This window comes from Martes martes (genome assembly GCF_963455335.1).
Source record: "Martes martes genome assembly, chromosome: 8".
In the NCBI taxonomy this organism is placed as follows: domain Eukaryota; kingdom Metazoa; phylum Chordata; class Mammalia; order Carnivora; family Mustelidae; genus Martes; species Martes martes.
Window position 1 is genome coordinate 26,159,748 of NC_137895.1, and position 288,358 is coordinate 26,448,105.

General features: G+C 40.7%; 2 protein-coding genes and 1 pseudogene across 3 annotated transcripts in view; 1 reads left to right on the forward strand and 2 right to left on the reverse strand.

Annotated features, from left to right (window-relative positions):
• Positions 1-42,151: 42,151 nt before the first annotated feature.
• Positions 42,152-43,434, reverse strand: LOC308347028 (nuclear prelamin A recognition factor-like; annotated as a pseudogene). Its single transcript has one exon. The product of its transcript is annotated as a nuclear prelamin A recognition factor-like (transcript).
• A 4,261-nt stretch (positions 43,435-47,695) lies between these two features.
• Positions 47,696-184,227, forward strand: CEP83 (centrosomal protein 83). The gene is made up of 16 exons (XM_080811989.1): positions 47,696-48,151; positions 100,708-100,980; positions 101,433-101,583; positions 109,593-109,685; positions 111,918-112,049; positions 133,679-133,927; positions 136,770-136,901; positions 143,458-143,572; positions 145,284-145,428; positions 145,542-145,691; positions 164,010-164,085; positions 166,971-167,128; positions 169,216-169,345; positions 179,509-179,612; positions 182,384-182,573; positions 183,550-184,227. Exons 2-16 carry the CDS (start codon positions 100,808-100,810, stop codon positions 183,652-183,654), a joined length of 2,103 nt encoding a protein of 700 aa, XP_080668115.1. The 5' UTR covers positions 47,696-48,151; positions 100,708-100,807; the 3' UTR covers positions 183,655-184,227.
• Positions 184,228-185,844: 1,617 nt separating this feature from the next.
• Positions 185,845-288,358, reverse strand: part of PLXNC1 (plexin C1) — a 141,271-nt gene continuing 38,757 nt past the window's right edge. Inside the window, exons 5-31 of the mRNA XM_080811988.1 lie at positions 273,490-273,604; positions 265,882-266,035; positions 262,426-262,513; positions 260,322-260,424; positions 259,875-259,976; positions 249,241-249,380; positions 246,368-246,547; positions 243,798-243,885; positions 241,044-241,247; positions 240,740-240,925; positions 238,602-238,704; positions 235,577-235,678; positions 235,149-235,252; positions 231,438-231,476; positions 231,075-231,199; positions 229,597-229,795; positions 224,759-224,905; positions 209,584-209,761; positions 207,233-207,336; positions 197,677-197,731; positions 195,238-195,269; positions 195,035-195,142; positions 193,673-193,836; positions 191,662-191,809; positions 188,743-188,883; positions 188,428-188,502; positions 185,845-187,220 (exon numbers count right to left, since the gene is read on the reverse strand). Of these exons, the coding sequence (XP_080668114.1) occupies positions 187,116-187,220; positions 188,428-188,502; positions 188,743-188,883; positions 191,662-191,809; positions 193,673-193,836; positions 195,035-195,142; positions 195,238-195,269; positions 197,677-197,731; positions 207,233-207,336; positions 209,584-209,761; positions 224,759-224,905; positions 229,597-229,795; positions 231,075-231,199; positions 231,438-231,476; positions 235,149-235,252; positions 235,577-235,678; positions 238,602-238,704; positions 240,740-240,925; positions 241,044-241,247; positions 243,798-243,885; positions 246,368-246,547; positions 249,241-249,380; positions 259,875-259,976; positions 260,322-260,424; positions 262,426-262,513; positions 265,882-266,035; positions 273,490-273,604 (3,289 nt within the window). The 3' untranslated portion in view covers positions 185,845-187,115. The remainder of the gene's footprint in view (positions 187,221-188,427; positions 188,503-188,742; positions 188,884-191,661; positions 191,810-193,672; positions 193,837-195,034; positions 195,143-195,237; positions 195,270-197,676; positions 197,732-207,232; positions 207,337-209,583; positions 209,762-224,758; positions 224,906-229,596; positions 229,796-231,074; positions 231,200-231,437; positions 231,477-235,148; positions 235,253-235,576; positions 235,679-238,601; positions 238,705-240,739; positions 240,926-241,043; positions 241,248-243,797; positions 243,886-246,367; positions 246,548-249,240; positions 249,381-259,874; positions 259,977-260,321; positions 260,425-262,425; positions 262,514-265,881; positions 266,036-273,489; positions 273,605-288,358) is intronic.

Consider the following 288,358-nt stretch of genomic DNA (forward strand, 5'->3'; position numbering starts at 1 on the left):
AACCTAGATTAAGGGAGGATTCCAAGATACAGTAAAAAAAAAAATTTATCAAAGCATTATCTATAGAGAAGCAAAATAGGAAATGATCTAAAAGTTCAATATAAAAGAATGATTAATTAAATAAAATCAATTCGATGATACATTATGCATCTGTTAACATCCATGTTTTTTTGGAGAATATTTAAGAGTATGGAAAATGGTCATGCATAATAAAAAATTAATATTTTTTATTAATATAATAAATGGGTGAGGGGTGTCTAGCTGCCTCAGTCAGTAGAGTATGTGACTCTTGATCTTGGGTTTGTGAGTTTGAGCCCCACATTGGGCATAGAGCTTATTTAGAAAAAAACAATAAAACAGTATGGGGTGATGTCAGAGAAAATGGCAGAGTAAAAATGTTCAAAATCCTCTCTTCCATAATAGCCATGAGAAAACTGGCAAAATTGTCAAAATCAACCAGATAATCTTAGTTCAAGAAAAATGATTGGATTGCAATAAAAGCAGTGAGCTTTGTGGCATTTTAATTTGCCCGATTCTCATCCTCCTCTTCCTAGTTCTGCAGTTGCCTTGAAAATGAACACCCACAATCATGTGGAAAACCAGCAGACTGACAGCCACCAGAGGGAGCAGAATGGTACTGGAGCTCCTTCATAGACCCAGACCCAGAGAAGTGTCATTATTTGACCTGTCTGGTGGTTCCCTAGAAGATACTACTCACAAAACTGTGTGATTTGACCCAGAGGTCAACCATTGTTAACAGCCTTTTCCCCAGAGGCATTTGTCTAGAACAATCAGAGATAATTGCTTAACATCAATGGGTGCCTTCGTTGGTGGATTACACTGGGCAAAGAATAGACTAACCAAAAAGCTTAAAAGGAAAATCTAGCGAATGAGATCATCATATGGAACTTTGAAAAGTTCCACATATTTCTGGGAGTCAAGAAGGCTGTGTTCTTGCATATGTCTGTGCATATGACCAGGGCTGTGCGCGGCTCAGGAAGACACAAGAAAGGCCTAAGCTCTCACCTCTGGCTAACCTTAAGGCTCTGCGAAAGCAGGAAGTGAAAGCTGAGGCAGAACTGTAAATTGCCTTTCCACTGTTTGAATGTTGAAAGCATTCTCCCCAATATACACACAGAGCCCCTCAACAAAAACTGGGCAATGTATTGGTTTCGGGCATTTGGGGGGATGTAAAGATTTTTTTTATTCATTTATTTGAGAGAGTCAGAGAGAGCATGAGCAGTGGGGAGGAGCAGAAGGAGAGGGACAAGCAGACTCCCTGCTAAGCAGGGAGCCCAATGCGGGGCTCTATCTCAGGACCCTGGAATCGTGACCTAGACAAAGGCAGAAGCCTAACCCACTGAACCACCCAGATGCTGCTTGGTTTCAGGTATGTCAAGAAACCGACCATTAAGCTAAGTAGACATTGCAGTGGTCACACACAACAAAGAAATCAGACTTTACAGAATTAGGTCACAAAGCCACTAGACAAACAAACAACAACAATCAGAAGCAATGACACCAACAAAACCTGGGATTTCCAGAGTTATCTCATTATATTATTTTGAAGTATATTCTTTCCTGCTTTGTCGAAGATTAGTTGACCATAGAGTGGAGGGTCCGTTTCTGGTTTATCTATTCTGTTTCATTGATCTATGCATCTGTTTTTGTGCCAGTACCATACTATCTTGATGATGACAGATTTGTAATAGAGCTTGAAGTCTGGCATTGTGATGCCACCAGCTTTGGGTTTCTTTTTCAACATTCCTCTGGCTATTTGGGGTCTTTTCTGGTTCCATACAAATTTTAGGATTATTTGTTTCAGCCCTGTGAGAAAAGTTGATGGTATTTTGATAGGGATTGCATTAAAGGTGTACATTGCTCTAGGTAGCATAGACATTTTAACAGTATTTATTCTTCTAATCCATGAGCATGTAAGGTTTTTCCATTTTGTTGTGTCTTCCTCAATTTCTTTCTGTAATTTTTAGAGTACAGATCTTTTACCTCTCCGGTTAAGTTTATTCCTGGTATCTAATGGTTTTTGGTAAAATTGTAAATGGGATCAACTCCTTAATTACTCTTTCTTCTGTCTCATTGTTTGTGTATAGAAATGCAACACAAAGATAAACTCAAAAAGGATGAAAGACCTAAATGTGAGATAGGAATCCATCAAAATCCTAGAGGAGAACACAAGCAGCAACTACTTCGACCGTGGCCACCCAAATTCTTGCTAGACATGTTTCCAAAGGCAAAGGAAACAAAGGCAAAAATGAACTATTAGGACTTCATCAAGATCAGCTTTTGTACAACAAAGGAAACAGTCAACAAAACAAAAGGCAACCTATGAAATGGTAGAAGATATTTGCAAATGACATATCAGATAAAGATGTACAAAGAACTTATCCAACTCAACACCGCCAAAATAAATAATCCAGCCAAGAAATGGGCAGAAGACATGAACCACGTGGACTTTTGGTGATGGGGGTGGGGGTGGGGAGATTCTAGGGAGAAAGAATAGCAAACACAAAGGTCCTGATGCTGGACAGTGCTTGGCACATTTGAGAGGGAGTGTCAGTGTCTTAATTGAGAAATAGAAGGAGGTCGGTATGACAGGCAGAGAGTGGTAGCAGAGGAGGTCAGAATGGTAGCAGGAGGTAGGGCTTTGTAGGCCTTGATAAGGACTTTGAGTTTGACTGTAAATGACGGGAAGCCATCAGAGGCCTTAGAATTTCTTGGATAAAATTTACCGTTCTCTCCATTTTAAGTGTACAGTTCAGTGGCATTAAGTACATTCACATTCTTCTGAAATCATCATTAGTATTCATCTCTAGCACATTTTCGTCATCCCAAGTTGAAACTTTGTACCCATTAAGTAAAAACTTTCCATTACCTTTCCCCCCAGTCCCTGGTAACCACTGTTCTACTTCCTGTCTCTATGAGTATGACTATTCTAGCTACCTCCTATAAGTGGAGTCCTACAATATTTGTTCTGTATATCTGGCTTATTTCACCGGGCATAATATCCTTAGGGTTCATTCTTGTTGTAGCATGGGTCAGAATTTCACTGGAGGGTTTTGAGCTAAGGAGTGACAGGACTTTATTTACATTTCAGAAGGATAACTCTGGATACTTTGCGGGAAGAGATGGTAGGCAACAAAGGTGGAAACACAAAGATCAATTATAAGGCTGCTGTAATCATCTAGATGAGAAAGGATGGTGGACTGGGCTTGGGTGGTAGTGGCAGAGATGGTGAGACATTTCAGAATCAAGCTCTTTTGAAGGCAGAACTACCCAGATTTGCTGATTGATTGGATGTCAACTATGAGAAAGGGTACAGGTGAGGATGACCCAAGGAGTTGTGCCTGACAACTGGTAGCATGGAGTAGTAATTAACAGAAATGGCTGAGAATGCAGGTGAAGTAGGCTTTGGTGGAGGTGGTGTGTGTGTATGTGTGTGTGTACGTGAAAACTCAATACTGAACATACCAAGTTTGGAACGGTGATTAGGCCTCCAAGTAGAGATAAAGAGTTGACAACGGATATACAAGTGTAAAGGTCAAGCGAGAGGAGAGAAAAGTTAGGACTTGAGATACATAACTTGGTGTCATCAGCTCATAAAAGCCCTGGATCTGGATAAGATCCTTTGGGACCCGAGAACAAATCTAGACAAGAAGAGGCTTAAGGATGAAGGTCTGGCACCATCTGTCGCTCAGAGGCCAGGGAGATAAAGATGGAGTGACCCAACGAATGAGATTGAGAAGGAAGGGACCATTCATTAGGAGCACAACCATGAGAGAGAGGGTCAGTGAAGAGAATGTGTCAGGAAAAGGGAGTCACAAGTAGGTGAGAATTACAATGGGGGAGTCTTCTGGGACCTTATCAAGAACAGTTATTCATTACGATTCCACATTCCTCATGAAGCCCTTTTGGGAGCTTTCCTTCATTCTCCTACAGCATCTTTTTAAAATTTTTTTTATTTTTTTATTTTTTTTAAAGATTTTATTTATTTATTTGACAGAGAGATAGATCACAAGTAGGCAGAGAGGCAGGCAGAGAGAGAGGAAGGGAAGCAGGCTCCCTGCTGAGCAGAGAGCCCGATGCGGGGCTCAATCCCAGAACCCTGGGATCATGACCTGAGCCTAAAGCAGAGGCTTTAACCCACTGAGCCACCCAGGCGCCCCTCCTACAGCATCTTCAGAGAGAGTTGAAGAGGGTGAGAAAATGTCCTAAATCTAATGAATGCTACTTCCATAGGTCCCCCCACCTTGCACCCACTTTGAGTTGCTCGAGACCTTGCTGCTGAAGTCAGCGGTTGCATTGATTCCCTCAAGTAGGTCACTTAGCTTCTCCTTGGGGCATTGATTTCCTCAACTAGGTCACTTTAGCTTCTCCTTCCCATCACTCCGCGGATCACAGACTATCCAGTGTGTTTAGAGCTTGTCCTTGTGACCCCTGCCCCTTGCCTTGTCAAGTTTGACTTCCTCCAACTCTGTCTTCTTGGCTATTCACATCCATTCAGTGTTTTCTCCTCTCTTGCCTCTGATGAAATGTCTTCTCATAATTTAAATTGTAGTGTTGCATTCATCTCTATTTCCTGCCACCCACTGCCAAACTGGGAAATGTCTATTAGTCATTCTGTGAAAATGTTTGAATGTCTACCGTACAGAACCCTGTCATAGATGCTACACACTACACCAATGATTTTGACACAGTCTTTGTCTTCAACTTCCTTCCAAGGTAGTTTGGGAAAGCAAAAAATTAACATGTAAAATGAGAGGTAATAAAACTAGACAATAAATCATGTTTTCTAAAAATTACCATCAATTCATATTGATACCAAATGAGAGTCAGGGAAGATGGCAGTTGAGCTGAGACATTGAAAGATGAGAAGGATTTGAACAGTAGGAAGGAAAGGGGTGGGCGACCTCAGAGGAGGGTTTTTACAGAAGTAAAGCCCTGTTGACAGGAAGGTGTAAGGAACAGTAGATTCAGTCTGTATTGTGGAGTAGGAGGCGAGTCGCACGAGATATTTAATGATGGGTGCTCAAGAGTTCTTGAATAATGTAAAAGCAGCGCTGGGAATAACTGTGGTCACCACAAAGAGGAGACAAGGGGACTGGTAAAAGGACTAGTGTGGTGGTCCAGCTCTGACAAGATAAGAGTCTGGGTTTGGACTGGTATAGACTGAGAACACTTCTTTTCCTCAGAGCTCAACAGCCCGTTTTTCACTGGTCAGGATTTGGTCATGAGCCCATCCCTGAATAAATCTCCGTGGCCACAGATATGTGGTGACCTGACGGGCTAGGCTCTGGACCTGGAGGTAGGGCCAGCTCTACCCAAGCAAGGTCTGAGAGAGGCCTGATCCCAAAGGATAATCAAGATGGTTTCCAGAAGGGAGGATAGATGCTGAGAATTAAAACCAGTCCTCCTTACCATCCTCCATTCATCCTTCACCTACCACAGGCGAACCCACACTCCACTGAAACCATTCTCACCAAGATCACTCCTAGTTTACAAAGCCAAAAAACCTTTCCAGGCTGCCAGAAGACCTTCCATAATCTGACTTCTTGGGGGCATTTGACGCTGTTCTGCCCTCTAACTATTTCCCAAGTTTCCATTTGCAGCTCAGGCAGTCTCTTCCTGGTCTCCCCATTTTCTCCATCCTTGGCTCCCTTGGAAGAATTAGGACACTCCATCCTGCCATCTTGGATAAGCCTCTATGGATGCACATTGCCCACTGTATTGTGATTATCTGTGTGTGCACAGTGTATCTTTGTAGCGCCAGCACCTGGCAGCAGGGGTGGAGTCAATGACTAGAAGTGGGGTATGCAAGCAACAGGGTGAACGAAAAGACAAAGACGATGTCACGATTTTGAGCCTGGGACTCACTAACAGAAAAAAGGAAGTCAGTTTTGGAGAAAAGAGAGTGAATCTGACTTCAGAAGTATTGTGTCAGGGATGGTGGCCCCACCAGACAGAAACAAATGGAACAGAGATCATTGGAGACCCTGTGCCAGGAGCCGCTGCAAGTTTCCTGAGAGTAGAGACCTTGTCTGTCTTCTTCTAGCTTCTAGAACACGGCACAGAGTTAAGTGCTTAATATACATTTGCTGAGTTACCGAAGTAACCGGCGAAGCCACGTGAGTGACTGAGATTTCTAAGAATGGGCACAGAGCCAGGCCTGGCACCAGGGGAAGCACTGAATGGAAGGGATGAGGACAAGAGGCTCCCAAGGCATCTCCTGCCGCCAGACACGTGTCCAGCAAAGAAGGAGAGAGGCTTTTCTTTCTTTTTTCCATCAGCAAAGAAACCTTTCTTAGATGCCCTCTATCAGATCTCCCCACATTCTACTGCCTGGAATTGGGTCACATGTCTGCACTCGGCCCCAAGAGAGGCTGAGGAAGCAAACACATCTGTGGCATTTTCAGACTCTGTAAAGACTCTCACACTTTGGTTTGGAAAACCAGGAGGAAGAGGGGAGGTGCGGAGATGCCTGAAGGGTTCGATCTGCCTGCCAGTGAGAAGGCAAATTTTAAATAAGCAGGAGGAAGAGGTACAGAGTTTTTAAAAATACAGACCCACTTTGGGGACGTTCTTGCAGTTTCAAAGGGTTCTTCCAAATTACTTCTACGCTAGTAGACCACGTGCAAATGACCTGGGGGAAAAGACTGGCCTTCTATTTACATCCTTCTGATCGGCGGCATCCGGGACTTCGTGGGAATGAAGTCCCAAGTTCACTCCTCTGGGTCCGGGAGAAAGTTGAATTTAAATACCTCCAGTTTGGAGCAGTGGTGCGCCACAGAGGAGTTGACTTAGAGATTCGCCAGATGGGTCAGGCCTATTCGCAGTCTTGGAAAGGCCCGAAATCCCAGCCCTCGACACAAAGCTGCAGGGAGTAGAGAGGACAGGCTTCCCCTCCTAAAAACAGCATTAAGTAAAATGTTACCACAAGAGAATTCCTTTTCCTATTCCTTATCCCAGCTTGCAGTTGGGCCAAGACTCCTGTTCCTGGGGGACCTATTACAGCTCTGGAACATGGGAAAAGGAGAGGAGCCAATGACTTTTTAATGCTGTATTTATGAACCGAAGAAGGCTGTGATAATAGCCAGAAACAAGAAAAAGTGCCGGCCGCAGGAAGCAACCAGGAGAACCGCTGGCCTGGCTCAGGCTGGGGAGAAGCCATTCCAGACTGACAGCAGGACAGGAAAAGGCCTCTGATCCAGCCAGGGAAGGGAGAGACAAGCAGCCAACATCAAGGTCAAGGTCAAGGGAGCTTTCACTCCCATATATGTGGAATCTTAAAAAAAAAAAAAAAAGCTGAACTCAGAAACAGAAAGAAGAGGCGACATTACTGGGGGCTTCTGGGGGGTGGGGGGAAGGGGGAAATTGGTTAAAAGGTACAAACTTCCAGGCATGACATTAGCAAGTCCTGGGGCTCTAATGCACAGCATGACGACCACAGCAAATAATACTGTAGTATATGCTTGAAAGTAGCTAGGAGAGTAGATCTTAAATTTTCTCACCATACACACACACAAAATAATTACAGGATGGGATGGGGGTGCTAGCTACTGGTATGGTCAGTCATTTTGCAGTATATTAGTGAATCAAGTCAACATGTTGTACACCTTAAACTTACAGAATGCTGTGTATCAATTCTACCTCCGGAAAGCTGGGGGAAGAAAAGACGGCCTTTACAACGTCAGGCTTACAGGGGAAATGTCTGCCCAACGCAGCAGGCTTCACCGTAATAGCATTTTTGGAGCCCTGACTATGCCTGGCACCGTTCGAAGTTTTTACTCGTATTATTTCTCTTACTCAGTAGGTAGTTTTATTTCTCTTATGTTGCAGATAAAGAAGCAGAAGCAGAGAGAGGTTAAGAAGTCACTGGCTCCAGGTTTCCTAGTTACCGAAGGGGGAAGGCAGGCTGGGAAGGGAGTCTGTGTGACTCCTGTTAGCACTTGTGAGCAGCTCTGCGGCACTGCTTCCAGCTTGGTGATGAGGCCTCCTTATCACCTGACAGAGGCTTCGCTGGTCACCGGGGGTCGGGGGCTGAATTCCAGGGGAGGGATGAGCATCCCCGCCGGTCTGCCTTCCTTCCTGATGGCTGTGGAAGGGCAGGTGGGGACGCCGGTGCCTCCTTCCAGACCAGGCGCAGAGCGTGGGCTCACACTCCGGATCTCACTTGACTGGCGTTTGTACGGGGAGGGGCTCCAACATCGTGCTCAGGGACGCGGGCTCAGGGGCCACACCGCTCAGACTGAATGCTGCCTCCGCCCTCCTTAATTCTGTACCCCGAGCAAGTTCCTTAAGCAGCTGTTCTCTAGTTTCTCATCTGTAAAATGAGGTTGATAATAAAATCACCTGCCACATAGTGCTGCTGTGAGAATGGACTATATCTATCTCTCCATATTTTATAAGAGATAAAATGATATATATTTTAGATACCATATATTTATTAGTTTAAACATATATGAAATATAGAGATTTTACATATAAAATCTATTTATGTGTATATGTAATTGTATTAAAATTATATTTTATATACATATATATGTAAAAATTCAGAACAGGGCCTAGCACATTGTAAGTGCAATGTAAGTATTAGGTTTATCATCACTGGGACATTCTTACTCTGAATGGACCAACATTGTGGAGGAAGCTTGGAAGTTCCTGCACGACCCGAGGACCCCACTTCTCTGAGCCCCTGAACCGTTTCTTTAGCAGAGGCAGTGTGGCCGCCATATTGTTGCACGACGATTCTGACTAAGTGACTCTGAGAGTTTAGCTGGTTTGTGTCCCCGGCAGAGGTGCTAATGGTAAAAGCATAGACATAGGATTCTCTCTGGTATTTTCTCCTATGAATTCATGTTTAGAAATTAGTTCTTCAAGATGGTGACTTCCCAGGTATCATTCACATTCCAGGCCCAGCTCCAACACGAACATTTCCTTCAAGCTTTCCTGATTCTTGCTTCGAAAGAAACTTTCTGTATTCTGGGCTTCATTCCTTACATCTCCTGTGGCACCCATTATCATTTTAAAGGAAGCTTTGAACATTTTTATACATCCTTTGAGGTTTAGGGAGGTATCCTTTGGGTACAGGTAAAACTCATCCTTTTTAGTAGACAGCTCTGAGTTTTGACAAACACGTTCAGTTGCCAACAGCAGCAGAGTCACATGGTGGAACGCATCCAGGGCCCCAGAATTCCCTTGTAGGGATTTGAATATAATTTCTTTTGTAGTCAACCCCTCCCACAACCTGCCAGCCCCAGGCAGCCAGGTATCTGTTTTCTGTCACTGAAGTCTTGCCTCTCCCAGAACGTCATAGAAGAGGAACCGTCTAGGGGGTAGCCCTTCGCGGTGGAATTCTTTCACATGGCCTGGTGCCTAAGAGCCTTTGCGGTTGGTGCAGGCTCCCGCTCCGTGCTGAATGGAATAGTAACGCGTTCTGCCAGGAGGATGCCTCACAGCTCGTTTACTCACTCGCCTGTTGAAGGGCATCTAAGTTCTCTCAGGTTTTTTTTAAGCTAATGAGTAAAGCTGCTCGTTTGCAGACAAGTGTTTGTGTGAATACGTTTTTCTTTCTTTGGGGGAACTCCTTGGAGTGGGATCACTGGATCACGTGGTCAGTGTATGTTTCACTTGGTAGGAAACTGTCAAACCATTCTCCAGAGTGGTCGTACCATTTGGCAAGCCCGTCCAGCCCAGAATCCCAGTTACTCTGCACACTTGCCAGCACTTAACATTAGTCACCGCCCTTCCTCCCTCCCCTCCCTCCCCCTCCGACTCCCTGTACCTCTCCCCTGCCCCCTCCGCCTTCCTCTCTCCCTTTCCCTCTCCCCCTCTTCCCCTTTCCTTCATTGACACTGTACTAGGTGTGTCCGGAAGCAAATTTTGTTGAGGTATAATATACATATTATATGTACATATATGTATTATATGAAAGTGCACACATCGCGTGTCAAACTTGATGAATGTTTATGGAGTGAATCCCCCCTCTAACCACCACCCAGATCAGAAACCAGAGCATTACCAGTACCCCAGAAACACCCCTGTGCCCTCTCCCAGTGTTATGGGCTGAATGTATTCCTCCCCCCAAATTCATATGTTAAAATCCCAACTCCAAGGGGATGGCATTAGGAAGTGGGTCCCTTGGGAAGTGGTGGAGTCATGAGGGTAGAGCCCCGTGAGGGGAATGAATGCTCCTATAAGAGATGCTACAGAGCTTGCCTCCTCTCCCTCTGCTCCATGCCAAAGGCAACCTTATTCAGACTTCTATCACCATAGATTAGTTTTTGAACCCCCGAGAAGTGAAATCATACACTATGTACTCCTTTGTGTAGCTTCCCTTGTTCAATATTGCGTTTGAGAGATTCATGCTTATGGTCCCGTGCAGTTTTACTTCTGTTTATTTTCTTGCTCTAGAGTACTCCGCCGTATGAACCTCCATGGTTGGTTTATATATTCTACTGTTGATGGTCATTTGGGTTTTCCCCCAGTTTTTATCTGTTACGAATAATGCTTCTGTGAACATTCTTATTGCTCTCTCAGAGGTACCCCAGACCCTCCTTGGGTTCAACAACACACTGGCAGGGCTCACCGAATTCGGAGAGAAAGCTGTTAGATGCACAGTTATGGTCTATGACAACGAAAGAACAGAGACTAAAATCAGCAATGGGAAAAGGGTTACAGGGCAAATCCAAGAGAGTTCCCGGTGGGGGCTAATAGTTGTCCTCTCCTAGCACTTACTCCTCTCAGCAATGACAGATAACAACAAGCATGGAATATTGCCAACCAGGGGGACCCACCCTAGCCTTTGTGTCCAGGAATTTGGAGGGGGAAGGACAAGTTATGTAGATATGGTGACTGCCATGTGGCTGTCCTTAGTCTATAGCTCTTTCAGATGTTGAGCTGATACCAGATGGCCCAAGACCCTAACCATAAGTCACATTGCTGGCATAGACAATCTGGTGTGGCCCAAAGTCCCCAGGAGACACAGACACTCTTCTCAGGCAGGACATTACAGGGGCTTAGAGGTTACCTCCCAGGAGCTGGTGAAGGACCCAATCTTTCTTTGGGCAAGGTCAATCCTTCACTGCACACTTTTTTCTATGTGTCTTTTGGTGAACACATCCAGCATTTCTGTTGGATGCACACCTAAGAATAGAGTGTGTGTCATAGCTTAAGCATATGTTCCACTTTAGTAATTCCTATCACCACTTTCCCAAAGTGGCTGCATCCATCTACGTCCTCGGCAGCCAGTGTGAGGGCTTCAGGTGGGGCGTGTCTTCTCTAACACTTGCTGTTACCGGATCTTCATTTGATTTTTTTTTAGCCATTCTGGTGGGTGGGTGGTAAGTTCTCCCCATGCTTTTGATTCACATGTCTCTGCAGAGTCATGATGATGAGCGTGTTTCTGTGTGTTTATTAGTCATTTGGATATCCTCAGCACTTATTATCAATTTCCTGTATTGTAATTTGTTTCTTTTTTTATTTTTCATTTTTATTAACATGTAATGTATCCTTTGTTTCAGGGGTACAGGTGTGTGAATCACCAGTCTTACACATTTCACAGCACTCACCACAGCACATACCCTCCCCAATGCCCATCACCCAGCCACTCTATTGTAATTTCTTTTTTAAAATGTTTTATTTTTTTAAGTAATCTCTATACCCAACATGGAGCTCGAACCCACAACCCCGAGATCAAGAGTCACATGCTCCACCGACAGGCACCTCTCCTTTATTGCAATTTAATTTGAGTCATTTTGTCCCTGGCATGTGCCAGACCCCCTGTGAGGCAACGAGAAATGTGACAGTGAACAAAATGTAGTTCGGGCCCCTCACCCACATGCATACACACACACGCGCGCACACACACACACACACACACACACACACACACAGAAGCAGCTCCTTATGTATTGATATAGAAAGACTCCAGAGGGACTCCTGGGCGGCTCAGTCGATTAGGTGACCAACTCTTGGATTTGGCTCGGGTCATGATCTTGAGGTCATGAGCTTGGGGTCATGGGATCATCCCCATGTCAGGCTCTGTGCTCAGCAGGGAGCCTGCTTCTCTCCCTCTTCCTCTCCCTCTGCTCTTTCCTCCACTGTCTCTTTCTCTCTCAAAATAAAGAAATAAAATCTTAAAAAAAAAAAAAAAGCTCCAAGACATTCTAAGTGAAAAAAGGTACAGAAAAATGTGTATGGCATGCTAGCATTTGTGTGAAATGTTTGTAGGAGAAATGAATACACACGTAGTCTTGAATATGCATAAACAGTTTCTAGGAGAGAAACAGAAACTATAATAGCTTCTTGTAGAAGAAGAAAACTAAGTGCATGGGAAATGATTGGAGGAGGGGAGAGAGACTTTTCCAGTATACAGTTTTATACTCTGATCTGTGAGCAATGTCAATTTTTTTTTTATCTTTTAAAATCATTGTATAGAAATATTTAAGAAAAAAAAACACAAATACTGCTTGTGTTTGGTTTATAGTACAGTTGGAAATGGTTTATGGTCCAGTTGGGAGGGATTGTGATGGAGTTATGGATGCTAGTGTGCTGAGTTCTGTCAAGGGGAGAATTCAGGATTCCTTTGGGAAAATATACATGGGCCATCTAGTCCGGGATTTTTCTGAGGCAAAAAGTTCCCAAGGGAATACATGTCTAAGGTGGGACTGAGGGGCCAGTGGGACTGAGTCTGGGACAGGAAGTGGCAAGAGGAAAGGGTGCTGTTGATGGAGAACCCGCGCAGGTCTGAAGGTGGGGTGCGGGGCTGTGGGCTCCAGGCTGGGAGCGTCCCAGGTCAGGTCAGCCGTTGAGGGGGGAGGAATGCAGGCGGGGGAGCGGTAACAGTCAACTCGGGCCACGTCTTCACAGTTCTGTAGACTCTGGAGGCCTGAGGCTTAGGGAGGAGCCACTTTAGGGTATCTAAGCAGGAGAATGACAATGACGGAACTGTGACTGCAGAGAGCACAGATGGTAGGACAACGGGTAGGAGAGGCTGTCGGGAGCATGGCACTGCAGGGGAGTGGGTGGGCTTTGCTGGCAAACGCACTTCCCCTGCTTCTGTAGGTGGAAAAAAATAGCAACTTCCTCAGAATTATTAGGGAAGTAAAATGGGAAAGTACTTACAGGGCCATTATCACAGTGCCTAATACAGAGTAAACGTACAACGAATATTAGCTATTACTGTGATATTATCCTGAGTCTGACCCCTTGTCACTATCCCGACCCTCCATTTCTAATCCCAACTGGCTTCTTCTTTGACCTAGAGCATTAGTGTGGCACTCAGCCAGCTCTGCTGGATGCCTTGCGTGGCACCGAAGGTCTGTCTGTTCTTTACAGAAGCCAGACTGATTATTCCAACACGTGATTCAATCACAGGCAAAGCCTTATTTACCTGGTCGGTGAAGAACTACAAAATGACTGACATCCCAGCAGAAAAATAGGCAAGTCACAGAAAGAAATCCCATTGGTTTTAAACTAGGTGAATAATTGTTTAACCTCACTCAAAATAAGAAAAAGGCAAATTAGGGGCACCTGGGTGGCTCAGTCTGTTAAGAGTCTGCCTTTGGCTCAGGTCATGATCCTGAGATCCTGGGACTGAGTGCCACATAGAGCCCCCACATCAGGCTCCCTGTTCAGCAGGGTGTGCCTCCCCCTCTGCTCATGCTCTCCCTCTGTCTGTCTCTCAAATGGATAAGTAAAATCTTTGAAAAAAAAAAAAAAGACAAAGACAAATTAAAACCATCTTTATAGGGCACCTGGGTGGCTCAGTGGGTTAAGCCTCTGTCTTCAGCTCGGGTCATAATCTCAGGGTCCTGGGATCGAGCCCCACATGGGGCTCCCTGCTCAGTGGGGAGCCTGTTTCCCTCTCTCTCTGCCTGCCTCTCTGCCTACTTGTGATCTCTCTCTCTGTGTCAAATAAATAAATAAAATATATAAAAAAAAATCTTTTCACCTATCAGATTGGCAAAGACCAACAGCTTGATAATAACCCAATTTGTTAATTGCAAGTAACATATTACCAGTGGGGTGGTAACTTGTTACAATTTGGTAATTATAATTAATACCAAAATACCAAAGCGCAACCCTTATGTAGGATAGGACAGATCCTCAGCCACCTCTTTGACCTAATTTCTTATTGCTCTTTCCCCTGGAGCACTAAACTCAAGCTACTCTGACAAACTTACTATCACTGAACTTGCCAAACATTCTGCCTCAAAGCTCTTTGCATGCTTCCCTCTGCCTGGAATGTTATTCCCTCCCCCTGAAACTCTGTTCCCTCAGAGAGCCAAATGGTTTAATCTCTCTCTGTGCAGCTCTCCGTTCAGATGTCCTTCTCATCACTGTCGATTCCATTGTAACACTCTCACAGCTAGCTTTTGCCGTGTAACAAAACATAACCCAAACCTACTGGCTTCAAACAAAAATATTTATTATTTTTTTAACCATCCTGTGGTATGGCTGACAGTTTTTCTGGCTTGAGCTGGCTTGGCTGTGCCTGGATCATCTAGGGGTCATATTCACATGTGTAAGACCTTAGGACAGCTGAAATGGCTGGGACAGTTGGGACTAGTTGACATCGTGGCAGAAGTGTTCTCATAAGCAAGAGAAAGCAAGTCCAATATACAAGTACTTTTTAAGCTCTTGCTTACGCCATGTTTGGTAGTGTCACATTGGCTAGAACACGTCCTGGAGTTAAGCCAGAATCATTGTGGGAGGAGAATACCTAAGGCATGATTGGGGATCATTACTGCAATACTGGGCCATTGCTTGTTCATAGCACTGATCACTGTTAGACCTTATATTATGCATTTGTTTGTATATTAATTGTATCCTTCTATGACAATAGAGTCTTCATGAAGGAAGGGGCTTTGTTTTGTTTACTGTTTACCTCTCTAACACCTGAAAAAGTGCTTGGTATATGCTGGGTACTCAGTACATACTTAATGAATAACTGAATTAATGAATAGAGAGTTAAGAGGCTTTTGAAATTAAAGAAATGGGCTGGAGAGGTATTACATGGAAATGTAAACAAAATGTTGTGATTGCTTGTTTGTGGGAAATAAGAGAGAGAAATCAAAGATATACCACGCTTCTGACATGGCCAATATATTTATTAATAAATACCCTTAACTGCCAATGACACAACTCCATCTTGAAAAGTCCAAGCAAAAGGGAAACCCATTGGGAAGATACTGAGGCAGATCAAATCATTGAAGGTCTTATAACCAAATGGCATCTTGGGAAAACTGGATGTGGCTTCAAACATGACTGTGCCCCTCTAATTCTCTTCACTGTATGTGTTTTTGGGTATTTTCTCTCACTGCCAGTTGGTTCCCTCTTGATTGCCACTGGCAGTTCCTATGTTTCACAATGTAGCGACAAGGGCTTTTTCCTACTTTCAGTTATAAAGAATTCTATGGTAGAACTCTTACTCTCCTATTCCTCCACCAGTCAGCTGTGGGCAGTGGGTTGGGGTACCATGACAGGCCCAACATAAGTCAGTCACCCACTGTGGACTAACAAGAGCAGGGGGATGGGACCATGAAGAACTTGGTAATATAGCTGTAAGCATATGGTTGGTGTAAGAGGGAAAAAGTTCACTAAAGAAGGGGCTGCCACTTACAGGCACAGGAAGCTCAGAAGATTTTGGATAATATATATGCACACTGAAGGACTATCTGATACCAGGCTCTGAGGCAGAGTCTGTGTCTAATTCATTCCTCACAGAATCTCTCTCTCACACACACACACATGCACACTCTTCATTAAAAAAGAAACCTTAGGGGTATCTGGGTGGCTCAGTGAGTTAAGCCTCTGCCTCTGGCTCAGGTCATGATCTCAGGGTCCTGGGATCAAGCCTTACATCGGGCTCTCTCCTCAGCAGGGAGCCTGCTTCCCCTTCTCTCTGCCTGCCTCTCTGCCTACTTGTGATCTCTCTCTCTCTCTTTCAAATAAGTAAATAAAAATGTACTTATAAGTAATATTAATAGTAATAGCAGTAAGTAAATTTAAGAAAGTAAATTTAAAAAATCCATAGTAATAGTAATAAGTAAATTTTAAAAAAGAAGAAATCTTATTGTCTTAGTACTTGTTTCCTTTTTTAATAAAGTAATCTCTACACCCAACGTGGAGCTCAAACTCACAACCCCAAGATCAAGAGTTGCTCATTCCACCAACTGAACCAGCCAGGCACCTTGTACTTGTTCCTTAGGATACCACTTAAACATTCTTCTGTAGGGTTTTAATGGCAATAGTATTCTAAAGTGTGGATATACCAGAATTCATTCTACTCATTTTCTCTTGCTTGACAGGCGGTTTCTAAGTTTCATTTGTTTGTTTTGCTGTTATAATATGCAATATTATGTGCAACGTTTGTGACCTCCCAAGGCCTCTGTCACTTCTGATAACAACTGTAAATTTGGGGGCCTACAAAACTACTCTCAGTTTCAAGAATTTGCTGGAAGGACTGACAGAGTTCACTGAAAGCTGTTGTACTCATGGTTACAGTTTATTACAATGGAAGGATGCAGATTAAAAACAACCATGGGAGGAGGTGCATGCGCCAGAGTCCAAGATTGTTCCAAGTGGGAAGCTTTCAGCTGTCCTTCCTGGTGGAGTCGTGGGCAGCCCTAACTCCTCCTAGAAACAATGCACATGATAATATACATGGAGCGTTGCCAACTGGAGAAGCTCCCCTGAGTCTTAGTGTCCAAAGTTTTTACTGGCACTTGGTCACAGAGATATGGTTTACTGCCCGCATGGCTGACCTTAGCTTCCAGCACCTGCAGATTGAGCTGATTGCACATGGCTCTAGGCCCCCTACCATCAAGTCACTGCTGGCATAGATAATCTGATGTGGCCCAAAGCCCCAGGTAAACAAAGACACTCTTAACAGACAGGGCATCCCAGGAGCTTAGAGGTTACTGCCCAGAAGCTGGGATCAAAGGCCAGACCTTTCTTTGGTTATGGTTAATTCTTTGCAGCACAATATGTAATATATTAAAAAGTATACATATATAACACACACACACATATATAAACATCCTAATAGTGGTATCTTTTTTAAAAAACCGCTTTATTGTCTTTATAATAAAAGAACACATGCCCCTTATAAGAACAACCAACATAGTAAAGTGAAACAATGAGCAAAGTCCATCCGAACTCAGTCACTAGGTAATCATAGTAATCAATACATTAGTGTATGTCCTTGCAGACATCTTTATATGCTGTTTATATGCACAAAAGGTATAGTTTCATGTGAACAAAATCATTCTATTTATGTTGACTAATGACTGTTTTCTGGATTTTTAAGTTCTATCATTTTTTAAAAAAAGATTTTTACTTATTTATTTGACAGACAGAGAGAGAGAGCACAAGCAGGGGAATGTCAGGGAGAGGGAGAAGCAGACCCCCTGCTGAGCAAGGAGCTGGATGCGGGACTCCATCCCAGGACTTTTGGGATCCCATGATCTGAACCAAAGACAGACGCTTAATGAACTGAGCCACCCAGGTACCCTAACTTGTTTTTATTAACCATTGACTAGATACAAAAAAAATTTATAAAGTAAAAAGAAGCACTTTTATCACCACTCTTAACTTACCACCAAGGGAAAAAAATTAAACATTTTTGTTACCTTTAAAGCCCCCTGCCTGCCTCCCTCCACCCTCCTCCTCCCTCCCCTCCTTCAGGGGGAACCTCTATCCTGAATTTATGTGTCTCATTACCTTGTTTTCAGTTTCACCACATATATGTTCCTGTAAACAACATATGAATGAGTTTTGCATGTTTCTGAACTTTATACAAGTGGAATCGTGCCGTATACATTATTTCTGCTGCTTGTTCCTGAGGTCACCTGTGTCGTTGCCAGTGGATGTAATTCACTCTGTTGCGTTGTTGATTGACAGTTGAGACTGTTTCCGTTTTCTTGGTCTTACAGTGGGGATATGAACACGTGTGCAAAGGTTTCTCTAGACTGTGTGCCCAGGCGCGAAACTGCTGAGTCGTAAGATAGGCATGACTTCAGCCTTATCAGATTGTGTTTGGAAGTGGTCATGCTAGCTTACCTTCCTGCCAGTGGTGTAAGAGGTGTTTCTTGTCTTTGCATCCCCGGTGACACTTGATATTGTATGTTTGTAACTTGATGAACTACCATGCTCTTCAGAGAAAAATTAAAAAGTTCTGATAACTCTTTCTAAATTGCTCCTCAACAAACTCTTACCAGTTTATACTCCCATTAATTATATTATATGAAAACCTGTTTCCTTATACCATAGCCAATGCTGAAACTGTAATTTTTTAATATTTGCCAAATGGCAAGGTGAGAAAGTTGCTTAATTTGAGTTTGCATTCTTTGTTTACTAGAGAAATTATACAGTTTTAATGTCTTTGATGTCCCTATTTCTTGTGATATATCTATTCATATAAAATTGTGTTTATAGATCCAAGGTCAGGGACATGAGAATTGAACCCCCTGAGTAATGAGAAATTTTCAGGCAGAGAGTTGAGAGTCATGGTTCTGTGCAGCAGAAAAAGACACAAAATTAACTCTGGAGACTTCATTATTTCAATTTTCCTATGGCTCTTTCACCCTAATTGAAAGGAAACTAGAGATATTAGATTTTGACAAACTAGCAAATTAAATTTTGTTTTCACTGTATGAAACTTATAAATCATATAGTACAGAATTAGAAAGATATTTAAAAATAGCGTTTACATAATTGGTTTTGATATGAGTACATCTACAAATAATCTAGACTTATCCATTTTCTCCAGTGATCCTAAAATAATCTCCACATTATTTTTATGTTTTATAATGAAAAGACTGAAAAAAGGAAGATAGATGATCTTTTCAAGGTCACAGCAGGTCAATATCAAGGTCAAGGGTAAAATTAATTTTCAGTCTATCATTATGGCCCAAACTCTTCCAAAGCCCTGCTTTTTTTTTTTTTACTTATTAGGAATCTAAGCGCTTTGAAGATGAAAGATGTCAGCCAAAGAATTGTTAGTTAAAATAGAAAACAAAAACATTAGCATTGAGAGTTTCTAAAGTGTGGAAAGCTATGTTTTAATGCTAAAATCCTTGACATTTAAGATTCTCAGGAGCCAAGCTTCCTGAAAGCCAACTAACATGCAAATTATAACAAATTATTTCTCTCAGGTCTTGGCATGCTTCTTTTTGGTGCTAGAAGTAGAGTGAGGTATTTGAGATTCAAACTTTTCAGAAATTTGTGTAAATTGAAGCTGTATTCTCTGTGGAAGGACATCCTTTTTTCTATTCCCTCCTCTAAGGAACTGGAATTTACAATCAATTCTGGGTCAGTATGGAGCACTCAGCTGTGAGCAACATCCATGATGAGGTCTAGAATGTGCTAACGCAAAATATAGTGCTTTGGCTCATTGACTATTTTAAGCCGCAGAGATGTGAGAAACAGCCTGTGCAGAAAGGACTTTCTAACCTTCTCCAGAAGCAGGTCATAAAACCCTTATGTGGGAGGTGCCTTCCACATCATCATAAGGAAAGGATCATCCCTGTCTCTGAAGACAAAGGACACAGGAATCTGAGTGAACCGCTCTTGCTGTCTTGTCATCCCTTTCCTTTCCTCACCGACCACAGTTCAGTTCATCAAACCTGATGTGAAAACACTCAGGTTTAATCGTTTTGTTGGGTCTTCATTTCCTTATGAAGCCTCTTTGTGTCACATAAAACGTATTTAACGTATATTGATATGCCTTTCTTTTGTTAATCTGTCTTGTTCCACACCTCCACCCCCAAGAACTTAGAAGGGTACAGGAGAAAAAAAACATTTTTCTTCCCCTCCATCTAACAGTTTCCTCAGGCTACCCTCCCAGTGCTTCAGGTGTGAGTAGCCTGTGCTGCCGCCTTCTGTCCCCCTTTCTTGTAAGTTACTTAGACATCATCTTAGTGCCAATAATTAATGAGTGACAATGAGACACAATGTCAATTCTATCCCAAAAGTTAACATTTGGAATCATGTTTGCTCTAAAACAACTTTCTGAACACCTTGAGGACTTGGTGGGCAAGGATGTGATGGGGAGTATGTTTTTCTACTTTCCAGGATTTAACCGTCACTCCTGAGGGAGTCAACACCATGCTGTAGTGGTCTCTATCTTTTGTCCTCCCCCCAAAGCTAAAGGCGTTTGCAGGAGAAGGTAGGTTTGTGGTTCCTGGGGGACCCTTCCAGTTCCATTCAATCCTAGTCCATCTCCTCTGCCCTCATCTCAAACTTAAGGTCTTGGGAAATTCAGGCCTCAGTCTAGAGTCAGAACGAAATCACCTAACTTGGAATCACCTCGAAAAGCTAAAAATAAGGAGGTAGTTAAAAGAAGTTTTGGTGTAAAATAATCCTGGGTTGGGAAGCTGGCACTAAATTTCTTTCCTCCCTCCCTTTATTCCTTCTTTATCTTTCCTTCCTTCTCTCTATTCGTGTTTATTAAGCACCTCCTATAGGCTCCTAAGCTTTGAGAATGTAGAAATGAAAAAGGCAGGTACGATTCCTGACCCTATGAAGCTTCTAGTCGCTGGGGGTGGGGAAAGAGAGTGGATTACGGATGCCATAAGTGCTTTTAATAAAAATGATATGATCAACTGAGAGGTCCACCGGGAGGCCACTTTAGATAAGGCAGTCTCTAGGAAAGATGATATTTGAGCTGAAACCCAAAGGATAAGAAAGAGCAAGCTAAGAAGATGAGCAGAGGGAAGTTTGGGATAGTTCGTACTGTTTATGCAGCAAAGTCCCCGAGGCAAAAAGGAGCTTGATGTGTTTGAAGTATTGAAGACAAGACAGCAGGTCCCAAATGGAGTCCGTTATGGTGGGCCCCATATCACCAAACCAAGACTTAGCTGAATTACATTTTCAGCTGCTCCCAGAAATGGAATCTTAACCCAGTCAGTTGGGAATTAGCTGATCAGCCCTAGTGAGGTCATCTGCCCAACAGACCCCCGACATCCAGCCCCTAAAGGAAAATGACCTCGCCACAACCAGCCCACATTTTGCTCGTGGGCCTTCCTTGTCCTGTTCCCTTCTTCCTCTAAAAGTCTTTCATTTGGTTCAGCTCCTTGGAGCTCCTTTCTGTCTGCGAGATGGGATGCTGCCTGACTCATGAATCACTGAATAAAACCAATGAGTTCTTTAAAATGGACTCTGTTGAATTTTGTGTTGACCAGAGGGGAAGGAAAGAATATTGTGACAACAGCAGAATGATGGAGAAGCTGGGCAGGAAGGAGGAGCCAGCCCACGTCGGGCCTTCTAGGCTGCAGCCAGGAGTCCAGATTGTATGTAAGCAATAGGGATCGCATTGCTAGCTTGGAAGCTAGGAAGGTCCAGTGTATTGCTTCTGAAGCTCATTCTGGCTGTTCTCTGGAGAGTAGAAGCTGGGGCTTTGGTTGGGAAGTCACTGATTAGGAGTCAAGGGAAAAGACAGTGGTCTTCATTACAGTGGTGGTAAAGGAGATGAAAAGAAGTAGATTTAAGATAGATCTTGGATATAAATGTGACTAATTTGTTTCTACATTAGCAGTTGGGCGGGGGTGGAGGAGGGAGGAGAAATCAAGGAGGACTCTTAGGGATTTTGGTTCCCGTATCTGTTTGGATAATGCTGCCATTTACTGAACAGGAAAGACTGAAGGACAGGAGTTGTACAAGATTTATTACCTTTGAAATATTTATCAGATATCCCAGTGTCAAAGAAGCAGTTGCAATGCATGTGAGATGTCTGGGGTGGGATATATACATTTAGGAATTAGCAACACACAGAAGGCATGTAAAGTTGCCGGACTGGAAGAGATCATCTGGGGAGAGAGTGCCCAGGCCTTAATCCTGGACGTGCCGGCGTTTACAGGTCAGGCAGAAACAAAGGAGCCGACAAAGCATTTGCTCGGTAAAGTGGGAGGAAATCCCGAAAACTAGAGAAGTGTTTTAGCAAGTGGTCAACCGTGTTGAAGGCTTCAGTTTGAGTACTTCTTGTGTGGCTTACTGTAAATGGCTTCATCTCTCTCTCTCTCTCTCTCTCTACACTCAATTTCCTCGTCAGTAAAATGTGGACAAAAATAGTATCACACTTGTAGTGTTGTTGGGAGTATTTAAAAAAAAAAAACAACACCCAAATGTATGTAATGTTCTATGTATCTGGCGTCTAGTAAATGATAAATGGTAATTGTTATTAGTCTACTGCTGTTGAGTTCTGAGATCTAGAAGGGGAAGTCTGTGTCAGGGAGAAGGGTACATGTATTTAGTGGGCAAGTTCTGAATAAGGTATACCCAGTTTCTTCATATCCTGCAAATCATTCTTTCATGTTCCTTTTAGTCTTTGTGTCTTTTTAGCTCTTCTGGAGTCGGGGCTTAAGATATGAGAATTCCTTCTTCTCTGGATAGTCAAAAGTTGCTATGACAACTGCCTGGAAATGAAAGTCCTGCACTTTATTTACTTGTCTGAGGGTGATGGGCTGCAGAAAGAGGGAAATGCGATTGCCACAAACATTGCCTCACAACCTGTACAAAGAGGACACGCAAGGACCGTGCTCTCCTGTGTACCGTCCGTGTCCTTTATTATTTATGTGAGATTTGCTGTCTTGGTCTTTTTCCACAAAGTATTCGAGGTCGTTGATGATATTGAGTTACATATAAGTTGAGGCAGTTTAAGAAAGATACATCAAGAAGATTAAGTGCTGTTTGGAGGAGAAGTAATCTGTAACAAACCTACCAAAAAAATCCTAAATCTAACTTCAGGTATTCTGGAAGTAAAAAATGGAAAATCTGCTTCAAGGTCACAGGCAGGTTCACTGGGAGAGAGAAACTTTTCAACGGATACATGTTGCTACTTCCTGCCCTAATAATGGCTGACACTTGCATTCTACTTGACAGTTTATAAAAAGCACTTTCATGCTTTAGGGAAGCTGGGGTTGCAACTGTCTTTTTTTTTTTTCCCCCAAAACCATACAACAAGTTAACACAGATGAAGAGAACTTGAATCATGAAATGTTTTTAAAAGATTTTATTTATTTATTTGACAGAGAGAAACACAGTGAAAGAGGAAACACAAGCAGGGGAGTGGGAGAGAGAGGAGCAGGCTCCCCGCCGAGTGGAGAGCCTGATGTGAAGCTCGATCCTAGGACCCTGGGATCATGACCTGAGCCGAAAGCAGACACTTAACAACTGAGCCACCCAGACACCCCGAATCATGAATTTTTACTTCCAAAGCCTTGCTCCTTTTAATAAGCAAAGAAACAGCTTCCTTAATAGCAATTAAAACAATCGTGAAATATAACATTTACAAAAGTAAGTAAAATTTTTATACATACTGTAAGAAATAACTGCAAAACAAACATCCACATAGCCACCATAAAACTGAGAAATAGAACACTTCTGGAATTCTAGAACATGCTCAACATGTGTGGTCCCGAGATCCCCTTAAGCTTTTACAAATTATTGAGACCCTCAATGACCATGATGCCCTGGGATCATGACTTGAGAGGTACACAGATGCTTAACCCACTGAGCCACCCAGGCGCCCCCTTTTTAGACCTCATTGATACACAGTTTATTTACTTTTAAGTAAGCTCTATGACCAATGTGGGGCTCAAACTCACGACCCCAAGATCTAGAGTTAGATGCTCTACCAACTGAGCCAGCCAGACCCCCCTTTAATATTCAGTTTAATAGGAGACAACTGGGATTCTCATCCCCGATTCTGCATTCTGTCTAGTGTGATGTGTTGTTTGGTTTGAGGGGGTCCGGGGCGGGCTGCCCTAGAATGTGCTACTTTGGCCTCTGGATTATTTAGACCTAAAAACAGACTCAGGAAGAGCTATTCATTTCCTCCTTAACTGCCTAAAAGAATTCAGATAGGGAACCTGTACCAGGAAGACAGCTCTTACCAAAAATAACTTTTTAGAGCTGAAAGACTTGTCTGCATGGCCCGGCATGGCAGACATTTGTTTACCGAACATCTGCTCTTTTCACCTTCCTGTGAGTTATCTCTCTCCCCTTCACGATCCCCTACTCCTTGGCTCAGAATGGTATATAAGCCTCAATTACCAGCCTGCTGTAGGGTCCCGTGGCTTCATGTAGGCTCCTATAAGCACAAAATTAAATTTGTTTTTCTCCTGTTGTTTTTCTTCTGTCAATTTATTAGGCCAAAGAACCTTGATGGGAGAAAGGGAAAGGTTTTCCACTCCTGTAGGTTAAGGTGTATGAAGAAAATCTGGCGTACAGATATGTAGTTGAAAAAAGGGGGTGGGATATTTTAGTGGCCTTTTCAGCTATCTGTGGATATTCTTTGTGCTACACCAGAACTCCATAGGTAGTGGTTTTGTTTTGTTTTGTTTTGTTTTTAAGGTTTTATTTGAGAGCGAATGAGCATGAGGGAGCACACAGGGCTTGACCCTGGGCTCCATCCCCGGACCCCGGGATCATGACCTGAACCGAAGGCAGATGCTTAACTGACTGAGCCACCCAGGTGCCTCCATGGGTGGTAGTTTTTGAAGGTTAGTCAAAGTGTGGAATCTGAAACCTTATAGTACCCTGTTACCTTAAAATCAGTTGGTCTAACTCGTTCTTTGAATGATTCTGTCATCCATACATGATTTTGTAACATTATACACTATTCATCTGGTGAATACTGGCTGAGTTATACAGATTGCCAAGCATTAACACATTTGATTATACAATATCTCCCAAATCACATTTATTAATATCACTACCAATTTACCACAGAAATCTCTAATATTGGTGTGGAGTCAAGCTCATTATGGTAGATACAAGTTTTCCAAATTTCAGTTTTCCCTTGAAAACTCGGATTTCATCATTGGCATCTAATATTGTCACTTGTTTTCCTCGAAGTGACTGGCTCACTTTATTTTTGAGAGGCTGTCTCCCAAATACCCAAGTCTAAACAGCCACTGTGTCAGCATTCTTCCAAGTAAAAAATGGTGTTCTATAAAAAAAGTGACAAATTTAGCAATTCTTTTTTTTTTTTTAAGATTTTATTTATTTTAGAGAGAGAGAGAATGCAGGGTGAAGGGCAGAGGGAAAAAAGTAGACTCCCCGCTGAGCAGGGAGCCCGATGTAGGACTTGATCCTGGGACTCCAAGATCATGGCGGGAGCCAAAGGCGGACATCCAACCAACTGAGCTACCCAGGTGTCCCTACCCTTGGTTATGAAATCTGAATCACTGAGGGTGGGACCCAGACTGTCGGTATCTTCCTGAATTCCCCTTTTGAGTCCAAAGTGCAGCCACTGCCTTAGGCCATCTTTCTCAAACCGTTCTCAGCTGTATCCTTGTCTGGTGCTGGGCTGCAGCTCAGTGAAATGGAGATCTCGGACAACTTCCCGGAATGTTAATAACTAGTCTACTGCTGGTTGGAGAAAAATCAATGTGTTTTCAGACTCATTTTCCCATCTCGAATACTCAGGAAATCCCAAACAGGGAACAAGAACATGTTCTAGGAGGACTCAGAAGACTTCGGATTAGTTAAGCTTCTCTGTTAGGGAACAGGAAATCCTGGTGGGCCTGAGTCTCTGATTTGGTTCGCACTGATGCCCCCTTTTCAGCCACCGGGGCTTGTTTTTCTCCATAGCCTTCATTTTCCCACAGACTGTCTTGGACTAGCAGTTTTCACCTCTCTAGGACTCAATACTTCCACTTTACCATAAATACTTGTAACACTCCTTTACCATCCTCAAATGCAACAAATATGTATAAAGTAACCTACCTCTAATTGTTAATATATATGCATGCAAAATACCCTAACTATATTATAAAGGATAAATAAAAGGAGGTTAATTTGTAATAAAAATTCATAATGCAGTATGTAAATTCATGGGGAAAATTGGCAGACATAATGAAGTTGTCAGGTGCTGGCATATGAATTTTATAAAAAAATTTTATTATGAAGAAGGTTAAACATATGCTGAAGTAGGAAGAAGAGTATTGTGATGAGATAGGGTTTCTGGCATAGAGCTCCTAAAACCCCTGGGATTTCTTAAGGGAGGAGGGCAGCGAAGGCATCTTTTGTTAATATTAATGGGGTGACTTTGGCATTGCATCTAAGGATGGTGGTTGGTCACCAGAGGAACTATGTGATCAGAGAGTTGGGACTTAATTCACTCCCACTGCTCCCTCCTCCCCAACCTCTGGGGAGGGGAGAGGTGCTAGAGGTTGAATCGATTGCCAATGGTCAGTGATTTAATCAATCATGTCTATGTAATGTAATAAAGCCACCACAAAAAGGGTGGGGTTTGGAGAGCTTGTATGTTGGTTGAGGGTTGAACATGTGAAGATTCAAGGTGGGGGGCGGCCCTCGAGAGGGCATGGAAGCTCTGTGCCCCTTTCCCATGTCTTGCCCTGTGCATCTCTTCCATCTGGGTATTCCCAAGTTATAACATTTTGTGATAAGCCAGTAATCTAGTAAGTAAAGCGTTTCTCTGAGTTCTGTGAGCCACTCTTGCAAATTAATCAAACCTGAGGAGGGAATCATGGGAACCTCCAATTTACAGCCTGTCAGTCAGAAGCACAGGTGATAGCTTAGACTTGCGATTGGCATCTAAAGGGGATGGGCCTGGGGACTCAGTCTTGTGAGACTGATCCCTTAACCTGTGGAGTCTGAAGCTGTCCCCAGGTAGACAGTGTCAGAATTGAGTTGAACTGTAGGCCACCCCGTTGGTGTCTGGAGAATTGCTTGGTGGTGTGGGAGACCCTGCCCTCCCCCACCATACGCATGTTGGTTCAGAGTCATATTAAGTATAATGAGCTATATGCTGGGGGTGCCTGGCTGGCTGAGTTGGTAGAGCATGTGGCTCTTGATCTCAGGGTTATGAGTTGGAGCCCCACGTTGGGCACAGAGTTTACATTAAAAAAAAATAACTGCATGCTTAATACCCAGCTTTTTCAGTGATCGCTTATCAATAACCAATCTTTTTCATCCTCAATGAAATGTGACCCCGGGACATGCAGCATCAGTGTCACATGGGAGATGGTTAGAAATGCAAATTCACTGGCCTCACCCCGGATTACTGAATCAGAATCTCCAAGGTAGGGCCCAGAGATCTGTGTTTTAACCATCTATCCAGTCGATTTGTAGGTCCACTAGGTTTGAGAACCACAGATCTCTATAATATCCCACCTGCTCAGATTATTTTAAGACAAATCCCAGATAGCACCCAGATGTATTATTTCATTCATAAATAATTATTTTAATTAAAAAAAACAATCACATGCCACTATATCTCTTAACAAAAGTCTAACTGAATATAATATGAATATAATATGTTCAGAATTTAAATAATTTTCTCAGATTTTTATTTATTTATTTTTTTACAGTTCTTTGAATCAGTTTAAACATTGCCTTGGTTGATATATCTCTCAAGTCTCTCATTCTATAATGATTCTTCTCTTTTTTATTTCCTGCCATTTATTTGTTGAAGAAATTGGGTCATTTGTCACATAATTTCTCACATTCAGGATTTTGCTGATTATGTCCCTATGTTGTCATTTTGTTATGTTCCTTTTACCTTTGTTATATTTACTATAATCTGACTGTTAGATCTAGAGGCTTGAAGATATTTGAGTTTTATTTTGGGAGGGCAGGAATATTTTGAAAGATTTTAATTATTTATCTGACGTGTAGAGATATTGCGAGAGAGAACACAAGCAAGGGGAGCTACAGGCAGAGGGAGAGCGAGAGGGAGAAGCAGGCTCTCCACTGAGCAAGGAGCCCAGTGCGGGGCTTGATCCCACATGACCTGAGCTGAAGGCAGATGCTTAACTGACTGAGCCACCCAGGCACCCCATGGGGGGAAGGAATATTTCACAGATGTCGCTATGCCCTTCTCACTGCATAGTAGCAGTAAGCACATCAGTATTTGGCTCTTTATTTTTTTCTGATGTCTTAGCAGATACTGACTATGGTTGCCTTGGTCCGTTATTTCATTAAGAATTGCAAAATGATGACATCCCAAATTTTATAATTTTTTTTCTGCATTATTTGAGATCTAAAGAAATTTCTTTGCGGTACTTGGCTGGCTTAGCCAGTAGAACATGTGATTCTTAATCTTGAGTTGTGACCTCGAGCCCCACGTTGGGGTGTAGAGATTACTTAAAAAAAATCTTTAGGGGTGCCTGGGTGGCCCAGTTGATTAAGGCTCTGCCTTCAGCTCAGGTCATGATTCCAGAGTTCAGGGAGTCCGCATCGGGCTCCTAGTTCCATGGGGACTCTGCTTCTCCCTCTGACCTTCTCCCTTCTCATGCTCTCTCTCTCAAATAAAAAAAAAATCTTAAAAAAAAATCTTTAAAAAATTCAAATATAATTTTTTAAAGATTTACTTATTTTAGAGTGTGAGTGCAGAGGGAGGGGAAGAGAGGGTGGGAGAGAGAAATGTAAGCAGACTCCCAGCTGAGTGCAGAGCCCCAAAGGAGACTCAGTCCCACAACCCAAAGATCACAACCTGAGCTGAAACTGAGAGTTGGACGCTTAACTGGCTGTGCCTCCCATGTGTCCCTCTTTGAATATTTGTGTAGGGAATATAATTTTCAAGGATAGGCAGTGTAAGTGCTCAGTTTAATTCCTTTTACTTTATAAACTAGTCTTCAAATAAATTTGTACCATAAAATTTTACTTTTTTAAAAAAGGTTTTATTTACTTATTTGACAGACAGAGATCACAAGTAGGCAGAGAGGCAGGCAGAGAGAGAGGGGGAAGCAGGCTCCCTGCTGAGTGGAAAGCTCGATGCGGGGCTCGATCCCAGGACCCTGAGACCATGACCTGAGCTGAAGGCAGAGGCTTAACCCACTGAGTCACTCAGGTGCCCCCAATTTTACTTTTGAATATCATTATGTGTTTAAGGATTTTAAAACATTTGATATTCTTAATTTACTTCAGTCATTATTCATTATGATGCTTACACTGGCTCACTTTTTGGTCAGATGGAACCTCTTCAAGTTGGCTCCTGAGTTCTTCTGACGAGACTTTAACGGTCTTCGCTGCCTGCCGTGCTTTTCGGGATGAAAAGGTATTTTGGGCTCATCTTACATTTCCCCCAACCTGGAGTCAACTGTTTCTCAAAGGAGCCTTGATTCTACAGAGAAGGATTTTCCTCTGCTCGTCTCAGGTTTCTTGGCCTAGGCCCTGCAAATTTAGGCAAAAGATTAACAGGAGTAAGACAAGTTTATCAACACGTGTGCCACACATCCGTCCTCAGTGGGAGTACTCAGTGGTGAGTAACTGGAAAGGATTGGTTAGAATTTGAGTTTATAAATAGCATCTTAGCAAAGAAAGATACTTTCACAGAAAAGTGACAAGACAAAGGAAAAGGACTTTAAGCTTCTAAGGGTGGCAAATTATGGGAAGGTATTTATGGGGAAGCTAATGGTAGATAAGGGCTGGTTTAACAAGGATTGTTCTATATGATACTTCTCGTGCCTTCTTTGGGCTGATAAGGGTCTGGAGTTGTCTCTGAAGATTAACTGAAGACTTTCCTGGTAGAGGAGCGGGGAGGGGACACCTTTACAAGTTTATGTCCTGCTTTCAGGCAAATAGGGAAAGAGCAGAGAGCTTTTCTCATATCGCCTTTTTCTCAGTTGTCATCAGGTAAAAATTATCCTTATTCTTAAGTAGCATATTTTGGGATGGCATATTCTGCTATTCTTCCTTTTATAGGGAAATAGTTTTTAAATCATAACCTGAGTGGTGGGAGGGCTCATTGAAATAGGCTTTTTCAGTAGAAAGAGCTAGGAAATACGTATTTTAAAATAGGAAATTATATCTTAAGAACATACTAATGCTTCTAATTTAAATGTAAGATTACAGAAAATTTTCTCCTCTTTGATTTTATATTTGTATATCTTCCCTAACGCCAAAATTCTTAGTTCCTTTTAAAAGATTTTATTTTATTTGAGAGAATAAGGGGGGAGGGGCAGAGGGAGAAAGAATCTTAAGCAGACTCCACACTGAGCCCAGAGCCCAATGCTGGGGTGGGGGGATCTCAGTCCCACAATCCTGAGATCATAACCTGAGCCAAAACCAAGATTTGGACACTTAACCAACTGAGCCACCCAGACACCCTCCAAAATTTTTAGTTCTTTTAATGATACTAACATAATCACTTATTTGCTTTATATGTATATTTGCATAGAACTATTTTCCAAACAACAACATCAGTATTATTAATAAAAATATAACTGAAGAAAGCTTAGGATTTCCTTATAGTACTTTTTTGCCCTTCGTTTCTTATATAAAAGGAATACACTAGGGGCACCTGGGTGGCTCAGTCAGTTAAGCAACCAACTCTTGGTTTTGGTTCAGGACGTGATTTCAGAGTCGTGGGATGGAGCCCTGCCTTGGGCTCTATGCTCACTGCAGAGTCTGCTTGAGATTCTTCCCTACCCCGCCCCCGACATGTGCACGCATGCTCTAAAATAAATGAAATCTTAAAAAAAAAAAAAAGGAATACACTACATACCACTGTTCTGTACCTTGCTTTTAATTTTTTTTTTTACAACTTAACAAGTTTTAGGATCATTCCATAACAATACATATAGTTATTACCTTGTAATAACTGCATAATATTCCATGTGTAGATACATTACAATGTATTTCAACCAATCCCCCACTGATGAACATCTGGATTGGAAGAAGTCTTAGACTATAAACAAATATCGCTATAATAAATATCCTTGCATTTTTGTAATTTGATATTTTTGTCATGTTTTCTTTGGGATAGATTCCTAGAAGTTGGATTCTGGGTCAAGGTAAATGAACTTTTAATTTTGCTAGATATTGCCAAATTCCCTCTCTGGAAGTTATATCATTTATATGCCCACCAACAAGGGTGAGAATGCCACATGCTTAAAATAATTTTAGAGTTTAGAGAAAACAATATTCAAAGGGATATTGTTAGCAATTTTATTTATGTTTACATTTTGAAATAAGGCTTAAGAAAGCATATTTGCATATATACATGAGACAGGCACAAATTCAGATAAGGCATATTGTATTGGTGATTCAAATATCAGATCAGTGTTGCTGCTGATATAATTTTTCAAAATGGGAAAATAACTGGTAAAGGACAAACAAAACAAACCACAGTTTTCTCCTTGTGTGGGGAATATCCTTGCCTGTATAATGATTCAGGTGTTTGAAAGACATGGGGAGAGCAATGCTTAGAAAGACAGTGGAGTTGGTCAGTTATTACTAAGTCGTACTGATGCCCTGCAGAGAGAGAATGAGCAATTGGGGGCTGAACAGCCAAAGCCTAAGTGTGACAGCAAAAGGACCTCTCTCATCTTACCTCGGGGGCAAAATAGATAGGTAGCTAATAAGGGTGCAAATAACATCTATAATCAGAAGCAGGCAAGAATGGAGGCGCAATAATCTCAATAAAAATCCGTAACATGTTGCTGAGTTCCTGAATTTGAGCCAGTTTTCAAATCTGGAGTCCTCTGACTGTATAAGTGACTGGGTCCCTAGGAGAAGGACTCTGCAACATTGTGAAAACTACGTTATTTTAACTTTTCCTCATTCCCCAGAGGGACCCAGGACATTTATTTGAGCGGGACACTGAGCGTGGGAAAAGGGGAATGCCCAGTCATTTCAAGGAGCTTTAGACCTAAGTTCTTAGCAGAGTCTGATAACTGGAGATCCAAAGTGTCATCAACATGCCATGGGTTCCTGGGTTCTATAAGGCACGGCTTACAGAAGCAACCAGTAGAGTCCTGGTTAAAGTCTGGCTTACAGAGAATTCACATGGGTCTGCAGACCCACCTGCTGGTCCTTGTCCTGGTACCTGAATATATAATTGCAACAGACATAATTGACAGTTGAAGGATTGGGTCCTTAGGCTGTTAGATAAGAACTAACATAGTGAGGAAGGCCAACGAGCATTTGAAATTGTTCCCCACCTCAGTTAACCTAATAAAAAATGATATTGTGTCCCAGGGTTGATGGGGGTGATTAGTGCCACTGTGCATCCTGCAGCACGAAGGTAGACTGGCACAGCAGGCTTAAGCGAGCAGCAGTCCCAAGTCGGGCCATGCTGGGCGTGCTGTAATTGCCGGGGCAGATTAAGAAGGACGCAGGTACATGGCATATGGCCACTGATTTGGTGAAAGCATTCTTTTATATTCCAGTTGGAAATAAGGATAAGAAGCAATTCACACTCATGTGGAAGAGGTCAAGTAACGCTATGTTACTTCTTCTGCCCTCTGTTGTAATACAGTCCGAAGAGATCTGGACGGTCTGGGTATCCTATAGAACTCTACACGGATATATTATACCAATATACTTAGGGTAATATACTCGGGAGTAGGATGAGCAAGAAATGGCTTGCACGCTAGAGGCCTTGGTAAGATATATGCCTCCCAAGTGTGGGAGATAAACTGTAAGAAGAGTCAGTTAAATTTTCAGAGGTCCAATAGTCAGTGGCATGTGGAGACATCCGCTCCAAAGTAAAAGACAAATTTCTGTATCGTGCATCTCCTTCTATAATGAAGCACAGTGTCTGGTGGGCCTCTTTGGGTTCCAAAAGCACAAATTCCACGTCAAGGAATACCACTCTGGCTCAGATCCTGGGGGGTGTGGAAGGTTGCCAGTTCTAAGTGAGGCCTGGAACGGCAGTGCTCTCTGCAGCAGTCAGTGTGGAATTTAAAGCAAGTCCCAGTAGGAGATCACAATATAGTCCTCTGGGATTTTGGAGCAAGGCCAGGCCATCTGGAGCAGAAGATTTTACTCCTCTCAAGAAACAGCCGCTGGCATGGTTCTGGGCCCCAGTAGAGGCAGAAAGCTTGACCATGAGGCACCAAGCAAGTTACCATGCGCCCAGGAGTGCCATCATGAGCTGAATTCTGTCAGACACGCCCTGTCATAAAGTTGATGGGCCCAGCAGTAGTTCATCATAAGATGTAAATGATGCATTCACACTCAAATCCCAAGGCATAAACAGTAGTCCCAGCCCCACATAACCCACTATGCTTGTACTAGCACCCCTTCCTCAGGCGCTATGGCCAGCTGAGGAGAAGAAAAAGTTCAAACTTGATTACCAAGGAGTCATCTTGGTATGTGGATGGAAACTAAAAAATGGATGGTGGTACATTACAGCCATATTCAGTGGTGTCCCCAATAGACAACAGAGAGGGAAAGTCTTCCTAGCAGACAGAGCTTCAAGCAGTATAGTTGGTCATCTACTTTGTTTGAAAGAAGAAGCACCTGTGATGGGGATTTATACAGTTGCCTGGGCAGTGGCCATGGCCTGGCCAGCTGGTCAGGATTTTGAAGGAAAAGCCTGGCAGATTAGAGACAGGGAGGTCTGGAATAGAGGTGTGTGGACAGATATAATAGAGTGGTCACAAGGGTAAAGATTCCTACTTCACATATTGATTTCAACATTGGAAAGGGTATGGAACAGTCAAGTAGATATCAAGATTCTACTAGTTGATGTTAGCCAAGCTTTGTCATGGCCTACCTCAAAACTGGCACAGTGGGCACATGAATGGAATGGTCATGTTTGCAGAGACAGAGGCCACGCATAAGCCCAACAGCATGAATTCCCACTTCAAGGCCAATCTAGCTGCTTCTATATCTGGAGGTCTAACTTGCTAACAACAGAGACTAACACTGAGTCCCTGATAAGGCATTTTACTTAAGATAAACGACCCATTTGGTGGCAAGTCAACAACACTGAACCCTTTCCATTCTGTAGTGACCAGTAGTTCATCCTCAGAGGGATAAATACCTATTCTGGGTGTTTGCCTATTGTGCCTGCATAGCCTCAACGTCTACTGCTATCTAGGAGTTCACAGAAGGTCATATCCACTGGCATGGGATTCAACTCAACATAGCAACCCAACAGGAGAACCACTTCACAGTAAAGGTGATGTAGGTATGAAGCTCATGGCCAGGGCATCTACTGGTTGTACGACCCACTGCACTACCCAGAAGCAGCCAGCCTGATGAGAGCACTAGATGCCCTACTGAAGGCTCAGCTGAAGTGGCAGTTTAGAGACAATATTCTGCGAGGATTGAGTACCATCCTTCAGGATGCAGTACATACACTAAATCAGAGAACTTTGATGGGCACCGCCCCTAATAGGAAGAATGTGTGGGTCCAGGAACAAGTGGAGGGAGCAAAAGTGGTCCCACTTAACATCTCAGTGGGTCATTGGGAGACTTTGTGCTTCCTGTTCTCAAAACTCTGTGCTTTGCATGTTTAGAATTTCTGGTTCCCAAAGGAAGTACACTTTTGTCAAGGAACACAGTAAGAGTCCCACTGAACTATAAGCTATGGCTACTGTTTGGGCACTTTGGACTTCTTGTGTCTGGCCACCAGCAGTCAAGAAGAGGAATCCCCATTCTTGGTAGGGATAAATGACCTAGATCAGCAGGAAGAGGAAGGGTTGCTTTCCTATAAAGGGAAAAATACATGTGGATCCTAGGTGATTCACTTGGAAGCCTCTGGGTATGTAATTGGAACTGTGGAAGGACATGTGCCACAATTCCTGCCTGAGAGGGTATAGTTGCCAATAAACATACATTCTCATTAGGAAAAAGGATTTGGGTCACATCCAGGTAAGCTACTAAGACCTGCAGAGGTGATAGGTAGAAGACAGTAGGATTTGGAATGGGTAGTGGAGGAGGAGAAGGAGCAGATGTAGCCCTGAGACCAACTGAGTGATGGGGGTGTGGTTTGTCCTCGGAATCTCCTTCAAAGTGTTAGCTCAGGAAGAGAAGTCTAGGGGAATTTTAGAGGAGCTGCTCCCAGAACATGAGTGGAGAAATCGATCAGTGTGGTGCAAGGGGTATTTTATGGTGGTCATGGGATACACTGCTCAGATTTTTAAGAGAGAACTTGCTGGAAAGACTAAAAAGAAAAAATAAGATCAAAGAAATCATAAAGAGGAGAATAAATAATAGATACAAATTTTTCTAAATCTGCAGAAATATCAGGAAATGATACTTATGAAGAAGATGAAGCAGATGACAAAGATGAAGGAACCAAAAAGGAATCCTTTGACAAAATGCCTCCGGCAGCAATTAAAAATAACATTAGTTTACCTCCAAAAATCAAGATACAAATTAAAAATCATGCCAAGAAAATTTCTCCAAGCCGGCCTGTTCAGAAGCACCTGCTAGCCAAATAAAGAAACTAGTAAAGTATTTGTTAATGATGATGTGAAGATTCCCACCCACAGTAATTCTGCCTATAGCTCAGGCAAAGGGTTGCAGACCATCAACTAAAAAAATGGTCGGCTGCAGTGTTAAAACTGTGAATGTGAATAAGGTTGACAGTGAAGTGAGAGCCTCAGAGTCTGAACAGAAACCACAGGGATGGATCTGTGATAAGATTATTGATACTGTAAGCCAGATGGTACCACCTCTTTTAAATTTTGATGCTATTCCTCTTAACGACCATATGTAGAATATAAAAGATGCCATATAGTTTTCCCTAAGTTCTCCAACACCTTTTGAGGTCAAAAGAAGAAACAAACCATTGCGAATCAGAAATGCGAATACTCAGGCAGCCTGGGAAGTTAATTCATCTTATTTTCCATGTTGGATCTCAACTTTCAAGACTTGTCTCCCCACATTTATTCTGTGTCCAACTTTAACCTGGAAAAAAAAAAAAAAAGGAAAGGAACATTGTCGAAATCATCACCTAGGCATGTCTCAGAGATGTTCTTGTTTATATCATCTTGTTTTCTTGCTTTATAGACAAAGATTTCTGGGTAAAGTGTTATTTTTTTTTTCTTTATAAAGGAGAGAGCGAGAAATATTGAGAGCAAGCACCCTTGAGTGCCTACTGTGGGGCTTGTAGTCAGCGGACCATCTTCTAGTGTCATACTTTGGCAAGTCACCACAGCATTTATGCTACAGCCTTACCTTTCTTGAACTACCCACCCCCCCACCAGTGGCTGAGCACAGGAAGGTTCTAGCGCCAGGCCATGCCTGCCCAAATTGGGACCCCTCAAATGGGGATTAGATTTTGCTCCAGGGTTCCCTATTGGCACGGCCAAGACTTTCTCAGAGTTGTAATGCCGCCTGAGGCTCTTCTACCTAACCTTGGTTCCTTCCCTCTCTTTCATGAGTAGCAGAACTATATCAGTGTGAAGGCACTCCTGGCCTACTTCTTCCTTTCTCCTTTATTCTTTTTTTTTTTTTTAAAGATTTTATTTATTTATTTGTCAGAGAGAGTGAGCACAGGCAGACAGAGAGGCAGGCAGAGGCAGAGGGAGAAGCAGGCTCCCTGCTGAGCAAGGAGCCCGATGTGGGACTCGATCCCAGGACCCTGGGATCGTGACCCGAGCCGCAGGCAGCCGCTTAACCAACTGAGCCACCCAGGCGTCCCTCTCCTTTATTCTTAACAACCATTCTCTTCAATAAATCTCTTGCTCATCTGATTCTGTCCTGGTGTCTTCTTTTCCAAGGTCCTGAACTGACCAAAGTCCCATATATTATGGGATGTTTAGCATTCCTGGCCTCACCCACAAATGCTGGTAGCATTGTCCCCCTAATCTTGAGGCAACCAGTGACATCTCCACAGATTGCCAGATGGTTTTATTTTGAACCACTCAGAGCATAACCATCAAGATCACAAAATTTTAGAGCCAGAAGAGCTCTTACAGATAAAAAAAGAAACAGAAGGGGCACCTGGGTGGCTCAGTGGGTTAAAGCCTCTGCCTTCGGCTCGGGTCATGGTCTCAGGGTCCTGGGATCGAGCCGGGCATCGGGCTCTCTGCTCAGCAGGGAGCCTGCTTCTTCCTCTCTCTCTGCCTGCCTCTCTGCCTACTTGTGATCTCTGCCTGTCAAATAAATAAAATTAAAAAAAAAAGAAAGAAACAGAAAAGTTTAACGACCTCTATTTCTTTTTTCTCTCTCCCACAGTGCCTCCACCTTCTTTTCATCCTCTAATTTTTGTACCTCAGCTGAAACTGATAAAATTGAATAACGGAATATAAGTACCAAAGATGCTATATAGCATCAGCATTTAGTGAAGAATTTAGACAGTGATCAGTGTCTGAAACTGAAGCTAGGAAAAGAACATCAGTTATGATAGATTAAATTAGCTGTATAAGTAACCCGCCCTCAGAACTGGCTGCAAATGCATTGCTTTTGTGACTAGAGTGCTTTCCAAGTTTATACCAAGTCACAAGGATATAGTCTCAGGAACACATTCTTGGAATGTGGAGGTATTGTTCAGTAACCAGCAGTAGGTAGCATTGTCTAAAAGAAGATCCAAGAATATTAGTTTAGTTGGATGATAAGTTTGTAGCAGAGATTATTTTTCACTTTTTACCCAATGAGTATTCATCTAGTATATTTATTGATTGATTCCCTACTATGTTCCAGAAATTATACTAAGCTCAAGAGCAGACAGAGGTAAACCAAACATGATTTTTTTTTTGAGGGCAAAGAGCTTATTATATGGGGCATGCATTCTTGATGGGCACAAAACCCGAGATACTACAATGGTTTGTGGTCCTCCAAAGAGCCGCAGTATATAAGCAGACATTTGAGATATCTGAGGTTTAAGATCTCATAGGGGGCAGAGGGAGCAATTAGGAAAAGAAATATCTAAACTGGCTTCTTAGGGAGTCAAAAAGGCAACTAAGGTTGAGAAATCTGATCTTGAGGAAGAAGAAAAAACGAAGGCGATGAAAGAGAAGAAGAAGGAAAAGTAGAATGGTAAGAGGAATAAGAGAGGAGGAGAGATGAGAAAAAGAGAAGGTATGTGAAATTTTAAGAGACAAAAATAGTTTTGTCTGCCACTGAGCCATATGACATATAACTTTTTTCCTTGACATTCTGAAATACAAGCTTATTTCTCTACATGAGTTCTGGCTCTGGCAACAAAGTATTAAATGTGAAAAGCAATACTGGAAAGCTTGTTCTTTATTTAAGGAATTCCCATATCCTAGAGCATTTTTTTCTTGCTCAAATACTCCAAACAGATGTCCTCACTTTTTCTCATTTCAAATTTAAACTTGTAAACAATTTCCTATTAGTTTCCTAAGGGCCCCATTATTCCACTTACTTGTAATGTGAACTTTGTTAGCTCCATGATACCAAAACCTTCAGTTTTACGGCAATTCTTTCTTTTATTTATCTGCCGTGGTAGACAAACCCATTTGTTGTTTGACAGCTTATGGAGCTTTTCTGCAGTTTGGATTTTATCCCTCAGGATCACATACCTGCCTTTGCTCTGAGTGTGGGTACACTTTTTGATTACTAGTTGCATTTCCAATTCTATGTTGAATAAAATTGGTGAGAATGGGCATCTTTGTTTTGTTTCTGATCTTAGAGGAAAATCTTCCAGCTTCTCGCTGTTGGGTATGATGTTAGCTGTGAGTTTGTTATATATGTTTTTTTATTATGTTGCGGTATATTCCTTCTGTACCTACTTTGTTGAGATATTATCTTCAGTGTGTTATTGTTCATAACTTAATTTTTTACTAACGTGTAGGAGTTCTTTATATATTCCTGATACAAGTTCTTTGCTAGATACATGTGTGGTGCAGATTTCTCATTCTGTAGTGTAATTCTGTCTTTGAAGAACAGAAATTTAAGTTTTGATGAAGTCTAACTTGTCAAATTTTTCTTTTATGATTAGTGCCTTTTGTGTCCCATGCAAGAAATATTTGCCTACTCCAAAGTTATAAAGATGTTCTTCTATGTTTTTTTCTAGAAGTTTTACAGACCCAGGTTTTATGTTAGGCCTATTAACCATCTTTAATTAATTTTTGTATATGGAGTAAAATAAGGCCTAAGTTCTTTTTTTTAAAAAAACAAATAGATATCAAATTGTTTTAGCAATATTTTTTTAAGACAACAGTAACAACAACTTTCTTTCACATTTAATTGCTTTAGTGCCTTAGTAAAAAATGAAATGACTGCATATGTGGGGTTCTATTTGTAGACTTGGATCTGTTTATTTACTAGCCTATCCTTATGTAGTAACACACTATCTTGCTTACTATAACTTTCCAGAAATCTTATAATCTGGTAGTAAAAGACTTCAAACATTGTTCTTTTTACTTATTGTTTTGGCTATTTTATGTCCTTCAGCTTTTAGGATACATTTTAGAATCAATTCATCTATGTCTAAAAAAAAAAACTAAAGAGAGCCTGCTGGAATTTTGATACAGATTGGGTTGAATTTACAAATCAACTTAGGAAGAATGGAGAACTTACCGATAGAGTTTTACCATCCATGGATATGACGTATTTCTCTACTTATTTAAGACTTTTAAAATTTCCCCAGCTAGGTTTTGTGGTTTTCAATACAGAGGTCTTACACATCTTTTGTCATGTTTATCCCTAGGTTTCTGATGTTTCTGTATACATTATCAATGGTATTATTTTCAATTTCAATTCCCAGTTGTTTGTTGCTGGTATATAGATCTAGAACTGATTTTTGTATATTGGTCCTGTAGCCTATGACTTGCTAAATTATTAGTTCTAGTAGCTCTTTTGTGTGTTACCACATGTACCCTGTGTATGTACCTATGATAATAGGTATTATCATATTGTCTATGACTATTATTGATATAATCCATACACCATAAAATCCACTTTCCAAGTGAATAATTCAGCGGCTTTTAGTATATTTGCAAAGCTGTGCAACCTCATCACTATCTAATTCCAAAATATTTTTATCACTCCAAATATAAACCCTGTATTCATTAACAGTTACTCCCCATTATCCCCAGCCTCAGCCCCTGACAACTACTAATCTATTTTCTTAATCCCTATGGATTTTCCTATTCTGGAAAGTTCATATAAATGGAATCATGTAACGTGTAGCTTTCACTTAGCATAAATTGTGTTCAAGGTTTATTCAGGTGGTAGCATGAATCAGCACTTCAGTTTTATGGCTGAATCATATTCCATTGTATAGATATACCACATTTTGTTTATTTACTCATTAGTTGATGGTGATTTGGGTTATTTCTACCTTTTAGTTATTATGAATAGTGCTGCTATGAACACTTGTATCCACATTTTTGTGTGATCATAGGTTTCCAATTCACTTGGGTATGTACCTAGGAATTTCTGGGTCATATGGTAACTATATTTTAACCTCTTGAGAAAATGCCAAGTTATTCCCAAAGTACCATTGTACATTGCCACCACTGGGGTATGAGGGTTCCTATTTCTCCAAATTCTCACTAATGCTTGTTATTGTCCACGCCATGCTAGTGGGTATAAAGTGGTATCTCATCATGGTTTTGATTTACATTTCCCTAATGACAAATGATGTTGATCACCTTCTCATGTGCTTATTGGCTGTTTGTATATCTTTGGAGAAGTCTCTATTCAAATCCTTCATCCACTTTTAAATTAGCTTTTCTTTTTATTGTTGAATTGTAAGAATTCTTGATATATTTTGAATACAAGTTCTTAGCAGACATGATTTTCAAATATTCTCCCCCATTCTATAGGTTGTCTTTTCACTTTCTTTTTTCTCCCTACATTCTTCCTGTTTATTCCATATAAGTTACTACAGAGGATGAAATCTGTGAACAGATTGAAAGGAAAAAAATACACGATTTTTTAAAAAAAGCTTTTATTTAAGTAATCTCTACACTAATGTGGGGCTTGAACTCATGACCCCAGGATGAAGAGTCTCATGCTCTTCTGAGCCAGCCAAGTGCCTCCAAAACATACAACTTCACACAATATCTAGCTATCAACTTGGATAGGTATATGGGTACAATATGATACAGAATAGGATGAAAGAAACTGAGGCTGCTAAGGCTTTAGAGCATGGAGGGCTTAAGGACATCATCATTTATGTTAACAAAATCCAAGTGCTTTGAAAAACCAACACCAGGCCATTTCAAGGATGTCTTTCATTTCAAGGATGAGTCCTGATGTAGAGTGCCATGATTCTGTAGATTTTTGGCTGCTTGCTAGTCCCTTCTCTTTGTGGATAAACTGCTTTTTCTGTTACCTCTTTAAGGTGTGCTCACAGGAACGCTGCAGGCTGCAGGATGAGAGGGTTCCTCAAGAAGCACAGGTAGGGAGGAGGCAGGACAACAGCAGATCAGGAGGGTCTTTTGCTGCTAACCCCACTGGGGAGGGATTAAGGTAACTCCTTCCTGAACCCACAGCCTGGCCTAAGCAGGGCAGCCCATCTCTACCCTACATGCTTCTGTCAGTAATACCTGTCACCCTTGCCAGACCTTCCCCACCTCAAGGTGGGTTCACCATAAGGCTGAATATAAAAGTATGTATGAGTCTGGGACCCAAGCCACAAACACCCACAGGGTCCCCTAGTTAGAGAGCTGGTCCCAAGAGGCGGCTGCTACTGCACTCTGGCAACCACAGCACTGAGGAATGTGGCCCACTGTTGTCAGAAAAGCTGGAAATCCAGATTTGTATATGAGCCCCTGATTCCCAAAGGTTGCAACTTATTCATGTTCTAGCAAAAACATTTTCAGGAATGATGTAAGTGGGTAAAAATAAGAGCCAGATCAGGTAGACTGTGGAGTGTGACCCCACAAACCCAGCAGCCTGCTTGCATCCTATCTTAATTTCCACATCAAATCTGAGGTACATGAATCTGAACTTCTGGGGTCTTATCTCCTCACAGGACATTTTTGGGATTTTTTTTTAGCCTAAAAGATAGTAATATACATTTATTCTTGTTCTTCAGGATATTTTTTGTCTTTTTTTTTTTTTTGAGATTTATTTATTTGGAGAGAGACACAGTGAGAGAGGGGACACAAGCAGGGGGAATGGGAGAGGGAGAAGCAGGCTTCCCACTGAGCAGAGAGCCCCATGCGGGGCTTGATCCCAGGACCCTGGGATCATGACCTGAGCCAAAGGCAGATGCTTAACGACTGAGCCACCCAGGTGCCCTATTTTTTTGGTCTTAAGCTAAAAGGATACTTAACGTGGGGCAGTCCTTCTCTTATTAAAATATTCCAGTCACACATTATTACAAAGGTAGCACCAAATCAAACTGACTGAGGGAGCCACCAACACTTAGGGGGTAGAGAATTCTGAAAAAACAAAAGTGATAACTGAGAAGCTGAGTGGTTTTCCTCCTGGGTCTTTGATGCCCACACTCAGCTCTTCCTCCCTCCTTGGGCAGCTGATAGGACCTGCCTCCCAGCCTTTTCGACCTTTAGCACTTGATGTCTCCGGTGACGACAGAGAGCCCTGGGCCCTGGTCCATTGTGTGCAGGGCTTCCTGGGCTCCAGAGGAGTCGGCCCTGTTCAGGCGCTCCTGGTATAGCTCCTGCATGTGGGCGCTGGTATAGGGGCTGCACAGCGAGGTCAGCGTCGATGCCTTCCACCTGCCACAGCAGCACCTTGTCTGCATGCCCATCCTTGGTCTAGGCTCGGCCTCTGTCATTTAAACATCCACTGGTCCAGGCAAGCACTTCCACCAAGTGGTATGGCAACTTGCCCTTCTCCAACTCCAGAACCACATCCTGGATGTTTCGAAAGCAGTACACAGCAGCAAAGCATAACAGAACCTCCCCATTCTTTTCAGCGGTGACCTCTTGGAAATCTTTGCTCCTCAGGGTGCAGCAGGTGACTTCCCTCACATCCTCATGAAACAGCTGCTGGGCCACAGGTCTGAAGCTGTGAGCCAGATACCTGCTGGTCCTGGCTCTATCATGGTGTCAGTGCCTCGCCTTCTCCTTCAGGCCTCCAAACGGGGTGTATGTGGCAGTGTCATTTCACCAAGAGGTCACTTTGCTCCATTATTTGAACAATTTCACCTGAGATTAATATGCACTCAGTCAGTACCCCAGGAACCATGGGAAGCTATGGGAAAATCTTCTCGAAGGGCCTTCAGTTTATTATCATAACAGAGACCACAATAATGTAGAAAATCTTGTCTGAAGATAGGTTCTACTGTCTGGTGAAGTAATCTTTCACCAGAGAGCTCATGATCTGCTGGGCAGACTTGGTGGTATAGAGGTGGTGGTGGGGTGGCCCAGCACATGTTCCAAGTATGGGACCCAGCCCAGCCCAGGTGGAGGTGAGCTTGGGTAACACTGGCTTCCTCACTGTGCTGGTGGCATTGAGGCACAGGTTCTTTCTGACTCTCCAGGAAGCTGAAATCCCCAGCTATCCTATCAAAGACAGTGCACACCCCCAGACTTTTGAGGAAGCCACAGCATCTTCTGGATGCATCAGTCACACTGAGGCAGAATTTAGTAGCAAAGTAAGGCAGAGGCCGTGGACATACCGGCACTGCCAGCACCTTGGGCTGTGAGATATCACATTTCTTCTTAAGGTTCAGAACTCAAAAGAAGTCCTTGGTGTTCTGCTGGGAAACCTGGATCCCTTCCTCCACAGTCACACAGCTGTCACACACCGATTACTCAGAAATATCTTGGTATCAGCCAACTTATGGAATTCTCTCTTCTTCCACATATGGTGCTCACACTTCATCTGTAGCCGGGCAGGTGGGGGGGGGGGGCAAGGCTTGGCCTGAGAGGCACACCAGGAGATGTGGTTTTTTCACTTTCTTGATAGTGTTCTTTGAAGCACAAAATTTTTAAATTTTGATAAAGTATAATTTATTTTTTTTTTCCTTTGGTTGTTTGTGCTCTTGGTGTCACATCTAAGAAACCACTGTTATGCCATGAAGATTTATGGCTATGGTTTTTTCTGACTTTTAGTTTTAGTTCTTACATTTAGATCTTTGCTTCATCTTAACATTTGTATTATGTATAGGGGTCCAAGTTCATTCTTTTCCATGTTTTCCCAGCATAACTTTATGAGAAGACTATTCTTTGCCCTATTGAATTGTCTTGGCACCTTTGTCAAAGTCAATTGACCATAAATGTAAAGGTATTATTTATGGACTCTGAATTATATGTATATATATAGTATATGTATATGTATATTATATTATATGTATGTTTTTGGCAGTACAGCTGTGTTGATTACTGTAGTTTTGTTATAAATTTTGAAATCATAAAGTCCAAGTTTTTCCAATCTTTATGCATTTTATTATTTTGTTACCTTGATTACATCAATTATGTTTTGTTACACTGTTACATTGATTAAGACCTTCAACATAACCCTGAATAGAAGTGGTGAGAGCAAATACTCTTATCTTACATTGTTCCTGAACTTAGGGGAAAAAGATTTAATATTTCACCACTACATTTTTCAAAGATGATTGTTATACTAAGGAAGTTCCCTTCTATACTTAACTTGCTTAAATTTTTTTTTTTTTAAAGTGAATGGGTTTGAAGTTTGTCAGATGCTTTTCCTGCATCTACTGAGACCATTGTTTTATTTTTCTCTTCCATTTTGTTAGTGTGGTGAATTACACTGACTTTTCAATGTTAAACCACACCTTCCTTAGCATCTTATCTTATTTTATATTGCAAGGTTCAATTTGCCAATATTTAATTAAGCATTTTATCATTATATTCATGAAGGTTATTGGTTTGTAATTTTTTTGTAGAATGTCCAGGTCAAGTTTTGATATCAGGATTATATTGGCTTCATAAAATGAGTTTGGAAGTGTTCATTCCTGCTTTATTCTCTGAAATATATAGGATTAGTATTTTATCTTCTTTAAAAGTCTGATAAATTTACTGGTGAAGTCATCTGGCCCTGGAGTTATCTTTGTGGGAAAGTTTCTGATTAGAAATTCCATTTCTTTAATAGATACCGGTCCATTTAGCTTTTCTTCTTCTTGTGTCGGTTGTTTTTATTTTTTTAGGAATTTGTTCATTTCACTTAAGTTGTCAAATTTATTGGCATAAAGTTGAACTATCCCTTAATATTATCTGTATAATTCATTAGCATTTTGACTGCATTAAAAGTAAAATTTCTGCATAAAAAATAAAATAGATGACAAATAATGTATCAGGGGAAAATATATAACATATGGCAGAAAAGGATATATATCGTAGGAGCAAATAGTCTAGTGACAGAAAGAGGGAATTATAATTCAGTGTGACAAATACCATGAGAGGTACACAGAGAACAACACATAGTATGGATACAGTGGCCAATTTAGGAAGTCGGAATCATCATGTCCAAGTGATGAGTTACATTTGCCAACTTGAGGTAAATTAATATCACCAAATGTATGGATACTTAAAAAGCTGAGAATTTAGCTCTCAGATATAATTATTTTACATTGGTCATCTAACTATGGGCGTCTACAGTCAACTGGCTCCCCTTTCACTGGCTTTAATTAAAAATAGAACAAAAGTTTTTTTGTAAAAATGATACAGACGTTATAAAAAAATTCAAATGAGATAAAAAAAATTCAAAAGACAAAATAAAAATCACTTGCTTTTTGGCCAACATCTCTCCAGATCTTTTTGTACATTTATACACACATATATATTCATGTCAAGAAGATGCTGTTCCTGCTGATTTATAGTTTACTTTTATGGGAGGGCCTATATGCTATGAACATATTTTCATGTAAATAAAGATTCATCATGTTATTAATAGCGTAAGGGTATTCCATTGTGCACATGCACAGTAATTTAACTAGCATCCTAGTGATGGCACTTACATTGTTTCCAAAAACACTTATTACAAAAAAGGGAGTGAGGAACATCCATACGAATGTTTTCCTTAGAATGAATGGATTAGGAAATGAGATTTTGGGGCAAAGGCTAATGAAATTTTGGTAATTACGACTGTCCCAATTTCAACCTTAACACCAACAGTGCACAATAGTAGTTGTAACCCCATATCCCTATGTATGTGGAGGGACAAAAAGGATCTGTTTGGAATGTTGAACATCTTTTTAATTTAATTAGATGTTTGTTTTTCTTGGTTTAAATATGTCCTATTGATTTCCTTTGCTAATTTTTTTGCGGTGTTTTGAAAACTGATACTTTTTTAAAAATTAAAGATTAGAGAGAGCACACATGCATTCATGTGGGGGTGGGAGGGTGAGGGAAGAGGGAGAGGGAGTGTTAAGCAGACTCTGCACTGAGCACAGAGCCCACTGAAGGGCTCAATTTCACAATCCTGAGATCACGACCTGAGCTGAAACCAAGAGTGGGATCCTTAACAGACTGCACCACCCAGGCACCCCTTAAAATTTATATTCTATGAGCTCTTTGTATATTAGGAATATTTTTCCTTCTTTTTCCACATGATACAAATGTGTGTTCCACTGGTTCATTATTTGTGTATAGAAGATTACAACTTGTGTATAGATTATCATCTTCATGTTATTTTTTCTGTTATGATTTGTTTTTTGTTTCATAGTTAGCAAAGGCTGTTCTGTTCTTCATCCAATTTTTTCTGTTATGACTTCTGTTTTTCGTTTCATAGTTAGCAAAGGCTTCTCACCTCAAGATTATACAAATACTCTCCTTGATCTTCTTGTAGTGTTTTTATGGCTTCCTTCTTTACATTTCTTTAAATTTTTGATTCGTCTGGTATTTATTTGAGAAAGGAGATAGAAGGCCTGTCTCCATTGGTTGTTATTTCTCAGCTAATGTTTTCCCCACTTAGCAGTGATTTATAGCATATAGTTTACTGATTACCACCAAGAAGACTTCTGGAGTCCAGGTCTCCTGGCTTCAGCATTTACCAGTAATGGCCCTGGGTAATGTTCTAAAGTCAGATAATTGCACCTGGCTTAGTATTAAATAATATAACCTGAAAAAGGCCTCTTGTACTTGATACCTAAATGCTCAGCAAATGTGAGCTAGTATTATTAAACACTTGTACAAGGTACAGCAGTTTGTTTCTGGATTCTATGTTCTGTTCACTGATACTATATCCCACATCTTTGTAATCCATGTGCTGACACTCCATTAGCCAGCTCATCCTCTCGTGGAATGGCTCCTCTTTCCCCATTTCAAAAAAAAAAAAAAAGATGGTCCCCCCCAAAAGGTCCTATCTCAGTTGCCTTTCCAATCATGGCTACAGCCTATGTAAAAATAACCTGTGCTTTACAATGCAGGAGAACCGCCACCCCAAACCAGGACACTAAGCCAACGTGGGAAAGGAAGAGCGCCTGTTTCTTCCACTACATATTCTTAGAGATTGAAACTACCTTATTTCAGCCCTTGGCATAGAACCGAGGCTCTCAAAAACTAGTACCTTCTCTACCAACTTTAGTTTACAACCTCAAGATAAATAGTTCACAATGTTATCCCCAGTGGGCCCTGACTCTGGAGCAGGATGGGGGGGGCGGGGAAGAATTCACCCCGGGCCCTGGTCCTGACCTGGCCGGTTCCTCCAGGCAAGCTGAGCGGACTCCCCGCTCGGCAGCTCATGCTCCCAGGCTGACGTGGCAGGCAGGCGACTCCAGGATCATTAAATGTGCACAATCGGGGACGAAGGCAGAGGCAGGACCCCCTCGGAGCCCTCAAAGAGTCAAGAGTGTGCGAAGAGCCGGCAAAATGAAGCGCGAAAAGGGGGGAAATCCCCTAGAAACCTAGCGCTGCGAGGAGGCGAGGAAGACCGGCTCCTCGCTCACCCACGCTCTTCAGTCCGGCTGGTTGAAGCACATGCCCGCTCTCGGCTCCAGGGATCTGTGTCCCCCGGTGCTCCGTCGTAGCGCTGCCTCCACCCGGCGTTCCCGCCGTAGTCAGCCGTCGCTCCCGCTTGAACTCGGCTCGTCTCCTCCCTCTAACGGCTGCAGACCGGGGCCGGCGTCCGCGGCGTCGCTGACGTCGGCGTAGGGGCGGGACTTCCTGGCTCGCGCGCCCTCAGGACTCAGGACCGACGCGCTCCGCTGGGCTGGACGGGCAGCGGGCGGCGGGCTGAGGGTGGCGTGTTGGCCGGTCGGCAGCTCCTGGGCTGCCTCGCTACCCGGAGACAGCCCGTCCACCCGGGTGGAGCGAAGCTCTTCTCTCCACCGCCGCCCTTTCCGCCCTTGGAGCTCTCCTGGGAAACCTCACCTTTCCCTGGAGCCGGGAGTCCGAGGGGCGCGCTCGGCCCTCCTTGCCCTGCTCGTCCTCTTCAGGCTGCGCCGCGAGCGGCTGCCCGCCGGGCCAGCATCCCGCGTGTGGAACTGCATCCCTTAGCCCCAATGCCGGGGCGAGAAGAGTCGAGCGGGTGCCCGTGGTTGGAGCTGTGCCGGTGTTCTCAGGTGGCGAGTGCGGCCACGGCACCGGGCGCTGTTAAGTTTTACGCGCGCAAGTCGCAAGGACTGTGTGTGACTCTGGTACGTAACCTCTTTTTATGGGGACACTGTCTGGCCCGTAGTTTTTGGAATGCTCCCCCTTTCTTCACAACTTGCCCTTGAATGTTTTGTTGTTACTTTTCCTGTAAAGTAATTGGAGCGGGTGTTAGAAATGGAGGCTCTGAGACATGTTCTGTGGCGAGTTAAGTGCACGTGAAACTTCTTATGGAGGTTTTTTCTTTTCTTTTTCTTCTTCTAATTCTTCTTGTTTTTTAAGTTTATGTATGTATGTAAGTAATCTCTACACCGAGTGAGGAACTCGAACTCACCACCCTGAGATTAAGAGTCGCGTGCTCTTGGGACTGAGCCAGCCAGGCGCCCCTTTTTGGTGTTTTTTGATGCACTCTTGCGCGGTGCTTGTGTAGCTAGTTTAAGTGGCTGAACGTGGGGTACCACCAGTTTCATTTGTGATGAAAAAACTATGCTACCGTTTTCCAAGACCCCGCAGACAATTTTAATTCCAGAGATAATGTCTAGACTGAGTAAATGAATGCCTGGCTTAAATGGACATTTCGATAAATCCTTACCAGCTTTTGACTGTAATAAATGGGCACTTAGCTCTTAAAAATGCCCACTGCCAAGTATTTTTAAAGCCTTAAGTTACAGTTACATTAGTTGTAATTGTGAAGCTGTTTCAGTGAAATCTCAGAGATGTCTAGGATGGCAAGAAACTTGTTTTTAATTTCTTATATATGTTATAGTTGATAGTGTTTAGACTATGAGCAGAGAATACTTGAGATCTAAAACTGAGTAGGTTGTTAAAGCAGTGCTTCTGTTACCAAGCAACGTCTCTGTAAACAAGTCCAATATTCAACTAGAATATAATTAAATGTAACTATCCTACAATTAACCGGATTCAGAATTCTGTAAATTCATGGGTTTAGCCTGTAGGTGGTTTTAGTTAATATGCACCTTCTGTACTGAATTTTGATTTCACAATCATTTTGTGTGGAATTACTAGAATGTTTTGAATATCCGTGTCATACAGGACTCTTCAGAGAGTGGCAAGAGCTTTGAGTTACCCTTTGGTTATATAGGACAGTGTATATCTGGTATTCTTTCTTTTGAATATTTTCCAACCAGATGAAGTGTGCAGGCTATATTCAGGAATTTTTTCAAATGATAGAATAATACCAATTTAGGGCACAATGTGTTGGGAGATTGAAACACAATCTACAAGTAGCTTTTAAGCCTGGTCAAGCCAATAACCTTACTCTTTCTCCGCTCATTGAACCCTTAGTGATACAATTTGTATGACTGTATGGCAGTAGTTTTCGGAGCACTTTTTCATGTTTTTTTTTTGAGTTCTATAAACTTTCAAGTATGTAAGAAAGGAAGTGAGAACATCTGAGACACTATGAGACTGAATGACTTCTTTGAAATCAAACTATTGGTAATGGGAATTGGAACTTGAAGTTGCATGTCTTACTACATTGCAAAAATCCGTTGACTTCATTATAGTTTCCTCCCCCTTTTTCTTTTCCATATGCTGATGTTGAAGTAATGAAATATTCAAGAGTTGGGCAAGACAAGCAGAGAAGAAAAATCAAGAATGACTCATGTTGTGTAATAAAATTCTTAGTAATCAGAAGTCAGTATTTTGTAACATGGAAGTTCTAATGCAAGAAGTTTAGAAGAATGAAGTCTTAACGGAAAGATTAGTTAATTGTCAGAATTCTTTGTGTGTCTTCTAGGTACTATCTCTTGTCTACAGTAATTGAATTTTATTTTAATTTTGTCATACATAATGTATTAAGTTTCGTAATTTTGTCAAATTGTCTAATCTCTGTGTACTTTTAGGGCATGTGTGTATGTACATCTGTAAAAAATTTTCTGAAGTACTTTTTTCTACCAACTAAAGTTCACATTTCTTAATCTGAACTCTTCAAAATTTACTCTCTGTCTGCCATTTCATGTTCACATTCTTCATAGAAAAACTGTGTGTCCAGACCGATTTCCTCACTATCCTCTAAAACTCCTATGTGCTTTCTCCCAAGCCTTTGTGTCATTCTGCCTACTGTCCTGATTTCTTCCCTTCTTTCCTAAAATCTGAATTGTTACTTTTCTATGAAGTTCAACTCCACTGTAATCTCTGCCAGGAAGGAAAAATTCTCTACTCTTAGAGTCTCTAGCTGGCCTAAGAGTTAAATTGACATAAAACAGATTAACAGAGGAAAGCATACAGGTTTTAAAAAAATTTTACATGTACTTGGGGGCCTTCACAGGAGAAGGAAGACTTGAAGCAACCAGAGCAGAAAGCTTTTTTCTTTTTTTTCTTAAAGATTTTATTTATTTATTTGACTGAGAGAGAGAGCACAAGTAGGCAGAGAGGCGGGGTGGGGGGGTGGGGGGGTGGGGGGGTGGGCGGGAAGCAGGCTCCCTGCTGAGCAGAGAGCCCGATGTGGGGCCGGATCCCAGGACCCTGAGATCATGACCTGAGCTGAAGGCAGAGGCTTAACCCACTGAGCCACCTAGGTGCCCTGAGCGGAAAGCTTTTTTATATCTTTTAGATAAAGAAACAATAAATTTGTGTAAAAAAGACAAGGGGTTTTGTGCTGAGTCATGAATTGTGGGGAAGTGACTAGGAAGATAAAGATTAGTTTAATAAGGCTTGTTTGTACATATTTCTTGGCTTTGATTCCCTATCTCTGGTGATAAGAATGTCTTCTTCTGGTACAGAGTTTTTTTCTTCTGGGATTTTTATTTTCTATTTTCAGGAAGAAAAAGGAGGGTCAGAGTGCCCCTCTTGCATCTGCTGTTTGTTAAGTTTTTTTAACTCAAAATAATACACCAAAGTGGCATATTTTAGGGTAACATGTTCTGAACTCTTTCTTCTCTGAAATTCTGTAGGATGTTTTTATTAGCCATTCTCATCTGATACTTTATATTGCATTTTATAATTTTGGTATATGCCTCACCTTCCTAATTAGATTGTAAGCTCCTTAAGGGCAGTATACCAGATCTCACTGAGGTGTATCCTTAGTATCTTCCAAATAGAAGTTGCTGAATAAATGTTTTTTAGAGACGAGGAATGTGCATTTGTACTTTTTTCCCCCTTTTATAGTGTAGTAGAAGTAAAAGACAATCTTTGAGAGAGTAGCTGAGAGAGGAAGGGCAACTGTAAACCATAAGAAAGGGAATTAAAGAGTGTGAATTCATGGGAATTGGAAGGAAAGATTCTATTCCTAGAAAGTGTGATATTTGAGAATTTCCCATGACGATATCAGCAGTAAGAACTCCCTCAGGAATGCTGGCACTACTCTCAAGTGGGCTTGGGGAGTTTGGTCAGTTTCCTGGTTCTTCCTTAGTAGAATCTTGATTTTAAAAACACTTCCCCAACTCTCTCCTCCCTCTACCTCCCTTATATAATCCCTTTCTCTCTATCTCTCCATTTTACCCCGTTCCATTTTACTTTTTTTCTGGTCAAGTCTTCTTTATAAATTATGTCAGTACTTTTATTTGGCCCTCATAAAGTAGCAGTTATCTTAATTTTTATGTTTTTCCATTGAGGCTGCCTCTGTGGGTCATGGGGAGATCACAGGCTGTATAGTCTAGCTAGTCCAGCTTTTTTTTTTTTTTTTTAAGTTTAACTGAGATGTAATCCAGTAGTAAAGAAATTAAGAAAGCAGGATGTGCCCAGTTACTTGCTTTCTGCATATTGTAACTTTAAATTTCTTTTGCATTAAAATTCATAGAGATGGGAGGAACCTAAACCTATCCATTTCATTTTGGAATGTGCCTGTCACTCCCGAAATATGTCTTTAAATAAATTCTGGGTAATTTTTGTAGTCTTGCTGTTAATCCTATATCTGATGCTTATGACAGGAATTGTTTCATTTAAAGGTATAAAAAAGTAGAGTCTCAGTATTTTTATAAATCCTGGTTTGAGTCATTTGTTTTTTAGTAAGCTTGCTATCCTAGCTTCTGAGTTGTTGCCCAGTAACACAATTGCAGGATAACGTAGCAACCACTGAAAACGTTAGCAATGGACTGTAGGGATTTTCCTGCTAAGTTGAAGTGCTTATCTTTAGCATTCACGTTCAATGTTTTTCTCCTCTGAATCACATTTTGGTTAAGAGACACTTGAGATATTGTTAAACTTAAAGAGCATACAATATAATTAGATATTTTTGGAGTGCTGACAAATTGTAACTTGCACATTATTTTTCACATACAGATGTGTGATATATATTATATATGAAGGATATGTGAAAAGACTGGTTAAATTAAAGATTAGTCTATATTGAACAGAACAACTATTAAGTAATAATTAATATCTGAGTTATCTACAGCCGACAAAGCCAGCAAAGCTGGGGTGGATGCATTTGAAATGGTTCTTCTCCAAATAATATTTTTATGTTACTTCTGGAGGTTAATGGGAAGCTTAGATCAGTAAGCATGAACTAATAGGCATTATGATTTTTGGGGAAGATTCAGGAGATGAAGACTTGACTGAGTTAGTCACTTAACCTTTTTTGGCCTGTTTCCTCTTTAGAAAAAATAAATTACTGAAAGTTTTTTTCAGAGGTAGTGTGTTTACAATTTATTTTTCATTAAATTTTTAAAGTTTTATTTTGGAGAGTGCAAGTGCATGTGTACGTGGGGGAGAGGTGGCAGAGGGTGAGGGAAAGAGAGCCTTAAGTAGACTCCGTGCTGAGTGCAGAGTCCAACATGGGGCTCAGTCTCATGACCCTGAGATCACAACCTGATCCAAAACCAAGAGTTGGACACTTGACCAAAGGCGCTACCCAAGTTCCCTATATGTTTACAATTTAAAGCACATTTAATTTCTTCCATTTATTGGTTTAGTCAGTATTTGAGTGCCTGTCATGGTTCTTGCACTATACTAGGTACTGGGAAGATTGTTAATAAGACATAGTGCCAAGTCTCAAGCAGTGCCTGGTGGGAGAAAATGAATGGTTATTTACAATTTATATGTAGTTATTTGTAATATAAATTGAAGGTGCTATAAAGATAAATGATAGTGTAATTGGTGGCATGTTGGAAGGACACCTGACCTAGAACTGCAGAGAGAATACATTATAATTAAGGAAATGTCAGATTAGAATTATGTAAGTGTAATCTGAGTGTATACAGAGAAATATTAAACTTAACCAGGGGGGAGTTAACGAATCAAGTAAAACTGGGGAGAAGTTTCTCTGAATTGGAGAGAGAGAGAGTCAGAAGTCATCAGCAATACTGGTAATTCAGATCCTGGGTGTAGATGGGATTACTAAGGAGAGTGTGTGGAATCAGAAGAGGGCTGATGAACATCACATGTAATGGGTAGGTGGAGAGAGAGAGTAGGGAGGAAAACCAGGAAAGGGTAGAATCCTGGAAGCCAAGATAGGAATGCTTATCACCTTTAGTTTTTTGATTAAATGAAAATTGTTTGTCAAGAAACATTGTGTAGCACTGTAAATGTAAACCCATCTGTAAATGTAAACCCATCTATACAAAGATACTCTCTACAGAGATCTGAACTTGCAAATGGTGATAGGTCACGTCTTTGGTTAGCATCATAACATAGAGAAAGAATCTATGCTTGACTGAACAACATGGGGGATGGGGGCTCCCAAAACTCTACTTGTGATTTTAATTTGCATTTCCCTAAGTATAAATGATGTTGCCTTTTCTGTGCTTATTATTAGCCTTTTATAAGTCATCTTTGATGGAATTCTATTCAAATCTTTTGCCCATTTTTTTTAACCTGCATTTTTTTTGTTTTATTATTGAGTTGTGAAAGTTCTTTATATATTCTGTGTTAAAATCGTTTATTAGAGATATATTTGCAAAGATTTTCTCCCAGTCTGTGGCTTACTTTTTCTTATACTTGTGTCTTTGAAGTACAGAGGTTTTTGATGAAGTATAGTTTATAAGTTTTTCCTTTTTGGGCTTAGGATCTTGTTGATGTGTTTAAAGAACTTTTTGCCTGATTCAAGATCACAAAGATTTTCTCCTCTGTTTACTTTTAGCTCCTTCATTTAGATCTAGGATCCATATTGAATTAACATTTTTGTATGGTCTAAGTTTTAAACATTTTTTTTTAAAGATTTTATGTATTCGAGAGGGAGAACAAGTTTGCATGCATTCATGCGCACAAGAGGGGAAAGGAGCAGAGGGAGAAGCAGATTCCTCACTGAGCAGGGGGCCCTACCTGGGGCTCAATCCCAGGACCCTGGGATCATGACCTGAGCTGAAGGCAGACGCTTAACTGATTGAGTCACCCAGGCACCCTAAAGTTTAAAAAAAAATTTTTTTTATGCCACATGGATATCAGATTGCCCTATTTGTTAAAAAGGCTGTTCTTTTTCCCTTGAATTATATTGGCATCTCTATTAAAAAAATCAGTTGCTTATATCATAAGGGTTTACTTACAGTCTCAATCCTGTTCTGTTCATCTAGATTCCTATCTTTACTCCAGTACCACACTGCCTTGATAACTGTATTGTTATAGTAAGTTTCAAAATGGGTAGTTTAAGGTGTCTGGCTGGCTCAGTGGAACATGCGACTCTTCATTTTGGGGTTGTGAGTTCGAGCCCCACATTTACTTAAGAAAAATAAATACAAATAAAAATCCAAAGAAAAAAAATAGGTAGTGTAAATCTTTCCAACTTTTTCAAAAGTGATTCCAGATTCTTTCCGTTTACATACAAAATTTAGGACCCACTTGTCAGTTTCTACAAAAAACATCTGTTGTGATTTGATAAGATTTGCATTGAATCCGTAGATCAGTGTGGGAAAAATAGCTAACTTAAGAGTCTTCCAATTCATGAATATGTGATGTCTCTCTATTTAGGTTTTTAATTTCTCTCAATTTTTTTTAGTTTGCAATATATAATTCTTGCACTTTCATGGAATTTCATTGAATTTATACTGAAGACTTTGGAGGCAGAGGGAGAGGGAGAAGCAGTTTCCCCACTGAGCAGGAAGCCCAGTGCAGGGCTTGATCCAGGACTCTGGGATCATTAAGTGAGCTGAAGGCAGACGCTTAACTGACTGAGCCACCCAGGTGCCCCTACTTTATGTCGTTCTTGATTTCTGCTGGTTTTATTTATTTTTTTAAACCTGGCTTCCTGTGTCTGCATACCTTAGTGTTCAAGGACTGGTCAGAAGTTATGTTCAGACAGTTTGACTATTACAGTGAATGCTTAATACTAATATGGCTAGTACTGCTGACGGATCTAAATGAGGGTAAGGGAGTGCATTCAGACACCCATCATTTTCAGGTTTGCCCTGGCTTTTACTTTGTACCATCCTCTCTCGCCATATGTATAGCTTTGTTGGCCAAGGATGTGTGAGTGGCATGGACCTGCTTCAGTCTCTAGTACATAGTCTTAGTGTAACCTGCACTAGTTATTATTTTATTGAGTCCCCCCCCTCCCCCCCGACCCCAGCTGTCTTAACCTCCAGAACTCCTGTAAAATCCCCAGCTAGCCTGCTAGTTTGTTGCTTGCCACATAGAGTCCTACAGCCTTAGGCTAAAGGTGCCACTGGCTCTCACTGTTAGGTGACCGCAGAAACCTCCACTTTAACTCATGGTGCATCAGATCAATAGATTACTCTTCAGTGGTGGTGAACCTGCTCTTCCCAGTTTGCCTTATGCTTGTTAAACTCCTACACTGACAGAGGTGGGGGGAGATGGGAGTAGCCAAAGGTAAGACTGCTGTAGACTCATGTCCTACCCAGTTGTTTCATGAGTAAACACTTTTCAGTTTGTTGAATACCTTTGATTGAATTCCACATCACTGAAATGGTTGTTGTTTGACTCTTTTGTGAAGAGGATTTATCAACCTGCTCATGCCGGAAGCAGGAGGTCTGGTGTTTTTGTTTTTGTTTTGTTTTGTTTTTAAGATTTATTTATTCTAGAGAAAGAGGAGAAGGAGGGAGAGTTTGAGCAAATGTGAGTGTGGGAGGGACAGAGGGAACCCGGAGAGAGAGAATCTCAAGCTGACTGCCTGCTGAGCACAAAGCCCAACTCCAGGGTGAGCTTATGACCCCAAGATCATAACCTGAGCCAAAACCACAGGTGGGACACTTAACTGACTGAGCCACCCAGGTGCCCCAGGAGGTCGGTTTTCATGATTCTGTATGGAACTTTTCTCTCTGGAGGATGAAACTTGACCTATACTGCCTTTTTTTTTTTTTTTTTTTTTTTAATTTTTATTTGAGAGAGAGAAAGAGCATGAGTGGGGGGGAGGGGCAAAAGGAGAAGGAGAAACAGACTCCCTGCTGAGCAGGAAGCCCACTTGTGGGACTTAATCCTAGGACCTGGAGATCATGACCCAAGGCCAAAGGCAGACACTCAACTGACTGAGCCATCCTGACACCCTGACCCATACTTCCTTTATATCACTCATTAATCCTTTGCACAATATTAGGCATTTATTAGTTACTCCAAATGTACTTGTTGAGTTAAATTCCATGATTTTCCTTAGGCATCAAATTATAAAGTCTTTGGGGTTGTGGAATCCCAAGACCTATGCAATTTCTTGCTTTTACTGTCCTTTTCTTAAATGGAAGAGACTGCTTAATATTCATTCAACATGTGTTTATTGACTACCTGACATGTTCCAGCTATTATGTAAGGTTTGGGGGTATTAAGATGACTAAGATGTAATCTTTGCTCTTAAGGAGGGTTTAGCCTAGTGTAGGAGATTGGAATACAAATAGCTGATTAGAATATAGTGAAGTAAATAAATTGATACGGATAAATACATGGCATTATGGAAGAGCTCACAATGACTGTTAACTCAGAATGGATTAGAGGAAAATAAAAAGGGAAACATCTAGAAAAGACTTTCAGAAGGAAGTAGTGACTGAGTTGAATATAAAAAATGAGTGAAAGGTGAGATTAGAAGATTGCATCCTAGGCAGAGGGATCAATATGAGGTGAGCAAATGTGAGTTCAGTGACCTACAAGCAGTTTAGTTTTATTAGGGTGTAAGTATATATCATAGAGTTGTGAGAGATGAGAATGGAAGGGTAAAGAGGGCTTAGATTGTGAAAGCTTTTGTATACTATGTTAATAAGCTTGAAATAATCATTATTGACGAATTTTGCAAAACTGTTGAGTGGGATATACTTTAGGATTCTGCCGAATTTTGTTTTGAATGTTGTTTACCTATATCTTCAACTATTTTAAGTCACAATAAAAGATAAATATATCCAAATGGGCTGTAAATTGTATTTAAAAACATTAGAGACCTCCAGCATATTAACTAAAATGGAAATAAAGATCTGACATATATCTTTAATATAAAATACTCAGAATTAAAATTTTTATTTTTAATATGCATGAATAAAGTGACAGTCTTTTAAATATCGGAGTTCTATAAGATTTAATTTTGAAAAAGATCATTTACTAAAATTATTTGAATACTGCTGTTTTATTTATTTTTTCAAGATTTTTTCTTTTATTTATTTGTCTGAGAGAGAGAGAGAGAGAGACACACACACACACACACACACACACAGAGCAGAGGGAGAAGCAGGCTCCCTGCTGAACAAGGAGCCCAACGCTGGACTGTATCCCAGGAGCCTGGGATCATGACCTGAGCAGAAGTCAGATGCTTAAATAACTGAATAGTGCTGTTTTAGATAAAACCGGATTACATTGATAAGGCTTTTAAGTGATGTCATAGATGGTAATTCTGTAGAGTATGGATTTGGGGCCAACAACAACCAGTTGTTTTTGTCGAGTATGTTTTTGAGAATTGCATAAACTTGCATAAACTTGTGTGAAAAGGAATGGAATTTGAGGACTTCTGGGTTATTTCTTGGAAGTGGAGGCTTTAACTTCAGTCTCATTTTCTTTTGTATTTGGTCACTGTTTTCTGATGTGCAAAGGACAGAAGGAAGCCTTTTTACCTCCTCCTTTGGTCTTCAGGTGGACTTGATATTTTTCCTGTGGTTTTAAATATAGTTTATGTTTGTTGTAAAATAAGAAATATACAGGAAATGTACAAACAAATGATAAAATCACACCTGTCTTCCATATATAATATTTTAGTGCTTATCTTGTGTTTTTTTTCTATGCATATATAGGCACATATATAGGTTTTTTACAAAATAAGGATTATATAACGGAGTGTTTTGTAGTCTGTGTTTGTTTTAGTAGGCTTCATGCCCAGCATAGAACCCAGCATGGGGCTTGAACTCATGACCCTGAGATCCAAGACGTGAGCTGAAGTCAAGAGTCAGACACTTAACTGACTGAGCCATTTAGGCACCCCTGCACTTTCTGCTTCTGTAACAAACGTTTCCTGATGTTATTAAGTACTCTTCCATAACTTTTTTTTTTTTTTAAAGAAAAACTTCACTATGACATTTAGACCTAGAATTCACTTTTAGGAAAGTTTTTTTTCCTGTAATTTACAATGTTTTTTTTTTTTTTTAAAACAGCTTTATTGAAAATGAATATAATAAATAACAAATTGTACATTTTTAAAATTAAGTTTTGATATATGTATACACTGTGAGACTATCACCATAGTCAAAATATTAAATATATCCATCACCCCCAAAAGTTTTCTTATGCCCCTTTGAGATCTTTCCCTTTTGCTCCTACCCTCTCCAACTGCTTACTGTCTTCCATTTCCAGGCAACCATTCATCTCATTTCTGGCATTTTGACTGGTTTGCATTTTGTATAGGTAAAATCATATAACATGTACTCTTTTTGTTTAGATTTTCTTCACTTGGCATAATTATTTTGAGATTCATTTATGGTGAGAAATTCGCGTTTATTGAATAGTGTTCCATTTTATGGATATATCTCAATTTGTTTATATATTCACTTTTTTCTTTTTTCTGTGTTTAAACATTTTTTAATTAAAATTCAATTAATTAACATTTAATGTATTAATTGGTTTCAGAGGCACGGGTCTGTGATTCATCAGTTTAATATAATACACAGTGCTCATTATATCCATGCCCTCCTTAATGTCCGTCACCCAGTTCCCCCATCCCTCCACCCACCCTCCCCTCCAACAACCCTCAGTTTGTTTCCTGTGATTAAGAGTCTTATATGGTTTGTCTCCCTCTCTGGTTTCATGTTGTTTTATTTTTTCCTCTCTTCACCTATGCTCCTCTGTTTTGTTTTTTAAATTCCACATATGAGTGAGATCGTAGTATAATTGTCTTTCTCTGCTTGACTTATTTCACTTAGCATAATACCCTTTAGTTTCATCCACGTCATTGCAAATGGCAAGTTTTCATTTTTTGATGGCTGACTGATATCCCATTGTGTGTGTGTGTGTGTGTGTGTGTGTGTGTGTGTGTGTACCACATCCTTATCCATTCATCTCTTGATGAACATTTCAGCTCTTTCCATATTTTGGCTATTGTGGACATTGCTGCTATAAACATTGGGGTGCACATGCCCCTTCAGATCACTACATTTGTATCTTTGGGGTAAATACCCAGTAGGACAGTTGCTGGGTCATAGGATAGCTCTATTTCCAACTTTTTGAGGAACTTCATACTGTTTTCCAGAGTGGCTATACCACCTTCCCCCTGGCAGTGTAGGAGGGTTCCCCTTTCTCTGCATCCTTGCCAATACTGTTGTTTCTTCACTTGTTAATTTTTGCCATTCTGACCGGTGTGAGGTGGTTTCTCATTCTGGTTTTGATTTGTTTTTCCCTGATGCCAAGTGATGTGGAGTATTTTTACGTGTATCTTGGCCATTCGTATGTCTTCTACGGAGAAATGTCTGTTCATGTCTTCTGCTCATTTCTTGACTGGATTATTTGTAGTTTGGGTGTTGAGTTTGGTAAGTTCTTTAATGATTTTGGATACTAGCCCTTTATCAGATCTATCATTTGCAAATATATTCTTCCATTCTGTCAGTTGTCTTTTGGTTTTGTTGTCTGTTTCCTTTGCTGTGCAAAAGCTTTTTATCTTGATAAAGTCCCAATAGTTCATATTTGCCTTTGTTTCCCTTGCCTTGGAGACATGTCCAGCAAGAAGTTGCTGCAGCCAAGGTCGAAGAGTTTGCTGCCTATGTTCTCTAGGATTTTGATGGATTTCTGTCTCACATTTAGGTCTTTCATCCATTTTGAGTCTATTTTTGTGTATGGTGAAAGGAAATGGTCCAGTTTCATTCTTCTGGCATGTGGCTGTCCCATTTTCCCAACATCATTCATTGAAAAGACTTGTTTTTTTCCATTGGACATTCTTTCCTGCTTTGTTGAGGATTAGTTGCCCATGGAGTGGAGGGTCCATTTCTGGGTTCTCTATTCTGTTCCATTGATCTGTATGTCTGTTTTTGTGCCAGTACCATACTGTCTTGATGATGACAGCTTTGTAGTAGAGATTGAAGTCTGGTATTGTGATGCCACCAGTTTTGGTTTCTTTTTCAGCATCACTCTGGCTATTTGGGGTCTTTTCTGGTTACATACAAATTTTAGGATTATTTGTTACAACTCTGTGAAAAAAGTTGGTGGTATTTTGATAGGGGTTGCATTGAATGTGTAGATTGCTGTAGATAGCATAGATATTTTAACAGTATTTGTTCTGTTCATTTAACAGTATATGTTCCAGGAGCGTATAAGGTTTTTCCATTTCTTTGTATTTTCCTCAGTTTCTTTCATGAGTGTTCTGTAGTTTTCTGAGTACAGATCCTTTGCCTCTTTGGTTAGGTTTATTCCTAGGTATCTTATGGGTTTTGGTGCAATTGTAAATGGGATAGACTCCTTAATTTCTCTCTCTTCTGTCTCATTGTTAGTAACAGCTACTGCTTTCTGTGCATTGGTTTTATATTCTGCCACTTTGCTGAATTACTGTATGAGTTCTAGCAATTTTGGGGTGGAGTCTTTTGAGTTTTCACATAGAGTATCATGTTATCTGCAAAGAGTGAGAGTTTGACTTCTTCTTTGCCAATTTAGATGCCTTTTATCTCTTTTTGTCGTTTGATTGCTGAAACTATGGCTTCTAGTACTGTCTTGAACAGCAGTGGTGAGAGTGGACATCCCTGCTGTGTTCCTGACTGTAGGGGAAAAGCTCTCAGTTTTTCCCCATTGAGAATGATATTCACTATGGGTTTTTCATATATGGCTTTATGATACTGAGGTATGTTTCCTCTGTCCCTACATTGTGAAGAATTTTAATCAAGAAAGGATGCTGTAGGGCACCTGGGTGGCTCAGTTGGTTGAATGACTGCCTTCGGCTCAGGTCATGATCCCGGACTTCCAGGATTGAGTCCCGCATCGGGCTCCCAGCTCCTTGGGGAGTCTGCTTCTCTCTCTGACCTTCTCCTCTCTCATGCTCTCTCTCACTCATTCTCTCTCAAATAAATAAATAAAATCTTAAAAAAAAAAAAGGATGCTGTACTTTGTCAAATGTTTTTTCTGTGTCTGTTGAGGGGATCATATAGTTCTTGTCCTTTGATTTATGCAGTGTATCATACTGATTGATTTACAGATGTTGAGCCAACCCTTGTGGCCCAGAAATAAATCCCACTTGGTTTTGGTGAATGATCCTTTTAATGTACTCTTGGATCCTACTGGCTAGTATTTTGATGAGAATTTTTGCATCCATGTTCATCAGGGATATTGGTTTGTAATTCTCCTTTTTGGTGGGGTCTTTGGTTTTGGGATCAAGGTAATGCTGGCCTAAAAAAAAGAGTTTGGAAGTTTTCCTTCCATTTCTGTTTTTTGAAACAGCTTCAGAAGAACAGGTATTAATTCTTCTTTAAAAGTTTGGTAGAGGGGCACCTGGGTGGCTCAGTGGGTTAAAGCCTCTGCCTTCGGCTCAGGTCATGATCCCAGGGTCCTGGGATTGAGTCCCACATCGGGTTCTCTGCTTGGCGGGGAGCCTGCTTCTCCCTCTCTCTCTCCCTGTCTCTCTGCCTACTTGTGACCTGTGTCTGTCAAATAAATAAATAAAATCTTAAAAAAAATAAATTAATTTTTTAAAAAAGTTTGGTAGAATTCCCCTGGGAAGCCATCTGGGTATGGGCTCTTGTTTGTTGGGAGATTTTGGTTTCTGCTTCAATTTTATTGCTGGTTTTGGGTCTCTGCAGTTTTCTCTTTCTTCCTGGTTCAGTTTTGGTATTTTTTATGTTTCTAGGAATGTATCCATTTCTCCCAGATTGCCTAATTTGTTGGCATATAGTTGCTCATAACATATTCTTATAATTGTTTGGATTTCTTCAGCATTAGTTGGGATCTCTCCTCTTTAATTCATGATTTTATTTGTTTGGGTCCTTTTTCTTTTCTTTTTGATCAGTCTGGCCAGGGTTTTATTGGTCTTATTAACTCTTTCTTTCTTTCTTTCTTTTTTTTTAAAGATTTTATTTATTTATTTGACAGATGGAGATTACAAGTGGGCAGAGAGGCAGGCAGAGAGAGAGGGGGGAAGCAGACTCCCCGGTGAGCAGAGAGCCCGACGCGGGGCTCGATCCCAGGACCCTGAGATCATGACCTGAACCGAAGGCAGAGGCTTAACCCACTGAGCCACCCAGGCGCCCCGTTATTAACTCTTTCAAAGAACCAGCTCCTAGTTTCATTGATCTGGTCTATGTTCCTTTCTGGTCTATGTTACTTATGGGCTCTCTGTTTGCATAGAGGATCCCTTTTAATATTTCTTATAGGGCTATTTTGGTGATCACAAATTCTTTAAGTTTGTGTTTGTCCTGCAAGCTTTTTATTGCTCCTTCTATTTTGAATGACATCCTAGCTGTATATAGTATTCTTGACTGCATATTTTTCCCATTTAGCACACTGAATATATCATGCCATTCCTCTTTGGCCTGCCAGGTCTCTGTGAATAGGTCTTCTGCCAATCTAATGTTTCTGTCCTTGTAGGTTACTGACCTCTTGTCCCTAGCTGCTTTCAGGATTGTCTCTTTGTCTCTGAGATTTGTAAGTTTCACTATTATATGTTGTGGTGTTGACCTGTTTTTATTGATTTTTGAGGAGGATTCTGTGTGCCTCCTGGACTTTGATGCCTGTTCCCTTCCCCAGATTAGGGAAGTTTTCCCCTGTAATTTGGTCCAATATACTTTCTGCCCCCCTCTCTTTCCTTTTCTTCTGGGATCCCAATTATTCCAACATTGCTTAATTTTATGGTATTACTTGTCTCTCAAGTTCTTCCCTCATGACCCAGTAGTTATCTCTCTTTTTCTCTGCTTCTTTATTATCTATCATTTGGTCTTCAGTATCACTAATTCTCTCTTCTGCCTCATTTATTCTAGCAGTTAGAGCCTCCATTTTCTATTGCAGCTCATTAGTACCCTTTTTTAAATTTCAACTTTGTTAGATTTTAGTTCTTTTATTTCTCCAGAAAGGGATTCTCTAGTGTCTTATATGCTCTCTTCAAGCCCAGTTAGTTTCTTTATAATCATTATTCTTTCTTTTTTTTTAAGATTTTATTTATTTATTTGATAGAGGGAGGGAGCACAAGTAGGCAGAGCAGCAGGCAGAGGGAGAAGCAGGTTCCCCGCTGAGCAGAGAGCCCAATGTGGGGCTCAATCCCAGGACCCTGGGATCATGACCTGAGGTGAAGGCAGACGCCCAACTGACTGAGCCATCCACATGCCCATATAATCATTATTCTGAACTCTAGTTCCGACATTTTATATAACATCCATACTGAGTAGGTCTCTGGTAGTCAGTATTATCTCTTGTTCTCTTTCTTTTTTATTTTTTAATTTATTTACTTGACAGAGCACAAGCAGGGGGAGCTGCAGGCCGAGGGAGAGGGTGAGGAAGAAGCAGGCTCCCTGTCAGGCAAGGAGCCCGACATGGGGCTTGATTCCAGGATCCTGGGATCATGACCTGAGCTGAAGGCAAATACTTAACTTAATGAGCTACCCAGGCACCCTTTTGTTCCCTTTTTTGAGGTGAGTTTTTCTGTCTTGTTATTCTGTCCAGAGAAGAATAAATGAACGAGAGGACAAAATGCTAAAATGGCAAAAACTAACCAAGAGAAATCTGTACTCAACAAATCAGATGAGACTCAAAACTAAGGGGTGAGGGGGCTGGGGAAGAGATTATAATCAGAAAGATGAGCATAATAGAGCAGTACACTGGATTCTGTGTGTATTTTGGTCTCTTTTTTAGAAAACTAGATCCCATAATTTTAAAGAAAAACTTACATATTTACAAAAATAAAATCAAATATAATGAAGGATAGAATGTAACTGTAAAAATGGAAATTAAAAGACAAGAAAGCAATAAAGGAAAAAAAAACAAAAGCAAAGGAAGGGATATAAACAGGTAAACAGAACAGAGCAATACACAATCTCGTGAGTGTTATATGGTCAGTTTGCTAGAAGAAGCTACATCTCAAAATAGTAAGGAAAGAAAAACGTATATATACAAAAATTAAATACATTGGAATGATAGAATGTTAAGATGAAATTTTAAAAAGACTTTAACAAAACAAAACAAAATAAAAAAGGAAAAAAGGGAGAAGAGAAGGGGGGAAAAAAAAAAGAACAAGAGCAACAACAAAAATGTGAATATGATCAGACAGGAGAATAGACTAGAGCCATACACTAGATTTTGGTTGTATTTTGTTATGGAACCTGGACTGGATCCTCGCAGAAGAACCAAGTGGTACTCGGAGACCTTGGAGGATTGGAGGTTTATTTAACACCGGTGGGCTCAGAGGAGATTGATCTCCAAAGGTTTGAGCCCTGAGCACAGACAAAGGGGGTAATTTATGCCCTTCCATTTCCGCATACTTGGTACTTTTGGCATGTGTGGGACTAGGTTAGGGAGAAGAACCCGGAAGAACCCTGGGGCAGGGGCAAGGACTCCTTTGCTGACTCAGTTGGCCATTTTAGAACACACATTTTCCCTTATCATTCCCCCCTTTGATGACCCTTTAAACACCTAGTTTATAGGTTATCATTATCATCTACTATGGACTGATAGCCCTGTGAGGTTAATATCTGGGCGGTGGCTTGCCTGGTAAGTGTTTTCTATGGACTTAAAGTCCTGACTCCTGAGGGATATTGTGCTGATGATAGGCAGGGACCATGGTGAACAGATGTCCATCAGTCAGTGGGGTCTTGCTGAAGGTGGAGCTGGAGTGGGTCCATAGGGTCTGGTTGACTTTTCTACTGATGTGATTCCTCTTCTGACTGGTGAGCCTTCTTTACTCTGGAGTGGTGGACGCACGGGGTGACACCTGAGACCTTGAGGACAGTAAGGGTGGTTAGAACAACAGTGTGGGGCCTTGTCCACTGTGGTTTGAGGGCATCCTTTGTCCAATCTTTGACCCAAACTGAGTCTCCTGTTTGGAATGAGTGTACCTGAGACCCCAAGGAAATTGGAGCCCTTTCAGTGGTATATTTCTGTAGCTTATTTAGGATGGCCCCCAGTGCCTGAAGCTTTCCCCCTATTTCCTTATCTCCAATCTGATGTAGGTTCCCTGAAAGGCTTCTAGGCACGGGGGAGGCTGTCCATATACCAGTTCGGAAGGGGCGAAGCCTACTGCTTCAGGCGTGCAGTGAGTGCCTAGGAGGGCTGGAGTAGCAGATCTGGCCATGGAGAATTAGTAACCTGGCTGAACTTTGCTAAGGTTCCTTTGAGGGTGTGATTCATCCATTCTACTTTCCCAGAGCTTTGAGGCTGGTAGGCCCTGTGGAGCTTCCAGGTGATGTACTTCCAGGTGATGTAGAGAGATTTGATTAAGGTCTGTACAATATCTGCTGCAAACGGGGGTCCATTGTCACTGTGGATGGTTAATGGCAGACTGGACTGGGGCACAATCTCTCGCAGGAGGACTCTGGTTACTTCCTGGCTCTGTTCCGTCCTGGTCGGGAAGGCCTCAACCCAACCAGGGTATGTGCGCGCTATCACTAGGAGATATTTGTACCCCTCGCTGGGCTGTATGTCTGTGAATTCTATTTCTAGATCTTTAGAAGGGGTTACTCCTATTCTCTGGACCCCAGCGGGGGCCATGATACAGATCGAGCATTATTCTCAGCACACGTTATGCACCGCTCACTCGTGGCTCGGCATAGTGCCGGCAGTGCTTCTTGAGGAGGGCCTCTACTGCAGTTTTTCCTAGATGGGTGAGTTGGTGGTACTCCTTCCCTAGATGCCCTCCTGTTGCTGTGGGAACGAAGACACACCCATCTGGCATCACCTCCATCCCTTTTTAGTCAGGGTGGCCCCTGAGCCATGGCCCATTTTCTTTCTTTTTCAGTGTAACTGGGCAGAGGGGCTTCTTCCAGGGGTGTCAGGGCCATCGTGAGGGAAGGGACTTTGTCCCTACTGGCTGTGGCCTTGGCCGATTCATCTGCCAGACAATTTCCTCGTGCTCTGGGGTCATCTCCTTTCTGGTGTCCCTTACAGTGTAGGATTGCTTCTTCCTTTGGAAGCCAGACAGCTTTGAGGAGTTTTAGTATCTCCTTATTTTTGATAGCCTTCCCTGCGGCAGTAAGGAGGCCCCTTTCCTTAGAGATGGCCCCATGCATGTGCACAGTAGTGAAGGCAGACGGGGAGTCAGTGTAGATGTTGACTTGGTTGCCTTCACTGAGGGTGAGGGCTCGGACTAAGGCATACAGTTCAGCCCGTTGTACTGACCATCCAGCAGTTAATGCCTGGGCTTCTAGGACTTCAGTGGTTGTGGTCACTGCATAACCCACTTTCTGGGCACCCTCTTTTAGGTAACAGCCTCCATCCCTGAATAGCGTGAGCTCTGGGTTCTTTATGGCTTGATCCTGTAGATCTAGATGGCTTACATGGACTTCATCAGTTACCTTGGATCAGTCACGGTTTGGCTCCCCATCTTCCATGGGAAGAAAGGTTCCTGGGTTTAATGTCCTTACTGTCTCGAGGCTGACCCGTGGGTTTTTGCAGAGGCACCCTTGGTATTGTGCTAGCCGAGAGTTGGAAAGAAAGCGGTGCCCCTGTGTGTTCATGAGGGACACAACCGCATGAGGGACTTTGACGTTCAATTCTTGTCCCAGGGTGAGCTTGTTGGCCTCCTTGATGAGTTGGAGTGTGGCTGCTAGCGCCCTGAGACACAGTGGCCATCCTGCTGCCACGGGGTCCAGTTTCTTTGACACATATACAACTGGCCATTGCCAGGGCTCAACAGTCTAGGTGAGTACCCCGAGCGCTATCTTTTCTTTCTCATGTACAAAGAGATTTGAAGGGTTTTTCTCTATCTGGTAAGGCCAGAGCTGGAGCGTGCCCCAGAGCAGTCTTCATCTCAGTGAAGGCAGCTTCTGCTTCCTCAGTCTGGGCAGGGAGTTTGCGATCTGGACCTCCTACGAGATCAGAGAGGTTTTGCTATTGCTGAGAACCCAGGGATCCAGATGCAGCAGAATCCTGCAGCTCTCAGGAGTTCCTGTAGGACTTTTTTTGTCTGAGGCCAAGGCAAAGAGATGATGGCTCTCTTTCTCTCCAGCCCTAATTCTGTCTCCCCTTGGGTGAGGAGGAAACTGAGGTATTGGACCTGTTGTTGGCAGATCTGCGCTTTCTTCCATGAGACCCTGTATCCTGAGTCTGTCAGAAGCTGTAGGAGGGCCTTGGTGCCCTTAGTACAGTCTTGTGTGTCACTGGCAAGAAGGAGGTCATCCATGTACTGGAGGAGGGTACACCGTGTGGCCTTTCTCAGGAAGCTGGTGAGGTCTGCGATCAGTGCTTCCCCAAAGGGGGTTGGTGAATTCTTGAACCCCTTAGGGAGGCGTGTCCAAGTTAGTTGCATCTGATGGCCCATATTGGGTTCAGTCCATTCAAAGACAAATAGTGGCTGGCTCTGGGGAGCTAAGCGGAGACAGAAGAAGGCATCCTTTAAGTCCAGGCAAGTGAACCATCTGGCTGATCCTGGGATTTGGCTGAGGAGGGTGTATGGATTTGGGACCACAGGGTGCAGAGAGATGGTCACTTTATTGATGGCCAGCAGGTCCTGAACTGGTCGGTATCCCACTCCTGGTTTCTTGACTGGCCAGAGTAGGGTATTCCAGGCTGATTGACACTCACCGGGATGCCTGCCTCCTTTGAGTTTGGTTGGGTGTTCTTGGATGCCGATCTTAGCTTCTTGCGGAAGGGACTATTGCCTTTGTCTTTGGCGTTGGGCTCCCGGGATCAATTCAACAATGATAGGGGCCCAATTCTGGGCTAGTCCAGGTGGGTTGTCCTCAGCCCATACTGTAGGAAAGGCAAGTCTGAATTCCGGCAGGCTGTTCACTTGTGCCTGAGCACAAAATAACTTTCATTCTTCTTCTCTTGGCATGGTGGTCGCTAGTACCAAAGACCCGCCTCTTGTCTTGGGTTTAATCAGAGGCTAGTATGCCCGGTGGGTTCAAAAGTTATTTGAGCCCTGAGCCTGGAGAGTTATGTCTCTGCCCAGGAGGTGGATAGGGCAATCAGGCAAATAAAGGAACTCATGTCAGACCTTGTGACCCCTGAGTTCACATTGTTGTGCTTGGCAGAAGGGTTGCTGTATTGCTTTCATCCCGGTGGCCACAAGGATAGTTGTAGTTCTTGTGCTGAAGGGGGCCACCAAGGAGGTGACAACAGAGTGTTCGGCCCCAGTGTATACCATGAAAGTCATTGATTAGCCCCCTACTTTGATTCTGACTGTGGGTTCATGGGGGCCAAGGAGGAATGAGCCCGGTTCCCTACTTCTGCCAGGCCTATGAGGTCCTCTTCTTGGGGTTCTTCCTTATAGTGGCTAGGCTTTGGAGCCTTTCCTCTGTCGAGACATTCATTTTTCCAGTGTTCCTTTTTCTTGTAGCATGTGCATTGGTCTTTTGCCAAGGGGATTCTGGGCTTCCCCCCTTTCGGTGGTGGGAGCCTTCCCGTTTTTGCATTGTCCTTTTCCCTCAGGGACATCGCGAAGAGGCTGACTTTTTTCTTCATTTTCTTATCGGTTTCCCTCTCGGCTGTGACCTCCCTGTTCATGAAGACCTTATCAGCAACCTCTGTTAGCTGGGTGATGTTCAACCCTGCAAATCCCTCCAGTTTCTGGAGTTTCTTCCTGATGTCTGGGGCGGCTTGAGCCACGAAGGAGGGGTTTACCGTTTGTTGGCTGTCCTGTGCCTCGGGGCTGAACGGAGTATACACCTGATAGGCTTCGCACAGTCTTTTGTAGTAGTCCCCGGGGGACTCCCCTGGTTGTTGAGTGACCGTGGATACCTGGCCATATTCGTGGTTTCTCTGCTGCTGCTCGGGTTCCCTGGAGGAGGGCTTCTTGGTATCGGCAGACGTGGGCCTGTCCTTCATCCTTGGTGAAGCCCCATGTGGGGCGCTCCTCGGGTGCTGCTGTTCTAGCCCAGGCAGCAGGGTCGATAACTCCCACTGGTGTGTATTCCTCTAGGTACTGTTGTGCTCCTCTCATTATTCTTCTTTCCTACATGTTGAACAGGGTGCAGAGTAACTGTTGGCAGTCCTCCCAGGCTGGTCAGTGGGTCTGGAAAAGGGATTCCATAAGGTCTATCATAGCTTGTGGCTTTTCAGAGTAAGAAGGGGTTTTGTGCTTCCAGTTGAGGGAGGTCATTGGTGGAGAAAGGTTGACAGTACATCATGGAATGTCCAGGTTGGACCGTCCTATCTTTGTCACACCTTTCAGGTTCCTGTGCCTCCCATACCAGCATGTGGAGGGCACTTGCACCTGGGGCACGGTCTGGCTGCCGGTCCTGGAGAAAATCATCCTTTGGGCCTGGGGGTGCTGGTGGACTCTCTGGGCCCAAGGGTGTCAGAGAGACTGATGGCAGTGGATTGTCTGGAACTGAAGGGTCTCGTGCAGATGGGCTTGGGGGTTTGTACGGAGAGGGCAAGATCAGTTCATCCTCAGGACCTCCGGCTAAGATCTGCTGAGACTGGACTTCTGTCGGTTCTCTTTGGGCCACTTATTTATTTATTTATTTATAAGGATTTCTTTTTTTTTTTTTTTTTTAAGATATTTTTTATTTATTTGGCAGAGAGAGAGATCACAAGTAGGCAGAGCAGCAGGCAGAGAGAGAGGGGGAAGCAGGCTCCCCGCTGAGCAGAGAACCCGATGCGGTCTCAATCCCAGTACCCCAAGATCATGACCTGAGCCAAAGGCAGAGGCCTAACCCACTGAGCCACCCAGGCACCCCTCTTTGGGCCACTTAGATGCGGCAACTAAGACCCTAGCCTGTTTCTGTCTGTTGTAAGCGAACAGCTCCCAAGGAGGGAGGGTCTGGGTAATTTCCAGCCAGGACTCAATATATGGGAACTGGTCAGGATGTCCTGTGTCCCTGCTTATGCCTCGCCATACTTGACGGACTGTTGGGACCTGTTGGGACATTCAGTGTCCCTTCTAAAGGCATCCAACATCAAAGGTAGGCCACTCTAACTCACATAGGGTTCTCAGCTTGCCAGGATGCATCTAACTCTATAGTCTCCTAAAAACCCCTCCTTGAAATTTTTGATCATGGTTTCTAGGACCGTAGGTTTGCTCTGCCCTGATCCCATGGTGATGTTTCCCATGTGTGGTGGCATGGAGACAGACAAAGGGTTGGTGCCCCTCCAAAGGAGAGACCAGTCTGATACCCGCCTGTCTGTCCTCCTGTAGGAGACCCTCTTGGCCATAGCGAGTTTGTATAATCCCTGGACTGGCGTCTGGAAGGGGCTTGCCTTAAACATTATGAGGTCACCATGGAAACAGGTTAGGGCCTACTTGGACTCTGTAGGCTTCTGGGGACCCAAAGCATGCCTGCCTGTGGAGCCACAACATTATTCCATCTGACAAGCCAGGTCAAATTGCACATTCACTCACACATTCACTCCAGAAGTTATTACAATCTCCTCCCCACCCCACCCCCCCCCCCCCCCGCCCCACTGACCTGTGGAATTTCTTTCCTTTTGGAAATTCTTTCCTGTCCATTCTCTTTTGTGGGGGGGGCAGTTCCTGACCTGAGGGACCTCCCACCCCAGGAGTCCTTACCTGTGAGACCTCTCATCAGAGGTCTCTGGGATGTGATCAGTCTCCCCTTCCACCCAATGGGTGGGCCTGACTGCGTCCTGGGGCCCCAGGCCTTACTGGAATCTGATGTCAGGACCAGGTCCACCAGGTCCTCACCTACCAAGTCTGGCGGGAAGAGTGGAGCAGGGCCGGACTGAGGCAAATGGGTGGGAGACTGCTGAAGATTAAGTAGGGCACCCCTTCTCCCTTATGATCCCTCATTCCGTTACCGCCCCACCATTGCCCCCAAACCAGTGGCAGCAATGGGCCAACAGTAGGGTTTCCTGGTCGGGGAATCAAATATGAGGGAACCTGTACTGGATCCTGGCAGAAGAACCAAGTGGCATTCGGAGACCTTGGAGCATTGGAGGTTTATTTAACACTGGTGGGCTCAGAGGAGAATGATCTCCTGAGCACAGACAAAGTGAGTAATTTATACCCTTCCATTTCTGTATACTTGGTACTTTTGGCAAGTGTGGGAATAGGTTAGGGAGAAGAACTTGGAAGAGCCCTGGGCAGAAGCTAGGTCTCCTTTGCTAACTTGGTTAGGCATCTTAGAACACAGATTTTTCCCTTATAATTTTGGTCTTTTTGAAGAAACTGTATCCCAAAATTGTAAAGAAAGGAAAACTTGTAAAACAGTAAGATTAAATATAATGGAGGGATGAAGTGTAAGTGTGAAAATTAAAAAAGATTTAAAAAAGGAGTTGATAAATTGTTTGAAAAGGGAAAGAAAACAAAAAACATTAATGTTGAAATACTAAGGAAACATGAGAAAAAAAGCCATGAGTTCTATGTGTTGTATTCCCCTAGGGCAGGAGTTTTGCAGTTCTCATTGATCAGTAAACTTGGTCTTGGCTGGATGTTCGTGCTGATCTTCTGGGGAGGGCCCTGTTGCATTGATTGTCTTTGCCCTAGGCAGAATTGTACTGCCTTTGCTAGGGGCCAGGCTGAGTAATCTGCTCCTGTTTGCTTGGTGTGGGTTTTATTCCCTGAAGGCTTTCCGTGCTGTCTCCAAATCCTGCAGACTCCGGCAGTGTGCTTCCACCACTCCCCCCCCACCCCCCACCCCCCCCCCCAGGAGAGGAAGGGGGTTCTTGCTGGTTCTGGGGCTTGTTGGGCCTCTGCTGGAAGAGCAGTGGCCTGACTGTGCTGTGGTTTGCAGTTTGTGGTAACTGGAGTTGAAAGCCCACTGCTCGGCTTACTCTGCAGCTGGCTTCCCTTCTCTGTTGCCTGGAGCTCTGCTGCAGTCAGGCACCCCCAGTCTTCCTGTGACCCTGAGTATCCTGAGACCACACTGTCGGGGTGAGGGCTCTGCCCCCCTCTTAGCTGCCTGAGCAACATCCCTCACTGGAGCAGACTTCTAAAAGTTCTAATTCTGTGTTCTGCTGCTATATCAATTGTTGGTAGCTGGCTGATGGAGGATTCCCACCCGCCCGACATCTTCCCATATATTGCCTCAGATTCACTTCCATGCATGTCCTATCTTGCAGAAAGTAGTCACTTTTCTATTTGTAGTGTTGCAGCTATTTTCTTTGATCTCCAATTGATTTTGCAGGTGTTCAGAATGATTTGATAGCTATCTAGCTGAATTCTTGGGACCAGATGATACGAAGGTCTCCTGCTCCTCCGCCATCTTGGACTGTCTCCCTATCCATTCATATCTTGATGAACCTATGTTTGAGTCTCAGAAAAAAAGCTACTACAAACATTTGTGTAGAAGTCTTCATATGGATATACTCGGATTTCTCTTGGGTGAATATTTGTACAAGAAATGGCTAGATTATGTGGCAAATGTCTGACATTTTCTTAAAAATTTATCAGATGATTTTCCCATTTTACATTTCCACCAGTAGTTTATAAAAGTTTCAGTTCTTCTACATTCTGGTCCATACTTTATAAGATCAACCTTTTAAGTTTTAACATTTTCATAGGTGTATAGTAGTATTACATGGTGTTCTTAGTTTGTATTTCACTAATAACTGATGATATTTAATATCTTTTCAAGTGTTTATGTAACCATTTGCGTATTGTCTTTGACAAAGTGTTCAAATTTTTTGGCCATTTTTTTTGTTAAATTGAGTTATTATTTGGTTTTCAGAATTCTTTATGTATTCTGAATGTAAGCCCTTTATTGATATATGATTTATAAATTATTCCTCCAGTCTTGCTTATCTTCATTTGCATTGTGGTGTCTTTTAAATACACAAGTTCTGAATTTTGATTTAAAATTAACTTGCTAATTTTAATAATAACTAACTGATTTAAAGAAACTTTTACCTAACCCATGATTAAAATGATGTTTTCTATGTTTTCTCTAAGAATTTTATAGTTTTATATTTACATATACATCTTGAGTCAATTTTTGTGTATGGTGCAAGGTACAACTTGAAATTCATTTTTTGCATATGGGTAGGCAGTTGTGCCAGGATGATTTGTTCCCTGGCTTTCCCTTTTTTCCCTGATTTTTTTCCCTGACTTTCCTGGCTCCATTGAACTGACTGCATTTTTGTCAAAAATCAGTTGGCCATATATGTTTGAATCTATTTCTGAACTTCACTCTCTTTTTTAATGAATTTATGTGTCTATTGATGTGAATGCTATGCAGTTTTGATTTTTGTTGCATTTGGTAAGTCATGAAATCAGGTAGTGCTTGTTCTCCAACTTTGTTCTTTTGGCTATTCTAGGTTCTTTGTGTTTCTGCATGGGTTTTTAAAAAATTTAATTTAATTTATTTTTTAAAATATTTTATTTGTTTGTTAGACAGAGAGAGTGAGCACAAGCAGGGGAGCAGCAGAGGGAGAGAGAGAAGCAGACCCCCAACTGAGCAGGGAGCCCGATGCGGGGCTCCATTCTAGGTCCCTGTGATCATGACCAGAGGCGAAGGCAGATGCTTAACTGACTGCCACCCAGGCGTCCCTCCTTGTGAATATTAGTATTAGCTCATTAATTTCTATAATGTTTTCTGGGATTTTGAATGGCATTGCATTGATTTTGGGAGAAATTAACATCTTAATGGTATCTTAACAATCAGGTTACTATCTGATCCATGCATATGGTATAATTTACTATTAAACATGCTTTTAAAAAAATATCCCATTTTCCTGTAATAAATAGCATGCTGATGTAAGCACTGTGAAGGCAGGGTGTCTTCCACTTCTAGCTGGCCCTTGGGATATACTCAGTAAATATTCACAGAATGATAAATGAAGGTGATCCCTCAACACAAATGTTGGTACGCATACCTGATTAGTTTCTCAGAATTAATTTCTACATGTGGAAGTGCTAGGTCAAAGGATATGTTCATTTTTGAGGCTTTTGATTACCATACTGTCCCTAGAATTTTTTTTCAGCTGAAATATCTTGATGGATAATTGTTAAAAGGCATGCATAATTGATTTGCAAACAGTGTTCTTGGTGACATTCTTCCCCATCTCTGAAATTACACTGTAAGGCTGTCGGAAAGTAGGATTCATATCAAAGGAATTTTGTGGTTTGCTTTTGTCATTAACTAATTTTTTAAAAAAGATTTTATTTATTTATTTGACAAACAGATATCAGAAGTAGGCAGAGAGGCAGGCGGTGGGGGTGGGGTGGGGTGGTGGTGGTGAAGACTCCCTGCTGAGCAGAGAGCCTGATGCAGGGCTTGATCTTAGGACCCTGAGATCATGACCTGAGCCGAAAGCAGAGGCTTTAACCCACTGAGTCACCCAGGTGGCCCTCATTAACTAATTTTTAAAAGAATATTTTATTTATTTGACAGAGAGAGCACAAACAAAAGGAGGGGCAGGCAGAGGGAAAGGTAAAGCAGGCCCCTTTTTGAGCAAAGACCCCAATGCTTGGCTCATTCCGAGGACCCTGGGATCGTGGCTTGAGCCAAAGGCACACATTTAACCGACTGAGCCACCCAGATGCCTCATCGTTAACTAATTTTACTGGAACTGGGAGTTAGGAAGATGACCCAAAAGGTAGAAGATTATAGTCTTTCCTTTGAGGTACTTACAGTTTCTTTAAACTTACAGTTTTTTTAAAAAGATAGTTTACGGGGCACCTGGGTGGCTCAGTGGGTTAAGCCTCTGCCTTCAGCTCGGGTCATGATCCCAAAGTCTTGGGATCGAGCCCCGCATCGGGCTCTCTGCTCAGCAGGGAGCCTGCTTCCCCCACCTCTCTCTCTCTGCCTGCCTCTCTGCCTACTTGCAATCTCTGTCTGTTAAATAAATAAATTAAATCTTTAAAAAAAAAAGTTTACATAATTATAAAGCACTAGTGGGGAAAAGTGCGGATGTGATAGAATACAGAATAAATATTCTGAAGTAAGCACAAGGAAGGCAGAAATCAGTGGAGCAGAAAGACGGGGAGAAGCTATTTATGTTTACTTTTAGAGTAACTATCAGCCCTGAAAGTAGTTTCTTGATTGTTTGGACTGTAGGGTTTCAGGTTGAGTCTGACCTTGATTTGTGGATTAATTGAAGAGATATAAGAAGGTATTTTAATTTGGCATAACTATTTGAACACAGTTGTGAAGGTAAGAGTAAGCAACGTGTATGAGGGACTGTTAAGCAAACTTAATAGACTCTAGCAAAGGAGTGTTGGGAGACAGCAAAATGAAATGTTTGCTTTTGTAGGGGGAGTTGGCTAATCCAAGGTTTTGAGTTTGTCTGAGAAGTTTAAACTTTGATCCAGTAAACAATAGGAGGATTATAAAAGTGTAATTGTAGTAGTGGACATAGTGTATGAGGAGGATTGTCCTGGTGGATATTTGTAGGTTATATAAGGATGAGGAAAGACCAAAATCTGGCACATGTTTAGGAGGCTTCTCTTAAACCAAGTGTAAAATATTTGGAGTTTTGCTCTAGAGGGTGATGGCTCTAGAAATGAAGAAGAATGATTAAAATCAAGAGACAAACGAAGAAGAATCAGCAAGATTAATAATTTATTACTAACGGGTGTCGGGGAATGCATTGTGTACTAAGAAATAAGGGGAGGATAGTGGTAATTTTTTTTAAAGGAGGCAGATGGAAATTTGAAGTTAATGAGTTTAATTCTTATGTTGAGCTTCCGTTGTGGATTGGACATGTGATTAGAGTGGGAGTTATGAGCTGCGTTAGGAATGTGGGTGTAAATTTGAGTGTCATTCAAATAGGTGTAAAAAATGAAGTCAGAGAAGCAACTTGACTTTTCTTATAGAAATGCATTAGTGGGGCACCTGGGTGGCTCAGTGGGTTAAAGCCTCTACCTTCGGCTCAGGTCATGATCCCAGGGTCCTGGCATTGAGTCCCACATCGGGCTCTCTGCTCAGCAGGGAGCCTGCTTCTCCATCTCTCTCTGTCTGCCTCTCTGCCTACTTATGATCTCTGTCTGTCAAATAAATAAATAAAATCTTAAAAAAAATAAAAAAAAAAGAAATGCATTAGTGGATCAGAGATTCTCATGGTGACGACAGAAAGGGAACAAATAAGGGAGAGAGGTCAAAGAGATAGGAGGTGATCATGATACTGTAGGTGCTGAGGGAGAAGAGTATTTTGGAGATTCATAAAGGTGATTGTGTGCAAAGGGTGTTAATAACCTTTCTTTATGTTTACTAGTGTTCAGCATGGTTTAGTAAACCAACTCTTGATGAAAGATGATTACAAGTTCTGTTAATTGGGTTAATCAAGATTGAAATTTTTAACGTATTATCAATTGAGAAGAAAAGAGTAATGACAAAATTGTTTTTATAGTTCATAAACAGTATGTCGGTCGGTATTGTCATGTAAAGGGATTGCCCCAGATTTCAAAAGTAGTTTATTTTTGCATCATTAAAAAAAAACTTACACTACTAATTTTAGCTTAATTGAAAAGAATAGTATAATACTTTAGTTTGTAAGGTGCTTTACCCTATACAATATGATGTTATTTTTTTATGATTTTATTTATTTATTTGACAGAGAGAGATCACAAGTAGGAAGAGAGGTAGGCAGAGAGAGAGAGAGGAGGAAGCAGGCTCCCTGCTGAGCAGACAGCCTGATGTGGGGCTCAATCCCAGGACCCTGGGATCATAACCGGAGCCGAAGGCAGAGGCTTTAACCCACTGAGCCACCCTTAATATGGTATTATTTAAAGTTTGATTTTTTTTTTGTCCTTAATTTTCTTCTCTTTTTTTTTAGATTTTATTTTGTTAAGTAGCATCTGTACCCCACATGGGGCTTGAACTCAGAACCCCGAAATCAAGAGTCACATGCTCCATCAACTGAGCCAAACAGGCGCCCCTTCATTTCTTTTTTTAAAAATTCAGTTTATTTAAACAATAAAAACAGGTCATTCGTTTTTCCCCACCCTTCATCTCCTGTCTCTGGTAACCACCAGTCTTTGAGCTTGGGGTGTTTTGTGTGTTGGGTGGGGGGGCACTTATTTTACTTATTCACTTATTTACCTCTGACTTACTTCACTTAACATAATGCCCTCACGGTCCTTCCATGTTATCACATATGGCAAGATTTCATTCGTTTTTAATGGCAGAATAATATTCCATTGTGTGTTTTTGTGTGTCTGTTTCAGTTTTCTTCTCCATTCATTTGTTCATGGATACTTAGGTTGTTCCTGTATCTTGGCCATTGTAAATAATGCTTCAGCACATGTCAGGGTGCTTTTATCTTTCCAGGTTTGCATTTTCATTTTCATCTGATAAATAGCAAGAATGAAATTGCTGGATCATATAGTAGTTCTATTTTTAATTTTTAAAGAGCCTCTGTTACCTTATTTTTCCAAATGGATTATGTTACATGTTAATCCCACCTCAGCATATGATCTTGGTCTCTGCTGTTTTCCAAACCAATTTTATTTTATTTCTGGTTTAAAAATATTTTCCAAGGTAAGTTGTTGTTTAGAAAGCCTTACCACAAGGTGTCATTGTAACCTATAAAAAATTTCCATGTAAGTGTGTGCAATACCAATTTTTACATTTCCTTGTATTTTTAAGTCTATTTTTTTGTTACATATTTTGCAGTAATCTTTATCTTTATTTTGCAGTTAGGGTGTATTGTGAATCTCTTATATTAAAGGGAAAAATAGAGTAGTCGTGTTCTTGAGTTCACATATTTTTGCAAAAACATATGCTTTCCACCCACGAATTTCTTGAGTATGTTGCTATAGAGATGATTGTTTGAAGGAAAGAATAAGGAGGAGTTACAGGAGGTGGACATTTAAAGAACAAAATACTTATTTTATGTCTTTGTTCCTGACAGAGCAAGCTTTAGTGTTTATCCCTCTGCTGGTGAAATCCCTATGGAAGAAAGGTAGATATTTTGAGTGTTGTACTATGATGGTATTTGCGTTTACTAAGATGCTTTTGCAAAGGTTCCTTGCTTGATTCTTTTTTCATATGGAGGATTAGTGCTTGTAATCTTTGAAACAACCTTTCTTCCACTTTAACTGGATTCCATTTTGCTTTTGCTCTTCTGATTTTCTGGTTGGTCTTTTAACTAATATTAAAATAGTTTTTATTTTATTTTATTTTATTTTGAGGGAGGGGGTATCAATATCTAACTACTAATTTCTTTTACTTCTACCTCTAAATTTATTTTCAGGACCATTCCCTGTTGACTGCTTGCTGCCGGTATTTCAGTTCAGATCTTTATCATTACTCTCCCAGCCTTTTCATCTTCTTTTCTCTTAAGATCTCCCCTCCACCCCACCCCAGTTTATTCTACAAACCTTGGATAACCTAGTTATTTTTCTTAAGTACAAATCTGAAACCACCCTATACTGTCCCTCATCCATGCACAAGCTTAAAACCTTTCATTGGCTGTTTGAGACCTGAGCAGGCTTGTCTGCTCCCCACCCCTTTATTCCCTACCCACAAAGTTGTCTTCTATCTCCATGCCTTCCTTAACTGGATATTCTTTCTCTGCTTCTTTCTTTATCTCAGGATTACCCTCTTTGTGAAGTCTTCCTTGACAGCTTCTCTAGCAGAATTAGGCCTCTCTTCCCTGCCATCTATAAATACATTACATTGCTTTATACTTTATAAACTTTCCAAATTTATATATTACTTAGAGTTGGTAATATATGTATATGGCAAAAAAATTTTAAGTACAAAAAGAATTTAATAAATAGTAAAATTTTCTCTTACCTTTGTTCAGTCAGCAATTGTTGGTTAACATGTATGTTTCACTGACCAACATGAACTCATTGAGGGCAAGGATTTTCATTTATTTTTTACCACATCTCTATACCTAACAGTGTCTAGCATTTAACAGACACTTAGAAAACATCTATAATACTCTTAATGTGGGCAAGCTCTTCCTTGCTAAGTCTGCTTGACTTGATGGTCTGCTTATTTTTGTATGCTCCTCAGAGCTCTCTTAGTATAAGTGGATCACTCTGTAAATATGGTGTGGTGACCTCTCCACTCAGTAAATACTGGTTGTTTAATTGCATTTTTTTTTTGTAAGATATGGTTTTAAAATCAACCTGTGTCTTGAGAATGACTTTTATATATTTCCCTTTTCTGGTTCTGAAAAATTTTATACTTTCTGGTAGATCCTCAAGGATGGAAAAGAGAATGTTTGTGTTAACTTGAGCAAAAATAACAGTTGAACTCATCAATTTTTTTTTCAATTTTTTTCTTTTATTTAACTTTTCATTCTAAGGCATAAAGCTCATGGAAATAATTCAGATTTATTTAAAAAACAAATAATTCCCAGGATATGTTGTCAGATCAGTAGAAGACTTCATTTTGTATTACAAGCTGTATGGTAGCTTTATGTGTTTCAGGTATATGGGCCTATTAGCAAAGAAGCCTCTATAACTTGCATAAAGGTAGTAAGTACTGATAAATCTTTTGGAAGGTCCCGTGTTATATTTAAGAGAGCCTACACCAAGAAACATTAAAATGAGTTTGAAGTATGGTTTAGGCAACAGTCATCTTTGTTTTCAGATCCCAACTTTTCAGAGACTTTTGTAACTTATTTCTAAGTATTTGAGGTTGACTGGTTACTATATCCTACTTTCTAGAATTCTTTTGTATGAATTAAGCTGTGCAGAGACAGACAGTGCAATTATAAGAATAAAATAACATTTTAATTCAGAGTGGTTGGTGGCTGATTGCTAACCACTCTAATACATATCTTCTTCCCTCCCTCTTTCCTTGCCCTCCTGTTTCATTCTAAGTCACAATTACATTCTAAGGGCCTGGCACCTTACCAGGGTTTTGAAGGGTCTCTTCCCAGCTGCACTTGAGGTTTTGGCAGGGTGTCAAGTTGTGACATTTTTTGGTATACAAGACATCCTGGGATGGCTATCCAAAGGCTGTTTCGGTGACTGTTGTAATATTCTTTCTGGATTTCAAAGGCATTGATTTCTAACGTTTTGTTATAAGTGCAATGTAAGCCTGATGTAGTTCTCCTTAGACTTCTAATGTTTTTAAAAAACAACAATCACTTTAGGGGCATGTAGTATTTAAAACAATGTTTTGAAATGTTCAGAGGCGTAGCATGTGCTTTTTAATGGAGTGTGTTTTGGAAGCTTTCCATGAGTATCAGCAGCTGTGCTTTTAGAATATTTTGAGTTTCCATCCTTTGGGGCAGACATTGTACCACTGCTTAAGAAATACAGCCCCTGTGCAAAGAAAATGTCATAGGTAGGTCTGTAGAGCTGGGACTAGTCAAAAGAAATGATAGGAAGGACAAGTGGGTATGGTTATATGATAGTAAGAGCTGCAAGGTGAGGAAGATGAGGTATTTGGAGAGGGGTTGTGCTGAGTCTTTAAAAAAAAAAACACAAACTTTCACAGAGACTAGTTCATTTAATAAGTGCTCCTTGATTAACAGGCTGATCAAAGTAATCTCTTTAACCAGCCAATCTCCCTCCCTCTCTCCCATCTTTCCTTTCTTTGTAAAGACTTTATTTATTTGAGAATGAGTGTGAGCTTGAGAGAGAGAAAGCACAAGAGGGAAGAGGGTCAGAGGGATTAGCAGACTCCCTGCTGAGCAGGGAGCCTGCTGTGAACTCTATCCTTGGCCTCTGGACTCTAGGATCAGGACCTGAGCCAAAGGCAGACCCTTAACTGACTGAGCCATTCAGGCACCCTGACCTTTCTTTTTTAAAAGTTTAAAAGTTTGTTTCAACCACGTACTTTTAAAAATTTGTGTTGTGAGTTCATTTGTTAAGCTCTGTACAATAAGAGTTGTTTCTTTTATTATATCGTTTGAGTCCCTAATAACATTTCTATGTTTTGTAATTTATACCTGTATGTTGACTCATTGAAATCAGAAAAGCCTAATTATGGTAGGAATTTAAAATTTTGATAAAATTCTGTTTTTGGGAATAATAGAATGAAAAGGAAGCCAGTGTATTAGTTACCTGTAGCTATTGGAACAGATACTGACTAGGCTTAGAACAACAAAAATTTATTCTTTCACAGCTTGGCGACCAGAAGACTGAAATCAAGGGCTGCACTTTCTCCAAAGGCTCTAAGGAAGAATCGTTTCCCTCCAGCTTCTTACAGCTCTGAGCATACCCTAGCTTGGGGCAGCATCTCTGCTTTTTTGGTCACATTGCTGCCACCTCTTCAGTCTCAAAACTTCCTCTGCCTTACTCTTAGAAGGATGCATATAATTACATTTAGGGCCCACCCATACCCGAGATAAGTGCCTCCTTTTAAAGCCTTAATTTAATCACATCTATTGCTATATAAGATAATATCCTTAGGTTACAGAGATTAGGAAGTGACATTTTTTCCTCTGGGCCAGCATTCAGCCCACTACTGTCTGGAAGCCACAGTTACGGAAGTGGATGTAAAAGTGAATTGGACCTAAAGCAGTGTTAGAATGGTGAACATAATTATTTATATTTAACATACATATTTATATTTAATTATGTATTTCATTTAACATAATTATTTATATTTAAGTATAACATTAATAATAACACTTAACATAATTATTTATATTTATATATTATATAAAATACATAATATATAAATATTAATATATCATATATAATAATTATACACAACATATATAAATATATTATATATTTATATATTATATATTATATAATATACATATTTAATATAAATATAAATAATATATATAAAATATATTTAATATATTTAATTTATAATATATAACATGATTATTTTGATATTTTTGAGCTAATATGTGCCTGTGTTTGTTTTAGGTGTGGGGTTATAAAGATGAGTAAGACCTGTTTCTTGCCCTGGAAGATGTTACACTGCATGTGTTATGTATACTAAAATATAGGATAGAAGACAGAATGGTTACCTAATTATGTTTGGGAAAGTCAGGAAGTACTTCATGGAGGAAGTTATGTGTTCCTCAACAGGGTTTTGAAGGCTGATGAGGAATTCACTAGAACAGATTACAGAGGGATAAGAAAAGGCCTTCCGGATGAGGAAATTAGTATGTGCAAAGACATGGAGGTAAAAAACAGCAGTATGTGCTCAGGAAGCTACAAGTAGTGCATGAGATAAATTTTAAATTTGTATTTGTTTCTAGTATACAAATCACTATTATTTTACTAGTTGCAAAGTAAACGTTCTTTGTTGCAAACGTTTTTAAAGCACAGATCTTTTCCTAGATTGAGAAGATCTTTGGCCATTAAATATGGGAGTGGGGGGCGGGAAGTACTTCAGGGAAACGCAAATTACAGCCATGATGTAAATCACTCTACATCCCTTAGAATGGCTAAAATTAAAAAGACTGTTAAAGTAATTAAATGAGGACACTCTTGGGCTGAGGTGGCTCTAATTCCGTTAGCCTTTGTAACCAAACCAGAGCCTAAGCCAGAACCCGTGCACTTGAATTCAAGAAAATGAATCTTAAGAACAACTAATCACAGCCAACTAAGCTTTCTTGATTAAGGCAACTCTTTAAGCTGTATATTCATCACATAATTTCCTTCCTTTACTTCCATATTTTCTGTGTAAAAATCACTCCCCTTACTCCTTTTGGTGGTGTGCTTCTAACCACCTTCGCTCTGGCACTGCCTGATTGAAATTGATGTAGATGCTCAAATAAACTCTTGAAAATTTTGTTTGTCTTAGATAGGGATGTCCACTATCACCACTTTTATTCAACATAGTAGTGGAAGTTCTAGCCACAGAAGTCAGAGAACAAAATAAATAAAAGGCATCTAAATTGGCAAGGAAGTAGTAAAACTTTCATTATTTGCAGATGCACATGATGCTATATAGAGAAAACCTGAAAAAGTTCACCAAAAAACTGCTAACCTGATAAATGAGTTCAGTAAAGTCGCATGATACAAAATCAATGTACAGAAATCTGTTACATTTCTATACACCAATGATGAAGCAGCAGAAAGAGAAATTAAGGAATCAATCCCATTTACGATTGTACCAAAAACAGGTATCTAGGAGTAAAGCTAATCATATACACAATGGAACATCTATCTATCTATAAACTATATAATCAGTGGAATATTATTCAGCCATAAAAAGAAAGAAAGCTTGCCATTTGCAACAACATAGATGGATTTAGAGGATATAAAGCTAAGTGAAGTAGGTCAGAGAAAGACAAATACCATATGATTTTACTCATACGTGGAATTTAAGAAACAAAGCAAATGAACAAAAGAAAAATTTTAAAAGGCCAACCAAAAAAAAAAAAAAAAAAGACTCTGAACTATGGAAAGCAAACAGATTGTTACCAGAGTTGGAGATTGAGGGGAATGGGTGAAACAGGTGAAGGGGATTAAGAGTACATTTACCTTGATGAACAATGAGTAATATGTAAAATTATTGACTTTCTGTATTGTATACTGAACCTAATATAACACTGTATGTTAACTACACTGGAATTTAAAGAAAGTAAAAAGAAACTGGTGAACTTTTTTAAAAAGATGGTATTTTTTAATTTTTGAAAAGTTTTATATGAGTTCCAGTTAGCATACAGTATGGTATTAGTTTCAGGTATAGAGTATAGTGGTTCAGCACTTCCATATATCACTGGTATTCATCACAACAGGTACACACAGGTAATTGGTTTTTCAAATTTTCTGTTTATCTTCCTAATTCAGTTTTAGGAGGTTACATGTTTCTAGGAATTTACCAGTTTCTTTTAGGTTGTTCATTTGTTAGCACATAATTTTTTTATAATATTCTCTTACAACTGTTTGTATTTCTGTGGTGTCCCTTGTTATTTATCCCCTTTTATTTTTTATTTTGTTTATTTGAGTCCTCTTTGATTCTTTTACCTTTTTTTATGAGAGTGGCTAAAGGTTCATCAGTTTTCTTGATCTTTTCATTGAACTGGCTCCTGGTTTCATTGATGTATTGTTTTTTTAGTTTCTGTTTTCTTTATTTCTGCTCTAACCTTTATTATGTCATTCCTTCTACTCAGTTTGAGTTTTGTTCTTTTTCTAGCTCCTTTAGGTGTAAGACTGTGTTATTTGAGACTTTTCTTCCTTCTTGTAGTAGGCCTATATTGATGTAAACTTTCCTCTTAGAACAGCTTTTGCTGCATCCCAAAGACTTTGAATCATTTTTTTCTTTTTCATTAGTTCTCTCTATATATTTTATTTTCTCTTTGAATTCTTGGTTGACCCATTGTTTAGTAGCATGTTATTTAATCTCCATGTATTTGTGCTCTTTCCAGATTTTTTCTTGTGGTTGTTTTATATTTTCATAGTATTGTGGGCAGAAAAGATGCCTGGTATGACTTTAATCTTTTTTAATTTTAATTGAGACTTGCTTTATTATAATATGTGACCTGTTCTGGAAAATGTTCTGTTCTGGAGAATGTGCACTTGGAAAGAATATGTATTCTGCTGTTTTAGGGTTGAACGTTCTGAGTATATCTGAATTTATCCATGTGGTCCAGTGTGTCGTTCAAAGTCTCCATTTCCTTGTCGATTTTCTCTTTGGATGATCTGACTGTTGGTGTAACTGGGTTGTTAAAATCCCCTACTCTTGCTGTATTGCTATCCATTAGTTCTTTTCTATTTGTTATTAAGTGTTTTAATGTATTGGAGTGCTCCCATGTTGGGCTTAAAAATATTTGCAATTGTTATATCTTGTTGGGTTGTCCCCTTTATGATTATATACTGTTTTTCTTTGTCTCTTGTTAGTGTTTGTTTCAAAGTCTCTTTTGTCTGATAGAAATATTTCTCCTCTGGCATTTCTTCTCACATCCATTTACATGATAAATGCTTCTCCATCCCTTCATTTTAAATCTCTGGTATCTTTAAGTCTGAAATGAGTCTCTTGTAGGCAGCAGATAGGTGGGTCTTGTTTTTTTAATCCATTTCATCACCCTGTGTCTTTTGATTGGAGCGTTTAGTCTATTTACATATAAAGTAATTATTGACAGGTGTTTACTTATTGCCATTTTGTTATTCGTTTTATGGTTGTTTCTGTATTTGTGGGACAGGGTGAGCTGTGGGTCCTCATACTTTACTATCTTCCCCGGATGTCTTGTTTGTCTTCTGACAACTGGTAACACAGTTTTTGGCAAAATTTTAGCAAAAATGTGGAGCAAACAACTCTCATGTTTTTGGTTGAAACAGAAAATAGTATAACCACAGTGGAAAAAAATTTGTCAGTTTCTTATAAGCATACACTCCATGATGCAACAATTACTTACACTTATATTTTTACCCCCTCTCCAACTGAAGACATGTCCACAAAAAGTTTTGTACAAGAATGTTCATAGTAGATTTATTTGTAATTGATATTCATAATAACCAGAAATAATCCAAATGCCCATCAGTAAGAAAATGGGTAAAAATATGATACTTAAACAGTAGAATACTCTTGGTATTCTTGGATTCTTTGTGAGCTCATGGAATTATATATTTAAACTTGTGTATTTTATTAAATGTAAATTTTACCTTGAAAACAAAAAGACTAAACCTAGGAGAACTGGTGGATTAAATGGTCTGTTTTCTGTATCCATGTGATGTCTGAAGTTGTGATAGCTTTACAACCATAAGGAGAATTAAGCTTACAGGATGTGCTGGCAGACGTATGGTGTCAACTTTAAACATAAAATATCCAGTTATTTCACTAGCAAAAAAAGTTTATTCAGGAATAGCAGAGGAAATACCCCCTAATGCAGTTTGGGATATAGAAACTATATCCCAAGTTCATAAGCAAGCCCAGAGAACAGAGGAGAGGAGCATTCTTTTATACAGGAAAGGAAGGATTTGGGAGGGATTGTTAGGAAAGAAAGTCCATTAGAGAGGAGTGAGAGTTTGGGGTTGTGGTAGCTTTTCAGTGGCTGAGTTGTAGTTCTCATTGGTTGGTGTGTTGCTGGAAGGAGAAGATCTTGTTTCCTCCTGCTGAAGTAGTAAAGTAAGCTTCTTCCTGTTGGGGTTTATAAACAACAGTGAGTGGTGGTGTGTGAGATCTCTCCCTTCCAGGCCTCCTATTTCCCTCTTAAAGGAGGTTTTCTGTACTCATTTTCAATGAAAAAGACCAGGAAACTTGATGATACTGAGCCCAATTTTTGAATAAAAATTTAAAACTTTGAATTTTAGAATTCCGAATTCTGAATGCTTTAAAACAAACAAACAAACCAACCAACCTGAATTATAAAAAGCAGAAAAGTGCACGGAAACTGTCCTTTTGAATGATTTACAAAGTAAACCCCCATGTAACCATGAGTATTAAGAAGTAGGACACTGCCAGCCTCTCTCAGGTAATACTATCCTGACTCTTATGTTAATAATTTTCTCTCTTTATAGTTTTACAACCTAAACAAACCTAAGCATGTATCCACTAAATACTAGTGTTTTGCCTGTTTTTAATTTTTTCTGCACTTTATGTTTAGAATAATTTTATATGCTTTTGTGCCTGGCTTCTTTCATTTGCACAATCTGTGTTTGATGTTCACCTGTGTAGAATATATATGTAAGTTCTTTTCATTGCCGTATAGTGCTAGTTTCATTGTGCCATAATTTGTGTCATCATCTGTTTTAATGAACATTTGGTTTTTTTCTAGGTTTCATTTGGGAATACTACTGTTATTAACAGTAATATTACAACAGAAATCTCTTAGTGTACTTGTACTCGCATTTCAGTTGAGTATATTTCAAGTAGAGGAATTGTTGAGTCATAGTACATACTTATCTCTTTAACTTAAGTAGATAATGCTCATTTTTTTCTAACACGGACATGCAAGTTTACGCTACAGCTTGTTGCTTCCCATCTTCTTCAAATGTGTTATCGTTAGTCTTTTTGGTTTTCTCATTGTCGTTTTAATGAATATGTAAACAGTTCAATAAAAATAATTGGGCAAAAGGTTCAAATACACATTTCACAAAAGAGGATATCCAAATGGCCTGTCAACAAAGAAAAGTTGCTCAGTCTTTTACAGGGAATTAATTGCCTTTTAGCTTTCTTTGTTTTTTTCCCTGCCCTGAGTTATTGAAAATACTCTCTAGCTTTGTTATTTTGCTTTTTCATGTTTAAAGCTTCAGTCCAGCTACAGTTAATTTTAGTGTGTATTGCAAAGTTGGGCCCAGGTTTCTTTCTTTTTTTCTTTTCTTTTCTTTTCTTTTCTTTCTTTCTTTTTTTTTTTTTTACATAAAGTGATCTGGTTGTCCCAGTACCTTTTATTGCAGACTTCTGTTTCTTCGCTGATGAGCAAAACTGCCTGTGGTTTTAAATATCTTACATGGGTGGATGTGTTTCTGGGCTGTATTCTGATCTGTTGATTTCTTTGTCTATAATTAATTCAATGCCATACCAGCTTAATTACTGTAGATTTAAAATGTCTTGATATCCAGTAGGTTAAGTCCTCCCATCTTGTTTTTTAAAATTGTTTGTGCTGTTCTTTAAAAATGTTTCTGGCCTTTGCATTTCCATGTAAATTTCTGAATCAGTGTGCTTAATTTCACATGCACACACGCACATCCCTGCACACACACACCTACTTGCTAGGATATTGATTGGTGTTGCATCTATAGATCAGTTTGGGGGAGAATTTATATCTTTAGAACATTATTTTCCAGCGTATGGTACATATCTGTTTACCTAGGTATTTTTTAGTTTCTCCAATTGTATCTGTATAATGGTTTGCACATCTTTTGCCTAGGCATTTGATGTGTTTTGATGCTGTTAAGAATGTCTTTAAAATATTTTGTTGCTGATACATAGAATGCAATTAATTTTTGTATATTCATCTACCTAATAATCATATTAACTTATAATGATTTCTCTATAAGTTCTTTTGGATTTCCTACATACATAGTTAGAACATCTATATACAAGGAACGTTTTATATTTCCTTTTCCAATTATTTTTACCTTTTATACTTTTGTTCCACATTTTTTTGTACAGTGTCAAATGAAATTGGTGATAATGGACATCCTTGTTGTGATCATGTTTTGAAAGGAAGGCACTGAAGATTTTAGAATCAAGAGTGTTTCTTCTTTTTTTTTTTTTTGATTAGAGATTTTTTTTTTTTTTTTAAATTGAGAGAGAGAGAGCAAGAGATTGGGCGGGGTGAGAGGTGGTGGGTAGGGAAGGAGGGTCCTAAGCAGATGCTGCATGGAGCCTGACGCAGGGCTCAATCTAATGACCCTGACATCACGACCTGAGCTGAAACCAAGAGTCTGACACTTAGCCAACTACACTCCCCAAGTGCCCCGACTATATTCTTTTTGTATACATCTTTCACGAAATTGGTGCCTTTCGGTTCCCAGTTTGCTGTTTCTCTCTCTCTTTTTTTTTCAATCTTGTGGTAAAATTCATATAACAAAATATAATGTTTTAAAGTGTGCAGTTGGGTGGCATTTTGTGTGTTCATAGTGTTGTATGTCTACCACCTCTGTCTAGTTCCAAAACATTTTATCACCTCCAAAGATAACTCTTGTCCATTAAGCAGTCACTCTTTCTCTCTCCCTGCGGCCCCTTATAGCCACCAGTATACTTTCTATCTCTGTGGATTTGGGATATGTTGGATATTACCTATAAATGGAACCATACTCTGATGACACAAATGGTAAATGTTTTATTTTAGTCCCACAAGTTCCTGAACATCTATTATTTACTTTTTATGTTTATTTTCTGTTGTTCAGGTTCAGTAATCTTTGTTCTGTCTTCCAGTTCATTAATTCTTTTCTGTTTCTGCTGTTGAACTCATAGTTAGATTTTTATCTTGGTCATTATATTTTTTCAGTTCTATAGTTTCTACTTGGTTCTTTTTTATATCTTTTATTCTTTGCTGACACTTGTATTTCTTTGCTGTGTTTTTCTCTCTTTTTTTGGTTTATTTCAAGCTTGTTTGCAATTGGTCATTGAAAAATTTTTTTTAAAGATTTTATTTATTTATTTGACAGAGAGAGAGAGATCACAAGCAGGCAGAGAGGCAGGCAGAGAGAGGGGGGAAGCAGGTTCCCCACTGAGCAGAGAGCCCGATGCGGGGCTCGATCCCAGGACCCTGAGATCATGACCTGAGCCAAAGGCAGAGGCTTAACCCACTGAGCCACCCAGGCACCCTGCTCATTGAAATATTTTTTAACATGACTTGTTTAAAAGCTTTGTCAGCTAACTTTAATATATCTGTTGGCTCACTGTTGACATCTGTCTGTTGTCCTTTTACATTCAATTTGAGATCTTCCTTGTTTTTCTTTCTTTCTTTTTCTTTCTTTCTTTTTAATATTTATTTGAGAAAGGGGAGAGAAGGAGAGAGAGAGACAGAGGAGAGAGGATGTGTATGGGAGTTGGGAGGAAGGGCAGAGGGAGAGAATCTTCAAGCAGACTCCCTGTCCCTGCTGAGTGTAGAGTCTGACTGCTCCATCACGTGACCCATGAGGTCGTGATCTCAGCCAAAACCAAGAGGCGAACAGTTAACTGACTGAGTCACTCATACACCCCAAGATCTTCCCCATTCTTGGTTTGGCTAGTGATTTTCTATTGAAAACTGGACATTTTGGAGTATAATGTAATGAGACTGTGTTTCCTATTCTGGCTTTTCCTGACATCTCTGGCACAGGAAAGAGGGGAAATGCTACCTCATTATTGCCAGGTGGGGGTAGAAGTCTAGGTTCCCCAGTTGGCTTCTGTTGACACCTGACTTGTGGGAGATCATCATCATTGCTGGGTGGCATGGAGTTTTGACTCCTCATGTGGTCTCCACTGTCATTCCCTAGAAAGGATAGCCTTGTTACTATTGAGTGATAGTGCCAGACTTGACTCTCTACTGATGGTTATCTGATGGTACTTCAGCACGATGAGGTAGGTGTTCTTCCTTCCTCTTGGTAGGGGTGGAAGTTTGGGTGTCCCAAGTAGCCTCCCCTGATATTGCAGAAGCGTGGGACTGCATTACTGCTCAGCAGAGATGAGAGTCCCAGCTTTCTAGTTGGCCTTCTTGTATACTATCCAACCAGGGTATTAGGGTACCTCATTACAATCTGGCCTTTGCTGGTATGGTTGGTGGTGGAGTCACATATTGTCTAAATTTTTGTCTTGCTACTTTCTTGTTACTTTGACTAGAGAGCAGACTTTTGTTAAGGCATTTTTCCCCTCCAGTTAGAACCCATTGCTAGCTTCTTCAGCTCCAGGTTGGAGATCTTGTATTAAAAGATTACCCTGGGAACACACCGTCTGTCAGTTCTTATATCTTGAGGTTATTAGCTGGTTTGCCTCTGGTCTCCATTTTTCAGAGGAGAGGTGTTATATGTGTCCTGTACACACACACACACCATTCAGGACTTTTATTTGTATTAGTGGTGTTAATATGGAAATGTACCTCTGCTACATCATCCCAGAAGTAGAAGTCTTATTCCAAAAGTTTTAATAAAGTTGTATTATCAGTTTTCATTTACTTCTAGATATTTTCTGATTTCTATTGTGGCCTTTTCTTTAATTCATGTTATTTAGAAATGTCTTCTTTCTAAGCATATGTAGCTTTTTCTGTTACTTTTTTGTATTGAGTTTTAGTTTAATTGCGCTTTGGTCAGAAAAATAGTCGTGTAATTTTGGTTTTTAAAAATGTTTTAGATTTTTTGAAATACCCTGCGTGTGGTCAGTATTTATAAATGTTATGTGTATGTTTATAACGAATGTGTATTCTATAGTTACTGGAAATTGTTTTCTAGATATATCTTTATATTTACAAATTTTACAAATGCCTTTTTTTTATCTTTATAAATGCCTTTTTTCATCTCTAGAACTGTTTCTATTTGGTTGGGTTTTTTTGGCCTTAAAATCTACTTTATTTAATATTAGTGTAGTTCTGTCATCTGTCTTTAGTGTTTAATTATGTTTTTGCTTTTTTTCTTTCAACCTTTATGCCCTTCCATTTAAAAAATGTTATAAAAAAGTTATATAGTTGGTTATATTTTTTCTCTTAAATTTCTGATTATTTGAAGCATTATTCTATATAATTTAATGTAATTATCCATGTATCTAAGTCTATTGCTTTACTCTTCCTATTTCCCTACTTATTTATGTTCTATTTTATCTCCCTGCTTCCCTTCTTTTAAATAGAATTCTCAATGGAGGGATGATTCTCAAAGGAGGGCCGGAAGTGATTTTTGCCCCCCTAGGGTACATTTGTCAAAATGTGGAGAACTTTTGTTTTTCCTTTTGGGGGGGGGTTCTATTGGCATCTAAGGGGTAGAGACTAGAAACGTTACTAAATATGCTACAGTGTACAAGATAGGCCCCCCACCCTGTCCAAAGAATTATCTGGTCTAAATGGTCAGTAGTGCAAAGGTTGAGAAACCCTTTTTTAGAGTGTTTTGAGTAATGCGAATTTTCCCACTCTGTCTGCATTCTTTCATGGTTATCCTATAGGAAGGTTCAGCATATTTTATGGTAAGTATTTTAGATTCTTCAGGCCATGTAGAGTTTCTGTTATGTGTTCTTTCCCTCTCTACCTTTCTTCTTTCCATTTTTAGAGCTGTTTTAGGTTTATATAAAAATTGAGCAGGAAGTACAGGGCTCCCATATACCCCCTGCCGTCACAGGGGGCACAGCCTCCTTCACTATTGCATCCCACAGCAGAGTGGTACATTTGTTACAGATGATGAGCCTACACTGACATGTCATTATCACTCATAGTCCACAGTGTACACTAAGGTCCACTCTTGGTGTTGTACATTCTGTGGGTTTTAACAAATGTGTATTGTTATGTATTCTGTGATTATAGTATCATACAGAATAATTTCACTGCTCTAAAAATCCTCTGTGCTCTGCCTGTTCATCTCTTCCTCTTTCCTAACCCCTGGCAACCACTAATTTTTTAAATGTCTTTATAGTTTTAATGTTTCCAGAATGTCATAAAGTTGGAATCCTATAATATGTATCCCTTTTGGATAGCTTTTTTTCATTTAGCAATATGCGCTTAAGGTTCCTTCATATCTTTTCATGGCTTGATGGCTCACTTCTTTTTAGGGCTGAATAATACTTCACTGTTGGGATAAACCTCAGTTATCCATTCATCTGCTGAAGTACATCTTATTGCTCCCAGGGTTTGGCAATTATGAATAAAGATGCTATAGCCATTCATGTGCAGTTTTTTTGTGCGGATGTAAGTTTACAGGTAATTTGGGTAACTACGAAGGAGTGCTGTTGTTGGGCTGTATGGTAAAACTAATGAATTAGAGTTCCTATTGCTCCACATTTTCACCAGCATTTGGTGTTGTCCTAATAGTTTTGTAGTAGTATCTCATTGTTTCAATTTGCAACTCCCTAATAACATATGATGTTGCATATCTTATTTTCATATGCTTATCTGCCATTTATGTATCTTCTTTGGTGAGATGCCTGTTAAGGTTTTTGAGCCAGTTTTTAATTCCATTTTTTTTTCTTACTGAGTTTGACTTTGTATATTTTGGTTAACAGTCCTTTATCAGATAGGTTTTTTTCAAATATTTTCCTCCCAGTGTATGACTTCTCTTCTCATTCTCTTGGCAGTGTCTTTCATAGATTAGAAGTTTTAAATTTTAATGAAGTCTAACTTACCAATTATTATTATTATTATTTTTTTGTGGATCTTGCCTTTGGTGTTGTATCTAAAAAGTTACTGTCATATCAGAGATGGTTTTTATCTTCTAGGAGTTTGATTTGCATTTTACATTTTACATAACCCATTTGAGCTAATTTTTGTGAAGGGTATAATGTCTTCCTAGATCCATTTTTTTTTTTTTTTTGGCATGTGCTCCTCTGTCAAGGATCAGTTGACTATATTTGTTTTAGTCTATATATGGACTCTATTCTATTCCATTGATCTATTTGTCTGTTATATTGCCAGTAGCAAACCCTTTAAGGGGGCTTTATTTATTTAGGGTTACCTGGGTGGCTCAGTGGGTCAGGTGTCTGCCTTTGACTCAGGTCATGATCCCAGGGTCCTGGGACTGAGCCCTTTTTCGGGCTTTCTGTGCAGTGGGGAGCTTTCTTCTCCCTCTCCCTCTGCCTGTCTTCCTGCTCGTGCTCTTGCTCACTCTCTCTCTCAAATAAATAAAATATTTTAAAAAGAAAAAATTTTTTTAAATTTATTTATTTGAGAAAGAGAGAGAAAGAGAGGAGAATATGCACACAGTCGGGGTAGGAGCAGAGGGAGAGGGAAGAATGTCAAGCAGACTCCCTGCTCCTGATGTGGGGCTTGGTCTCATGACCCTGAGGTCATGACCTGAGCCCATACCCAGAGTCAGATGTCAGTGCTTACCTGGCGGAGCCACCCAGATCTCCCAATATTATACCGTCTTAATTACTCTTGCTTTTATAGTTAAATGTCAAAGTCAGATAGTGTCAATTTTCTGACTTTGTTCTTCTGCAGTACTGTATTGGCTATTCTGGGTCTTTTGCCTCACCACAAAAATTTTTGAATTAGTTTGTTGATAAGCATAAAATAACATTTGGGGATAGTATTGAAACTGTAGATCAAGTTTGTAAGAACTTACATCTTGACAGTATTGAGTTGTCCTATCCATGAACATAGAATAAATACCTTTTCATATATTTAGTTCTTTGATTTTTTCTTGTATCAGAGTTTAGTAATTTTCCTCATATTAAAAAAGCACATGTTAAATTTAGAGCTGTTTCTTTTGGGGGGGTTACTAATGTAAACGGTATCATAAATCTCAAATTCCATCTGTTCATTGCTGATATATAGGAAAGTGATGGACTTTTTGTATATTAACTCTGTATCCTAAGGCCTTGCTATAATTGCTTATCATTCCAGGAGAATTTTTTTTGGGGGGGGGAGGGGGGTCTTCTACACATACTGTCATGTCATTTACAAAGAAAGATGGTTTTATTCCTTCTGTATTTACATGCCTTTTATTTTATTTTTTTCTTACTACATTAGCTAAGCCTTCCCACTATGATGTTAAAAAGGAGTGGTGAGAGGAGACATTCTTTTTTGTTCTTGATCTTAGAACATTTCTACTTTCTCACTAAATACAATGTTAGCTGTAGATTTTTTATAGATGTTCTTTATCAAGTTGAGAAAGTTCCTCTCCATACATAATTTGTTGAGTTGTGCTGAATTTTGTCAAATGCTTTTTCTGCATTTATTGATACGATCATGTGATTGTTTTTGCTTTAGTCTCTTCATGTAATAGATTACATTAATTGATTTTTTTAATGTTCAACCAGCCTTTCTTGCCTGGAATAAATTCTACTTGGTCATGGTATATAAATCTTTTTATACATTGTTGGATTCGATTTGCTAATATTTTGTTGAGGATTTTTGCATCTATATTATTTTTTTAAGCTTTTAAGAGATACTATTCTTAGCTTGGGGCCATTCAAAACAAGGCTGCAGGCCAAATTCGGCTTATGAGTTATAGTTTGTCAACCCCTTTCCTAGAGATTACAATATGCATTCTTGATTTATCAAAGTGTAATATTTGTTGATACTTTTAGCCTTTTCCCATATAGTACAAGGGCTCTATAACACTTGTAATTCTACCTTTACTGACTTATATGCCGTTTCTTTATATATTTTAAGTCTATATATGTTAAAAATCCCCAAGATACTATTTTATGCAGTCAGTATTCAATTAGAATTATGCACATATTTCCAGTTTTCATTTATCTTTTGTATTGTCCACATCTAAGATAATTTTTCCTTGTGTATGAAGGAGTCCTTTATTGTTTCATTTATTGTGCATCTTCTGGGATGAGTTTGTTTTGTTTATCTGAAAATGTCTTTATTTTACCAGTATTCTTGAAAGATTTTTTTTTTTTTGCTGTATTTATAGAATGTTAGTTTGGCAGTTATTTTCTTTCAGCACTGTAAAGGTAATATTACATGTGTTCTGGCTTTCACTGTTGAAGTCTGTGTTTGTGTGTGTGTGTGTGTGTTTAAGATTTTATTTATTTGAGAGAGCGAGAGAGAGAGAGACAAAAAACAGAGAGCATGAGCAGGGGGAGAGGGAGAAACAGGCTCCCTCCTAAGTAGGGAGCTCAATATGGGACTTGATCCCAGGATCCTGGGATCATGACCTGAGCCGAAAGCAAATGCTTAACTGACTGAGCAACCCAGGCGCCCCAAGTCAGTTCTTTTTGTTGCTTTTTTTCAAGGCACTTTGGTTCTTTAACTCGCTGATCTTAAGATTTTCCCTTTTTCTTAATAAAATCTTAAGGTGATGTTCTTAGATGTGGATTTCTTAATGGGATGTATGTGGATTTCTTTTTATTTATGTGCTTGTGGTTTATAGAACATTTTTGGGGGAAGTTGGCAAGTTTTTTGGGGGAGGGCAGGTATTGTTTCTGTACTGTTCTCTCTCCTTTCCTTCTGGGATTCCAATGGCATATCTGTTAGAATGACATTTTAACTTTATTCTCTGTATTTCTTTCCTTTTTTGTATTTTTCTCATTTATCTATTTACTTATTTTTATTTAAATTCAAGTTAGTTAACATTTAATATAGGGTTGGTTTCAGGAGTAGAATTTAGTGATTTATCACTTAAAAGTAACACCCAGTGCTCATCCCAACAAGTGTCCTCCTTAATGTCCAACACCCATTTAACCAGTCCCCCACCCACCTCCCCTCTAGCAACCCTCAGTTCTCTATATTTGTCTCTTATGCTTTGTCTGCCTCTCTGTTTTTGTTTTATTTTTTCCTTCCCTTCCCCTGTGTTCATCTGTTTTGTTTCTTAAATTCCACATATGAGTGAAACCATATGATACTTGCCTTTCTCTGACTGACTTACTTCATTTAGCTTAATACTCTAGTTCTATCCATGTTATAACAAATGTCAAGATTTTATTCTTTTTGATGGGGGATTAATATTCTATCACACACACACACACACACACACACACACACCATGTCTTCTTTAACTGGACATTTGGGTTCTTTCTGTAATTTGGCTATTGTTGATAGCACAGTTGTAAACAATGAGGTGCATGTGTCCCTTTGAATCAGCATTTTTGTATCCTTTGAATAAATATCTAGTAGTGCAATTGGTGGGTCATAGGTTAGTTCTATTTTTAACTTTTTGAGGAAACACCATACTGTTTTCCAAAATAACTGCACCAGTTTGCATTCCCACCAACAGTGTTAAAGGGTTTCCCTTTCTCCATATCCTCGCCAACATTTTTTGTTTCCTGAGTTAATTTTAGTCATTCTGACAGGTGTAAGGTGGTGTCTCATTGTGGTTTTGATTTATAGTTCCTTGGTGATGAGTGATGTTGAGTGTCTTTTCATGTGTCTGTTAGCCTTCTGGATGTCATCTTTGAAAAGTGTCTATTCTTGTCTTCTGCCCATTTCTTAACTGGATTATTTGTTGGGTATTGAATTTGTAAGTTCTTTAAAGATTTTGGACACTAACCCTTTATCTGTTATGTCATTTGCAGATATCTTCTCTCATTCCAGTGGTTGCCTTTTAGTTTTGTTGATTGTTTCCTTCATTGTGCAGAAGATTTTTATCTTGATGAGGTCCCAATAGTTCATTTTTGCTTTTATTTCCCATGCCTCTAGGGACATGCCTAGGAAGAAGTTGGTGTTGCCAAAGTCAGAGAGTTTGCTCCCTGCTTTCTCCTCTAGGATTTTGATGGTTTCCTGTTTTACATTTAGGTGTTTCATCCATTTTGAATTTATTTTTGTGTATGGTGTAAGAAAATGGTCTAGTTTCATTCTTCTGCATGTTGCTGTCCAGTTTTCCCAGCACCTTGAAGAGACTCTTTTTTCCATTGGATATATTTTTTTTGAAGTTTTTTTTTTTAAAGGTTTATTTATTTATTTGAGAGAGAGAGAGAGAATGTACACATATGCTCATAGAGGGGCAGAGAGAGAGGGAGAAGGAGAGAAGCAGACTCTCCACTGAGCATGAAGCCTGAAGTGGGGCTTGATTCCACAACACAGATCATGACCTGAGCCAAACCAAGAGTCAGATGTTCAACTGATTGAGCCACCTAGGCATCCCTCCACTGGATATTCTTTGCTGCTTTGTTAGAGATTTGTTGGCCATACAGTGTTGAGTCCTTTTTTTTGTATTTTTCATCCTTATTTCTCTTTCTACTTAAGCTTGAATATATTCTTTTAACTTATCTTCTAATTACTCTTTAAGCTATGTCTTATGTAGGCTATTATACTTGCTCATTGAGTTTTTTTTAAATTATACTTTCTCATTTGGTTTGTAGAATTTTTCAGTTTTAGAGATTTTCCTTGGTTTCTTTTTATGGTTTCTTATTCTCTCACAAAATTCTCAACCTTGTTTTCTATTGTCTTGTACACAATAATAATATAAGAAAATTTCTTTTAGAATCATTCTCTAAAAACTCTAGTAGTGAGGCCCCTTTGTCTATTGTCTTTTTGCTTCTTGTGACTTTAATTCATGTCACCTTATCTTCTCTGGGCTTGAGTTTTAAAATTTAAAAAAAAAATTATTGTGTCACATTTATTTGTAAAATTGTTTTTTAGAGCAAGTTGCAACCTATTCTAATATCATTAGTCTGAATTACCCTGATTAGGAATAATAAGGGTAAACCTTTAAAGTCTGTATCCAAAATGGAGGGGGTGTTCACCAGGGCTTCTCGACTCCTTGCTGGTCTAATCTGTGTATCTTTGAATTTGAAGACTGTCAGAAGGCGTTCAGTCTTCCAGCCACCTCTCTGGAACTGGCAGATGCCTGTAGGGGAATAGTGGTTCCAAATCCAGGTCTCATCTTTCTGCATCCGTATCCTCTCCTGTTCCCATTTCAGTGAATATTTATTCTCTTGTTAGTTTTCCAGTGTCTTCAAGCAGATTATTAAAACACATGTCTAGCTTTTCTTGTCCTAAGCAAGAGGCTTTATCTAAGTTACCTTTTCCTCCAGTACTGGAAGTGAAGACTATCTTCAGATTTCTTGGTGTAAGAGATTGATAATACATTTCCCACAGCGTTTAGGGTAACTGGGGTTTTTGTTTTTAACCAAAAGCGTCTTTATGTAATTCACATGAAAGATACAAGTTTTTTTCTTTGTAAGCTTGAATATAGAATTGTGGAACCACATTTGAAAGAGAAAAAATTAAGTTTTATGAGGTCTTTCTCTATGTTACTAGATATCTCTTTGGAGGATACTATATTTTCTAAGATTATCATTGATAAATTAATTAGTACTGAACTGGAAAACTGAATATATGTGCAAAACACCTAAAAACAGATAGAAAATTTATCCTGACCTTGCCAAGACTTTTGGAAATGGACAGATAGTTTTCTGTGATTCTGAAATATTCCTAGAGGAGAAAAGCCTGAAAATGACTATTGGCATATGCAACCCAGGAGTTCATAACTTTGAGTTAAGATCCCGGAGGGCAGTACACCTGTGTTTATAATGGAACTAGAATTGGAGATGAGGTTGTGAAAATTAATAATGAGAAACCTCATTAAAATGGAGTTGGGAGATGCAGCACGGGGAGCTCTCACTCCTACCACTCATAGTCAGTTGTAGACCCAACAGGAAGATATGTACTTCATCTTGCACCTGGATGCTCCTTTACTATCCCATCTGGAGGAAGAAACTTTTTTTTTTTTTTTTTAATGAGGTAATGGTGGTGGTGATTGAGAAATGGATTTGCTGCAATTAGTCCTGAAAAGCACTTGTAGTAGATTTTAGTGCAAAAAGAGGGAAGGATTTAAATCAGTTTTAACCCTGTTTTCCTAAAATGTCCAGGTCTTAGTGAATTTTATCTGCAGGGGCACTGAACTTCCATTTTAAAGTAGGAATTAGAATATTTACTGTCAACAGGAATAAAAAAGAAAAAAATTATTCATTTTATCTAGAAAATCTTTGTTTCATTAGTAGTGGGACTGAAGGATAGCTCTTGCTTGTTTCTTACGTGGTTTTAGCTTTTAGCTAATTAAGGTTAAAACCGTATAATACCTTTTGGGGGTATTATTAGAAAATATGAGGTAAGTTTATTGTTTGTTTCTATCTTCTAAAAATTAATTTGGATAAAAAAGCAGAGTTGGGGCGCCTGGGTGGCTTAGTGGGTTAGGGCCTCTGCCTTCGGCTTGGGTCACAGTCCCAGGGTCCTGGGACCGAGCCCCAAGTCGGGCTCTCTGCTCCGTGGAGAGCCTGCTTCCCCCCTCTCTCTCTGCCTGCCTCTCTGCCTACTTGTGATCTCTGTCAGATAAATAAATAAAATCTTAAAAAAAAAAAAAGCAGAGTTAAAATTACATGCCAGTTTTATGATCCAGTTAATTAATTCCCTGACAAGTAAATACTTTTGATAGGTTAATGTTGTGGCAGCTGTTACAAACAGTGCACTGTTGCACATTTAACATGAGTAAGAAGTAAAGTTTTCTTGGAGGACGTTGTCCCTTGTATTAAAATGTGATTTGACAGGAAACCAGAGTAACTTCAATTTTAGTTTAAAAGTCTTCTTAGGTAGTATGTAATTTGAAATTTGATGGTTGGTTTTCATGTGCTAAAGATCTTGTAGTAAGCAAAAGTATTTCATGATGACTCATGACTAAGAGAGGTGCTATTAGGAAAAAGTACATGTAATAGTCTTGACAAAGATTAATGAAGCTAAAGGGGACAGAATTACTTTGATGAAAACTTTTGTCTTTATTTACAATAAGAACATTGTCATCGTTGTTTTTTTTTTTTAAATTCTACATATAACAACCATTTAGTTACTTTCATAATTCTGGATCAGTGCTTTTGGGGATAGCTGAGGTGAGTTACTTTCCTGTTCTTAGCACAGTGCATAACACATAGGTGATTAACATCTTTGTGTTGACTGATTTCTCATCTGAGTCTGCAGTCTACCTTGTGTCAAATAAAAGACGCTTTGTAGCATTAATCACATAGTTAACTTGCTGAAGATCATCTTTGTGAAGATTATAATTTTCTCCAACCATTTGTCAAGTTCTAAATGGCTTTTCTCTGATTTCAGAGTATAGATTTTGTACTAGGATCATTCTGTGAAGTTTACCCCAGTAGCTTCAGGGAATATCCATGGTTTGTGAATCCGGGAGTACCTGAACTAGAAAAGTCAGTAATTCTAGTTAGGTTAATACTTGATGTGACGTTGAGGGTCACAGAAACTTAGTGTGGAGAAGAGAAAACGTGTTAAGGTGCAATTCAACTTTGTTCGTTTTGTTTGATGAACAATTAAAAAATCTGAAAATTTGGGTTTTGTTATAGAAAGGATAGACGAATAACAAGAAGGGATAAAAAGAATAACACTGAAGGAGTTTATTTCATCACTAACTAAGTGCATTTCTCTGCAGGTATAATTTGGCATCCTGAGAGTCTGTCTTAGCAAGAAGGAAGTGGAAAATACCCTTGAAAAGAAAACTAAAACAAAAAGGAAGCCAAACTTACTTTTACATGGTTAATTGCTCACTTGCCAATATGGACACTTTTCCCACTATTTTTCCTTCTGGTGGAGACAGTGGGCTGACAGAATCTCAATCTGAGTTTCAAAAAATGTTGATTGATGAAAGGTTACGATGTGCACATCATAAAACTAACTATCAGACTCTTAAAGCTGAACATACAAGGTAAATTGCTTAAATTTGGAGGTAAGGGGCTTTATTAAGAAATTATTTTTGTCTGGACATTTGCTCTGGAACATACAGTATAATTTTGTTAGTTTGCAGTATATATATTTAAAACTTCCTTAATACAGTGAAATTTTTGCTTTAAAATTACTTTATTCAAAACTAAACATGGTCCCAAGTATGCTATGAATCTGTAGGTCTTGCTTTGAAAGTAGCAAAACATATAAAATTAAATGTATCTAGGTGGTTAAGTGTGTTTTTCCTTACCCCTAAGTAAAATTATATTAATAAAATAGTGTTAATAATTAAACTCTATAAAGAAAAGAGGTTTATGAATTTAATGGAATATATGAAATCAGTCTTGTTCTGTAGTGTTAGTTGACTTTACATAAAATAATGCAATTGGCAAAGGATATCCTTAACATTGAATTTTTTCTTTTTTTAAAAATCAGATTGCAGGATGAGTACCAAAAGTCACAACATGAATTAAAGCGCCTGTTAAATGAAAAGCAGACTGACCAGGAAAAATTTCATATGCTGCTTGAAGAGCTAAGAGGGGAATTATTAGAGAAAGCTAAAGACTTAGACGAAATGAAATTGCAGGTAAGAAAATATATTTCATTTAGTATTCTTGGTGGGAAAAGTTTCCTCTGCTCTTCAAGGTCCTTCTAAACCGACTAAGAATCCAAATTGGCATGAGATAGATTAACAGGAGGAAATAAAATTTAGTTTTGGAAGTATGCAGAATCCACACAAACATCACAAACATGAAATTGCAAAGATAGGGAACAATATAAATAGGCTTGTATGACATCCTGAGCTAGGGAGACAGGCAGAGTCTGGGGATACAAAGGGAAAGATCATTAGCTGGATGGTTAGAGGAGATATTTGGAAAACAAATGTTGCCCTGTTAAGCAGATAAATTTCTTAGGTAAAAAGGAACCTCTGTTAATAGCTCTATTCTTGGTGTAGGCTCTCCTTTCCAATTAAGGCAGTTGAGAGTTAGGTAAAGAGCTTTTCCTAAATCTGTTGGGTTTTGATTGCTTTTACCTCAAAGTAATCTTCATGCCAAAGCAACCTATCCCAAGAGGGGGAGGCCTGCGTTTTGCCCCTGTGGTACAAAAGTAGTCAGATGTTGGTAAATTTGGCAAATTCTGCCTATATTTGCAATGAATATTTTGCTGTTGTCCACGTGGTATAATTTAATATTCTTTCATATATTCTGGAATACTAGCTACCATGTGGGATTTAGCCATGAAATTGTTGTTTCATGTAAATTTGTATTAAAGTACCTGTTCTGATTTAAGTATTTCACTATTCAGAATAACTAGGGGAAAGGCCGGTTTGAATTGATGCATATTCAGAGTTAAAAATATTTTTTTAAAGAAAGTTTTACTAATTTTCCTTTAAGTATTATAAGTGAAACTGAGCTAAAAAAGACTGATATTTATTTAAAAAGATTTATTACTGTGGTATGGTTGATAAGACTGATAGTTTTTTTAAGGGACTTCTTAAAAGACTATAAAAACAATATGAGCACATAACTTATGTGTGCATTGTAGGGTAAATGGAGTTTCTAAAGCAAAGTATAGTACTGACTATTGTTTCGTTTCTCATTTGCCTGGAAAGGAGAACAAAGCTAAACTTAGTGTAGCACCAGTCAAACTTATTATAAATTTCAAATTAGTAGATATTAGCAGTTATATTTTCCTGTATTCATTTAATCTCTAAATGGCACCAGCTGTGTATTTCTGTTTGCCTAGTGCTTGGCACAAATGATAAGGTATTTTTAATACTGGAGTCATAAATTGATAAGAGCAAAAAGCTACGTTTTCAAGTCATCTAGTATGACATATCATCCAATTCATGGATTCCTTTCACAGCAGTGTTAGAAGTCAGTTATTCAGTATCTTCTTGAGATCTTCCATTGTTGGGAACAGTACCACTAAGCTTGGGTTAGAGCCTCTATGGTGGTGTTTTATTCCTAAGTGTATTTGGGACATTTAAACAAACAAAAACCTCAGAAATATGAGTTGAATAGGCAAATGTAATTTAAGCCTATAGAATTGGTAGATTAATATGTTCTGCAAAAATTGAGAGGCCCATAGAAATGGGAATCTGTGAGTACTGAACCCAAGGAATTCAAAGTATTCTGGCATTGTAGATATAAACACTGTAGTCTTCTTTAGCTTATTGTTTGCATGTGCTTGGTACAAATAAGCATGTCTACATGTTACTCTGAAAAAACAGAGTAATTATGCTAATATGAGATAAAATTTACTTCAAGACAAAAAGTGTCACGTAAGATAAAAAGGTCATTTTTATAACAAAAAAAAGGTCAGGTCACCAGTGTTGAATTGAAGACCTTCAACAAACATCTGTTTTTATGTCTTAGTTTTGTCATATGGTAAAGAGGATAAAAGTTGTTAACGGCGGTTTTTGTGAGGACTAATGAAATAACATGTATATTTTTAGTACAGTGTCTGACACATGTCGATACTCAAAAATGGTGGCATTTATTCTGTTTGAATGCGTGCTCCATAAGGGCAGGAGCTCTTTTCAGTGTGTCTCCGGTGTTCAAGTATATTTGTTTGTATTTATATATTTTATAATATATTAACAAATATTTGTTGAATGAATGACATGAAGAAATAGAATAAATGAATGAATCATAATTGTTGTTCTGTTCATATATATAATAGTGTTCTTTCTTGTCTCATATCTACCTAAAGCTTAAGCATCTTAGAGTCAATGATGTTGTTTCCTATCTGTAATGAGTTAACTCGTGTCTGCCAAAAAAATATGTTGAACTTCTAATGTCTAGTATCTCAAAATATGTTTGAAAGTGGCCTTTGCTGATGTAATTAGTTAAGATGAGGGTCATACTGAAGGATGATAGGCCCTTAATCTAATGTGACTGGTGTCCTTCTGGAAGAGAACAGACACAAAGACAGAAGCACAGGGTGAGGGGCGAGAGGTGGGGGACTGAATGTCCTGTCATGACAGAAGCAGAGATTGAAGGGCTGCGGCTGCCAAGGAAGGACAGGGATCAGCAGCACGCTGTCAGAAGCTAGGATGAGGCAAAGAAGGATCCTTCCCTTCAGGGCGTGTGGACTTGCTGACAACTTAATTTTGGACTTCTAGCCTCCAGAACTGTGAGACAATAAATTTCTGGATTTTTTTTTTTAAGATAGCCAGTTTGTGGTATTTTGTTGTCAGAGCTCTAGGAAACTAATACTCTACTCAAAGCCGAATTCCTTTTTGGAACATTTGTGACACAGGGATCTTTATTCTCTGCTTCAGTGCTTTCAGTGGGAGAGAACCTCATAAATGTTTTAAAGTAATCCAGTTCCATTCATGGATTGGAGTATGTTAAGTATTTTCCCTCTCATGTTGAAATGAAATCATCTTCCGTGTAGCCTCTCTCTTGGTTCTTACACTGTTCCTTGGGTCTACACAAAATAACTTTGGACATTTCTCCATGGGGTAACTTCGCCGGTGTTTGCTGACAAATCTAATTTGTCTGGTAAGGTTTCTTTTTTTCAAGATAAACCATAAGTGGTTTCTCTATGATATTTATCTGGGAAGATTAAGCTAAAATAAAGATCTATATATTTATGTATTCATGTTGGAACTAAATTTAGCTATTTGCTCCATGGATGTTAGCAATTTGTACAACTTGTGAATTGAATAAAATTAATTCAACAAAGTAGAATCAATAGTAAAAAATAATAAATGTTTATGAAAGATGATTATTTTCAGATGAAAGATGATTATATTTCAGATATCAAAGATGATATACATGTATTATCTTTTCTACCTACAAAATGCCTTTTCTGAACTTAGATTTAATATCGCTTTGGCATTTATAGAAAAATGATATCAAAGATAGTCAATTAAAGAATATTGCTGTGTCACTGCTGTAGTTGTAGTGAATGGAAATAATAATAGTGCCTAAATTATAGGGTGATAGTAAAGATGAAATGAGACAGTGCATAGAAAGTGTTAGTACAGTGCTTTGATGTAGAAAATGAATAGAACATGTTAGCTATTGTTATATTGTTATTATGTACCATGTTAGCAGAACCTTTTTTAAAAACACGAGTTATTTGATAATATTTCTGTTACAAATTTTAAAAGTTACTTTACCAAAAATTTATATGCTTTCTTTGTGCCAGGCAATGGAAACTATATAACCCAGTATGTTTCCCATTTTATTTGGCTGCTAGGAAGCTCAGAACTGAATTTATTATTCAGTTTTTCATTTTTTTAAATAATCTCTGACACAATAATATCTGCCTTCTTGGATTAAAACGTTCTTTGAGGGACACCTGGGTGGCTCAGTGGGTTAAGTCTCTGCCTTCAGCTCAGGTCATGATCTCAGGGTCCTGAGATCAAGCCCTGCATCGGGTTCTCTGCTCAGCGGGGAGCCTGCTTCCCCCTCTCTCTCTGCCTGCCTCTCTGCCTACTTGTGAGCTCTCTCTCTGTTAAATAAATAAATAAAATCTTAGAAAAAAATTCTTTGAAAAACAGTGGTCTATTTTATATTCTTAACATGATAAGTGTTGGTGTAATATAGATTTAGTATAGGTAATGACACATCGACTATTGTATGATAAAGCATTCTTGTAAGTTTCTTTTGAGACAAGTGGTGGCAGTATTCCATTAGAAGTCTAAGACACAGTGTACTTTTCTCCTAAAATGTCATGGAGAAAATAATCTAATTCTGTGTCTTTGTTGTATATGTGCTTTGGCAGGGGTTGGGAAGGAAGATGGATTTTTTCTTATGCATGTGTGCTTGTTTTTTGTAAGATTCTTAGGAGATTAAAAAAAAATCTTGTTGAGAGTCTTTTTTATCAGAGACCTTATAAATTATAAGACTTTTGGGTAGTTACTAACTTCAATTCTCTTTTCTCCTTTGTGTGTATTTATATTTCCATTGGTACCATTTTCCCTACTGTCTTAAGGACTAAAGTAAGAATACATGTAAGTTTTGCTTTCAATCTTTTCAATCTTTTTTGTCTCCTTGTTGCATTTTGGGTAGATTCTTTTGACATGTCTTCAAGTTCACTGATCTTTTTTCTTCTGCAGTATCTAATCTTACATTAATCCCGTATAGTATATATTTTTCAGCTCAGAAGTTGTAGTTTTTACACTTGAAGTCTGATTTAGGTCTTTTTAATAATTTCCTTATATCCACTTACCATGTCCAGTCTTTTCTCTAGCTTTTTGAACATAGGGAATTCAGTTATAATAACTATTTTAATATCTTTGCTAATTCTAACAACTGTATCCCTTCTGGGTTGGTTTTGGTTGATTTTCCTGTTTGTTGTGGGTAGTATTTTCCTGCTTCTTTGCATGCCTGATAAATTTTTATTGGATGCTAGACATAGTAAATTTTACATTGAGTGCTAGATATTTTTGTATTCTGATATTATTGAGCTTTGTTCTGGGACAGTTACTTGGAAACAGTTTCATGTTTTTGGGTTTTGCTTTTAAGATTTGCTGAGTGAGAGCAGATTAATGCTTAGTGCTCATTACTTGCCACTGCTGAGAACCTTCTGAGTACTCATTTCTCAATGAAAAGACAGTTTTCAGTCTGGCTTTTGGAAAAAGGAACTATTCTTGGCTCTGTGTGAGGTCAGATTACTCACCCGATTCTTTCAGGTCATTCTTTTCCTGGCCTTACTTAAATATTTTCCTTACATGCATATGCTGATTGGGGTACTCTTCTGAATGAGCCTTTGGCAGATCTTCATAATTTTGTTTCTGTGCCACCTTCTTTTCTGCTACCCTGCCTGTGACTCTAGCCACATTGCTCTCCCTGGATTTGTAGTACCATTTGCTTAAATCAGAGAGTCCATCAGACTCTGCTTGGATATCCCTTCCTATGCATGGCCTGGAAGCATTCTCAAAGCTTACTTTTCTTTGTTGTTTGTCTCTCAAAGATCTTTGCTGCTTAATTATGCCCAGTATCTGGAAAACATTTGATTTTTGTTTATTCTTTTGTTTGTTTTATGCAGGAGAATAAATCTGATCTCTATTATGCCATCTGTTGGAAGTGGAAGCACTTTTATTTCTAATTAACCTTTAATTACAGAAATCTCAAACAAGTACCAAAGTAGAAAGGGTGGTTGTGTTGCATCCTCCAATACCCTTCAATGCTTACCATCTCTCAGCCAGTCTTGTTTTATCTTCTGACATCCCTGCTCTATCTTTCAACCCTTCTGGATTATTTTGAAGCAAATCATGTTATCTCAGCTCTAGTATTTTAGTATCTTTATTTCTATTATATAGCAAGACAGTGTTTCCTTTAAAAGCATAGCCACAATGCCATTATCATACCTTAAAGTATTTATTCCCTAATATCTTTTAATACTGTCTTTGTTCACATTTCCCTACTTTTCCCACAGTTTTGCTTATTTTTTTTTTTTTAAGATTTATTAATTCAAGAGAGAGAGAGAGTGAGCAAGAGAATGAGAGAGAGCATGAGCTGGGGATATGGGCAGAGGGAGAAGCAGACTCCTTGTTGGGTAGGCACCCTGACCCGGAGCTCCATCCCAGGATCCCAGGATCATGACCTGAGCCAAAGACAGATGCTTAACCAACTGAGCGACCTAGGTGCCCCCGGTTTTGCTTATTTTAAAAGTTGGTTTGTTTGAAACAGGAACTAAACAAGGTTTATCTTGATCTTTATTATTCTTTACCTTTTAATTACTACCCCTTCTCTCTTTGGACTCTTGATACTATCACCCAGACTCTTGACATATTAAACCAGATTATAACAAGAGCTTTCTATCTGATTTCCCAGCTCCATTCACTGCCTTCCTCTGCCTCCTCCCCGCCACCCCCCACACCAATTTTCTCTCACCATGATTTTGATCCATCAAGCTTCTTCCTAAAATATAGATATGGTGATGCCCTTTTTAAGCTTGAATACCTTCAGTGAATAAGCAAGGTGCAGAAGAAATAATGTGTATAGTATGCCTTTCTTTATGTAAAAATTATAAAGTGATATATATATATACACATATATATATATATGCTTATATATTTATATATTGTTTCAAGAAAGATACATAAGAAATAAGCCATGATTGTTTCCTAAAAGGGAAACTGGATAATTGAAGGAAGATGACTTAGTTTTTTAATACTCCTTTTGTTTGAATTATGTATGTAATTATATTTATTCATTTTAAGTAAAAAAAATTTTAAGTTACTACTGTTGAATACTAAGTAAATTATAAGAGTATGAATGTGATACTTAGGAATCCTCTGCCTGTGGCTCCCACCTCTTTCCCTTTGTCCAGCCAGGATTTAGCTCTGGAGCTAAGTGGCATTTGGAAATGTTCCAGCATAGCCTTGATTTTCACAGTATCTAGAGAGCATTAATGCAGAAGGATCCAGGATTCTAAATTGTCTGTAGTGCTTAGTACGGTTCAATGCAAAATGCCTGTAGCTTACCTTTGAGGAACATTTTTTCCCTAGAGACTTTAAAATATTTTCCATTCTTAAGTTTCTGTTCTACCTAAGCTTTAGTTTTCCCATTCCTTTGATGTGCCACTATTTCTATACTTAATATCTTTTCTGTTGGTCTTTACCAGTCTGATAAGCCTATATTAGTTATGTTTATAGTTATTTGTATGTATGTTATTTTTCACACGAGTTTGAACTTCTTATGGGGCAGAAATGCCTCTTGTGAGTTTTTGTGATCTTTAGAAAGTAAGACTCTGTGTATGCTTCAGTTTCTATAAAAAGGGGGGATGATAATATAGCTACGTTGAGGATCATTGCAGGGATTAAATTAAGTTAGTAAATGCATGGAAGGTATTTAGAACAGTATGTTATATAGATTATATAGTAAGTTGCAGAATGCTTTGTATATAGCAAGTATTCATTCAGTGAAGTTTTTGAACTATTTGGAGTATTGATGAATAAATGAGTTAAACTGAATAGTACTCTTCATTTTCAGAGGTTAATGTAAGTACAAACTGGATTTTTGTTTGTTTGTTTTATAGCCAGTATTTGATAATTGAGTGAGCCAATGTGCCAGGCAGTAGTGTGAGGTGTTGGGAACACACCGTGGTGAATAAAGACTGTGTTTGCCCTTCAGGAGGTTATGTAAATACTTATCACTTTTTGAAATATGAGTTCTGTAAGACAGCATAATAGGGAGGAGCCTTGTTTTGGTGGCTAGAGTAGAAGTCAGCCTTTTCTGATTGAAAATAATTCTGAATAATTCTCTGTGGTGTACCAAATTATTATACCTTTATTTTGATTGCTTTAGGAAATAGACAATTAGCCATTACATAAAACATGATAACCTTAGCTGCCAACATAGTTATTTCTAACAATCATCATCATAATAATAATCAGTGACTGTCTTTATCTCATGTTAATGGAATTGTTGATGTCTCTGAGAGCCTGAAATTGAGGCCTCCAAGTATTCTTTCAAATGATGGTTCTGTTTATATAATGATTACTGTAAAATTAGGTATATAGTGAAATTTTTCTGAATTGGATTTTATTGTTATAATTAAGCATTAAAATTTGGTGAATTCTTTAATTTTGTGATTTTATATTTAGAATTCTTTGTTTCTCTGCGTTACTAGGTATTAACACCACAAAAGTTGGAGTTGTTACGAGCCCAAATACAACAAGAATTAGAAACTCCAATGAGAGAACGTTTTAGAAATCTGGATGAAGTAAGTAATTTATATAGAAGGAACTGTGCATTTATCTTTATGTGACTGATCAAAAGCACCATTCCCTTATTCAGAAACCCTGCAGTAGCTCCCCTTCTAACTTAAGGAGCTTTTAGGGCTGCACAAGATCAGATCCCATTATCTATCTGACTTCCTTTCTTCCATTCTTATTGTCCTCTTTGGTGTTTCTTTGGCACTCCAGAAATGAAACAAATCAAGAATCTTTGCTATAACTGTTACTTCTAACATGAATAGTATCTTTCCAGATATCTCTTAGCCAACTTCCTATCTATCTCTCTCTTTTTTAAAAGATTTTAAAAATTATTTATTAGAGAGAGAATGTGTGAGAGAGCACGAGCAGGGGGGTAGAGGGCAGAGGGAGAGGGAGAAGCAGACTCCCTGCTGAGCAGGGAGCACGACTTGGCCTGAGTCGAAGTCAGACACTTAAGCAGCTGGGCCACCCAGGTGCCCCTTCCTCATCTTTTTTAAGTCTTTGCTGAAATGTCACCTTCTCAATGAGGCCTACTTTGTGACCAGCGTGTATCTCTATTTAATATTGCTTCCTGCCACTTCCTTCACTTCTTAGACCTTTGGATCCCCATTTACTCTGCTCTACTTTTTATTTTTCTCTATTACTTATCCTCTAATATGCTATATATTTATTGTGCTTATTTTTTATTTTCTTTATTACCATCTCTAGAATGTAAGTTGCATGAGAGAAGGAACCTTTATCTGTTTGGTTCACTGTATATTCTAAGTTCCTAGCATGCAGTAGGTACTCAATGTTTGTGGGATGAAAGAGTGTTTTCATGCAACCCTAGAAAAATAGAAATATGTTACAGTTTTCCTTCGGACTGAAATGTTTCCTTCCTCTTATGAAATTTCATGTTTGTAAAATATAATTAACTGTTTAATAAATGAAATAGGAAAAGATGGCCTATATTAAGTACTATGCCAGACATATATATATATAATATATAATATATGTATATATATAATGCAACTTTATTTAATGAATAGCCTGGGCCTTATATATAACACATGAATATTGTCCCCTTCAAAATGGACCTCCTTTGGAAAGCTGTAGTCTAGTGATGCTGCCATTGCACAGAACAGGTTTGTTATATAGATTATATAGTATGTTGCAGAATGCTTTGTATATAGAAGTATTCATTCAGTGAGGTTTTGGACTCTTCGGAAAATTGATGAATAAATGAATGAATTAAACTGAATATTACTCTCCATTTTTATAAATTTGTTTTTATACATGGCTTTTATAAATGACTTACTGGTTTGGAAGGTCATCTTTTGAATGTCCTCCTGGTGGGTAACCAAAGCATTATGGTTGGGAGTAGACTTAATTTTTGGATTTAAAGCCGCTTAGACCTAAGGTAGGTGATCAAGTTAAATAAAAGGATTTGTTGTTGTTGTTGTTTTTTAAGTATATTTTTAATAAAATCATGAAACCCATTTTCTTGGTTTGTAAACTGGCTTCGAGAAATCATTCAACCAAAGATTTACAGTGAGCTGGATATTTTAGAAGGTGTTTTTATATCTTAATTTCCTGATGAATGCTGAAATAGTGTCTCTTTCATCTTCTGTACTGCCCAAGTTCTTATTGACTTTAGAATTCCAGCAACTTTTGTAGTGTTAGCAGAATTGGAGCATATCAGAGATCTGCATGTGTTCCTAGTTAGTCAGGAAATTTGGTGCTACATATATTCTTCAGACTGGTATGTTGAACTATCATTATAATACTTGATTGAACCTTAAGTTGTTGTAATAAATATTCAAATAATCTTTTATCTACTTAGAATTCATCCTGTCTGACTTTTAGGAGGCTGTTTTATATTTTACTATAGAGTTAATTTTAAAAATTTAACTAATTTAGAAAGGTATACTACATTATTAAATATTATTTTATTAGGCCTATAGGTCAAAACTTCTGATGTGCTATTCGTTTTCATTATTATGAGAATCAGTAAGGAAATAGGGTAAATTGAATGGTAATGTGTTTTATTGGCACCTTCTCAAGAATGTACTGATTATGTAGGATACTTGTCATAAGAATTTTCCAGGATTTATTTATATTTCTGTTAAGCTTATATTTTGCTTTTTAGAATGGCTTTCAATATAATGCACTTTAAAATTATATTTGCAAAAGTGATTTTTGGAGTGAGTACAAATTTCATTTATAAACTTGTCATAAATTATAGTCTCCTTTTAATTTAGGAAGTGGAAAAGTATAGAACTGAATATAATAAGCTTCGCTATGAACATACATTTCTCAAATCAGAATTTGAACACCAGAAAGAAGAATTTGCACGTATTTTAGAAGAAGAAAAAATAAAATATGAATCAGAGGTGAGTGATTATACTAGCTTAGTTATTATTCTTCTAGTCAATAAAATTTTATGATTTTTTTGTAAATTCTGTTTGTTAATTGCATAATTAAGTTTCATTAATTAATGGTGAAGTATTTGGCATGATATTCATCTGTTCTGTAGTAAGATTTTTATTGGTGAACATTCTTTTTGGCTGTTAGCTTTTCCTCTTTTGTTCCTCCTTTATTTTGCCCCAGTCGATGGAGGTGGACAGTCTCTTATCTTCCATAGCCAGAGAGTTAGATTTCTTTTTGCATATATAATTTGTTTATATGATTTTTTATGTAGCACTGTCCCCCTCTACTTTTTGGAACAAAACCACATCAGGAGAGCTCTGGCTGTCAGCCCATGTACCTTGTTTCTACTGACAGAAATAAGGGACTTATACTTTAGAATGTGCCCATCACATTCAAGAAGTGTACTTTGTTTTTTCTGATGTCTACAACTGCAGAATTTTCTCTCTGCTGCCTACAGCATGTTCCCCTACTCTATCTCTACTGCTTGGGCTGCCTTTCTACTCATCTTATGTTTCATTTCCTAATTTTATCAAAAATGAAATTTGTGTTTATCATTCTTTTTTTTTTTTTTTTTAAAGATTTTGTTCATTTATTTGACACAGAGAGAGAGATCACAAGTAGACAGGGAGGCAGGCAGAGAGAGAGGGGGAAGCAGGCTCCCTGCTGGGCAGAGAGTCCGACGCGGGGCTTGATCCCAGGACCCCGAGATCATGACCCGAGCCGAAGGCAGAGGCCTAACCCACTGAGCCACCCAGGCGCCCCTGTGTTTATCATTCTTTATGGACTTTTATGTGATTTTTCAAGAAGAAAGAAATATATCATTTTGTTCTGTTATATTGAAATACGAAATCTAATGCTAGTGGAATATGTTAAAAAAAAAAGCTTGGTATCTATAGTTATGTGAAATAGTCTATGTATAAACACACCTGCATTATTTATTTATTGCATCGTCTTTATTTGGAATTAAGAATGAGAATATACTCACCTTCCTTTACTAATTACTAATTGGATCAAACAGGTCTTTTTTTAAAATTATTTTTGAATTTAAATTCAATTAGCCAACATGTAGAACATTATTAGTGTCAGATGTAGAGTTCAGTAATTCATCAGTTGTATATAACACCTGGTGCTCATCACATCTTTTTCTTTTTTTAGTCATGTGCCCTCCTTAATGCTCATCACCCAAATACCCCACCCCCACTCCAGCAACCCTCAGTTTCTTCCCTATAGTTAATTAAGAGTCTCTGATGGTTTGTCTCCCTCTCTGACTTCTTCCCTTTCTGTTTTTCCCTCCCTTCCCCTATTGTCTTCTGTGCTGTTTCTTAAATTCCTCATATGAGTGAAACCATAGAATAATCATCTTTCTCTGATTTACTTAGCTCAGCATAGTACCCTCCAGTTCCATCCATGTCAATGTAAATGGTAAGATTTCATCTTTTCTGGTGCCTGAGTAATATTCTGTTGTATATTATCTATTCATCTGTTGATAGACATCTCCACTCTTTCCATAGTTTGGCTATTGTGGACATTGCTGCTATAAACATTGGGGTGTATGTGCCTCTTTGGATCACGACATTTGTATCTTTTGGGTAAATACCCAGTAGTGCAATTGCTGGGTCATAGGGTAGCTCTATTTTCAACTTTTTGAGGAAACTTCATGCTGTTTTACCGAGTGGCTGCACCAGCTTGCATTCCCAACAACAGTATTAAGAGGGTTCCCGTTTCTCCGCATCCTCATCAACATCTGTCATTTCCTGACTTCTTAATTTTAGCCATTCTGACTGGTGTGAGGTGGTATCTCATTGAGGTTTTGATTTGTATTTCTTTGATGCTGAGTGATTTTGAGCATCTTTTCATTTGTTGGCCATCTGGATGTCTTCTTTGCAGAAATGTCTGTTCACGTCCTCTGCCCATTTCTTGATTGGATTATTTGTTTTTTGGGTGTTGAGTTGCATAAGTTCTTTATAGATCTTGACTACTAGCCCTTTATCTGTAGTGTCATTTGCAAATATCTTCTTCCATTCCATAAGTTACCTTTTAGTGTGTTGACTGTTTGCTTTGCTGTGCAAAAGCTTTTTATCTTGATGAAGTCCTGTAGTAAGTTTTGCCCTTCCTTCCCTTACCTTTTGAGACATGTCTAGCAAGAAGTTGTTGTGGCCGAGGTAGAAGAGCTTGCTGCCTGTGTTCTCTCCTCTGAGATTTTGATGGATTCCTGTCTCACAGTTAGATATTTCATCCATTTTGTGTCTATTTTTGTGTATGGTGTAAGAAAATGGTTCGGTTTCATTCTTTTGCATGTGGCTGTCCCATTTTCTCAACACCATTTGTTGAAGAAACTGTCTTTTTTCCATTGGACATTCTTTCCTACTTTGTTGAAGATTAGTTGCCGATGGAGTAGAGGGTCCATTTCTGGGCTCTCTGTTCTGTTCCATTGATCTATGTGTCTGCTTTTGTGTCAGTACCATACTGTCTTGATGATGACAGCTTTTTAATAGAACTTGAAGTCTGGAATTGTGATGCCACCAGTTTTGGTTTCTTTTTTTCAGTATTCCTCTTGGCTATTCAGTGTCTTTTCTGGTTCTGCACAAATTTTAGGATTATTTGTTCCAGCCCTGTGAAAAAAGTTCATGGTATTTTGATATGGATTGCATTGAATGTGTAGATTGCTCTAGGTAGCATAGATATTTCCACAATATTTGTTTTTAATCAGTGGGCAAACTGTTTCATGATTGTTTGATATATTAAGAAGCTATATGAACATTGGAACATTTAAGTCCATTGGTAATACAATACTAGAAAACTATGAAAATTTATAATAGGCTTTTTTATTAAAAACTTCTTCACAGCTTTAAGTGCTCTATTCCCATATGATCTCTTGTTATAATAGTCACTGTGATGGGACAGAACTGTATTATTTTATCCATTTAAAATGAGGATACTTGAAGCATAAGATAGGCAAGGTAAGCAACTTGCTCAAAGTCTCGCAAAAAGTCAGCAGCCAAGTTTATGGTAGAACTCAGGTACCCCAACTACCAGCACAAAGTTTGTAGTTCGGTGTGGCAATTTCAAATCTCTGGTAATTTCAGTTAGGAGCCATCCAACAACTAATTTTGTTAAGAGATCCGTCAATTTATACTACTTGTAATGACGAAAGGTTTTAAATCTGTAATCATGATAGACATAAAAGAATTACATTTAAAAATTTTCTTGTGGAAAGATTTCCAGCCTAAAATGTTGGTTTAATGTATTAGAGAATAACCACCGATGTTAAGGATACTGGTGCTTTATTTTATATTTTACATTTAAAATCTAATATTGATGTTTATCTGGCAATAATTATTGGTATTCTCTAGTTTCTTAGTTTTATTTTTTTTCTAAAGAATGAAACTTGCATCTGAAATCTGATGACTAATCTATTTTTCATCCATGGAAGACCAAATAATATTCACTAAAATTTTTAAGGGGTCAGTGGCATCATTAATTTTCCCAATTTAAATATCTTTTATGGAGAAATCTGAAGATAAACAGCTAGCTAAGAAGCCATTATTAATAAATAGATTCTAGAAAAGTAAAACTTTCTGATAAGACTAAAGTTCTTTTCTTTCTACTTCCTGATTGGTTATGCAGGAACAATATTAATTACTGGACAATCGGATATTTGTTCTTTCATTCCATTACTTATGTTTATACACTAATTTCTGTACACAAGAGCAGTGAAACTTAGTGATATGATTGGGGATCATGAAATAGCAGTAACTTCAAAGAAAAGCCTAGTCTTGCCATCTTCTAATTTTACAGTTAAAATTGGTATAAAATATGTTAGTTTGTACTAAAGATAATTGGCATTTCTTGCATTAATTAAGGATTCACACAATATTTGTGCATTTTCACTTCTACAGATGAAAGAAGTAACTGAATATTCTTTACTGTGTTCTTAGGTGAATACTTCAGGAAGATTTTGTTAGTGTTTTCATGAGAAGCACTCTAGTGATTCACATTTCCCTTGTGATACTCTGAATTAAAAAGAATGTATGAGGGGTGCCTGGGTGGCTCGGTGGGGTAAGCCTCTGCCTTCAGCTCAGGTCATAATCTCAGGGTCCTGGGATTGAGCCTGGCATAGGGCTCTCTGCTCAGCAGGGAGCCTGCTTCCCCCCCTCTCTCTGCCTGTCTCTCTGCCTACTTGTGATCTCCCTCTCTGTCAAATAAATAAATAAAATCTTTAAAAAAAAGAATATATGAAAGTAGATGTCTTTATAAGTAAGATGAGGTCATGATTTCTCAATGCATTTGGCTATAAGAACATACTAAGTCTGGGACTTCATACAGATGAAATTCTGAAGTTGTATATAGGCATTATTCAAAGTGGTACGTGCTGTTGTGTTTTCATTGTGTTATTTGGTGTCTAATTTTTTATTCTGCAAATAATGAACAATACAGAGAGTTTTAGGTATAGTTGATTATACTGGTCTACTGAACTAGTGCAAGAAGCAAGAGTAATCCACTGGGGGAAGTGTGAAGATGTTGAAAGAGGGGCAGTGAGCGCTGCATCATATGAAAAACTTTAGAGTGACAATATATAATGACAAGTCCCTGAGATTATTCGATCTGGCTCTCCCAACTGAGCTGTACCTTGTTTGGTTTTTGTTTTTTTTTTCCCCCCTTAAGATTTTATTTACTTATTTATTTGAGAGAGAGAGAGAGAATAAGTGGAGGGAGGTGCAGAGGGAGAAGCAGATTCCCTGACTCCCCATGGAGGAGGGAGCCCAAGTCCAGATTCATTCCCAGGACCCTGGGATCATGACTTGAGCTAAAGGCAGATACTTAATCAACTGAGCTACCCAGGTGTCTTTTTTTTCTTTTTTGAAGATTTATTTATTTGAGAGAGCGAGAGATCAAGTGAGAGAGACAGACACACAGCACAATCGGGGTGAGAGACTGAGGGAAAAGCAGATTCTCTGATGACACTCAACCAATTGAGCCACCCAGACACCCCTGTACCTTGGTTTTTATGGGGCTGGTGAGAAGCCAGAATTCCTGTGGCAGAAAGGAGAACTTTTCTGGGTCCTTGTTACCACGTTGTATTTTTTTCTTACAATACTGGTAACATAAAACTGATAATGATTTCCAAGTTTTGGTCTTTATCCTGATACAAATATCAGTAGACATCATGAAATCTCTTAAAACACTTCCTAATTTTTTCCTGGTGTGTTCTGAAGCTCTGGGTGGCCCATATGGCTCCTTTATCTAAAATATTCCAAATTCTCTGACTTGCACCCTTCTCAGAGTACTATAAACCATATTACAATAGGCAAAAGTCTCCCAAATTAAAACTAAATTACCTCCCAGTGGGAATTCTCTGGGATGAATTTTGGTAAACCTTTTAGAAGGGCTCGGTGAAATCTTACTCATTAAAATTCTCTGTATGGGGACGCCTGGGGGCTTAGTTGGTTAAGCATCCTGAAATCAAGCCCTCTGTCATGCTCCCTGCTCAGAGGAAGTCTGCGTTTCCCTCTCCCTCTTACCCCCTACCCCCTATTCGTGCTCTCACTCACTCTCTCTTAAAAATGAATAAACAGTAAAAAATAATTCTCTGTATGGATGCAGTTTAGACTATCTCAAAAACTAAACATTTTACAGGTAAAATTTAAAATGTTTAAGATGTTTATTTAATGTGACATTGAGAACTAAATTGAACTTCTCTGTGCCTCGGTCTCCTTATCTGTAAAATGGTGTTAACAGTAATATCTATCTCATGGATCTGTGAGATTTAATAAATTGGGGTATGTAAAATACTTATATAAATACCTAGCACACAGTAAATATTGAATAAATGTTAACACATCCTCAAAATTTTGGAGTATTTGATTCTCTTGTTTAGCATGCTGGAGTCTTCAGTGTCAGGCCTGTACTTTAGATGATCTAAATAGTTCCAGGGCATCTCTAATTTCAGTTCCTGTGCCCCCCACCTTCATCTCACTCTTAGCATTTGGACTGCTCTGCTTTCAGGTGCCCTGTGCCCTGGCAGCATGTATTTTATTTTCCATATTCTCTTGTTCTGTCTCAATTCTTTTTAAGACGAAGTGAACATCAGCTCATTTCCCAACAGTTCTTGTATTCCATTCCCTAATCTTTCCCTAACTATGTCTGGGGGGCAAGTACGTAGTTCTGGGAATTACTTTCTCCCTGTGACTATCTTTCTTTTAGTAGGAGAAAATAAGGGTATAAAGAAAGGGAACTATAACATCCAAAATTAGATTAAAATATGAACTTTAGATTTGTAAGTAATTAAGTGTCACTTTCTTCTAAATATACACAAATCACAGTGTTTTTGTATTCCATCATTAGTTTAGGAAAAGTTAATTCTAGTGCATATAGGGGGAGAGGAGAAACTTAGAATAGTAGTAACATAAAAAAGGTGAGCTAACTTGATATTAAAAACTGAGATCTGAGAACATGAAACTTCATGTGCAAAATATTTACCATAATAGCCTGACACACAGTAAATGTTCAAATTAATGGTGTTACTACTATTAGGACCTGATAGCATTAATCATAGTGCTAATTATCATAATAAACATAGCAGATTTTTAAAATAGATTTCAGATTTGTAAATCACAAGTTGCAGAAGTTGAAGAAGTGAAATACATAGAGGTAGAATAAATTCACACTTATTGAGAGAATCACTTTATACTTACTTGAATTCTGTCAGCTGTGGGAATTAGATAATCATTATTTCCATTTTATAAATGAGAAAACACTCATTTCTGAAAAAACACTCATGAAGCACTGAGATTAGTCCAAGGTTATACAGATAGTAGATGGTAGAACCATGATTCATATTGTCTAGGAGTTTCTGTTTCTGGCTCTGATGGAGTAATAGGGACTGAATTTTTCCTAAGGTCTTGCCTGAAAACTGAGACAAAATACAGAAAACAGTGGTGTCCAGACCCTGAAAAACAGGTAGTATGAGGTGCAGTGATCCCTACAAGAAGGAAAACAAATGAAGTAAGCCCTATGATTGCGCCATATTATGTCCATCAGAGTGGAAAGGCTTTACCATGCATGGTGCATTGAGTAGAAGACTCAGAAAGGTTTTACTTCAGTAGTAAAGCCAAATTAGCCCTACACTAAGGCTACTCTGTTTCTCCCTAACAAGTGTAAAAGCAAGATTTGCAAGGATCAAACTGTTTCTAAGTAACTTAAAAGCATAACAGAATAAAGATTTAAAAGTATGTAAAGGAATCCAGAAAACTCCAACAAGGGGGAGTGGGGTGGGGGGAGGGGTGGGGAACTACTCCAGCAGTAGTTAAGTGAACTTTCCCCCATAAAATTCACAATGTCTAACATCCAATAAAAAATGACTGGGCGGGGACGCCTGGGTGGCTCAGTGGGTTAAAGCCTCTGCCTTCGGCTCAGGTCATGATCCCAGCGTCCTGGGATCGAGCCCCCGCATCGGGCTCTCTGCTCAGCAGGGAGCCTGCTTCCCCCTCCCTCTCTCTCTGCCTGACTCTCTGCCTACTTGTGATCTCTGTCTGTCAAATAAATAAATAAAATCTTAAAAATAAAAAATGACTGAGCAGCCCAGATGGGTTCATAAATGAACTCTACAAAACATTTAGGGAAGAAACATCAGGTCTCTACGGTCTTTTCCAGAAAATAGAATGAGAGGTAGTATTTCTTACCTCATTCTAAGAGGCCAGATACCTATTACCTTTCCTTATACCTAAACCAAACAGACATTGTAAGAAAAAAAACCCGACAACTATAGATCACAGCCTCTCATGAACAAAAATTCAAGAATCCTAAACAAAATATTGGCAAATCAAATCCAACAATGTATAAAAATAATATACCATGAACAAGTAGGGTTTATATAGGCATGCAAACCTGGTTCAACATTAGGAAATGAATTAATGTAATCTGTCACCTCAACAGGCCAAAAAAGAAAAATTACATGATCATATCAGTAGATGCCGAAGAATCATTTGAGAGAATCCAATATCCATTCTTGATACAAACTCTCAGCAGGCTAGAAATAGAGGAGGGAACTACCTTAACTTGTCAAAGAATATCTACAAAAAATCTATAGCTAACATCATATTTAATGATGAGAAATGTAGAGCTTTCCCACTAAGATCAGGAAGAGTGAGGCACGAATATCCTTTTACCATGCCTTTTCAACATTATGCTGGGTGTCTTATTCAATATGGTAAGACAAGAAAAGGAAGTAAAAGACATACAGATTTGATAGGGAGAAATAAAACTTTTTGCTTGCAGATAACTGATTGTCTATGTAGAAAATCTGAAACAGTGAACCAAAAGCTCTTGAAATTAATAATCAGTTACAGTGAAATTACAGGAAACAAGGTTAATGTACAAAAGATGCTTTCCTGTGTAAAAGGAATGAACAGGTGAAATTGGAATTTAAAAGCGTAGTATCATTTATGTTAGCATCCCCCAAAATGAAATACTGAGATATAAATCTGAAAAAAATGTAGAAGATCTGTATGAAGAAAACTACAAAACTGATGAACAAAATTAAAGAACTAAATAAATGGACTGATAGTCCATGTTTGTGGATAGGAAGACTCAATGTTGTCAACATGTCTATTCTTCCCAACTTGATCTGTAGTTTCAGTGCAATCCTAATCAAAATGCCAGCAAGTTATTTTGATAATATCCTCAAACTGCATCTAAAGTTTATAAAGAGAAACAAAGGACCCAGAATAGATAACACAATATTAAAGAACAAAGTTAGATGACTGACACTGTCAGACGTCAGGATTTACTATAAAGCTATTGTAACCAAGTCAGCCATTGGCAAAAGAATAGACAAATAGATCAATAGACCAGAGAGCCTAGAAATAGACTTACACAAATATAGCCATTTGGTCTTTGACAGAAGAGGAAAGACTAAACGGAGAAAAAGTCTTTTCAACAAATGGTGCTAAAACAACTGGATATGCACATACAAGAAGAAATGAATCTACACAAAAACAATACACCTTTCACAAAAAATTAGAAGTAGAACATAGACCTAAATGTGAAACTTAAAATTATCAAACTCCTAGAAGATAATAGGGGAAAACTTAGATGACCTTGTTTAGCAATGACTTTTTAGATACAACATTAAAAACATGACACACAAAAGAAGTAATTAGTTAGACTTTATTAAAATTAAAAACCTCTGTGAAAGACGTTGTAAAGAGAATGAGAAGCCATTGACTGATAGAAGATATTTACTACAGGCACATAGGATAAAAGACTGTTATTTAGGCTATACGAAGAATTATGAGACTTGATGGTAAGAAAACATCCTTAACTTATAGTTTAAAAAATGGGCCAAACACTTGAACAGATATCTTACCAGAGAAGATATACATATGGCAAATCAGAATATGAAAATATGTTTAACATTGTATGTTATTAGGGAATTGCAAATTAAAACAACAAGATATAAATTAACACACATATTGAGAATGGCCAGATGCAAAACACTGGTGATACTAATTGCCAGTGGGGATGTAGAACAACGCGACTTCCCACCATTAGTGGTGGGAGTGCAAAATGTACAGCAACTCGAAGAAGACAGTTTGGCAGTTTCTTAGAAAACTAAACATAATCTTATTACACATAATTTACCATAAGATGCAGGTCATACTTCTTGATACTTACTTAAAAGAACTGAGAATTTATTTCTGCACAACTTTGTGCACAGTTATTTTTAGCACCTTTATTCCTAATTGCCAAAACTTGACCAATATGTCCTTCAGTAGGTTAGTAGTTAAGTGAACTGAAAAGACATATTGGAACTTTTATTACTTATTACTAAGTGAAAGAAGCCAACCTGGAAAGGCTGTATACTGTAATATTCCAACGACATGACATATAGGAAAAGGCAGAACTATGGAGACATTAAAAATATCCCTGGTTAGTAGGGATTAGAGGAGGATTTTGAGAGTAGTGACTCTGTTCTGTGTGATACTAAAGTGGTGGGTGCACGTCAGGATACATTCATCAATATCCGTAGAATGTCCACCAGGAGTGAACCCGCATGTAAGCTATAGACTTGGTCATACTGATACATTACTGTATGTTCATGAGTTGTAACAAATCTACCCCTCTGGTGTCTGATGCTGATAGAGGGCGAGGCTGGGCACATGTGGGAATCCGTACTTTCTGTGCAATTTTGATGTAAACCCAAAACTGATCTAAAATATAAAGACTTTTCAAAAATATTAAGATTTTTAAAAATTCCAGTATAATTAATGTACATTGTTATATTAGTTTTAGGTGTACAGTATAGTGATTCAGCAATTCTTTACATTACTCAGTGCTCATCAGAAGTGTCTCTTAATCCCCTTTACCTGTTTCACCCATTTCCCCACCTATCTCCCCTCTGATAACCACCAGCTTGTTCTCTATAGTTAAGAATTTTTTTTTTGTCTCTCTCTTCTTTGTTCATTTGTTTTGTTTCTTAAGTTCCACATATGAGTGAACTCATATGGTATTTGTCTTTCTCTGACTTATTTCACTTAGATTAAACCTGTTAGATCCATCCATGTTGCTGCAAATGGCAAAATTTCATTCTTTTTTATGGCTGGGTAATACTTCATTGTATTTATGCATAGCCTTTTATCTTTATCCATTCATCTATCAATGGACACTTGGATTGCTTCCATAATTCGGCTGTTGTAAATAATGCTGCAGTAAACATAGGGTTGCATATATCTTTTCAAATTAGCGTTTTCATTTTCTTTGGGTAAATACCCAGTAGTGCTATTACTGGATTATAGGATAATTCAATTTTAACTTTTTGAGGAACCTCCATACTGTTTTCCATGGTGGCTGTACCAGTTTGCATTCCCACTGAAAGTGCAATAAGATTCCTTTTTTTCTACTTCCTTGCCAACACTCGGTTCTTGTGTTTTTGATTTTAGCCATTCTGACAGGTGTGAGGTGATATCTCATTGTAGTTTTGATTTTTATTTCCATAATGATGTGTGATGTTGAGCATCTTTTCATGTGTCTGTTGGCCATCTGTATGTCTTCTTTGGAGAAATATCTGTTCGTGCCTTCTGCCCATTTTTAATTGAATTATTTGTGGGGTTTTGGAGCTGCGTTGTATACTTTGGATACTTAGTCCTTTATCAGATATGTCATTTGCAAATATTTTCTCCCATTATGTAGGTTGCCTTTTAGTTTTTTTGTTTCCTTAGCTGTGCAGAAGCTTTTATTTTGATGTAGTCCCAATAGTTTATTTTTGCTTTTGTTTCCCTTGCCTTAGGAGACATATCTAGAAAAATGTTGCTATATCCAATGTCAGGGAAATTACTGCTTGTGCTGTCATAGGGTTTTTATGGTTTCAGGTCTCACGTTTAGGTCTTTAATATAGTTTGAGTTTATTTTTATGTATGGTATGAGAAAGTGGTCCAGTTTCATTCTTTTGCATATAGCTTTCCAGTTTTACCAACACCATTCATTGAAGAGACCATCTTTTTCTTATTGCATATTCTTTCCTCCTTTGTTGAAGGTTAATTGATCATATAATCGTGGGTTTATTTCTGGGCTATCTGTTCTCTTCTCTTGATCTGTGTGTGTTTTTGTGCCAGTACCATCCTATTTTGATTACTACAGCTTTGTAGTATATCTCAAAATCCAGGATTGGGATCTCTTCCATTTTTTTTTTCTTTTTTTTTTTTCAGAATTGCTTTGGCTGTTCAGGGTTTTTTATTGTTCCATAAAATTTTTAGGATTATTTGTTTTAGTTTGGTGAAAATGCTGTTGATATTAGGATGGGGATTGCATGAAATCTGCAGGTGGCTATGGGTAGTATCAACATTTTAATATTTGTTCTCCCAATCCATGAGCATGGAATAAAGACTATTTTTTGAAAGTTGATGGGGCATGCAGAGAAGCAGGAGGATTTATTTCATAATGAAGAAAAAGTCCACAGAGCAGATCTGTAAATTACAGAATTAGTAGACAGAGTCATTAAACCATATAAATATACTCCATAAGCTCAAAAAGTTAAGGGAAACTTTTAACATAAAGAGATACATGGGAACACATTTTTAAGAAAAGATTCTTGTGATAAAAAATACAGCTAACCCTTGAACAGCATGGGTTAGAACTGTGCAGACCCACTTAAAAGCAGATTTTCTTTTGGATAAATAGAGTACAATACTGTAAGTATATTCCCATAATTTCCTTAACATTTTTTTCCTCTAGGTTGCTTTATTGTAAGAATACAGTATATATACATATAATATACAAAATATGTCAGTTGACTGTATTATTGGTAAGGTTTCTGGTCAATAGTAGGCTATTATTAGTAGTTAAATTTCGAGGATGCGGGCAAAAGTAATACATGGATTTTTGACTGCACAGGGGCATTGGTGCCTCACCCCCTGATTTGTTCAAGGGTCAACAATCTAAGTGGAAAATATACTATAAATGGGTTTAGACACTGCAGAAGAGAAAATAATGGCTAAATTGAAGATTTTACAGTAGAAATTATCCAAGATGGAATATAGAGAGAAAAAGGATAGGAAAAAATGATTATAACACATAGCAGTCAGTGTCAGATATTTCAAATTCTAAAATGAGAAGGAAAGAACAGAAAAAAATATTTGAAGAAATAATGGCTAAATTTTTCAGATTTCATGAAAACTGTAAATCCACAGACCTAAAACTCTCATTGAAACACATGAACAGAAAATACAAAACTACACCAAGGCCACATAGATTCATATTAGTTAAAACTAGTGATAAAGAGTAAATCTTAAAAAGCACCCAGAAGACTTCTGCTCCCAGGAACATTGAGTAGATGTACTTTCCCCTCTTCATCTTAGTAAGGAAAACAAAAAACTCTGGATATTATAGGACAGAAGAGTCCTGTTCTCTCCAGGCGAAGCACTAGGAAAAGAGCAGCCAAATATTGCAGTAAAAACCAGCCTTATTCCAACCTATAGCAGCAAAGGCCATGGGAGAACCTAGACTTTTGCCTTCCCCAGGCTGTAATGTGGAGCCCTAATTTTCAGCCCAGATGATTAGCAGAGAAGGCAAAGTAGGGAACCAGGATTTTCATTCACACTTGGCAATAACTAGGGCTTCCACCTTCCTGCCAAGATGGTGCTGGAGATGACATCAAAGCCTAGATTTCCATTGCCTCAGTTGGCAGTAATGGAGTACTCTTTCCCTTCTCTGCTTGGGTCATGTCAGAGAAGGCCTAGTGCATAACCAGGATTTTCACTGTTATCCAGCCTTGGAGTGTTAATGGAAGCTACAGCTGACTCTGTGGTGTCAGTGGAGGTCACATATGAAGCAGTGATAAATCATTCCTACCCCTGCCATTTAGGGAGCTCTTTATTTGCCCATCTGGAAGCTGGAACTCCTACTTATAATGTATTATCTGTTTCAGGGTACACGTCCATGATTCATCAGTCTTACACAAGTCATAGCACTCCCCATAGCACATCCCCTCCCCAGTGTCCATCCCCCAAACACCTCATCCTTCCGATTCCCCTTCCCTCCAGCAACCCTCAGATTGTTTCCTGAGATTAAGAGTCTCTTATGGTTAGTCGCCCTCTCTGGTTTTGTCTTGTTTCATTTTTCCCTCCCTTCCCCTATGATCCTCCGTCTTGTTTCTCAAATTCCTCATATCTGTGGGATCATACAATAATTGTCTTTCCTGGTTGACTTATTTCACTTAGCATAATACCCTCTAGTTCTATCCATGTCATTGCAAATGACAAGATTTCACATTTTTTTGATGGCTGCATAATATTTCGTTGTGTATATGTGTATACACCCCCCCCCCATCTTCTTTATCCATTCATCTGTTGATGGACTTCTAGGCTTTTTCCATAGTTTGGCTATTGTGGACATTGCTGCTATAAACCTTGGGGAGCAGGTGCCCCTTCAGATCACTATATTTGTATCTTTAGGATAAATGCCCAGTAGGGCAATTGTTGGGTTGTAGGGCAGCTCTATTTTCAATTTTTTGAGGAACCTCCATGCTGTTTTCCAGAGTGGCTACACCAGCTTGCATTCCCACAAACAATGTAGGATGGTGGAACTCCTACTTCTACCCAGCATGGTGTCATGAGGAGCCTCTCCCATCCTGGGTGTCCTAGAGCTAAGGTGGGGAATCTGTACTACTATCTCTGCCTGGTAGTAATGAGGTGATGACACCATCCTTTCCCTGGCAGAGCCATGTCCTAAAAAGCCAGCTAAAATAAACTTTAGATAAGATCCAGAGTCTCCTAATACAATACCCCAAAAGTTTAAATTTCAATAGAAAATCAGTTGGCATATTGAGAACCTGGAAGATCTCAAAACTAAAAGACAACCAATGAAATGGGAGAAGATATTTGCAAATGACATATCTGATAAAGAGTTGTGTCGAAAATCTATAGGGAACTTACAAACTCAATACCTAAATGATAAATAGTCCAGCTAAGAAGTGAACAGACATTTTTCCAAAGAAAGCATCCAGATGGCAAATAGACACATGAAAAGATGCCCAACATCACTCCTCATTAGGGAGGTACAAATCAAAACCACAATGAGATACCACCTCACACCTATCAGAATGGCTAAAATTAACACAAGAAGTAACAGGTGTTGGTGAGGTTGTGGAGAAAGGGGAACCCTCTTGCGCTATTGGTGAGAATGCAGACTGGTACAGTCACTCTGGAAAACAGTATGGAGGTTCCTCAAAAAGTTAACAGTAGAACCACCCTGTGACCCAGCAATTGTACTACTAGGTATTTACCTGAAGGACACAAAAATACTGATTTGGAGGGCCACATGCACTCTGTTGTTAAGATTATCAATAATAGCCAAACTATGGAGAGAGCCCAAATGTCCACTGACCAATGAATGGATAAAGAAGATGTACGGGGTGTGTGTGTGTGTGTGTGCGTGTGTGTGTATGTGTGTGTAATGGAATATTACCCATCAAAAAGAGTATCTTGCCATTTGCAATGCTGTGGTTGGAGCTAGAGTGTATTAGGCTAAGTGAAATAAGTCAGAGAAAGACAATTATCATATGATTTCACTCGTGGAATTTAAGAAACAAAACAGATGAACATAGGGGAAGGGGTGAAAAGAGAGATGGCGAAGCAAACCTAAAAGACACTTAACTGTAGAGAACAAACTGAGAGGTGGTGGAAGGAGATGGATGGGGCATGGGCTAAATGGGTGATGGGCATTAAGGAGGGCACTTATTGTGATGAGCACCGGGTCTTATATGTCAGTGATGAATCACTAAATTCTACACCTGAAACCAGTTTTATCATAACATGTTAACTAGAATTTAAATAAAAATTTGAAGTAAAATATCAAACTAAATGAAAAAAGACAATAGATGCTAACACTGAGATGACAGTAATATTAGAATTATCTGGCAAAGATTTCAAATCAGCCATGGTAAAAATGTTTTAATACACAATTACAAACATGTAACAAATGGAAAAATTAGAGTTTCAGCAAAGAAATAGTATAAAGAACCAAATAAAAATTTTAGTATATGTGCTGCCGAAGCGAGCACCCAAATAAAAATTTTTAGAACTGTAAAATATGTTCACCATTGAAACCCCCCCCTCCCCAAGACAGAACGAAAAACAAATGCTCAGTTGTTGGGCTTAACAACAGAAGAGAGGGGATAGAGGAAAGACTCTGTGAACTTGAAGATAGAACATTAGAAATTACCCAATCTTAACAAGCTACAGAAAATGCATTAAAAAAGGAAATGAGCACAAGAGAGTCAAAGGTACTTGTGGACCATCTCAAAAGATCTAAGATTTTTGTTTTTGAAAGGAAAAGAGGACAGTCTTGAAAAAGTACTTAATGAAATAAAGGCTGAAAACTCCTCATATATGATAGACCCAAACATAGATTCAAGAAGCTAAGTGAATATCAAAATAGGATAAAATGAAAGTAATCTGCCTGAGAAACATCATACTCAAACTTATAAAAACTATAGGGAAGAAGATCTTGAAAGCAGTGGGAAGTATGACGCTTACGGGGGAAAACAATTCCAAGACATTTCTCATCAGGAACCATAGAGGCCAGAACAAAGTGCCATGACATTATTAAATGCTAAAAGGAAAGAAGTATCAACTCCTAATTATCCAGCAAAAATGTCCTTCAGGAATGAAAAGTAAATCAAGATATTCTTAGAATAAGGAAAACTAAGACAATCTCTTACCAATAGTTTTAAAAGAATGCCTGTGGGAAATTTTCTATGCAGAAAGGAAACAGTAAAAGAATGAACCTCAAAACATCAAGAAGGCTAAAAGAACACAATCAAAACTCTGGGTGTATACAATAGATACTCCTTTCCTGAATGACTTTTCTAAATTTTGTTTGATGGTTAAAGCAAACATAATGCTGTCTGATGTAGTTTTAAATGTATATAGTGGAAGTAATTAAGACAATTATAAACAAGGGCAAAAAGGTGTAAAAAGAGGTAAAGTTTTTAACTATCACTTGAGCTAGTGAAATGAACCCAGTAGACTGTGACAAGGTATGTATGTATAACGTCCAGAGCAGTAACTGAGAAAGCTATACAAAGAGATATACTCAGGACATTATAGGTAAATCAAAATGGAATCCTAAAAACAATGTTTATGGAGACCATAGGAAGGCAGGAAAAAAAAATCTTAGAACAGGAAATAGGAAAAGAAATGAAAAACTTAAAACCCTAACATATTCATAGTCATAATAAAGGTAAATAGTACAAATAGAACAAAAGAGATTTGCAGAGTTGATTTTGCTAATTTGTTTTTTAAAGATTTTGTTTAGAGAGAGAGTGAGCAAGTGGGGAGAGTGGTAGAGGGAGAGGAAGAGAGTCCCTGACACAGGGCTTGATCCCATGACTATGAGATCATGACCTGAGCCAAAATCAGGAGTTGAACGCTTAATTCACTGAGACACCCAAATGCCCCTGCAGAATTGATTTTATTTATGTTTTTTAAAAGATTTTATTTATTTATTTATTTATTTATTTGTCAGAGAGAGAGCACAAGCAGGCAGAGTGGCATGCAGAGGCGGAGAGAGAAGCAGGCTCCCTGCCAAGCAAGGAGCCTAATGCAGGACTCGATCCCAGGACCCTGGGATCATGACCTGAGCCTAAGGCAGTGGCTTAACTGACTGAGCCACCCAGGTGTCCCTGCAGAGTTGATTTTAAAAATGAAAGACCCAACTGTATGCTGTTTATGGAAATCTTCAAATATAATATGTATATTTAGTAAGTAAAAGGGTAGAAAGAGGTATGTCTATAAATATTCAAATATTAGTTAAAAGAAGTAGAAATGGCTATATTAATAGTGGATAAAGTAGACTTCAGAGCAAAGAAAAATACCAGAGGTAGAAGATAACATAATGATAAAAAATGTCAGTTGATCATGAGGACAGGACTACTAAATGTGTATGAACCAAACAGAACTGCAAAATATGTGAAGCAAAAACTGATACAACTACAAGAAGAAATAGAAGAATCCTTAATTATTGTTGGAGATTTGGCACCCATGTTTCAACAATTGATAGAAAAGTTAGAAAATCAGGAAGAATCTAGAACTCAACAACACCATTAACCAGAAGAATCTAACTGACATTTATAGAACACTCTACCCAACAAGAGCACCTGAACACATTTTTTTCAGGTGGCTACTGAATATACACCCAAACAAGCTGTATCCTAGGCCAGAAACAAACCTCTGCAGATTTTAAAAATTGAGATTATGCAGAGTGAGTTCTCTAACCACAGAAATATCACTAAATGTATTCATTAGAAAAGAGAAAAATAGATCAAATCCGTAATCTAAGCTCCTACCTAAAGAACCTAGAAAAAGAGGATCAAAATAAACACTAAGAAGAAGGAAGGGAATAAGAAAGATGAGAGCAGAAACAATGAAATTGAAAACAAAAGCAGTAGAGAAAATCAGTGAAGCAAAGAGCTATTCTTTGAAAGGATTAATAAAATTGACAAACCTCTAGCAGGATTGCCAAAAAAGAGGGAAGAGACAGATTGCCTATATCAAGAATAAAACAATATCACCACAGATCTTGCAGACATCAAAAAGGTAGTAAGGTAATCTGGTGAACAGCTCTACCCAAATAAATTTGTCAAACATAGATGAAATGAATCAAAAGGCAAATATTACCGTAACTCACCCCATATGAAGTAAATCATGTGAATACCATGTAACTATTAAGAAAACTGACTTCATATTGAAAAACTCAGCAAAAGATTGATGTCACTGGAGAATTCTATGAAGTGTTTAAAGAGGAATGAAAACCAGTTCTGTGCAGTATCTTTCAGAAAATAGAAGAGGAGGGATGTTACCAGGTAGCAAAACTGGACGAAGGGTACACAGAAACTCTTTCAATAATTTTTTACAATTGCATATGAACCTACCATCATTGAAAAATAAGGTTAATTAAAAAAAAAAGATACGGGTGCCTTGGTGACGGAGTTGGTTAAGTGTCCAACTCTTGGTTTTGGCTCATGTTGTGATCTCAAGGTCATGAGATAGAGCCCGTGGTGGCCTCCAGCCATAGCTGGAGTCTGCTTGAGGTTCTCTGTCCCTCTTCCTTTGCCCCTCCTGCTTGTGCTCTCTCTCTCACTCTCTCAAATAAATCTTAAAGGTAAAAAAAAAAAAAAAAGTATTTTCTGCATAAGAACAAAGTCAGAAAACAGACTTCCTTTTGGAAATAATTTAAGCTGAAAGACAGTAGAGAAATATCTTTAAAGTATTAAAAACAACAACAACAAAAACTTAGGCTGTTTGATTCCAGAGCCTGTACTCTTAACCATTCCTCTATGCTGTGTCCTAAAGATAATAAAAGCAGAGATGGATGGAGCAACTGCATATACCACTTTCTCCTTTTGTGTGCCTGGGAAGTTAGAATGGTACAACCATCCTTTGAAAAGAAGATAACAATTATTCCTAGTTGTGGATTTGTTTCTTGTTTTTATTGTTTCCTTTACTTCAATGATCTTATAAAAGTAAAATTGGTTAATACATCATATTTCCTGTCAAGTAAGCTTATATTCTAGAAGAGAATAAAGTAAATGTAGAAGTAACTGTAATATAGGCACATTTGGATAAATGTCATAAAATAGAAATTCAGACAAAGCCTTTGGGAAATTTAGAGCAAGGATTGAGAGTACAACAAATTACAGGTATCAAGGAAGATTGCTTGTGAATCTGATTGAGAGTAGAGGAAGAGGGAAGGGCTGAGGATGTGTCCAAGATTTGTGTCCTGATGACCCGGACGAGAGCAATGTCATAGTAGATTTTGTGATTGTTTGCTTGTCTGCTTGGTTCTGCAGTGTATCCTTACTACCTAGAACAGTGCTGGGTACATAGTAAGTGCTCAGTCAATATTTGTTACATGAATGAGCAAACAAATCGAGAAATCAGAAGGCAGCAATCACCAGATTTTGTAGGAATGCTTTGATAGTGAGCTCTAGTTGGGAGTTATAAATGTGGGATCTAACCCTCACTATGCTGTTAGCCAGCTCTGACCATAGTTTCAGCTACCACTTCGGCTGTCCCACAGATAGCTCTCAAAACTATTGGGGAGAGCAATAATGTAGGAAACATGTAGATCAAGAACATTAGCTGTCTGACCCCATATGTAAAATGAAGAGGACAAGAGAAATGATTATTAGTAAATGCAATTTTATGTCTAGTGTACTTAGCTCAGCACTTGGTTCATTGTACTCAGTAAAGGGCACCGTTGTCTGAACTTGAGGTACACATGGACTCCTGACATAGATGAGCCACCACACCTCTCATATAGCACATTAAGACTGTGTTTGAGTTACCTCATGCAAAAAGCTAACTGGCATTTTAAAGATATCCAGCCTAAGACCTTCATTTTAATTGGTGCTAGAGTGAAAAAGTAACTTGCACAAAGTTACACCACTAGCTGAAGAAAAGAGAATATGGAGTGGGGGAAAAGGTAGTCAGGGACCAAACCTGAGGCTAATGTTGACATGTAAAGAATGGCAGGAAAAATAGGCGAGAGACACTAAGGGCTTGATACTGACTTTTATAGCTGCCTTCTACAATGAACTTTATTTTCTGGAAAAAATGATATTTGCCTGGTAGATATCTTTACCTGCATTTCCCATTGACATCTTTATTTCAACATGTCTGAAACCAAATTGGAATCACTGGATGTTAAAACTGAAAGTGATTTTTGAGGGCTTCCAGTCTAAACTCTCATTTTACAGATGAGGAAGACAGATTCTGTGCTGGGGTGGAGGTCTCACCCTTCTTAGATTCATTTATAGCAACGTGAACCGTCAATCATCTCTTGGGTCACTTTTGCCTAGGTTGCAGAGCATGGAGTCCTTTTGGCTTAGAGTGATCCTTCTAAGCTCATCCTGGCTAGTTGTTAAGAGCAGTGGCTTTTTTGTTTGTTTGTTTTTCTTATTTTTTTTCTCCAATCAGCTGAATCCTTTAGTTGAATCACATGAAGAGACCCCATATGTAGAAAGAGACTTAACAAGAGGAGCTGCTCTGATTAGCTGAGATGTGGTGGTGGTTGGGGGGGATCAGGAAAGAATGAGTTTGACCGTGATAACTTAGCCCTCTCATTCCTGGAGGTGAGGGTCCTCTGGAGTGCCCCTGAGGTTAGGAAGCAATTTGAAACTAGTGGATTCGGAGGCTTCTGGGATCTGGCAGTGGTGGTTGGCACAAATGAGAAAGTCCTTAGTGTTTTTGCTCATCAGGTTCCCCTGTGATTTCCACATACCCTGGAGTAATGATTTTTACTTCTTTCCTGAATCTAAGAAGTAAGAATGAGGCCATTAGTGCAACTAGGATTTTAATAAACTCCCAGCTATCATTTAAAAACTCTCATCAGTCACATTTGTAGTTATTTACACGGACAAGCAGCTTTTTTGTGAATTAAGTGACTTGGAATAGACAATTTTATTAGTATAGATATAGCCCAAGAATTATTGTCACTTGTGGAAAAGCTTAGCAGTCAGCATATTTTTTAAAAAGATTTTTTAATTTATTTATTTGACAGAGACAGCAAGAGAGGGAACACAGGCAGGGGGAGTGGGAGAGGGAAAAGCAGGCTTCTCGTGGAGCAGGGAGCCTGACATGGGGCTTGATCCCAGGACCCTGGGATCATGACCTGAGCCGATGGCAGGAGCTTAGTGACTGAGCCACCCAGGTGCCCTACAATCAGCATACTGATCTTGCATAAACCCCTTAATGTTCTGATGAATTATAAAATACTTGACACATTTTTAATTGTTTTTATAGTATTATTTATAATTTTGAATTTTAGTCAGCAACTGATGAAACCCTGTTCTAGACACCATGGGGAGATAGAAGGAAAATAGGCCAAGGTCCTTGCCCTCACATTTGAGTCATGCTGAGTGCAGAATGAAGAACATGATATTTTAGGTATTTTCCCTTTGTACTTGATTTCACCACCTGAGCTTTCTTTTTTATATTGTGTAATTTTTAATTTTAATTTATTGACTTGTAAAGCTTATTCATGATTGAAAATTCAATAATTTAAGGTTCTGTGCTTTCTTTCAAATTATTATTAGATTGCAAGCCTGGGGAAAGATAAAGAAGAACTACATAATCAACTGCTTAAGGTTGAGCCCTCAGGAGACAGCAAACGAATGGAGCATCTTCGAGAGAAATTCCGTTTGTGTCAGAAAGTAAAAGGTTTAGAGGCTGAAGTAGCAGAATTAAGGGCTGAAAAAGAGAATTCTGGTGCTCAGGTAGAAAACGTCCAAAGAATTCAGGTGCGGCAGTTGGCTGAGATGCAGGCTACAGTCAGATCCCTGGAGGTAAGATTTTAATTGCTTCCCGGTAGAGTATGGCATGCTTTTTTAAAAGTGCAATTGACAAGCCTTTGATTTTTAGAGCATAAATGTATGCTTACCAATCTAATGCTGACGCATTTGTAGAGTCCCAAGAGTATATATTCTTTTTGTAAAGAAGAAAGCTATTGATTCATAAGCAATAGCTATGCTACCACATTTACAAAGGGATTATTTATTCTTTGGGAGTCAAGACATCTAGTTGAAATGAATTAACCCTTGAAATACTGGAAAGTAGAATATGCCAAATTTTTAAAATTTGAATTTCTGAGGAGTAAAGTCCTCTCAAACCAGAAAAACAGTTTCTTCCTAGATAGTTATTTCCTTACGTGGAATTCAAGATATTAAAATCATAAGTCCTATATAAATAAAAATACCATACTTTTATATCTTAAGACAGCTTCTTGCTGGAACAATACAATTCAACTTGGTGCCAATGTATGTAAGTCTTCAGTGAAATAGTTCTTTGAGTTCACTAGAGAAAGATGAGAGCTGGCAGAGGTAGGCTGATACTCCTAGAGGTATTCTCTGAAAATTCTTGGTTTCCATTGTTGGAGAGGAAAAGCTTTTTCTTCATCCACCTAGGTTCACAGGTTGGAGGTTGTGAATTAAACTGACAAAAGACAGATTAACAAGAGAAAAAATATTTATTCATATATGTGTACAGGAGTTCACAGAATAATGTCGCTCCACGTGGTAGTTAGAATTTGGGGCTTACATACCAGCTTACTAGGGAAAGGGAGAGGGAGAAAGGGCACTTATAGGAACACAAATGACTTTTAGGAAAGACAAATGAGCCTTTAGGAAAATAGATGGGAGATATGACAGTTTTGTGACAATGTGTAGGTGATTTCTTATCCTGGTACTGATTTCTCCCTTGATAGGAGTCAGTCTTCACTGGCTATGAAACCCCAGGGGAGGGGATTTATAATTCTTTTTGGAGGCTCTGCTTTTTGGCAGCTAAGATGAGTTCAGGGAAGAACCTTTTCCTGTGTCTATTGATTATCAAATGCCTTCAGTTCAAAATAATTTTTATGCCACTATGGCATATTATGCATCCCTTAACCATCTTGTTTAGGTGTGCTTACTTTTCCTAGTTCTTAGTGTCTAAGATGTAACAGATAATACCAGTTTAATTGTTTTGATTTATTTTGAGCAATCCAGAAAGACAGCGAGAGAGCACATATGTGTGTTAGAATAGTTGTGAAATGATTAGAGTTGTAGAGAAATTAGTGGGCACCTAGCAAAATATTTATTTATTTATTTGTTGCCAACAAAGTGGGTACAGGGAGCACATTGGTATGTTTTGAAGAGTAGAAGTCACCTTTTTATTTTTTGAATGAAGCCTCTGACAGTATTTACTGGTTTCCTGAACTAAAGTTCTATCATTGGACCTTAGACATGAGGCAATTCAGAATGGTACTCTTATGTTGCTACCCTTCCATCCTTAATGTATTTATAGTGACAGAATAAGTGGGATGATTGCAATTGAATATAGCATATGATCCCAATGCAAAGCTTTTCATTGAGGTCATTTAGAATGATGATTTTCAGGACAAGTTGAATGATTACAAAAGATGGGAGGTTCATTTGTGACATTTTCAAAAGAGCCTGTATTTAATTTTATCATTTGTCAGATGAAATGAAAAGAAGCATTTCTTTCTTAGATTTTTCTGGCTGTCATTGTGCCCAAAGAGTATCATTTTATATGTGAGGAAAACAGTTTTTTCCTGAATTATTTGTTGAATATACTCTTGTCATATTTAAGATATGTAGGAAATGAGATCTTATAAAACTGTGAACATTATTCTTAAATTTCAAATGTTTTAATTTAACTATTTTGAGTAGAAATTTATTTTTAAAAAGCATTTAGTTTTCACTTTCTAGTGAAAGAGTACTATGAGTGTTATCAACCAGAAATTTTCTCGACAATTTACAGATTTAAGAATCTTTATGATATGATGGGTTCAAGAACTGTGGAGCTCTTTGTTCATAATTCCAGAGTCTCCAGATTAGTTGAGGATTTTGAATTTTTAAATCTCATGTTTTTATTTGTTAATCTACTTTGATTTTCAGATTTTTAGTTCTCACTACTACAAATGAACCCTTTCTTCTACTTTCTATTATACTTTCATATTTCTGTTATGCATTGAAACCCCCCAAAATGTTTGTTTGAATTGTGTCAATAATAAGAGTAAATAGGTATCAAGTGAGTGCATTAGGTACTCTCTTTCATGAGAGAAGTATATGTTTTATTTTGTTGGTGGCTATTGATATGTCGTTTGTCCAGAGACTGTTGTTGCTTATTTCCTGGATCAAATGTCTTTCATTTGAATTTTACCAATTACTTTGAGAAAACTCTTGTTGCTTTGGTGCATGTTAATATTATTGAGGTTTTGAATAATTTGGGGTAGTATGAGTATACATATATTAAGTCAAGCAGAGAGAGTCAATTATCATATGGTTTCACTTACTTGTGGAACATAAGGAATAACACGGAGGACATGGGGAGATGGAGAAGAGAAGTGAGTTGGGGGAAATTGGAGGGGGAGAAAAACCATGAGAGACTGTGGACACTGAGAAATGAACTGGGGGTTTTGGAGGGAAGGGGGATGGAGGTTGGGTGAGCCTGGTTGTGGGTATTAAGGAGGGCACGTATTGCATGGAGCACTGGGTGAGGTGCATAAACAATGAATTTTGGAACACACACACACACACACACATTTAATTTTAAAAATAAATAAATAGTGCTTCTTTTTATATAATTATAAAAATTATGAATAAATTTAAAAATATTTTTTAACAAAAGGCTGAAAAACAGTCAGCTAAACTACAGGCTGAACGTTTGGAAAAAGAACTACAATCAAGCACTGAACAAAATACTGTTCTAATCAGTAAATTGCATAAAGCTGAGCGGGAAATAAATACGTTGACCAGTAAAGTAAGTCATCTTAATGTTTCTACTTCATTTTTTAGAATGCTTGATTCTGCATAAGGACAAATTTTATATTTAAATTGTTTACTTCTCTATATTGAAATCTTTTTTTATCCTATCATTCTGCCTTCCAAATACATGTAAAATCTGACTGATTTTTACTGCTTTTACTGTGACTGCTCTTCTCCAAACCATGATTTCTCTAGGTTCAATTTTTACAGTAGCCTCCTGACTCTCTACCTGTTCAGAGCTCTGCATGATCTGCCTCTGCATTCTTTCTAGAGCCATCACAGTCCATTTTCCCTCCTGTCTACTTTGCTCCAGCCTTACTGGCTTTCTTCTCACTCTTAATTCTGTCCTAGGATCTTTGCACTTGCCTGCTGACATGGTCTTCCTTCAGATCCATATAGTTTGCCTTCTTGCCTCTTTCAGACATCGCATTATCAGAGAGGCCTTCCTTGTCTTCACTTTGTAAAATACCATTTTCCCTCTTCTGCCTCACTGTCCGTCTTCTTTACCAGCTTTATTTTGCTTCATAGCTCTTAACAGCATTTGATATATTTATATTTGTTTATTTTTTGTCTCTCCTCTTCTCTCCCACCCCATTTTCCTTTAATCAAATATAAGCTTTAAGAACAGGGACATTGCTTTTATTACTCCTTGTATCTCCATCTCCTGGAACAGGCACTCTATAAATACTTGTTAAATGGGTGAATTAAGAGCAGTATGGTCTGCATTTATGTTATTTTTAGTTATTTTTTTAAAAAAGATTTATTTATTAGAGTGTGTGTCAGAAAGAGAGGGCGAGGGGCAGAGGAAGAGTGAGAATCTCAAGCAGACTCCCCACTGAGCACTGAACCTGACATGGGGCTTGATCCCAGGACCCAAAGATCATGATCTGAGCTGAAATCAAGAGCCATCCACTTAACCAACCAAGCCACCCAGGTGCTCCTATATTATTTTTAAAAGAATATATATAATGGTTTGCATGTCTTTTATATACCAGGTTTTCTCAGGAACTTACAGTTTTTCCCCTCACATGCTTTATGTATAAGGAATCTGATAACCAGAAATAGGAGAGCAATGATGAAAGTATTTTTTAGAAGACTGTAGTGAATAACAATATCATATCATCTCTGGAGTTAAGACAGAATAGATTCAAATTCCATTTCTTTTTCTTACTAGCTGTATGACCTTGAGCAATTTACTTTCTCCCTGAAAATTTTAGTGTTTTTCTTTATAATGCAAGACTAATATATATCTTATAGATTATGGCAAAATTAAATGCAATATTATGCACAAAGCACTTTGCATAAGGTCTAGTAGATAATTATCCAAATATTATTAATAACTATTATTAATGTTAGTACGTGGGGGCATCATCAAGATCTTGGAAATAAGTGTGGTTTCCGAATCAGTGAAATCAATTATTTTTCATCAGAGCAGAGTTACGTAAAATTACCTTGAAAAACAAAAGAGCTCCCAGACCAGAAGGAACTTACTATAGCCTAGTAGAAGTGAACTTATCTAAAGGAGTAATGTAGTCATCATAAATGACTTGGCCAAGGAATTACTTGAGAGAACTTAGGCAGTGTTCATAACAGAGAGAAGTGAGAGTTTTAGTAGAATGTAAGTATTCTGTCCCATTGAAGAGTTAATTCTTATTGTGGAGAGGAATTCATCAATCTGTTTTAAATGGTGGGCATGAAACTATCAATTCATTTCATTCCATTTGTTCTGATTGTATGATCACCAAACAACTTTCTGTTACTTAATTTCCCATGTAATTTTGTCTACAGGGAGAGAATGCACACTGGTCCTTCAGACTTAGAGTGTTCTGTTTTCCATTAGTTTTTTCTCACAGCTCTGATTTTATAAACCAGTTTTTATAAACTTTATTAATGTGAGTCCTGCCTTGAGAGTGGTGATTTCTGTGTCCAAAAGGCCGTAAGCCATAATATTACATGTATTAGATGTCACTCTTGGGAGATAGTCTACCCAGTTTTTTCCATGGCAAACACATACTCTTATGTTTGCAGATTCTGTCTCTAGTGACATTTACAATTTTTGTTTGAGTTTTTATACTTTACAGTTTACAAAGTGGTTTTGTAGCCAGTGTATCATTTAATTCATTAGACATGGCTGACACTAGAAAGAACATGTGAAAGTTAGGCAAGAAGATTTTTAATTGTTGAAATAGTTTAATTCAGGTGTTTTCTAGGCTAGCTTATATGTTGAGACTAAGATGTATTTAGAAATTAAAAACTGTCATTTTGGAGGGGGTAATGAAGTACAATAGAAAAGCTCATGGACTTTGAATCAGATAAATCTGTCTTTTGATCCTGACTCATTTATCTCACTCATTACCTGTGTGACTTCTAATTTGCTTAACTTTTAAGTGGGAACAATGCCTTTCTCTTACAGGATTTTTCCAAGATTAAAGATGGTATTGAATGCAGTAGATAGTGGCCTATGATGAAAATAATAGCAACAGTTTTACACTAGTGATATCCTTAAATGAGAAAAAGATACACATAAAGAACATGGAACTTTGAGCCCATGACAAATTCCATTCCTCATTATATAAATCTGTAGAACTGTAAGCAAGTTTCCTCATAGATGAAATGAAACATCATTCTGGCTCATCCCTAGGAACTCATCCAGCCTACTAAGATTGTAAAATAAATTAATAATTTAATTGCTTCCTGATTAACCTAAGTAGATTTTTTTATACATCTAAATGTATACATTTTGAGAGAGATAGAGTTCCTACAATGGTAGAGTATACAAAGAAATGGAGTATACAAAGCAGTAAATTCAGGAAGTTCTGCCATGCCTTTTTTCCAATTCTGATATTGCTAAGAGTTGCCTAATTTTAAGGGCACACTTGTGTTTTTTGCATATAAATGGCATATTAAAAACCACCCTTCAGCTTTAGACAAACCAAGTTTTCATTTGGAATCATGCATGTAAAAAGATTTCATTGGAAGGATAAATTTTAAAATGATTATTTCAAACATGATTGTCACAGTTTTCTTTGCAACTTGAGATTTTCATCAATATTTTGCAACTCTAGCAAATGGTTGTTTGCAATGCAAAGGAGCACCTGGGGTGTATTTGTCTAAGTTATTCAAATTTTGTAAATGTTTGTCAGGTTTTTGAACAGAATTATGTCAGTGTGATTCAGTGTCTTGTGTTAAAAAGTATTGCCAATGATGGCCTGAAAATGGCGACCTTGAAGGTATTTTACATTCAATGAGATAAATTCTGGTTACCTCAGGAAGTGTTTGATCTTTAAAACTCCAATAAAATATGCAGTTTAAGGAAATAATCCCACATAGTTATCCTTATTAGCTACATTAATGAGGTCATACCATCTCAGACCTTTGAAAAAAGATCAGAGTTTAAGTACTGTCTCTTTGGAATTTGTGTCAAGAGCTTCTTGAGTAATACAGTTTTCCAACTATATCTTTCTTGCTTACATATGTTTTCTTGCATGTCTGTGTATATGTGTATGTGTAATTTAACAAATTCTGAACCCTTGTAAAATCCCTAATACTGCCTTTTTTTATGGTTCTTACCTAGTACTGGTAGTACTTTCTGGATACTGAGCTTCTGTTACATCAAAAGCATAAAGCAAATTGGCAACATGAAGGCCCAAATGGAAAATGTATTGTGAGAAAAAACAAGAGAGACAGGGTATCTTGGCCCCAGGGGAGCTTCAGAAGACTCTGTATCTCTTGAAATTACATGTAACATTTTAACCTTATACATTTTGTTTAGGAAATGATCTCTAGTTTTCCTAGGAATTTTGAGGCCCGATCACAAGAAAGGTAAAGAACCAGGGATCTAGGGTCAGATTGTGACAGTCATTATTGTGACTAGTTGGGATTTGATTCAGATTACTTATAGGAAGTGCTACTGTTTGTCATAGCTCAGTTTTTCATTTTTAATCCTTTTAATATATATATATTTTTAAAGATTTTATTCATTTATTTGACAGACAGAGATCACAGGTACACAGGCAGGCAGAGAGAGAGAGAGAGAGGAGGAAGCAGGCTCCCCGCTGAGCAGAGAGCCCGATGTGGGGCTTGATCCCAGGACCCTGAGATCATGACCTGAGCCAAAGGCAGAGAGAGGCTTTAACCCACTGAACCACCCAGGCGCCCCCCCCCCCTTTTTTTTTAAAGATTTTGATTTATTTGACAGAGAGAGACAGAACACAAGCAAGGAGGAGTGGGAGAGGGAAAAGCAGGTTTCGTGCCAAGCAGGGAGCCCGATGCGGGGCTCGATCCCAGGGCCCTGGGATCATGACCTGAGTGGAAGGCAGACGCTTAATGACTGAGCCAACCAGGTGCCCCAATATATTTTTGAGAAATTAAAAATTACTATAATTGCATTCATTATTTTAGGATTATAGAAATGTGGCACTAAAGGAAAACTGAAGCTCTTGTAGATCCATAGATGAGTAAACTCAAATGCAGCAAGGACAAATACTTTGAGCATATACCACTAGTTTAATAATAAAAGTAGGCCTGAAGTCAGACTTCACTTGTTTGACTTCCTGTCTACTGTTCTTTCAGTTTCAATAATTACAATTTAGTAGAACAATATTTTCTCAGAAGAAATAGGTTTTTATATATTTCGTAGTTCTTGCTGAAATGAATGAAGTTTTTGCAAAATAAGATGGCTATAGTTTTCCATCTCATATTTAGAGAGGCTACAGTGTGGCTTATTAATTAACTGCTATGTTATTCTTAACCTTTTGCAGCTAGTATATAATAGCAGGTTATAATTTCATTTATTAAAGAAATTGGATTTTCATTATAGTTACATTTCTTCAAAATTTTAAGACATTTATAGTTTTAATTCTGTCTGTCCATGAAATTAAAATGTAGTAGAGCCCAATCCACAGAAAGTTTAAGTTGTTAAAATAAATAAAATTTCTTAGCTGCTTTCATGTAATTGAACATTGCTCTGTGAGACTTATTTTCAGTAATGTTTAAAATGCAAACCTGGTGTCAGCACAATGTATTCATTTTATGTAGTGTCATTAAAAAATCTATAAGTTTATTTGGAAGCAAAACATGCATCTTAAATGTGTTTAGCAGTACAAAACCAGCACAGTACTTGCTTTTCAATTTTTCTTTGAGTGAGAATGTTGACCAAACCATTCCTTACAGTGTTCTTAAGACCTTTCATAGATGGAATCTCCTTCGGTAAAACACTTCTATTTCTCACCCTTCCCCTCTTTGGCTCTAGAAGCTTTTTCTCATTTGTTTCTAACTCCCATCTTTAGTTTTTATAGATTTCTGTTGCACTGATGTATATGATCCTCTACCCTCCTGTTCCCACCATCTTACATTTTACATATTTGACTTGTATATATGTGTGGTTTTCTCCTCTAATTTCACAGTTTTATGCATTAGTGTGTCAGAGTATAGATTTATCTAATTTTTATGTCTGTATTGGTTAAATCCTCATTATAGAATTAACTCTAGGACTAACTTTAGAAGCACCTTATGAAAGGGAAAGGATATGGAAAATAGTAGAGGGTAGTGCAGATAGCTGGAGCGATGAAGATTTCTTGTTTGCTTCTGTAACCCCAGCTCCTAAAACCATGCTGGGGCACATAATAGGTACTCAGTAAATATTTATCCAATGAATGAACTAAAATCATTCCATTTTCAGAAGGGTTGTCTCAGAGAAAACTAAAAATGGTATGTGATTAGTTAATCATATGGAAGATATTGACAATTATTTCTATTCACTCAGGGCTTTTCAAAGAATCAGATTTGGGCAGTGAAAGTTTAAATTAGATTTATATGTTTTGTACTCATTCTTCCCACTGCCACCACATCCATACACATACACGCACACACACACACACACACACACATCCCAAATTCAGTTGATTTTTCCTTCTTGCCCACTTTGTCAATCCTTTGCCTTTTAATTGGCGTCTTTACCTTCATTTTCTTAATTTGCAATTAGAGTTAATTTTCTGAAACAAAGTTGACTGTGTCACCTGCAGTAGCTAACAGGCTACGCGGCCCTTTTGTGCAGCATATAACGTTTATTCCCTGCCACTCCACGGACTGCATGCCTTCCTCTGCTCTAACGCATTGCTCGTTGTTTTCTTGCAAGCATACTGTTGTGACATTATACCTTTATAACATTTTATGTGCTGTTCCTTCTACCTAGAATGCCTTCTTGCCACCAGCACTTTTTTTAAAGGGAGGTTTTAGGTTTTTTTCTCTGAAGATGAGCCGGTCATTGACTATTGGATTTTAGGTACTTGTAGTTAAGCCTTTTAAGGCAAGATTAAGCCAGGTGACCCCAGCCTGATATTTGTAAAGAAATAACTCGATTCTGTTAGGAAAAGGCTGTTTTCTTGGTACCAGATACTGTTCAAGGCCCTGAAGCACCTTCCCTCTTGGAAGGTACTTACACTGTGTACTCTGCTTCCCTAAACATTTTCTCATTTCTACTGATGGTTTTGGGTAAGCAGTTAATGGCAAGAAAATGACCTATAGTAATTTCAATTTCTAATTATCAACAGGTAAAAGAACTTAAACATTCAAACAAACTAGAAATAACAGACATCAAACTGGAGGCAGCAAGAGCTAAGAGTGAGCTAGAAAGAGAAAGAAATAAGATTCAAAGTGAACTGGATGGTAATATATGATTTCCCATGCTTTTTACTATTCTTTTTGCATACAAACAAATTATTAAAATAGATCAAACTGAATTTTTATTTTTGAGCCTAACTGAATTTTAATCTTAGAGCACATATGGATTGTTTTTATTTATGTTGAATGTTCATTTTGCGATGTATCTCTTAAAAAAATCAGTCTTATGTTTATACAGTTATTTGATTAATACATTAATTAAGTGAAACTTTCCAAATGGGATTCCATACTTTCTGCGTTTATAATTGTGAATCTATTTGGATCATGTGATTATTAGTCCCAGATCATTTTAGTCATGTGAGACCATTTTAGTCATGTGAGACCATTTTAAGAACGTAAGGAAGAGGGACACCTGGGTGGCTCAGTCGATTAAGCATCTGCCTTCGGCCCAGGTCGTGATCCCACGGTCCTGGGATCAAGCCCCACATCAGGCTCCTTGCTCAGCAGGGAGCCTGCTTCTCCTTCTGCCTGCCACCCGCCCTGCTTGTGCTCTCTCTCTCTATTCCTGACAAATAAATAAAATCTTAAAAAATAATAATAATACCTTAAGGAAGATAGGTAGATCCTAGGCCCAATTTTTGTTTTTATGTAGACACTAGGCTAGTTACTGAGCCTCATTTGTTTTTAAGCCCCTGTGTAGTCTTAGAATGTCCTTCTCATCAAGATTCCTCAGAATTATATTATTTCTGATTTTTCTTAAAGGGTGTTTAAATAAGCTGCCTTTGGCCTATAACTGCCCTCAAGTTGGTCTTTAGTTGAACTGGCCTCTGTGGTTTCAGGCAGAGCTTATGATAAATTAGTGTTTGCATCATTAATCTCTACTTGATGTTGATTAATGAATTTCTGTGGAGTTTAGGAAGTAATTTTTCAAGGGACGTGAAGAGTTTGTGATCTAGTTATGCATTCTTTTAAAATTTTGTGTTACATATGAATTTGTCTTAGTTATTCCATCTGCAAAATACTTGCCATATCAATATAAGGAAAATTTGTGAATTCATTGGGTAAACTGGAAAGTTTCCAATTTGTATTTCTTTTTTTTAAGATTTTATTTATTTATTTGAGATAGAGAGTGAGAGCAAAAGCATGAGCTGGGAGGCAGAAGGAGAGGGAGAAGCAGACTCCCCACTGAGCAGGGAACCTGATGTGGGGCTTGATCCTAGGACCCCGGCATCATGACCTGAGCCAAAGGCACCTGCCTGACTTAACTGACTGAGCCACTCAGGCACCCTTCCAATTTTTATTTCTATTGATAATCTAGAATGTTAGAATGATAGGTTTTGAAGGGTTCCATGATTTTATTCACTCTACTTTCAACCAGCTTTATGATGATGCTGTCTATGGGGCTAAGGTTACAAAATCCTTTTAGAAGTGGGGTAAATATTTATATCTCTTTGGATATCACCTAGGTTGATGCCCCCAGTTCTCAAGAGTCAAGTGAATAAATATATATAGTCTTTTATTAAAGTGTTTATATATGTATGCTAAATAAAATAATGACAGAATAGTTAACTGAGTTTTAGTCTATTTCATTCTTAAAAGGTTTATTAATAACGTAAAGATCTTTCAGAATACATATTCAGACTTAAATTTCTACGGTCTCTTTAGTTGTCTTACCAGCTTATGGATGCTTGCTGTTATGATTTTTCATCTTAATAACATTGAATACAGCATATCTTTTTCCTTAAAAAAATATTAGGATTACAGTCAGACAATGAAATTCTTAAGTCAGCTGTCGAACACCACAAAGCTCTCCTAGTAGAAAAGGATCGTGAATTAATACGTAAAGTACAAGCTGCCAAGGAAGAAGGTTATCAAAAACTTGTGGTATTACAAGATGAAAAGTAAGTACTTAATTACCTTATTTTGTGTTCAGTCTCCTTGCAAATGAAAACATTTTGCTGTCATAGCATCCTCATTGTAGTTCTTATAACATAATTATCATCTGTTGTTTTAGGATAGAACTTGAGAACAGATTAGCGGATTTAGAGAAAATGAAAGTGGAACATGATGTCTGGAGGCAATCTGAAAAGGATCAGTGTGAAGAGAAATTGCGGGCTTCACAGATGGCAGAAGAGTCGGCCAGAAGGGAACTTCAGAGTATTAGGTTATCTATGCGTATATATATTTTAAACTTCATTTTGGAATAATCTTAGAGCTAATAAAACATTGTAAAAGTCATACACAGAATTCCTACCTGACCTTCACTGAGATCTCTAAAGCTTGACATCTTATATAACCATATTACAATAATCAAAGCTAAGATACTAACATTAATATAATCAGGAAATAAATAGTACTGTATCAAACCTATAGATTTTACTCAAATTTTACCAGTTGTCCTACTGATATCCTTCTTCTGGTCCAAGATCCGGTCCAGAATCATACATTGCCTTTACTTGAAGACTGCTGACCAATTATTTTAGAGATTGTCCCTCAATTTGAGTTTGTCTTAAATTCTTTATGATTAAATTCAGGTTATATATTTTTAGCAAAAATAACACCAAAATCAAAGTCATGTGTCTTCAGTGCATTATATTAGGAGTTATATTACTTGTTCCCTTACTGGTGATGTTCACTTTGTTTGGTTAAGGTGATGTTGGCCAGATTTTTCCAGTATAAAATGACTGTTTTTTTCTCTTTGTGATATATAATTATCTTATGGGGAAATACTTTGAGACTATGTAAATTTTTTGGTCATACTTTCTCATCATACATTCTTCCACTAATCTTAGCACCCAATGACCAAATCTGAGACAGTTTGAGCAAAGAAATAAGTTATAATAAAATGTTATAATCCATAGGATAAAATAAAAATCTATGTGTCTAGATGACATAATGTATAATATTTAGAAGGAAAGCTCTTTTCAGGAGAATTCCAACTAACAAACATAGAAAAAATGACGGAAATAGGAAAAGATCATTTGGCAAACACTATAGTAGAAATGATAGGCATGATGTTGCAAATTTTCAAAGGTTTTCATCATCTCTGCAGACAGTCATCATTTTTCCTCTCTTACCCTATTAATATTGTGTGTTAATGGATTTCTTAATCTTGAACCAACCTCAACTTCTGGAGTAATTATCTGTTTATTCTATAGAAAACAATCTGTTAAGCTCTCTGTCTCTATTGGGATCAATTTTGATGATCTGTGTTTTCATAAGAAATTATTTCATCTTGGTTTTCAAATTTGTCTGCATAGAGGTCTGAAGAATAGTTTTTATTTTTCAATTTGTTGTTTTAATGAATGCTTACTTTCCCCGGGTTTATTTCTTATTTATATATGTGTTTTCTTCCTCTATTTGTTAATCTAGTCGGCTAGTGCTTTGTTGATTTTATTCTTCTTATTGTGATAAAATATACATAACAAAATTCACTATTTTAATCACTTTAAGCATACAGTTCAGTATTTTTTTAAACTAGGAATTTGATTTATGGAGTCAACTGTTTTTTTATTTCCTACCTCATTAATTTCTACTTTCTTCTTCTTTCTGTGTTTTTCTGCCGTTAAGAAGTTTTTATAGTTTTATTAGTGTTTAATGTATGTAAAATAAAATTCACCCACTTAAATAATGTGCAGCGTGGTGCCTTTTGGTAATTGTATTAAGTTTTGTAATCATCACCACCATAGTAAAAGCAAAGAACAGTTCTATTACCCTAAAAGTTTCCCCGTGTCTCTTTGCACTTGACCTTTCCTCTGATCCCCAGCCTTTATCCATGTTGTTGCATATATCAGTATTTCATTCCTTTCTGTTGCTGATTAATATTCCATTGAATGGATGTAACATGATTTGTTTATTCATTTTCCTTTTTTTTTTTTAAGATTTTATTTATTTATTTATTTTTTGACAGAGACAGAGATCACAAGTAGGCAGAGAGGCTAGCAGAGAGAGAAGGAAGCAGGCTCCCTGCTGAGCAGAGAGCCCGATGCGGGGCTCGATCCCAGGATACTGGGATTATGACCTGAGCCTAAGGCAGAGGCTTTAACCCACTGAGCCACCCAGGCGCCCCTATTCATTTTCCTTTTGATGGGCAGCTATTTGGGTTGTTATTAGTTTGGGGCTACTATGATTAATGTTACTGTGAACATTCGTGTAGAAGTCTTTGGGCATACAATTTTATTTCCCTTGGTTAAATATCTAGGAATGACATTGCTGAGTGATGACATATAGCAATACTGTTCTGCAACATATATAGCAAAACTGTTTTACAGAGTGATCATGCTGTTTTTCATTCCCATAGCAACGTATGAGAGTTCCCCTACGACAGTTCCATTTGATTCACACATCTTGCTGACACTTGTTATTGTCAGTCTTTTTAACCTAACTCTAGTGGATGTGTAGTAATATATCATTGTGGTCTTAATTTGATTTTCCCCAATGACTAATGATGTTTAGCATCTCGTCATACGGATTTTTGAAGTATTCATCCACATATTTTGCCCATATTTAAAATTAGGATGTTATTTTCATATTGAGTTGTAACAGCGCTTTATTTTGCATACAAGCCCTTGGTGAGATACATATTTGACAGGTATGTTCTAAGTCTATGGATCGCTTTGTTTATTTTAATTGTGTCTATTGAAAGCAAAATTTATTTTGACAAAGTCAGTTTTATAATTTCTTTTCTTTTCTAGTTTGTGTGTGTGTGTGTGGTTTTTTTTTTTTTTTTGGAAAGCTTTGCCTGATCTTGTGTCACAAAGATTTCTATTTTGTTTTCTTCTAAAAGATTAGTATTTTGTTTCTTATGTTTGGGTTTTATGATCTAGTTCATGTTAATTTCTGTGTAGTGTGAGGTGATGATAGACAATCATTTTTTATTTCCATATAGGTATCCAGTTGTTCCAACATCATTTGTTGAAGGCTGTCTTTTCCTCCATTGAATTGTTTTGGTTCCTTTGTTAAAAATCAGTTGACCATTAAGTGTCTGTTTCTGGACTCCGTCCCATTGCATTGATCCATTTGTCCCTCTTCACATGAATATCACACTGTCTTGACCACAGTGGCTTTATAGTAAGTTTGATGCAGGTAGTGCAAGTCCTCCACCTTGTTCTTTCTTGTGAAGATTGTTTTGGCTCTTCTAAGTCCTTTGCCTTTCCATATAAATTTTAAAATCAGCCTAACACCTTTTTCAAAAAGGCTTGTTAGGGTTTTGATTGGAATTATAATGAATCTGTAGCTCAGTTTGAGAAGAGTTGTCATCTCAACAATACTGAGCCTATCCAATCCATGAATATAGCATGTCTCTTAAAGAAGAGACATCATCAGATCATCTTTAATTTCTATCATCAGTGCTTTATAGTTTTCATTGAATATGTCATGCATATCTTATGTTACATTTTATTCCTCAGAATTTTTATGTGATTATAAATGGGAGCGGTTTTTAAAAAAAATTTCACTTTCTGGGGTGTGTGGGTGGCTCAGTGGGTTAAGCCTCTGCCTTCAGCTCAGGTCATGGTCTCAGGGTCCTGGGCTCGAGCCCCACATTGGCTCTCTGCTCAGTGGGGAGCCTGCTTTCCCCGCCCCCCCGCCTGCCTCTCTGCCTACTTGTGATCTCTGTCAAGTGGATAAATAAAATCTTAAAAATAAAAAAATTCACTTTCTGTTTATTACTGGCATGTGGAAATATAGTTAGTGGATTTTTATGTATGGACCTTGAGTCCTGTGACCCTACTAAACTCATGTATTTTCTACTAGCTGCTTTGTAGATTTTGAGTTTTCTAAGATCATGTTATATATTTTATGCTTTCTTTTAATTTATTTTTTTGTTTTATTTTGAATTGGGAATTTACTCAACAAGTGTTCTTCATTTTTGTTGGTAAAGTTTCTAGTTTGAGATTTTTCTTATCCCTGTTTTAGGTATATTAAGTATATTCTCTAGTGTTTTAATTACTATCTTTTAGGATTTTCTAATTTGAATTTACATTTTCCTTTTCACCCAAGAATTAATAGATGTATTAATAGAAGGTGTAGTTGTTTAATAAGAGATGAAATTAATAGTTTGCTGGGACTGTCATAATAAAGTACTACCATCAAGAGGGTTTAGACAATAGAAATTAATTTTCTGATAGTTCTGGACATTAGAAATTTGAGATCTCAAGGTATTGTCAGATTTAGTTTTTCCTGAGGCCTCTTTTGTTGTTGGCTTATAGATGGTTACTTTCTTGCTCTGTCCCCATACTGCCTTTCCTTTGTGTGCCTGGGTCTAGTACCTTTCCATCTTCTTATGAGGATACCAGTCATATGGATTAGGATTCACCCAGATAGCTTTATTTAACCTTAGTTACCTCTTTAAAGGTCCTGTCTCCAAATGCATTCACATTCTAAAATACTCCGGTTGAGATGTCAACATACAAATTTTGGGGAGACACAGGTCAGTTCGTAACAGAAGGTTTTTTAATTTCCAGCTGGGAGGCTTTTTAAATTTATAGTTTTATTGCATTGTAATCAGAGAATATTGTTTCTATTATTTCTAATTTACAGAATGCATTGATTTTGTGTGTGTGTGTGTGTGTGTGTGTGACATAATATATTAGGGCGAGGTCTAGGATTAAGCAAGTGAGACACTCAGGGTAAAAAATTTAAGGAGACACTCTTTTGTGTCAACACTGAACATGCTCTAAAGTGAGCTTTAAATTCCAGTATACTTAACGTACAGTGTTTTATTAATTTCATTACTTGGGAAAAATTACTTCAGGCAGAGATATATGTATTATTTACTCATGTCAGTTTTTATGAATGATTACTTTAAATGTTGACTGCTACAATTCTAGAGTCATAAATCTGTAGTGGATTTGGAGAGCCAATTTTGTTGTACTCTTCACTTTTAGAGGAGTACTTTTTTTTTTTTCTTTCACCGTTCTACACAGGTGAAGCTTTTTTTGTTTACTTCTCCTTGACAATATCTAGAAAGGAGAGAGATAATCTCCCCAGAAAAATCCCACTCTAATGTTTTATCCTATTATGATTCCACAGTTTAGCCAGTTAAAATGTTTTCTGTGAGAATTTAAGCCTAATTCTCCTGGTTTGGTTTCTGTTGACATCGTGATAGTTACTACTTGGAGACAATAACGAACATGGCCCTTAGGGTTGTTTGTTTGTTTGTTTTTTGCTATATAAAATAGCATTCATTTCTTCAGCTTTTCTTTAACAGAAGTAATTTTCTTTTCCATTAGTCACTTTGATAATTTTTTTGATTTCTCTTCAGTTTCTCCAGATCATTTATAATGTATAATTGACCCTGACTTATGTTAAAATGAGGACATAGTAACTAACATAAAATATAGCAGAAAGAGTAATTCGCAAAATTTATATGACTTTTTAAAAAATATTTTATTTATTTGACAGAACACAAGCAGGGGGAGCGGCAAACAGAGGGAGAGGGAGAAGCAGGCTCCCCAAGGAGCAGGGAGCCTGATGTAGGTCTAGATCCCAGGACTCTGGGATCATGACCCGAGCTAAAGGCAGTCACTTAACCAACTGACGTGCCCAGGCGACCCTATACCACTTCTTTTTTTAATGGTCTGCAATTGTGTTTTTCTCATGGCAGTTCTGATTTTCTAATTTATAAGTCTACCTACATAAACTGGATCTATTTTGGTCATTTATTAAAATAATCATGATTGTAAGCTTGTCTTATTTAGAATTTATAATAGGTCAGCAAGAGACTACCTGTAGAGAAAAAGGTCTTGCTTAAAGAGCTGAAAAGTCTCAGTCATATAAACCAGAATTATCCATTTATTTACAAACAACAAATATCTGTGATAAGTAGGATTAATTACTGCTTTCACAGATGCTTTAAATTATTAATTATATACTAGTGTCCTGTCCTCATTAAAGTAGTTTCTTCTTAAATTACATTATTAAATAACAAAATTGTTACTCTCTTTTTTTAATTTTTAATTTTTTAATTTAAAAATCTTTAATTTTAATTTTTAATTTTTTAATTTTAATTTTTTAAAAAATTTTAACATATAATGTGTTACTAGCCCCAGGGATATAGGTTTGTGAATTGCGAGGTTTACACACTTCACAGCACTCACCATAGCACATACCCCCCCTCAATGTCCATAACCCCACCACCCTCTCCCTACCCCCCTCCCCCCGGCAACCCTCAGTTTGTTTTGTGAGATTAAGAGTCTCTTATGGTTTGTCTCCCTCCCAATCCCATCTTGTTTCATTTATTCTTTTCCTACCCCCCAAACCCCCCACGTTGCATCTCCCCTTCCTCATATCAGGGAGATCATATGATAGTTGTCTTTCTCCGATTGACTTATTTCACTAAGCATAATACCCTCTGGTTCCATCCACGTCATCGCAAATGGCAAGATTTCATTTCTTTTGATGGCTGCATAGTATTCCATTGTATATATATACCACATCTTCTTTATCCATTCATCCGTTGATGGACATCTAGGTTCTTTCCATAGTTTGGCTATTGTGGACATTGCTGCTATAAACATTCGGGTGCACATGCCCCTTTGGATCACTACATTTGTATCTTTAGGGTAAATACCCAGTAGTGCAATTGCTGGGTTGTAGGATAGCTCTATTTTCAACTTTTTGAGGAACCTCCATGCTGTTTGCCAGAGTGGTTGTGCCAGCTTGCATTCCCATCAACAGTGTAGGAGGGTTCCCCTTTCTCTGCATCCTCGCCAGCATCTGTCATTTCCTGATTTGTTAATTTTAGCTATTCTGACTGGTGTGAGGTGGTATCTCATTGTGGTTTTGATCTGTGTTTCCCTGATGCTGAGTGATGTGGAGCATTTTTTCATGTGTCTGTTGGCCAGACACATAGATGTCTTCTTTGCAGAAATGTCTGTTCATATCCTCTGCCCATTCTTGATTGGATTATTTGTTCTTTGGGTGTTGAGTTTGATAAGTTCTTTATAGATTTTGGATACTAGCCCTTTATCTGATATGTCGTTTGCAAATATCTTCTCCCATTCTGTCAGTTGTCTTTTGGTTATGTTAACTGTTTCCTTTGCTGTGCAAAAGCTTTTGATCTTGATGAAGTCCCTATAGTTCATTTTTGCCCTTGCTTCCCTTGCCTTTGGAGATGTTCCTAGGAAGCAGTTGCTGCAGCTGAGGTCGAAGAGGTTGTTGCCTGTGTTCTCCTCAAGGGTTTTGATGGATTCCTTTCTCACATTGAGGTCCTTCATCCATTTTGACTCTATATTCGTGTGTGGTGTAAGGAAATGGTCCAGTTTCATTTTTCTGCATGTGGCTGTCCCATTTTCCCAACACCATCTGTTGAAGAGAATTTTTTCCATTGGACATTCTTTCCTGCTTTGTCGAAGATTAGTTGACCATAGAGTTGAGGTTCTATTTTTGGGCTCTCTATTCTGTTCCATTGATTTATGTGTCTGTTTTTGTGCCAGTACCATATTGTGTTGATGATGACAGCTTTGTCATAGAGCTTGAAGTCTGTAATTGTGATGCCACCAACTTTGGCTTTCTTTTTCAATATTCCTCTGGCTATTCGAGGTCTTTTCTGGTTCCTTATAAATTTTAGGATTATTTGTTCCATTTCTTTGAAAAAGAAAGGTGGTATTTTGATAGGGATTGCATTAAATGTGTAGATTGCTTTAGGTAGCATAGACATTTTCACAATATTTGTTTTCCCAGTCCATGAGCATGGAACATTTTTCCATTTCTTTGTGTCTTCCTTAATTTCTTTCATGAGTACTGTATAGTTTTCTGAGTATAGATTCTTTGCCTCTTTGGTTTGTTATCTATGTATCTTATTCCTAGGTATCTTATGGTTTTGGGTACAATTGTAAATGGGATTGACTCCTTAATTTCTCTTTCTTCTGTCTTATTGTTAGTGTAAAGAAATGCAACTGATTTCTGTGCATTGATTTTATATCCTGACACTTTACTGAATTCCTGTACAAGTTCTAGCAGATTTGGAGTGGAATCTTTTGAGTTTTCCATGTATAGTAGCATATCATCTGCAAAGAGTGAGAGTTTGACTTCTTTGCCGATTTGGATGCCTTTAATTTCTTTTTGTTGTCTGATTGCTGAGGCTAGGACTTCTAGTACTATGTTGAATAGCAGTGGTGATAATGGACATCCCTACCGTGTTCCTGACCTTAGCCGAAAAGCTCTCAGTTTTTCTCCATTGAGAATGATATTTGTGGTGGGTTCTTCATAGATGACTTTGATGATATTGAGGTATGTGCCCTCTATCCCTACACTTTGAAGAGTTTTGATCAGGAAAGGATGCTCTACTTTGTCAAATGCTTTTTCAGCATCTATTGAGAGTATCTTATGGTTCTTATTCTTTCTTTTATTAATGTATTGTATCACATTGATTGATTTGCAGATGTTGAACCAACCTTGCAAGCCTGGAATAAATCCCACTTGGTCATGGTGAATAATCCTTTTAATGTACTGTTGGATCCTATTGGCTAGTATTTTGGTGAGAATTTTCAAATCTGTGTTCATCAAGGATATTGGTCTGTAATTCTCTTTTTTGATGGGGCATTGTCTGGTTTTGGGATCAAGGCATCATAAATTAGTTTGGAAGTTTTCCTTTCATTTCTATTTTTTGGAACAGTTTCAGGAGAATAGGAATTAATTCTTCTTTAAATGTTTGGTACAATTCCCCTGGGAAGCCGTCTGGCCCTGGGCTTTTGTTTGTTGGGAGATTTTTGATGACTGCTTCAATCTCCTTACTGGTTTTCTATTTCTTCCTGGTTCAGTTGTGGTAGTTTATATGTCTCTAGGAATGCATCCTTTTCTTCCAGATCATCAAATTTGCTCCTATGTTCTTATAATTGTATTTCTTTGGTGTTGGTTGTGATTTCTCCTCTTTCATTCATGATTTTATTAATTTGGGTCCTTTCTCTTTTCTTTTTGATAAGTCTGGCCAGGGGTTTATCAATCTTATTAATTCTTTCAAAGAACCAGCTCCTAGTTTCATTATTTGTTCTGTTGTTTTTTTGGTTTCTATTTCATTGATTTCTGCTCTGATCTTTATTATTTCTCTTCTCCTGCTGCTTTTAGGCTTTCTTTGTTGTTCTTTCTCCAGCTCCTTTAGGTGTAGGGTTAGGTTGTGTATTTGAGACCTTTCTTGTTTCTTGAGAAAGGCTTGTATCGCTATATATTTTCCTCTCAGGACTGCCTTTCCTGGGTCCCACAGATTTTGAACCATTGTGTTTTCATTATCATTTGTTTCCATGAATTTTTTCAATTCTTCTTTAATTTCCTGGTTGACCCATTCATTCTTTAGAAGGATGCTCTTTAGTCTCCAGGTATTTGGGTTCTTTCCAAATTTCCTCTTGCGATTGAGTTCTAGCTTCAGAGCACTGTGGTCTGAAAATATGCAGGGAATGATCCCAATCTTTTGATACCGGTTGAGACCTGATGTATGACCCAGGATGTGATCTATTCTGGAGAATGTTCCATGTGCACTAGAGAAGAATGTGTATTCTGTTGCTCTGGGATGGAATGTTCTGAATATATCTGTGATGTCCATCTGGGCCTTTATTTAAGGCCTTTATTTCCTTGTTGATCTTTTGCTTGGATGATTTGTCTGTTTCAGTGAGGGGAGTGTTAAAGTCCCCTACTATTATTGTATTATTGTTGATTAGTTTCTTTGATTTTGTTATTAATTGGTTTGTATAGTTAGCTGCTCCCACGTTAGGGGCATAGATATTTAAAATTGTTAGATCTTCTTGTTGGACAGACCCTTTGAGTATGATATAGTGTCCTTCCTCATCTCTTATTATAATCTTTGGCTTAAAATCTAATTGATCTGATATAAGGATTGCCACCCCAGCTTTCTTTTCATGTCCATTAGCATGGTACATTGTTTTCCACCCCCTCACTTTAAATCTGGAGGTGTCTTTGGGTCTAAAATGAGTTTCTTGTAGACAGCATATTGATGGGTTTTGTTTTTTTATCCATTCTGATCACCTGTGTCTTTTGATTGGGGCATTTAGCCCATTTACATTCAGGGTAACTATTGAGAGATATGAATTTAGTGCCATTGTATTGCCTGTAAGGTGACTGTTACTGTATATTGTCTCTGCTCCTTTCTGATCTACTACTTTTAGGCTCTCTCTTTGCTTAGAGGACCCCTTTCTATTTCCTGTAGAGCTGGTTTGGTGTTTACAAATTCTTTTAGTTTTTGTTTGTCCTGGAAGCTTTTTATCTCTCCTTCTATTTTCAACGATAGCCTAGCTGGATATAGTATTCTTGGCTGCGTGTTTTTCTCATTTAGAGCTCTGAATATATCATTTCAGTTCTTTCTGGCCTGCCAGGTCTCTGTGGATAAGTCTGCTGCAAGTCTAATATTTTTACCATTTTATGTTACAGACTTCTTGTCCGGGGCTGCTTTCAGGATTTTCTCTTTGTTGCTAAGACTTACAAATTTTACTATTAGATGACGGGGTGTGGACCTATTCTTATTGATTTTGAAGGGGGTTCTCTGCACCTCATGGATTTTGATGCTTGTTCCCTTTGCCATATTAGGGAAATTCTCTACAATAATTTGCTCCAATATACCTTCTGCTCCCCTCTCTCTTTCTTCTTCTGGAGTCCCAATTATTCTAATGTTGTTTCGTCCTATGGTATCATTTATCTCTCAAATTCTTTCCTCATGGTCCAGTAGTTGTTTGTCTCTCTTTTGCTCAGCTTCTTTATTCTCTGTCATTTGGTCTTCTATATCACTAATTCTCTCTTCTGCCTCATTTATCCTAGCAGTAAGAGCCTCCGTTTTTGAGTGCACCTCATTAATAGCTTTTTTTATTTCAACTTCGTTAGATTTTATTTCTTTTATTTCTCCGGAAAGGGCTTTTATTTCTCTAGACAGAGTTTCTCTAATATCTTCCATGCCTTTTTTGAGCCCAGCTAGCACCATGATAATTGTCATTCTGAACTCTAGATCAGACATATTACCAATGTCCATATTGATTAAGTCCCTAGCCTTCAGTACTGCCTCTTGTTCTTTTTTTTGTGTTGAGTTTTTCCACCTTGTCATTTTATCCCAATAAGAATATATATGAAGGAGGGAATAAAATACTAAAAGTGTGGCAAAGACCCCAGGAAAATGTGCTTTACCCAAATCAGAAGAGACTCCAAATCGTGGGGGCAAGAAAGGGGGTAAAAGGAAGTTCAGAAAAAAAATTTTAAAAAAAAAGGAAAAATATAAAAAAGAAAATATATATATATATATTAGACTGGTAAATAGAACAGGGTCACCCACTTAATTTTGGGAGTATTTTGTTCTCTTAGAAGAATCTACCTCCCAAAATTTTAAAGAATGAAAAACATATATAAGGGTAAACACAATGAAGGGATGGAATATGACTATAAAGATGAAAAAAAAATTTTTTTAAAAACATTTCTAAAAAAGGAGTTGATATAATAAGTTGGGAGAATAAAGAAAAAGAAAGTGGAGAGAATTTGCTCAGGCTGGAGACTAGAACAAAGCCCTGTGCTAGATTTTGGGTATATTTTGATCTATTAGAAGAAGTTGTATCCCAAATTTTTTTAGAAGAAAAAAAACCCTATGTGTATACAAAAAATAAAGTTAGATACGATGAAGGATAAAATATGACTATAATAATGAAGGTTCAAAAAAGATTTTTTTTTATGAAAGGTATTGTTAAGACAAAGTAGTTAAAAAATGTTAAAAGAGGAAATGGTAAAAATTAAAAAAAAATTTAGCAGAAGAAAAAAATAAAATTAAAAAAAAATTAACTTTGCAAGACTAAAGAATCATGGGGAGAAAGCCATGAATTCCATGCTTTGCTTTCTCCTCTGGAATTCCGCTGTTCTCCTTGGTAAGTGAGCTTGGTCTTGGCTTGATTTCTTGCTGATCTTCTGGGGAGGGGCCTGTTGTAGTGATTCTCAAGTGCCTTTGCCCGAGGCAGAATTGCACCGCCCTTATCGGGGCCAGGCTAAGTAATACGCTCAGGTTCGCTTTGGGGAACTTTTGTTCCCTGAACGCTTTCCATAGAGTTCCAGAGGACAGGAATGAAAACGGTGGCCTCCCAATCTCTGGCCTGGAGGAGCCGAGAGGAGAGCTCGGGGCCCCCCTCCTCAGTGCGCCCTCGGAGAAAAGTGCTCAATCACTCTCATCTCCCTGGCCTCTGGCTGCGCTTCGAGCTCACCCAGCCTGTGACCAAGCATCTCTGTCTCCAGCACACAGCCCTGCCTGGAGTCTCCAAACCCTGCAAATCCCTGCGCTCTTCTGGGAGGGGTCTCCCCAGATCTTGTGGGGTCTCTCACAGAGCAGTGGCCTGTGCCATGGACCACAATTTAAGGTAACCCCGAGTTGCGAGATCACTCCTTGGCTCCATCTCTGTAGCCAGCTTCCCCGCTCTAATACCTGCGAGCTCTGTGGCACTCAGACACCCCCGATCCCTCTGTGACCCCGTGGGACCTGAGACCACACTGTCCCCACGTGCGCTTCCCCCCGGCTTAGCCTCTGAAGCGATATCCCTCAGTGGAGCAAACCTTTAAAAGTTCTGATTTTGTACTCTGTTGCTCTCTGCTTGCCGGGAGGCAGCCCCTACCCCTGTGGTCTATCTTTCCATCTCTTTGGATTCACCTCTCCGCCGGTCCTACCTTTCAGAAAGTGGTTGATTTTATGTTTCTAGAATTGCTGCTCTTCTTCTCTTCGATCTCCTGTTGGGTTTGTAGGTGTTCGGAATGGTTTGATAAGCTGTCTAGCTGATCTCCTGCTCCCTGATGTTGTCTCAGCCTGCTACTTCTCCACCAACTTGACTCCTTCCAAAATTGTTATTCTGATAGTATTCTGTATTTCAGGAGACTGTCCCACCCCACAATGAGTTTATAAGATTCACAGTTACCTGTAAATTAAAAATATAGAGAAGTTATTTAAAATTTTAAAATATTTTAAGAAGGATTTTATTTATTTTTAAAGATTTTATTTATTTGAGAGAGAACAAGAAAGCACAAGCAGCAGGGAGGGGCAGAAGGAGGAGAAACAGGCTCTCCAGTGTAGGGTTCTATCCCAGGCCCCCAGGATCATGACCCCAGCTGAAGGCAGATACTTCATCATCTGAGCTACCCTGGCATCCCTTGAAAAGGATTTTAAGTAAGAACCTAGTCAACTTTTGGTTGTGACAGTAATGCAATTCCAGCTTACAAGTGAAGAAAGGGTCTTTATTAGCAGACATAAATTGTTGAAAGAACAGAGATTGTGCTGGTCTCACGGACATCTGGATATAGAAACCGTCTTCCCTCCTTTCATCTCACTCCTCTCCTCTAACCCTTGTATCTGTTTCTCTCTTACTGCTTTCTCTGTGAAGCCAAGACTTTATTTTTGAAATTGAAGGAGATAGGATTCTTACTTGATGTAAGTCAGAAAAATCTAGAAAAGAAGTTGGGCCTGGTTCACATGCCCATCCCTGGGTCCATCACTATGACGAGGGGAATAGCGGACTCTGGCTCAGCCTGGGTTTTATGCCTATTTCAGAGTGGTGGGGGTGGGGAAAGTACGTTTTGTTACCAGAAGTGAAGAGGAGGTATGTTGGGGAAAGAGCAGCAATTACCAGCTCAAGGAAAGGGAACGTGATTATTTAAATTAATCCTATAGTGAATCCCTTATTTTTTGCATTGCCTAAAGCCAGAGCTCTTATTTTCCACTTGTGGCTTTCTGATTTTTTTTTTCCAGAAACATTGAAAAAAAAAATCTGTTACTTAATATGCCTCCTTTCTTTTTATATTTCATCTTCAGATGAATTATCTGTTGTGTATCATCTTATTGGGCAGGAAGGGACAATACTTGGGCAGTTGGACAAGTTCTGTTCCAGAATTTGAACTGCAGAGTCAGTGATAGATGAATATGTGGCAACATTTGAAGAGCAGACAGTTCTTTAGTATGCCCTTACTGGTGATTCTGGTCAATTATTTTAGCCTGGTTCTGGTTCTCTAGTTTCCTGTTGATTCAATGAGTCTCATACCCTCCCAGGAAAGTCTCTTTTTGCTAATAATGGCCAGACTCAGAACTTGGGTGCCTGATACAGAATTAGTAGTGATATAGAACTATTTAAATCTAATTTTTAAATTAATAAAAATTTTTAAAAATTAAAAATTTAGTTCTTCCATTGCACTGTTTGAAATGTGCACTATTTGAAATAGCTACATATAATGAGCTAGTGGCTATCATATTGAGTGGTACCAATTATAGAACATTTCCATCATTTAAAAAAACTTTTTTTTAGTACCATTGGACTAAAAATTCCCTATGGATAGGGATTCTGTTTTTGTTATTCTCTGGTATATCTGTGATACTTAGGATTAAGCTTAGCATTTGTAGGTAGTCAGTAAATATTTGTTGAATGTTGAAATGACACACATGAGCTGCCTGTCACAGAAAACCTAGGCAATAATCATCATAATTAGCTACCTGTACTTTGAAGAGAACATGGAATGATTCCATCTCACTGTTATTCCTGTTGTCTCTGTTTAAACTTTTATATAGTTCCTTTTTCTGTTGTACCTTGGCCCTCTGGTCTACCAACTATCTACCAACTATTAGCTGGTCTACCAACTATTTCTCCTTCGATTATTTCCATAATTACTTTAAAAATATGAAGTACTTGATCTCATAGTTTCTCATTTGACAACTTATTCATCCTTCACTTTTTGATTTCTTCTCATGGCTGACCCATTAAACTCTCAACAATTTTTGCTGTAGTCTCTGAAATCTCTATTCCATTACTGATAATTTTTTTTTGCAGTCTCCACATTTTTAAAAAATATACTCTCACTGAATCCTGACCTTGTCCTGGCAACCTTTTAAGTGGAATTATTCTTCCTTCCTCTTTCCTGGGGAAAACTGGGGACCAAGAAGGAAATCTGTGTTTGTGAACCCCACTTTTACTTCTAGACAGTTGTTTGACTAACTTGGGTTAAAATGGTTTTGCTTTTGATAATCATTGCATCCATCTTATTCCCATTTTCTTCTCTGTCAATGACTAACCTACATGATGTTCCCTAATAGTCGCTGAAGACCTTGACTTCTGGCTCAATTTGTTTTTATTTTCTATCCTTTGTCATTGTTCTTTGTGACTGCACCATTCATATTGCTGACCCATCTAACACCTTACTTAGCCTTATAGTTTATCTTCTTTCTGGTATTCTTTATCTTTATTCTTTATTCTTTATTCTTTAGCAGGCCCTACACTTAGCCATTTCTTGGACTTTGCCATCCCTTAGAACTGACCATTTCAAGGACATAATTTTTTTCTCTTATCCACTTCAATCTCACTGAAGATACTGCTGTTTGATATTCAAATTGATATTCAAACGAATTCTTGTACTTTCTTTCTTCCTCTAGTCTGTTAGCCTGGCTCCCTTGCTTCCCATTCAGCTTGGAATCTATTTGTCCACTATTCAACTGTGCTTTTACTTGTACCTGAAAAAAAGCTCCTGGATGTAAATTCTCTCAACTTCTCATGGAGAATTTCTATATCCTCATCTATTCTTTCCTCCCTTTCTATTTTAATGAAGATATCCATTTTCCCTTTACTTCTCAAGAGTTCTGAATCCCATCCCTTTTGTTTCTCTAGAGTCTTACTTCATTATCTTCTTCATCTGTGTCTGATTTCCAAGGTCCAGCTCAAATTGCATTTGTCTTATGTAGCCTTTACTGATACTGATAGGTTGTTTTGTTGTTGTTGTTGTTGTTTTTAAGAGACAGAGAGAGGAGTGGGGGAGAGGGAGAGAGAGAATCTTAAGCAGTCTTCACAGTGGCCTGGAGCCTGACACAGGGCTCAGTCTCAACAACCCTGCGATCATGACCTGAGCTGAAATCAAGAGTCGGGGGTTTAACCAACTGAACTACCCAGGTGCCCTGCTTTTACTGATATCCTAATGAGAGTTAATTAATTGCACTTTCTTCTATTACTTTTTAGTTCTATTTTAAGACTTGCTTCCTTTTGATTTGTTGTGACATATCTTAAATATTCAAAATCTTCTCATCAAAAGAGTTCCTATACTTTGTTCCTTTTGAAATAATTTGTTCTGAACTCTTTTGTTACTGAGATTAAGACCATTGAATTTATTCACTAAACCCTAATCAGCTCTATTAATTTTTATTTATGTTAAATTCCATTATCCCTTATAATCCTAACTGTAATGCTCTCAAATCGTGGACTAATTATTTTTTAAAAAACCCATCATACCAGTTATAGATTCTGACCTTGCACTGCTTTAGTGAAGTGAACTGAAGAAAACTTTGTATGTTATCTTTTATCTACCATAATGGTGTTCTTACTCCTTTCATATTTTAGTGAAAGTCAAATACTCTTTATCATTAGTTTCTTTGACTTCAGTTTTTATTTGTAGGGCATGTTTCCTTTCTTATCTATGTAACTTATTTAGAAAACATTTAGGCCACATTGCTTTCTGAACAGGATTTGCTTTCCTGTTGATTCATCAGATATATCCAAAATCTTGACCAGAGCTAAGATTTACTTGGGTCCTAACTTTCTAACTCTGGACCTGAGCTGGGACCCACAGTGTTTTCTCCTCTGTTTCTATCATCATGACTTTGTAAAAAGAAACCTTTATTAACTCCATAATCTAAAAGCACCAAGTTAATAACATCCCTAAACATTTAAGGGTGAAATGCATGGAAAGTTTGAGAGAGTAATAATATAGTTGGAATTGTGAAATAAGAGTATGACTGGTACTGTTAAAGGAGCAAAGTAAGAGCAAGACTGTCCCTTTTCCTTTAGATCCATTGTTTCTGGCATTTGTATATAAACATCTCAGGAAGCATTGGGTCTTTGGTTTCTGCCATGTCATATTGTCCCTTACACATTTAAATGTCTAACCCAAAATTTGGGTTGATTCGTTTAGTTCATCTACAGATATTTATTGATTGCTTATTAGTGTTTAAAGCACAGCCCTAGACTCTTGAGACTGTTGTCTTTCTAATAAGCAGTTCTAATTGGATTGATAAGGCATGCTAATAATGCCAAACTGTATATACTAAATGCCAAATGATTTGTATTTCAGATAAGTGTTTAAAGAATTTTAAAAAGGGAGGGGCACCTGGGTGACTCAGTGGGTTAGGCCTCTGCCTTCGGCTCAGGTCATGATCCCAGGGTCCTGGGATTGAGCCCCACATCGGGCTCTCTGCTCAGCAGGGAGCCTGCTTCCCTCTCTCTCTGCCTGCCTCTCTGCATACTTGTGATCTCTGTCTGTCAAATAAATAAATAAAATCTTTAAAAAAAATTTTTTTAAAAGGGAGTGGTTGAGGACATATTCTATCACATATTGGCATATCCTGTTAGCTTTAAGTCTTTCTCATGTGGTTCGTCATTTGGTTACCAGAGATACTCTACGTTTTAAGGTTCTCGTTGAAAATGTATCATTCCTTTTGAAAAGGACACATTGTGTAAACATTCACCTCAGGGATGAAAAGTTGTAATATATTTTATAAAATACACTATGGTGTCTTGTACTAGTTAGTTTTTTTTTGGTAAAATTTGAACTTAAAATCATTAAAATTGATGCATAATGAAATAGGAGAGAAACACTTACTTGGATTAAAAGACTTGAGTCCTATCTTCGTTTGACTGGTTGGTAGCCAATATGATTTGGGCCTGAGCCTCAATCTCTTTATCTGTAAAATTGAAATGACTCTACTTACTTCCATAGAATTATTGTGAGAAATTATTCTTGTTAAAAATGACCAGTCTTGGGGTGACTGGGTAGCTCAGTTGGTTAAACGTCAGCCTTTAGCTCAGGTCATGATCCCAGGGTCCTGGGATTGAGCCCTGACTTGAGCTCCTTGCTCAGCAGGGAGTCAGCTTCTCCCTCTCCCTCTGTGCTCTCTCTCCCTCTTCTCTCTGTCAAACAAGTAAATAAAAATTTTTAAAAATGACCAGCCTTAATTAAATGCCTGTTTTACTATAGATATCAGAGTGGGCATTAAAGATACATTGAGGAGCTCCACAGCCTAGTAGGGAGCAGGTGAGGTAGCAGCGTATCTAAAAGCTATGAAACACTGTATGGTGATAAAGATTGCTTCTCCCACACTGGATGACTTTCTGAGGCCTTAGCAACACATTGTTCACTCTTCCACCAAAGGCCATCTGTTCAGGTTGTTCCCTATGTTTATCAAAATCCTACTCATCAGACATATCTCCATGTAAACAGTCTCTCATCTTCTTAGACATACTTGATTTCTCATTTTCTCTATGCTGGTAGTTTGTAGTTTTTTTCATAGCAAAAGCAGAAATTTGTTACATTTTAGTTATATGTGAACACACTTAACTGCCTAAAGTCAAAATCTTTATCTTTTTATCTGCCACTTTGCAAGCACAATATCTGGTGTTAATATGGGTACCCCCAAATGATTATCTAATTAATTCATTGAAATATATGAACTATGGATTCTTAATAATGATTTTTGTTGGGTTGTGATATTTAGGTTAAAACTTCAACAACAAATTGTGAATATTGAAAATGCAGAGAAAGAAAAAAATGAAAATTCTGACCTGAAACAGGTATGATTTTAGCAAACATTTTGTTTTTATTTCTTTAAGTGCTTCTTCAAGTCTGTATTTTGAATGTGTGTATTCTGATATTTTTTATTGAAGTCTAAGTAACATACAGTGTCATATTAGTTTGAGGTATGCAATATAATCATTCAACAATTCTTTACATTACTCAGTGCTCATCATGTTAAGTATACTCTCCCCCCAACCCCCATTATGGTAACTGTACTCTTAATCCCCTTTATTTCACCCATCTTCCTCTCTGGCAATCACTAGTTTGTTCTGTGTATTGAAGGGTCTGGTTTTTTGTCTTTTTTTTTTCTTCATTTGTTTTGTTTTATTTCTTAAATTCCACATGAAATCATATGGTATTTGTCTTTGTGACTTATTTCACTTAGCATTGTACCCCCTAGAGCCATCCATGTTTTTGCAAATGGCAAGACTTTATTCTTTTTTAGGGCTGAGTAATGTTCCATTGTATGTATATACCACCTCTTCTGTATCTATTAATCTGTGGATGGACACTTAGGTTGCTTGTGTGTGTGTTATGTGTGTGTGTTATGTGTGTGTGTTTTTTGAATCTATTGGAATTTCATATATCAATATTTTGAAAATATAATCATTACAATTGATAATGTATTGATGAGGTTGACAAAGATAAAATGTTTAAATCTCTTTAAGCTCTAGTTAGTAAGCTGCTTTTCCTAACTGCTGTTTTTCTGAAGGTCTTTATATGCTGTGACTGAATTTGTATGCTGAATTTAAAATTAATTTAAAAAAAATGAATTTTTTAAATTGTAGTTTAAAGAACAGTATTTTAATAATCTGATTTTAAAAATTGATTAGAAAGATTATCTAGGTTTTAAGTTCCCTGTAGCATTGACTTGTAACTTTTTATTTCTTGCTCCATGAGCTGCATCTTATTATATCCCTATGAAATGTGAAATCTAAGGGTTGTATTTGTGGAAGGAAATTTGTATTTTAATTAAAGTTATTAAAATTTTAAGAAAATTTTAAGACTTTAAGAAAAATTTATATGGGGGGGCGCCTGGGTGGCTCAGTGGGTTAAGGCCTCTGCCTTCGGCTCAGGTCATGATCCCAGGGTCCTGGGATCGAGCCCCGCATCGGGCTCTCTGCTCAGCGGGGAGCCTGCTTCCTCCCCTCTCTCTCTCTGCCTGCCTCTCTGCCTACTTGTGATCTATGTCTGTCGAATAAAGAAATAAAATCTTTAAAAAAAAAAAAAAGAAAAACTTATATGGGTAAAACATGGAAGAGTGTTCTTTATTATTTTTTTGTTTGAAGTTATGAGGTAGTGAAGATTCAATTTTCAGGATTTATGCTTGCAAGCTAGCTGGTATTACTTTCCACATGCAGTTGTGGTTTCTAAGTCTCAACTAGGCGGACATAATGTTTGATACTCTGAGAGAAGTTATTTAGTACCATGGGCATTGGGCTTTCTGTCCTTTACTAGATAACGAAAGATATTAAGCTCCTTAAAAGTTGCTTGTTCAGTCAACTGTAATACAGATTTAATATTTACAATTCCAGTTAAAAACAAAGACTGAGTAGTTCTTCATGGAGAAATTTATTCTGAAGTACAAATCTGAGACATACCATTTTACTTTATTCTGACAATTGCTCTTTCGATATACACAATCTTGTCTTATTTGGTTTGCTGCTTTCAGGAAATACTGGAATTATTTTGCATTTATTTAATTTATTGAGTGAAGAATCTGGTTTCTTTCGACTCTTGAGTCTCATAATGGGTTCTTTGGTCCTCTGTCTCTTGATTCTCTCCTTCTAAGTTTTCTCAGAGGATGGCTAAGAAGTAAGACAAGGTGAAAGAAAATGAGTATTTGCTGGGGTACCTGGGTGGCTCAGTCAGTTAAGTAAGTGTAGGCCTTTGGCTCAGGTCATGATCCCAGGGTCCTGAGATTGAGCCCCTCATCATGCTCCTTGCTCAGCTGGGAGTCTGCTTCTGCTTCTCCTCCCCTCCCACACTTGTGCTCTCACTCCCTCTCTGCCTCTCAAATGAATAAAATCTTAAAAAAAAAAAAAGAAAATGAGTATTTGTTAATTAATTGGTAAAATGGCTTATGGAGGAAGTAGGTATAACTGTTCCATGTGAAGATTATTCGTATGTATCTTAAAAGCCTGTTAATTTGTAAGTAGATAATTAGCTACTTTTCATGAGAAAAAATACTCCCAGATAAAGGTAATTTAAGATGTAGAAAAAATCTGAGTGACATTTCATGGTTTGATAAATGGCTCTAGGGGCCAAGGAATCCTTGCCATTCATTAAATTTCTTAGAATATCTTTCTTCTGCCCAACACTGGATGTATGGAATGCTTTGAAACTACTTAAAAACAATGTAAGATTGATCCCTTCTGTATTTATGATTCCTAACTATTTAAAAAGCAGAACTCCTGGAAGGGTTGCTGATCATAGGGTATATGGAAATGGGAGAATGGATCTCCTTAGCAGCTTTTCCATCTGATGTGCTTTTAAAATCTGTTCTTTCCCAGGAGGCTATAGGAAGTCTGATGGGGAATCTCTCTAATGGTTGGATTCTCCTTTCTCACTTCTCTTATTCTCCTTTTTATAATCCTTTCCTACTCCCAATACCTCTTCCAACCTGTTTATTTTGGGAAGAAGGGGAGAGGACTTAGTGGCAGACTAAGGAATCTGGTTCTTGATAGTCTGGTTATATTAAGAAATGATCCTATACTATTGGATCCTAATGCTGTTGCTGTTCATTATTTAATTTCTGAGTGTCCTCAAGGACACATGAGTTGGGTGGGGCATTTAAGAAGGCAGAGCTTATTATCCTCTGCCTTTCTCATACGGTATTACGTATATGGCCTTATGTTTCTCTTCTTTCTTTTCTTTTAAGCAAATCAGTAGTTTGCAGAACCAAGTGACCTCGCTTGCACAGTCAGAGAATGAGTTGCTGAATTCAAACGAAATGCTGAAGGAAATGGTGGAGAGGTTAAAACAAGAATGCCGAAATTTAAGAAGCCAAGCTGAAAAAGCACAACTGGAAGTTGAAAGGTAGAGTTTGCTCTTTTTTATGTACAAACTATTTGTTCTTTCTGTTATATTATATGTAGTTCTTTTAGTGATGATTCCAATGTTGAATGTGTTTTGGGAACTAGTTACAAATACCCTTTGACACTGTACAATGGTATTAGGTAATGTGCTTTCTACTTCTAGAGAATGAGCTTTATGGACTCTTGAATTGTTTTAAAAAAAAAAAAAAGGCATTTAAGGTAGAAGACTTTCTAAAATTCTGCCTAACCACAATATTCTGAAAACCCTCAGAGAAACACTTCTTTTATTCATTGAGTAAACCAATACGGTGATACATTTTAAAAAATTTTTTTAAAAGATTTTATTTATTTATTTGACAGAAAGAGAGAGAGAACACAAGCAGGGGGAGCAACAGAGGAAGAGAGAGAAGCAGGCTCCCCGCTGAGCAAGGAGCCTGATGCAGGACTTGATCCCAGGACCCTGGGATCATGACCTGAGCTGAAAGCAGAGGCTTAACCATCTGAGCCACCCAGGCACCCCCAGTAATACATTTTTTACTTCTATCCAAATTATTCTTCTGAATGCCAGAGAACAGAAAAAAATTGTGACTTGCAAAACTTCCTAAAACTAGAACTATAATTTCTTGGATTTTTCCTTTGAAAAGTTCGTTTATTTGTTTATTGTTTGGCCTTGAAATTTGTTAGCAATAGTGTATAGTAAACCGGCAAGGATGTGATTTTGGTGATGTTCAACATCTTATATTCTCTGGAAAATTTTGTTTAGGTATGTTAGAAAGCTGCTTTTTTGTATTTGCTTTATCGTCATAACATTAGTGTTTTTGTTTGAATTTTCTCTTCTGAAGGTTACTTGGCCACATAAAACTTTTTTTTCCTTCAGTTTCTCGTGATTTCATATTTTAAGGCTTTCACACAGGAGATTTTAAGAAAGTAAGCAAGGTGTTTGTCCATAATACCTTGTGACATTCTATAGGGTCCAAATTATTTTGCTTATATTTTGCAAAAAATAGAAATTTATATCTTGGAATCCTCAAGTGTTTGATTAAAATGCACTTAAGAATTCTAACGATGGTATGGCTAGCAAATTTAGGTAATTGATCATTGGTTTCTGAATGTTACTTATAGGATTATGTAGTAAAAAATAAAGTGTTAATCAAATATGATTTAGATTCCAGCTAAAACATAGAACATCTGATATCTCATTTTATAAATCTTATTTGTACTGCCATATTATATGTAGTAATGATACTAAAAATTATGCAAGGTATGCAGAATATCTTCAAATATATATAAGTTATGTTATCTTAAAATACCATTTATATGAATTTTATTCTAGTCAGAAAACATCCTACTTTAAGATTTGATATCTGGGTTGATTTTTAATCAGCTTTATTAGACCCAGTTTTTTTTTTTTAATGTTTCAAGTTTTTATTTAAATTCTAGTTAGTTAACATATAGTGTAATATTAGTTTCAGGAGTAGTTTAGTGATTTATCACTTAGATAAAACACCCAGTGCTCATCACAAGTGCCCTTCTTAATACCCATCACCCATGCTAGATCTAGTTTTTATTAGCTTGGTAGTTATCATGGTTCAAAGCTGGTTATCAAGTGTTTGCCCTGCTGCTGAATTTTAAAAAGGTGTAAGCCTTAAGCAGACTCCTTGTTGAGCTGAGAGCCTGACCCTGGGGCTCTATCCCAGGACTCTGAGATCATGACCTGAGCCATAGCCAGACACTTAAACCACTAAGCCCCTCAGGCACCCCCTAAGTATAAGTCTTTAAGCAAATTTGTTAACTACTTTCTAGGCTTCAGTTTCCTTATCTGTAAAATGGAGATGATAGAAGTACCTAACTCAAGGGGTCATTGTGAAGAATAAATGGCGTAGTACACACGCTGTTGTAAGCACAGTGCCTAGTTCACCAGAGGTATTCAGTAATGAAAGAGTTAACAAACATGTGGCCATGCAGGAGAACCTACAGTTGGATACTTAACAGTGTGGTGAAGCAGGTAGTGAGTTTGATTATACTTCGGATACCATCTTTTTAATCTTAAGAGTTAACTTCCATATTTTGTGTACATTCTTTTGACAGGACTTTGGAAGGAAAACAGATACAGTGGTTGGAAGAAAAGCATAAGCTTCAGGAACGTATCAGTGACAGAGAAGAAAAGTATAATCAAGCTAAGGAAAAATTGCAGCGAGCTGCGGTTGCCCAGAAAAAGGCAAGTGGTTCTTATTAAAGTGATTTCTGTAGAGAAAAACATAATTAACTATTCTGGGAGGATAAAATGTAATTAAAACTGAGATTTTCGTGTATGTTTAATTTGATATTTAAACATGACATTTTGATATCAACCTTGCAGAGATAAATAGGGAAAATGCAAACTGCTCAACAGGTTTATTTCTAAATTTTATGTTCCAAGTTGGTTTTTCAGAGCCGACATGTGTTTTCCCACAGTGGTTTTTCGTTGATAAAGTTTCTAGACTAGCCCATATAAGTCTTACTTAACTCATTCTGCACTTAAATTACAGGGTGATTGGGTCTGTTTCAATGGTGTAACATCCTTCTAGTGGTTAAAATGTTTTTTTGTTTCCAAGTCAGAAATGTAGGAGCAAGTATCTCTTTGCCCGAGAGGAGAAAGTAGGCCCCATGGCTTCTGAAACAGCCATAATAGTTACCACAGCTGTGATCTTTTTTAAGTTTCACTTTTGCAAGCATATTTGCTTCATAACCTAAAATCTTTGTTTTATTGGAAATAGTTCAGAGCGTCATGGAAATAATGTAATCAGATGATTCATCTAAGTCAGTGGTTTACAACTTCTTTTCTACTGCAGCAAACCCAAGGAATGTAGCATGACCCCCTCAGTAACCGTGACTCATGGTGCGGTGATTTAGCATTTACTTTCAACAAGATTTGGTGCGTGGGTATGGAGGTGGGGGGTGGGGAATAGCATTAAAAAAATCCCATAAATGATGTAATATGCCTCCATTTGATAAGTTCCATTAGTAAGGCCATTTGTTTTGGGGAGGTAAGAAGGTCTTGAGATGAGACGAAGGTCCTTCTAGGCGTAGGCACACCAGTATCTTAATGTGTATATTTTTTGGAAAGGTTAGCTCTTCGTATTTGCATAAGGGAGGAGAACTGTATATCATTTACATATAATGAATTTGGACACCAAAGATACAGTTCCTAATCACCCATTTACAGTTATTGGATCTAATCACCAAATGCGTCCTGATAGCTGGAGTGACAATAGAAGTCTACAGGTCATTGCTTCCCCACTTTCTTGGTTTCTGAATATTGCTTTTTCTCTTCCCATAATGCCCGAAGTAGTATAACATTGAGATTAGAAAACAGCATTTACTATCTGGGAATTCTTAGTGTTTTATACTTAAATATAAATACTGTCTTTATTTTCCCCCCTGTGTCTATCATTTATTTTTCTTTCTGTCTGTGTAAGTACTGAGTACTTATGGGTATTTATGGAATTTCGGTAAAGTGTTTTATGCTCGGGATGATCTCAGAAATTTTACTTATGGTTTCTTGTACTGTTTGAAGCTTAGAAGCATGTAAAGCCAGATTTTAGCCAAAAATCAGTAGAAATTATAAGAGCTGATTTTATCTTTCACAGAGAAATGTTTATGTTAATGTTTTAGAGGTAAGTATTCTAGAGATCAGATTCTAATTACTACTGAAGTTAGTTTGGGTTGACTTCTTTTGGAGCAAAAGTGACATCCAGTGGTGAGAGAGATTACCAACTAATTGTTGGTATACTAGAAAGAGGGGAAGAGCTGATAATTTAAGAAACCTGGCAAAATAACCTTTCATCAATATTGTGATGTGGGGTGAATTTTTTTTTTCTACTGAAATACCTGCCAAATGATGGGTGTGAGCGTAGGAAATATCTGTATCATTTTTAAAAATGTGATCTGTGGGTTATGATTTTAAGTCATAGGAAATTGTTAAGTTCAATTCAGCGAATAATTATGACCCAGAGCTGTCTCACCTTATGGGAAGGACACTTCTTTAGAGGCTTATAACTTTAAAGTGGAAAAATAGACAATATATGTGACATAGAAATACTATAAAAAGTCTTTGAGTACATACAATTTTAGGGCTGGGAGATTTTAGCATTCAGATAGTTTTTATAGATTAGGAAACTGAAGCGGTAGGTAGCCAAGATTACTTGACTAATAAGATTCAGTGCCATGACTAAAATTTACATCTTTCTGTTCTTAATCCTGTGTTCTTTCTGTGCTTTTACTCTTTTAATTTCCCAATTTCTTTGATTTTAAATACTTAACTGCTTTTTTCTTCATTGTACCCATATGAGTCTTATTTCTTGTAGTAGAATAATCACTATAAAGTTAATTTCTTTAATTCAAACTCTTTCCTGTTCAAGTTAAAGATAATGCTTCTATATGAAAATTTTGGCTGTAAGATTACATAAATATAATTCTTAGGAACTTTTTAAGTTCTTTAGATAACAAAAATCCTAACTTTCTTATGCAGTAAAACTTAAAACAAGTCACAAAATATTAACTATAGGACAGAAATCATAATCCTTTAGAGTTGCTTTCCTGTGAGTGATTATTTATAACTGGGGGGTAGCAGCTTCATTTTCCCCCCAAGGCTAGAAAAATGACTCACTGCCATCTGAGTATGTTTATTTACAACTCCTATGCACAGAGCTTATGTCATTTTTGTTAAGTGTTTTTAGGTAAAGTCTTTGTGTAATGATATTTTGCGGTATTGATTTGTTTGGAAAAACTTGACTAGGTATCTTGAATTGGAATGCCTTTCTGTGACTGTTGGCTTCTGCGTATGTTTTTCTCTATACATTGTTGAAGTATAAGTATGAAGAGAGATCTCTTGGTCTGAGCACAATGGGTTGTACTTTTCCTTTTGAGGCACTTGAGATGACAGCTTGTTATTTTTATTCTAAGGTATATTTCTCTGAAATTATTCTTGATTAGATTGTTATTATGAATGTTTTTTGGGGAAAAATATGAACTGTAGTCTTGAAGTTGTAAAATACCTGTTGAATATGTTGTGTGGCCTAACATTTTACTATACACTTAGGGGAAAATAGAAGCCATGATTAATTCCTGCATTTGATGACCATATAATCTAGCTGGAGAAATAAGGTAACATGCAATACCTAAAGAATACTAATAGTCACTCCCAGGTGATGTTTTTGGATGCTAAAGTTTGAGACCAGTGTCAGGGAGAAGGAAGCCTGAAGACAGGGAAACCAATTAGGAAGCTATTTTAATACAATGAGGCAAGAAGTGTGGAATTTGGGCTTGTGATATAGGAATAAAAGTGAAAAGTAACTCTTTAGAATTATTTTGAAAAGTTATAGGATATGGTGCTAAATAAGAAAGAAAAATATGAAGTGTTGTACCTGTGAGAGGACGTAAATGGAGTTGTCCTGATGGAGTGAAGAACATATGTCAGCTGAGGAGTAGAAAGAGAAGGTATGTTCCATTAAATGCATGTCAGATCTGGAGTGATCACAGCACATCCCCGTACTCATGTCCCAGCATCTTCAGTCAGGGTGCTGTGTAAGTAGCTAGAAATATTACAATGGAAAACATGGAGATCGGTAATTCAGATTAGAGATAAAGAATTAGACACTTGAGATTTTGGAGATGATTGAAGAATAAAAGGACTAAGAATTAAGTTGACTTAGAAAGAGGAGCTAGATTTAGTAGAGGAATGGTCATGGAGGTAGAAGCTATAATATGGTGGTGTAGAAGTCACAGGAAAAGAAAGCTATCAAAGATAAATTGTCATTTAGCATGATTACTGAAAAGAGTTCATTGAATTTGGCAATAAGATGGTAAAAGAGGAATCCTAGGTTTGTGTTCTTTTTATTTTTCTATTGTTCCTTTGTGTTGAATAATACTTTTAACACTAAGACATCCACTTGACAATCCTTTGATTGTATTGGACCACTAAAGGCAAAATTAAAATCATTCCTTACAGCCAGTTTCCCCTCTGAACTCTCATTTCTTTGAGGTAGAATGTTGTTACTCCTGTCACTTAGGCTTCAAACCTTTGATTCATCCTCAGGGCTCCCTTCCCCCCCAGATCTAGTCACTGTATTGGTTTCCAAGGGGTGCTGTAACAAATTACTACAAACTTTTTGGCTTAAAACATCAGAAAGGTATTATTTCATAGTTCTAGAGTCAGAAGTCCAGAATCAAGATGCCCGCAAGGCCATACTCCCTCCAAGGCTGGATCTGTTCCACACTTCTCGCCTAGCTTCTGGTGGTTGCTAGCAGTCCCTGAGTTTTCCTTGGCTTGTAGGCATATCATTTCATTCTGTCCCTCTGTCTTCATCTGGTGTTCTTCCTGTATGTCTTGTGGAGTTTACAGTAGTTTTAGAACGTGAAAGATATAAATCAAAGATGACAACTATTCATTGTTAGTCTGTGAATAACAAAAGACACTTCTGTCACTCAGGAAATTCCAAGGATTTTAGGAGCTCTGTGCTAGAAACCTAGGACAAAGATCACATAAATTTCTTTCTATGTAATGGTCACATTCTGAGGTTCTCAGTGGACATGAATATTTGGGAACACTGCTCAACCCAGTACAGTTATCAGACTTACAAATTCTTCCTTTATAATGTGTTTGCATTTTTTTCCCCTCCTCACCTCATTTCCTTTTATTCCTGTTGCTAACATCCTAGCTCAGGATCTATCCACTACCAGATTTCTCTGTATTAATTTAACCAATTTACTCCACAAATTTATTGAGTACCTACTTAATGTATCTGGTAGTTTTGTTCACTGGAATACAGAAGTAAAGACTGTGCTGGGGAGCTTACATTGTATTGGATGGGTGACAGATTAAAGAAGCAAATATTTGTCTGGTGGAGATGTGTGCTAAGAGGAAAACTAAGGGGGATAGAAGGGGCTCTTTGTTGATTTATTTTTTAAAAGATTTTATTTATTTATTTGACAGAGATCACAAGTAGGCAGAGAGTCAGGCAGAGAGAGAGGAGGGGAAGCAGGCTTCTTGCCAAGCAGAGAGCCCCTTTTGGGACTCCATCCCAGGACCCTGGGATCATGACCTGAGCCGAAGGCAGAGGCTTTAACCCACTGAGCCACCCAGGCGCCCCAGAAGGGACTCTTTAAATAGGTGGTCGGGGAAGACTTTTTGATAAGGTAACATTTGAGCAGGGACCTGAAGGAAAGGATGGAGGATGCTGTGTTCTATATGTAGGGGAACAGTATTCCAGACAGAATAGCAAGTAAAAGAGAGAAGCAGGGGTCCACTTGGTATGCTGAGGAAATACAGAGAGACAGCTAGGTAGCTGGAACGGAGAGAAGTAGTAGGAGGCCAGGTGATACTTTTATTCTTTGGTTTTTATTCTAAATGTGATAGGAACACACTGGAGAGTTCTAAATTGAAAAATAATATAATCTGCAGTGTATTTTAGAAGAATCTCTGGCTGCTGTGTAGAGGGACAAATAGGGGATTGGTAGTCAGTTTCTGTATATATTTTAAAGGTGGAGTTTTCCATAGTTGTAGAGCGTGAGCACTTAGTTAAAATAGACTTGCTACTTACTGACATGGGAAAGACTTTAGAAAGAATGGGTCTGGCAGTAAAATAAAGATCCTTCTTTGGGACATGTTAGCTCTTTGAGATACCCAATAGACTTCCACGTGGAGATGTTCAGTAGTCTGGTGGATCCATGAATCGGTAATTCAGGAAGGAAGACTAGACTAGAAATAAAGACTTGGGAGTCCACATCACATAAATGGTATTGAAAGCAAAGGGATTGAATGAGGTCAACTAGAAAGAAAAGGAAGATTAAGAAGAGAACAGGTCTGAGGATTGAGCTTTGAGGAATGCCAAAGTTGAGAAGTTGAGAAGGAGGAAACAGAGAGGGAGTGGCCAGTATGGTAGGAGAACCAAGAAGATACTGGGTGCTAAGTGAAGAAAAGTGCTTCAAGAAAGATCAACTATATCAAATGATGTTGAGAGTAAGATGATAGAATAGCAATATGAAGACTAGGGATTCATTTGGCTATGCAGTGACTGTTGGTGGCCTTGTCAGGAGTAGTTGCCAGATTGAAGTGGAAGATAGAGTTTGTCTAAGGAATTTCATTGTAAAAAGTAGAGAACTGGGATGGTAGCTAGGGAGGGTTGTGAGTTCAAAGAATTTCTTTAAAGGGAGGGGTGAATTATAGAATGATTCCACAGCAAGGGGAAAATCGGTAATGCAGGAGAAAGGGGGCATTTGCAGGAATGATATCCTTTAGTAGCAATTCAGAGGTGGAAGGCATAGGAACATGGTGTATCTATTATAACTGGGAAAGAGGCAAAATATATGATTATAAATTTCTGGTAAATTGATAGATGTGTGAAAGTTTTCTCCTGATGGGTAATTTTCTAAGTGCAAAAAAGATTCCACGTCTTTAGCTCAGACTCTGAAGAATGCAGGTGTTGGATACCTGAGGAGAGACAAGAAGTTGTAAAAGAATGTAAGAGTTTGGAAGAGTAATTGGATTGGGGAATTAGGAGGAGTGTCAGGTAGCATAGCACATAGTTGTGTGTGTGTTTGCCAACTGTGTCCAGTTGTGTAGGTCCAGATAGTAGAGCATTGTATTTAATAAAGATCCAAGTTTTTCCAGGTGAGTTTGAAGAAGAGGGAGACTTGGGTCAAGGTAATGAGGGTGTCTGCAAAGAAATGATTATAAAGAGGGGGTCTACGGCATTCACTGGGTCTTTTAGTCAACTAACCAACCAGTGCTTTTATTGCATTCTGGCTCATTTCCCAGCACCTGGCAAGTGCTCAGTAAATGATTGGTTGTTTTACAATGATGAGGATGGGGACGGCATTGTCCTGAACTCTGTCTTCAAGCTTTATCTCCAGATTTTCCTCTTAAGAGGCAAACTTCAAAGTCTATCTCATACACTGATGCCATATCAGACTTCTTAAAATAATGTTTTTTATTTATCAGTCCCTTGCTGGAGACGCTTCAGGCAAATCCACATCCCCATTGTACTACAGATTCTCCCTAATTAATGTCTTATCCTTTCTAGAAAGCCCTTTCTCATGATTTGGTACTTACAGACTGGAATTCCCTTCAGAAATCCCTATATTTTGTATTGTATAGTTAATATAGGGCCCAGTTAAGCATGTACTCTGTGTGTGTGTGTGTACTTAAGATTTGATGATAAAATAAATTTTGTATTAATAGTTTAAATGAACAATAAAAATGGAGAAATATGACTATTTGGAGATATAATGGAGAAGTTTTAAGACGTTTTAAGATTGCAGATTTATATAATAATACAATGATGAAGTATTAAGCATTTTCATCTTTAAAATGTCTGCTACTAGTTGAACTAAAATTTGTAAAAGTATATGCTTTTGATAATGACAGACATATTTCTGTGGATCAGCTCTCCACATAAAAACTAGAAGAACTGGACAAAGTATTTTAAAAAAATACCTCCACAGAGGGCAGCCAAGAATGAGGAGGCCAAGATCCTGGAGAGGTAGGAAACTGAGAGAGATGAGCATGGCACATGAGATTGCTTTTCCCTTAGAGGAAACTACTGTTTCTAGAAGAGACAGCTGAGAGGCTGAGAAGTGAAGCAAAGCTTTTGACAAGTTTACAGGGCTTGGGGAACAAAACTTGGAGTTCACAATCTGCCAGAGAGAGGATCTCAGGTCTAAGTATGCCACTGCTTTGGGTTGGGACCCTGAAGGGGAAGGATATACCCTTGGACTAAGAATGAACTGTAAAGAGGCACCTCTGCCTTTGGCTGAGGTCATGATCTCAGGGTCCTGGGATCAAGCCTGACATCGGGCTTTCTGCTCGACTGGGAGCCTGCTTCCCCCCTCTCTCTCTGCCTGCCTTTCTGCCTACTTGTGATCTCTGTCAAATAAATAAATAAAATCTTAAAAAAAAAAAAAAAGAATGAACTGTAAATAGCCTAGCCCTTGCGAGTATTGAAGCATAGCTTCAGATAATGTCAGTCCTTATAATTAGATTAAATTTACCCAAATTGTGAGTGTTTCTAGCTGCCTACAAGAAATAGATGTATATCTGTTTTAAGGGAAAATAACATTATAAACTTCAATTATTTCGTAGTTTTAAAATATATAATAAGTTAGAAATTAAAAATAAACATAAATAAATTATAAATAATAAACACAAATACCACTACATACCTATTAGAATGGCTAAAATCTGAAACACCAACTGTACTAAACAGTGGCAAGGATATGAACAAATAGGAATTTTCATTCATTGTGTGGAATTGGAACAGGGTACAGCCATTTTGGAATACACTTTGGTAATTTCTTACAAAGTTAGACATAGTCAAACCAGAGCATCCAGCAATCATGTTCCTAGATATTTATTCAAATGAGTTGAAAGCTTAGGTTCACACACACAAAAACACATAAACGTTTATAGCAGCTTTATTCATTATTGTCAAAAGTTGGAAGTAAGCAAGATGTCCTTCAATAGCTGAATGGATTAAAAAAAGGACTGTGCTATGTCCATACAATGGATATTTTTATTTAGTGATGAAAACAGATCATCTGTTAACCCATGCACAGATGTGGAGGAACTTTAAGTGCATATAGCTTAGTGAAGGAAACCAATCTGAAACGACTATATACTGTAGTTCTGTTTTTAATTTTTTAAAGGAACCAGCATACTATTTTCCATAAAGGCTGCACTCATAGATTCCTGGTGGGCATGTAAGTAAGAGAACAACTTTAGAAAACTGGCAGTATTTACTAAAGCTGTGACTCACTCCTGAGTATATACTCAAGAGAAATGAGTAGATATATCCACCAAAAACATGTTCAGGAAGGTTCATAGAAACTTCATTCATAATAGCCTCAAAATTGAGACAATTCTAATTTTCATTATGAGAATGGATAAGATGTATAGTTAGAAAATGGATGACAACAATGGAAAAGTATGGCCATATGATAACATGGCTTAGTCATATGGACAGCATGTTGAACAACAGCCGCAGAGACTGAAGAGGATATATGGTATGATTCTTTAATTGGGGTAGATTGGTGGATAGACAGATTTTGAAATTACCTGTAAACATAGAAATATATAGTTAAGGTGATTATGGAGAGAAGAATGGTTCCTTTGCCAGAGTTGAGGGGAGGAGGTTTGAGGCAAACTTTTGGGGTGCTGGAGGATGGGAAGTGATGGGAAGCATGAGAAAGAATGCCAAAAGCAGTGTTATTTCCTAATTGGAAATAACTCAGATGACCCTCAGTGGTGGACCAGGTAGATACATTAAACTATGTGATAGTCGTAAGTACAGGACAATATGTGGCAATGAACAGTTACTGTAAGCAACGACACGAATACATCTCACAAACTTGAGAGAAAAAAACCATTTGTAAAAGAATTTCAGAAAGACTATGATTCTGTTCATATGAAGTTCAACAATCAGCAAACCTATGCTATAACTTTGGAAGTAAATTAGTTGGCTGCCTTTTCAGAGGACTAAAGGGAGTAGAGATTGAAAGGAGGAGGGGTTGGGGCACTTCTCATATGGCAGTGCTCCTGGCCTGTGAGGTAAGAGGGTCAGCATTTGCTTTTGTGCTTTTACATTTTGCTTTATATTTACGTTCTGTGCATTTTTCTATAAGCCTGATATACTTCAGTGAAAGAGTTACAAAACAAATACTTGAAAGGCCTGTAGCTACTAAATGAGTTGCAACATTTATACATATTTTTCTATAAAAAACAAAACAACCTCTTTATAAAAATGAAAAAGCAATTACCTTTGTTTTTATACCACTTTGGCATTATACCCTGATTTTTCCATACTAGAAAATTTTTCCTTTGTACAATTTAAATTTTTTTCTTTTTAATATTTAGAAAGGCATACTTTCAAACTGAGATGCATCCGTAATCTCCCTTAGCTTTCTGGTCCTTTATTGCTTTGGTAGAAATTTATCAATTGTAAACATGCTTTTAATTTTAAATTTTTGGTTCTTTTATAAAACACATATCTTTTGGGAAAGTAAAGAGCTTGTGATTCCTTATCTGGTGACAGGTAAGCTCATTAGTAAAATTTGACTCCTTCCTTTTTTAGATATTTTATTTGCAGCAATTTAGTTATTGATACCCATTTTCTGGTTTGGCATTCATAACAGTTCTATTTGTCACAATGAGAATATGAGGTAGATCTGTGGCTTAATATCTTTGCATTTTTCAATAAGAATCATATCTACTTATCTTTCCTGCTAGTATTCACTGAAAATACTTATCTCTAAGGAAAATTTCTTTTGTTGAGTGAAATATTCTCTCTGTATTTTGTTCAAAGAGGAGATTTTGTATTAATGTACTTGCTCATATTTTTTTTCTAGAGAAAATCTCTTCATGAAAACAAATTGAAGAGACTACAAGAGAAAGTAGAAGTGTTAGAGGCAAAGAGAGAAGAATTAGAAACAGAAAATCAGGTGTTAAATAGGTAACTGTTTGTATAAATACATATCCCATGTAGTGACTTTGACATTATAGAACTTTGATACTGAGTGTAACCCACTTTGTTTTCTTTTTAAAATGTACTTTCTTTGTTTTCTCTGTAATACACTTGTTTTCTTTTATGTTTGAAAGAATTCTAAAACTGTTCGTTGTGCTCCTAATTCATTTCCTTATTATTTTTTTAAGATTTATTTATTTATTTATTTGAGAGAGAGAGAGAGAGGGAGAGAGAGAGCATGAGAGGGGAGAAGGTCAGAGGGAGAAGCAGACTCCCAATGAAGCTGGGAGCCTGATGTGGGACTCGATCCCGGGACTCTGGGATCATGACCTGAGTCGAAGGCTGTCGCCCAACCAATTGAGCCACCCAGGCGCCCCCTTATTATTTTTTTTCTGGTTGAATGTTCCTTCAAACCAAAAGGTCTTTAACATATGCCAGGCATTTGTGTTATGGTTGGGACTACAGGAAAGGTCCCTGGCTTTGGTAGCCAGGAGTGGTGTGAGTTCTTGCTACTGAGACGAGAGAGTTGGAGCACTGTATAGTTCCAAAAATGTGGCTGGAATTTTGAATCAGGATTTTCGATTTCTTGTTGTAGAAAAATATTATTGGCCCAAAGCTTCTGATTTTTTGTTTACATACAAACACAGCTAATAATCTGCATGATGAGCATATTTGAGCAGAGATGATTTGCCATATTAACTTAGTGGTAATGGCGTTGTTGACCCTTTTGATTCAAGGTAATACAAACTTTTCAAATTCAGCTAATTTCAGTGGTAGCCTTCAGCACAAGACAGTGTCAGACTCTTCTGTAATGGGAATTGCCTAAAATATCAAGCAGTGATGTTTTAGAATGTGCACCTGTCTTCCTTAGGTGTAATTATTACCAAAATGTGAAAGTTGTTTTAGAACACCTGAAGTATATAGACTGTGGAATTCATGCCTCTTCTTTTTCCTTTCCTTTCTTTTCCTTTCCCTTTCTTTCTTTCCATCCTTCCCTCGCTCCCTCCCCCTCTTTCTTTTTTTCTTTCTTTCTTTCAGAGAGAGAGCACAAGAGTGGGGGAGAAAGCAGAGGGAGAGAGAGAATCTTAAGCAGACGGTGCTCAGTCTCACAACCCTGAGATCATGACCTGAGTCAAAATCAAGAGTCAGATGCTTGGGCGCCTGGGTGTCTCAGTGGCTTAAAGCCTCTGCCTTCGGCTCAGGTCATGATCTCAGGGTCCTGGGATCGAGCCCCACATCGGGCTCTCTGCTCAGCAGGGAGCCTGCTTCCTCCTCTCTCTCTCTGCCTGCCTCTCTGCCTACTTGTGATCTTTCCTCTGTCAAATAAATAAATAAAATTATTAAAAAAAAAAAAAAGAGTCAGATGCTTAACTGACTGAGCTATCCAGGGGTCCCAAATTCATGCCAGCTTTAAAATTTACTCTGACCCAAAGTAAGAAGCCACCAAATTTATTCTAAAACAAAATTCAATTTACTACCTCTTCCATAACCATTAATTTTGAAATATTATCCATTCAAGATTGGGCACCTATATGGCACTGATCATCTAGAACTTCGAATGGTTTTGAAAACTGTATTTAATTAGTGGTGTGGTTGATGGTCAGGAAAATTCATGTCCAAAAAGGAGATGGTATATAAAGGCGTGAAAAGTTAGCTTTTTTATCCCAGATTCTTTTTCCCTAAAGTTAATGGGTAGCTTTACCTTTGTCATTAGTTACATTTCTTTTTTAAGATTTATTTATTTATTTGAGAGAGTGTGTGTGCATGTGTGCGGGTAGAGGGGGACAGGAGAAAGAGAGAGAAACTTGCGCAGGCTTCTGCTCAGGGCTGAATCCCACGTGGGACTTGATCTCATGACCCTGAGCTGAAACCAAGAGTTAGCTTAACTGACTGTGCTACCCAGACACCCCCATTAGCTACATTTTTAATAATTAGGCTGAACAACATGTAATTCCTGTATTGGGCCATATTTCACATAAAAATGACAATTTCGTAAGATTCAACCTAGTATTTTCTTTATTTCTACTTGATTCCTTTGATAATAAAAGGCACCCTTTTGGTTTAAGGAGACTTTTAGTTTCAGGATGCATGGGTTGGTGGAGTGGAGTGGAAATGAAAGTAAAAGTACCAAAAGATTTTTACTCTTCAATTAATTAGCAAATAAGCATCTGACTCTTGGTTTTGGCTCTGGTCATGATCTCAGGGTCATGAGATCAAGCCCCTGAGTGGTGCTTCCCACTCAGTGGGGAGTCTGCTGGAGATTCTCTCTCCCTCTTCCCCCGACCTCCCTGAATGTGTGTATACTCAGGTGTGCGCTTGCTCTCCCTCTCTCTCTCTCTCTCAAATCTTTTTTAAAAAGATATGATTTCTTTAATTTACTTATTTCAGAGAGAAGGAGAGGGAGCATGAACAGGGAGAGGGACAGAGGGAGACGCAGATACCGAGCAGGGAGCCCCTGGGATCATTACCTGATCCAAAGGCAGAAGTTTAACAGACTGAGCTACTTAGGCACCCCTAAAATAAATAAATCTTTAAAAAAATAAAAATGAGTTGAAAGCTTGCAGAACTAACAGTAACACATGATTTAGATGTCATATTTCTATTTATCTTTCTAGATAAAGTTTTATGTATCAATCATATACAGATAAATCTTACAATTTTGAAGTCCATTTTCTTCCCATTTGAAATTCTGTGAATCATACTGTTTTTCAATAGAGTGTAACTATTAAAGAACAGAAACACTTTTTTTTCTCTTTAAGACAAAATGTTCCATTTGAAGAATATACAAGGCTTCAAAAAAGACTAAAGGACATACAGAGAAGACATAATGAATTTCGAAGTTTAATTTTGGTTCCTAACATACCTCCAACAGCATCTATCAATCCTGTTACCTTTCAGTCATCAGCCATGGTTCCAGGCATGGACCTATCCTTCCCTCCTCATATGCAGGTATGAGCATTTATGGTTTTGTTTTTTTTGTTGTTTTTTTTAAAAAAAGCACTAACATTTCTATAAGTTTTTGCCTATTTAAATTCAGAGTAAAAAACTCAAATCTTTCTTCACTATAGAAATTTGCCGGTAAAAGCAAAGTGGATTTGAATCTATTCTGTCCCTTAGTGATGATGCTAGGAATGAAATCTCCTGGACAGTTGAAAAGAAGAAACTTGATTGATGAGTCTTTGAGTAACCTAGAGTTTACAGCTCACTCCATTACTAACTGCTGCTGAGCGTTTACTAATGCTGTGCACTATGCATTTTCCTTATAATATTTTATTTAATCCTAATGGAAAATATTTTGAGGGAAGGTGTTATTCCAATTTACAGATGAGGAAGCTGAGTCAGAAGTGAAGTAACTTGTCTAAGGTCGTAGCTAATAAGTCACAGAACTGAGTGTCAAACCTAAATCTGTTTGATTCCAAATCCTGGGCTCATTCTACTATGTATTAGGTCCCTGAGATACTGAAGGAATCAAATTGATGGGATGATTTTCAAAAGATGATGTAATAAGTAAGTACATTTTATAATGTTATAAGCACCAAAGATTTTAGTCACTGAACTGAATCTCAGACCAAGTGCTTTGTTTTTAATAAACTACTAAACTCCAGCCTTGTTAGAACATCAGCATGTAAATACGTCTGGGCCCTAAATTAGTATTTTCCAAATCACTCCCTGGTGAGTTTTATATCTAGATAGAAGAACAGACTTTGGGATTTGCCAAGGGCTAGTGCCTGAGGCAGAAGAGAAGCAAGGACTAGTTAGTTGTCTGGCCCGTTATGCTGTCTTCTCAGACTGCTAAAACGGTCATCCTTTCTGTGCCAGATGTTGTGGCCTGAGTGAAAGAGCCACTCAGGCTGTTGTCTACTAGTTATTTTTCCAGCCGTTTTTCTGAGCTTGCTCCCCCCCCTCCTTTTTCTCTGCTTTCAAGGAGGAACAGCATCAAAGGGAACTCTCTCTACTTCGCAAAAGACTAGAAGAACTAGAAACAACACAAAGGAAACAACTAGAGGAACTTGGATCTCCTGGGGAATGATGTTCTCGGAGAAAAGGCAGATAAAAGGGATGAAATCAGTGTGACTCAATAAAGCTTGAAGTTTTAACATATGTGGCATCTAGATATTGTATTACTGTTTGCCAGAACATTTGAATGTGCCTCGAGAAAAGGTACTGGCTACATGCTGTATTGCATCAGTGTCAGGATTTTAGGATTATACTAATGACAAGCGAAGCATTAAAACAGCTCGAGAGATATTTAGAATATTTATTGACAACCCTTTGAGAATGTTAAAAAAAAAAAAAAAGGAATCAAGTTTTTTAAATTATTTAATTTCACTTCAAAATTTTTTGGCCCCTTTTTTTTTGCATTTTGTCTAAAATATGCCCACATTGAATTCCTTCAGCCTCTTTGAGATGGTTGGCAGTAACAGGGTCAGTAAACATTTTCCAGTTTACTATATACAGGAGTTCTAAACCTCTGGTTCTTGAAAAAAGATGGCAGTTTAAAAGTCAGCATTAAAAAACAAAACTTGAAGATATCTAAATATTATAAAATGCTACCATTCTAAAAGCTGTGTGCACATAATTAAAGAACTTAATATTTTTCTATATTGTTGTGTGTTTGATTTTGACCATGCAGTGTGTATTTAGCAATGTAGAAGATCTCATTGTTATTTTCTATTCTAACCCAAAGCCACAAAGTACAAATAATTAAATCCTATGACCGTATAAAACAAGGGCCATTCATTGTAAAACTTGAATCCCTTGGGGGTCCCTTAGAAATATTATTGGTATTTAATGTTGGCTCCCACTGTTGTGGATCTAACCAAGTTAATTATAAATGTTTTATTTCTGTGTATCCCTAACCTCTTTTAAAGGAATTCTGCTGCAATTACTTCACATCAACAAGGCAGAGCTCAAGTCCGCCAAACTAAGTGGAATGTTCATTGTCCAGAAGTCTTCAGGATCAAAAGTCCAGGTAGATAGTGGAGGCCAGGGATGTAACTGAGCAGTCCTTAGCATCATTTAGAAGAAACTAGATGTACTTGCTTAGAATAAAAACTCTACTATAATAGAACATTTGAAGGGAAAAAAAAAAACAGTCCACATTTACATCAAAATGTTTATTTTTGGATATAGACATTTAAAACATTCATCTCCAAGTACAGCTTCAATCAGGTATACAATAAGAAATAGACTTTAGATCCCTAATACGGAAAAGGTAACAGAAATAATTTTTAAATGCTGCTGTAGACACTAGTGTTAGAAAAAAAAGTTTATAAATGAATTGTTTGCACCAAAAAAATATGCAAAGAAACTTGAAAATAGAAATTGTTTGCCATTTGTTTCTCTGGTTGCTGTTTAATATAGACCCAGTGACTGATTGTCTTCAGCACACATCTAATTTGGCCATTTACTGTATTTGGCTAATGTGATCCAAAATGTGATCTAGATAGTGCTTTTCACTGGAGGATTGACAAACACGCTACATACATTAGTGAATCTTCACACCACCTCAGTGAGGTAGGTTAGAAATATTATACAGAAATTGAGGCACAAAGAGGTAAGTGACTTGCCCAAAGTTCCCAGCAGCATCGTACCCGGAAGAGGAGGTAGGTCTCCCCATGGGACTCATGTGCCAGAGAGCTGGACAGGGACACCCTCATGTAGCATTTACTGAATACTTAGATAAAGCTGTAGCTGATCCTTTTCTTAGCATTTCTGTACCCTAAAGAAGGGGAAGTCTTTTGGGCAACTCTCCTACCCTTGGCTCTCAACTGTGCTGTTATTCTCTTATGAATGCCTTCACATCAAGACTGTCGCGGCCTGAGATGGGCACCAGACCTCTCACCTTTATACTTGTAGGTAACCTATTTGGTAGTATTTTTTGAGGTGTGTCCATTGGACAGACAATGGTCAAAAGTGACGGGATTAGGAAGGGGCCTATCAGGGTAATTAACTGCTTATTTGATCATTCTGTTGAGGTATCACCTCTTACTCTTTGCTAGATACTGAGGAGCAAAAAGAATTTCATTTTCGAAGACAAATTCACACTGATATCCTGATATCCCATACAGTGTTGGTATAAGATTTTAAGGAATACATGATCAGTGTTTTATTTGCTACTTGAAAAAAATGTCTTTCCTTAATCTGGGATTCGGAGCACCAAGGGTAAAAGGTGCCACAAGGAAAGTTGAGAGTTGCCAATTACATTTTTTTTACTTTTGATTTAATAGAAGGAAAACACAGTGGTATTAAAATTGGTCATGAGCAGCAAAAATTCAGGAATAAAAAACCAGCAATAAAAAGACTACAGTGTAACTGGATAGGGAATTCTTTAAAAAGAAAGGCATGAATAAAATGGGTATTTTGAATTCTTTCTCTTGTGAGGAATACTTTCAAAAAGTACATAGTAAGACTAAGATACCAAGTTGTATACTAATATTTTTCAGGCCTTGGGCCTCAAATATATATATTCATATATAATACTCCAGTGTGAACAGCAATTTCATGAAATGTAAAATGTATCTTTTTTTTTTTTCTTTAATCACACACAAGTATTTATAACCACAGGGTTCACCAGAAATCTAAAGCAAGGAGACACCAAGTATAGAAATGTAGGATTAGGGGAGGAAGTTACTCTTCTACAGATAGTTCTGATCAAAGTTTTTAGACAGAAATAAACTAATGGTGTTTTGTTTTGTTTTACAATAGCCAACATGTCCACTATCAAATACATTTAGTATGAAAAAATGAAAAAAGGAACACATCAGGACAAAGTGGGTAAAATGCTGCTGCATTTAAATAAACCTCCTCACTCTCCTTGCTTTAGAGCTCCTTCGTGAGATGGAGGTGAGTTGATGGAGTGTAATTGGCGACCACTGAAAAACACGAGCCCTTTCAACAATGTTGCAACACTGTCAGTTTTTGGTTTAAAAACACACACACACTCACAAATGCTAAGTGTACACACTACCAAATTCTGCGGTCAGCTTTTCCAAGAACTACTGGGGAAAGTTTCAATGCTGCAAATCCTCGAGGTTGCCCTAACACTCCCGCCTTGTTTCCAAATGACTCATTTCACATTTTCTTGTCATCACTGGCAGTGTCCCTTTTCTGCAGAGGTGCAGTGTAGTCACAAGTGCTACATAACTGTAGTTTTCAAACAAAACCACTGCTGTCATTGTGCTTAAGTGGAGACTGTAGTTAACGATACTGACACTTGCTTACTGGCCCTGTATTCTCTGTAAACAAGGAGGCTGTTTGCAACAACCACTTCGACTCTATTTACAGAAAGGTTCCCACAGTATATGCACAGGCACAATGGTGGGTATGCTTTCTAAAAGCTGTGCATGTGCCTTGGTCTCTGAAAGACTGTGCTCAAAGTGGAACCTGTGTGCAAACTTTAAAAATTAACGACACAGAGTAGCTCAAGCAGCCATTTTGCTCCCAAGTCGTCTGAAGAATTTTGCCAGATTAAGCCAGTCCCCAGAGTGCTTACATCCACTTGCATTTCTTCTTTTCATCAAATAAGACTTTTACATGCAAGAGTTGTTTCTGAGCTTCTTCCAGCCCTCGTTCTCTTTCTAGTTTATTTAGAATCTGTTGACAATTAGAACAGTTATTTTAGATATTGTGGTTTTAGCATTACAATTCTGGGGTTTTGGTGTTTTTTTTTTGTTTTGTTGTTTTGTTTTGTTTTGTTTTTTTGGGGGGGGTTGCATTCCTGATGCAATGAGTGGTAAAATCTGTATGAAACAGATGCCAACATTTTCTTCCATCATTTACATACTCACTTTGCAAGTTGTTTTGCTAAGTCATTATCACAGGATCAACAACACTTTGGCTTAAAATAGAAGCTAGCAAGAAGTACCAACTATTTGCTTACAAATATGGGGCCAGACTTCCAAGGCCCTGTTTTATGCATTATGTCACAGCCATTCCAAGCACAGCAAGCATTCTGGGCAGCCAACATGCAGGCAAGTATTTCTTCTTAAATGCAGCAGGCAGGGGCATCCTGGTCAGTTAAGTATTTCCCTCCCCTCCCCTCCTGGGCAGTGTGGTGCCTCCTCTCCCCTCCCCTCCCCTCCCCAGTGCTTCCCTTCTAACCCCTGGCCCCTGGAAAGAAGGATGCTTATCATGTTTAAGGAACTCATTGCCTCTACCCTACCTTAGCGCTTCACTTGATCTTCAAGTAGCAAATGGAATTGGTGAGCTATTCTCACCATTGACATGGATAGCCTGTCCCAGCATGACTGAGTGGGGGGGAATCAGGGAAGGGGCAATTAACATATATTTGGAAACAGCGCATCTGATGACTGTGTCTGTGTGAATTCCCAAAGAAAAAAATCCAGATTAAGGAGAATTAATGAAAGGAGAATGGTTTATTGAAATAGTTGCTTAAGTTAGAAATATGTTATACTTTCGTATACCTATTGAATACAGAATCTAGGCAACTTAACAAGCTTAGCTTTCATTTTAGCAGATTACAATCAAGCATAAGCTGGCCCTATTTAATAGGACCACTGCTTACTCATCAAAGTTATCCTGAGTCAGTATGGCTACAGACCCCATTAACTCAAATGTAAATTCAGGCTGGTCCGAAGGTGGGCAGCATGATAAAACTAGAAGAGGGGCAGCCACGTGCAGGGTCTGGCTTGGTGCCAGGATCCCCCACCTCAGACAGGCTTCCTGGCTTCCCTGTCTGGCCCTTAGGGATGCCAGAGCTGTCCTGAAACCTACAGAATGCTTTACACCCAAATCCTGGAGACTAATATCAATTTTTTAAAATGTTACTTAAAAATCTTACCTCATCAAAATATTTTACGATGTATTTGTAGATTTCTGTCAAGGCCACTTCTTCATTAAATTCATTTTCATGTTTCTTAAAGAAAGAGAGTCTTGTTGAGAGATTCTGAAATGACTTTTTTAAAAAGTAAATATTCTCTTATTTCAATTTTTTTTTTAAGAGAGGGAGGGCAAGAATCTTAAAGCCAGGTTCCACGTCCAGCACGGAGCCTGATCCCAGGACCCTGAGATCACAACCTGAGCCAAAATCAAGCCTCGAAAGCTGAACCCACGGAGCCACCCAAGCACCCCTCTTATTTCTGCTTTCTAACAATACCTTAGATTCCTGAGTTAAGAATTCTTCCATTTCCGAAGATGACAATGGAGGCAAATCCCTGATTGCTTTGTAATATGATTTTACTTCCTCTTTGTAGGTTGGGATATCCTTGGCATAGAGAAGTTTATTAGTTGGTGCTTCCTAAAAAAAAAGAGCAGCCACAGCCAAGAGTAAAAAACCATGGGGAATTTTATAACAATACCAGTGTAGCTGAACTTCCACCATTATTATCTCCTAGTAACAAAGCTTTCAAAGCTTTTGCATGCAGTGGGCCTTCATAAATGTTGACTGAATGACTGACTGCTATCCAGATAGTTCTGGTGAGTCACTGTTCTTTTGAGGCGGATTAAATGCTAATATATTCTGCCTTCCTCTCATAAAAGAACTAAAATTATTATTTTTGCATGATTTTGAGTTACTGTAACAATGGAACTTATTTCTATCATAGTTCATTACTAATGGTTGTAAAAAGCCTGAATTAAAACATTTGCTCTCATCCTCACCCACCAGTGAATTTTGGCATTTATGAAAGACTTGATTGTAGGTCTGATTGAGCCCTTTATATAACCATGAAAGTGGTAAGTAATTGGCGGTGGTGGATTTTTCTGCTTGTCCCTTTTATTAGATTATAAAGCTCTTCTACTGTTCTCAAGGAAGTACATGGTCATTAGTATTGGGGGCTCTGATGTCTGATTTTGCAAAATTTCCCTGTCAGCTTGCATGTTTTTATGTAATTATAATAGTGATAATATTAAAAATTAAGATTTTATTTTTAAAAGCCATTTTCCACAAAATTTTTGAAATTTCTACTCAGGGAAAATGGGTGAGTTAATGATAGGGCTGATGTCCCAGTACATTTTTCAATGTATTGAGGGCACGAAGAGCCGTATCGGTGGCTGCGTCATTGTGAAGGATGCCTACACTGAGATATTACTGAGACGCTTGGCACTGTGGTAGATATTGAATGTAAAAGGGTAAAGATGACCAGTACCTGCCTTTAAAAAAGACAAAGGTACACAGTGGTTACTATGATACCAATAATTAGTAGCAGGGTGTAAAGAGAAACACCATGGAGCTGGACAAATCAGGGATCCTAACAACTTGGAGGGATCTTAACCAAGACCTGCAACCTCTCAGAACACCAATTTGCTCATCTATAAAATGAGGGTAATAATAACTACCTTACGTGGTTCTTGTGATGATTAAGTGAAATATACCAAGAACATAGTAATGAGTTAACAGCCATTTTTCTTCCTGTGAATAAAGAAGCATTTTCGTTGCATTGGTCAGATGAAGAACAGGTGTGGGCAGTGTACGGGGAAAGTTCATAGGGTAGTTACATTTAGACTGATCATAGCCTCCTGTAGCTCCTGGTACACATGAGGAAGCTGTGTTTGTGGAGTGAATGAATGAATAAGAGTTTTACTAGACAGAGGAGTTATGAGACAGGAAAGGGATATGAAAACAAGTTCATGGTAAGTTTGGGAAAAGTAAAAGCTGTAGCATAGAAAGTATATGGAGTTTGCCAGAAAAGAGACTTGACACCCAATCAGGAAGGGCCACGTGGCACTGTGAAGATTTTACGTGGTAGGTAATGGGAAGTATTTAAAATTTTTAAGCAGGAGATGGATTTTTGTTTTAGAATGACAACCCAAGACACAACGAGAAAGGAGAAGGTAGTGGATGAGACAGCAGGGACCAGGAGGCCAGTTCTGAGGCAGTTCTCCCAGGGAAGGGGATGGAGGGATAGAATAGAATGAAGGGAAAAAAGAGACATTTTGGAGATGGCAATGAGTAGTAACCAATTAGGGGAAGGGAGAAAGGAGGAGGCGTCAAGGATAACACGAAGAATTTTACCTTGAGAGACAAGGTGATGCTAGGAAGACAAAAGTGAAGACAGGTCTGTTTTGCAGAAATGGTGGTGACAGTATAGATTTAGACTAGGAGGCTGAGGCACCTATGAGACACCAACCACATTTCATTCCAGGCACTCTCTCAAACTCTACACCAAAGGGACACTGCTCAGCATTAAAAGATTTTCTGAAAGCCATTAAGTACAGATATTGCTTAGTTTAATACATTTTGGAGTGCCTGAATAAGACCAAAACATCCCTTTCAAAGTTTGCTCTGTATTTTTATCTTTCTTTGATTTCCTGGAGCTTCTGCTCAGCAAAGAAAGCCAAAAGAAAAACAGTATCGATGTTTTGATTATGAATTGACAAACTAGTGGTGATAGAAATCTCAGGCCAGATCTTCTTCCCTGTGAGCAATTTGTTATATTCAGATAGACTGAGTGTACAGTTGACCCTTGAACAACACAGTTTTGAACTGTGTGAGTCTACTTTCCCCTTTGTGGAGTTTTTTCAACATGGTTCAATACTGTAAATATATTTTCTCTTATGATTTCCTTGATGTTTTCTCTAGCTTTAAGAATACAGTATATAATACATATAAATATGTAAAATATGTGTTAGTCAACTGTTTATATTAGCAGCAAAGCTTCCGGTCAGCAGTAGACTGCTAATAGTTAAGTCTTGGGGAAGCCAAAAGTTAGAGGGTAATTTTCAACTCCATGAAGGATTGGTGCCCATCATCCCCCATTATTCAAGGGTCAACTATATTCATATGGGATTAATTTAGCTAAGCTGATTTCAATAGTTTCATAGTTCAGTAGTGTCTGCAGAATGTTTTTCTAGGAAACAAAATTTATACTTTGTGGTAAAGGTATTCACAGGCAGAGTTCTGCAGTAGGATGGGGAGAATAATCTATTTTTTTTTAAACTAGATGAAAAATGAGAGCTTTTAAAGAAAAGCAAATTTTCAGTGACTACCAATGACTCTTTATTGTTTGGATGTTTAAAAGAAAGAATGCTTCAACTCACAGGAGTGCATATAAGAAATACCGAAGCTAGGCCTTACCTTCCCGAGTTGCTGCTCTGTGAGAGAAAATGCGTCCATGAATGCCTGGGCGATCACAGATAAACAGCCGTCTATGTGTGGTGTCTTCTTAATGTCAAAAACAAACTGAGGGTTCTTCAGGATGTTTACCCAGAAACGAAGAGGAAGGCTGTTCCAAAGAGAAATCTCTTCAGATACAGCCCTTCGTAGGAGGCGGCTGCTCTGTTTATCACAGTTTGCAAACGGGTGTTTTTGCCCTTGTTATTGAAGTACGCAAGTCTGCTCTGCCAAATATGCCAAGTGACAGATGGCAGCGTCACTCGGAACAAGAAAGGGTTAAACTGACAAGCACTGCTGAATGGGAGGACTAGAGCAGGAGAAATGTGAAAGTGGCCGCTGACAAGACTAGAATTTTCTCCAGATCTAGATTGTGTTAGTTGATAGCTACCCATGAAAACATTTCATCGAGTCTCCAGAACTTGACCTCTTCTCACCCCAAGTGCCACACCCTGACCTAAGGCATGGTTGCCTGGGTTATTAGCCCCCCAGGGGCTCATTAATTCTCAGTTACTTCTCCCACAACACAGAGTAAGATCCTGTCTCTCTGCTCAAAACCCTCTGTGCTGTCCACGGGCCTTGCGATAAAGCCCCTGCACGGTCTGGGCCAGGCTCTCATCTGCGAGCCTTCACCTTATTCCAACTCCACCACTGGCCTCTTCACTGTTCTTCATGCGTATCAGGCAAGCGTGCGCCTCAGGACTTTGGCTTTTGTCGTCCATCTTCCAGAAACTGTCTTCAACCAGATAGTCTCATGGTTTATGCCCTCACCTCTTTCAAGACCTGACTTGACTATCATCTCTGTGAGCCTCCTCTGACCACTGCCCTATTACTCTCCATCCTCCTTTCCCATGCTGTCTGCTGTACTAACCTTCTAATATACTATAATTTACCTATTTATGGTCTCTTCCACCCATTTGAATGCAAGCTCTAAAAGAACATGGATTTTTGTCTATTCAGTTCATTGCTATATTTCCAGCACCTAACAGCTCAAATATTTGAATATGAACCTGGGAATATTCAGAGTCCTTCCATTATTATCTCAACTCAGGCCTAGCAAACTCCCTCCATCATAAGGCTGTTGGGCCTCTCTGTAGCTCTACTGTCCTGACTCCTGCCCCCGCTCAGATGCCACAACCTTTCCAATAAAATGGGAGCTTGAGGCACCCAAGCCTGGTGTAGGAGTGGCAGGACTGGCAAATCAGAGGCTGGGACACAGGATGGGAGTGAGCCAGTGTAGGTAGTTGGGACAGACCTGGGTTAAATGGGAGGAGATGAGACCTAGAGCTCTGGAACTTCAGCTTTTAATATTTATTTAAAATGGTCTGCCCACCCTCAGTACTTAGGAGGGCTTGGGATGGCCCTGGAAACTTCTATTACTCCTTAACACCGAGTCTTATTCATAGCTCATGGACAAAGTATTTCAAATAAAGGTAATGAGCCATGTTTCTTTACTGAGAAGAAGTTGAGAATAGAGCTGGAAGCCTCGCCTCAGCTTTAGGTAAAATGTTAGAAAACAAAACAAAACACAGTCCTTTGGCAAATTCTCATGGTATCTAAGTACTGCATTTAATCAAACAAAAATGGAAATATCCATGCAGAATCAGAGTACAGACAGATAGCTTGATAACTGAAAAATGATTAATCTCTAATGGGAAATCATCATATAATAAAAAACCACAAAATACTGATTTCTTATCTTTTGCTGGTCAAGCTAAATTTAACATTCTATATAAGGTCTTTTCATGCAAAGAAAATAAAGTTTGTTTGTTTTATCCTAAAGAACAGGATCTCAGCATAGGAAGAGTTTTGTTTCTTGTTTAAAAATAGTAATAGAGGAAGAATCTGCTCTGACATGATAGTGCACCAAGCCAAAGGATTCTGATCTAAGAATAATGAATCCTTGCCCTCCTTTCAGTTAAGATTCTGTCCCAGATTCTTGAAAATAGTAATATCACCTACTATTTGTTCCCACCTGTTTGTTTTCCAAATATGTACGACATCGGGATCTGTGATTTTTTTGTTTTCAGCCTGGGCATCCAAAAAGTCAAAGAAGTATTTTATAGCAAATGGGGCTCTGCTGTTGGGTAAACTCCAAATGCTTCTAAAAAGTTTCTCAAGCACAGAATGAATTGCCACCTGAAAGACAGAGAACATCAGACTTGGGAGACTGAAAAAAAAAAAAAAAAAAACCAGTTTTGAATACAATGGAAAAATAAGATCCTAGTTCAGAGAAAATGATGTACAAAACAGAAAAAACAACCTGAAATGAAAATATGTCAAATTACCAAATGAGGCCAACATGCTCACAGTATGGGATGAGGGCCCTGAAAATCCATGCCTAGGATTACATTTGGTTCATCAGCTTCTTGCTGATAACAACATTGTTCAGTCAACAGAGAGGCTATCTTACAAAAATCTCTAGCAGTTGAAATGTCAGTTGTAGGGCTGTATACATAAACCAAGAAGCCACGGATGTTTAGTTTTAATAGTTATGTTCAGCCTGGAAAAACTCAATGTTGCTCAGTTCCCAGAATTTTTTCGTTGCATGTATTTCCATCATAGGTTTTTATTACGTACTTTCCAAAGCATTTGAGTGTTTTACAAAAGCCAAATAGGCAGAGCTCTGTGGGACAGTTGAGAAAATCAAGAGGCTCTGGCTGTCCTCTACCAACTAAACAAATCTACTGAGCTCTAAGCCTACCTTCTGCTATACTCTGAAGAAGCACGCCCACCCGGAGACCAGGGCCGGGGGTACATAATAGCGTTTATATTGCTAGTCATTTCAAGGTGGGGAAAAAAGGATCACCACAGACTTCGGCTAATCCCACTACAAACCAGATAAAGTAAAATTTGCTTCTGATTTAGTATTCCGCTGGCTTTTTACACCTGACACTTTTATAGATGAACAGCATTCTTGACTTTAAAATGAAGAAAAAAAAAAGATTTACTAGGTTTATAGACATTGACCCCGCCCTTCATTTATCTGCCATTCAGAGTGGGAGTTTTATCACTCATCTGTAATAACAAGTAAACAAAAAGGAATAATTATGCCATCAACCTAAAAAATAACAATAGTGAGATGGTGGGTAAAGGGACTGGGAACGATATTAAATCCCTGATTGAAGATACAACAGTCAAAATTTGTAAAGTGCTGTTATCTTCATGGTTTATAAGAAAGAGGAGGGTAGGAAGTGTTTACAATTTAAACTTTCATTTTGCTTTGCTAGAAGGCACAAGGGATTTGTAACATTTTCACACTTCAGTGGAAATTAAGTCAAACACATCATACACCCCCAAGGTAGCCATAAAAGCACTCCCAGAACAGTAAGTGTACCTTGGTCGACAGCAGCTTTGTCAGATACATTTCTTTTACTTTGAACTTGTGCTTCCCTCGATGTCTTTTTCCTTGCACATCTTGGAATGCTTCTGAATCTGGTAAAATCTAATGGGAAGACAGGAGAAGCGTTACCCAAGGAGACTGTTTCTGCTACAGAAGGCATCCAATTCAGGGGCAAGCACAAGAAAGATTGAACTCACCAAATGGCAGTGGTCTTCTGAGTATTCCACATCTGAATGCCGGAGAAAGGGAGAGAAAACAGTCTATTAAAAAAACAACCACGGCCTAATTGGTCTTCTCATAAAACGCCCCATTTGTGCTATAAACAGAAGAGGTTACTTGAGCTCTTCATAGGTACATTTTTTTTCACCCTGCTGCATCTCAAGATCTTAACAACGTGAAGACAGAACGGGCCAGGGCCTGGATTAGGAAGCAGGTTCCCAATAGGCTGAGTGGTCCCTTGCTGGGGGCGGGGATAGGAGAGGTTCAAGCCTTCTTCATTAGCAAATGTACCGGCACCACCTACGGAGTGCCAGAGGCTTCTAGGCAAAGAGCAGTGATAAGACAGACCTAGTTCCCACCCACCCCCAATGGAGTTTACATCCTAGCCAATGAGGGGCTTTCTATGGTTAATTACACAATTAATTATTTAACTAGAATTGTGATAAGGCTTGTGAAGAAGTATATGCTAAGAAAGTAACTAACGAGGGTCCACCCTACTCTGGGAGGTTTCTCAGAAGAAAGAATGTTGGAGCTGAACCTAAATGAATGACTGGAGTTAGCCTGGCAAATGGAGGAGACCCAAAGACAGGAGGAAGGCACCCCTTCTGGGATCGGAAAGAAGGACAATGAGTCGGAGCTCCTGGAGCAAGTGCAAGAGTGGCACAGAGTGGGGAGAGTCCTGAGAGACATGTGGCAGTGAAGGGAGGGGTGAATTAGGGGGAAAGAGGGATTAAGGCACTAGGTTTTTTGTATTGAAGATGAGGGAGACTAGAACACCTTGAAACACTAAGGGGAAAACTGCAATAGGTGAGGAGGTATAGAAAGTTCAGATGAGAGATGATTATCTGTGGTGTAAGAATGTATAGCAGGTTGGAAAGGATGGGATCAAAGGCACGGGTGAGAGACTGGCCTTGGATGAGAGGAGGCACAGCTCTGGGATGCCAGGGAAGGCACAGAGGAAAAACCGGGCAGACAGGAGGGGTGGGAGGTTTGGTCCTGGACGTTGAGAGAAAGTTCTGATTCCAGTTTTCTCTGTGAGGTACGGGATCAAGTCAGCTGGTGATAGAGCTGTGTGGGTTGGAGCTTTGAGGAGAGAAGGCAGAATTCTGGAGAACACAGAGTGAGCTACCTAGAGAAACACTGCACTGAGGGTCCTGGTCGTGTTGGGCACCAGGAATTTACAGTGATTCCAACTGTACTTTCCTCCAGTGGCTGCCTGGGTATAGGTTCAGAAAAGGCCAGTAGTTGGGTTCATCCTGGGCTGGGGTTGTGACTCAGAGGGTGGTGAAAGGGGACAGGGCCAGGAGGTTTGAAGGACTAGCAGGGGAGTGATCAAAATGATGACTCTCAGCTGAATTGGACAGAGAAGCAGCAGAGGCATTGACTGCTCTGAGGTCCCATGAAGAGATCCAAATGCAAGATCCCCAAACAGTAAGCTCTACAAAAGGCCTGATCTTTGAAGCTTAAAATACAAAGCTCTTCCACTTTTTAGAAGGATACCAATTTCCCTCTGCCAGAATGACAGTCACCTTCTGGAAGGTGCCTTCTGTCACTATAGTCAGATATAATGATGGACTGTGGGGGGGGGGGTCGCTAAAAGGGTATTCTACAACCTACCAAATTATCCTTTCTATTTAATTGGAGTCCCTGCATTCCCTGTTTGTACTGACTAGGTCTTGGGACCTACCAGGCTGCTCTTAGTATTAAATCTAGAAATCAGGAAGCCTCCCCTCCAGTGGTGTGTGTGTGAGAAGTCCTGTTGATGAGGCCCGGAACCCTTCTAAGAGCTGAACTGATTGTCTTGGCTGGGGTATATTTTCTCTGGAGACAAACCTGGGCTAGGATCTAGGGATTTTCTCAAGGCACCATCACAGTGTTTTCCTGTCCAGAGGTGGTAGGGAAGTGGTAGAGAGTATAGAGACTAGTTTATAGACTTTCCCATAAAGTCTCCCCATTTAGTTTGCCTCACTCACTTGCTGGGAATCTTGCAGAGGCTATCAAAGGAGATTTGGATTTCTAAGTGGATTATCTTGTTTGTTCAGCACTTGCAGGGCTGTGTGATTATCTACATGCTTCCCCCTCGTTTTGCCAGAGGAGTATCCTCTCTTAGCCCCCATCCTACTGAGAAGTTGGCACAGAGCGAGGAAGGCTAAGATTCTGTCCTGAGTTTAGGGTTGCCGAAGGCAGCAACCTCCTTAGTGCTGGGCTGTCCCAGCCAACCACTGGTTACTGTTTCCTGTCCTCCTCACGTGGCTCACATTCTTCAGAACAGAAACACATTAAAATGGCTTTTCTCCGATTTCAGAGAATTACATAGCAACAACTCAATCTCACTTCTGTGACGATACATCAGAGAGGCAAAAAGCAATACTTTATAAAGGTGGGTGAGAACAAAAGGTGAACATTATATTGGTTACCTGAAGGAAAATTTGCTATCTTCTTAAAGACCTTTATAGTGGATCCATTTGATATCTGAAAGCAAAGATAAAAAATATATGAGTTTTCAAAATTTAATGTATTTCTCAACTTCATCCATGAATTAGATAGCTGGATGGATCTCGCATTCTCTCACTTATTAAATATTTATCAAGAATTTCTACATTCTGGGCACTGTCCTGGAGGCTGAGGCTATAACGATGACCAAGACACTATCTCTGCCCTCAACGAGCTCACAGTCCTGTGAAGGAGACGGACAAGGCAGTGAGGTGTAGTGAGGCTGGAAGGGGCAGGCCAAGACACTGTAGGGCCAATGGGACGTGGGCCAGCCCTGGAGGAGGGGAAGACCAGGCTGTGCTAGGATGCACCCTGGCCTCTCAGGGGTCAAGAGAGGCTTGGGCCACTCACTTTTTGAGGTTCCTACTATTTTAAGAAATGCTGAAACGGGTGCTCCAAAACTGTTATCTAAAGCAGGTATCTAATCCTAGGACAGCAATTTCACATCTAGGTATATGCCCAACAGAAAGAAGTACATATCCCGACAGTTAACGATTTGTAATTGCCCCATATTGGAAACAACCAAATATCATCAATGACTAAGTACTTTGGGGTATGTCCGTACCATAGAATATAGAACAACGGAAGTGAGCAAATTATTTCTACATACTGCATGGGTAGACCTCACAATGATAACGTGGAGTAAAGGAAGCCACACAAAAGAAAATGTACTGTGTGATTCCATTCACATAAAGCTAAAAAGAAAACAAATGAACACAAAGACAGTCAAACTAGGATGTCAGGTGTTTGCAGGAGAGGAGTCAGTGGTAGGGAGGGGACTTCTGAGGTACCCGTAATGTTCTCCTTCTTGACCTGAGTGGCGCTCACAGGAAGTGCTCACTCTGTGATCATTCACCCAGCAGTATACTTAGGGTTTGTTCCCTTTTCTGCAGCTATGTCATATTTTTAAAAAGAAGCTTGTAAAATCATAACAATTGCATATACTTTTAAATAAAAACTTTAACATTTAAGTATGACTTACAGGAAAGCACTAAACATTCACTAAGTGTGCAGCTCAGTGAATGTTCATGTAAATATACACCTACATAAACACTACCCACATGAAGATATGAAATATTTCAAGGTCCCAAGAAGTACCCCCATTTTCCCTTCCCAGTCAGTAACCACTGCATCCTCAGGTAGAGGTAATCACTAGTCTGATTTCTACCTGTTCTTGAACTTCATATTAATGGAATCATATAATCCAGCTGACCCTAGAATTACATGGGGGTTAGGGGTCCCCCCGACCATGCACAGTTGAAACTCCATATATAACTTTTAATTCCCCCAAAACTTAACTGCTGATAGCCCGACAGGAAGCCTTACCAAGACCAGTCAATTAACACATATTTTGTATGTTTTGTGTATTATATACTGCATTCTTGCAGTAAAGCTAGAGAAAAAATAGTAAGATCATAAAAGAAGATACATTTATAGTACTATACTGTATTTATTGAAAAAAATCTGCATGCAAGTGGACCTGTGGAGTTCAAACCTGCATTGTTCAAAGGTCAACTGTTATATTGTTATGTCTGGCTTCTTAGGGTCAATAAAAGGTCTGTGATGTTTGTCCACATTGTTGCAGCCACCAGTAGTTCTTTCTTTTAAAATTACTTTGTATTATTGCATTTATGAATCTACTACAAAAAAATTGCCATACAATAAAAAGATAGAAGTGTTGATACATCCTCAGCATAAACCTCAACATTATGCTAAGTGAAAGAAGCCAGTCACAAAAGACCACATAGTGTACGATCCTATTTATATAAAATGTCCAGAATAGACAGATTTATACATACAGAAAGTAGATTACTTGTTGCCTAAAGCAGGGGTTGGAAGACTGAAGAGCGACTGCTAATGAATTCAAGGTTTCTTTTTGGGGTGATGAAAATGTTCTAAAATTAGATTGTGGTGATGATTACACAACTCTGTAAATGCACCAAAAACCATTGAATTGTACATTCTAGAAGGTGACCTTTATGGTATACAAATTATCTCAATATAGAGCTGCTAAAAAAAAGTGCCACAGATTTTAAGTGCACACATTTGACAAATAAATGCTTTTACCACACTGACACACTATTGTAATGCCCATGCATACTCTCTTTCGTCAATAAAGTCAAGAGTTCTCACCTGAGGCCTTTTGGGACTGTGCAACGCAGGGCCAAATGGTCCTCCGGTGCAGCCCTCCCCTCCAACCAACCGGGAGAAGAAGCACCTTTCAGGCCAAGGGGACTAGCCGCTCAGATGCAGAGGGCAGGCCTCACTGTTCTGGGGGGCTAGTTCATAAAAATTTAAGACAAAGGGGCCTTGAGGAAGAGGCAGGTCAGGGATACACAAATCCTTGCCTTTGTTCTGGGATTGTGGAGGGAGGATTAACGTTGTTGTTTTGGAACATGGTCAGCTAAGTGCTTTTTCCATCCATTCTCAAGTTCTCAGTCTTTTGAATTCTAATACTACTTTGGATCCAGCCTTCCCCAGTTTGGGAGAAAGGAGAAACCCAGAATTTCTCTCCTGGACTGCTGCACGTTGGTTATCAGAATGTACAAACCTGCTTAGCAAACACCAAAGGATTAAAGCTGAATCCCCTTCAGGTCACACCACAGAGGAAGGAACACAGAGCAGAGCCAACCCTGCACAGACACCCCGACTGCAGCTGTCCAGCCAGCTGTGTCTAACCAGCTGCTACACTGAGGCCAGAGGCCGCCAACCGCTGGTGTTCGCAGCATCTAGAGGGAGGGGGAGTACTAGGTGCGAGGGCTGGCCGGGCCATCAGGCCTCCGACAAGTGTCTCCAGCGTGGGTTCTGAACTCTTATTGAATTCTGCTCTGCTGTTATTGCTGAACATCCTCTCCTTCCCCCTTGAGCCATTCATTGTTTTCTGGTTGATTTTTTCCATTCTCTTCCATATTTGATGCAATTAAAGTAAACACTCTGCACGAGCACCCCCTTAGCAACACTCAGACACCAAGTTTATGAGACTGTTTGAACAGCGTTATAAAATTCCTCCCCAGGAAGAGGCTGGATATGCTCTGTTTCTAAGCCAATAAATATCTTTTTATAAAAGGAAGCTGGTGATTCATTCTGGGTAATTGTCAAAGAATGAATCCCAAATGGATCCTGTTGAGTGTTGAGCCAATACTCCACTCCTGTCAGACGCTTTGTTTGGCTAAGCGTGAGCACCCTCACCCTGTAAGCACAAACACCACGGATGGGCCTTCCGATAAGGAGCGCTGCCAGAAGTTCAAACGTCTTCTCAAGAGCTGGCAACGACTCGCTGCTGGCACTGAGCTCAGGCATTAGGAGAGCGCAGACGCAGCTTGTACCAAGGAAATTTTACTCTGAAATTATCTCCCAAGAGCAAGTGTAAAGCATTTTATTAGTGGATGAGTTGTGTGTGTGTGTGTGTGTGTGTGTGTGTGTGTGTGTGTGTCTGAGCCTGCGTGTGTGAGTGTATTTCTAACTTGCACAGCTGCTCCAGGGCTGGAACATTTCCCCCCACGTGACACTTTACCGCCATTGTGAGACAGAAACTAGTTTATTTACAGATGTTGGGGAGCGGGGCAGGAGAGGGGAAGGTTTCCATTTTCTATTTTGCACAAGTCAGCTGCTGCCGAGTTAAGGACAGAAATGTCTTTTTGAAAAGTGCCACAGAATCTAAAGTGTTAAAAATGTGATGCTGTTTGTTCCATCTGAGGAGCTCCAAATGCTTTCCTAAGAGTGACTCATTAATCCTCCTGTACTCCTGTGAGGCAAGGAGCATCCTCTGGGCCCCTACTTTAGGAATGAAAACCAAATTAAATCAAAGAAAGATTAATGTCACTAGATGGATCTGCGGCAGGAATGTTTCCCCAGCCCAGAGCAGAACTGGTAACACAGGGCTATTTCAAATTAAATTCCTTCCAGCCTCACAGTGCTCCAGGATTCAATGAGACAAGAAGGCTCTACCCCTTCGGTGATGACTGGCCCATGTTGGAACCGGGTGGAGAAAACTAGAGACTCCTCCAGCAGCAGCATTAGGAATTGTGACCACACAGGGCGAAAAGGACTCATGTCAACGATTTCAAGTCACTCCTGAAATAAACAGAAGGTACACATCCTCCAAAGCACGTGCGATGAAGGTTTTCTTGTAGTAAAATATTTCTCTGCAGCATAAGTTGAAGAAAATTCCATAAAAATAGGTTTTCTAGATATATAAGGTTGAACTTGGATTCAACCTTACAAATCTGCCATTTTTGTAGGTTAAGATGATCAAATATTGACAATTTCATATTGTTTAGCCTAAGAGAAAAGCTAGAATTTTATGGAAAATTATGAAATTTTGTGATACTTTTTTTCTTAAAGAAAAAAATTGAAAACACAATAATCAATACAAATAACCACGTGGAAACCCCTATTGGTATCTCTCATTCCTAAAAAGATATTCTATGGAAAACAGATCTATTCAACTAGTGTTGCCCCCGCAACCACTCATCAATTCTGTTCTCCCCGTCTACCACTTTGGCTCCTCCCACTGACACCCCAAGGCTGGAGGCAAATGAAAAAGCAATCTAATTTCTCAGGGCCAAAGGGATAACCTTGCTCAGTCCATGAGCAAAGGAGGCTCAGGGCTCATGAGAGTGTTTGGAAAGGACCCACCAGAAAATTCTCAAGACACAAATCACACATGTGGTTTTTGACACCCAGGACAGAACGCTAAAGGATTTTCTTGCAACTAGTTAAAATGCCGTAGGGCTCCTGCTTGGAATTAAGCCTGGGCCAGGAGCAAACTCCCTCTGAGGATTATTAGAGAGAACCCGAACTTCATCCTCTGGGGGCGAGCTTGGCCTCCAAGAGGGTGCCTGAGTTTGGGAACCTAAGCACTCCCCCGCTTTTCTCGGGCTGGAGTTGTGAGCTCTTCGATGCCTGAAAGAGGCCTCCTATCTGAGGGAGGCAACCACTGTGCTCTCCAAGGACTGCTGGCCTTTAATGATACTAAGGTAGAATTAGAAATAAGGAACCGTTTTGAGAAACTCACTGACACGAGGTCTGTCAGAAGATTTTAAGAGACGTTACCTTCCTGACTTTGACATCAGAGACGGTAACTACCAGCATTTCTCACGACACGGTCGGGTTTCCTAGCCAAGGCTGCCTTCGAGGCCGGGGCCACGGGCTACAAGCCTGCTTCCAAGCAAGGATAGGGTGCAAACGATTCTTTTTGCATCTGTCTCTAGCCTTGGAGCATCTGTGAGAAGAGCTATGTGAACTTGGTCAAGTTCCTCAGCCTCCCCGTGCCCTGGCATGGGAATGACAGGTTCTACCTTGCTGGGCTGTAGCGAGGACTAAAACAGTTGCTGTTTGTAAGAGCTGCTGGAACAGTGCCCAGTGGGCAAGAAGCGCTCCCCTCGTGTTAAATAAATAAACAAATCAATCTCTGAAGTCACCCACGCTGTGAGAGACCTTTAGTCAAATCCCTTTACCTCGGTGTCATGGATGACACACCTGACCGGAAGGACCCCTGACTTAACCTAGCAGACACTTTAGAACATTCCTATGAGCTTTAAATGTCATCTGAATGACAACTGTGGCATTAGCAGGGACCGCGGTGGCATTAGCACAGGCCTGTTGCGAGAATATTCTTCAACACCACAGTGGTTAGCCGTCTTTTCTGCCCTCAGACTCTCGCAGCTCAGAATGAGACGTGCGATGTGCAGAGAACATTTCCTGCCGGACACAACACCTGTTCCGCACCCTCGATGCCACCCTCTAGCAGGGTGAGAGGGCTGTGACACTATCCAGCGAAAGGTCGCATGGGGGTGCAGGGGAAGGGAAGAGAGCGCCTGGACCCAGAGACACCCCCTCCCCCCCCACAACTCCTCAGCTCCAGAACACAGCGCAGTTTCCTTCATTGTAAATGACACACAGCGACGGCCAGTTAAGGAACCGCTTGGGGAAGATGTAATTATAGGGGAGAAAGATGCCTCTGGCTTAGTGTGTGTGTAGAGACGCTGGTTTTACCCCTTGTTTGCATGGGACAGAATGAGACCACAGCAGAAATTTGTCCTCCTCTGCGCTCGTCTGATAGGAAAGGAGGGTCAGAAGAGCACCCTCGCCGTCGTGAATGTGATCGGCGCTCATGTGCGCGAACAGTGCTGCGGTCCCTGTAGAAAGCAATCCTGCCCATGTCCGGGGTTGGCGAGGACGCCACCCTACAGAGGACAGAGCACGGCCAGCAACTGGGGGCTGTGGAGATTGCACCTGGCCCACAAGATGCTGTATTTTTGCTGTGTCTTCAGATCCCCTCCAGAAACCTGTTCTTCAAATATTTGGACAGTAAATCATTCAGAGACCAGCTACACTCTATTTGCCCTAAGGACAGGAGAGGCAAGAAGAAACAGGCTCCCACTCCAGCAACAGGACTTTGTTTAGATAGGAGGAGGAACTGGCCGTCACTAAAGATTAACTTTAAAACCTAACTAATTTGGGCTAATTGGAGGGAGATGAGTCTGAATCACTTAAAATTCTGAGTTAGACCCTATTTTTAAATGAAATATAGTTTTTTGCTTTCAAGCACTTACAGTGACTCAAACTAGGGTGCTTTAGTAAATGAATAAGAGTGGTAATTAGCATCTTGTCTCTTTGGAGAGAAAAGCCAGCTCCAGGAGAAAATTTTTTAACGAAAGGGCAAAAGTAAGCATCAGCCTACCCCTGTCAAATTACTCCAGATTTTAAATCTGCGGGGGAACTACTAAACGGAGTACAGATTTAGGCGGCCAAGGGTGGTGGAGGATACTTTTTTCTGAGCAGTCTTTGAAAAACAGGGCATTTGAGATGGTCCAGGCATAGAGAGCACAGGGCCGATGACCTCCCCAGTTTCCTTCAAGCTCTCTGAGTTTATTTGCCTTACGGCTTAGCTTTTTAAACATAAGGAGAATCCTTTAAGCCCTTGTGTCCTAGTCTTGTCATTTATTACCACCATGTGGCAATGCTAGGGTATGAAGCCAATAAATCATTTGGACGGGAAGTGACTACAGGCCGGATTAATTTCATTATCATCCTTAAGCAGATAGGTGTCTAGCACGGCCGATGTCTCCAGTGAAGACTGATGCCCTATCTCTCCTGACAGCCTTCCCCTGGCCTTCCAGACAGCTATGGTGGCTCTTCCCTTTCCCTGCTGGAGTGCCTTGTCCTGCCTTCCCCCCAGCCCCGAACCCCTTCCTTTGTGGCCCACCTCGTCCCCTGCGCTTGCTAGGCGACGCCAAGAAGCCTATCCGGGGTGCCCCCCCCACTTCCCCGCACAGCTGAGAAGGCAAGCACCCTAGTCAAGAACATCAAAGGAGGGCGTCGGTGGCGGGGTTCCTTCCAGACTGGCCAGACACACACTCGCTACCCAGACGCAGGGAAGGAAGGAGATGGCTCCCAGGCTTTAACCCTGAACTTCAAACTGAAGCCATACTAAGCCCGTCTCTAAGGACTTGCACTCGCAGGGCAGCAGCTCCGACCCTAACCTCTTCCTCTCCATTAAAACACGCCCCCCACCTCAGAGTAGCGTGTCTCGCAGTGCGGCGCGCCGCAGGAAAGTCCCCTGGGGAGCTTCACGAACTCCACTGGCCAAGAGCTCTTGGCAAGAGGACACCAGGGTTGGCAAGTCTGAGCGGCAGGAGGGCGAAGCAAGTTGTTGCTCTGTAGCTCTCTCTGCCAGGTGCTCTCCAGCAAAGGCTCTGGGGACAGCGCCCAGCCAGGGGTCACCCCAAGCAGCTCTTCCCAAACTGGCTCTGGGAACCACCGAGCCGGAGAGCCCGAGGGAAAGGGGTCCTCAGTCGTCTGCTCTCTTAGGAATAGTCTCTTCTTCCTCCGGGGGGAAGGGGCAGCCTGATGGCTCCACAGGCCCTCCTGTGCCAACACGCGTTCCTGCAACTTCGAAAGACAGGAGGCGCCGACTTGCCAAGTGGCCTGGGAAGCGGCTCCTGCCCTCCTCTATCGCCGGAAGAGCACCTGCGTCCGGACCTCGGCTCGCCGCCATCCCTGAGCGCCATCTTGACCCTCCATCACCCAGAAGCTTTCCATCTCCCGCCCATCTCTGAGTCCCTCTGCTTGTCTCCATCTCAACAGCCACTACGTCATCAATCCTCACCTGAAATTCTTCTAGCGGCAGCTTCCAAGGGCCTCCCTGTTACCAGGTTTGTACCTCCTACCCATGTTCCCTACACAGCCGCAGGCATTTCTGAGACACAAATCCCTCAAGATCCTCCAACGGCTTCTTTGGGGACAAAAGTCAAATTCCTGAAGAAGCTGACAGAGCTGCACAATATGTCTCCCTCCCCCCGCCCATGGCCTCCCTCCCCACTTCTCTGCCTTCCACCTTGACAGGCTGTGGTGAACCCTGGGGCCCAACTCTCTTGGTCCAAATCTTGACTCCGCCACCGGCGAGCTGCTGGTAAACCTCCCTGTGCCTCAGTGTACCCATCTGTAAAGAGGGTTAATAACAGCCCCCAACTCAGAGGTCTGCTATATAAAGGACGGAGTAAGCAAATGGAGGGGCAGGGCAGAGGACAGCGTCTGGCAGGGTGAGGCCTCCATCCCATCGGCCGCTGTTGGCTCTCACAGCCACCCTCACACCTCTCGAGTTTTAGAGAGTTGACCAGTCTTCCTGTGGAAGAACTGTGGGGTATGCCGGCGCCCCATCCCAGCCCGGTTAAGTCCTCCTCTCCCTTCAGGTCTCTGCTGAGTCATAGCTTCCCTCCAGGAAGCTTTCTCTGATGCTCCAAGCCACAGCCCCATCTCACTGTACATGTTGCCTCCTTCCTTGTCTCTGTCCCCTCTTCCCCCCACCCCCCCACCCCGAGGCGGCAGGCTCCTTGAAGTCAGGAACCTGGTCTCTGTTCCTCTTGCTGCAAGCCCAGCACTCGGCACAGAGCCGATAGTCCACAAAGACCTAGGTAATGTTGCTGAATGACTCCCACGGTCCCAGCGTGTTCAGGAACCTTCCCTGCCCCCTTTCTCTTTTTCTATGGAGGCTTCTCTGGCACACAGCTCTCTGAGACGGCACGTGCACCCCATTCCCAACTTGGCACTCAGCCAGCACGTGGGTCAGGGGCCCCAGGAAGTTATGACTGAGTACTGTAAACAAACAAGAAATGTGGAACTTCCTCAGGGGGAAAAAAAAAAGGACACTACACAAAGGTTACGAGGTTCTGTGAACATTGTGGACAGCCATGAGGCGATGTTTCCCACCCAAACTGCAGGATGGAGAGCGATCCATCAAAAGAAAATCGAAGGCCTCGCAGAGGAGGACGCCGGGGGAACCACAGGCCACGACAGACGGGGATTCCTGGGCGCTTCCGAATGAGCAACAAAGGAAGCAATCAGCAAACTATGCCAGAAAATGATGGGAGTTGTGTAACTTTTTAAAAAAGAATTTCCATGGTATCACCTGGAGATGATCTAATCGAGTCAGGACGGGGCTCGAGGAAGATGTCAGGGGCTTAGCCCCGCTCTTACCTCGTAGTGGCCGATGGTATTTAGCTTGGTTATTCCATCTTCGAGAATCACAGATGAACTATCAATATCCAGCAGTTCTTTCTGTCGTGTTCCCACTTGTAGCTCTGGGAAGGAAAAAAAAAAAAAGTATATTTTGTTCTCCTCTGACGTAATAGTGAGAAAGCTTAAATGTTCCTCCGTAATAACAGTAGCAATTATTATTTATGGGTACAGCTTAAATAAAGTGGTTAATATTAGTTTGAAGGTTTGGTGATATCTCAGCCAGACAGGGAGCCCGAGTTTTGTTTTGTTTTTGTTTTGTGTTTAGGGCTTTGACTTTTAAGACTGTGTTTCCCTGAAGCTTATACTCTGAGGCTAAGCCTGGAAGTAAAGCCAATGAAAACAAAATAATGTATCCTTAGAGAGATGAAGCTCTGCAGAAGATTCTAACACCAAATTTGTATGTTCCCAAGCAGGTGCGTTGGGACCAGTCTCCTGTCCGTCCCTGCGTTGAGGGGCACTGGTGGGCTAACACCCCAAGCCACGGGCCTCAAGCTCTTTCATGGAGGTTGCCAACTTGTGCCCTAGAGCCAGAATGTGGCCCACTGATGTGTATTTTCTTTTGTGAACCTTCACAGTGTTTCACTTATTACTAATGTCAATTCAACACCAACAGTCAAAGATCAGGAGATGGCTCATAAAAATTCAGACCAAGTTCTCTTTAACAAAATGGGATCATCTGCTAACACTGACCCCCACAGACCCGCATGCAACTATTGGCTAAGGATAAGTGGGACCTGCCTCCTTAGATGCGGTGTCCTCCGCCAATAAGGTGGGTCCCATTTCCTGGTGTCCTAGGTGGGCCAACACCCCTTATTTATGACAGCGGCTGCCCCTCTGGGCCTCTGAGTTTGTGAGCCTCTGCTAGAGGCCTCCCTCCACAGCTGCTCTGGGATCAGATTCTAGTACAACTGTAAGGCTGGCTCCGAAGGTTTGCCTTAGTTTCCCCAGGCCAGCCCGGGAGGTGGCCCCCAAGATCATCACGCGAGCGGAAGCCTGGCAGGGCTGGGAGCCTGTGCCCCCACTTCCCATCAGGCTACAACGTGAAGCTTCTAGTCGACTTGCTCTGCTCCCTGCCTTGCCCTATCAGGAGGAACTGGTGGGCTCAGGGCACGGCGAGAGGGTGCTGCTGCGGACTCCTCGGTGGCAGGACTGAGGCCGCCAGGCTGTCCTCCCTGTGGCTGTCGGCTCCCCGCACCCAGCTCCTGGCGGCCAGAACCACGCACTGGCCAGAGGTCGGCTGCCGCAAGAAGTTGATGCTTCTGGGCAGGTGACCACAGTCTCCCATCTGGGTCTGCCTCTTTGACCCGGCTGCTAACCAGGTGAGCTACAATGGCCTTCAAGGACCCGACAGGCCACCCACAGGACACAGAAGAGAGGCAGAGGAGAGGGGCCTTTGCGGCTCTTTCTCTGAAGCCACATCACACAGCTGCCACACATGTGCCCTGCTCCTTGCACCTGCCAGGCCCCGCCCCCAGGCTGCTCTAAATGGCCATTTGGTGGGAGGTTTGGCCTTGGAGGGCCAGGTGGGATGACTTCAGTTGCCTGCTTCATCGAGGCTACAACCGTACCTCGAGGGGAGATGAACCTGGTTACGCTGTCTGTCACTGCTGTGATTTTACTCTTCTTTCCTGTCCCATTATCTGCTATAAAATCGCACGGCGGTCTCTGGGGAGGGCCGCGGGAGCTCAACTTTAAAACATTGATGAACATTTGAGTGAAGTGGAGCCCTGTTAGCTCGCTCATGCGTACTCTCACCTCCGAAGTGTACAGCTAGAGCCCGAGAAAGAATTCACAGCAGACGCTGCTCTGGGCAGGGGGCAGGACGGAGACCACGCTTGATGCAGGGTGCGATTAGCAGCGAGGAAGATGACCTTTCCAGGGTGCGGGAGTTAACACCAGAGTCTGAGCCACCCGCTAATGACACGTTCGGTATCACAACAAACAAATCAAATGCCAGTGCGAAACTCAACACAGAGAGAGGGCGCGGGGTTCCCGCCTTTTTGTACTTCCTGATGCAAGGTGAATCCATTCCGTCTCGGCACGAGCAATCTCATGAATCTGATTTACAAACACAATATTTTTTAAAAACCAGCGTCTTTGAAGGATAATGCTTCCTAGGAGGACTCATGGGGCTCGTCGGGGAGCCTTGCAGGCTCCGCCGGGCCCCCAGATGTGCCCGTGGGGAGCAGCCTGGGCGAGTAAGCGTCCATCGGCGGAGGCTTATGGGCCGTGGGCTGGAAGGAAGGGGGAGACAGTGGGGGAGATGTTCACCCGGGGCTGGGGGCAAAATAATTCCCTCATTGCCTTACCGAGGCCAATTTCATTCAGCTGAAGTCCGTAAGGAGAGCCATTTTTGCTTAGGAAAGCCTGGAAGATCTTTTCTTTGGCTTGGCCTATGGTGTCACAATCAAGAACATTGACTGAAATGTTCCGACAGACATCTGCACTCTCATTTTCCGGGATCTTTTCAAAGACAACGTTTAATGCCTGCAAGAACACAAACAGGTTTCCCAGTCTATTAGATAATTGCAATCTGAAAGGCATTCATAAAAGACACAAACCTTGGCGAGTCCTACTAATACCTCTGACAGCACATTAGCAAACACGGTGTCGCATTATACTACTTTAATCTTTTCCCCATAATCCATTCTTTTCAGGGATAATGGAAAGGAAAACAGAAAAGTGAAAACTCTCATTTCAGAGCGAGCATTGAATAAATACGAGAGTAAAACATATATACACATAAATATTCTAGAAGTCGTGACTTCTAATTTCATCCTCCCCCTCCAAAAAAAAAAAAAAAGGAAAATGTTCCACAGTAGATGAGGGCAGGCTGGTGATTATTGTTTTTATTAACAGGACCACAGAGTCCCAGAAGTGAAGTTCCAGGTGACAAGAAAGGTCAGGAGGTCCCCATATTGATCCTGCTGAAGGAGGTCACTTTTCAATGTGCGGCATTAATGACAAGAACATTTATCTCCCCCTTCACTTGGACATCCTCAGTCAGCTTCCCGAGCCCTCATTAAACCCCCCTGAGGACCCCACCCGGTACTACTAGTCTTGAATGCTTTCTTTTACATTTCAATGCCCGTTACTTAACGTTTCCCCAGTTAACGCTCTCCCGGTGCATCAAACCCTCAGAATGGGACACATTGGGGACGGAAGGCCTTGGTGAACATGTGAAAACACAGAACTAGGGAGCCTTTCAGGTTTACTTTGAGAACACACTCACACACCTAACACAACCAAGTTTACCTACTACAGCTCCTCAGGGGGCTGGGGGGATCCCATTCAGAGAAAGGCTAGGAGTGTTCCTGTAATTAGCATAGCACACAGTTTGGATCTAAAGGCACCTTGGAGATGGCAGAATCAAGGGTCTGGTGTGAAATACCCAGTCATTTAACGTTTTTGAACCTGGCTGCCATGATGGAATGTAAAATGATTACTGGAAATGTTAAAAAAAATATGAAAACACAATTAAGGGGAAATTGGTGATCCTTAGGGTTCACTCAACTTTCAAATGGGTATAATAACAGCGCGTGCCTTCTAGTGTTGTGACAGAGATTAAATGAGATGATGCCTGTCACATGCTTGGCACAGGGATGGGCTGCTGGGAAGGGCTGGATACTGATGCTGAGGATGACGGTGACGGCGGTGAGCGACGGTTTCGTGTAACTTCTCAGAACACTTACTATGGCTAGTGTCGTGTGCCACCAGAAGGAGACGAAGAGAGCCCGCTGAAGCTGAGCAGCCAGGGCTCAGACCCACACTCTTTGTCCAGCAGGGCAAGGGACATGTTGCCAGCAAACAGGGGAACCACCCGCTCTGGGGACGGATCCCTCAGGTTTCTCTGCTACCCAGTGGGAGTCACAACGGCAACTGCCCCGGGCTCTGGGACTGGCAACTGAATTAACCTCGGGGCACAGAGTATGGGGTCTGGCTGGCGACCCTTGGGAAATGTGATGACAGAAGGACCAGGGTCATGGGAGAGGGGATGGCAAACCCTGGGAGGGTGTCAGAGGCATGTCTTCTTGTCAAGGCCTTTGCACCTTGCTTCTACACTCCTGCTGACAATTACACACAGTAAACTTTGGTCCAGTCCCAACTACACAATAAACACTCTGAGGCTGTGGGGTCTGAACTCTGCAGACCCACGGGACAGGACGGAAGGCAGGGTGCGTTGGCAGGAGGGCACTCCTATGCCAGAGTCCTCTCCCTTGCCTTCCTGGTTCAGCACATTATTGACACCCTGCCAACTTCAGTTCTAGACACACTTCTTTTAATCTTCCCAACATCCTAGTTAGGGGGCTGTGTTCTTATTATCCCCATTTTTTTTTTTAAAGTAGGCTCCAAGTCCAGCGCGGGGCTTGAACTCACGACCCTAAGATCAAGACCTGAACTGAGATCAAGAATCAGCTTAACTGACTGAGCTTAACTGACTGAGCCACCTGCCCACCCCCGACCCCCGCCGACTTTTTAAAGGAACATTATCTCACTTTTGAGTGAGGAAGTGGAGGCACAGAGGGGCCAAATAACGTGCACCGGGGACACAGCTCGTAAGTGGCAGAGCGAGGAGTGGGCACTGTGAACCACTCAGCGATGGGATGTCCCCACACCCAGCCCTCTCTCACCCCTGCTCCCACCCACAGTCCGGGAACCCTGGGCCTCTGGGACAAGCTGGAAGCAAAGTCCTGAGAGAGACGCCCGCCACAAACGGGGCTTCTAGAGGCGGAAACACGGGTCCTGCCCTCACAGTCCAAGTAGACCTCCCCACATCTCTGCGCGCTGCTGTCGCACCGGGGAATGAGGGGGGTTACGCTGTTTCACAGGGCTTCCAAAGAAAAAGACAACTGGAAAGCCCCTCTTAATCAGAGCTCCAGAGATCCCAGCTTGTTTAATAGTTTTATAGGTATTTGTGAAATAACACTGTGACTACCTAAAGGGCTACCTAAGGTGTTTTTGTCTTTAACAAAAACACCTCTTCAGAGGCAATAAATGTCCTACTTAAGAACATAACTAAAAGGAGAAAAAATATCTTAACTGGATGTAAAATAATGTAAATCTGCCACTGTCTCCATAGCTAGATGGGTGGGAAAAAGGTAAAATGAGCCACAGGGAAATGAGAGCGGCCACAGGGAATTCTGAGAGTCAATTCAGACACAAATTGATTTTTTTATGCTTCGAACGCTTAGTTCCAACAGCAATTTCCTAAAGCCTTACCTGGCTTCGGGGGGCTCCCCGAGTGGGCCCTACCTCTTCACCTCACCCGGGCTCAGGGAGCGCACACTGGGCTCTGTTTCCCATTCAGGGAAGATTCCCCCATGGAAGCACCATCTCTCCCCTTACAAACCCGTTTAGCCAGAATCTTCCCTGTGCCCTACTCGGTGTTAGGGGTGGGGTATAGGAGGGACCTTAAGACACAGTCCTTGTTTTGGGATAATTCACAGTGTGTTTGACAAACTAAAGCATCACCTTTGAAACAGTATTTAGCCACTAGGTGCAAGGGCATCCCCCTCAGTCAGTGTTGACAGAAAATTCGAGAAGGGAGGTCAGGAGGGCTGAGAGCTCTGAGCGCAGGCATCCGACCATCTGGATTTTCCCCTTATGCTACTTAACTGTGGGAGTGTGGGTCAGTCATCTAATTTCTCTAAGCCTTAACACTCTCTTCCTTCCTTCCTTTCTTTCTCTTTCTCTTTTCTTTTCTCTTCTTTTTTCTTTCTTTTCTTTTTCCTTTCCTCCCTTCCTTCCTTCTGTACCCACTGTGGGGCTCGAACTCACAACCCTGAGATAGAGTCACATGCTGTATCGACTGAGCCAGCCAGGCATGCCAACACTCTCACTGTTTCTATTTAAAAGGAGTGACAAGACCACCAAATAATGACATAATAATAGCAAATTAAGGAGTGCTTCCTGTGTGCCAAATACTGTTATAAAATATGTCTGTGTATTTGTATTTAAGAATCTCAGAAACCTTATCTCATAGATTCTATTATTCTCATTTTACAGATGACAAACTGAGGCACAGAGTTAGGGAAATTGCACAAGATCACTTAGCAAGATAATGGTAGAAGCAGGCACTTAAGCTCCGTGTTCTTAAAACTTTGGTGATCCTGCCTTTCAAAATATGAAAATGTTTTGTAAACTAAGCATGGTCCAAATCTATAGGATGGCAATTGGTCTGAAGCACCCACAAAAGACTAAAGTGCTTGAAAATCTATGTTGGTCTTTTCTCCAGAAATCTGTCCCTGAATAGCTCTGGCTTTCCCTATTTCTTTGGCATAAATGTATCAACAAAGCTGGGACAACAGATATGCTTAGTGGTATATGGTCGTTTAACCCAGTTTGGGCCAATGAGATAGAAAGGGAAAGAGTTTCTACTCTAACAGAAGGTAACTGTAGTATTTGGAGCTATGGCAGCTATTTTGTGATTAGGTGGGAGGTCAAAGAGGAGCACAGAGATGGTGACCCAGATGATTTATCCCTGGGATACAAGGGTTGTTCAACATTCATAAATCAATCAATGTGACAGAACAAATCAATAAGAGAAGAGAGAAGAACCACATGGTCCTCTCAATTGATGCAGAAAAAGCATTTGACAAAATAGAGCATCCATTCCTGATTAAAACTCTTCAAAGTATAGGGGTAGAGGGAACATTTCTCAAACTCATAAAATCTATCTATGAAAAACCCACAGTGAATATCATTCTCAATGGGGAAAAACTGAGAGCCTTCCCTCTGAGATAAGGAACACAATAAGGATGCCCATTCTCACCACTGTTGTTCAATATAGTACTAGAAGTCTTAGCAACAGCAATCAGACAACAAAAAGAAATAAAAGGTATTCAAATTGGCAAAGAAGAAGTCAAACTTTCTCTCTTCGCAGATGACATGATACTTTACGTGGAAAACCCTAAAGACTTCACCCCCAAACTACTAGAACTCATACAGCAATTCAGTAATGTGGCAAGATACAAAATCAATGCACAGAAATCAGTTGCTTTCTTATACACTAGCAATGAAAATATAGAAAGGGAAATTAGAGAATCGATTCCATTTACTATAGCACCAAGAACAATAAGATACCTTGGAATAAACCTAACCAAAGAGGTAAAGGATCTGTACTCAAAGAACTACAGAACACTCATGAAAGAAATTGAAGAAGACACAAAAAGGTGCAAAAACATTCCATGCTCATGGATTGGAAGAATAAACATTGTTAAAATGTCTATACTGCCCAGAGCAATGTATACTTTCAATGCAATCTCAATCGAAATTCCACTAGCATCCTTCAAAGTGCTGGAACAAACAATCCTAAAATTTGTATGGAACCAGAAATGACCCCGAATCGCTAAGGAAAGGTTCAAAAAGAAAAACAAAGCTGGGGCATCACGTTACCTGATTTCAAGCATTACTACAAAGCTGTGATCATCAAGACAGCATGGTACTGGCACAAAAACAGACACATAGACCAGTGGAACAGAGGAGAGAGTCCAGATATGGACCCTCAACTCTATGGTTAAATAATCTTCAACAAAGCAGGAAAAAACATCCAATGGAAGAAAGACAGTCTCTTCAATAAACAGTGCTGGGAAAACTGGACAACTATGTAGAGAAGAATGAAACTTGACCATTTTCTTACATTGTACACAAAGCTAAACTCAAAATCAATGAAAGATCTCAACGTGAGGCAGGAATCTATCAAAATCTTAGAGGCGAAGATAAGCAGTAACCTCTTCGACATTGGCCACAGCAACTTCTTTCAAAACACATCTCCAAGGCAAAGGAAACAAAAGCAAAAATGAACTTTTGGGACTTTATCAAGATAAAAAGCTTCTGTACAGCAAAGGAAACAGTCAACAAAACAAAGAGGCAACCCACAGAATGGGAGAAGATATTCAAAATGACACTACAAAGGGCTGATATCCAAGATCTATAAAGAACTCCTCAAACTCAACACTTAAAAAACAGATAACCATGTCCAAAAATGGGCAGAAGACATGAACAGACACTTCTCCGAAGAAGACATACAAATGGCTAACAAAATCAAAAAGTGTTCATCATCACTAGCCATCAGGGAGTTTCAAATAAAAACCACATTGAGATACCACCTTACACCAGTTAGAATGGCCAAAATCAACAAGACAGTAAACAACAAGTGTTGGAGAGGATGTGGAGAAAGGGGAACCCTCTTACACTGTTGGTGGGAATGCAAGTTGGTGCAGCCACTTTGGAAAATAGGGTGGAGATTCCTTAAAAAATTAAAAATTGAGTTATCCTATGACCCTGCAATTACACTACTGGGTACTTACCCCAAAGATACAGATGTAGTGAAAAGAAGGGCCATCTGTACCCCACTGTTCATAGCAGTAATGTCCACAGTCGCCAAACTGTGGGAAGAGCCAAGATGCCCTTCAACAGATGAATGGATAAAGAAGATATGGTCCATATATACAATGGAGTATTATGTCTCCATCAGAAAGGATTGTGTACCAACATGGACAGGACTGGAGGAGATGATGCTGAGTGAAATAAATCAAGCAGAGAAAGTCAATTATATGGTTTCATTTACTTGTGGAGCATAAGGAATAACATGGAAGACACTGGGAGAAGGAAAGGAAAAGTGAACTGGGGGAAATCAGAAAATCAGAGGGGGAGATGAAACATGAGAGACTGTGGACTCTGAGAAACAAACTGAGGGTTTTTGAGAGGAGGGGAGTGGGGGGTTGGGTGAGCCTGGTGGTGGGTACTAAGGGGGGCACATATTGCATGGAACACTGGGTGTGGTGCATAAACAACGAATCTTGGAACACTGAAAAAAAAATAAAGATGTTTTTTAAAAAAGGAAAAAGAGAAAAAACAAGAAAGAAAAAGAAAAAAAAAATGGTGACCCACATGAGCGGATGGACCAGCCTTGGGCTGCTCACCTCCTAACTTTTTGCACTGGAATGCAATTCCCATTATTCTGGTTCTTCCTCTTACTTACAGCTGAATGCACCCAACCTGACAGAGCTCACTGTTGATGCTGAGGTAGCTAAATTCACTCACTAACACCCAGCTACTTGGCTCACCTATTTTGAACAGGGTTTCACAGAATATACAAAGTAGAAACCTAGCAGTGATCCTGACTGGGAAGTATTTGAAGACTGACAGAAAAACTGTGGAATGTATACAAAGAATTCTAATACCAGGTAGAAAATAGTGAGTATAGGTAGAGTGCTTAAGGGGTTCAGAGAGAATTACCTCTAGCTTAGAGGAGGTTTTTCAAAGGGAGAGAAATCAGGGAAGACTGCATGGAAGAAGTGACATTTGAATTGGGTCTTGAAAGGAGCTGCACGGGCAGTAGTACACGAGGAGGCCTCTGGACCATGACACACCTGGCTTCAGTTCTAGATACACTGGTGAGTAACAAGCTTCAATCCTCTACTCAGGCTACTAGGTCAGGAAGTCTAGATAAAAAAAAAAAATCCCACTTCCTTTGAGTAGAGCGGAGGGTGGAGGACTTGAAGAACCGTGCTTGCCCTTTCAAAAATCACCATCTGCCATCTGAGGGTTTCCATTATTATTTATGGAAACAAAAGCTGAAAAAAACACTGTTTTAGGTTTCTAATAATCACAGCGCTCACATACAGCATGCCGAACACTTAACCATTACTAGGAGTTGTCCCACATGCTGTGCTAATTCATTTACTCCTGCTCTGTGCATTGAAGAATTGCTCGGTGAAGTGGACACTATCATTAGCCTCACTTGACAGGTGAAGAAACGGACAGAAAGAGGCTCAGAAATGTGTCCAAGGTCACGGAGCTGCTGAGGGTCATCACTAGGCTATGTCCACCCTCTTAACTGCAAACCCCAAAGGCCAGACAAGGTGATAAACATCCAGTGGCAGTCCGGGTGGGCCAGGGTTTCTCGATAAATGTTCTCAGAGCAGGCAGGCTTGATGCAGACAGCCTCAAAGAGGAGGCTCAGCCTCCCTGGCTTGGCTTGGCCTGGAACCCTGTGGAAAGCACTCAGTCTGGAGGACCCGGTGGGCTGGTGCGAGTACCACCTACAGACATTTTTTTGGAGCTCACACTCAGCCAGAGGAAAGAGGACCTTTCCCAGCCTCTACCGCAGCTGGGTGTGGCCACATGACTACATGCCGGCCAATGAGCAGATGTGTCCTGTGGTGGCCTCTGGGAAGCTTCCTTACAAGACAGCTGGTGACCATCTGTCCCCTTTTCTACAGCCCTACTTATGTCCTGCTGTCTGGAATGTGGAAGAAGGCTGTGTGGGGGGTGAGTGAGCACTTAAGACCGTGAGGTGGCCTGAGGACCAGAGAAGGGTATTTGGAAGACACATGGCCCAGAACCCAGAAAAAGGACCAGACGGGAAGGACCTGGTTCTTCCATAAGTGGGTCACAAACCAGCCCGTGTAGGTAGGTCATTGTTCAGATTCATCACTGTGGTCTCCTGTTCACACCTGTCCCGTGGGATGTTGTGTGCCACAGATTGTAAACACAGATGACGGGTAACGTTTCTAACAGTAACATGAGGTTTTAATGACAGTAGATTCAGCTGATCAACTCCCTGTATCACCCAGTGACCAGGAAGAAGGGTGAGAGGACACTGTGCTTAGTAGACCTTACAGCGGACAACAAAACCTGCTCAGACAAGAAAAACTATCATAAATAAATGATGAGAACTTCTCTGAGGTGTGATGGCCGGCCATCTCACATAGATTAGTTTCTGACCTCTTAACAAGCCTGCAAGGTTAGGTTTTATACCTGTTTATAGTGGAAGAAACAGGTTTAGAGAGGTTTGGTGACTTGCCCAAAGTCACTAACAGCCCGTCAGTAAAGTGGTTGAGCTCGGCTTCACACCCAAGACAGTCAGACTCTAAATCCCCGCCTCTCAGCACTAAGCTACGCAGCAGCTAGATGGACAAGCACATTCGGGGTTCACTAGCAGCTCTGCCCACCATTTCTTCACACAACTTGGTGGGTTAAGGTAGCAAGGAGAAAACAAACAGAAATAGAAATAGAAAAAATAAGGCTGGGGTGGGGAGCTGGAGGGATGAAACAAAGGCAGGGGAAGAGGCATTTCCCCCTACTTCTTGCACACTTCGGTGGGGAGAGGCTGACCCAGCTACCTTATTAATTCCTCAACCACAGGCTTGGCTCGAAAGGGCAGGGCTGTTGCTGCACCCTTTCTGTAATGCCTTATAATACCTAGAGAGTAATTAAAAAAAAAATTTATTACAAGCCAGCCATTTTATCACGAAAGGTCTTAGGCCAATAATTGCTTTCATTAAATAAAACCTATAAAATATATTTTTTTCTAATTTTATTTGAGAGCCAAATGAAGGTCAAGAGAAAAGTCTGGGGGCACCTAGGTGGCTTAGTCAGTGAAGTGTCTGCCTTGGCTCAGGGGTCATGATCCTGGGGTCCTGGAATCAAGCCCCGCTGAGCAGGGAGCCTGCTTCCCCCCTCCCTCTGCCTCTCCGCACCACCCCCTCAATGCCCCAGCTTGTGCTCTCTTGCTCTCTGTCAAATAAATAAGTAAAATCTTAAAAAAAAAAAAAAAAAAGAAAAGAAAAAGAAAAAAGAGAGAGGGAAAGATCTGGTTCTTACATCAACTGGATTTAGAGGTGTTTGGGATGAGAGAGAAGAACACTGTTTCCAGAGGTTCAGTAGAAGTAGCCGAGCCCAGAGTTACAATTACAAGTCCCAGAAGCTTCTGAGCTGAGGTTTTCCTTAAGCTGGAGTAGGCAGCCCTGGGACGGCTACCACATACTCCATCTAATGCTGCTCTTGGCTGCCCTACATCCCCACTCCCCTCCTTTTCTTTCCCCCAAACACAGCCCAAAACTTTCTGGATCAAGTTTTCCCCTCCGGCCTAACAATGAGGAAGGAAGACCTTTGCCACCTTGAAGAAAAAAATTAAGTTAATGGAGAGAATTTCCTCAAATGTGAGTTTCTGTCACAAAATTTCTATACTTGCTAGCATTTGTTCATGATAGAATCAAGTAAGAATCTATCTTATTTAAGCCCAGAATGACTGGTTTCAGTACTTTAGGCTTAATATGAGTATGTCACAGTTTGGTTTTTGGCAAAGCACTCCCATGAGTTTCAGATTGATGGAGAGTGGTAAGGCCTTTCCACTCATGTGTCCCCAGAAAAAGAGGAAAGAAACCAAGGTTTTCGGGGTTTTAGGGTTTAGTGGGAGGGCAGATTCTAGTTCTTTTTCTCTTTTATGTCAGGCTCTAGAATAAGAGCCGGCAAACTTTCTGTAAAAAGCCAGATAGTAAATATTTAAAACTCTGCAGCCTGTAGTCTCTGTTACCACTAGTTGACTTTTCAGCTGTAGCAGGGAAACAGCCATAGACAACAGTAAATGAATGTGCATGGCTGTGTTTCAATAAAACTTTATTTATAACAACAGACAGCAGGGCCACATTTGGCCCACAGGCTCTTGTTTGCTGATCCCTGCTCTAGACAATGGAGACTTCAAATGAAATGCTGACTTTGACAGTGTCAGAAAAAACATATGGAAAAAAATGCCTTTTATCTCCACCATGATGTGCTATAAAAGTTAGCATTCTCTGAGGAGTAGAAGTATAAATAAGGATCCTTAACAATGAAGTAATAAAGTCACATTTGAGCTATAAAGAAGAAAATTAAATACTTTCGTATTTAGGTAACTAAATTATTTCCTAATCCCAAGATTATGGGTATGAGAAGAAAGGGTATGAAGAGGAAAGTCATTTCAAGCACTCATTTAATGTTAATTTTTCATTTTCCACTGCTTGCCATCAACTAGGGAATGACTTACCTAAAATGATTATAAAAAAATGGTTTCACTTCTTTGATCAGGAAGCTCAGAACAGTAACTACGAAGTTAGTAATGGTTTCAGTATTATTGCAAGTCATAATGGAAATGATTTGCACTATGGTAGAGAGAAAAAGGAAAAAAAAAACCGCCCAAGAATTGTTAATTAACTTCACTGTTTCTCCACAAATGCCAGGAGTATTAAAAACAAGACTGCTGAAGTACAAACATCAGGATTTAATGAACAATGGGATGTAATTGAAGTAACAGAGAATGACTTAATCGGGACAGTGGGTTGTTTAATTATGGGGATAATGGATCTTCTGAAAGGGACAAAGTAAATGGAACAGAAGGAGCTGGGGAGTAGTGGGGAGAGTCGGTGTGTGAGAGCAAGCATGGAGACGTGGAACTCTCATGAGAGACAGCGAGGGCTCTGTTACAGAGGAAATAGTTTATTAAACATGACTGTCCCCGAAATGTAACGACTGGGTGCATAAAGACCCAGGGGGGCGGGCTGGCATAAACCGTCACAGACCGTAGTGGAGGCGGGAAGATTTCTACAGGCATGTATCTGCACTTTTTCTAAGAATTTCTAATAATCTTAAAGACTTTCACATAGATATGAGAACGAGGGCAATAATGTGTTTGTCAGAACACTGTTCCCCAGGGTGCCAAGATGCTATCTCTCAGATACAGCAGATTGGCAGGCTCATTTCCTGGGTTTAAGAGTTCAAAAAACCATTTCTCGCTTAACTTTGATTACAAGTCAACCTTCTCTTGCTAATTCAGCACACTTGCTACGAGTTATTGGTATTGGGTTTTTTCATCTCCTCTTGAAAGTGAAGCCCCTGTCCCTTCTTCCGTGTGGTGTGCTTCCCTAGAACTGAAAAATCCTCGCGCCTTCCTTGGCTCCCAAACTTTCAGGTGCTCTGCTGGAGATCCTCCTCGCAGCACAGGACACGTGCGCATGGAGGCGGGCCCCAGAGTCGCCAGCCATGAAATCAAACATTGCCTGGAATGTCGCAAAGGGAGAAGAACCACAGAGTAATAAGCCTTACTCCTCTTCCAGCGTCCTATCTGAATTCCCCGCTGCAGAGTCCCCGCGCATGTGCAGACCCTCCTCGGGCATTCCAACATTCCAACAGTGGGGGATGTTGGAATGAGCCTGCGGGGGCAGCCTCTGCCCTGCAGGCCAGCCTGCAGGGCGTGGAGGGAGGAGGGTGATTCTTGCCATGCTAGAGCAAGTGTGACTCTACGGGGCTTTGCTCAGATTTGAGGAAAGAGAGGAATTCCCCTCCTAGAACCCACCGAACGAAGGATTACTTCTCTGAGCCTATTTGTGAGTATAATGATTTCATGTATAAGAAATTGGCAGGATGTCTCCATGTTCTAGAAAACACCCCACACCTCAGGGAGAACACATCCTAATCTTAGAGGTGTGAAACCTAACTTTCAGGTTGCTGTGTGAGGTGCTGTGTTTCTGAGCACTGAGCCACAACAGGAGTTTGGGGCCTCTTTTAGATGAGTCCCTGTCATGGCACCAAGCTCTGGCATTTCAAGTTGCTTATGTGGCGGCTCTCGATTTTTTTTCTGACTTTTCTTTCCTTGAAAGAATCTACACACACACACACACACACACACACACACACACAGAATTGAGTTTGTTCAGCATACCTTAGTTTTCAATTACATAAACCACCTCAGGCAAATTTAGAAAATCAAGATCGAGAACCACTGTGCATACATGACTGGGGTAGGGGATTGGCTTGGAGGTAAGAGAGAAAGAGGGAGGAGAGGGGAGGAGGGGAGAGGAAGAAAGAGGGGTAGGAGGGAGGAGAGAGAAGGAAGGAGAAAATTATAATATGATGCCTAAGACTGGGGGAACTTGCCTGAAAGGAAATGAAAAACCTTAAATTTTTTATAGTGACCTTCTGCTAACATTTTGTCACGCCAGCATCGCCCAGATCAGTGCCTCCTCTGGAGTTTCTAAGGTAACCATCTACCATGAAACAGTCAGGTTGGGACAGGTACAATAAAGCATTAAAAATCATTTTTAAAGCGAGGACCCTACAAACCAGTGGCCCACCCCTTTTCTAGTCTCTGCCTACTGGCAAATCTGAATCCGTAAAGGAAAATTTATCTGGATTTCTAAAATCCCAATTTCCCATTAGCCTTTTCCCCAGGGGCTATAAAGGAAAAAAGATGCCAAGAGTCGACAGGAATCCCTTCAACATCAAGAAACATTTTGATGACGAGCTGGGAGTTAACAAATCCGAAACACATGGTCTTAATTGACTGTGAAATAAATAATGTTTCAAAATGAAAGGCGGAAAAAGTGTTGCCATGTCAAGCATTAAAGAGGACTCAAACCTCAGAAGTTGCTTCAGGCATTTGAGTTCCTCCCCGACTTCCAGTCTGGTCCTCTCCTTGCTGTCGGGGTTCATGGGTTTACGTTTTCATGAAAGGAAATTACTGCTGGATCCCCCCAACCTACATACACTTGCAAATATTTCTCTTTGGGAATCTATGGGGCTTCCAAAATGTTTCAGAGGAAAAGCATACACATCTTTGGGTGTGGGACCGGCATTCCCCATCCTAGGTCAAGAAGGATGTCAACAGGTCCTGAGGCAAAATTTGTCTTTTGTTCTCCAAGACAGCCAGGGGCCTTGTCCAAGAAGGCTGTGGCTTGGTCATGCCGGCGTCTGTCTCTGCCTGGGCTTCTTCCCCAGCAGCTCTGATTTCACAGTCCTGAGGAAAGACCCAGACATCGGTCTGTCTGGATCGGCATCTCTCTTTTCTTTTTTAAAGATTTATTTATGTATTTTAGAGATAGAAAAAGAGAGAGTGAGAGAGAGCATACGCATGTATGAGAGCAGGTGGAGGGGCAGAGGCAGAGAGAGAGAAAAAAAATCCCAAGCAAGTTCCACGCCCAGCATGGAGCCTGTCGCAGGGCTCAATCCCACAACCCTGAGATCATGACCTGAGCCGGAACAAGGAGATGTGAATTATTTAGTAAAGCTTTACACGGAAAGCCATGGCAGTCAATGTTCTTTTTTTTTTTTTTTTTTTTTTTTAAAGACTGTATTTATTTGAGAGAGAGTGAGCCAGAGAGAGAGAGAACAAGCAGGGGGAGTAGCAGAAGGAGAGGGAGAAGCAGACTCCCTGCTGAGCAGGGAGTGACGAGGGACTTGATCCCAAGATCCAGGGATCATGACCTGAGCCGAAGCAGGTGCTTCACCAACAAAGCCACCCAGGCGCCCAGCTTTCAATGTTCTTAACCCCTGTGATGGCCCCATGAAACTGGCACTATGATCATCCTTCCCATTTTACGGGTGAGGAGACTGAGGCACTGGGAGGTTTGGAAACTTGCCCCACACCACGAAGATGGGCAGAGGCGGATCACAAACATGCCTGGCCCGAGTCTGTGCCCTCCGCTGCATGCTGGTTTACAACCACTGCTCCTCACCGCCTCTCGGCCACGGACAGTTACATAAACAAAAATCAGAACATCGAGAAATGTTAACTTTCTACTCAGGCTCCCGCCTTGCGGATGGCAGTTCAGCGTGGTACCATCTTCAGTGGAGGGTAAACTACGTCTGGCAGGGACTTAGAACTGGAAACAGCTGATCTGTGGTCTATCGTCCCAGCAGAGAGCATAACCATAACACGGCCCACAGTGACATGGTGCCTTCGCCAATTAGGGAGTGAATTCTTCCAGGATGATTCCACAGGTCTCACCGTCTAGAGCGAAGCCACAGGAGACTCAGCTCCCTTACTGAGTAATACCAAAACCCCACTGTCTTTCTTCCCTCCTCCTCCACTAATGAGATTGTGAAAAAGCCCCGAGTCTCCATAAAGCTAAAGACCAAACCAAATGACAACAATCTCTTTCCCCAGTCTCTATGAACAGAAAATGCCTAAGTAATTTTGGAGATACTTGTCACGCTTGGCCCTGTCTCTACAAATCGTGAATGTGCAAGAAGTTCCTCTCTCTTCCTTTAGGAAGGGAAGAGGCTGGGGGTGGGATGGGGATGGGTGAAAAGAAGTTCTCGAATGGGTGAAACCCTCCGGCAGCCAGGCAGTCATCTTCCTGTAGTGATTTACAGCGTTCCTCTAAAAATATCTATGAGATCACAGAACATTAAGTGCGTGACACCAAACATTTGTAACTAATCCATGAAAATAAAGTAAGGGTGTCATGTTGCACGGGGAACACAGTGGAATTTGTCTTGTGTTATCGTTCTAAAATAAGACGGCCTCAATTTGGTTGAAATATATCTTCACACATTGTCTTCCAGAGCAGAGCCGTTTGAGAAATTCTGATTGCAATTATAAGCGCTGAATAGGGAGTACTTTGCATTTCCTTTGACGATGCTGAAAGCTATAAGCTTTCCTGATATTAAAATCTTTGGAAATTGATGAGTACCCCAGGCATCATTACAATTCTCCCCCCCATCCAAGTAATTAAAATCTATTATGTGAACACGTGTTAATATTTTATCAACTACTGTTTTTAATTAACTCATTGTCTGAGGCCTCCCGCAGTAGGAACGATGTCGTTTTGTTTTAAGTGACCGCCGTCAAAACCCCCATCACCCCGACACCGAGCTCCCAGCCCGACTTCATTCCGAGGCGGGGGGTGGGGGGGGGGGGAGGAGGCGTCCCAGCCAACATACCACGGTACTGAACTCCGGAACCTGCCATAGCAGCCAGTCCTCGTTCAGGGTGTACAGGGCTTTGCAGGTGATCACATCCACAGGACCCTTGTTTATTTTCTGGTTCAAAGTCGTCACCAGCAAATAGAATGGCTCTCCAACCGTCTCCTTGGAAGAGACACAAGAGTGACAGTCAGCGGTCTGCGGAATCCACTGTACTTTCCAAAGAGTTAAAGTTTCAGTTTATGGCAGTACGACAGGAGACAGGAGGCAGTGTCTTCTAACAGTCAGCATGAGACTCCCAAGAAAACACACATCGCTCCACTCAGGATTGGGCACAAAACTCAGGCGACGCATCCTCGCCCCGCTGCACACGCGCCCAGACACGCACATGCACACACGCGCACAGAGTCCCAGTCAAGTCCTCAGTGGATGGTTCTTTGATGTTGAAGCTTCTGGATGGCAGACTGATGCTCATCAGCCGGCTAATGCCTAGAGTAGAGGCGGAGGTTTAACCTTTGCTTACCTTCCTATTTAATTGCCTTTTTGAGCAAACCAAAAATAAATGGCATTTAAAGAAAAATACACAACAATTAGCCTTGGTAACTAGAATAAATGTCAGAACATTTTGTACATTGGCCAGGGAGGAGGCTTTTTGGTGGTAAGAGGTTCTAATGAAGGAAGCGGCCTTTAGTTATCACAACTTGCAGCCATCCCGGCCAGCTCGCTGTGGTTTGCAGAGCTGTGGGTGCACAGACACCCCTGAGCACCTTGGCTGGTAGGCGGCTACTAATGCTCTTGAACTCCCTTCCCTGGACCAGAGCCAAGTCCATGGCTCGAAGGCTTTCCCTGGGGTTTGGCTCATCCCGATCGCATCTGTCTCCAAACATCTGCCGTGGGCACTTAACTCCTCAACCAGGGCTCGTCCTCTCATGCTAAGTGAGATGCCTCCAACCTTATAGCCGCCCTCACTTGCTCACACTCTGAGCAGCTCATGCGGGAGGCTTGTGTGTTCTGCTTCCACGGACACCTCCCAGAGCATGCAGCCCTGCATCGGCAGTAGTACGCTCACCAAATAATCAGTGTCTACAATCAGTGGGCATTAACCAAGCACATGGAAGAGGAAGAGCTCAGGCCAGAACCTGGCAGTCAAACCCTTAGTGATAAAAAAGCCAGCCAGAAGACTGAGGCTCGAAGCACTGTCTCCAGTCAAGCTTCACCGTCTGGCTTTCAAAGGAGGGCTCCGTCAGCTCTCTCCCCTGCTCTGCCCTATGAACAAGTGAGTGGAGACCTCTTGCAAGACTCCTGGCATCCACACTGCATCCCTACAAGGACACGTGTCCTCCCCAGTTCCAGGGCTTCCTTCAACCCCCTTCTGCCACCCCATTCCCCACTAGCTTCCCATCACTTTTCCCATGACCTTTTCTCACTGAATCTTCTCACTTAATCCTGTGAGGGAAGTACTGTTATGACCATTTTGCACAGGGGTGTGTTGGGGCACACGGAATAGATGTAATTTTCCCCAGATCCCACAGCTGACGTGGGATTTTTATCCCTTTTCTCTTCCCTGCTGACATATCCTTGAGTCTCTTCCTTAGTGTAGGACAGAGGTGGAATGTTCAAAAATTTCCCAGATGGGGAGAGGGTTGGGACTAGCACCTGACATTTCAGTCCTTACGGGACACTTCCTTTATTTAGTGGTTCACAACCACACTGCTCTCTTCTCTTTCCCTCTGCCCCCTGGGGTAATGTCCTGACGGCAAACCTAGAACTTCTACTTCTCCTTTTTCCTCCGGCACACATCAGAGACAGGGGTGGGTGTCCTTGTGAGCCTCGTGGGCCAGCTGGGCCACCGAGGGTGCAGCCGGGGACCAGGTGGGCTCTGCGGGGCTGTGTGGAGGGGTAGCTACAGACTCGGTGTCTCTGTAGTCAGGAGTTCCCCCAGAATTCTCCAGAAAGCCGCACGCCTGAGAGAAGTGATATTTGGTCTTATACTGTTACCCCACTCATGGTTCCAACCCCGGGTAATCATTACCAGAACTCCCCTGGGGGGGGGGGGGTCTCATAAAAAATTCAGATGCCTGGGCCCTACATTAGACCCCCAGACCCAGAGTGTCTGGAGCCGAGGCCTGAGCATCTGTGGTTTGAACACCTTCCCAGAGGGCTTTGAAAACCATGAGGTTTTTTGGTCACTATTAAACACAAGTCCTCAGTTAGTCCTACCTGCTGGGCATTAGGTGTCTTATCAGAGCAGGGAACACACAGCTGCTCAGGTAGCCAGCCGGCTGTGGCGGAGCGCACCTGGCCGAGCCCCACCCACCCCACCCCACCTGGATGGGAACGAAGCTCAACCCCCTTCACCTTCCTTTCCTTTATGAGACCAGACTCCGGCCCTGGCTGAGCCGGAGACTTTCATGCCCGTGATCTCCTTCCAGCCCTAAATCCTCCCTAAGCCTCTAAGAAGGTCCCCGCCTCTCTGGGGAAGTGGTAGCTAAGTGCTCTCAAACCCTGGTGCCATCCCTCGCCCCTGTGGGATCTGGGGAAAGTCACCTCTATTCCGCGTGCTCCAAATCCCCCCTGTGCAAAGTGGCCATAACGATCCTTCCCTCACAGGATTAAATGAGAGGCTTCAGTGGGAAAAAGTAAGCAAAACTCCTAGCATGACGTCTGGCACATTCGACAAACGGCAGCTGGCATTACCACTGCACTCGCAGAGCCCTGGAAGCTCAGAGGAGGCGGGCACCTGGGGGTCACCGAGATGTCTGTGGGGGCAGGGCAGGGGGACCAAGGCTGTTGGAGTCCCACATCCCCTCCGGCACCGGTTGTGGGAAGTCAGACCCCCCCTGCGCCAGAGGGAATTTTTCCACCGAAATTGAAAGCACCACTGGGCGGCTCGAAGTCACTTCCTCCTGGTAAGCGTGCCACCCCTCACCATCTCGAGTGCTCAGGATCCTCTTGAATCACACTGCAGGGTCTGGACCCCGAATCCTCCGCTCGAGGGAGCCGTTTGGGCTTAGGGCCCAGATTTTCGGACCATCTTACCCCTTGGAGGCCCAAGGGCAGCAAGAGAAAGGCTCCAAGAGCCAAGATCACAGGAAAGGGCTAGAAAGAAATTTAAAACCAGTGACAAGGCCCTTCACTCTGTGGATAGAAAACATTTGTCCAGAGAAAAAGTGCCATTCCCAGAGACGCACAGCCATCTGGGGCTGAGATGAGTTTAGAGCCCGAACCTGCTGCTTCTAACCAAGACTCCCAGTCCAGTGCTCTCTGTACCACCCCAGGATTCTCAAATGCAAGGCATGTGCAATTATCCCGAGGAGCTTGGCAAACATCGGTTTCGGCACCACCACCACCACCCCCGCCCCCCGCAACCAAGGGCTTCTGATTCAGTGGTGCTGGTGGCAGGGCAGGAGTCTGACTTTGAAGACCAAGACCCAGCACTGGGTGTGGGTCCTGCCGGCTCTCTTTCGATGCGGTTGTGGCTGAAGCAAGGATGGTGGGAAGCGAAAATATGAAAATATTTGCCCCAGAAATAACTGCTCAACACCTCCCCAAAGCGTATGATGATTTATACCAAGTAAACAGAAAAGAAGGCAGATTTCATTAATCTTAATAAATGGGTAGTGCCTTGGGAGAGGACGGCGTTGGTAAAAAAAAAAAAAAAAATGTTGTGCATCTACTTGTAAGATTGCATTAAACATTAAACTAAGCACAGTCTATTTAAAGTGCTGCTTTTGGATCCAAACTTAAGTAGCACTGTTAAAACCTGTGGCATAGCAGTGTATCTTATTCAAAGTTTAATTAGATTTTGGAACTGGCTACAAATACACAATTATGCAGTTTTGCTGGAATCTGGATGGCTGGTGAAATTAAAGAAGGATAAGAAGCTTCTGTACCAGGGGCCTCAGAGGGGCTGAATGACGATCGGGTTCAACGGAACACTCCTCTTGTCCTATTAATATTTTATACCAGTAACGGTCAACATTTACGGAGTGCTTTCTTGGTGCTAAGCCACTGCATCCATTCTCTCATCTGGGCTTCAGAGCAGTCCTAAGATAGGGCTCCAGGCTATAAACCCAAGGCTCAGAGAGGTGCAGAAGCCTCCTCTAGCAGGGGACAGGGTCCAGGTGCGGACCGGGCAGCAGGCTCCAGGAGCCATGTCCTTGCCTGCTGGAGTCTGCGCCAAGTTGGCATTCAAAATGATTTTAAGGTTCAATCAGACTATGACCACATTCATACAGTAATTCCAACAAAGCAAACTCAAGGGGCAGACAGCTCTTTGGGGACTTACTAAACAGATGGAATAATGTGGGATGACTAGTTAGAACTGAGCGTAATCAGCCTCCAGTATTAGGAGGTAAATGGGTATTTCCAAGATGTTTCAGAAGCCCTGCACACACTGGGTTCCCTCCCATATCTGAAATATCCCCTCCACTCAGGACATTTTCTGGTTTCTGGTTGTCAATTACTGATGTGAGGGTGGGCTCAAAAGTCAATGGTATAAAATTTCAGTTATGCAAGATAAATAAGTTCTAGAAATCTATTGTACAATGTCATGCCTATGCTGTGGGGCACTTAAAAATCAGGTAAGAGGGTAGGTTTCATGTTGTTTTTTACCACAGTAAAATTGTTTAAAAAAGAAAAAAAAAATCTAAATGAACGGCATTTCCATAGGCCAGTTGCAGCAAAAACAATTTTATTTTCCCTCCCATGTGCTCCTCGGAAGGACCGTGTCTACAAGAGGTTAAATGCTGACACCACGGAGTGCTCAGGACTTATCCTGGCAAAGACATCAGCATCTGTTAAAAATAACCACCTATTGTCTTACCTCTGACCCTGCCACGGGAGGTGACACTTACCCGCAGAAAACCGGAAAGGCAGACGGACATCCAGTTTGTGAGGAGTTTCTCGACCACAGACTCTGTGCGTCTTAGCATGAGTTTCGGCTGCATGTTACTGGACTGTTCCATTAAGTCCCTGGTCAGCACCTCCAGGATGCTGGTCAGATAGACCAGCTTGGTTTGCAGTGCAATGGTCAAGAAGGAGGCAAACAGACACCTATTTAAAAACAGAGCCTCGGTTACAATACTCAAGACATCGTGACAACCCACTGTCCATTAGCAGATGAATGGATAAAGAAAGTGTGGTATCTGTGTACACACACGCCCCCCCCCCCACACACCCTAGAATACTGTTCAGCCATACAAGAGAATGAAATCTTGTCATTTGTGACAACACGGATGGATTGTGGATGGATTGTGGGCCTTATGCTAAATGAAAATGTCAGAGAAAGACAAATACTGTATGATCTCGCTTATATGTGGAATCTAAAAAAAGAAGAAAAATAACCAAGTTCATGGAAAAAGGGATCAGATTTGGGGTTATCGGAGGTGGAGAATGGAGGGGGAATTGTGGGAAGGTGGACAAAACTCAAAAACTTCCAGCTACAAGATAAGTAGATGCTACTGTTAACTACAGTTAACGCTGCTGTATCATTTGAAAGTTCTAAGAATAAATCCCCAAAGTTGATTTTTTCCCCTTTTTCCTGTATCTGTATGAGATGATGGTTGCTAACTGAACTTATTATGGTCATTATTTTGCAACAGGTGCAAGGAAGATCATTGTGTCGTACACCTTAAACTTACACAGTGCTGTATGCCAATTCCATCTCAATAAAATGGAGAGAGAAGAAAAAAACAAGGTATACAGATGACAAAGAACCACATAAACAAAGAGCCTTGGTTAATGAGGTTAACAATCAGCCATGACTAGGTTGACGCTGATGGGAATTTCCATGGAAGCTGAGGGGCAATGAGGTGCTGTCCTATGGGCACCTGGGTTCTTTTTAATGTCTTAGGTCAACTGCCTTTGTCCTCAATCCATAAAAACCATGCACCAGTGTTAACCCCAGGACATTTTATATGTTTTCGGCTCTTAAACTTAAGCCAGAGTGGTAAACAAGAAGTGAATGTCTTTCCCAAATTTTTAGGTGTTTTAAAGATAGAAAATAACACTTCTGCTTTTTTAAGTCAGGACTCACGTTTTTTCTTGGTGTTGGGGTTTTTCAGGGCTTTCTTTATGGAGGAGGAGGAGGAGGAGTGTGTGTGTGTATGTGTGTGTGTGTGTGTCTTCAAAACAGAAATTGTATTGGGGTCATGTGACCTGAAATGGAGCTATCGTGGCTTCATGACCCTGATGAGACAGCCTCTAGATAAATCCATGTTTTCAAGGCATGTGGACACCAAGTTCAGGGTGTGGTCTGGAAATAAAATAAGGAGCTCACATTTTTATTTTCCCTATTTAATGACTTTCAAAATGTAAATAAATTGACTAATACCTGTCCTTCACTGAAAAGTTCTTCTGCTTCTCAAGGGTGTGGATGACAGTCACAAGGAAACTTTTATTACAAATCAGGGCATCCAAAGCTGTGAGACTTTCATTCTTGTCAGTGGCATCTCTGTTCTGGAAAAAATAAATGAATATGGTATGATATGATATAAAATAATATAATAATATAATGTTAGAAACTTAAAGTTAGAAGGTAGATCCACAATGGGTTTTCCAAGACAATGAATTATTTAATACTGAATCCATGATTCCAAAAAGCTCACAAAAATTCAATAATGGAGATGATGATGACAGTGAGGACACTATGAAAGTCAGGCAGTCATGGGCTAAAAATGAAAACTTATAGACTTACATGCATATCTTCAGTGAAGATGTGTGTGAAGCCACCTGACTGAGAGGAAGGAGACACTTTTATTATTCATAACATCCAAAGGAAATGAATAGTGTATTTTTGTTACAATACCCAAGTCCACTTTAATAAAGCGGAGACTCTGTTTGCTAATCTGAAGAGCCCCGGGCTTATGTTCATTTTATATCCTCTAATACATAATAAATAATTATTCAGCTCTCAAGAAGCCCCGGTGAGTTCTGAAAGCCTCTAAGAAGCATCGTTATCATTGCATCGGTTCCAGTTTTGGTAGAGGAAGGCATCTCCCACTTTCAAAGAACAGACTCAAAAGTGAAAGAAGTGGTAAAGAAGATTATGCAAATGTGCAGACCACTCCTGAAGCAGTTTGCCCTCTTGGGATAAATACTGAGTTGTGTCCCTAAGTTTCTATAAATCTCAGCTTTGTAGTATCCACTGTCTCAAGAGACTGTGCCATGGAGATGGGGTGAGTGGGGTAATTAAAAGTTAGAAATCTGGAGCTAGATTACTTGGGTTTCAGTCTTGGTTTTAGCACCTACAGGTCACATGACTTTGGACAACTTATATAACCTCTCTGTGCCTGACTTTGCTCGTCTGCAAAGTGGGGACACTCCTAACTCCCATCTCCTGGACTTGGTGTGAAAATAAAATGAATGCGTGCACAGTAAGTTCTATCTCAGCCAAGTGTATTGCTTTTATCACTAATTTATGGCAAACTAGATCACAGTGTTATTGTCCTGCTGGTTTCCACAATTATTTTTATGTGCTATGCTACGTTGCTCCTGGATATAAACTTTTCAATTTGAGTTTCCCTTTTTAATGTATCATAAGTCTTCTTGGAATTAAAGGATTAAATTTTAAAAGCATGCTGAGTAAAAATGAGTCAACAGAATGAAAATAAAAACATGAACATTCAGGTTTTTCTCTTCCCCTTTTTTGGGGGCAATATTTGAAACTTTAGTCTATTTTTATACCTCATTAAAGTAAATTTCTTCTGCAGAGAATTTTTGCTTTATAGTTTCAAATTTGTTAGCCTAAGCAGAAGACCTCAAACTATTTTGGTCATACTCTCCCTTAGTAATATGCAGAGAACTCATACCCTGGGTTTGCATTTTCTAGGTCCTAACATTTTTCTGCTAAACCAACTTCATATGGACGACAGTTTAAACAGATCGATTCCTGACCTTAAATAGGGAAATGCCACCACAGCTCCCTGTGTTCTAAAGCTCCTTCCTCCTTTCATTTAAATTTCCCTCTTCTAGGAGATGGGATGCATTGCTCACCTTTATTTCTGCTCCTATTCTCAGCAAAACAAAGCAGTCAATACAATGAAAAGGAAGGCTGTGGAGAGCCAAAAACCGGCACAGAGCCAGGAATGGGTCATACGTCGGCCTCTGCGAACCTACCATTTCCTCTGGTTCTCTATACTGGTGTCCAGTAGGTGCTGACTGCTCAAGTTCTCTGTCTGACCCCCAGGCTGACCCCCAGGCCTAGAGAATGGGGCTGACCCCCAGGCTGACCCCCAGGCCTAGAGAATGGGGCTCCTGATCTATGACATCGCAGACTATGTTCCTCCATCCTCTAGATCTTTCATTATAAAGTCCATTTTAACTCAGGTCTTGCTAGGGTTCTGATAGTGATGCCCGTGTTTCCTGGTCCTCTCCTTTACTGACACCCCCTGACTTCAGTTTTCCTGGCTTTCCCAGTTGCTGTTCGAGATTACACAGAACCCTGAGTTAAGTCTGTCTGGCTTCCTGCAACTACAGATGACCCTCGATCAATGTGGGGAGGGGGGAACACTGACCCTCTGGGTAGTTGAAAATTGGCGTGTAACTTTCCCCCAAAACTTAACTACTAATACATTGCCTGCTGCTGACTGGAAGCCTTACCAATCAACACATATTTTGTATGTTTTCTGTATTATATACTGTATTCTTATCATAGAGTAAGCTAGAAGAAAGAAAATGTTACTAAGAAAATCACAGGGAAGAGGATATACACTTATAGGACTGCACTATTTGATTGAGGAAAAAAATCCATGTATAAGCGCACCTGTGCAGTTCAAACCTGTGTTGTTCTAGGGTCAACTGTGTCTCTCTTCTAAAAGAATACAGCCTTTTCCCCGGGATTTTCTTTTTCCCTCAAAACCCTCAACTTACAATAGTGTCTTTTGCATTCATCACTTATCTCGCTCTTGATTACTGAATTTAGAAGATAGGACAATTTCTTTTTCAGGCCACAGATGACTCTCTTCAGCACTCAAGGGCAATCATTAACTGTAAAAACCCACACAAGCCTCGTGTGGATGGTAGAAATCGCTGTTGTTTTATTGCTATTAAATTCTTAATGGGGATCTCGGATAGCTGGGAAATAGGACTCATGATGTCCTGCATAGTCATCCTGATTCAGGGAACTGACCTTTCTCCCTCGGTGGTGTTCTGCCGTGGAAATGGGTGGGTGAGGGGGCAAATACAAGCCTTGGTGCCTGACACTCTGAGAGGAGAAGTGTAAAAAAGTATATTTACAAGCACAAAAAAACTGAAGTCTTATTTGTAGTCTTCTTGATTTACAATAGGAAGGCCTGGACCCCCCCCTCCAAAAAAAAAATTAAAAAAAATATATATATAGTGGGTGTTTTATATGGTGGGTGTTTTATGGAGGTATCCTAACCTCCAGACACAGCATCACATATCATGGTGTCTGCTTCTAGAATTATAGAGAAGCTGGAAATTGCTTACTGCATGTGTCTGAGTTTCCGAACCCTAGGCTTCGGGCCAAATGTAGCTGAGAAGCTTCAGGTAAGGTGATACAGCTCTGTTTTGACCTGGCTTTGCTCAGAAGTCTAGATTGAAATACGATCATCTGTGTTGATGTTCCAGAGTTTGGGCCCCTCTGTGGTCACCAGTGAGCGGGGTGGGCGGGGGGCAATCAGGATGTGAAGGTGAGGACGGGCAGATGAGCGTACTTTGCTCAAGACTTGGGAGTGTGAAGGACGAAGGCTGAGTGAGTAGGAGACAGATGGAGGCGTCAGGACACAGCAAGATGAAAACCCAAAGGGTTAAAGGAGACTGCTCCTGGGGGTCCCAGGATGCATTCATTAATCATTTCGTGCATCTATTTCTACGAAATGAGGATGATATGGACTGATCAGCAGAGAACAACTGTTGGAGAGAACCATGAAAAACTCGACATTGCTAAAAATGGCTGCTATCAACTCAAATTCCATACATGTCTCCCTCCCTCCCTCCTGGCCCACAATACTTTTCATTTCCAATTGAGAAGTAATAGTGAAAAATCTAGTAGCTGCAATGGAAGTCATGCAGATAAACACAACAAATTGGCCAGCCCACAATTTATTGATTTTTAAATAAACTAGCTCGCTTCCCAGCTACAAATTCAGTTCTAAACAGGTAGTAAAATAAAACAAAAATCATCACTCTGAACTTCCGTCCCTCCTAGGTTTTTGTTACTGGACAAAGAATAATCGTCAGTGACCCATCACTGCTTTATGCCCTAATCAATCCAATTAATAATTATCCTTCTCCCTGCTCTGCTCAAACTGAAGCCCTTATTTCATACCAAGCACATTATCTACAGCTGCCTTGGAAGAAAACACCCGTTTTTTGATGAGAGCAACAATCTCCTTCATTATTATTCAAGACTCAACCTTAAGGAATATGATCAATGCTCTTTTACCTCGGGGAAGAAAGTTCTCAGAGCAAAATGTTTGTAGTCAAGGAAGGGAACGGTTCCAAAACTATCAACCACATCCAATTTATCCATCTGCAGCTCAGCAAAGCCTGCAAAACAGAATCCCAAGAGCAATATTTTAACTCAACAAACAATGGATAAGATCTTCTGCTGTTTTGTCTAACACGGAGGATGACCTTGGTTTTCATTAAAGAAGAAACAATAGATAATTACTTGGTTGGCTGCAGAGCAGAGCTGAAATAAACACAGAGCCAGGCCTAGACCCCACCGCTCAGATGTCTTCTATTATACAAACAGTTCTTCTCGTTACTCTGGCCAGCTCCATTTAACGGGGCGGGGTGGTGGTGGGGAGAAGATTGTTTAAAAAAAAAAAAAAAAGCTTGTTTTTCCACGAATAAAATTTTGGAGCCTACCATCACGTATCTCTTTCCGGAGCTCACTCTCCAGGAGCTCCAGCTGTTGGCTCTGTTTGCGGCTCAGCTCCTTCGATTTGTGCCTGGTTACCCCCACGGCCGCTGAGGAGACAGAATCTAGCATCAGATTGACACGTTAACTTCAAAAACAAAAAGGAAAACGAAGCCAACCTTGACGTTTCTTTTATAGAGAGAAAGAGACAGAGGAAGAGAGAAAAGAACAGCATTTAAAAGGTGGAATTTATAAAGGGAAAAAGTCCCAGTGAGGGGTCACTCTAAAGAGGAAGATGCTGAAATGCAAAAGGGAAACAGAAAACCACCCACCTTAAAAGTAAGAACTAAATCAAATAACCTCGCTTGTAAGCAACAATCCCAGCTGGCTGAAAAGTAATGAAATAAGCCACGTTTTCCCTGCAGCCACGGGCCGCTGATATTGTTCCATTCTTTTTTTCAATGTTTCTAAACATCCCTGGAGAAATAAAGTCGAGCCACAATTGCAGAAGGAAATCGCAGATCCACGGCGAGCTCCGTAAGCCAAACTTGCGTGGATCAAGTCGGCTGACATGGGGAGTGGTCCACAATGAGCCCTGGCATCTGGGACATGGCTTCTTCCCTCCCCACTTTGTCTTGGTTCTAACTGAGCTGTTGAGACAGTGCCCTGAACACTCTCGGTTCACATCCCCACTCTGCCAATTACGAGCTGTGTGACCCCCGGGTAAGTTCCTTAGCATCTCTGTGCCTGGCTGCCTTACCTGTCAAAGGGCCCACACCTCACTGTGATGTTGAGACGAATGCAAGAAATAACTCACAGAAAGCATTCAGAAGTTGTTTTTTAAAAAGAATATTCAACAACGGTCAACTACGTTATTATCCTGGAAAGGTTTCCCTCCTTTAACAGCAACTGCATGATCGAAGGACCCGTAGATACAAAGGATCCTGGAGGAAGCAAAACTCAGTACAGTTCTTCACTGGACCATTTCACAAAGTCAACAGTCTTCACTGTAACATGCACTGTGCATCTTCAAAAAAGGATGGGGTGCATAGTGATTTCCAAACTTATGTGACCACGGAACCTCTTCCTCCAGGAGCGTGACTTGGGGTCAGCGTTCTTCGGGCCACATTTCAGGCTACATGGGCTCAGGGCAGGGAAAGGCAGTGACGCTGTGGCACCCACCCAGCAGTGGGCTTTTGTTGGCTGACAGCTGGGGAAGCCACAGTGGGGATGTTCAGAAGGCGGCAGGCCTTGGCCAGGATGCTTTGTGTTTTCACTAATGACTTGACCGATGGGCTAAAATACTTGTACTCTTTATACCTGCTCAAGCTGCTGGTCACCCATGATGGCCTAGAATCATGGCAAGAAGGGGATGAGAATTTTAAAGGGCTCTGCCACTACCAGTGGAGCCAAAGCTGTGGGTCAAAGTGAGCCCACCTCACCATAAAGAGCACAAACAACATCTACAATACAGTGAGGGGACAGGAGCGCTGAGTCACACACGGCACAGGAAGAGATCAGAGGCTGCTAGTAAGTCACAAAGTGGAGAGGACTTTATGGGGAGACTGCTGTCTACAGCTGCTTACCACTGGCGGATTCTCAAAATAGAGCTCAGCGTTTAGAATTTATAAGTAATCTTCTTACTTGAATGCAGTGCCAGCCAGGACTTTATTAAAATATCAAGCCCAATTATGGATTCCAGCTACAGAACAGGGGTGGACAACGTGAGAAGAAGCCACAAGACGATACCTGAAATGACCATCCACAGGGCAAAATAGGGCCTCTGCGAAATGAATTCATTCCATCGGGCCAGTTAATCACACACAGAAATCTTTCCCTCTCCGGACTGAGAACCCACCAGGAGAAAGGGCCGGGCCTTCCCTCACACTCTCTAGCTCCGGAGGCTTGCACTGTTACCAACAACACATGTGTTCAGCAGACGCAAGGTAAGTAGGTGTGGGGATGGATGAATGAAGGAGTGCATGGAAGGAAACTGTAGCAACTATTAACAGAAAGTGCTAGAAAGGCAACACCTGTGTGAGATCAACAGATGGGAAGTGCTCTCTCAGTTGGTGGAGAGGGGTTCTATTTCTGAGATGGACAAGGGGAAACAGACTTTGGATGAAAAGCAGCTCAGAACCAGGTCACGCACGAAATGGTTACAGGGGTCTGGTACGCAGGTGAGTCACGTGGCCCAGGTGGAGACAACAGGGAGTGGTGGGGACTGTGGCAAAACCCCAGTGACCACATGCCCTCCCTCACGGTGCCGCTGGTATTCAGCTCCCGGAAACTGATGCTATGGAAAAGTAGAGATCCAAGGAGCCAGATCTTTCAAATTTTCTAGGGATATTTTTAAAAATGTGACTCAACTTAAATTTTTTTTTAGTTGAAGTACAGTGGACACAAACGTTACATTGGTCTCAGGTATACAACATAGGTGACTCACCTAATTTTAAAATGCTGTCAGCTACTTTGTAGTTAAAGAAATGCTGTGTGGGCCAAACAAAACAGTTTGGTAGGCCAGATTCAGCCAGCAAGCAACAACCCTGAGATTGCTGTGCTCAGATGAGCCTTGTGACATTTTAATAGATGGTACAGATCACGCTTCTAAAAGGTAGTTCTGCCAGGAAAAGCAGAGCTAGGGTGGGAGCAGGGAGTGGTGTTTGGTGAGGTGAGAAGGCAGGAGGAGATGACCAGATCCTGAAAGTCCAAAATGCCAGAGGAATTGTGACGGGATAATGTAAATGGGACATCTGTCATCATGATTCACAGTATTGGGGAAGAAAAGTGGACTATGTTTCTCAAATACCAAGATGCCACCTTTGTAATCCAGCTTTGTATTGATGAGGCATCCTAAAGAATGCTTAGAAAGCCCTCAACATGTACCTGTAATTCCTTTCCCAAAGTTGTGATTTGGGTTTTCACCCATTAGTACTTAATTGAGGCAGACAGTCCCTGAAAGCTGAGAGTCTGCTGGCCTGACGAGAGGCCCCAGGGAATCATTTCTCTGACAAAATCGAACAGGGCACTTACCAAAAATGACAATCACTAGCAAGACGGGAAGGACAATCAGAAAATACCAAGTGGTAGGAACTGTTTCCTGCTCAACGTAGAGCTCCAAGTTTCCCAGTTTGACCTAATGGGACAGAATGACATTAGACTCATTGAGTTCAGCACCATATTTATGGACACACTTTTTCCTCCAGATCATTTCCCCCAAGATACAAAAAGGTGACAAGCTAGGTGGGATATATGAATTCAAGTCCCACCTCAGATGGGTTGGCTATGTGAACTTGAGCACATCAAGAACATTCACTGTGCCTCAGTTTCCAGATATATCAGTTGAGGAGCACTGGACTGCACCTGGAGATTTTAGAATTGAGTCCTCTTTGCCCTAGGGGTTTAACACAGCCTTACCTTATCCTTACCTTCCTCACCTCTAAAGTGGGATATGGATAGTGACTCTTCAGAAAGTTGTCTCGAAGACTAAATGCATCATTTGAGTGAGTGGGCTCAAAGCAGTCCTGGCCAAAACTCCCTAGTGGCTTCCCAAAGCTCAAAGCCAAGCCCTCACAATGGCTCGCACTTTCTTTTTGTTTTTTGTTTTTTAACTCCCCCCCCCACCAAGATGTTATTTATTTATTTGAGAGAGACAGAGATCACAAGCAGGGAGAAGGGGTAGTGGGAGAAGCAGGGAGCCCAATGGGGGACTCAATCCCAGGACCCTGGGATCATGACCTGAGCTGAAGGCAGGTGTTTAAACAACTGAGCCACTCAGGTGCCCCGGCCCACACGTTCCTAATGATCTGTTACCTCTCCCTACTCCCTTGGTTCCTTCTCCAGCCTCCTTGAATACTCCCCCTTGCTCCCTCTGCCCTAGCCACACTGGCCTCCTTGTTGCTTCGCAAATGCACCAGACAGGCTCCTGCCTCAAGACTTTTGCAACCTGCAGGTCTAGAACTCTCTACCCCAGAGAGGCCCTGGCTCATTCCCTCTCCTCCTGAAGGTCCTTACTCAAATGTCATCTTCCCAGAGAGACCTTGGCTGCCCTCCCTACACACCCTGCAGCACTGTCTGCCCCCGCTTTATGCTTCTCCGTGGCGATCACCACCACCTCACACATTTTTCATATACATTCTTCGCTCCACGTCTCTTTAGGTAACCCCCACAAAGGCAGAACTTGGGGGGTCTGTTTTCTTTTTCCCTGTGTTCCCATCACAGAAGACGCACTCAGAGACCATTTCATGAACAGAGATAGCTAGCGTTGCTCTCCTCAACCGGTGTGACCTGTGGGGGCGCTTTTGAGTTCAGCTGTCATTACTGACGATCGTATTGATTATTGATTGTCATACTGATTATTGATTATCCTCTTTACCACACAGATGGACCATGGGAGGCTCAGCTAAGCCAAGTGACTTACCTAAGGCCATGCAACTATTAGCTGGCACAGCTGGGACATGAACACATATTTTGTGTGTGGGGGGGTGGGTGTGGGTGCTCTAGTCTGATGCTCTTTTTTCTTGACCTTTATTCAATATTTATGACTACAGATCATAAAGCATTTTTGCGGGGTATAGACTGTGGAGAGCCTCATATGGCATGAACACCATAAAGAAAGACTTCTAATAGGTTTCTGTTCCCAAGGGTCTCCCATCTTCATTGTGGGACATAAATTTACCCATGATGGGCCCCTCAAAACATGTCGAGAGGAGAACTGTGGCAAGCCTGACTCCATGACGGAGGAAGCAGCCCATGGCCCGGAGATCATCTGGTCTCCATCAGAATCGAATGCTACTCTGAGTGTCTGGGTTTCCGCTAAGACATGTCATCCCTACATTTGGCAAAAGAACAATGGCTCGTTCATCCGTGGTCTGGAGATCCCGCTTGCAGGTGCTACTGTCTAAATGTATGGCTAGAACAAAAGCTATCAAGGCTCGTTAGTATTATAGACAATGGTCCGTTCAATGCTTTGACATGCGAATAGGCACATGGATGGGTTCTGCCAGTTATTTTGGAAGAATTGTGAGTGTGCCTGCGATAGCAGCTTTGTTTATCTGCTATTTAAAGCTAAGAGCTAGAGATCTGTGACAGATGCCATTCTGGCTCCCGTGTCGCCAAGCAAGTGCCTCAAATAAGGTCTAATCAATAGGTAGGACTGTCAGATGACTTACACGAACTTTCTTGGATGAGGTGTCGATGCTGTTTGCGTTACTGATGCCTTTGATTTTGCAAAGGATGATGGTGAGATCTTGATTTCTCGTAATGTTTTCAAAACTGCAATTTAATTGCTCGTTTTCCCCATGGAAGAGGGTGATTTCAATGTCTGTCTTGGAGATGTTGAACTCGTCATTTTCTTTCTGTGAAGAACAAAGAGGAGAAGAAAAAATCAGGGTCCCCAAGGGAACCCACAGACCCAAACACACCTTGCCCGTTGAGGTGGGGTCGCCTCCCACCCTAAGGAAGCGAGAAACATACTTGAATTTTCACTTCCAGCTCTGTGTCCCCCTCGGGTTCGACCCGACACCCCGTGAACCTGGGGTCCTCAAGATACTGCAGGCTTCCGCAGTCCAAGAAGGTGTCCTGGACTCTCAGCTTCACGGTGACATTCGTACGTGCTTTTGAACTCTTTAAACTGGGGGCTAAAAACCTGCAGGAATTTGTCACACAATATTCAGAGACCTGAGGGAGGAGAAAAGAGCGTTTTTAACAACTTCATTCCTGGAGCATCTGGGTGGCTGAGTCGTTAAGCAGCTGCCTTTGGCTCAGGTCATGATCCCAGGGTCCTGGAATCCAGCCCGGCATCAGGCTCCTTGCTCCGTGGGAAGCCTGCTTCTCCCTCTCCCACTCCCTCTGCTTGTGTTCCCTCTCTCACAATCTCTGTCAAATAAATAAATAAAACCTTTAAAAACAAATAAACACAAATAAACAAAAAAACAATTAAAAAAGCAACAAAAATCAACTTCATTCCTGAGCCCCAACCCTGCATAGGAGGAGTGAGGTGACCCAGGCAACTGAACCTCTCTGTGCTTCTAATTTCTCATCTGCAAAATGGGGAGAGTGATACTACCCTTCCTTTACAGGGCTGAATGAACCCGAAATCAAATTAAATGTGATGAGGGCTCATTCAACTAAACGGGAGTGAAATTACATGGGATTAAATGTGCAGAAATGCTTCGAATCATGCCGGGCACACAGTCAGCACTCCACAGATGCTAGATGCTGTCCCTGCAAATGCTCTTAGTGATTGCTCCCAGGGGTCATGCAACGAAGAAAGGGGCACAGACAGAAGGAGCTGAGACAAAGAGGGATGCTTGGCACCAAAGACTTTGCAGGGTCTGTGTGTCCCATGAGTCCTCGAGGTGGGTTGGGAAATGCAGGCAAGGAGGGGACCATCCTCCAGGGAGGGTGCGGTAACCTGCACACCACTGGCCACGTCCCTCCTCGTCCAGGGAATGTCTGTGGCGCTTAGCAGAAATCACTGACCCCAAGTGAGGAAAAGGTTTTGTAGGCCTAACAGGAAATCAGGGAAACAAAAGCAAGAGGGACAATGTGGCCCCATGAAAATGCAATGCATGAAGGCTGGAAAGAACACAGAAAGTGTGGCCTGTTTTACAGGTTTATTCACAAAAAATGTCAATACTGTCATTTTTAGGGGTGCAGAGATATGGGCACAGAAAGCCCCTGGAAAATAGGAGGTTGACAAAGGTCTTGAAGAAGAACCGTAAGAGCTCCTGGCTGGCTCAGTCTGCAGGCTGTGCGACTTGACCATGGGGCTGGGAGTTTGAGCCCCATGTTGGGTATGGATGTTTGAAGATAAAATCTCAAAACAAACAAACAAAAAAACCCAAAAACAAAAAAACAAAAGAGAGCAATAAGACTTGTGAAAAAAATCTCAGGTGGGAGTTTACCTATTTTTTACTTTCTACTATCGGAGATGAAAAGAGAGGGTGGGGGAGCACCTGTGTGGCTCAGCTGGTTAAGTGTCTGACTTGTTTCAGCTCAGGTCATGATCTCGGGGTTGTGGGATTGAGCCCCACATTGGGCTCCACATTTAGCATGGCATCTTCTTTGGACTCTCTCCCTCTCCCTCTGCCTTGTACCCCCATGTGCTCTCTCAATCTCTCTAAAATTTAAAAAAAAAAATCTTAAAAAAAAAAAAAAAAGAAAGAAGGAAAAAGAAAAGAGAGGGTAGGAAGAGGCCATAGGTGGGAAGATCTGACACGAAGGGCCAAGACAGACAACACCTCCTTCCCCCGAACACCTCTCTAACCCTGGATCTCTCATGCGAATTTCTGGCGATGTGAAGAACCAAAAACTGGTGTGTGTTCACATAGAGAAGACATGGCCTAGAACCAGATAGGAGGCGAGGCCAGGAACTGGCTCTGGCTGTGTCGGGGGGCGGATGAGTGTATGACGAGGCTGTAAGGATGACCCAGGAAGGCCGTCTGTGCCTAGGCCCCAAGCCACACGGGTCCGAAGCACGGCCACGTCTGTGGCCACGGGCACACCTGCCCCTGCCCGCTCTGGCAGGAAGTGGTCAGGTGGGGCCCAGAGAGGCTGCTCCTCTCACATGTCTTGTTAAGGAAGGAGAGAAAGGAGAAGAAAGAATGGGGAGGGCATTCGAGAAGAGGGTCGGAGTGCCCTCAGACGCCCAACCTGTATCTGAAATGCATCATTTTGTGGGACAAGGCCTGTCTGTGCCTCCTGTTGGTGCTAATGGTGGATAAGGGCTGGAAACCAGACCCCCGTGTGGGGAAAATGCCAGGTAAAAGGAGGCCAGGTCAGAAGGAAAGGGACCAAATCAGACAATGGCAGGAAAGGGAGGAGTCCATGGCACGATTTCGGGGACTTGGGCAGGTCACTTGGCCTCAGAACCTCAGCTCTGTCCACACAATGGGAATGCCATCACACGCTCACCCCTCACAGGCATTTTCACACTTATTCCTAAACACTGTCCCATTAAAGTGCCTCCCTACAAAGCCCACATGGCGAAACGGCAGACCCTGTCATGCCAAGCTCATTCTCTCTCCTCTTTGCCACAACGGGAAATACTGCACCGCAAGGACAAGGTCTTAATATTGCCCTTAGAGCCCAGATGCTGTATGTCCCCCAACAGGTAAAAGCTTGTAAAGTCACAGAAATAAAAGATACTCCCCAAGGGACGGTAGTGTGATGAAAACAAAATCATCCTTGAAAATTACTATTATTACAAGGTAGCTGAAGACTTACATTTATGTTTCCTTTTAACTCGTGTGAAATGATTAAGTTGTCAATTACGTCAAAATTTCTGCCCACGATGGTTATATTTTGACCACCACTGCAAAGAAAAAAGCAACAAGAAGAGTTTCATAGTAAACAGGCAGGCATTTTGCATTTATGAACAAAGCTATCACTTTATTCACACTTAATATAAAACTCAGTTACATTTGAGAGCCAAGTAATACATTTTAATTTCAAATGCGGGACAATTCTATAGCTCTTTTAATGATACTGGCCACAAACGTATAGTTTTTAAGATACATAAATATAAAAATTCAGGTCAGATCCGGCGTTAATTCTAGGAAAATGCCCAAATTCTTTTACAGAATTTGGAGCCTTGCTGTATCACATTGCCACATATAATCAGATCATTGGCTATACCCTGAAAAGGTTTCACTAAACAGAATTTTGTTTGATTGCTGTTTAATCTATATTAAGATACTTCAATCTAACAATTTTCAAAATCAAACTCCCAACCTACCAATTATACTTTATTTAGGGAGATAGGGAACATTTTGGACAAGGTAAAATTATAAATGACATTAAAACTATAAATTCCCATTTGGTAGGCTGTATAAATAACAGCTCCATTCTCTCCAAAACCAAGCCAAATGATTTCACATATTCTCAGCACATAATCGCACAGAAGCCAAGTGGTCATTAGATGTGAAATAAACAGCTGTCCCCAGCTCTGGCTGCCCTCATCTAGCCCCCCTCCCCATTCATGTAGGTCATTCCAGGGGACAAGAGCCTGGGAATGTCAGCTCTGTGTGCCAGCCAGGCCCAGGGTGACAAGACCGCGAGGTGAGCGTGAGGAGGCCAATCTGTGTAGGGCAGAAGGAAGACATGAGGCCCTGACCCAGTCACAAGGGGGGGAAAGGCTGAGTTGGCCTCATGCCAGCCTGTTGCTCTTCCTAGAAATTGGGGCTGAGCCGCCTAAGAGCCACATCCTGGCCCAGGCATAACTCAGGGTCCCAGGCTCAGAATAGCACAGGTGACTGGACACTAAGAAGCTAATCAAATCACTATGCTGTGCACCTGAAACTCTTGTAATATCATATGTCAATGATACTTCAATTAAAAAGATAATAAAGAAGCCTCTTATTTGATGGCAAAGCAGAATGCTGGTGGTTTGGCACATAGCAGCCTGAGCCAGACTGCCTGGGAGGCCAGGCAAGTCGTTGGAATGCTCTATGCCTCAGTTTCCTCTTCTGCTAAAGGGGCTATTTTCTTTGTGATGATAAACTGAGTTAATAGATGAAACACACACGGCATGGGGGGAGGGCCATGTCACTGTTCATGTTTATTTGTAGAAAGGATTTAGACCCCAGTGGAGGTGGTTCTATGCCAGAGGCTTGGTTTGGAGAGTTCATTTTTTTCTCATACCACTGTTCAGGGCAGAACGGTTGAAGTCCCAATCCCCTGTCCCTTGTATTTGGAGACATGGTCTTTAAAGATTAAATGAGGTCATTGGGGTGGGCCCTAATCCAGTAATATGAATGGAGTCCTTATAAAAAGAGGAGGGTAGGACACAGACAGTCATAGAGGGAAGACCATATGAAGACACGGGGAAGAGACCATTTATTTACCTACAAGGCCAAGAAAAGAAACCAACCCTGACATCCACCTCTGACTTAATCTTAAATATGAACACTGGACTAGAAGTGTTCTTCTCCTGTTTTTTTCTTTCTTTCTTATTTTTTTTTTTTAAACAAAGGTTCATCTACATTTTCATCTAGACAGTACTTTGAAAATCAGCTTCATGCTGTGTTAGGTGAAATCTCTTATTATGAAAATATCTTTAGGGTTATATTCCAAAATCTGAATGTGAATTTAAATTCAACTAGGCAATTTTTTTTTTAATATATTGGAAGAGTTTATTTTGGAATGTCAATCTCTCTCTTAGGGAGGATCTTTGAAATGCAGATACTGCTTTTCATTTAGATAGCTCCCAATATTTCCTCGAATTATTCAAAACAGCTTACTCGAAAGGTTATAAAATGAAAGATGTAAGAGAGAAGCTTTGTGTCATGGGCAGGAGTGAGATGTCATGTATTTGTATCAGAAATGCAGGCTAAGCGTAGGTACTGCAATGGAATGAACATTTTAAAAGGTGAAAGACATACAATCTGAAGAGAAACCACAGTATGGACATACAACTTAGCTGTGAGCTTCCTGGCAGCCATAGCTCAGAGGAAAGCAGGACACGCTTGCAGTTTTGAAGGAGACAACTGCCGGTCAGGTGTGTGTGTGTGTGTGTGTGTGTGTGTGTGTGTGTGTGTGTTTGTTTTCTAGGAATAAATCCTAAGGGGAATTCTGTGAGAGGAGTTTACATAGGACTACTATTTCTATCTTTATTTGAGTGAAATCCGTGATCTTTATGCATATGACTCCTTTCTTTCTTTTTCTTTCCTTTCTTTCTTTCTTTTCTTTTTTTTTGAGAGAGAGGGAGACAGAGGGAGAATCTTCAGCAGGCTCACAACCCTGAGATCATGACCCCTTTACACACAATGACAGAAAAATATGAATCTAGAAAGCACCTGATCCAGGTGGTGGCAGGGTATATGAGGGAACAATGTGGCAGAGCGATGTACGACAAGGGTCCCACAGATGTACAGTTCCCGCCATCGAACTGGATACACACGTCCTTCATTTCTTTCCGGCTTGATGGTAGAGAGAATTTCATATGGGTGTCGTTTAGCACGTGGCTAACCTGTATCCTAGAAAAGGGCAGAAAAACAACTCTTAAAGGACCCAGATGCTTAGCACAGTTGACTTCTGAACACGACCGTGTATGACTTTTATTTGGACTGTAACAGCCCACCCACTATTGCAGCAGTTGGAGGCAACTGCTGGTTCATCAGGGGCCGCTGACCACTGTGGGCATCACCTGGGGCAGGTTTCCTCTTTCTTCTGCGGATGTGTATGTTTTTATTTGCATTTCCCATGGAAGTGGGGCAAGGAGATGTAACCATTTCCCTTAAGTCCTAACAGGAAGTGGAACATGGGCGTGGTCCTAGGATATGTTAAGGAATTCTGGTTAATTTTGCTGAGCATGAGAATGGCACTATCCTCATCTGTAGGAGACATATACTGAGATATGTGTGAGGGAAAGGATATGGGGTCTGTGACATGCTTCTAAAAACCCCAGCCACCATCCTTCCTTCCCCTCCAAAAATGAAATGAGACGGGCAAAATGTTGCTAAGTTTTGAAGCTGGAGGATGAGTACAGAGAAGTTCGATGTACTCTTCTCTCTTGGGTATGACTGGAAATTTCCATAATGGAAAGTTTAAAAAAAAGAGAAGTTCCAGTAGAGCAGGTTAGAACCCCATCCTAGGCAGAGATAGACAATTCTGCCATTCAGAGAGCAGGGAGCCCATGACCAGAGCCCATCCCAAGAGCCCGGGGGGTTCTCAGGGTTCAATCAGCATCAGAGCCAAGCTGCCTCCCAAGGAGCTGCAGATAAGGAATTATTTGGAAGTATCCTGGGTGCTTCTGATATCCAACAGGGCCTGCCCTCCATACCCTTCAGGGGTCAAAGCAAAGCCTTCTAGAATATTCCCTCTGCAACCTGCACTTCCTCTGTACGTCATGTCTACAATGACCCTGTAAAGCAAAAAATCATTAAGACTGGGTTATGCCGAATAACGCTCGGTGTAATTAAGCTACACGTGACTTTATTGACACTAGAGGATACGTGCACGACTATTAACGTTTACGCACATATCCTGTAGGTAGTAATAACAGATCCTAACAATAAGGCAAATTCAAAAAGCATCTGAGTCAGTGTGCATTCACCCTACCTCGGATTTACATTCTAAGCTTTATATTCAGAGCCGAGCTCTAGGAAATTCATCGTCAAATGGCTGATCATTAAAATCCAGACTTGTTTACAAATTGTGGAAGGAGACAGGCGGACATGTGGGTCATTCTGCTATTATTCTTGTATTTTTTCCCTTCAGAATAATTAGGCATTTGAAAAATACCATAGTAAAAGAGTTCGGGATTATGGCATGAACTCCCATATAGGATTAACTGGGTATTATGTTTACTCCTTGTGAACTTGGGTTCACCACTCTGATGTGGTTACTGAAATGCTACACGCAGAAAGGCCTCAGAGTCATTTAATCTAATAACTGCAGTATCTCAAGACACATTCGGAATTGAAATGAGAGCATAAAGAGTCAAAAATAGGGTAATGCTCTGAACACCGACTTATTTTCCAGTGACGATGATTGCCTTTCGGTGAACACGCAGGTGTCTAACTTCACAGATTTTGCTACACAAAATGAAAGATTTTTGCAATAAGGTATTTAGCCGGGATCAACGGCACAAAAATGCCTATGCCGCATAGATATAGCCGTTAATGTGTGCTTGATAATTCTGGTAAACAGCAGAGCCTCCCACAAACAGCTTTCTCCATCAAGATGACAGACATCCCAAATTTACTGCGGGGAGGGGGAAGAGGATGGCAGTGATATGCAGCAAATGAATTAAAACAGAAAATTCAGTAAATAAGTATGGCAGATTAAAACGCCATACAAATCTGTTGTAGTAGTTAAAAACCAAAACATCATGCTTCAACACGTTGGCTCCTATGCATTTCCACGATGCGAACGAGCTCAGTGTTATAGTTCATAGAGATTGTAGATGTCTTTTACTTCAAATTAACTCAAAGTTATAAAAGCTAACGAGCAGAAAACTCAAATTATCTATTGAGTTATTATTATGATTTCTCTCTTGGGGGTAACATTTGCACAAGGATGTTGGGGAGACACTGAAAAATTCTCTTCTCTCTCAAAGTTTCACTGAAAGGATGAGTTAGAGGAAAAGAAATCCCAGAAATAATGATGTTTAAATGGTACACTGACCAGATATCTGTGTTGGGGAGTTTGGTTTTTTTTCTTTAACTACTAACATATGTTCCATTTAGTTCATGTAGCCTGACACCAATCCAACAAAGAGAAGGCTATAACGAAAAAAACAGATCAGGAAGCTTCTTTTTTCAACTTTGGGTGATACATTGGAAGAGCTGTTCTATTTTACCATCAAATTCCTAAGTATGCAACTGATTTCCTAAGGGGATCATTTTCAAGATCATGTTTGTTATTCAAAATACTTGATTTTATTCATGGATATGAATTAAGACCTCAAATAGGCTAGGCCCTGAAATTAGTGGGTTCTGAGGTTTTGGGGGGTAAGAGGGAACAGATTCTCTCACAATTAACTTCAAATGTGGTGTTTAAATTATTCTCCTTCTTGAAATTATGTCTTATCAAATATGCAGACCAACGGCCCATTTTGGCACATGGCAATTCTTTGAGAAGATCGTAATCACAATGATATGCCTCTGGCATCAGGATGAGCTTTTTACTATATTATCAAGGATAAATGACTATTATGTCAACTCACACATCCTTCTCGCAAGTACTGGTTCCTTTCAGGATCATAGTAATTTTGGATGCCTGGGTAAAGTTTGCCCCTGTGACGATCACGTTGCTTTTCCCTAAAGTCGATATCTTCCGTGGCTCAATGGACTTAATGTAAAAGACCTGTTGGAAATAAAGATTCACACACAAGATCAAAGCTAAGAAATGGCATTGTTCCAAAAAATCTGTTTATGTGCTGCCGTTCGAAGAAATCACTGGGAAATTACGACATTTTGCAAACACAAGCAGACAGTGTTTAATGAAATCAATGAATTCAAGGAAGAGTGCTGAAGATTCATGTCTCTCAACATGCGACAGCATGAGGTCAAACCAATTAGTCTTCGTCTCACAAGACAGTTGAAAATACAGTTGAAGAGTCTGACATTCTGTCTGAAGGGTGAGATCTCATCAGAGTCTTGCAAATGCTCAGTGCCTTACGGCTCCCCATCCAACAACATGAAAGGAAAGACAAGGCGTCTGCTGAAGCTAGGCCAAGAAGCGTTATCATTAAGCTGGAATAAATGTCATTCTGGATAAGTTTAATTCCCTAGAAAGCAGTGCCTACTTTTTGTTTGTCTCAGTTGGGCTATTTGAAAACCAACCCAATCCGCCACCTAATATCCAATAGTAAGAGGCCAAACCAGTGTGGTCAATTGTGTCTTCTCCACGGTACCCATTTGTGTACGCTTAGACACCTTACTTCTCTGTTTGCAATGTCTAATCAAAATTTCCTCAAGAGTCTGACTCTTGGTTTTGGGTCAGGTCATGGTCTTGGGGTCATGGGATGGAGCCCCCTGTCAGACTCTGCACTCAGCATAGAGTCTGCCTGGGATTCTCTCTCTCCCTCTCCCCCGACTCGTGCTCTCTTTCTCTCTCTCTCAAATAAATGAATGAATGAATAAATAAAATCTAAAAAACAAAACGGAAGGGTTCCACACAGGTAAGGAAAAAAAAATGACAAATTCTCCTTAAAAGGAAAAGGCCTTCATTTGATGGCAAGAATCACTTTCTCTTTCAAAGATGGGACAATTCTGATTTCTTTCACTTTTCTCCTACAGATGCTACCTACCGTCTATCGTTTTGATCATCTTGTCGTTCTTTTGTAGACCATTTCCCGTGTGTCTGTGTTCTTCTACGACAGGGTGATCAGAACAGGACAGAAAATTCTGATTCTTGCCAATATAAAGTACAGCAGATCTCTAGCACGACAGCATTTCATACTCGCACCCTTGATGTTTGAAAACAACCTCCAGGGCCAGAGACACAGAGTCATGTGAAACCTGGCTAAGCCATCAATGCCCAGGGTATCCACGTGGAGGACCCAGTCCAGAAAGAGGCCACCGATGGCACTGGGAGAGCATCAGTCACGCCCAACACCTGCCTACCACCTGCTTCCTGAAGAAGCCTCCTGTTCCCCGCTCTTTTATAGGTGTGATGCTTGTCACGGTGGACTTGTGGGGCTGTTCCGGTGGAGCCTCCTGCTGAGAGGGAGGTGTGATTCTGCTACTCGGCAGACACAGGCGCTCTATGGCAGAGCGGGCACCAACACTCATTAGCACTATGGATTGGTTCTGTGGGTTGAGGTAAATTCACCGTTTGTGTCATCCCAGCAATGATGTCATGTGACAGAGAATTGATTTCCGTGGCAGAATTTATTTTAATCACTTAGTAGAGGACTTTCGCCCCATATTTATAGAATCATGAAGGGTCTGAAAGGGTCACTTTAATTACTCTGTTATACTTGACTGCATTTTATGGGGGAAATTAGCTGCAGGAGTGGTACTTGGAGTGGGGGGATTAGCAAAGACTTCAAGATAAATCCCTTGCAAATGTCAAGTGTGTGCTCTATGGCTAAAGGCTTACTCTTCACTCCGACACGGTGACAGCTAAGTGAACGCATATGTATTGAGCACGTAGGGGTCCCCAGAACAGCAGCAGGTGTCGTGGGGGCACATGATCTCTGTGGGTACCAGAGCAGGAGTTGGCTGACTAGTGGATCTGCCTGTAGCAAGCCAAATCCAGCCCATCGCCTGCCTTTGTATGGCCCATGAAAGAAATGTCAAAGAAGTAGTAATGTTCCATGACATGTGAAAATACATGAAATGCTGATTTTAGTGTCCACCCCATTCAATGATGGATCGTCCGTGGCTGCTTCGCGCTATAGCGGGGAGTAGCTGTGGCAGAAACAGCGGAGCTCACGAAGCCTAAACCTTACACCATCTGGCTCTTTGGAGAAGAAACATGCCAGCCCTTGCATGGGGGAAGTCCGCTGCCACCTTAGGGTGGCCAGATAGCCTGTGTTTTGTTGTATGTTAATCCCAACGCAGACTCACATTTTCGCCCAAGTCTGCCACGATCCCCACGTTTCTTTCTGGACAGCCCTTCTGGATTCCTGTATTTATACTGGGATATCTGATCCAACCAGAGTCTCACACACCCCAAAGAAATGCTACTTCTCTACCCTTGGGAGAGGATAAAAAGAACCTTATAACTAATGTTAAAAAAATATATATTTTCGGGGGTTGTATTTTGCTCCTTAAATGGTTCTGTAAATGCCATCGGAGGACCCACCACACTGCCTTATTAACTTTTTATTTTTCCCTGAGCAGAGAGAGCCCTGCTACTTCAAAAGGATTTTATTTTTAAACCTTATTGTTTAGAGAAGTTTCCATCGGAGGTCTAGGATGAAATCCAGCCCCGGTCTATCTCCTGAAAGCAGATGCTTCTAGTCTGTTTGCAAAGAGGGTCAGATTAGTTGCCCTTTGTTTGCTTGGAGAACCTCTCTTAATAAGTGAGTTAAAGAGCTAGCAAGAGGACCTCATCGAATACACTGTGCAGGTATTAAAAAAAAAATGGGGGTAGCTATACGGCTGTACCATGGGACTGTAACAATTCTTAGAAATATAGCATTTTCTATTTTTACTGATAAAGGTTTTTTAAAAATCCTGTACAGACAGAAGGCAAAGAATGACCTCCTGACAAATGTTTCACACACTTACTTTAGACCTATTTTTATATTTTAATCAAGAGTTAATCTCACAGCCCGGTAGGAAGTTGTGGGCCCCCCGAAGCTGACACGCAGAACGGGTTAATTTAAAAACAGAATCTAGTTTGATACAAAGAGGTGCTTTCTTCCAGCCATACAGTAGGACTCCACCCTTGTCTTAGGACCAAGGATTTCCATACGCCAAATCCAAATACCCCTGACGGTAACCTTCCCAACCCACGTTGCTCGGCAATTAACCTCAGAACAGTCCACTTCTTGTCAGTTATATTTTAAAGACAGAAGAACGCTTTTTAACTGGCTGCCCAAATTTAAATTATTTAATAAAACACTATGAACTCTGGTCGCTCACCGGTTTAAATTACTCCCCATTTTGTATATGAAAGCACATTAGAAACTGGTTAATTAGGTGATTACAGAATGCCCATTTGTTTTTATTTTCTTAAAACGAAGTCACTGTGGAATACTGGAAACAGCACAGCCCTTAAGAATAGCTATCTCTGGAAAGGTCTGAGAGGGTCGCTTCTGACAGAGTACGTTTTGTGAAGTCTGACGTCAACACAATTCAAATTACCGTGACATTAATGGAGAAACTACTGCCATGATTGAAAAGAACATTGGAAAGAGGTGCATTACGAAGGCTCCATTTATTAAGACCAAATTGTACTCTATTAATCTGTTTAAAAAAATCTGAATATAGCAAAGCTCTCGGTAGGCCTGGACCCAAATCGACGCTCAGAAAAACGTCTCTCAGAGTTTCACTGGCGACATTAGTTCAAACAGGACTGGATGAAAAGTCACATGGATTCAAAACCAGCTGGAAATCTGAAACCAAAGGACATTAGAGAGATGAAAGGTAGCACAACTAATTAAAGGAAAATGTCCTGTAGGGCTCGACAGGGGTGAATATTTGGTTCAGAATTATTTAACATCTTTATTAATGACTGAGAAGGACAGAAGTAATGTATTCACGAAATGGAGAAACTGAAAAAAAGCGGTGACCGGCAGCGGAAATGGGGAGGTATAAAAGGAGGTGAGATCCTGAAAGAAAATACAGTCCCGCCAAAGCCAAAGGAGAGCACTAGAGAGAATAACGCGGTCACGCTCCCTCCCGGCAGCCCTGGGACAGGCCCCAGGAAACTTGGGATGTAACCTCCAATCTCCGGTGGGTCCCGGGACATACCAAGAGTCCGAATGACAACTGAGATAGACCAGAAGATGACAGACCGAGGTCCTGGGCTAAGAGATCAAGGCTCGCTTCTCTGACATGGGGACTCTACGGGGAGGCTGATACGGCCTCAGGAGGGGCTGCCAAGGCCACTCCGCACAGTCGTCACTCTTGGCTGCTAACCTTCTGAATGTGGCAACTCAGAACTGGCTTGGGTGACTGGGACTCCGGGACCAGGGTGGGCAGCTCCACCCCTGGAGAGAACCCTGACTGTAAATTAGACCCAACCTCTCCAAATCTACCGCTCTGCTGGGTTTCAACTCCAGCATGACACTCATGCCACTCCAGTCTCCTCTGGGCCTCAGTTTTCGACCTTGGGCCTCTTTGGCTCTCCTAGTCCTGGAGAAGATACCAGTCTTGCCGGGGTCTGCTCCCTCCACTCTCACCACACCCCAGCCTCCCCTCTCTGGAGGCTTGGAGGCTGATGCCCCCCCGGCCCTGGCTGGAGGTCTTCAGCCCAGCCATGTTTGTGCCATGGATGGGCCAGGCTCCGCCAGTCGAATGCCAAGAGAAGCCAGTGTTATTTTTCTCCCCTCCAGACTGACTCTTATCACGAACACGACATCATTTCCTGCTTGTTTCCGTCCCTCAAGGTCCTACAGAGTAGAGTAGTGGTTGAAACTGTAGGCTCCGGCTTCACACTGCCTGTGTTCAGAGCTCTTGACTATCATTTACTAGCTACCTATCCTCTGCACGCCAACAGCTCTCTGTCTGTAAAATGGGGACGCTGTGAGCTCGCGTAAAGAGCTACTCTGAGTTCAGGACACAGCACAGGCTCAGCTACTGTGGGTCGCCACCGTGCAAGCTAGTACAGCCCGGCGGTCCTTCTTACTCCCTCTTCTGTTGCACGCACTGAACTGCTTCATGAAAATGGATTTTATTTCCTCCAATATTTTGTAAGTGCTGCAATGCAAGTTCCATGAAGGCACACGTTTTGCCCCCCTGTCTAGCACACAGTGTGCTCAATAAACACATTTTGAATGACTGGATAAATGAACGTTTGCTGGTGCGTTCAACGGCACTGAGCCCACCGCTACGCCCACAGAAGCCAAGCAACAAGGTAAGTCTTAAACTTCAGCTCACAGCTAAAGGCAAGGTCTGCGAAGGAGTCGATTCGGATTGCCTGTGAGAAATTAGGATGCACGTTCAGAAGTGGCGCAGGATGGGGGCGCCTGGGTGGCTCAGTGGGTTAAAGCCTCTGCCTTCAGCTCAGGTCATGGTCTCAGGGTCCTGGGATCGAGCCCCGCATCGGGCTCCCTGCTCAGTGGGGAACCTGCTTCCCTTCCTCTCTCTGCCTGCCTCTCTGTCTACTTGTGATCTCTGTCTGTCAAATAAATAAATTAATTAATAAAAAAAAAAAAAAGAAGTGGCGCAGGATGAGGAGAGGAGGGGCGAGGAAGACAAAGAAAGAACACAGCGAATGTAGGTGAATGCTCGGGAGCAGGAGACACGGCTTTGTAGGGCGTGTTTCCACCCGACCGAGACAAGCAGACGGCGAAGAGTAGCAAATATTAGAACATCGTATCATAGACCTTCACCACCTTTCCGTGAGAACAGGAAAGGGAGAGCAGCCAGCTCTTCTCTCAGCAGGTGGAAGACTCTTAAGAAAAGGAAGGAAGAGAAGTGAGTGCAGGGCCCCGGGGCCAACCCCCTGGGAGAGACCGGCTTCCACAGCTAAAAATACTTCTCATCCAAAGGGCAAACATAGGATTTTGAGTTCACTTCCCTGTTGTGGTGGTGCCTTTCCTTAAGGCAGCCCCCTCCCCGCTAAATCGTATTTGTAGCTCGGGTAAAGGGACTGGGGATAGGTGCGTGGACCAGCATGACAGCAGGAGGCCCAACCCGAGGCTGAACCAGGAACCCTGTCTCCTAAGGGCCATGTCCTTGGATGAGCCAATTCCCAGCTTAAAAGATAAGTGTCTAGAGAAGCATTCTGCAGCTGTTGGAGAACAAAAGCCAGGCTCCTCGGCCTGGTGTGGAAGGCCCCACAGATGCCGGCTACTGGGTCATGTCAGCCCTGTGTCCCAGGATTTCCTGCACCCATCTCTGGTCAGACTGAATTACTTGGGGTCTCCTGGACCCCAGGTACGGATGCCCTGGAATTTTCTGGTGACCCACTATGCTTTTGCTAACGCTAGCTGCTCTGCTTAGAACACTCAGTCCTCTGTCTCCATGTGTTTCGTCCCTCAGCGGTTGGCTGAAGTTCCATCTCTGTCCATCAATCCATCTGTCCATCAAAACCCTCACCAACCACGCTGATTCAGTGCTTTCAGCTGCCAGGCACTGGGCATCAATAAACAGGAACAACCGAGCCAAGGCTATGAGCTCAGCCAGGCTCTCTGAGTTGGCATACTTTCTGGTGCTTCTCCTATGCTAATATTTTTATTTTATATTCTTTCTTATGTACTCATGTACAAGATTCTTGAGACTGATGGCAAGACATGTGCTGGATTCATTTGTGCCCTCCTCATTACAGCTACGAAGCTCAATATAATGGCATCGACCAGACGCTCAAAACGACACCTGTAGGAAGCGTCAACTCTAGCTCAGCGTCATGAAGCCGAAGAACATGTCTGCACCGCTGCCATCTCCTGTCTCCAGCGCCCAACCCACAGGAAGCACTGGGTACAGGGGTGACGCAGGAAGATAGAGCTCTCAGTGGCTTCTCTGCTAGGAAAAGCGTTCAGTATTTCAATCAAGGCCAACACAGGACCCAAACTGGAAACATGGGGTTACACATCCCCAGGATAACGAAAGACAGTCGTATATGGCAGAGCAGGAGAAATCCCTCCTGTGACCAATACTACGCCATTCCCTATGATCCTAAATTGAGATTCTGCTCTGAGCCATATATTTAAAGGAAACATTCCAGTATCAACAAAATACCTTTCTCCAGACTAAGAAGTGTCATTCACATAGCAGCCCTGGAGATGGGCCTGGGCTCCCAGTTATGTTCAGCCTTGCTCTGCCCTCTTGGTAACCCAGCCATTTCTTTTAACGGCTCAGTGCCAAAGGTCAAAAGGCACAGGAAGACACTAATATAGAAGAAATTTTAAAAGTCATTGCCTGAATTACCACTCAGCAATTAAAAAAAGAACACAGGGGCGCCTGGGTGGCTCAGTGGGTTAAAGCCTCTGCCTTCGGCTCAGGTCATGATCCCAAGGTCCTGGGATCGAGCGCCGCATCGGGCTCTCTGCTCAGCGGGGAGCCTGCTTCTCCCTCTCTCTCTGCCTGCCTCTCTGCCTACTTGTGATCTCTCTCTGTCAAATAAATAAATAAAATCTTTAAAAGAAAAACAAAAAAAAGGAACACACTATTGATCTGTAAAAGAACTTGGATGAATTTCCAGAGAATTACGTTGAGTTAAAAAGGCCAATCCCAAAAGGCCATGTCAGGATGATTCCATTAATACAGACTCCTTGCAATTATAAAATTATAGAAATGGAGAAAAGATTAGTAGATGCCAGGGATTAGAAATGGGGAGTGAGAGAGAGGAGGAAAGGGGGTGTGGTGATAGAGCTGTTCTGTATTTGACTGTTATCCCTGTCAATTTCTTGGTTGTGATATTGTGTGATGGTTTTGCAAGATGTTACAACTGGTGGAAACTGGGCAAAAGATAAAGAAGATTTCTCTGTATTATTTTCTTAAAAGTACATGTAATCTATAATTGCCTCAAGGTAAAATTTAACTTTTTCCCGAACAGTCTTGAAAAAGACGAATAAAGTTGAAGGACTCACACTTTGTGATTTCAAAACTTATTACAAAGCTACAGTAATGAAAACAGTGTGAGATGGGTATACAGACAGACATATAGACCAGCAGAACAGAACAGATGGCCCAGAAGTAAATCCTTGCATATCTGATGAAATGATTTTTGATAAGGGTGCCAAGACCGTTAAATGGGAAAAAGCCAGTCTTTTCAACAAGTGGTGTTGGGAAAACTGGATATCCACCTGGAAAAGAATGAAGTTGGATTCTTGTATGAATCCTTATATGAAGTTGGATCCCATATATGAAAATTAACTAAAAATGGACCAAAGATCTAAAGTAAGAATTAAAACTTTAAGACTCTGAGAAGAAAACATGGGCAAAAAGCTTCATGACATTGGATTTGGCAATGATTGGATAGGACATCAAAAGCACAGGCAAGAACAACAACAAAAAAACTGGACTTCATCAAAATTAAGAACTTCTGTGCACTGAAGTCTACAATCCACAGAATGAGAAGGCAACCTATGGAATGGGAGAAAACATTTGCAAATCATGTATCTGATAAAGGGTTGATATCCAGAATATATAAAGAACTCGATAAATCAACAACAACAAAACAACCTGATTGAAAAATGGGCAAAGAACTTGAACAGACATTTCTCCAAAGAAGATACATAAATGGCCAATAAGCACATGAAAAGATGTTCAGTATCTTCAGGGAAAATGACTCAAATCCACAATGAAATACCACCTTACACCCACTTAGAATGGTGACCATTAAAAACAACCACAAAAATCACAAGAGTTGGAAAGATGTGGAGAAACTGGAATGCTTGTACACTGTTGGTGGGAATGTAACATGGCAGAACACCATGAAAAATAGCATGGCATTCCCCCCAAAATTAAAAACAGGATTACCATACAATTTGGCAAGTCCCCTTTTGGATATATTCCCCAAAGAATCGAAAACAGGGTTTTCAAGAGGTATCTGTACACCCGAGTTTATAGTAGCATCATTTACAATCGCCAAAAAGTAGAAGCAACCCAAGTGTCCATCCACAGATGAATGGATAAACAAAACGTACTATATGCATAGAGTGGAATATTTTTCGACCTTCAAAAGGGAGAAATCATGTTCCATGCTAATAATATGGATGAACCTTGAGGACATTATGTTAAATTAAGTAAGTCAACAAAAGGACAGTTCCTATATGATTCCACTTAGATGAAGTTCCTAGTGTCATCAAATTCATAGAGATAGGAAGTAGGATGGTGGTTGCCAGGGACTGGTGGGGGGAAGGGAGGGGGAGAGAGAAAATGGGAAGTTATTTTTTAATGGGTATAAAGTTTCAGTTTTGCAAGGTGAAATCTGTTCTGGAGAGGGAAGGTGGTGATGGTTCCACAACAGGGTACGTGTCCTTAAAACCACTAACTGTACACTTAGAAGTGGCAAAGATGGTAAATTCTGCTGGGTGTGTCTTGCTAAAACTGAAGGAAACAATTAAAACAACAACAAAAGAGAAATTTAACTCTTTTAAGAAGCCACTGCGTCCTTGATCCAAATACCTGTCATTCTGTCTTAGTTCTATGAGCTAATGGGAAGAGAAGAGTAGTAGCCCACCACTTAATAAAACCTCAAAAACTTCAAATCTGGAGAGACTGGCAACCAAGCCTTTCTAATGCCTTTAATTAACTTCGTAATCCATTTTGATTCACAGTCCCTCTGCCTGGTAGTTATTCACTGGAAGTCATTATCAACTTTTCAGTAGCGATGAAAAATATGCTACTTATCTACTATATTGGCACTTGACCTTAAATAACAGCAAATGGATAAACCAAAGCCATAGATTAGTCATGAAATAGAAAACAAAGCCTTTTTTTTTTTTTTTTTAGAAAAAGAAATGTTGTGTTTTAATTTGTCTGCTCCTACTAGACCTCCAGATTCATAAGAGCAAGAACCTATCCTTTTCTGTTTGTCACCACCTAGTACATGCTCAATTAACTCCTCTCAGCTCAGTGAAGTCAGCCACTGGGCACAACCACCAGAATGTTCACATTGTACTATTCTTACTTTTCAAACACGTCTGCTGGTTGAACTTGGTGATTTGCTATGAATAAAATCCATGGAATTTCTAAGGAAATTTGATGGAAAATATTTTTCCATGAAGAAAATTTTGGGGAAAAGTGTATGTCATAAGACACAACTCTACGCTTTGACACAGTTAACTATGGGTCACGTCACCTCTGCAAAGTAAAGAAAGGCAATCTGAAGGAGGTTAGTTGCTATATTTTGCATAGACTCCCTTCACCCCAGTAACCCCCAGGAAAGTCACCACAATGTGTGGTTCGAACTGAAATCCCCTCAGTGCTGTGTGCTCTCTGCTTCCTTCTAACTCCCCCAGAGTGAGCTGCCAAGTCACCTTGAAGATTTTACTCCTACTGGAACAATATCATTTTTCATAATTACAGAATTTTAATTTCTTTTATGTGAGTGCACAGCCTTTGATGTATTGAGCCAATTAAGTGAAACTTGGTTAAAAATCAAAGGTAAAAAAGGGAATTTTGGTGGAAAGTAAAACAGGGCATTTTCAAAAGGAACTCAAGGCGGGAAGAGTTGTTATTGTCATTCAAAAGGGGAATTTTTTCCATTAGGAGTTCCAAACCAGGGTCTGACCTGCAAGCCGGGATGGGTCCTATTACTCCTATTCTCCGTGACTCTTCCTCCTCCTGCTGTCTCGAGTGGTGTCCGTTTCTCCACAGCGACCTGACAGTGCTCCTGGAATGAAGAAGAGCCCTTCAATACCCAAACAGATGGGACACTTAGAGTTTGAAACAAACACGAAAGACAGACTGGGACTGGGTGACCAAACATTTATTTTTAATTTTTTTAAGATTTTATTTATTTGACAGAGAGAGATCACAAGTAGGCAGAGAGGCAGGCAGAGAGAGAGGGGGAAGCAGGCTCCCCGCTGAGCAGAGAGCCCGATGCGGGGCTCGAGCCCAGGACCCTGAGATCATGACATGAACCGAAGGCAGAGCCCTAACCCACTGAGCCACCCAGGTGCCCCACAGACATTTATTTTTTGGTTAAACCTTGTAACACCAAAAAATGGCACTTTACCTGGCTTCGCTTATAATCCGAAGGGTCACAAGCTGTGAAGGGATGGATACACTTCCTCTCACTTTTACACCAAGCACAGCCAGTTCCAATACACACTGGGCATCTGGCAACACGGAAAATCAACTTAATTCCTGCATTTTTAGGAAAACGTCCATATGAACCCCCCCAGGGGAGAGAGGACAGTCCTCTGAGGCTAGGCTACAGCACTGACTTTGTGCCCGCTCTGGGCAGCCCCCGGGGCTGATGGACTGTCATCACACCTGCAGGGCTGTCGCTATGGAAACCGGAAGCTCAGGATCACCTGCTGCGCTGGTAGATAACAAGAACCCACAGGCTCTGTTTCTGATTCTGGTTCTGCTGTTTGTCCACCCTCAGGTAAGTTCCCCTCTGGAGACCGACCTCCCCGTCTCCACCCTGAGATCAGCACGCCCTCACTCGCTGGAGTTGAGACACCCCTCAACTGCCCAGAAGATGCGAGACCGTAAGTATTGCCTGGCAAGTAGAGGGAAGGGGTGTCAGAATTTACTTTTAATCAAATTAAGGAAGAACTGCATCTACTACTCATCAAATAACCTATCACGTGGGGATTAACAGCGGAGGACCTGAGAAGCTCGTCACAGGAAAATCGGAGTTGAAGGAACGATAGAAACAGAAACTGAGGTTGGTCTGGAAACACAGCCGCGGGAGGTCAACCTGGGACTGCGGGACAGCCAGTGCAGGGAGAGGGGACATGTTTCATATTTTACAGTCTTCAAAAAAAAAAAAAAAAAGCCAAAGTGTTCTGTGACTCTGATCTAGAGAAACGGCAGCTTCGATGGGAGAAGAAAACACGGGCTCCCTGAAGTGTGTATCCAGCCACCTAAGTGAGCTCGAAGCAGGCTTGTGATTTGCATTCCCATCAAGGCCCCTCGGGAGCGGGTCCTGTACTGAGCCCCTTCCTAAGGGAAGCAGGTACTCAAGGACAGGGCACCCTCCCTCTCTGGGGGGACTGCGGGTCTGAGCAGCTGGTTCTTAATGACCTAGCTGTGGGACGGGGGCCAGTCACCTCCTTCCTCCTGGCCTCTACACGGGGGAGGGGGGACCTGCTTTATGTTTCAGCCCTCTTTGAGCCATCAAACTCTTTGTAACTCTCCCCCCTTTTTTCACATTTTCACAGACTTCTGAGGCATTCTGTTCCAAGTCTGGCTTCTTCCCCCTCCCCAAATGCAACCAGTTTATTAGAAATAACCAAACTTGATCCCTCTTTAAGAGTGCCACAGTGTTGAAGACGGGGTCCCGACGCTCCTGTTCGGCTAGCCGTCGGCTAGCAGTCGAGAGGCCCTCTGACTCTGTTTTGAGCCTGAACTCATCCCCCCCACCCCCCAGCAACAGTGGTTCTCAGGCCAGGCCAAAAGAAACTCGCATTCGATACCCACAGCGTCGGTCAATCAAACAACTGAATGAACTATAGAATCACTAATAATACAGCTTGCTGTTGTTTCCATGGGAACCTCCAACCCATCTTTCAACTGGAAAATCAGGAATCTGAGAAACACATTTCCTCCCTGTCTCCTCTCTGCTTTAGAAGCAAGGAGTGAGGTGTGGCCCTACTTCAGGGGGGTACGGAGCCCAACATGGCCAAAGGTGGTATGAAAAGTTGGCGGTGGGGGATGGGAATTAACACGTTCTTTCGATGAAAGAGATTTCATCTTGTCCTCCTCCTTGATGACTTCCCTTGCCTCATGCTCACACCCTCTCCCTTGACTCAAGTTCCCAAAGCCATTGTTCCGATCAGGGGAGAACACTGCAGCAGCACCCCTCCCTCCGAGCCCCTCCCTGGACTCACTCCAAGGCGCCTCTTGGTCTGGCGAAAACCTATTTCCCTGTTGGTAGGATCACTTAAGCCCAGTTTTTGCTCCTCAGCTGCTTCACCTTCCTTATTAGGGCTTGAACGAGACAGGTTATTAGCTCAGGGGCCCCCCATCTCCCGTTAGGCCATGCTCCAAAAGGCACTGTAGAAAGTTCTACCCCACAAAAGAGTTCTTTACGGAGGAGATGGAGGCGTAAAGCAAATAAATAAATTAAAACCAATGAGAGAATATTTAAATTTCAAATAAAATCTTACTCTCTTAATGACGAGCAGTTGGTAAAGTTGAATCTTTTTGATAAATGCCAAGAACCGACGGAGAATGTCACGTTGACAACCAAAACATCTGGAGCAAAGGGGAAAAAAATGTCATTTACGGTGGAGTCCCACTATCGTCAAGCAAAGCTGTAAATGCAAAAAATAAATATTTTTGCCTCCTTTGCATAGAGGGTGGGGCTGTGCCAGCTGCTTGCCAGCATTTCAATCAGTATGTGGTTCCTTCCCGTGGGCCATTCACGTCAGGCAGCCAAAGTGCACAGCACAAGCCTCCAAACAGACCCGGGCCCACCTCGCGTTCCAAGCCTCCCATGGATAATCACTAGGAAAAAGCCATTTTACAGCCCATTTACATCTCATCCTCTCCCCGGGATCACTATCTCAGCTTGTAATTGGCCACAGCATAAGAATAAAACAAGTCACCGAGCAAGAACTGCCTAGAACATGCTAACCAGAATGTTAGAGACGAAAATCCTGTAGCTTCAGCAACATCCACACTACCGATATTTGCCCAACAGACTCCAAGTGTGCCTCCCATGGGCCGGCTTCCATGAGCTTCTTGGAGTCAACTGTTGGCCAAATTTATGATAGAAAGTTCTCTTATTTGCTTTGGAAAACATACTCGCTGGGTAGAAACCCCTCAAAAGAATAAAGTAACAAGAAAGATAAAAACCGTGCTCAATCAACATTGGAGAAATGTCATCGTTCATGTATGTCCTTAACTTCTATATTCTATCCAAGGTGACTCCCCAACCCTGTGGTGTGTCAGAATCACTTGAGAAACAGATGAAAACAGATCCCAGGGCCATGCTCCTTGATAAGCTGAGGTAACATATGTTGAGAGCCTTTGGGACTCTGTGGTGGGGAATGTTTCCCCATGACGTGACTGTATACAGCCGGGGCTGGGTGTTACAGCCCGGAGTGGCCCCCTCAAAGCCCACTGTGTCCAGGGACCAGTGCTCCTCTGTGAGTTTTTCACCACCATCCGGTTGGTAGGATACTGTCTTCCTTTTCTGAGTTAATGGAGACAGAGGATGAGACTTTGAAAATGAAAGGCTTCACTTGGCCAAATAAGAAGTTGGTGTAAGTTGGTTGGCACCCCTAACTTTTCTTTGTGAACTTTTATTAGGGTGTGATTCCCAAAGTCTGAGAACCCTTACCTTCAGACACTTCTCTACAGCAGCAGAATTCATTCTGAAAGCCAGGATGCCACACACAATTCTGTCCACATAAAGTGGTTATGTGGGAAAGGATAACCCCTGGCTGCAAAGACCAGGAGGTCTGAGGGCTGGAGTGACCTCCCGGAAAGAGTATTGGCACAGCCGCTTGTGAATGTTGGTAGAACGGACATATAGACAGGAAACATGGAAAGACTCCCAGGGAAAACACGTTTCAGTGGAATCTACAAGGTTCAGTAATGAACACCAGGAAAAGTTGCGCTTTTCTTCATGTCAGCCGTGCACAAAACACTACTGGGAAATATCCCAAGGAAACGAATATATTTGATCTCTGCTCTGGTAGCATTTACAGTGATTCTATGAGAGATTAAATGGCTTAGGTGGAAAAACCCAATAATGACAGGACGGACACTCAAGGAAACAGACTATGAGTGGTCTGAGTTCCACGTAGCACCTGCCTACCAAGATGGGGGTGCCTGTGGGGGCTATGAGGGGTGCCCGAACAGCCTGGACTGTTATGAAGGAAGTGACCCTTCCTCCAATGTTTCAGAGCAGAAGGGCAACAGGATTTGATGAAAGGGGTGAGGTTACGGACAGGGCTTTGGCAATGTCCACGGGCCGGGTGAGTACAGGAAGTGGGACAGGAGTGAGTTTGCTGGCTGAGAATATGCAAGGCATTCCAAGAAAAAGGCAGGCAGAGGTCAGGTATAATGATAGAAGCTGTAAATGCGACCAAAGAGCTTTACAAGGTGATTGTGAATACTTGAAAAACAGATTTTATATATGCGTAAGATCTGCATTATAATGACCAAAATTAACTAGAAGCATATCACAAGGGCTGCATAGTGTAAACAAAGAAAAATGGAGAACTGGAATCATTTTCCAAGCTATCTGATCCCAAACAGTCACCAAGAGCCCAGAGGCTGAGAGGCATTTTTTTAAGCTTGGGTGTCTGGTCTGGTGCACTAAATTCCCTTCGGAGAGATTTGGGATTAACTGAGTAACACCAGCTCTTACCCCACAACTCCATGCCATCATGATCTTGTCCCATGTTAGGAGGCCTGTACCAAAGATGTGACCCTACTTCTCATTTTTCTTGCCCACGGAGATTCATGAGTGTGTCCACAATAACTCCTAGCTATCTCGAATCTGTCCACTTCTCTCCATCCCTGTCTGTCTCTGCACCCACTCTCATGGTCACCCCCGGCAGGATCACCCCAACGGCTTTCCTTCTATCTGATTTTTCACAGCTCACTTCTTTCCTCTTCTAGCCATCCTCCACCTGTGGCCATTCATTCATTCATTCAACAAAAATGTATTGATTGTAAATGGCTCTTTATACCAGACACTGTGTGCCTTCTTTGGTATCTATTTTCTATCATTCTGCTTTCCATCTGTCCCTACCCCATTTGCCTGAACCACATAGAATCTCTTTTGCTCTTCAAACAAAGCCTTTTCTCTCTTACTAGCCATCATAATAGTTGGTCTCTGCCTGGAACACTCTTCCCCCTTTTCCTTGGCTCCACTCTATTCATCCTCCAGGAAGATTTCCTCATTCCGTCAGGTTCAGTTAGGTGCCCAGGTTCAGTTAGGTGCCCCTTTCCTCCGCTTCCCATGGTTCTCAGTGCATTCACATACTGCACTGTAACAAGTCGTCTACTACCGTAGGCTGTAACAAGACGTCTACTACTGTACAGTCTACTACTGTAACAAGTCGTCTACTTGTCTCCACCCCCAAGAGGCTATAAATACTGTCAGCAAGGACCACGTCTGTCTCTTTCGGTTACCATATCCCCAGCACCTAGCACAGTGCCCGGGCCATAGTAGATATTTGAAAAATACTTCCTTTCTGAATGGATACAATGATATTAAGATGATAGAACATTAGCTGTTCTATTTTCTCATCTTGTCCAGGTTGTTCCCAGCTTTTCCGATCTCTGAATTATCTGAGCCCTTTGGGTAGGGTCAGACCAATGGTCTCTAGCTTTACCCCATGGTTGTCTCCAGCACCCCTTCTGCTGTCATCCTCCACTCACACGGAAGAGGGGGATGCTGGAGTCCTAGGAGGAGGGACAGCCAAGGGGAGCAGCCAAGGGGAAGGTGGGAGGTAGAGGGGGAGGTAGGCAAAGACTGAGTCTATGGGGGAGGGAGGCTAGACACACTCCCTCCCATTCAACTTGCTTCCTGGGCCATCTGTGTTCAGGAGGTTGTCTTGCTTTCTTCACTTACAAACCAAAAAACCAGCCAAAAGTCCACCTACCTTTGTAGGTCACTCTCGTGGGGATGCTGCATGTGCAGGGCTTGCTGGGTGGACTTTTACTCCTGCAGAGCTGCCTGCCCGTGTCCGAGCTCTTCACCGCGCACTCCCACTCCGCGCGCCTGGGAGGGAAGCTTCCCACCACAGTCACTGTAGTCTGTGTGGGGAAGAAGAAGATTCAGGAACCACGTCGTTGTTTCCATACCCTCTCCATCCATCCTCGAGCCTTATGTGAACTCACCCTCTGACATGCCAGAGAAGAAGAACTTCTCAGAGCGGTGATGTAAAGAAAGAGACGTTTCACCCACTATTTGCTTTGCCCTTCTGTGAATCTCATATTCCTATTCTCGGACCGTTTTTCTGCTCTGTGTGTATTTTTCTTATCAGTTTTCAAGAGCGCTCTGTAGAGATATTAATCCTTATCTGTCATATTTCTGACACATGTTTTCTCCTAATCTGTTTGTCTTGCAACTTGTACGTGTGGTTATCTTTTACCCCACACGACGTTTTTATGGCATCATGTTTTTGTCTTGGTTTTAAAGTTATTCCCAAACTTTAGCTTATAGACAAGTATAAAATTGTTCCACCATCTTTGTTTTGTTTTTTTAAACTTCTATCTATAATCTATCTGGAAGATATTTTTATGTATAGTATGAGATAAGAGTCCATCTTTACTTTTATCCAGATGGTTAATCAGCTATGTCATAACCACTTTCTTCAAAAATACCCTCCTTTTCTCACTGACCTGAAATACTGCTTTTGTCATATATTAAATTACCATGTATCTGGAATCTATTTCTGAATTCTGCTCTGTTCCAATTATCTATTGATTTACTTCTATCCCAATGTCAAGCTTTTACTACTGTGATTTTAAATATATTTAACATCTGAAAAGGCAAATCTCTATTTTTGTCATTTTCTTAGCATCTCCTAGACATTTGCTCTTCCATATAAATTTTAAGATTATCTTACCCAAAATGGGTGGGGAAACTATGAGTTTAATTGGAATTGTATTAAGTATATGCATCAGTTTTAGGAGATCTTATATATTTGTGGTATTAAGTATTCCCATCCAAACACATGATTTTTTTTTTTTCATTTGTTTCTGTTTGGGCCAGGGTTTATTTAAGAAGATGGACCTTGATTTCCTGGGTGCTAAGATACATTTTTCATTTCTTTATTTCTTACTGGTACTGTTATTAGATTATAGTTAAGGAAGGAGACCTATAAAATCTATTTAAAATTAAGGATTCATTTGCGGGCAAACATACAGAGTTTTGGGGTGGGAGGCTATATGTATGTGTGTGTACACAGATGGACACAGAGAGAAAACTTTGAATTTCCCCTAAAGCAACTTCTTCCCAAATGAATTATCTAAACAAACTAGGCAGCCAGTTCTCATGTTGAAAGAGGAAAATTATCCCTCCACAAAAAAGGAAATGCAATGTGATGAGATAAAGATGTTAGTTAATGTTACGGTAGTAATCGTATGGCAATAGATCAATGTATCAAACTAACCCATTGTACATCTTAAATTTATACAATGTTAGGTGATTGCATTTCAGTTAAAAAAAAAAAGAAAGAAAATGAAGGTTAGGGGAAAAAAGGAAATTCAAGGAATTAATATGCCAGTTGTGGACTCCTTTGGCAGCAGGTGCATGAAGGGGATCTGGTGGGAAGGTGGGCTAAGCATTAGAAAGATGGGAGCAGGGGAAGTGGTAACTTGCCAGCTATGATGAAGAGCCATAGTCCCAGACACCCTGGGAGGTATTCATCTTCTGTTACACTTCTGACTTTCACCTGGACTTTCCAAATGGCCAGCTTCAAACTCTGCTGTCTCTTGTCCTCGAATCAGCTTGCTACACCTAATCTAGTCCTGGGGTCAGTGTCATCTTTCCATTTTCAAAACATTCTGTTTCTCACCCATAAAAACTTGCCAGAGAATGCAAGTTCTTATAATCCAGCCTTAACTAGACTGAAGTCCAACCATCTCTAGCAGACTAGAGCATAGCAATGAAGCCCAGACTACTCCCACTAGCTCACCTCCAATAAGTGGCTGAGCTCTCATTCTCGCTTTCTTCGACCCAGATGCACACACATCTCAACACATGATCATATATTATCCTGCATACATACAGGCCTTAAATTTATTTCATCACTCAAATGCTACAACAACAGAATCAGAAATTCTTGTGAAATCAAATTTTCCATATTTCCTTCCAATTCTCACATAGCTTTTACGTAACCATAATCATTGAATTTATTGGTTCCCTATTTATCAATCTCTTAACATGCGCCAAGGGTGGTGCAAGGTGTTAAGTGCTTTAGTGAATAAAATAGCTGTGGTTCTTGCCCTCGAAGAGCTTATAGTCTAGCAGAAACATGGGGATGTCACCTTTCAGAAACTGGATGGCCATCTGGTGTGAAGAGATCTCCAAGATGGGATAGAAGCCTGGGCTAGGATGGTACAATAGAGAAGGAAAGAACTGACAGATTCAGGATACCCTTTAGCAGTAGCATGGGGTGGGACAAGAAGTAGAGCATGTGGATATGGAGGATTTGGGTAAGGAAAATGGATGGAAAGAAGTACTGTGTACTGAGATGTGACACACGGAGGGAGAGGCAGACTTTGGGCGGAAAATGCAAGATTTCAATTTTGTTTGCGTGTAGTTCAAGATAGTTGTGTAATAATCAAGAGATAGGTCAAGTTAGATATGGCCTGGAACTCAGAGGAGCAATCTGGGCTAGAGATAAAGGAGACAATGAACACAGAGATGAGATATAAAGACCAGGGAGTGGAAAAAATGGTCTTTAGAAAAAGTAGAGAGCTAAAGACAGGAAGAGTCCAAACGGGGCCTAAAAGAAATCCAGTATTTAGAGTCAAGGAGAGATGAAGCCAGCAAGGGAGGCTGAGGCATGGCCAGAGAGAAGGAAGAGAGCATGGACAGGGTGTGCCAAGGGAGGGAGGGCAATGGGAGAGGAGGTTTCAAGAACACAGCCAACAGATGAAGTAAGAGGAGGACTTACAGTGTCTGCTGGAATGGCTACAAGGAGTTCGCTAGTGACCTCAGCAAGAACAGTTACAGGGAACCCTGGAGCAGAAGCCAGGTTGGAGCTGACCTGAAAATAGCAAGTTTTTTCAAGTGCAGTGGAAGGAGAGGGTAGCCAGGGACCTGAAGGTATTTTTGTGTGAGTGTGGGTTCCAGGCAAGTAGGGATAAAAAGCTGACACCTGGCTTAATAAACCCGACTTGGGAATCCTTACCAGGTTGACAGCTCCTTCCCCAACTATGCTGGATAGAGAGGGAATGAAGACACAAAGAGTCAAATGAAATAAAGAGTTTGAATGTCAATTAGCTGGTAATTCCCCTGGAGCCAGAGAGCTTGCTACACAACATTCTAGCAGGTTGGCAGACCTTATTTTACTTAACCATTCTGCTTATTGCCAAACAGTGTGGTTATTTCCAGGTTTCTCAGTCTACAAAGCTACTGAAATGGCATCTGCATGCTTACATTTTTGCTTCTTTCAAGTTACTTCTTCAGAATTTGAAGCCTGGAATTAGTGTTTCAAATAAAATGAATATACTTATGACTTTTGAAACAGAACAGCAAATTGCTCTCCAAAAAGGCTGTACTAATTGGCATTGCCAATGCCAGATGTTAGCATATCTTATCACTTTAATTTGTATTTATTAGATAGCAAGTGAAGTTGAACATATTCCCCTAACTATGTCTAACTCTCTAAACCTCCTCTTGTGAGAATGTAAGCTTTTGCCCACTCTTTGGTGGCCTGGTGTTTATCTTTTTAATTTCTCCTGGATTTAATATCTTGCAATGAATATCTTACGTGCTGCAAATGTTTTCCTGAATTGTGCTTTAGTTATCTTTCTTGTTGTATATTTTTAAATGACAAGTATATGAATGTTTCCCCTTTGTTACTGCATACTACATTGCTTCAGAGCTAAGAAAATTATACTTCCAATTATCTGATGCCCATTTCTATTTTCCGTTTTTTAGTGTTAGCTTTTTCTATGAATTTCTTAATTAGCTTTAATTTTTATATTTAATGTAAAATATGAATTAAGTTATGTTTCCATATTGTAAGTCTGTTATCTCAGCCTCTTTTAGGAAATAATTCTTTTGTTCCTTCTTAGTTTATGATATCTGATCTTACAATTTTTACATTTATTTCTGATCTTTCTAGCCTATTCCCACGATCTATAGTCCTACTTTTAAACAGAATCAATGGGTTGAGTCATTGTCGCTATCTACAAGTTTATAATTGTATGGAAATGGTCTAGCTTAAATACATTTTTGTTTTTCCAAAATACATTTTGGATATTCTTCACCAGTTCTTAGTACTTCAGCTGAAATTTATATTACTTTTAAGAAAAAGTCTATTCAAATCTTCACTGGGATGACATGAAATCTAGAAAATAGGTTGAGGAAGAAATGACATTTTTATGATATCTTACTGCCCAGATACGTAGTATGTGTCTGGATGTATTCAAGATGTTTTTTCCTGTCTCCCAAGAAAATACTTTGTGTGTTTTTGTTTTTATTTTTATTTATGCTTTTTTATTGGTAAGGTTTCCCTATCATGAGTTATAAACAGCTGCAATAGGCTACTGCCCCACTAATTGCCGTTAGAAAGAACTGTTTAAGGCAAGCTATTGCATAGCCCAAATTGCTGTTTTTGGTAGCTGTCTTCAACATGTATCTTCCAGTAAAAGTGATTTTAAAATATAGGGTATACACCTCACCCTTTAAGTTCATGCCTGAGTATTTTGGTTATTGTCAATGAATGGGATCTTTTATTATTTGACCTTAACTCCTTTACCTCACTTGATGTTATTGATATGTGAATGTTTGTTGAACATTTAGCACTTTAATTTTACTTTTAATTAGAGTAATTTTAAAAGCTAATATATTTAGATTTGGAAGATATACAACCACTTCAGATGAGCAAATAGGGATACTTTTTAATCTATTCCTTTCCCATAGCTATGTCTTACTTGTCTCTTGTGTTACTGCACCAAACACAACTTTAAAAACAATGCTCATTGCATCAGTGATGGTGGAATTCCTTGTTTTCAATCTGATTTGTAAAAGAATGTTTCTAGTGTTTCTGCCTTAAGAGTCCTGCTGTCTGTAGGAGATACTTCTATTTCTATGTCTTTTCTGTTTTTATTAGTATTAGCCATTTTCACTGATTGTTGCAATCTCTTTATAGGTAAACAAATGATTTTGCATAATGCAAAAATGGGATGTCGCACATCCTTTTTGTGTTTGTGTATGTGAGAGTTTCATTTTTCTTTTTTTTTTTCCTACTTTCTCAGCCTTCCCTCTCACCACATCATCAGTCCCGCCATCAGGAGAGCCCATGTTTACGACCTAGTAAGAATTCGTTCATATCTTTTCTTCATGCGCAAATAATTATATAGAGACATAAACATATACAGTAGATCATGCTATAACAATAGCATATCATATATGCTATATATATCAATAGCATATATTGAGTTTTTGATCAATACAAGATCATGCTACACATACTTTTCTGCATCTTGCTGTTTTTGCTCAACAAAACCTCACGAAATCCCTCCAAGCCAACTGGAATTGCTCCAATTATTTCTTGTTAATGCCGATTCTGTAATGAGGATGAGGATATACAATCTTCTAATTGTTTTGTGTAAAGAGATGATGCTTCTTGGAAGCAGAGGCTCTGCATTATATCAGGGTCTTTCTGTACTCAGAAAGCTACTAGAATGTTACTAGGCATATGATGGGCAGGTAGCCAACACTCTTTGACCCAAGCTATAGATAGCCATCTCTGCAGATCAGGGTCCGGTATTACTTAAATCAACAAAGATCTGGAACTTTCAGGTAAGTCACAGATGACCACAAGAGTAGGAAATATTTTCAGACAATATGACTAAGAGATGGCATCACATGTCTTATCAATGTTATTAAAATAATCAGTCCAAAGTTGGTTTCAAAGATGAACTTTACTCAGATTACTAAATTCTTATCTCCTTTACCTTGAGAGCAATGGTAGCTGGAGAGCGAGGTAATGGTTGTGTGGGAAGCTTCTACAGGGATTTGGGTAAACCACAGTGGGACTTGGGTAGAGAAGAAAGCACTAGTGGTTGTCTGGGTGGTAAATATTTTTTGCAATGTTCCAAACTAGATAGAAATTGTGATTAATTTATACCAGCGAACCCAAAGATTGGTAAGCAAATTGCGTAAACAGCATCTTTCATACAATGAACAAGCTACTTTCTCTTACTACACTGAGCTGAAGTAGCACCCTTAAAATTTTCAAAATGATTTTTAAAAAATCTTGCATAATCTTAACCATTTATCAGAGCCCTGGGTGTATTCAAACATCATGTTTGGTTTTTTTTTAATCATTCTCTATCAGCACCAAAGTTAGCTATTTTTCAGACTGATAAGAGAAAAATTTGACCACACCTATGCTGAGATACCTAAGCATGTTCTTCACACAATTTTTTCAGTCTGACTCAGGGCTGGTGGAGTTTTGGATGAAGGCTTTGAAAGTTCTTTTTTCACGGCCTCCCCCCCAACCCCAACCTGCCGGAAGACAATAGAAAGTGGTAACAGCCAAATAACTTTAAATCCAAAAGTTCTGATCAGTTATGACTTGAAAGCTTTATTCTTTTATTATTTATCACTCATTAAATGCTCTGGCTCTCCTTTATTAAATGTTAAATCATCTTAAGTGGTATGGTTCTTGCTATTTGAAATGGCAAAGTGTATGGAAAAAGAGAAAGTGGCCCATTTCCTTGTTAATGTGGCATTCAAATAAAACAGAGCGAGCTCGACAGACAGGTCAACTGGCTGCTGATGGGGATTCTGTACAATTATTCATAATACAAGAACTATAATTAGGGAGGAAATGTCTCCTTACAGCACTGCTGAGATTACAAGGCAGGAATTCCATATTCCTGTAGGGCATGGACGGTGCGTGAATGAGATGTTTGAATCATATGCTTCTCATTGCGTCCTTTCTCTTGGCCAGTGACAGGGCAGAAGGACTGTCAATGGTGGTATGGCCATAACAAGAGCCCATTGGCTCTCCAAGGGACCCCACTGGCAATATTCACTGCCCGTGGTGGTTTCTTGCCCTCTCTCCCAGTACTGCTTAAAGCCATGTAGATAAGATAGCTACCAGGAGAAGCCTGCATGAATTAGGGGAAGGACCATAAAATAACATTCTACGCTTAAGTCACATTTAAATAATCTTTTTGACCATGAATCTGCACTTTCTTCTTTTTTTTTAAACAATACATTTTTCTACAACATTAATAGTTCATTTTTTTTCTTTAAATTCAATGAATGAGGGTAGTCTTCAGCTCTACAAGACAACAGACTCCATGAGGGCAGGCTCACCATCTGTCTGTTCTCTGCTATTTCTCTAGAATCTCGCCCAGAGTCCAGCATCTGCCAGGCATTCGGTACTAGTAACTAAATGAATGGACTCTCCTAACTAAGCTTCTTTAATGCTAGAAGATATTTCACACACAGAAGGAAGTTAACATCAGTTGTGCAAAATGAGACAACAGAGACAAATTATAATCTTTCCACTTACCTTATCTTTACTGCTTCGAAATAGGTTAATTTGAGGGCACTTTTTAGCTCCCGACGAAATATCCAGCCAGTTTTCATGGTTCTCTGGGTGTACACAATCTTCTTTAAAAGTACACCTATCCAAAAAAGGAAAAGACAACAAAACAGCAACCCCACACATGCATTAGTTAAAACTTCTCATACTTGGCTTCAGTACAGAATGGCAGGCTCTGTGCGGAGGGTTATTGATTTTGAGCGAGAATAGGAACGTGATGTTAAAACCATGAAAAGCAATGGGACCAGAGCAAAGCATTTTTTCCATCATGTCTACGAGCAGAAAACCAATGCAGAAAACACGCTGAACTTTGGCTCCTGTGGCCTCTCTCGGGATGACATCATTAAACACACCCAAAGCACATCCTCTTGTGGATTCTAAAATTAAAGAGCTTCTTTTAAGAAAAACCTGGTGCAAAGGACAAGTCCAAGAAAGGGTTTACATATTATATAAATTTAGGTCTGGGGCTCATTCCCAGAATATCAACCTGCTGTGGGAATCTTTCTGTTATTAAGACACTAATAAGGCCATCTTGTGCTTTGTAGTCTGAGAATTAAATATAAATATTTCGAGGGCAGAGTCTTCCCAAGAATGTGATAGGCCATTCTATAACCATCTGCTACAAAGCATTTATTTAGACAGATACCCAATTATATCGAAAGATATGGGGACAACACTTTTCAGGGCCACTTTCCCAAGTCTGTCAGCACAGAGGATGTCCCAAATAAATCTTAAGCTGTGGTCGGGGCCAAGTCCTCTAATAAACATGACGGGGAGCTAAGGGGGGGTGGGGTGGGGTGCACTCCTTTGCTGGCTGTGTCGGCCACTCTAGGTCACGCTCACTTGGGAGATCCTGCCTCACCGGAAGGGCCAGCAACCTGACAAAAAGAAGGAACAGCAAGGGCCATGTTATGCTCAAAAGCCTTGAACTCCACAACTGTTCTATTGGATAATATCAAGAGACCAGAACATCCCTGTTATCTATGCCTCCTCAAGGCCTGAGGTTAAAATGGAGGGGTTGAGGAGACCCAGCGACCGTGAGTTTGAAAAGAAATGGAAAATTCATGAATCACAAGATCGAAAAGCAGCCAAGTGATAAAGGCATTCATCTGTGGGGAGTCCCTCCAAGAGTCGGAGAGGGGAGGGATGTGGTCCCCTAAAGGGCATCAGACCTCACAAGCATTTTACTTCCCCTTCTTCCTCTCCTCTCCTTTTTCAATTTGTACAAATGTAGGCCCCATGGCTTCATCTCTGAGCTCTGCGCTCATTTGAATATGACAAAAATAGAACAGGAAGCCGGTGAGTTTCATTAAGCATCATCCTCGGGCACAGTACTTTGAGCAAGGGTTGGGGAACCCTGTTTGCTGGGAGCATATCTGCGTCCAAACTCCCCTATATCTGTGTGGGCTCCTTCTCCAATGTCCTGACTGTGGGGATTTTCATCAGCACTTTTCCAAAGCCATCAATTCATCCGACCCTTGATGGCTAGCTCGTCCGTCACGGACATTAAGTTCAAATTAAACGGCCTGTCGGTATCAGGGAGCATTTGCCACCGAGGGATGAGTGCGGCTGGATTGAAAAACAGGATGACGGAGGTGGTTTCTTATTCTATATTTGAAAGGGGTTATGACTGTCAAAAGTCCCAGCCTCTCCTGGGCACTCTGGTTTGTCTAAGGCTCTGTCTGTTTGAAAACAAAACAACAAAAAGCCAGTTCTGGGGAGACTGGAGTACAAATATTGTCGTGGGCTCTTAATGCTGCCTGGAAGTCAAGGCCTAAGGCTGCCAAAAAAACAAGTGTAAGATATTTCATACAAATAGTGCCGTAGTGTGCCAATTTGTAGGCAGAACACAGTAGTGCCACTGATTTATCACCCCCCTCTTTGCTGAACTCCTATAGCACTTCTTGTCAGAACTACACATTTTGGTATTTAATCATATGCTGTGTTGAATGACAACTTAACTGTTTCACATGTCGCTGTCATTTCCCCCCCCCCTCCCCAAGTAAGCGCTAAGCTCCTCAAAGGAAGGGAGAATGACTTTAAGATTTCTTCTACAAGTCCTTCAGGGTCTGGCAGCATGATATGCAAATACTGGGGTCTCAATAAATATTTCTGAATGGACGGATGAAATATGAAATCTCTATAGGTCCTTTCTGTGGGTGCTTTTTCTTTCCAAAATTTTCTTCTGATTTATGTCTGACTCTTCCTTATGACAAAGGGACTGTTTTTAATGGACACTCAAAGTTCCAATCTGGGGTCAGGGAGGAAAAAGATTAGGAGTTTCCAGTTTAACTTTGGGGGGAAAAAAAAGAAAAAATACATAGCCAACATTTTACTTCCCATTTTGTACAAGGTAGAAACAAAATCTAACCATGTTAAGCAACTAACATAAATTTCTTGCTTCTAAAACACCTCTGAAATTTCTAAACTCCCATTTCTTGCTTCTTGCCAGTAAAAATAATAAATTTAAAAAAAAATGAAATAGCAAACCGTGACACCAAGAATGTACAACCAGATGGTCAACCAACAACAGCATCTTATTACTTCTCCAATATTGCAGATTAAAAAACCTTCATGACAGCACGTTACCCACATATTCACATTTCTTCGGGAGCGGGAGATCTTATAGCCCCCAGATTTGAGTAAAATAAAAGCAGTTATTTTGAAATTATCCCCTCCCATGTATCACAAAAGCAATGGTCAGGTGGTGTAGACACTTAAACCTCTGCCCAAATGAAATTAAAACCTCGAAGTCAGACACAGCTCTCTGTGAGGCTGATCCTCAGTGATGTGCTCTCAGGTAGGCTGATCTCTTAAGTGGCTTCATTTCAATTTCTTCAGGCAACAGATAAGGGGACAATGGGATTTGGATTAGACTGGGCATGGCAGGCAAATGACACATTTGCTTCCCTTCCTCTGTGTTACCGCTCAGGCCCCATCCTCTACTGAGGGTCTCCCCAGAAGCCCTAAGACTCCCAATCACTGTTTTCTTTTTCCAGTCCTTATTTCCATCTGATCTCATGCCTACACCATAAGGCCAATATGTAGACACTCGCCTGTTTGCAAATCAGGAAACACTGAAGAACACACAACAAAATTAAACCCAAACCAAAAATTTTTTAAAAACAGAAAACCATTTTCCTTAGGTGAAAAACACAGTATGTGGAACTACCTTAGTGAAAAAAACTAGTTAAGAAGGCTTAGTCTGATTAGTTTCTATGAAATCTGCTGCAAAGCTTAATCTATTCAAAACAATAACAGAGGGGTGCCTGGGTGGTTCAGTCGTTAAGCCTCTGCCTTTGGCTCAGGTCATGATCCCAGGGTCCTGGGATGGAGCCCTGCATCAGGCTCTCTGCTCAGCTGGAAGCCTGCTTCTCCCTCTCCTACCCCCCTGCTTGTGTTCCCTCTCTCGCTGTGTCTCTCTGTCAAATAAGTAAATAAAATCTTTGAAAAAAAAAAAACACACAAGAAACAAACAAAACAGTAACAGACTTCAACGTTGCCCACTCAACTATATGAGTGCATGGACCACCCCCTTCCCCTCCCCCCAACTCATGAAAAAACTGTGTTCAAAACCCATCCAGGCTTCAACTCTTGAACAGAAAGGTCCCAGGCACTTGTTTCTAGGTTTGCTGTTCAGAATCCAGAAAGTACTTTTATAGTATGGGTTTGTTTCCCGAGTTCATGGAAATCTGTCTAAACTCAAATATCAGTGAGTAATATGCCCAGTATGCACCTGTGAGGAGGTACCCCTGTCCCATCCCAGGCACTGGCCTGCATGCTTACAGGCGGCACTCCCACGTTAGTCCTGCCAACCACCTCCTTCTTAAGGCATGAAACAGAGGCTCGGAGAAGTGAGATAACGTGCCAACGTCACACAGCCACAAGTGACAGAAGTCTGCCTACAGAGCCACCCACTTGGTCACCCATCTGCGTGGCCTCCTATGAACCTTAACTACCCACTTAATAAGGTGTGAAAGGGTAAAGACATTCAGGGTTCCTGCTGGCTTCCTGGGGCCTCAACAGGGGTGGGGGAGGGTGGGGCTGGGCCAGGATGAGCACCCCGGGGACTGACATTAGAGAAAGTCAGGCACAGTCTCGAGTTGTAAGGACAACAAGGACTTGAGGGGGCTGGGAGAATTCTGAGAGGCCTCTGATTTTCATCCATCCCTAGCCCTGAACACAAAACATCCATCTACAGGTTAAAATCCCAAGAGTCTCCCAATTTACAAACCTATTGTGCCCCCCCCCCGATTTTGCTTGTTACCTATCTGTCTGTAATACGGACTACATCTTTCTCCCCACAGAAATAATGTTATAAACAGTGATTAGGTCCCCGGTTTAGCCCACAAAACTTATTTATCCATAATGTAACTTCAAGGCTGTACATTTGCAATAAAGAGTAGCAGGAAACAATGCGACTGCGGCCATTTGCATCGTATAACAGTTTTCTCCTACCTTACGGATTTGTGTTTTTGCTCAGCTGGTAGTCTGGGAACACTGCCCAGCTGGATCGACTTTTAAATTTATTACTACACTATTATATTTATACATTATTTCTGGTTTTTTAATGGGTAGGATTTAAATTATTAATTGTCTTCATGCCAACATAAAGAACAGGGAGACCCACCTCTGAAAAAAAGAAAAAAAGACCTAAAGTTCCCAGGCAGATAAAATGCCTGTGGGCTGGGGAACCTTGGAATCTGACTCTATCAGGCCAGAAAATCTCTTTCTTTTTTCTCGTTCAGTGAGAGGTTATTGGTCCTTAGCATGACATCTCAGCTACTGAGGTAAATGTCACATACACGACTGCTGGTAAAAACATGTAAAATAATATAAAAATAAATGGAAGGCTACTTCTCTCTAGTCACTAAATTAAGTAGTATAATCCATACTACAATAAGCAAAAAGCTTCAGACGCACAATTCAGGTGTCACTGAAGTTACCGTAGTGTTTGTAAATATGAGTTTTAAAAGTGAAGGGACAGATATCAAAGCCCTGAAAAACTAGGATAAAAGTGAGTTCTGGCACATAAGTGAGCTCTTCTGTCATTAGTATTTGACACCCGGGACCATGGAGGCCTTTTCTCACCTTCTTTCAGAGTTATGACTATCCAACTAGGTCAGCAGCACGCCGGAACACTTCATAGTTTACAATCTTTGAGTTAACACTTGCCTTTTGAGAAGCCCAAAGAGCAACCCAGAGCTTATTACTGTGCAAAACTTGTCCCAAATCCTAACAGAATTTAGGAGGGAATTTTTTCTTATGCCCCGCAGGGCGCAGTATCTTGGCCTCAGTTCAGAGAGGGCCTCAGGGCTCGGACGGTGCCAACTAGACACCTTGCCAGCAGCCCCTCTGTAGGGTGATCCCTTTCCTCGGACTTTGGCCTCCTTCTTCCAATCAAAAAAAGAAAAAAAAAAATCCCACATCAACACATAAACTATCCCATAACTTGCACGACTTCAACATTATCACACTCACTCCTGCTGACAGAAAATGTAAGCTGCTAATAACAACATTGGCAAAAAAACATGTAAACCCCTGGAGGACTTCTGCCTGTCCCCAAGGATCCTACCACACCCGAGTCTCTGCTGGGTCCCGGACATTCACTCCGAATGTCAAAATCCACAGCGCAGTGTCATGGCCCTTCTTCTGGGGACAGCCTAGGACCCTGTCCTTCCTCTAGGAGCCCCCAGGGGAATCAGGTGGACCTCAAACTTCCCACTCAGGTCCCACAGGTGCCCGGCAGGTTCCAGAAGAGGCACGGTGGGTAGGAGGCATCCTCTCTGTCTCCATCCTCAAAAAGCCCACTCTGAAATAGAACCCTGAAATAGAAACTCTGAACTCAGAAATGTAACGTCTACTTCCTGCTGCTCAACGTTCAGCAGCATCCCCTAATCTAATTGTTCGCCAAGAGCAGACAGTCCCTGATAACTAAATACCAGGTAATTGGCTTGAATGTGGGGTTGGTGTGACCTATTCCAAAGAGTCTATACTGATATAATATCAGAAAACTTTTAACAAGGAGATGATCCAGCCTCTGTCTCAGGGAGCAGGAGGCTGTGTCCATACCGGGGGGAAGGTTTGGCTCCAAGAGCATCCCAAGGTCTTCTGCTAAGGGATTTCAAGCTGATGCCTGCATTTTTAGGAAAGGCACAAAGGAGGAGCTAGGTGGTCCCCAGAATATGGGGGCTCTTATTGACATCATCACTCCAAGAAATGAAGAAACCAAACTTGACCAAATAGAAGAGAATAGGTCCCCCGGGCCAAACTACACCCTGAATCCAGGCCCCCAGAGTCAGGAAAGCAGAATGCCAAAACACCAGATCCATATAATGTGCTGGGGAAGCCGAAAAATTGGACCTCCATCACTGGAGCCAAAAGGTAATCTACGTGATCAAATTATGCTAATTCCAGAGGCAATTTAGAAGACTTTTTTTTTTTTTTTTAAATAAAATGAAACCATCTCACATGCTAGGGCCACCTTCTTTCATGTGATGTGATTCATTTATTCTTCATAACAAACCTATGAAGTAAGAACAATCATTGGCCCTGCTTTACAGATGGGGGAAACTGAGGTGCAGAAGGCACCATATTGCTTTCCCAAGGTCACAGGGTTAGCAAGCCGAGTGCCTGAGACATGAAAACCAAGCAGTGTCGCTTCCTGTGGTCTCATTTATACGCCTCTATGGCCTCGCACAGAAGCTAACACTTACTGAGCCCTTCCTACAGGCCAGGCACTGCTCCTGGGGCTTTCCGGAAAGTAACTCACTGATCCTCACAACCACCCCAGGAAGTAGACATTATTATTATCGGCTCCACTGCAAGGATGAGGAAACTGTGAGGCAGCGTGGTCAGGTGGCCTGGTGTGAACCTCAGCAGTCTTTACTCCTGTGCCAAATTCCTCAAAGTTTCCAAGGACTTCCCAGGATAATGGCATCGTAAATGCCAAGATAAAAGTCAACAGGTCCTCCCTGAGCATGGGCCATATAGGAAAATACAGGTTTTAGTCACTTCTCAGAAAACCAGTGTTCTTTGGGTTGTTCTGGGGGTATTTAAAGTAGGGTCCTGTTGTTAAGAGGTTTGGGAGACCCTGGGCAAATGAAATTAAACTAATCTCTCTGCTGCAGGACTTCTCAGAGCCTTGGCTATACTGGTGTGCTTTGTAACTTTCCAAGACAGGAATAAATGATGCAACATCTTCCAACTTTTTTAGGAGTTCTCATCATGCACACTGGGAAATACTGCCTGAACTTGGTCAATGAGCAGTAATTCAAACAGTGGATCAAATTAGAAAATTTGGGTCTTCCTTGGCTTTTTTTTCTCAACTCTCGGATTCAGCTGGTAATGACCTATTAATTCTAAGCATCCCTCTATGTGATCTCCTGCATTCTACCCTCATCCATCACCTTGTAGCTGGGCTCCTACCTTCCCAACTCTAGTGCCTCCAATCAGCCTCCATACAGACATCTAGGTCATTCTCAAGCACAGAGCTGATCATAGCTTCCTACTTAAAATAACCTTCAATGGCACTCTTTTGCCGGCATCAAACTCCTCTTCCTATGGGTCTTTTATGACCAGGAGCCTAGAACACACATTTCCACGGTCATGTCTCTACCCTGGCAATAGTATCTAGCTCCTTCTTCTCCAAACTCATCCCTAGGCAACTGTGGATTGATGAATCTGTCTATTTGATTAACATGTGCAGTGCAAACACGCCTGGCCATCCCTAACATATGCTGCTCCCACAGCCCCCAGAGTGCCCTTGAGCCTGCAGTATACTTGGTGAAATGGTGTTCCTTGTTCAAGGCGAGTTCAATGTCACTTCCTCCATGGTGTCTGCCCAAGCTCCAGGCAAAGCAGTAGCTCTCTCCACTGTGTTCCTGTGGCACCTTACGTGTGCTCCAGGTGTATACAGCACACTGCAATCACTGCCTGTCTCTCCCACTAGACAGCAGGTCCCCCAAGGGAAAGACCCACCTCATTCACCTTGGCCCCCCCAGGACCTAGTGCCGTATTTGGCATTCACACCACAAATATTTACTGAGCGCCCACCAGACACCAAAGACCATAGTTGGCACAGTGGACACATTAATGTATAAACCCGTTAAAGTCCCCCTGCTAGTAAGTTTACATTCCAGCGAGACAATAAACAGTAATTTAAAATAATTTTAAATTAAGGTCGGTGTTCTGCAGAAACCAAGAATGCGGCACAGAGGAATTACTTCAGATTGGTCAAGAAAGGTGACATTTCAGTTCAGAGTTCTAGGATGAAAACCATCGAGTCGCATCAAGAGTAATGGGAACAGCATTCCAGGGAGAAGGAGCAGCATGTTGCACTTAAAGCCTGGAACTCTGTTCTCTGTGAGGAATTGACTAAACACCAGACTGGCTAGTACACAAAGGGGAGAATGCTCCTGCCAGTTACACGCCAGTGTCGCTGGGCAAGTCAGGCGCCCCCTCTGTGTCTCGGGCTGTCCACCTGCAGAAATGCAGATATTAATGGTTTCTACCTCACGGGATTGTTAGCAAAATGTGCATCTATTTAACTGAGGCTTACAATACTGCCTCAGTAAATAGTAGTCATTGTTGTGATGCTTATTACTCGGGCAAGAGAAAACAGCCTTTACGCAAACATTTGGATGACATTAAGGTATGCAAACACAAAATGGTAATGATGAGGCAGGGATCCAGGCACTGAGGCTCACCGGACGGCCCACCGGCATTGCTCACACGTGCTGGGTCAACATGCAGCATAGCTTCCTCCGTAAGGAGGCAGCCCCAGTTCAAGGCTTCTTAGAGGATTCTCAATCACAGTGTGCCTTCCTCTCAAGACGAAAGGGCTCTCTGGGGTCTCCCCAGCCTCACGCACCTCCTAGGAGCCCTTTCTGCGGTGTATGGACAGTATTGGCTTGGTGTACGCTTTCCGCCCTAACCTGTGAGCTTCTCCGGGGCACAGCCTCATTCGTCGCTTTTCCCCAAGGGCCTCGTTCAGGGCCTGACCCACAGCCCGTATGCAACAAGCGTTAGCCAAACTGAATTAAGAATTCAATTTTAAAGTGACTAAAATTCTTGACTATGTCTCCATGATACCGGCATAAGTTGTTTCATTGATTTTTGTTCACTGGGCTGGCCTGTTAACTGGTCTGGTGGAAAACCAGCCTTTGTCTTGAAACTCGGAGCTATTTAGCACACATAAAACACATTTGCAGACTGAAACCCTCACACAAAAGGGATCTGTAGCCTGCACCCCATGTGGTTCTTTTGTGGGTGGTGAGTTTACTGAAGCTGGTGTTTTTTTTACTTCCAAACACAAACCACGAGCTGAAGAATTTAAGGGAGGGGTTTTTAAAATACATAACATGGAAATAAACATGGGAAAAAGGTGCCTTTTGAGTCAAGAAGATCTGGGTTCAAAGCGGCTCTGCCCCCACATGCCTTCGCCTCTCTGGGCCTCCATTTCCCCACCGGGAATGCAGGTGGCCCCTCTTCCTGGGACAAATACCGAAGGCCCCATTGGGCCTATCAGAAACAGTCCCCTCTCTATACAGCCAAACATAAGCACCTAAGCTTTACAAACATTACAAAAGCAAAAACATGAAAGGCCGCCTGGAAGGCTTCCAAAGAAGATGGGAACATTGTGTTTGAAGCTGTAGAAGGTGCTGGGAACAGGACATCTTCTAGGTCACAGAGACAAGTGAAAACATTTGAGGAATTTTTAAAAGCCAATCAATACATACTTATGAAAGTGCCTGCTGCCTGAGATAAGGTCATTTAAAAAAAAAAAAATCTATTCCATTAAAACATGTATTTACTAAAAGGGGCGTTCCTAATGGTCCTTGTTCCAAGTCAGAGAACATCAATTAAAGAGATGGTGTGGGTAAGCAGTTTGGACGCCGAGCTCTTTGGACCTCGGCGTCCGGCACTTCCAAATAAAACCGGCTTCTGAGTAAGGTGAGCCTTCTCCCTGCGTCGACCTCTGTCAGCTCTCAGGGTACCAAGAGCTGTGCCCCTCGATGATTTCATCCCCTTTCTATCTTCTGCTTTGAAAGGAGTAGGATTTGTTCACAGCTCCTGACAGTGGAGGGGATGAAGGAGAACCCAGGGGATCTGGGTTCACCTGGGACCCCTCTCCACTGTGAGAAGGCCCCCAAATCCCTTTCAGCATTCTCGCTAACCCGGATGCGCCGGCTGGGCCTCGGCCAGGGTAATTCAGGACTGCCCCAAGGTCCAGAAGCATGTTCCTCTTTACTCCCCACTGTTTCCGCCCCACAGACAGTTGTCCTTGCTTCTACACAATTAGTCGGCACACTGGGGTCCTCAGCCAAGAAGGAGGGGCCGCCGCCAGACCCCACAATTACCATGATCGCTGCCATTCGCACCGCACTGGACCATCAAGGAGGGTCACTGTCCAGGCTGCAAGCACGAGGACACACCCCGGATTGGAAGGAGAGGAGGAGCAAACGCAGAATGAGAACGACCTGTCTGAAACTTTCCTCTTGGCCACTCGGCTAGCAGTGGCCGCACCCATGAAGGGGGACATCTCCAGAGCTCAGAGGGTCCTTCCTTCGGGTCCTGGCTCGGACGTGCCCTTCCAGTGAGGCCTTCGGGGACCACTTGGGTTCCAACGGCAACCTCCGGGGCCTCCACCCGGCAGCCCCCTACCCCTGTCCTCGGCCGTATTTTTCTTCAGAACACTGATCACCATCTGACGTTCTCTCTCTTTCTTCACGCTCACACGATCCCGCTTCCCCCGTGGGGTGAGTTCAACCACGTTCCCTCAATGTTCATGTCCACCCAGAACCTCAGAAGGTGACCTGATTTGGAATGAGGGTCTGTGAAGATGTAATGCAAGGATCCCAAGAGGAGATCCTCCTGGATTTAAGGTACCCAATGACTGGCGCCTGGAAAAGAGAAAGCGGGGGGAGGTCTGGAGGCACAGAGAGGAAAAGCCCGCGTCACGAGAGAGCCAGGAAACACCAGGAACCCCCTAAAGCTGGGAGAGGAGAGGAAGCTCTCCTTCCTCGAGCCCTCAATTTTGGATTTCTAGGTGAGGCAATGCATCTGTGGTGTTGTAAGCCACTGACATTATGGTCCTAGGCTAGGGCAGCCTTAGGAACGCAACACCCAGTCAGAAGGACCTCCACGAGGGCAAAGACTCATGGCTGTGCTATTCCCCGCGGGAGAATCCTAGTGCTTCGAACGGCAGCAGCCACACATTAGGTTCTTGACAGATACCTGCTAACTGAAAGCATAGATGCTTGTACTTTGAAGGTGGAAGGCTTTCTACAAGTCAGGTTGGCTCTGAGTCCTGTCGTCTTTGTTAGGCATAGCCAGTCATCCACCAAGGGTCTGTTGAGACCAGGCTCTTCCCTCTACTGCTGCTGCCACAGGGACAATGTCCCTTCCGTGTTCCCCTTCCCTTTCCCTCCAGAGGTAGGTGAAGGCACTGACTCTGGAAGTCGAGCTAGGTTCTGCTACCTGTGCAACCCAACATCATTGGAACCCCCAAAGACACCCATGTCTCCATCCCTGGGACCTGGGCATACGTTCCCCCACACGGCTAAAAGGACTTTGCAGATTAAGGATCTCAAGATGGGGAAATTGTCTTGGATGATCTGTGTGGACCCAAAGTAGTCACAGGGAGATCGAGCGGAGGCAGGAAGGTCAGAGTCAGAGAAGGGGAAGTGAAGATGGAAACAGAATTCAGAGCCCGAGAGATGTGAGGGACTATGTTGCCGACTTTGAAGACACAGAAGCAGCCATGGGTTAAGGCGGGCAGTCTCCCCCAGAAGCTAGAAAAGACAAGGACACGCATTCTCCCTCCGGCCTCCAGAGGAAACACCGCCCTTTTATCATCTCGATGGTAGCCCAGGGAAACCCACTGCAGACTTCTGACTTCCAGAACTGTAAGGCAATAAATGTCTGCTGTTCTAAGCCACTAAGGTTGTGATCCTTTGTTACCGCAGTAATGGGAAAGGAACATACAACCTGAGACTGTTTCCTCCTCCCTAACGCAGGGATCGTCCTAGTACTGACTTCACAGGGCAGCAGGAGGGCTACGTGGTACAGGGCACGGGGCGCAGGGCACAGTGTCTGGTGTAGAGTGAGCACATCCCTCCACCCACCCATGAAGAGTGGGCCTGGAGTCAGGGCAGGCTTCTCGGGGGAGGCGCACTGTGACTGTGTCCTGAAGGGTCCGTGGGCACACCCCGGGGGCTCCTCTACAGAAAGCCCTCAGTGGGCATCTCTGTCACACACTGTCCACCGCTCAGGAGGGCAAACCCGGCCGCAGGAATGCTGACCTCGCAAGAGTGTGCTTATGGGTTGCCATGCCCCAACGCGTTACCTCAGTCAAGTTTTTGAGCAATCACAGCTTATGGCCCTTAGAGTTGAAAAATGGCTGGGGAGGCCTGAGGAAAGAATGTCTCTTGGAGGAGCGAGGGCAGGCAGACCCAACACAGGACAGCGGTGTAAGGAACTGGATGGGACCATAAGTCAATCCTGTAACTCTTTTTTGCTTGTTTATTTGTTACTCTGGGCTCCTGGGGACAAATTTGTTTAGAAGTCACATTTTTGTTTTTCTCTCTTGTATTCAAAATCCCCTCTGGTACCCCCACTCTTTCAGGAAGGCTGACTGTTGTCATGCCGGGTCAAGGAATGATCTACCAGCAGCAGCTGGTGGGGGCTGCTCAAAGGTTCTCCACGTGTCTCCATGGAAGAAACCTGTAGAAGAATATGGGCGAGTGTCAGGCTCACACAAATCATCCAGAGGCACTAAGACACACTTTCGTTCACATGCCTGCTAATTAGCAGCCTTACCCTACACAGTCCCTGTGCAGAGTGGGGCACGACAGGGTGGGACAGAAGAGAAGCCTGGCCTTGCCTGCACAGCCCATTTTCTGAAGAGGACCCAGCCTTGGTTCCTTTACGTGACTGGGACCAGAGCAAGTGGAGCCCCATGGTGGTGCTGGGACAGGTGGGAAGTGCATGAAAGCTGGAGAAGGAGCGGCCAAGTAGATGACTCAGGAGGAGACGGGAGATGAACTCGTTGGTTATGAGACAGACATGCCAAAGGACAGTGGAGCCTGGAAGGTATGCAGCTGGGGAGTCTGATGAAGCTGATGCTTGAGTTAGTGCTGGACCCTGCCATCAGGATGATCTTTTTAAAACACAAAGATGATGCTGTCCTCTGCTGAAAACCCTTTAATGGGTCTCCGGCACCCCTTAATATGCAGTCCACACTCAGGGCCCTTCACACCCAGGTCCCCCCCAACCCCCGGTGCCCTATGGCTTCTAGGGCTACCATCCAGCCTGTCACTCCCTCAGAAGACCGCTCACTATCCCAGATCCTCTAAGATGCCTTCCACTCCCTGTTCCCTTGGTGAAAGTCTACTTGGGCTTCAGGGCCTAATTTTTGGTTTAATCTTTTTTTTTTTTTTTTTTAAATTTACAATCTAGTTAGTTGACATCGAGCTCAGTATTGGTTCAGGAGTAGAGTTCACTGGTTCATCATTTACACATAATACCCAGTGCTCGTCACGACAGCCCTTCTTCATCCCCATCCCCCATCCATCCCACCCATTCCCCCTCCATCAACCCTGCTCGTTCTCTATCGTTGAGTCATGATTTGTTTCCCTCTTTTTATCTCCCTCCTGAATGTTCATCCATTTTGTTTCTTAAATTCCACGTAGGAGTGAAATCAGATGGTATTCATCTTTCTCTGATGGACTTATTTCGCTTAGCAAAATACATTCTAGCTCTGTCCTTGTCTTTGCAAATGGCAAGAATTCATTCTTTTGATGGCTGAGTAATATTCCTGTGTGTGTGTGTGTGCGCGCGTCTGACTGTCTGTCAGTCAGTCACATCTTTATCCATTCAGCAGTCGAGGGACATTTGGGCTCTCTCCATAGTTTGGCTATTGTTGACAACGCTGCTATAAACACCAGGGGGCATGCATTCCTTTGGATCTGTATTTTTGCGTCCTTTGGGTAAATACGTAGTAGTGCAGTTGCTGGATCATAGGGTAGTTCTATTTTTAGCTTTTTGAGGAACCTCCACATTGTTTTCCAGAGTGGCTGCACGAGCTTGCGTTCCCACCAACAGTGTAAGAGGGTTCCCCTTTCTCTGCATCCTAGCCAACACCTGTTGTCTCCTGTACTAATTTTGGTCAAGGCCTAATTTTAATGCCACCTCCTCTGTGAAGCCTGCCCCAGCCTTGGTTACAAGCCACAGCTCCCTCCTCTGGGCTTCCACCATCACCAGAGCTAACATTGCTTGAATGCTCACTAGGACTCAGGTACCGTGTCCAGGTCTTTATGTGCATATCTGATTTAATCTTCTCAGCCCCCCTCTAAGGTATTATTAACCCTACTTTATGGAAGAGGGGATCGGCACATGAAGATAAGGAACCTGCAGGTCACAAAGAAACCTGGGTTCAAGCTGACTCCAGGCCTCGTACTATTCCTCCTCGGCTGGACTCCCCTCCTGCCAGAGCAGAAGTCACCCCCAGCATTACCGTGCATCCCAAACATTCCTGCTCAGTGATGACACTGTTCACTCCTTCCTCCACCATCTCAATACCAAGGTCACTGTGTTGCTGGTAAAAGAGCAGGAACTCACCCCACAGCGCCCTCTGACACTCAGCTTTGGCATCACTCCCAAGTCCTCCCCCTCTGACTTCCGTGCTCATCCTTTGGGCTCCAATCTAGTGCCTACTCCAACACGTGGGATGGTAGGAATCTATCCTGTGTTTGGGTGGCTCTTCTTTATTGTCTTTATGAGGACTTAGATCAGGGGGAAAGAACACATCTTCCCAAAAAACCAGTAGCTGTGG

Bases quoted from the DNA above. Each gene is read 5' to 3' on its own strand.
- CEP83 (XM_080811989.1), top strand. From the start codon at position 100,808: ATGGTTAATTGCTCACTTGCCAATATGGACACTTTTCCCACTATTTTT. The intron at 143,573-145,283 runs GTAATATATGAT...AAAAAATATTAG, and splicing joins GATTCAAAGTGAACTGGATG to GATTACAGTCAGACAATGAA. The intron at 145,429-145,541 runs GTAAGTACTTAA...CTGTTGTTTTAG, and splicing joins GTGGTATTACAAGATGAAAA to GATAGAACTTGAGAACAGAT.